General features: G+C 45.1%; 12 protein-coding genes and 1 long non-coding RNA gene across 23 annotated transcripts in view; 4 read left to right on the top strand and 9 right to left on the bottom strand.

The window, feature by feature from the left end:
- Positions 1-14,251: 14,251 nt before the first annotated feature.
- LOC110501060 (diacylglycerol kinase iota) lies at positions 14,252-63,549 on the bottom strand. Of its 3 annotated transcripts, none has more exons than XM_036957597.1 (33): positions 63,008-63,549; positions 47,435-47,543; positions 45,127-45,222; positions 38,656-38,730; positions 38,486-38,542; positions 38,258-38,323; positions 38,096-38,164; positions 37,794-37,910; positions 35,838-35,912; positions 35,004-35,099; positions 34,810-34,892; positions 34,652-34,712; positions 34,027-34,140; positions 26,345-26,470; positions 26,083-26,161; positions 25,927-25,982; positions 25,695-25,757; positions 25,399-25,472; positions 25,083-25,194; positions 24,910-24,996; positions 22,607-22,719; positions 20,506-20,568; positions 19,905-20,005; positions 19,478-19,557; positions 19,298-19,342; positions 19,142-19,211; positions 18,868-19,027; positions 18,673-18,698; positions 18,473-18,510; positions 18,208-18,328; positions 18,067-18,103; positions 17,812-17,911; positions 14,252-17,510 (listed from the first exon to the last, which is right to left on the bottom strand). In XM_036957597.1, exons 1-33 carry the CDS (start codon positions 63,238-63,240, stop codon positions 17,394-17,396), a joined length of 2,919 nt encoding a protein of 972 aa, XP_036813492.1. In that variant the 5' UTR covers positions 63,241-63,549; the 3' UTR covers positions 14,252-17,393. The 3 variants fall into 3 exon arrangements, with proteins under 3 accessions (XP_036813492.1, XP_036813493.1, XP_036813494.1); XM_036957598.1 differs by having other exon boundaries at positions 38,656-38,727; XM_036957599.1 differs by lacking the exon at positions 20,506-20,568.
- A 2,826-nt stretch (positions 63,550-66,375) lies between these two features.
- On the bottom strand, positions 66,376-93,955 carry LOC110500212 (cyclic AMP-responsive element-binding protein 3-like protein 2). 2 transcript variants are annotated; one of them, XM_021577428.2, is made up of 12 exons: positions 93,536-93,955; positions 73,822-74,053; positions 73,400-73,584; positions 73,238-73,313; positions 71,422-71,630; positions 70,963-71,109; positions 69,720-69,778; positions 69,385-69,453; positions 68,971-69,070; positions 68,626-68,749; positions 67,664-67,895; positions 66,376-67,507 (listed from the first exon to the last, which is right to left on the bottom strand). In XM_021577428.2, exons 1-12 carry the CDS (start codon positions 93,632-93,634, stop codon positions 67,435-67,437), a joined length of 1,605 nt encoding a protein of 534 aa, XP_021433103.1. In that variant the 5' UTR covers positions 93,635-93,955; the 3' UTR covers positions 66,376-67,434. The 2 variants fall into 2 exon arrangements, with proteins under 2 accessions (XP_021433103.1, XP_021433104.1); XM_021577429.2 differs by having other exon boundaries at positions 73,400-73,578; positions 93,536-93,901.
- Positions 93,956-94,664: 709 nt separating this feature from the next.
- On the bottom strand, positions 94,665-97,402 carry LOC110500213 (single-stranded DNA-binding protein, mitochondrial). 2 transcript variants are annotated; one of them, XM_021577430.2, is made up of 6 exons: positions 97,314-97,402; positions 96,739-96,807; positions 96,566-96,623; positions 96,187-96,415; positions 95,864-95,952; positions 94,665-95,767 (listed from the first exon to the last, which is right to left on the bottom strand). In XM_021577430.2, the coding sequence occupies exons 2-6, from the start codon at positions 96,760-96,762 to the stop codon at positions 95,721-95,723; spliced, it is 447 nt and encodes a 148-aa protein (XP_021433105.1). In that variant the 5' UTR covers positions 96,763-96,807; positions 97,314-97,402; the 3' UTR covers positions 94,665-95,720. The 2 variants fall into 2 exon arrangements, with proteins under 2 accessions (XP_021433105.1, XP_021433106.1); XM_021577431.2 differs by having other exon boundaries at positions 96,739-96,783; positions 97,314-97,383.
- An 80-nt stretch (positions 97,403-97,482) lies between these two features.
- Positions 97,483-101,955, bottom strand: LOC110500214. The gene is made up of 5 exons (XR_005038434.1): positions 101,437-101,955; positions 101,237-101,322; positions 100,867-101,162; positions 100,199-100,280; positions 97,483-98,510 (listed from the first exon to the last, which is right to left on the bottom strand). It is a non-coding gene; the product is annotated as an uncharacterized LOC110500214 (long non-coding RNA).
- Positions 101,956-119,848: 17,893 nt separating this feature from the next.
- Positions 119,849-133,658, bottom strand: LOC110501059. The gene is made up of 5 exons (XM_036957596.1): positions 132,859-133,658; positions 123,215-123,406; positions 122,824-122,980; positions 122,109-122,291; positions 119,849-121,956 (listed from the first exon to the last, which is right to left on the bottom strand). The coding sequence occupies exons 1-5, from the start codon at positions 133,187-133,189 to the stop codon at positions 121,680-121,682; spliced, it is 1,140 nt and encodes a 379-aa protein (XP_036813491.1). The 5' UTR covers positions 133,190-133,658; the 3' UTR covers positions 119,849-121,679.
- Positions 133,659-139,659: 6,001 nt separating this feature from the next.
- On the top strand, positions 139,660-157,808 carry LOC110501058 (solute carrier family 13 member 4). The gene is made up of 15 exons (XM_036957595.1): positions 139,660-140,335; positions 143,336-143,464; positions 145,884-146,020; positions 146,144-146,325; positions 146,425-146,479; positions 146,602-146,635; positions 146,726-146,821; positions 147,907-148,091; positions 153,421-153,540; positions 153,659-153,760; positions 153,900-154,001; positions 154,161-154,395; positions 155,098-155,259; positions 155,629-155,766; positions 156,391-157,808. The coding sequence occupies exons 1-15, from the start codon at positions 140,213-140,215 to the stop codon at positions 156,526-156,528; spliced, it is 1,938 nt and encodes a 645-aa protein (XP_036813490.1). The 5' UTR covers positions 139,660-140,212; the 3' UTR covers positions 156,529-157,808.
- Positions 157,809-157,847: 39 nt separating this feature from the next.
- cin (Molybdenum cofactor synthesis protein cinnamon) lies at positions 157,848-159,581 on the bottom strand. Its single transcript, NM_001160580.1, is given in 3 exon segments — positions 157,848-158,482; positions 158,709-158,873; positions 159,453-159,581. Coding segments are annotated over 2 exon segments (246 nt in total). The 5' UTR covers positions 158,853-158,873; positions 159,453-159,581; the 3' UTR covers positions 157,848-158,380.
- Positions 159,582-168,982: 9,401 nt separating this feature from the next.
- On the top strand, positions 168,983-222,835 carry LOC110500211 (receptor-type tyrosine-protein phosphatase zeta). Of its 2 annotated transcripts, XM_036957591.1 has the most exons (29): positions 168,983-169,229; positions 196,325-196,393; positions 201,633-201,812; positions 202,667-202,818; positions 202,975-203,070; positions 203,183-203,249; positions 203,403-203,560; positions 204,315-204,465; positions 205,669-205,853; positions 206,487-206,613; positions 206,866-207,825; positions 209,592-209,739; positions 211,131-211,222; positions 211,311-211,396; positions 212,186-212,206; positions 212,693-212,789; positions 212,873-212,943; positions 213,198-213,332; positions 213,529-213,660; positions 213,761-213,924; positions 214,104-214,239; positions 214,954-215,100; positions 215,339-215,432; positions 215,696-215,772; positions 216,414-216,545; positions 216,623-216,775; positions 218,223-218,365; positions 218,630-218,765; positions 221,657-222,835. In XM_036957591.1, exons 1-29 carry the CDS (start codon positions 169,166-169,168, stop codon positions 221,798-221,800), a joined length of 4,317 nt encoding a protein of 1,438 aa, XP_036813486.1. In that variant the 5' UTR covers positions 168,983-169,165; the 3' UTR covers positions 221,801-222,835. The 2 variants fall into 2 exon arrangements, with proteins under 2 accessions (XP_036813486.1, XP_036813487.1); XM_036957592.1 differs by lacking the exon at positions 212,186-212,206.
- A 606-nt stretch (positions 222,836-223,441) lies between these two features.
- LOC110500210 (HMG box-containing protein 1) lies at positions 223,442-230,624 on the bottom strand. Of its 2 annotated transcripts, XM_036957594.1 has the most exons (11): positions 230,545-230,624; positions 229,315-229,507; positions 228,825-229,032; positions 228,587-228,737; positions 228,029-228,140; positions 225,433-225,545; positions 225,078-225,234; positions 224,827-224,971; positions 224,409-224,663; positions 224,121-224,262; positions 223,442-224,001 (listed from the first exon to the last, which is right to left on the bottom strand). In XM_036957594.1, the coding sequence occupies exons 1-11, from the start codon at positions 230,557-230,559 to the stop codon at positions 223,984-223,986; spliced, it is 1,509 nt and encodes a 502-aa protein (XP_036813489.1). In that variant the 5' UTR covers positions 230,560-230,624; the 3' UTR covers positions 223,442-223,983. The 2 variants fall into 2 exon arrangements, with proteins under 2 accessions (XP_036813489.1, XP_036813488.1); XM_036957593.1 differs by having other exon boundaries at positions 223,442-224,262.
- A 349-nt stretch (positions 230,625-230,973) lies between these two features.
- LOC110500209 (cAMP-dependent protein kinase type II-beta regulatory subunit) lies at positions 230,974-239,583 on the bottom strand. The gene is made up of 11 exons (XM_021577425.2): positions 238,960-239,583; positions 238,334-238,369; positions 237,817-237,869; positions 237,449-237,532; positions 237,217-237,323; positions 236,715-236,868; positions 236,263-236,364; positions 233,389-233,463; positions 233,222-233,290; positions 232,883-233,027; positions 230,974-232,710 (listed from the first exon to the last, which is right to left on the bottom strand). Exons 1-11 carry the CDS (start codon positions 239,225-239,227, stop codon positions 232,574-232,576), a joined length of 1,230 nt encoding a protein of 409 aa, XP_021433100.2. The 5' UTR covers positions 239,228-239,583; the 3' UTR covers positions 230,974-232,573.
- A 388-nt stretch (positions 239,584-239,971) lies between these two features.
- LOC110500208 (phosphatidylinositol 4,5-bisphosphate 3-kinase catalytic subunit gamma isoform) lies at positions 239,972-252,144 on the bottom strand. 4 transcript variants are annotated; one of them, XM_021577419.2, is made up of 19 exons: positions 251,947-252,144; positions 250,932-251,331; positions 250,560-250,822; positions 250,019-250,376; positions 249,517-249,812; positions 248,782-249,308; positions 248,325-248,559; positions 247,316-247,525; positions 246,857-246,938; positions 246,656-246,759; positions 246,332-246,478; positions 246,160-246,250; positions 245,842-245,972; positions 245,183-245,294; positions 244,804-244,961; positions 243,821-244,669; positions 243,326-243,518; positions 241,012-241,881; positions 239,972-240,935 (listed from the first exon to the last, which is right to left on the bottom strand). In XM_021577419.2, the coding sequence occupies exons 2-16, from the start codon at positions 251,317-251,319 to the stop codon at positions 244,388-244,390; spliced, it is 3,384 nt and encodes a 1,127-aa protein (XP_021433094.1). In that variant the 5' UTR covers positions 251,320-251,331; positions 251,947-252,144; the 3' UTR covers positions 239,972-240,935; positions 241,012-241,881; positions 243,326-243,518; positions 243,821-244,387. The 4 variants fall into 4 exon arrangements, with proteins under 4 accessions (XP_021433094.1, XP_021433097.1, XP_021433093.1 ...); XM_021577422.2 differs by having other exon boundaries at positions 243,391-243,518; XM_021577418.2 differs by having other exon boundaries at positions 243,326-244,669.
- A 2,068-nt stretch (positions 252,145-254,212) lies between these two features.
- Positions 254,213-271,912, top strand: LOC110500207 (nicotinamide phosphoribosyltransferase). Its single transcript, XM_036957589.1, has 11 exons — positions 254,213-254,366; positions 257,725-257,881; positions 260,082-260,185; positions 261,438-261,566; positions 264,052-264,210; positions 264,840-264,976; positions 266,727-266,952; positions 267,451-267,570; positions 267,659-267,799; positions 269,817-269,951; positions 270,129-271,912. The coding sequence occupies exons 1-11, from the start codon at positions 254,313-254,315 to the stop codon at positions 270,240-270,242; spliced, it is 1,476 nt and encodes a 491-aa protein (XP_036813484.1). The 5' UTR covers positions 254,213-254,312; the 3' UTR covers positions 270,243-271,912.
- An 8,347-nt stretch (positions 271,913-280,259) lies between these two features.
- LOC110500206 (synaptophysin-like protein 1) overlaps positions 280,260-288,358 on the top strand; it is a 14,909-nt gene continuing 6,810 nt past the window's right edge. The window contains exons 1-4 of one of the 2 annotated variants that reach the window (XM_036957587.1): positions 280,260-280,747; positions 283,242-283,489; positions 285,610-285,728; positions 287,370-287,574. In XM_036957587.1, the coding sequence (XP_036813482.1) occupies positions 283,418-283,489; positions 285,610-285,728; positions 287,370-287,574 (396 nt within the window). In that variant the 5' untranslated portion in view covers positions 280,260-280,747; positions 283,242-283,417. Of the gene's footprint in view, positions 280,748-283,241; positions 283,490-285,609; positions 285,729-287,369; positions 287,575-288,358 lie in introns of those variants that run through there. The other variant, XM_036957588.1, reaches the window with a different exon arrangement.

The following is a 288,358-nucleotide window of genomic DNA, read 5'->3' as shown; positions in this document are numbered from 1 at the left end:
TTCCCTAAACTGATGGCCGTGCTGAAACAGGAAAGGGCCTCCAACTGATGGTCATTCTGAAACAGGAAAGGGCCTTCTCCAAACTGTCGCCACAAAGGTGGAAGCACAGAATCATCTAGAATGTTGTTGTATGCTGTAGCGTTAAGATTTCACTATGCATTGGGGAAGATAGCGTTTTCCTGGCATCCGCCAAACCCAGGTTTGTCCGTCGGACAGCCAGACGGTGAAGCGTGATTCCTCACTCCACTGCTCCAGAGTCCAATGGCGGCGAGCTTTACACCACTCCAGCCAATGCTTGTTATTCCGTATGGTGATCTTAAGGCATGTGTGCAGCTGCTCGGCCATGGAAACCCATTTGGCCATAGACACCCATGAAACTACCATACACGGGAGGGTTAAATGACTGTAAACCCAGCACTCTGAATAGAAGCATGTCACAAACCAAACAATACCCCACAATGATGGGGTGCAAAGAACTGAACTAAATAGTGTGTGATAATGTCATACAGGTGTGTGAACAGGTAATCAGAATTCGGGTGGATCAAGGGATCTACATGTATGAGAGTGTGAGTTGGAAGCAGACGTTACACAATGGCAATTCTACACTCAAACCAATTATTTACCAACAGCTACGGCAGAAAGTAGATATTAGAGTATATTACAGAATCAGTGCCCTAAAAACTGTCTCTGTGAATGGGCCACTGTCTGTTAAATCTAATCTGCAGTAGACATCTTGCCCCAGGACCTTGATAACTTTGCTCCGATGGGTAGCATGACTGCTGATGTCTGACTGAAACTGCCCATCGTCCTCTCTCTAGCCCTTCTCTCTCTTCACTCTCTATTCCATCTCTCCCAACCCCCTGATTCCTTTTTCTCTACCTCTCAGAATCCTTCCTAAACTCATGAGGGAGATGATTGATCCACACGTTTTTATTAGTTCCCCTCGGGGCTGAGAAACATGCACAAATCTCACACACCATACCCGGGCTACAGCTTAACCAGACCGGAGGCATGTGAAACAGGGATGAAGTGTATTTCCAACCCAATTTTTTTTTACATGAGATATCTACACCCGAAATCTCTGCATATCTTGTCAAACCAGGAGAGACTTTATAAAATATATGTAAAAACATTTTTTAAACCTGGCAAGTCAACAAAGAACAGATTCTTATTTACAATGACGGCCTGACAAAAGATGGTGGGGGGGGGGGGGGGGGGGGGGATTATACATTTATTTTTAAAAACAATGGAAGACAAAACGAACAGCACAGACAGAAGACACTGGCAACAGCAACGAACAACACAGACAGAAGACACTGGCAACAGCAACTAACAACACAGACAGAAGACACTGGCAACAGCAACAATACAACACAGACAGAAGACACTGGCAACAGCAACAATACAACACAGACAGAAGACACTGGCAACAGCAACGAACAACACAGACAGAAGACACTGGCAACAGCAACAATACAACACAGACAGAAGACACTGGCAACAGCAACAAACAACACAGACAGAAGACACTGGCAACAGCAACAATACAACACAGACAGAAGACACTGGCAACAGCAACAATACAACAGCAAACAAACAGTGGATATGTATGCGTGCAGGCATATGTGTGGTGTGTGTGCTTTTGAGAGTTCATATGACATATATCTATAAGGGCCCTCTGTCTCCAATCCTCTCCATAGGGTTCATGTCTCATGCACCTGTAGTGAGCTATAGAGCCAGGGCACTGTATAATTTTTTCTTTTTTTAAGCTTGGCCCGAGACATCTTTAAATAATACATTTCTAATGGAGATAGTGGGAGTATTGTTCCACTTCCCAATCCAGCTTCACAGTCATGCAGGGGGGGGGGAAATCCCTGCTGTAATCGCAGCATAATAGATGTCTGATAAGAACAGAACACAGTGAAAACACGAGGCCATTCAGACTCCATCACAGTTAACACAACGCATGGAGAAAAAAGGAACATTGTATTTTTCTACCCCGGGGTTAGGAAATAGTTTTCCATTAAAGGGATGCATGCTAGCAGATACCCATAGACTTCCAGGCATTGCGCTAACGCTAGTTAGCCTTGGCTCACGAAAGTACCTTTAACTTCCTTTGTACTGGACACAGAGACATACAAATATATCCACGAGTTCATCTGGCTCTGGGGAAGTAGATAAAGGGCTTCCTTGCCAAAATTCCAAAGTATCCCTTTAACACGAAGCCGCTGTACTGTACACGCTCATACATGTATTCTAAGCTTTGTATGTCCATGTTTAGTGCAACAGAGGCTATTTAGTGTCTATCAAATTGATGTATATGACTGTAAGCGGTTGTAGATTCGTCAGTCAGTTGAAGCAGAGCTCTAGAGGGAGAAACCTAGATGGACGACTGTAGATTTCTCTAAACGCACAGCCCTCCATCATCGCTACCATCATCCCTGTATCACTTCCTCCCTCCATCTCTCCCTCCCTCTGCACTCCACAGAACCTCAGTCATCGCCCGTTAACTAATTGTCAGCATGTCAGTGGCGATTTCTCTCTCTGATAGCAGCTCCGTTGTTTCCCTAATGTTCATATTCTCAAGGCTCCCTCTCCCTAACGCCAGGATAAATAGGCTCAGTATCAGGTCCAATCTGATATTGATGTCAGTTAATGTATCCGGTTGTGGTAGCAGCAGACTCTGATAGTTCTGATATGTGAGGAGCTCTTGCAGTGTATCACTCATGTTCAATTAAGACAACGGTCAGTAGACAGGACCGGAAATCTTTGGAGGCTCCCTTTCTGACAGTCTCGGAAAGCATAGGCCGGTCATTAGAGGAGAAATAAATGGACAATATGTTTTTGATTTCTGCTTCAAAGTGACAGTTCTGACTCAGAGGGGTCAAATCAAATCAAATTGTATTTGTCACATGGGCCGAATACAACAGGCGTAGACTTTACCGTGAAATGCTTACTTACAAGCCCTTAACCAACAATGCAGTTCAAGAGTTAATCAAATATTTCCTAAATAAACTAACGTTTAAAAAAATCTATGAAAAAGTGACACAATAAATCAACATAACAATAACGAGGGACCCATGCCAAATCTTTTCAGTCTCCTGAGGGGGAAAAGGTGTTGTCGTGCCCTCTTCACAACTGACATGGTGTGTCTGGACCAGGATCGTTTGTTAGTGATGTGGACACCAATCAATTTAAAACTCTCGACCCGCTCCACTTCAGTCCCGTCGATGTTAATGGGGGCCTGTTTGGCTCTCCTTTTCCTGTAGTCCACGATCAGCTCCTTTGTCTTGCACACAATCCCAGGTCTCTGACCTTCTCCCTATAGGCTGTCTCGTCGTTGTCTATGATCAGGCCTACCACTGTTGTGTCGTCAGCAAACTTTTTTTAATTTTTTATTATTTTTACCCCGTTTTCTCTCCAATTTTGTGGTATCCAATTGTTGTAGTAGCTACTATCTTGTCTCATCGCTACAACTCCCGTACGGGCTCGGGAGAGACGAAGGTTGAAAGTCATGCGTCCTCCGATACACAACCCAACCAGCCGCACTGCTTCTTAACACAGCGCGCATCCAACCCGGAAGCTAGCCGCACCAATGTGTCGGAGGCTACACCGTGCACCTGGCAACCTTGGTTAGCGCGCACTGCGCCCGGCCCGCCACAGGAGTCGCTGGTGTGCGATGAGACAAGGACATCCCTACCGACCAAGCCCTCCCTAACCCGGATGACTCTAGGCCAATTGTGCGTCGCCCCACGGACCTCCCGGTCGCGGCCGGTTACGACAGAGCCTGGGCGCGATCCCAGGGACTCTGATGGCACAGCTGGCGCTGCAGTACAGCGCCCTTAACCACTGCGCCACCCGGGAGGCCGTCGTCAGCAAACTTAATGATGATGTCTGAGTCGTGCTTGGCCACGCAGTCGTAGGTGAACAGGGAGTACAGGAGGGGACTAAGCACGCACCCCTGAGGGGCCCCAGTGTTGAGGATCAGCGTGGCAGATGTGTTGTTGCCCACCCTTACCACCTGGGGGCAGCCCGTCAGGAAGTCCAGGATCCAGTTGCAGAGGGAGGTGTTAAGTCCCAGTGTCCTTAGCTTAGTGATGAGCTTTGTGGGCACTATGGTGTTGAATGCTGAGCTGTAGTCAATGAACAGCATTCTCAAATACGTAGGTGTTGCTTTTGTCCAGGTGGGAAAGGGCAGTGTGGAGTGCGATTGAGATTGTTCCATCTGTGGATCTCTTGGGGAGGTATGCAAATTGGAGTTGGTCTAGCGGTTCTGGCATGATGGTGTTGATGTGAGCCATGACCAGCCTTTCAACGCACTTCATGGCTACCAACGTGAGTGCTACGGGGCGGTAATCATTTAGGCAGGTTACCTTCGCTTTCTTGGGCACAGGGACCATGATGTTTGAAACATGTAGGTATTATTGACTCGGTCAGAGAGAGGTTGAAAATGTCAATGAAGACACTTGCCAGTTGGTCCGCGCATGCTTTGAGTACACATCCTGGTAATCTGTCTGGCCCCGCAGCTTTGGGAATGTTGACCTGTTTAAAGGTCTTGCTCACATTGGCTACAGAGAGCGTGATCACACAGTCATGCCATCATCGTTGGCAGGAGGAGATCACTTCTCGGTCGTGTTCCCCCTGCCTTCTCTGGAAGAGAAGAACTTGCGGTCAGGGACTTTGCACAGGAACTTAGGGAAACTCCATGCTGTGACAAGTTTCTGTTCTACATATCACTACTTCCCATTTATGTCACACACATGGTTAAATAAACACAATCAACTTTTCTCACTGAAGGGAGACCGGTAGAAGAGAGGGAATAGGTGGTGATATAAGTGATTCGACCCAGACACCTCTAAGGTGTAGTCTGATGTTGTTTTCTGGACACAAAAGGTTACAGACTGTGGGTTGCCTGGCGCTGTGAGTTGCCTAGCAACCCCTTTAGCCATATAGAAAGACTCTGGTTCTGATGAGGTCTATTATTAACCACAATGATCTGTGTAAGAGAGTAGGAAACTCATACTAGTTCCCTTTTCAAAATTCATAGTAACACAATGCTTTGAATCCTTCTTTATTATTGGGAACATGATAAGCTCATGTCTTTATCACTATTGACTACAATAGTTATTATCACTCACAAACATTGCTTATCATTGACATCCTGAATCATGTTTCTATTGAGCAGTTAAATGGTGGTCTGTGTCTATCCTAAGCTACAATCCCTTGACACTTTGAGGCATCACTAACATTGCATGTGTTTACATGATTTGGCGGATTATTTTTCTGTTTATCAGCCCCATCTGTGTGCTGTGTGTGATCTGATACCATCATCACTCATAGAGAATGGCTCTGGTGAACCTGCAGAGAGGCTTATTCCTTCAGAGAGCTTACACCTAGCCTGGGACAAACACCAGTCTCCCAGCATCCTGCAAACTCCTAACTATGCCAGGGATCATCTACTAGATTCAACAGCTGGCCAATTTCTTTCTTGACTGGGTGGTCAGAGGGCCAAAACCTAAAATAAACAAATAATTTGCAAACACATATAATATTTGACTAAAACATAATAATTTCAAACCTTGCTTACATTTGTAGACAATCCCATATTTCTCCCTATTATTCATGGAAATACTTTGGAACAGATTACACTATATATACAAAAGTATGTGGACACCCCTCAAATTAGTGGATTGTGCTATTTCAGCCACACCCGTTACTGACAGGTGTATAAAATTGAGCACACAGCCATGCAATCTCCATAGACAAACATTGGCAGTAGAATGGCCTTACTGAAGAGGCCACCTTTCCAACAAGTCAGTTCGTAAAATTTCTGCCCTGCTAGAGCTGCCCCGGTCAACTGTAAGTCCTGTTATTGTGAAGTGGAAATGTCTTGGAGCAACAACGGCTCAGCCGCAAAGTGGTAGGCCATACAAGCTCACATAACGGGACCGACGAGTACTGAAAATCATCTGTCCTCGGTTGCTAAAATTACTATCGAGTTCCAAACTGCCTCTGGAAGCAACGTCAGCACAATAACAAATCACAAATCTTCAATGTAAAGGGTTTTAGCACTGTTTTCCATGCTTGTTCAATGTACCATAAACAATTATTGAACATGCACCTGTGGAACGGTCGTTAAGACACTAACGGCTTACAGACGGTAGGCAATTAAGGTCACAGTTACTTAGGACACTAAAGAGGCCTTTCTACTGACTCTGGAAAACACCAAAAGAAAGGTGCCCAGGGTCCCTGCTCATCTGCGTGAATGTGCCTTAGGCATGCTGCAAGGAGGCATGAGGACTGCAGATGTGGCCAGGGAAATAAATTGCAATGTCCGTACTGTGAGACGCCTAAGACAGCGCTACAACGAGACAGGACGGACAGCTGATCGTCCTCGCAGTGGCAGACCACGTGTAACAACACCTGCACAGGATCGGTAAACAATTATTGAACATGCCGGACAGGTACAGGAAGGCAACAACAACTGCCCGAGTTACACCAGGAACGCACAATCCCTCCATCATTGCTCAGACTGTCCGCAATAGGATGAGAGAGGATGGACTGAGGGCTTATAGGCCTGTTGTAAGGCAGGTCCGCACCAGACATCACCGGCAACAATGTCGCCTATGGGCACAAACCCACCGTCGCTGGACCAGACAGGACGGGCAAAAATGCTTTTCCCTGACGAGTTGCGGTTTTGTCTCACCAGGGGTGATGGTCGGATTGGCGTTTATCGTTGAAGGAATGAGTGTTACACCGAGGCCTGTACTCTGGAGCGGGATTCATTTGGAGGTGGAGGGTCCGTCATGATCTGTGGCGGTGTGTCACAGCATCATCGGACTGAGCTTGTTGTCATTGCAGGAAATCTCAATGCTGTGCGTTACAGGAAAGACATCCTCCACCCTCATGTGGTACCCTTCCTGCAGGCTCATCCTGACATGACCCTCCAGCAATGCCACCAGCCATACTGCTCGTTCTGTGCGTGATTTCCTGCAAGATAGGAATGTCAGTGTTCTGCCATGGCCAGCGAAGAGCCCGGATCTCAAACCCATTGAGCACGTCTTGGATCTGCTGGATTGGAGGGTGAGGGCTAGGGCCATTCCCCCCCTAGTAATGTCTGGGAACTTGCAGGTGCCTTGGTGGAAGAGTGGGGTAACATCTCACAGCAATAACTGACAAATCTGGTGCAGTCCAGGAGGAGGAGATGCACCACAGTACTTCATCTGTTACAGAGCACATTTGTGTGTTTTTCATCAACCACATGTAGGACAGGCTCTAAAGCATCTTCACAAATACTCTTCAGGAGGTCAAAGAGGTCTGCTTACAGGAGATAATTGCTTTGCATGTCTCTCATGTACTAGACAGAACTGTCAAATGAATGTTTCACCTTAATAATTTCACCTGCATTGAAAGAAAAAAAGACCTGTACAGAAAACAACATTGAGCTACACGAGCTCTAGGCCCAATCCCTCACTGAGTTCATAGGACATAAATGTCGTACATAGTGAGTCCTGGCCCAGGTCCATCTGTAGTGGAGATAGATAGTGGATCATAGTGTCAGAGGAACAGCGTAACAGCAGGTTAGGAAAATGGCAGCTGCCTGTGGAGCCCACTGATGCCCATCAGTAAGGCGGAATGCACAGCAGAACAGGTGAGAGAGAGTGGTGCCATCACACCTGCACCCATCTAACACCTAATTAGCTGCTAAATGTTCTTTTAATCTACTAAATCTCATGGCCAGATGACAATGACTTTACGCTATTACCACTGTAGCGTATGGAGTAGATATGGAGCTCTAGGGCTGGATTTCAACCAATTGCGGATAGTCGGTTTCCGAAGAATGTCAGATTTGGAAGTGCAGGAATAACACTGTCTACAATGGAGAGAATTCCGGGCTCTGATCTTATACATTTTACATACTAAACACTGTATTAATATTGTAGGACTAGTAATGCCATATAATTTGATATGTTGTACAGTACATCAATGGGTCAAATAATGGGGGAAAAAATCATTTCCCAGTGTTTAATATGACGATGTCTTGACAGAATAATTCAGTACATACTGTAATGGAAGAGCTACTGTGCTTCAAGGACGTATTCACACCCCTCGACTTTTTCCACTTTGTCGTGTTACAGCCTGGATTCAAATCTGATTCAATTGAGATGTTGTGTCACTGGCCTATACACAATACCCCATAATGTCAAATTGGACTTCTGTTTAAAGGCATTTTCACAAATGAATTAAAAATGAAAAGCTGAAATGTCTGGAGTCACTAAGTATTCAACCCCTTTGTTATGGCAATCCTAAATAAGTTCAGGGGTAAACGCTTGCTTAACAAGTCACATCATATGTTGCATGGACTCACTCTGTGTACCATAATAGTGTTTAACATGACTACCTCATCTCTGTACCCCACACATACAATTGTCTGTAAGGTCCCTCAGTCGAGCAGTGAATGTCAAACACAGATTCAACCACAAAGACCAGGGAGGTTTTCCAATGCCTCGCAAAGAACTGCACCTATTGGTAGATTACACTTTTTTTTTTTAAAGCAGATGTTGAATATCCCTTTGAGCATGGTGAAGTTATTATTTACACTTTGAATGGTGTGTCAATACACCCAGACACTACAAAGATACAGGCGTCCTTCCTAACTCAGCTGCCGAAGAGGAAGGAAACAGCTCAGGGATTTCACCATGGTGACATTAAAACAGTTACAGAGTTTAATGGCTGTGATAGGAGAAAACGGAGGATGGATCAACAACATTGTAGTCACTCCACAATACTAACCTAAATGACAGAGTGAAAAGAAGGAAGCCTGTACAGAATAAAAATATTCCAAAACATACATCCTGTTTGCAATAAGGCACTAAAGTAAGAAAATTGGCAAAGAAATTAACTTTATGTCCAGAATACAAAACGTTATGTTTGGGGCAAATCCAACACAACACATCACTGGGTAGCGCTTTTCATATTTTCAAGCATGGTGGTTGCTGTTATGGGTATGCATTGGCAAGGACTAGGGAGTTTTTTCTGGACAAAAATAAACTGAATAACCACATCAAATGCTAGAGGAAAACCTGGTTCAGTTTGCTTTCCAACAGACACAGGGAGACAAATTCCCCTTTCAACAGGACAACATCCTAAAACACAAGGCCAAATATACTCTGGAGTTGCTTACCAAGATGACAGTGAATGTTCCTAAATGACCTAGTTACAGTTTTGACTTAAATTTGCTTTAAAATCTACGGCAAGACATGAAAATGGCTGTCTAGCAATGATCAACAACCAATTTGACAGAACTTGAGGAATTTGTAAAATATTAAAATATTGTACAATACAGGTGCACAAAGCTCTTAGAGACTTACCCAGAAAGACTCACAGCTATAATAGCTGCTTAAGGTGATTCTAACATGTATTGACTCAGGGGTGTGAATACTTATGTATATTTTATATTTCTGTATTTCATGTTCAATAAATTAGCAAACATTCTAAAAACCTGTTTTCAAATTGTCATTATGAGGTATTGTGTAGATGGGTGAGAGAGAAAAAATTGATTTTAATCCATTTTGAATTCAGGCTGTAGCACAGCAAAATGTTGAATAAGTCAAGTGGTATGAATACTCTCTGAAGGTACTTTGTGGCCTTGTGTGAGTTTAAAGTGAGGAGATGAAAGGGTAGAGCAGAGTTGGGTGCCCATGTCCCCCCCCACCCCCCCCCACCCCTCACCCCCCTCACCCCCCCACCCCTCACCCCCCTCGCTCTCCCTCTTTCTTTTAATCAATTAAAATCCCTGTTAAGCATCTCCAGGGATACGTGGGCCTGTGAATACCAAGGCATCAGAGGAGACATCTCCTTTATTCTCTCTGTCTCTCCCACCTCCCTCTCTCTCTTTCTCCACTCGGCAGCACACATGAAAAGGTTAATGAATTGAGAGTGAAGTCTCTCGGCCTGTAGACAGTGTATTGAAGAGCGATGGAGAGAGGATAGGTCAGAGTAAAGGCAATGTAAGGAACAGGGTTGTTAGTCTACTCTACTGTTACGAAATGCCACTTCTAATCAATCATCGAATCCATTTTGCCTCTCCGTCATTGTGTTACGGTGAACATACTGAATTAATAATCAATTAAATGAGCTTTCATGATATGTCTCCTGCCGTATGTAGCCTATCTGAAAGTGAAGCAGATGATTTAGAGGCCATATCATCCCTTCTGTTTACTGTAAAGTTGGAGCTATTGCATATGTGCAATACACAAAAGATACAACAGAACAGAGCGGTCCAGGACAAAACAAGTGTGACAACAACCGATCAGATGCTTTGAAACATCCACCTCTTCTATGATTCTGATAGTAAATATTCCATTGATCCAAACGCTAAAACACGACCCCCCCCCCAACCCCACAGCCCAGTATATTGCTCCAGGGCCTGTGATATGAATTATTAAATACAGTAGCGATTGCATATTCAATGAATATTCAGACCTTTTTTTACTCTCTCGCCGTCCGTCCCACCCACTGTCACCATCTGTATTCATGTGGCATGGAGGTGGGAGGTTGGTGAGGCTGGCACCCGTTGACAGGAGGACGTGACTGGCACACTGATACCTTGACTGGCACACTAAGACCACTGTTCTGTCCTGGCCCTCCACACTGCCTTACCGGCAGGTGATCACAGACAGGGCCTGGCCAGGTAAGAGAAGACAGACATCGGGTACTGGGGAGAGAGGGATGTAGGAAATGAGAGCAAGAGAGAGTAGCAGCTATCATGTGCAACTTTGTTGTGGGAGAAGTTGTTGGAACAAAGCAATAAAGCTGATTTAAAAAAATTATAATCTATTCTATGGTAAAATGGTCAAAACATCCCTGAAGCAGACTTCACAAGTTCATAATTGTACACACCTGTCAAGAAAATACATTCTACGAGCCCCCCTGATTTGTGCTCTTCTATTTTGGTAATGTAGCAGACGCTCTTATGAAGAGCAATTAGGGTTAAGCACTTTGCTCATTGACAGATTTTCCTCTTAATCAGCTTGGTGATTCAAACAAGCAACCTTTCAGTTACTGGCCCAACGCTCTTGACCACGATGCTACCTGCCTGCATGTATTCAATGCTCTTCGGCTTGCTTTGCGTGCCCCAAGTCCATTGCATGTCTCTAAAGCACAGCACACGGCACAATATTCAACACAGTTCACTGCTTCAATAAATTATGAATCAAATTCAGGTCCCTTGGAATTTAAATTGCAGGTGCATCTTGGATGAGTGTGATTTGAAATATTGGAGCAAGGCTCCCCCTAGTGTTAAAAGCTCCTTTAAATCGTGTGCGAATTAAACAGTAGATTAGATCAAATCAAAATGTTATTTGTCACAAATTCGCCAAATACAACGCTTCCTTACAAGCCTCTTCCCAACAATGCAGAGTTATAAAGTAAGAAAAGATTAGCAAACAAATAACATAAGGAAATAGTAACACAGTGAAATAACAATAACGAGGGACAATATACAAGGAGTACCGGTACCGAGTCAATGTGCTGGGGTACGAGGTAGTTGAGGTAATTGAGGTAATATGTACATGTAGGTAGGGGTAAAAGTGACTAGGGAAACAGGATCGATAATAAACAAGAGTAGCATCAATTTAATGCATATTAATACATGTTGTCATCACTACTGCTAAGTGCCTTATTTCAACTAGAGTAATTCAGCTACAGTTGAAGTCGGAAGTTTACATACACTTAGGTTGGAGTCATTAAAACTCGTTTTTCAACCTCTCCACAAAGTTCTTGTTAACAAACTATAGTTTTGGCAAGTCGGTTAGGACATCTACTTTGTGCATGCCACAAGTAATTATTCCAACAATTGTTTACATACAGATTATTTCACTTATAATTCACTGTATCACAATTCCAGTGGGTCAGAAGTTTACATACACTAAGTTGACTGTGCCTTTAAACAGCTTGAAAAATTCCAGAAAAGGGTGTCATGGCTTTAGAAGCTTCTGATAGGCTTATTTACATAATTTGAGTCAATTGGAGGTGTACCTGTGGATGTATTTCAAGGCCGACCTTTAAATTCAGTGCCTCTTTGCTTGACATCATGGGAAAATCAAAGGAAATCAGCCAAGACCTCATAAAACAAATTGTAGACCTCCACAAGTCTGGTTCATCCTGGGGAGCAATTTCCAAATGCCTGAATGTACCACGTTCATCTGTACAAACAATAGTACGCAAGTATAAACACCATGGGACAACGCAGCCGTCATACCACTCAGGAAGGAAACGGATTTTGTCTCCTAGAGATGAATGTACTTTGGTGCGAAAAGTGCTAATCATTCCCAGAACAACAGCAAAGGACCTTGTGAAGATGCTGGAGGAAACAGGTTCGAAAGTATCTATATCCACAGTGGAACTGTGAGTCCTATATTGACATGACCTGAAAGGACACTCAGCAAGGAAGAAGCCACTGCTCCAAAACCGCCATAAAAAAGCAAGACAGCAGTTTGCAACTGCACATGGGGACAAAGATTGTACTTTTTGGAGAAATGTCCTCTGGTCTGATGAAACAAAAATATAACTGTTTGGCAATAATGACCATCGTTATGTTTGGAGGAAAAAGGGGGATGCTTGCAAGCTGAAGAACACCATCCCAACCATGAAGCACGGGGGTGGCAGCGACATGTTGTGGGGGTGCTTTGCTGCAGGAGGAACTGGTGAACTTCACAAAATAGATGGCATCATGAGGGAGGGAAATTATGTGGATATATTGAAGCAGCATCTCAAGACATCAGTCAGGAAGTTAAAGCTTGGTCGCAAATGGGCCTTCCAAATGAACAATGACCCCAAGAATACTTACACAGTTGTGGCAAAATGGCTTAAGGACAACAAAGTCAAGGTATTGGAGTGGCCATCACAAATCCCTGACCTCAATCCAATAGAAAATGTGTGGGAAGAACTGAAAAAGCATGTGCGAGCAAGGAGGCCTACAAACCTAACTCAGGTACTGTCAGGAGGAATGGGACAAAATTCACCCAACTTATTGAGGGAAGCTTGTGGAAGGCTACCCGAAATGTTTGACCCAAGTTAAACAATTTAAAGGCAATGCTACCAAATACTAACTGAGTGTATGTAAACTTGACACACTGGGAATGTGATGAAAGAAAGAGAATATGAAATAAACTATTCTCCCTACTATTATTCTGATATTTCACATTCTTAAAATAAAGTGGTGATCCTAACTGACCTAAAACAGGGAATTTTTAGTCTGATTAAATGTCAGGAATTAGGAAAAACTGCATTTGTCTAAGGTGTATGTAAACTTCCGACTTCAACTGTATTTGTCTGCTATCACCCTCACCTTTTCTCTCCTTGTCTCCAGGGGCTGTTTGTCCCTGTGAGCTCCCATTTCCTGGGTGTCATCAATCACAGTACAACTCTGTATGGAGGTCAAGTCCACAAGAGACCGACCTCACCTCCATCACACTACAACCCTTGGAGGGACAGTAATAACCAAATCAGGGCCTGCACAAAGCCTCTCTGTCCATTGGGTGCTAGGAAGAATCTATCATTCATTAAAATAACTTATATAGGTCACACATAGACTTGACATTCCCATAGATAGAATATGCATTACTGTAAGTGGGGTGGACATGATATCTATAGTTATCATGCCATCTAATGGTACATTTGTGTATGACTGCTGGGTCATGTTTTTACTCCCATTCCACTCCAATCCAGTAGGTGGCAGGATTGCACAAACCTAATAAACCTTTGCTGTCATCTAGTGGACATATTGCTCTATTGCCCTCAGCTATGTTTAGACTATTGTGGTCAATGTTTGCTGTGTTCTATTGCGCTATGTAATAGATGACTCTCCTATTCGTAGCACTTTGCCCAGTCATATTCAAGATACCTTTCTAGGGGTTCTTATGCTTCTAGCCTCGATTTGCATTTTTGATAACATATCTACATAGCACAGCTTAATAAGTGTAGTGGAATGATTTATGTAACCCCTCCCTCTTCAAATCAGGGTTGATTGGAAACAGCTGTTCAAAAGAGGACGTTATATTATCATTTCTTTGTGCTCCCTGACGAAGGCCCTGCAGCGGAAACGCGCCAGCGTCGTTTCCATTGAACATGCCATACAAATAAAGGCGTTTTAATGAGTTATATGAAGAAGCGCCTCGGTCCTCCTTTCTTCTTCAAAACCCTACAAACAGTTGATTAAAAGGAACAAAACCATGACACTGCAACAAGATGTTTCAATGAAAACTTTAATCTTCTTCTAAAATTATACGATTATTCAGATGTTACAATTGTACACCCCGGCATGCTTTATTTGCCTCTCAAACATCATTTTATTTCCCCAAATAACTTGCAGAACATTTAACAGTTGAACAACAGTGATTTTGGGTGAAAACCTTTTAAGTCCCCGTTGGAAGATATCTGTGGGAGAAGAGTGTTTTTGGTTTGAGGTCCGATTATTTCAGAAAGTTCTTGTAACATCTGCAACATCTTTGTTACTGTAACATCGAAAGACTCAATATGGCACTAACCAATCCCTGTGGGGGGAAAATGGGGATTGAGGGAAATCAGTGTAAACTCAAAAGAAGCTAAAGAAATCTAGAAGTAGTAGTACCCAGTATGACCAGCAGCTATTGTTCTCCATGTCTGTACCGGCCTTATCAACGCCCTGTAGTACTGGGTATTACTGGGTTATAGGAGGGTAAAGGTCAGACCTAGGTCCGATTCGTTAAATACTTGAGGTGCACTTCATTTGGCTTGACTAGCATGCAGGTTGGGTGGAGTTTGCACTTTTGCTACTATTCTATTGGTTCCATTGTACCAGACAAGCAAAGCACACCTCGAGTATTTGACACAGACACCGGTCTGAATCATTATAATTACAGGTTATCTAACAGGCACACTGCGGAGACTAACTGACTACTGATAAGGTCTCTCAGTAGACTGAATATACAGCATTCCCACTAGGTTCTCTTATTATGTTCTCTAAGGTTATTTCCTAGGGTTAGGGGCAGGCTGCCTTGATATTCAACCACACTAGTGTTCAAATTCATCTTCACAGACACTAAGAACGTTGGGAGACTTCAAGAGACTCTCCTCACAGGCCCTCATTACTGTGACCTCACTGTGACATCACGTCAATGACCAATCAAAACACAGGAAACGTTGTGAGAGGCAGCACTATACGACTTTTAGAGAATACAAAATAAACAACAACATTCAAGTAATCCCATGGTCTGAAAAATACAAAAGCAAAAGTAGAACCATTAAACACTTCAAACCTTACCCATATATACTTAGGTATAAAACTATTCAAATCTTAACAATGATAATAACATAATAATAATAATGCCAGTTTGTGATGCCATTATTATGTGGTAGCAACTTCTAAGGAGGGAAGGAAAATGGCATGCACAACAATGTTGAATAATAAAGAACACAAAATAATACAAAATCATATCCAATTTATTCACAATAATCATAAATAATGGATGTTTGTCTCATAGAGATAGATAGAGGACTCATCTTTGTATCTGTGCCAAAATGGCATATGTGACTGCATGGGCATCTCCATTTTAGAGTAGTCAATTTTCTTCTCAATTTGTATTTGAAAAAAAAGTGAAAAGCTAGTATTGGCAATTTACCACCACCTGCAGTTCTAGAATCCTGAACAAAATCTTGTGTGTCGTTTATTTATCGTGGCCACTAGATGGCAGTAATATATCTTAAAGCCATTTGCAAACCATAGGCAACCCGATTTGAAGAAGTGGAAGACAATGCTCGGATCATTGGCTGAAAGTCCCAACCATAGGAATCCCCACCCAGTTGACTAAAAGAAAATGGTTGAAAACTTAATGGAAATGCCCATGCTAAAACGGGTTATATTCATTTAGATTCCTCAATCTATCTCTATGGTTTGTGGCGCTAAGCACGTCCAGGCAGGGTAGTGGGGGATGGAGGGAGGCAGAACAACATAAAAACATTAACATTTCCCAGGTCATATTCGACCACTGGTAGACGCTGAATAAATAAAACAAGGTCAAGTACTAAAGTACATCTGTCTTGGTTTTCAGAACAGTCATCTTAACACATTACAGCTGTTTTTACAATACCTAACAGTAGTTTTAGTGTTTAAATCATATAAAGTCAACCAAACTAAACCCACCCCTTTGAGGTGTCCACAACAACAGAAACACAGCCACACACACACCACACACACACACCAGCACGGTAAGAAATTGCACATTCAACACTCCTTGGTGCCATAAAGCACTGTTAAAACATTAATGTAATGTAAACATGAATAGGGAAATGCACAAAAATCATTCATTCATATTGCATTGAATATGGCTCAGAATCTTTTTTTTTACTATTCTCTCTCAAGCAGCCCCCCACCCCCCCCCCACCCCCACACACACACACACACTCCCCCTCTGTCTCTGCATCACACAAACACGCATATGCACGCACACGCAAGTCTAAAAGAACTGAACACACAAACACACATTCTGTAGGTATGTACATGCTGCTCGGGTAGAGCTCTAGGTTGGGTGTGTAATGGGTCCCCGGGGCTGCATGAAGAATCAGTCCGTCTCTCTTTTCTTTGTCTGCCCAGCTGTCTGTCCACTCATCTCAGTCCCATACTGGCCTCCAGGGGGGGGGTTATGGAGGCTTAGAATTGGTTGTCTACAAGCCTAGCAGTGTTGTTGGGATAGCAGTAGTGGTATCCTAATGTAGCAGTGGTAGTAGTATGGAGGGTGCTGGGTGCTGTCCCTGCCTCACAGTGCTGCGTGTCGTTGGCACACGTCTGAATGATTCACAAAGGCCTTCTGGGAAATACATACATTGAAACTATGTATGTTTAACCGTGGTTGAACCGCGTTGGTACAGTATGTAAGGCTGCAGGGCCACACTGAGAGAGGGTCTGTGTGTCTGCGAACCCTCACCTCTGATCCCTGACCCCTAACCCCCTGAACCCTAACCTAGCCCAGACCGTGGTATTCAGTGAACAACAGGCAACTCCATACCCCAACACTCCCATACGTTTACAATCAATCAATAAATAAATAAAAGCAATAATAAACAATATTAATTTTGATGAAACATTTTCCTGTGCAGGATAGAACAGAGTCTAAAGCACGTCAGGCTGCTCCTGTCTGTCCATCCGCCTGTCCATCCCTCAGTCAATCTATGGAGGTGAAGGGGGCTTACCTCTCTCCTCCATCTCTCATCCTCTTCTCTCTGTCCTCCCCTCTCTCCATGTGAAGTCCTCTCTCTCTCTCTCTCTCTCTCTCTCTTCTCTTCTCTTCTCTTCTCTTCTCTTCTCTTCTCTTCTCTTCTCTTCTCTTCTCTTCTCTTCTCTTCTCTTCTCTCTCTCATACAGCAGTCTCTAGATCTTCGTGGGAGACAGTGGTAGGGAGCTGTTTGCTGGTCAGGTAGGAGGCCAGCTCTTGGTCCCCCGCATCACGAGCTTGCTCTACTGGGGTCTTACCCTGTGAACACACACAGACACACAGGTGTGTGGTTACTTACACTCCATTAAACAAACTCTCTCTTATGTGTGAGCTTGCCTTCGTGTGTGCAAGTGTGTGTGTCTGTGTGTGTTTGTGCGGTGCGGTGCGGTACAAATGTGTGTGTGTGTGTAAAGTGTGTACTGTGTGTGTGTGTGTGTACTGTGCATGTCCTGTCTGTGTGTGTGTGTGTGTGTGTGTGTGTGTGTGTGTGTGTGTGTGTGTGTGTGTGTGTGTGTGCGCGTGTGCGTGTGTGCATGTGTGCGGTATGTGAGGTTCTAACCTTGAAGTTGGTCTTGATGAGGGAAGCTCCGGAGTCCATGAGAAGACGACACACAGCGTGATGCTTCCGAGAGGCCGCTTTGTGCAAGGCAGTATCTCCTCTGAAAACACACAGGGGCACACACTTCACGCAAGCTACAGGCTGCCTGATCCGTTTGAGGCACAAAAAAGTTACTTTAGGCACAGAAACAAGATTCATTCTTCAACTTTAGACCGTCAGACAGACAACAAAGCCATAAGATAGTGGGGGACTTACGTTTCTCTGTTGGTTAAATCCAGGAGCACCTTTGACCCTAAAATAAAATAAACAGAGCAAACATTTTAGCAAACATCCGAGGTTTGCCAAAAATCTCATTTGACGGATGCAATGAGAAGCAACACACACGCACGCACTCACCGTGCTCCAGTATGAAGCGGACCACTTCAGTGTGTCCGTGCTGAGAGGCCAGGTGTAGTGCACTACAACCAGTAGAATCCCTCACCAGGAGGCTGGTCCCGCGAAAGAAGCTGCCCGACAACTGAAAGAGAGACAGGAAGAACACAGCTATGAGAGAAACGTCTGTATCGACTTCAGTAGTGCATATTATGTCCGGAAATGGCTTTTGAGCTATTTCTAGTAAGACAGTCAGATGTTTGCTAGGGAGACGGTCGAGGTATCTAACCGTAGTCAGGTCCCCAGAGGAGGCGGCCGTCAGCAGTGCTAAAGAACACACACACAAACACACCACTATCAGTTAGACAATGTTATAGGGTTACGCGAGAGTTAACAGGAATCACTCCCACTGTAAGACAGGGGTTTCTATCGAGGAACATCATGGGTTTTTAGAAATGTTCTTCTCTCAAAATACGTAAAATATCCCACCTTGTTCCTCAGACGTCAGAGGGCTCCTGTACCAGAGAAACAAATAGATGAAAAGGACTGTGACTCTCAACATGAAATAACGTCAGAGTTGTGTGTGTGTGTGTGTTTGTGTGTGTGTGTGTGTGTGTATGCACGCGTTTACACATCTGTGTATGTGAGTGTGTGTGTGTCTCTCTCGCGCCCTCTGTCTCTCACCCAGAGTTGGGCTCCACCACCAGGTCAGGCATGCCTGTGGCCGGTCCCCCCGCTAGTCCATCGTGGTCCAGGATAAACACCTCTTCCTGGCAGATTTCCGTCACATAGTGCAGGTGCTCCTGGGCCTTGTCTATGCGGTAGAAACGGTCTGCGGACGTAGCTGGGGACAGGAGACTTGGTTTAGAGAGCTCTCCAAAGCTCTGGCACATTTACAGAAATGCTGATTCATGTTTTGACCCCTAGGCGAGTGACGTCACTGACTGATGTCACTCACAGTCCAGGAAGCTCCAGTTGGGGGACAGCCTGTGGGCGGAGCCAGGTCGCGGTAGACCTCGACACTCATCCTACAGCAAGGGGAGGGAAGGGTTCAATAGCGACTCACTGATAACATAGTCAGATATAGTAGATGGAAAGGTAGACAGACAAGAACCTGGTAATGCACTCGGTGGCCAGCAGATGGAGCCTGATGAAGATCCTGTTAGAAACAGGAGAGCCCAGCAGTGTCTCAGAAAATAGAACAATCGTCACAGCCAAATCATATTGGCGCGAGTGTGTGTGTGTGTGTACGTGTGCGTGTGCAAGTGTGTCACGTGTCTGTGTGTGTTCTCACCTCCTGTAGCCTGTCTATGTAGAGTCTGCAGGTCTCCAGGTCACAGTCCCCTCTCACCACCACAATCCCCACGGCGACCGCTGCAACACACACACACACGCAGGACACGCACATGGAGATTAGGGGCTGCTGCCTATACATAGACTTGAAATCACTGGCCACTTTAATAATGTTTACATATTTTGTATTACTCATCTTATATGTATATACTATCTACTGTATCTTAGACTATGCCGCTCTGACATTGCTCGTCCATATATTTATATATTCTTAATTACATTTCTTTATTTAGATTTGTGTGTATTGTGTGTATTGTTGTGAAATTGTTAGATATTACTTGTTAGATATTACTGCACGTGCATGTGACCAATAACATTTGACTTGATTTGATGGACGCTTCAACAAAGACACGCAGACACACACTCACAGATGTCTCGGAGTCGTTCCTTGTCGAACTGTAGCCTGTCGTGGTCCTGCAGACTGATCCGGTTGACTCTGAGGCGGAGGCGCTCGGGGACAGCATGGGGGCTGGTGGAACACACACACGCGCACGTTGAAACGTCTCAATCAACATGACGTATTGCTTTATTCAATTTGATTCTCTTCAGTACCGGAAACAAACAGGATGTGTGTATTTTTAATTTTTTTCATTGATTGCGATCTAGCAGTGCCAGGATAGATTACACTGTGCTACATGTACTGTAGCCACAACAGCACAGAGCACAGAGCACAGAGCAGGACAGGGTGGACTCCCACAGAGACAGACACTAGGAGACAGCACACCGGCAGGTTAGAAAGGGTTCAGCATGCAGCGGCCACCATATACTTTCGACGTTAGACCCACTTACTGCACACGGTGCTCACAACACGAGCGCAAACACAAACAAATAACTCAACTCTCTCCTTCTCACTCTGTTTCTCTCCGTCTTTCTCTCTCTCAGACACGCTCTCAGACACTCTCTCAGACACTCTCTCAGACACGCTCTCAGACACGCTCTCAGACACTCTCGCCGAGTTAAAGTACTTACACAGAGAAGGAGTCAGGGGGAGCAGAAAGGCGGCGCAGGTCTGCTGCACACACTTTCTGAATACTGCAGTCGTGCACGCACACACAACAGGGCGGGGCGAGTGCGGGGGGGGGGGGGGGGGGGGGGGGGGACAGGCCCAGAGGGGAGTCGGGTAAATATCAAGGAAAGAGAGAGGGACAGAGGAGCAGACACGAAGGTGAGGAGTGAGGTGAAGAAAGAAAAGACGAAAAAGACAGCAGATGATGAAGACATGGATGAAGCCCATGACAGACTAGAGTGGTAATTGCAGAACACTAAGGCAACAACCAGGCACAGCTTTAGTTACTGTAGCTGAGTAGCACCACACTGAGTAAAGAGCAACACACACACACACACACACACACAACGGCAGCAGCTAGATACACACACAGGCATTAGTGCTGTTGAGACGATCTGCTAACAGGTGGTAGGTAGTAAGCGGAACAGACGGTCAGAGGACAAACTAACAGTGTGAAGTGAAATATGATGAGACGAAGCCCTGAATAAAACCAAGAAAATGAACTGTGGGCCGTGTGTGCGGACCTCAGCAGTGAGTTTACACCTTGACAGATGTTACACTGACGCAGCGCCTCGTTTGACCCCGTATCCCCTTGGTGTATATGCTTCTTCCCAACAGAATGCAGCCACGGCATCAAAAAACTAGCCCTGGTTATCGTAATCGGTGTCAACGTACACTTTGACACATTCATAGTGTCCGTTCTGTAGCCCTGGGGAGCTATGTGACTCACTCGCTAGGGCAGGACTCGGAGGACTTTACCCAGGCCTAGTTCCACAGGGAGAAGTGTCCGTTCTGTAGCCCTGGGGAGCTATGTGACTCACTCGCTAGGGCAGGACTCGGAGGACTTTACCCAGGCCTAGTTCCACAGGGACAAGTGTCCGTTCTGTAGCCCTGGGGAGCTATGTGACTCACTCGCTAGGGCAGGACTCGGAGGACTTTACCCAGGCCTAGTTCCACAGGGAGAAGTGTCCGTTCTGTAGCCCTGGGGAGCTATGTGACTCACTCGCTAGGGCAGGACTCGGAGGACTTTACCCAGGCCTAGTTCCACAGGGAGAAGTGTCCGTTCTGTAGCCCTGGGGAGCTATGTGACTCACTCGCTAGGGCAGGACTCTGAGGACTTTACTCAGGCCTAGTTCCACAGGGAGAAGTGTCCGTTCTGTAGCCCTGGGGAGCTATGTGACTCACTCGCTAGGGCAGGACTCTGAGGACTTTACCCAGGCCTAGTTCCACAGGGAGAAGTGTCCGTTCTGTAGCCCTGGGGAGCTATGTGACTCACTCACTAGGGCAGGACTCGGAGGACTTTACCCAGGCCTAGTTCCACAGGGAGAAGTGTCCGTTCTGTAGCCCTGGGGAGCTATGTGACTCACTCGCTAGGGCAGGACTCGGAGGACTTTACCCAGGCCTAGTTCCACAGGGAGAAGTGTCCGTTCTGTAGCCCTGGGGAGCTATGTGACTCACTCGCTAGGGCAGGACTCTGAGGACTTTACCCAGGCCTAGTTCCACAGGGAGAAGTGTCCGTTCTGTAGCCCTGGGGAGCTATGTGACTCACTCACTAGGGCAGGACTCGGAGGACTTTACCCAGGCCTAGTTCCACAGGGAGAAGTGTCCGTTCTGTAGCCCTGGGGAGCTATGTGACTCACTCGCTAGGGCAGGACTCGGAGGACTTTACCCAGGCCTAGTTCCACAGGGAGAAGTGTCCGTTCTGTAGCCCTGGGGAGCTATGTGACTCACTCGCTAGGGCAGGACTCTGAGGACTTTACCCAGGCCTAGTTCCACAGGGAGAAGGATGTGTGCGTGATTCACCGAGTCAGCTCAGGGATTCGAACCGGTGACCGCTCGGTTACTGGTCTCAACCGCTAGGCTACCTGCCAGTCCTCCAGCCATTCTCTTTTGAGAGTGTGTGTGTGGTTCACTCGTTGAGTTAGGGCAGTGAGGTCTTGATACCTAGTGCTATATTGGCCTATATCCTTGGTGTGTGTGTGTGTGTGTGTGTGTGTGTGTGTGTGTGTGTGTGTGTGTGTGTGTGTGTGTGTGTGTGTGTGTGTGTGTGTGTGTGTGACTCACTCATTAAGCAGGGGTACTGAGGTGCGTCTCTTGCTCTTCTGTACCATGTTGGCCTGGTTGCGTAGGGAGATCCGGAGGGTTGAGGGGGCCAAGCGACACGGCTCTCCATCCACCTACACACATGCGCGCCCAGACACACAGACACACACACTGCATATCAAATACATTCTGACTTGGGGTTGTGTCTCTGCAGCATGGGCCTGCATTGTATCTCTGCAGCATGGGCCTGCGTTGTATCTCTGCAGCATGGGCCTGCGTTGTATCTCTGCAGCATGGGCCTGCGTTGTATCTCTGCAGCATGGGCCTGCATTGTATCTCTGCAGCATGGGCCTGCGTTGTATCTCTGCAGCATGGGCCTGCGTTGTATCTCTGCAGCATGGGCCTGCGTTGTATCTCTGCAGCATGGGCCTGCGTTGTATCTCTGCAGCATGGGCCTGCGTTGTATCTCTGCAGCATGGGCCTGTGTTGTATCTCTGCAGCATGGGCCTGCGTTGTATCTCTGCAGCGAGGGCCTGTGTTGTATCTCTGCAGCAAGGGCCTGTGTTGTATCTCTGCAGCAAGGGCCTGTGTTATACACCTGCCTGTTTGGCCCTCCTGTTAGTGTGCACGATTCTTTCCATTCTCCTTCAACCTCTCTCATCAACAAGCTGTTTTCGCCATCAGAGCTGCTGCTGACTGGATGTTTTTTGTTTGTCGCACCATTCTCTGTAAACCTTAGACACCGTTGTGTGTGAAAAACCCAGGAGGGCGGCCGATTCTGAGATACTGGATCCGGCGTGCCTGGCACCGACGATCATACCTCGCTCAAAGTTGCTTAGGTCACTCGTTTTGCCCATTCTAACGTTCAATCGAACAGTAACTGAATGCCTCAATGCCTGTCTGCCTGCTTTATATAGCAAGTCACGGTCACGTGACTCACTGTACTATCTGTAGGAGCGATCCATTTTCATGAATGGGGTGTACATCATAAACTGGCCAGTGAGTGTATATGTGTAGCATGCACTGTAAACCCCAGTGTGTTCTCATTACTCAAAACCTTGGAGGAAACCCGTTGCACTTAATTTATCTGAGTAAAGTTCCTTAGAGTGATTTTGTAGTCATTACTCAAACCGAATGAGTCACTGCGACCCTAGAGGTTCCAGATTTGATAAGTAACAGAAATACGTAACACTCTTACTAAGTCACGCCTCCAATATAATTTCCCAGTGTGCCTTGCCTTTTTAAGTGAATCGCAGTTACCACCCATGACTGTGTTTGTTAGTGACAGAGGCATGGTTGTTGAATTTGTTCATTTACAGTCCTGTGGCCTTCAAGTGAGTTCATAGTTGAATGTTACCATTATAATTAAACTCTTTATGACAATACATCACATGAGACTTTATTTTGAGGCCTAGCTTTATCCTAATACAGTGGCCTGAAACTCATGGTTTACAGGCCACATCAGGCCTGAAAGTTCCAGTAACTTTCCCAAAATTCCCACATTTTCTAAAAAACCTGGTTGAAGGATTGCCAGGAATATTCCAACTGGGATTTCTGGAAAACCTGAAAAACGTTCCTGAATTTTGCAACCCGACCTGCAAGTCACATTATGCTGGCTTGCAAAATGATGTGCAATTCCTATTGGAATCCAGCCAGAGTTAAGATATCCAACAGTTGTATTCACCCGCAGCCTGCTTTCATAATGACTGCAAGGGTTCAGTACAGTGTGAGGAGACTACCTAAGCAACTTCAACTGGAACAACCATTTCAGTAACAGGTGCAAAAAAATCTAACTAAATTATTGGATTTGTTTAGAAAAATGTATGTTATTTATCTGTAGCATAAGATTAATCACTCAATGTACATGCAAAAACAAAGATATTATTAATGTTTACAATTTTTTAATCTACCTGCATTAGAAAAAATGCTGGGAAAAAAAGTGAATTTCTTATAATAACTTTTTTTTAAATGTGTTGCTGTGACTTCTCATTTAGTTTTGAGTCATACCACACAAACATTTTAGGTAATAATGACTTTTCATTTACTTTGAGTTCAACTTACTAGAAGTAGAAGTATTTGAGTTAAAAATGCCTTAATTTTCTAATTCCATGAATTCCATTGATTCCTATGGAGGACTGCTCCTTCTGGGGAGTGCCAATATGGCCGATCGGTGGCTTCAAAGCCTCTCACTGGCCAATAAATAGTATCAGCAATCCAGGGTTTATCTACATCATTGGTTGGATCGCTAGTGTGGGCTTGTGTTATATATCTGTAGTATGGGCCTGTGTTGTATCCATTTAGTGTTGGCCTGTGTGATATCTCACCTGTACAGCGATGGTCTTAAAGGTGGTCAGAGTCACCTCTCTACACTGGTGCAGCCTCTCACCATGACCTCCTACCTGCAGTGCCGCCTAGGGGACAGGAAGAGGAATTACACCATTTTGTATAGTCAAACACACTCTCTCACACACACGCACACACGCACACACACACTCACAAGGGAGGACATGGTGAAGCCGATGACTTCAATACAGCCGTCGTCATGGCGCTGAGGCTCAAAATCCCGGTGGTCTCCTGTGTTCCCCCACGGCATGGTGCCCGCACAGTACCTACACACACACACACACACACACACACACACACACACACACACACACACTTTTAAAAACACACATAATCCTCAAACACCCTCACAAAAAACCTGCAGTATGCTGCATGCATAAAACTATGGGGTAGGTTATGGACAGACCACAGATCTACCAACAGCGTCAGGTAGACAGACACAAGGTCACCTGGGTGGGGTGAATAGCTACCTGGGGATGTTTAAGAAGACGATGCACTGGAACTTCTGCTCCTGGATCTTAGCAGTGAGATCCGTCCCGTCACACTGGTACAGAGAAAAAGAGGTTTCACTGAATCCAGTAATTGAATGTAGAGAGATTCCAGTTCCTGAGCCAGGGACCTGTCCAGTGGCAGGTTGATTATCAGGCTGTCAGGGCCCTCTTAACCAAACTGTCAGCCTGTGACACTCTGTGTGTGTGTGTGTGTGTGTGTGTGTGTGTGTGTGTGTATGTGTGTGTGTGTTTGTGTGTGTGTGTGTGACACTCACCACCACTCTGACGTGTTTAGACAGATCCCTGGAGCTCCTCTGGAGGAAGTCGGAGAACGCAGCCTGACAGGAAGCAGAGACAACTCGTTACATTCTATATACGCCTTTCTCACTCTCTCTATTCCCTCCCTCCTCTCTACCCTCCCTCCAAATCCCTCCACATCCCTCTCCTCATCCCCTCTCCCCCCTCGCCCCAATCAGTAATGTGGTGTTAAGTCTGTCGGGTACTCACCCCTGCATAGAACATCTTGTTGCGAAAGCGACTATTGAACTTCTCAGGGTTGGCTTCTGCAGGGAGGAGGAGGTACAACAGTTAGAGTCTGTGTCCTACTGTGGTCAGACAGCTAAAGGAACGATGCTTCTGGTCCCGAGAGACAGTACTGCTCACCTCTGGATTCGTGGAACTCCAGTGTGACGTTGGCGTCGAAGCCGAGGCTGAAGTAGTTGTTGAACACGTTCAGTGGGAGCTGGAGACATACAGAGAGATGTAGAGTGAAAAAGAGGGGAACGCACAAGAGGTACAAAATCAGTTTAAATAAGGTTGAACTCACTGTCCATATCACTCAGACCATGAGACAGCCGTACCACTGACCCCTCCCTTGACCATTCACCCCTCATCTCTGACCCCTAACCTCTGACCCCAGACAGACCTTCTGTGTGCCCTCCTCCGGCTGGGCGGGGCTTCTCTCCACCTGAAGGTTCCATCTGTCTAGCTGCACCACAGAGCCATCCTCCACCTGACACAGTACCTTGGACACCGGCTCGTCTGTATAACCCTACACAGAGAGAGACAGGTTATAACCCTACACAAAGAGAGACATATTATAACCCTACACAGAGAGAGACAGGTTATAACCCTACACAAAGAGAGACAGATTATAACCCTACAGAGAGAGACAGGTAATAATCCTACACATAAAGAGACAGGTTGTAACCCTACACAGAGCAACACAGATTATAACCCTACACAGAGAGAGAGAGAGGTTATAACCCTACACAGAGAGAGACAGGTTATAACCCTACACAGAGAGAGACAGGTTATAACCCAACACAGAGAGTGACAGGTTATAACAAAACACAGAGAGAGAAATGTTATAATCCTACACATAAAGAGACAGGTTATAACCCTACACAGAGAGAGACAGGTAATAATCCTACACATAAAGAGACAGGTTGTAACCCTACACAGAGCAACACAGATTATAACCCTACACAGAGAGAGAGAGAGTGGTTATAACCCTACACAGAGAGAGACAGGTTATAACCCTACACAGAGAGAGACAGGTTATAACCCAACACAGAGAGTGACAGGTTATAACAAAACACAGAGAGAGAAATGTTATAATCCTACACATAAAGAGACAGGTTATAACCCTACACAGAGAGTGACAGGTTATAACCCTACACAGAGAGTGACAGGTTATAACCCAACACAGAGAGAAACAGGTTATAACCCAACACAGAGAGAGAAATGTTATAATCCTACTCATAAAGAGACAGGTTATAACCCTACACAGAGAGTGACAGGTTATAACCCTACACAGAGAGTGACAGGTTATAACCCTACACAGAGAGAGACAGGTTATAACCCTACACAGAGTGACAGGTTATAACCCTACAGTGAGAGACATGTTATAACCCTACACAGAGAGAGACAAGTTATAACCCTACACAGAGAGACACATGTTGTAACCCTACACAGAGAGCGACAGGTTATAACCCTACACAGAGAGACACATGTTGTAACCCTACACAGAGAGTGACAGGTTATAACAAAACACAGAGAGAGAAATGTTATAATCCTACACATAAAGAGACAGGTTATAACCCTACACAGAGAGAGACAGGTAATAATCCTACACATAAAGAGACAGGTTGTAACCCTACACAGAGCAACACAGATTATAACCCTACACAGAGAGAGAGAGAGGTTATAACCCTACACAGAGAGAGACAGGTTATAACCCTACACAGAGAGAGACAGGTTATAACCCAACACAGAGAGTGACAGGTTATAACAAAACACAGAGAGAGAAATGTTATAATCCTACACATAAAGAGACAGGTTATAACGCTACACAGAGAGTGACAGGTTATAACCCTACACAGAGAGTGACAGGTTATAACCCAACACAGAGAGAAACAGGTTATAACCCAACACAGAGAGAGACAGGTTATAACCCAACACAGAGAGAGAAATGTTATAATCCTACTCATAAAGAGACAGGTTATAACCCTACACAGAGAGTGACAGGTTATAACCCTACACAGAGAGTGACAGGTTATAACCCAACACAGAGAGAGACAGGTTATAACCCTACACAGAGAGTGACAGGTTATAACCCTACAGTGAGAGACATGTTATAACCCTACACAGAGAGAGACAAGTTATAACCCTACACAGAGAGACACATGTTGTAACCCTACACAGAGAGCGACAGGTTATAACCCTACACAGAGAGTGACAGGTTATAACCCTACACAGAGAGTGACAGGTAATAATCCTACGCATAAAGAGACAGGTTGTAACCCTACACAGAGAGAGACATGTTGTAACCCTACAGAGAGAGAGAGAGAGAGAGAGAGAGAGACATGTTATAACCCTACATAGAGAGACAGGTTATAACCCTACAGAGAGAGACAGGTTATAACCCTACAGAGAGAGAGAGAGAGACATGTTACTTCAGGTAAACAGAGCTAATTTCAATTCCTTTAAACTGAAGCCGGAGACAAGTGGAATGGGACCACGACAATAATAGCATTTCAAGTGTTCGAAAGAGAATGAGAGTGACTTATCCAGGACACCGAGGTCAGACTGTTTACCACCTACACCGTCAGACGGGTGGACACACACATGCACACACACACACACGTGCATGTACACGCACGCACGCACGCACGCACACACACACACACACACACACACACACACACACACACACACACACACACACACACACACACACACACACACACACACACACACACACACACACACACACACACACACACACACACACACACACAGGGACAGAATAATGAAGGGCTTTTATGGAAATAAGTACCTATTATGCCTGTCTCTCTGTCACGGTAATAACCAGCATAGTTCCAACACAGCTGAGGCATCACATACAGCATTCAATAGCCATGTACATAAACACACAATAAAACCCTAACACATGTGCTGCAGTGGATTCTTCTCTTGTTGCCACCGTAGTAAGCAAATGTTCAAATCAAATCAAACCTTATTTGTCACATGCTTCGTAGACAACAGGTGTAGACTGACAGTGGAACGCTTAATAGCGGGTCCTTTTCCAAAAACGCAGAGTTTAAGATAAAGATCGGGGGGAAAAATCAAATAGAAATAGTGACACGGGGGATAAATACACAGTGAAAAAAGACGAATAAAGAGCAGAAACAACATGCTAAATACAGGGAGCATCCGTACTGAGTCAATGTGCAGGGCCACGAAGTCACTGAGGTAGCTACAGAATGTACATATAGGTAGGGGTGAAGTGACGAGGCAACAGGATAGACAATACACTGAGCTGTGGCCGCAGCGTATTTGACGCAGTAGCAGCAGCGTACGTGGTGAGTGTGAAAGTGTGTGTGTGTGTGTATGTTGTCAGTGTGCACACGTGCGCATGTTATGTGTGTGTGGGCGTATGCGGTGGATATGTGTAAGTATGGGTGAGTGTGTGGGTATAGTCCAGTGTGTGTGTGTAGAGTCCAGTGTGTGGGTATAGTCCAGTGTGTGTGTGTAGAGTCCAGTGTGTGGGTATAGTCCAGTGTGTGGGTAGAGTCCAGTGTGTGGGTAGAGTCCAGTGTGTGGGTAGAGTCCAGTGTGTGTGTAGAGTCCAGTGTGTGTGTAGAGTCCAGTGTGTGTGTAGAGTCCAGTGTGTGTGTAGAGTCCAGTGTGTGGGTAGAGTCCAGTGTGTGTGTAGAGTCCAGTGTGTGTGTAGAGTCCAGTGTGTGGGTAGAGTCCAGTGTGTGGGTAGAATCCAGTGTGTGGGTAGTGTCCAGTGTGTGTGTAGAGTCCAGTGTGTGGGTAGAGTCCAGTGTGTGGGTAGAGTCCAGTGTGTGTGTAGAGTCCAGTGTGTGGGTTTAGTCCAGTGTGTGGGTAGAGTCCAGTGTGTGGGTAGAGTCCAGTGTGTGGGTAGAGTCCAGTGTGTGGGTAGAGTCCAGTGTGTGGGTAGAGTCCAGTGTGTGGGTAGAGTCCAGTGTGTGGATAGAGTCCAGTGTGTGGGTAGAGTCCAGTGTGTGGATAGAGTCCAGTGTGTGGGTAGAGTCCAGTGTGTGTGTAGAGTCCAGTGTGTGGGTAGAGTCCAGTGTGTGGGTATAGTCCAGTGTGTAGGTAGAGTCCAGTGTGTGTGTGTGTAGAGTCCAGTGTGTGGGTAGAGTCCAGTGTGTGGGTATAGTCCAGTGTGTGTGTGTGTAGAGTCCAGTGTGTGTGTGTGTAGAGTCCAGTGTGTGGGTAGAGTCCAGTGTGTGGGTAGAGTCCAGTGTGTGGATAGAGTCCAGTGTGTGGGTAGAGTCCAGTGTGTGGGTAGAGTCCAGTGTGTGGATAGAGTCCAGTGTGTGGGTAGAGTCCAGTGTGTGGGTAGAGTCCAGTGTGTGTGTGTGTAGAGTCCAGTGTGTGGGTAGAGTCCAGTGTGTGGGTAGACTCCAGTGTGTGGGTAGAGTCCAGTGTGTGGGTAGAGTCCAGTGTGTGGGTATAGTCCAGTGTGAGTGTGTAGAGTCCAGTGTGTGGGTAGAGTCCAGTGTGTGGGTATAGTCCAGTGTGTGGGTAAAGTCCAGTGTGTGGGTAGAGTCCAGTGTGTGGGTAGAGTCCAGTGTGTGGGTATAGTCCAGTGTGTGTGTGTGTAGAGTCCAGTGTGTGGGTAGAGTCCAGTGTGTGGGTATAGTCCAGTGTGTGGGTAGAGTCCAGTGTGTGGGTAGAGTCCAGTGTGTGTGTGTGTAGAGTCCAGTGTGTGGGTAGAGTCCAGTGTGTGGGTAGAGTCCAGTGTGTGGGTAGAGTCCAGTGTGTGGGTAGAGTCCAGTGTGTGGGTAGAGTCCAGTGTGTGGGTAGAGTCCAGTGTGTGGGTAGAGTCCAGTGTGTGGGTATAGTCCAGTGTGTGTGTGTGTAGAGTCCAGTGTGTGGGTAGAGTCCAGTGTGTGGGTATAGTCCAGTGTGTGGGTAGAGTCCAGTGTGTGTGTAGAGTCCAGTGTGTGTGTGTGTAGAGTCCAGTGTGTGGGTAGAGTCCAGTGTGTGGGTAGAGTCCAGTGTGTGGGTAGAGTCCAGTGTGTGGGTAGAGTCCAGTGTGTGGGTAGAGTCCAGTGTGTGTGCATAGAGTCCGTGCAAGAGAGTTAGTTAAAGAAAAGGGTCAATGCTGGTAGTCCGGGTAGCCATTTGATTAGCTATTTAGCAGTCTTTTTAAGCAGCGTTATGGCTTGGGGGTAGAAGCTGTTCAGGGTCTTGTTGGTTCCAGACTTGGTACACCGGTACCACTTGCCATGAGGTAGCAGAGAGAACAGTCTATGGCTTGGGGTGGCTGGAGTCTTTGACAATTGTTTGGGCCTTCCTCTGACACCGCCTGGTATACAGGTCCAGGCTCCAGTGAGCCTCTCCCTCCCTCATACTCTCTCTCCCTCATACTCTCCCTCCCACATACTCTCTCTCCCTCATACTCTCCCTCCCTCATGCACTCTCTCCCTCATCATCTCTCTCCCTCATACTCTCCCACCCTCATACTCTCTCTCCCTCATACTCTCCCTCCCTCATACTCTCCCTCCCTCTCTCTCCCTCATACTCTCTCTCCCTCATACTCTCTCTCCCTCATACTCGCCTTCCCTCTCTCTCCCTCATACTCTCCCTCCCTCTCTCTCCCTCATACTCTCTCTCCCTCATACTCTCTCTCCCTCATACTCTCCCTCCCTCATACTCTCCCTCCCTCTCTCTCCCTCATACTCTCTCTCCCTCATACTCTCCCTCCCTCATACTCTCCCTCCCTCTCTGTCCCTCATACTCTCTCTCCCTCATACTCTCTCTCCCTCATACTCTCCCTCCCTCTCTGTCCATCATACTCTCTCTCCTTCATACTCTCTCTCCCTCATACTCTCCCTCCCTCATACTCTAACTCCCTCTCTGTCCCTCATACTCTCTCTCCTTCATACTCTCTCTCCCTCATACTCTCCCTCCCACATACTCTCTCTCCCACATACTCTCCCTCCCTCATATTCTACCTCCCTCATACTCTCTCTCCCTCATACTCTCCCTCCCTCATATTCTCCCTCCCTCATACTCTCCCTCCCTCATACTCTCCGTCCCTCATACTCTCTCTCTCTCCCTCGTCTCTTTTCTCTTCTCTTCTCCTCTAAGCAGCTGAATGTTATTTCCATGCAGATTTTATGTTGTTGTCTGTAATGAATTCTAATCACAGCTAATAATCCTTGATATACACATCCCTCCTCTCCTCCCCAAGAGTCTAGAAATGTTTCCTCTCTCTCTCTCTCTCTCAATCTCTGCCCCCCCCCCCCCCCCCCCCCCCCCACACACACGTGTGGTTCAGAGAGAACTCGTTTATATTTAGGCAACGCTCATTAGAGCTACTGCTAATTAGCCTTAGTGCACACACACCCACACACACATGCACACACGCACAAACATATTTACACTGATTCAGGCAATTTGTGTCAGAGAAAGTAGCACTCTCACCAACAGGATACAGACATACACAAACACGCACGCACACACACAACATACACACAAAGAGAGAGAGAGAGATTGAGAGAGAGTGCCAAACAAAGGCTGTTTCACATCACCTACACACACACACTCTTAGCTTTTGTGTCAGCGAACGTGCTGATGACAGCAGCACTCTCACCAACAGGACACACAGACACACAGACCCACAGACACACACACACACACACTAACACACACACAGGCGCTGTGGCAAGGTGCAGGGGAACCGAGAGGACAGGCTGTATGCTGATAAAACAGGACAGGCAGACAGAGCAGCAGCGACGAAAAGGACAGTCTAAAAGAGCCACAGGCTCAAAGAGAACAAGACAACACCTGCAACGATCCCCACTAATTACAGCTGCAGTACAACATTAGTTATTTCAGTAAGACAGAGTCCACTGTGTTGACTGTTACTGTAGTTAGCAAGGTGACTGTATAGGGTCAGAGTCCACTGTGTTGACTGTTACTGTAGTTAGCAAGGTGACTGTATAGGGTCAGAGTCCACTGTGTTGACTGTGCTGTAGTTAGCAAGGTGACTGTATAGGGTCAGAGTCCAGTGTGTTGACTGTGCTGTAGTTAGCAAGGTGACTGTATAGGGTCAGAGTCCACTGTGTTGACTGTTACTGTAGTTAGCAAGGTGACTGTATAGGGTCAGAGTCCACTGTGTTGACTGTTACTGTAGTTTGCAAGGTGACTGTATAGGGTCAGAGTCCACTGTGTTGACTGTTACTGTAGTTAGCAAGGTGACTGTATAGGGTCAGAGTCCACTGTGTTGACTGTTACTGTAGTTAGCAAGGTGACTGTATAGGGTCAGAGTCAGACAGAGGGAAATGTATACCGTACAAAACATAATGAGATACACACATGCAGGGAGGACACAATGGGCACGTGCCCCCCTCTGCTTTTTACACGTTGAATTCATTACTTAACTTCATTTTTAAGCCCACGTTTTATCCAAATTGTTTATAAAAAAAGATCTGTCAGCGGGAATTTGGCGGAGGGGGCACACCGACTGGACCAGTCAAAGAGTAGCCCGACCCCCTATTCTCCTTGCCACCTAGCAATGTTATGAAGTAGGTTTTAGCTGGCCAGCTAGGTTCCCAATCTCCCGACCTCATTACTAGCCACCAAGGCATTTCAGGCTACCAAGTTGGTGTAGCTTGTCTGGCTATCTTAGCTGGCAGGCCTGCTGGCAAGGTTGCTAGACTTGAGAAAATATGAAAATGCCTTATGACACTTTACACCAGTGTGACAATCGTACTAAACTCCTAAGGCATAAATGTTCCTAAAGAATCGATGTGCAACATTCATTCAAATGACATTTGAACAGGTTAAGATGTACGATTAGATTACCTATGCAGAATAATATACATACTGTATTTTTTTTGTTGCACAGAATTAGGCATAATGACTATCGCTCTAGGTTGCAGGGAAAAGGTGTTTCAGGTGTTTGAAAAGTACAAAATTCCAGCCCCTCTCCGGACAACCCCCCCCATCCTCATGTTCCTCTTGCCCCCTCTAAAATAATGAGTGGATGACACCCCAGTGCGGGCGCACACCGGCGCAAAACAAACACACACGCACATCCACACACAAAGGGCAGCTTACCCCTCCCCAGTTGAGAGTCCTGGCGAGGTCATTTCCTGTCCCCAGAGGAAGTACTGCTACAGGCGGATGGGGGGTCATTCCTAACTCATCCAGAGCAGACAGGATCCACCCCACCTAAGGCGAGAGAAGGTGAGAGAGAGAGAGAGAGAGAGAGAGAGAGAGTGAGATGGGGCTCTGTTAATGAAGTTCATTAATGCTGTGAATAATGTATAGGTCCTGGGACATGTTCATACATGTTAACTATGTATGTGTGTGTGTGTGTGTGTGTGTTGCCACCAGGGGGAGCTGTGTTCACACACAGTAACACATTTGCACTGTCTATCATCAAGCACCCTCAAACTCAACTCTGGACCTCGAAGCCAGTTCCATTGCTTTTTTCATTGTTCCCCTGTAATCAGGGACTGATTTAGATCTGGGACACCAGGTGTGTCCAATTAATTAGCAAAATTAACAGAAAACCAAAAGGTTTCGGATCCCATGGGGTAAAAGTTGAATACCCCTGACAGTAGCACTGAAAACATACAGAGTCATTGTGACGGACGGACGGACGGACGGACGGACAGACAGACGTTAGTAATAGCAGTTGAATTGAAGTAAAACAGTAATAACATGTTCATTCTCTCACCGTCCCGTCTCCTCCACAGGCCAGGATACGCAGGTTTGGCACTTTCCTGTACAACTCCAACCTGGGAGACATGACGTACAGAGGTTAGGGTGTAGGAAATAGTGTATAGGGTGTAGTGTGTGGGAAATAGATTGTAGCATGCAGGGCGTAGTACTCACGCCTCTCTGAGCCCTCCCTGGGAGAGATCAAACACCTGGCGAGGGTTCAGGATCCACATAAACATCTGTAACACCTTAGTACCCTGAGACACGGAGAGAGAAGGATGTTAGGGTCAGGGGTCAGGGATGACGGTAGCTAGGGGTTTGTGGGACAGCAGTTAGGATTATAAGTCAGGAATCATTGGTTAACTTACCTGGTTGCCTCCACTCTTGGGGTTGACAAAGACTAGAACAGGTTTCATCAGAGGGGAGGGAAGGGGCTTCAGCATGAATGGGCGCCACTTTGACTCCTAATGGGAGCAAAAAGATATTAGCAAGAGTCTACCCCTTGTCAGCAAATAGAACACGTTTGTACCTACACCCCACAGGGGGACAGAGAACAGTACTCCCCCCACAGAGGGACAGAGAACAGTACTCACCCCACAGGGGGACAGAAAACAGTACTCACCCCACAGGGGGACAGAGAACAGTACTCACCCCACACAGGGACAGAGAACAGTACTCACCCCACAGGGGGACAGAGAACAGTACTCACCCCACAGAGGGACAGAGAACGGTACTCACCCCACAGAGGGACAGAGAACGGTACTCACGCCACAGAAGGACAGAGAACAGTACTCACCCCACAGAGGGACAGAGAACAGTACTCACCCCACAGGGGGACAGAGAACAGTACTCACGCCACAGAAGGACAGAGAACAGTACTCACCCCACAGAGGGACAGAGAACGGTACTCACGCCACAGAAGGACAGAGAACAGTACTCACCCCACAGAGGGACAGAGAACAGTACTCACCCCACAGAGGGACAGAGAACAGTACTCACCCCACAGAGGGACAGAGAACAGTACTCACGCCACAGAAGGACAGAGAACAGTACTCACCCCACAGAGGGACAGAGAACGGTACTCACGCCACAGAAGGACAGAGAACAGTACTCACCCCACAGAGGGACAGAGAACAGTACTCACGCCACAGAGGGACAGAGAACAGTACTCACCCCACAGAGGGACAGAGAACGGTACTCACGTCAGTTCCTCTCTTACTGGTCCTTCTTTTGAATGATGTGCGTTTTTTCCTCCTTGTAGAGTTTTTGAATGAGCTCTGTGTGAGGGGAGAGAGAGAGAAACGCATTAAGGCATGTTCCACAGATAAACCCTGAAGCACACACAACACGCACACACAACACACACACACACACACAGCGCTGTCTAGCTGCTGGTATATGCGGAGGTCAGTTGAAGTTAACAGTAATAAGAAGAGACTGCAGACTCTAAAAGGAGTGCGCAAAGGAGTGCGTAAAGGAGTCTGTGAATGAGTATGTAAATGAAGTTGGTAAATGAGTCTGTAATTGAGTCTGTAAAGGGCTGCGTAAAGGAGTGTGTAAAGGACTGCGTAAAGGAGTGCATAAAGGAGTCTGTAAAGGAGTCTGTAAAGGACTGCCTAAAGGAGTATGTAAAGGAATCTGTAAAGGAGTGCGTAAAGGACTGTCTAAAGGAGTCTGTAAAGGAGTCTGTAAAGGAGTGTGTAAAGGAGTCTGTAAAGGAGTACGTAAAGCAGTCTATAAAGGAGTCTGTAAAGGAGTGTGTAAAGGACTGCCTAAAGAGTATGTAAAAGAGTCTGTAAAGGAGTCTGTAAAGGACTGCCTAAAGGAGTCTGTAAAGGAGTGTGTAAAGAAAGGAGTGTGTAAATGAGTCTGTAAAGGAGTCTGTAAAGGAGTGTGTAAAGGAGTGTGTAAAGGAGTCTGTAAAGGAGTACGTAAAGCAGTCTATAAAGGAGTCTGTAAAGGAGTGTGTAAAGGACTGCCTAAAGGAGTATGTAAAAGAGTCTGTAAAGGAGTCTGTAAAGGACTGCCTAAAGGAGTCTGTAAAGGAATGTGTAAAGAAAGGAGTGTGTAAATTAGTCTGTAAAGGAGTCTGTAAAGGAGTGTGTAAAGGAGTGTGTAAAGGAGTGTGTAAATGAGTCTGTAAAGGAGTGTGTAAAGGAGTGTGTAAAGGACTGCGTAAAGGACTGCGTAAAGGAGTGTGTAAAGGAGTGTGTAAATGAGTGTGTAAAGGAGTCTGTAAAGGAGTGTGTAAAGGAGTGTGTAAAGGAGTGCCTAAAGGAGTCTGTAAAGGAGTGTGTAAAGGAGTCTGTAAAGGAGTGCGTAAAGGACTGCCTAAAGGAGTGTGTAAAGGAGTGGTTAAAGGAGTGTGTAAATGAGTCTGTAAAGGAGTGTGTAAAGGAGTATGTAAAGGAGTGTGTAAATTAGTATGTAAAGGAGTCTGTAAAGGAGTGTGTAAAGGAGTGTGTAAAGGAGTGCCTAAAGGAGTCTGTAAAGGAGTGCGTAAAGGACTGCCTAAAGGAGTGTGCAAAGGAGTGGTTAAAGGAAAGTGTAAAGGTGTGTGTAAAGGAGTGTGTAAAGAACTGCGTAAAGGACTGCCTAAATGAGTCTGTAAAGGAGTGTGTAAAGAAAGGAGTGTGTAAAGAAAGGAGTGTGTAAAGGAGTCTGTAAAGGAGTCTGTAAAGGAGTGTGTAAAGGAGTCTGTAAAGGACTGCCTAAATGAGTGTGTAAAGGAGTGGTTAAAGGAGTGTGTAAAGGAGTGTGTAAAGGAGTGTGTAAAGGAGTGTGTAAAGGAGTGCCTAAAGGAGTCTGTAAAGGAGTGCGTATAGGAGTGTGTAAAGGAGTGCGTAAAGGAGTGCGTAAAGGACTGCCTAAAGGAGTGTGTAAAGGAGTGTGTAAAGGAGTGCGTAAAGGAGTGTGTAAAGGAGTGCGTAAAGGAGTGGTAAATGAGTGCGTAAAGGAGTCTGTAAAGGAGTGTGTAAAGGAGTGCGTGCCCAAGCATGTGGGTCTCCTCCAATCCTGGCTGTTTGGCTGTGATGTGACGTGAAGGCTCCCTGTTGGACTGTGTGTGTGCTCTAGGGTTAAGCCGGTGGTTGAGCTGCAGTTGAGCTACGTGCGTGTGTGAATCTGTGTCAGGGTTCGTGTGTGTGTTGTGTTCTCACCTGTGGCTTCCTGACTTTGATGATCCAGGAGGGGGGGACGATGACCCCGGCGTGAGCCCCCAGTGAACAGGGCTCCTCAATCTGATGTAGCTGGAAACACGTCACCTTGTTATGGAACTGAGGGGGACAGGAGGGGAGAGAGGAAAGAGAGGAGAGAGGGAGGAGACGGGGTTAGGGGTCTGTAGGTACCGCTACTAACTCATACAGACACTCTAATAGAGAAGAACACACACACACACATCCCCAATACACAAACACACACACATACAAACACACAGAGAAACACACAAGACACTACTCACAGCTTGTTTGCACCAGGAGCAACTGATGGCCACAATCTCTTTACTGTGGAAGAACTTCTGCTGGAAGCTCTACCGGATACACAGGATGTATCATGTTATTCATTCGAGATATACACAATATACAGGGTGCATATACTTCAAGGTGTACAGTAGGTGTCTTACCTTCCCACACTGTCTGCATTTCCCCTCTTGGCGGCGCCGGTGCACCCAGTGATGCCTCAACATATTCTGCAGAAGACAGGGACGAGGGAGAGGGAAAGAAAAGAGAGCAGTCAGAGACGGACATATACAGCAGTTCTCACACACAAACACACACGCACACACACGCACGCACGCACACACACACACACACACATATCAGAGACACACCATCATCAGATGCTGACTTACATCTCTGAGGCAGCGAGAGCCTCCTTCTCTAAACGTTGGTTTACAGCGGAAGTTAATCTGAGAGAGAAGGAGAGGGTGGGGGCAGTGAGAGATGGTACGGATGTAGTGCCAGGTGTGCTTTATCGGACTGACTTGTTGAAAGGGAGAATTGCAATGTGTGTGTGTGTTACCTTGTCGAGCTGCTCGATGCAGGCGGTGTGGACTACGATCTTACACGCTCCGCACTTCCTCCTGGGGGCAGACTTCTTAAAGGAGAGGACACACACACACACACACACCAGAGAAAGCAGTGAGACTCACGTAGACACACACACACACACACACACACACATACAATCGGGTAAATCTGCCAGCTCGGACCAAGTCACAATAAAATAGTTGTCTACGCTTGAAAAAAACATAAAACACGTATTAAGCCCATAATGTGTTAGAGAGGAACTTGACATAGAGAGAGGAAGAGATGTATTTATTGTTTATTTCACTTTTGTTCATCTACTTCACGTGCTTTGGCAATGTAAACATACGTTTCCCATGCCAATAAAGCCCTTAAATTGAATTAAATTGAAATTGAGAGAGAGAGAGGGAGAGAGGAAAAGAGAGAAGAAGAGAGAGAAAGAGGGAGAGGGGGGAAGAAAGAGAGAGAGACAGATGGGAAACTAGAGAGAGATTACATTTTGTCCTGCTCTTACCAGCCTCCATCCTATTCAGACTAATGACAGTGTTTGTGGCCTATCCACTAAGAGATATTAAAGGACAAATGCAGCCTTTTTTTTTTATCAATATCAGATCATTTCTGGGTAACAATTAAGTACCTTACTAACCATTTTTGCATCCAACCATTTAATGCGATGAATTACCTGACGCACGAAAAAAGTCACGACCGGGCTGATGGAAACATGAAATGCCGGTACAGTATTATAAATGCGGACTGACAATTTGTTCGTTTGACCGGTGGATACCTTTTGTGTCTGTAAAATGTATTATGCAAGAAATGGTGGTGGAACCGCCTTTATGCGCAAATATTGACATACTATTAACCATCATATCGAAGTAAACTTGGAGTCACGCGAAGACAATGGTGTGTGGTCCTCCCACTAGGACTCGGGAAAGCCTTGCGGTTTATTAGGCTACAGATGAAATAAGTCATGATGAATTTCACAGGGCGGTGAATACGCACGGCGATGAGCTTGATGTTGCTTTCCAATAAATATTGAGGGTCTTATTCTGGTGACATGATAATCGATGTTTGGCTGCCGTTTGACAAAAACAAATAATATCGCTTTTATCCATAATCTCATAGTACACTGTAGGTAGCCTACCCGTACTGTATCTGTGAGCTGTTGGCTGGAGAGTTTTTTTTGTGAAGACCAGAGTTTTTCTATATAACGCAACAGTTTTTGTGATCAAACCATCAGTAGATTTGAAACTGTGATGGAAACCCATTTCATTTTTAATTCGGTACATGGGAATTTAACGTTATTTGTATGTGCACCACGTCATCACGCACAGCCTTTTATCAGCAAAATAAGTCTGTCTGATGGAAAGACATCTCTGGCAGGAAAATGCACATATTGTTTTATGCAGACTTTAGAATATTTGCATAAAAATCTGTCGCAATTTTTTTCCTAAAAGCAATATCTTATGCAAGACTTTTGCTTGGAGTGGTCTGAGTCGGGAAGGGAAAACGGACAATTTGTTGTTATTGGCAGAGAGGGCCTGTTAGAGGACCTCTGACAGTCTCTATGGGGGTGCCACAGGGTTCAATCCTCGGGCTGACTCTTTTCTCTGTATACATCAATGATGTCGCTCTTGCTGCTGGTGATTCTCTGATCTACCTCTATGCAGACGACATCATTCTGTATAATTCTGGCCCCTCTTTGGACACTGTGTTAACTAACCTCCAGACGAGCTTCAGTGCCATACAACTCTCCTTCCGTGGCCTCCAACTGCTCTTAAATGCAAGTAAAACTAAATGCATGCTCTTCAACCGATCGCTACCAGCACCTGCCCGCCCATCCAGCATCACTACTCTGGACGGCTCTGACTTAGAATATGTGGACATCTACGAATACCTAGGTGTCTGGTTAGACAGTAAACTCTCCTTCCAGACTCACATTAAGCATCTCCAATACAAAATTAAATCTAGAATTGGCTTCCTATTTCACAACAAAGCATTCTTCACTCCTGCTGCCAAACATACCCTTGTAAAACTGACCATCCTACCGATCCTTCACTTCAGCGATGTCATTTACAAAATAGCCTCCAACACTCTACTCAGCAAATTGGATGCAGTCTATCACAGTGCCATCCATTTTGTCGTCACCAAAGTCCCATATACTACCCATCACTGCGACCTGTATGCTCTCGTTGGCTGGCCCTCACTTCATATTCATCACCAAACCCACTGGCTCCAGGTCATCTATAAGTCTTTGCTAAGTAAAGCCCCGCCTTATCTCAGCTCACTGGTTACCATAGCAGCACCCACCCATAGCACGCGCTCCAGCTGGTATATTTCTCTGGTCACCCCCAAAGCCAATTCCTCCTTTGGTCGCCTTTCCTTCCAGTTCTCTGCTGCCAATGACTGGAACGAATTTCAAAAAAGCACTGAAGCTGGAGACTCATATCTCCCTCACTAACTTTTAAGCACCAGCTGTCAGAGTAGCTCACAGATCACTGCACCTGTACAATAATGATATAAAACACAGGCAAAACTGAATGTTGACGACACAGGGCCATTAAAGGTAATGTTAGAGATTACTACTGCAGATAGTGTCAAAGCTATTTCTTATCCTTTTTCATGATCAAAGTCATCTCTCTAGAGCAGTGGTTCCCAAACTTTTTGTAGTCCCGTACCCCTTCAAACATTCGACCTCCAGCTGCATACCCCCTCTAGCACCTGGGTCAGCACACTCTCAAATGTTGTTTTTTTGCCATTATTGTAAGCCTGCCACACACACACTATACGATACATTTATTAACCAGTTGCATCTCTAGGGGCGCTATTTCATTTTTGGATAAAAAACTTTCCCGTTTTAAGCGCGATATTTTGTCACGAAAAGATGCTCGACTATGCATATTCTTGAGTTTTGGAAAGAAAACAGAAGTTTCAGAATCTGCAAAGATTTTGTCTGTAAGTGCCCCAGAACTCATTCTACAGGCGAAACCAAGATGATACGTTAAACAGGAAATGAGCAGAATTTCTGAAGCTCTGTTTTCTAATGTCTCCTTATATGGCTGTGAATGCGACAGGAATAAGCTTAGACCTTCTGCCGTTTCCCCAAGATGTCGGCAGCATTGTGACGTATTTGTAGGCATATCATTGGAAGATTGACCATAAGAGACTACATTTTCCAAGTGTCCGCCTGGTGTCCTGCGTCGAAACTGGTGCGTAAAGCCATGTGCAAGTATTTTTCCATTTGATTGAGAGGGGAAACCATGCTTCCACGAACGATATATCATCGAAGAGATATGTGAAAAACACCTTGAGGATTGATTCTAAACAACGTTTGCCATGTTTTCAGTCGATATTATGGAGTTAATTTGGAAAAAAGTTCACGTTTTGAGGACTGAATTTTCGTTTTTTTTTGGTAGCCAAATGTGATGTACAAAACGGAGCTATTTCTAATACACAAATAATCTTTTTGGAAAAACTGAGCATCTGCTATCTAACTGAGAGTCTCCTCATTGAAAACATCTGAAGTTCTTCAAAGGTAAATGATTTTATTTGAAGGCTTTTATGTTTTTGTTGAAATGTTGCGTGCTGGATGCTAATGCTAATGCTAATGCTAAATGCTACGCTAGCTAGCTACTTTTACACAAATAATTGTTTTCCTATGGTTGAGAAGCATATTTTGAAAATCTGAGATGACAGTGTTGTTTACAAAAGGCTAAGCTTGAGAGATGGCATATTTATTTCATTTAATTTGCGATTTTCATGAATAGTTAACGTTGTGTTATGCTAATGAGCTTGCTGATAGATTTACACAATCCTGGATACAGGGGTTTTTTCATAGCTAAACGTGACGCAGAAAACGGAGCGATTTGTCCTAAACAAATAATCTTTCAGGAAAAACTGAACATTTGCTATCTGAGAGTCTCCTCATTGAAAACATCTGAAGTTCTTCAAAGGTAAATGATTTTATTTGAATGCTTTTCTGTTTTTTTGTGTAAATGTTGCCAGCTGAATTCTAATGCTAAATGCTACGCTAAATGCTACGTTAGCCATCAATACTGTTACACAAATGCTTGTTTTGCAATGGTTGAGAAGCATATTTTGAAAATCTGAGATGACAGTGTTGTTAACAAAAGGCTAAGCTTGAGAGCTAGCATATTTATTTCATTTCATTTGCGATTTTCATGAATAGTTAACGTTGCGTTATGGTAATGAGCTTGAGTCTGTATTCACGATCCCGGATCCGGGATGGGGAGATCAGAAAGGTTAAACATAAGAATGAGTGTGAGTTTTTGGCACAACCCGGCTCGTGGGAAGTGACAAAGAGCTCTTATAGGACCAGGGCACAAATAATAATATAATAATTATCAATATTTTTGCTCTTTATTTAACCATCTTACATATAAAACCTTATTTGTTCATCGAAATGTTGGGTTGTATTGGAGAGAGTCTCAGCCTTAAATCATTTCCCACAGTCTGTGCCTGTATTTAGTTTTCATGCTAGTGAGGGCCGAGAATCCACTCTCATAGGTACTTGGTTGCAAAGGGCATCAGTGTCTTAACAGCATGATTTGCCAAGGCAGGATACTCTGAGTGCAGCCCAATCCAGAAATCTGGCAGTGGCTTCTGATTAAATTACATTTTCACAGAACCGCTTGTTGCAATTTCGATGATGCTCTCTTGTTCAGATATCGGTAAGTGGACTGGAGGCAGGGCATGAAAGGGATAACGAATCCAGTTGTTTGTGTCATCCGTTTCAGGAAAGCACCCGTGTAATTGTGCATCCAATTCACTCAGGTGCTTCGCTGTATCACATTTGACATTGTCCGTAAGCTTGAGTTCATTTGCACACAAACAAATCATACAATGATGGAAAGACCTGTGTGTTGTCCTTGTTAATGCAGACAGAGAAGAGCTCCAACTTCTCAATCATAGACTCAATTTTGTCCCGCACATTGAATATAGTTGTGGAGAGTCCCTGTAATCCCAGATTCAGATCATTCAGGCGAGAAATAACATCACCCAGATAGGCCAGTCGTGTGAGAAACTCGTCACCATGCAAGCGGTCAGACAAGTGAAAATTGTGGTCAGTAAAGTAAACTTTAAGCTGGTCTCTTAATAAAAAAAAAACGTGTCAATACTTTGCCCCTTGACAACCAGCACACTTCTGTACGTTGTAAAAGCATTACATGGTCGCTGCCCATATCAATGCATAGTGCAGAAAATACATGAAAGTTCAGGGGCCTTGCTTTAACTAGGTTAACCATTTTCACTGTAGTGTCCAAAACGTATTTCAAGCTGTCAGGCATTCCCTTGGTAGCAAGAGCCTCTCGGTGGATGCTGCAGTGTACCCAAGTGGCGTCGGGAGCAACTGCTTGCACACATGTTCCCACTCCACTATGTCTCCCTGTCATGGCTTTTGCTCCATCAGTACAGATACCAACATGAGCTGCAGCTACGTTTGGCTACATGCAGAATTAGTGGAATTCCCGCGAGAGAGTAACGGTTAATGTGATTGGATGTTAATTACTTGACGAGGCTACCTGTATTTGACATTGTGTTGTTACTTCGCTGAACACTAGATGGTTGAATTTGATTTTTGGCAGTGAAACGAGGCTACTCAGGCAATAAACAAACTTCACCCAAATGTATGGACCCATTGGAAATTATAAATGGACTGTTTGAAAATGTGAAGGAAAAAAAAGTTGTAAAAAATTTGAATCACATTTTTATTTGGCGTACCCCTGACGGCATTGCGTGTACCCATGGGGGTACGCATACCCCAGTTTGGGAATACCTGCACTTCACTCTACTGACGCTCTCCGTGGCCTTCTAACACAATGTAAATACATACAGCCAATAAAACGTGAAATTTGAATTATAGACCTCAGCATAACACTGTTATCACCAGTGCTCTCCTCACACACTCTGGCTCTCTCTCCTCACACACTCTGGCTCTCTCTCCTCACACACTCTGGCTCTCTCTCCTCACACACTCTGGCTCTCTCTCCTCACACACTCTGGCTCTCTCTCCTCACACACTCTGGCTCTCTCTCCTCACACACACTGGCTCTCTCTCCTCACACACACTGGCTCTCTCTCCTCACACACACTGGCTCTCTCTCCTCACACACTCTGGCTCTCTCTCCTCGCACACTCTGGCTCTCTCTCCTCACAGACTCCTGGCTCTCTCTCCTCACACACTCTGGCTCTCTCTCCTCACACACTCTGGCTCTCTCTCCTCACACACTCTGGCTCTCTCTCCTGTGACCACTCTCTCCCTCTTTCCCCTTCTGTCTATTCTCTCCCTGTTTCCCTCACTCATCTCTCCACTTTCTGTCCCTTGTCCTTTCTGTCAGTCTACCCTCCTCCTCTCCTTCTCCCTCCCTCTCTTTTTCTCGCTGTCTCTATTTTCCACTCTCCCTCTCTCTATCCCTCTCTCTGTCTCACTCCCTCTCCATGTACTCACTGCAGTCTTCAGTACACAGGTGTCTTCTCCCAGGTAGCACAGCTCTCCAGAACAACTGGTCTCCAGCCACAGGTGGTCTCCGTTCACAGCAGTCTCCTACACACACACACACACAAATGCACGGCAACACAAAATTCAGCACACGCACACAAAGAAACATGTTAGACCTTCTCCCACATGCCCGGCAGACAAACAGTGTATGAGTGTTTAATGTGTCTAATTGTCCATTGGATTCCAGTGTGTGGGCGAGGGAAATATATCCTCCCCTACAGGGTGTGTGGATCAAACATAAAACACACACAACAAACACACACAGAGAAGCAGCACAGCACAACCACAATCACATTATTCGCTCTGTGCTGCATGAAGTTGATACATTAGCTCATTAAAGTTTAATGGCTGTGTGTGTGTGTGTGTGTGTGTGTGTGTGTGTGTGTGTGTGTGTGTGTGTGTGTGTGTGTGTGTGTGTGTGTGTGTGTGTGTGTGTGTGTGTGTGTGAGTGTGTGAGTGAGTGAGTGAGTGCGGTGTTTGTGTGTTTGCGTGTTTGCGTGCGTGTGAGTTAGTGTGTGCGCGCGGTGTGTGTGGATCATGCAGAGAGGGAAATGCCAGTAATGACGTTGAGGAAATCTCCTGCATGGAGGGACCTATTTCTCCCCAGGTATAGCTGGGTTGGATCCCTGGGTGTGCCCTTACAGAAAAACCACACCAATTTCACCTGATGAGGTGTTTCACATGTGATATTATGTGAAGTGAATGTGATAAAATGTGACAACATGTAAAAGCAACATGTGATGACATGAAACTACACAGGTGACAAAGATAAGGATGCCAAATATTTTCACATGTGAAACTGCAATTGTGAGAACATGTTATTCTATGTGAAAAGGTGGTGTTAGCATCTACATTTATTACATGTGAACATATGGTTTCACATGTGAACAACTGAACTCACACATGTCTCTTTTGTTTTCACATGTGAACATTTCAGCTCAACATGTGAAAACACGTGAAACTGCAAATTTCACATGCTTATTTGTAAGGGAAATGAATGAAATGGTATGGGGTTTTAAAGTAAGTGGTATGCCGTTCAGCTCAAATAGTGTTCAAATCTTTAATCAATGACAATATGATTACATTTGACATGACCACCTAGTGCTGAATTTGCAATATGATCCCACCTGGGATTTGAACTCACAACCTCTGGATTTGGGATACACTGAGAGTTCTGTAGCAGTCCAATACACAGTCATTACCTATAATACATATCTGCACTTAGCAGAAGAGTGCCATCTGCACTGTTATGTTAGTTCTCATTTAAAGACATGCTCCGGAACTTTGGTGACTGGTAAGTATTTTCTAAACCTCTCGCTGTGGGCTGGATGTGTCAATGTGTAGTTCATACATGCATAATCTATTAGCAGAATTAATATCTTACCTCAATTAGCCACGGAATCCCTCATTTGAAAGCAACAGTTTTTCTGGAAGCTGTGCTGCGCCATTTTCCCTCCATTTTCCCCCATGTGGTCCAGAACCCGAGCAATTCGAGTTCAACCAATGGGCTTCAGCCTCTCGCCCCATGAGTGACAGCTAGCAAGAGGTACATCATGAACCCATAGCAGAGCGAGAGAGAGAGAGCAATGACGTGATGCACATACTGTATGTGATGTACTAGGCCATTTTCGGGGACCACTTTAGGCTCGTGAGTTCTACTTTCAGAACTACTGGCAAAAAAAGAATACAAAAGTACCGGAGAACCTCTTTAATCTGACTATTCTCCCATCATTGATTTAATTGACGTATTTCAGACATTTGAGGGTTTTCTGTATAGATATCTAATGTTGGTGGGGCATATTATTCTGCTTTAATGTTACTGCTGAATCACTATGGTAAATATCATATTTTCTTCTTGAGTTTATTTTTTAACAAAGCTGAGATGGAATATGAAGTTCAAAGTGTGAAATCAGTCGTTGACACAGACATGGTGGCGTAGCAAGTTGATCATCGTGCTGCGAACCGAGAGGTTGTGAGTTCAAATCCCAGGGAGGACGTGTTGAATAAAAAGCCCTGTATAAATAAACAATCTAATCAAGTGTGTCAAATATGTAAGTTGGAAATGCTGTATGTGTTGTTTGTGTGTGTATTCTAAGAACTGATTTTTGTTTGCAGGGCATCTCAGGTGAAATACTCTATCCATATTTGAAAGGTTATGTGATCACGTGAACCGTCATCACACGTGAAGTGTTCCAAAAAGTGTTCCAAAAACACGGTTTTCCGTGTGTGTGTGTGTTTGTTTGTGTGTGTGACTCACTGTCCAGTCAACGAACGTGCGTATCTCCTTGGACGGTCCGTTTGTGATGGGGGGCATGGGTTTGTGGACCGGGGCCAAGTGCTGGAGACCCGACCGCGAGATGGCTTTCCTGAAAAACACACACATTATTAAAGTATTAGTGTGACCCATCATATCAAATCTCTTGACCTGTAATCAGTGAAATGAAGTGATTCATTGACGAGTACCATCTTTAATCAGTGACATGAAGGGATTCATTGATGAGTACCATCTTTAATCAGTGACATGAAGGGACTCCGGTGATTGAGGAAAATAACACCATGTTTTTTTTAGAGAGGATTGCATGATGCTACTTCAGTACACTGACCCAGTAGCCCCGATACTCTGGAGAGATGTGGAGAGAAAGAAAGAGAGGGGGACGGAGGGAGAGAGAGAAAACGTCTGCTCTCTCAGTCAGGGGTAGGATGAGTCAGCAGTGTTGAGAGCTGCTCCTGGCGCCCTCTCCCTCAATATAACCTCCCCACAACCTCCACACAACCTCCTTAAAGCCTCCCCTACAACAACCCACAACCTCCCTATAACCAACTTTGAGAGTTAAATCTCTGCTATCTGCTCGCAGTAACATTTGTATGCTTAATGCGTAATAGCACTATAATATTGAGTATGTTCAGTATAATGTAATACAATAAATCTAACATTCAGATCCGTCCTACAGAGTAGCTGCCTATATTCCAATCTCCAGCCCGCTGTAACTGTGACAATCTAGGTGGGTTAAATAACAGCAACTACCCTGCTCCACCTCATCTCTCTCTCATTTGTCCTATGCAGTATGCAACACAGAGGGCGTATGGTGAGGCCTGCGTGCGTGCGTGCGTGTGTGTGTGGATAGGTACGGTGGAAAGTGTGCCTAATTCCCCTGGTGCCAAAGATGTCAATGAAGGCAGCCCCCCCTCTGATTCAGAGGGGTTGGGTTAAATGCAGAAGACACATTCCAGTTGAAGGCATTCAGTTGTACAACTGACTAGGTATCCCCCCCCTTTCCCTTTCCCGAATACCTGACAACCTGTTGAAAGTTTCAGACCTCATCTAGAATTATCCACCGTGACAAAAACAGGGCTGCTTACAGGGCTACGTAACACGAGCCCCTGCACACACACACACAAAATAGACGTACGTGGGTGACAACACGCGACTGAAAATGCATGCCACTGAGGCCAACACACACACACACACACACACCACATTGACAGACAATAATGCACCTAAAATCTACCGCATTAACGGATACCAGTGATAACATAACACACACACACACACAAACACACACCCATACTGTCCAAACACACTTAACCCCTGTTCTTATCAGATACCAGTGATAAAGAAACACACACACAAACTTCCCACACACGCTCATCAGTGTTTTTAGTGTTGAGTGATCTAGATTAATCTAACCTGATTATAGCCGGGACCTGATCTGACAGGATAGACAGTTTGAGTAGACTGACAAAGTAGAGATACGGATGTGTGTGTGAGGGAGTGGGATAAAGAGAGAGAGAGAGAGAGTGTATATGATAGCGAGAGTGATAGAGAGGCCTGTGTTCATTCACTACTATCAACACCTGATGCCTCAGCGATCAGAGAGTAGCTATGTACTGTAGTGTGTTGAACACACACACACACACACAGAGACACACAGACAGAGGGCAGACAGACCACCATTGCATTTCAACTGCATGCTTAGTAATCTACTAAGTACATAGCAGGATCAAGGTATTAAAGCTTGATTTGATGACTTTGGTGTTAGACTGGATGGATATACAGTAATGGGGGCTCTACAGAGGAACGAGTCGGCTCAGGCACCTAACAGTCAACAGGGTAACAGATTAGAATATGCACTCCATGGTTGGGGTTCATTCAGTTCACTTTTCAGTTCAGTAAATCCAGGAAGTGAACTGAAATTAAACTAATTCCTTAAAAAAATCCTCAGAGAAAACACTGGGCGAAAATTCAGAATGAACCGAATGGAAAACTGAATTGATCCCAACTGGTGATTGACACTCCCCCGATGTAGAAGTTAGTGGTTGCTGGTGTATCACATAAACCAAAGAAAGATACCCACACAACTGACTGATTAACTGAGCAACTACCGAAAAAAGCAGACTGTGCCTCTGCCTCCATCTCTCGCCTCCATCTCTCTCTCTCTCTCTCTCTCTCTCTCTCTCTCTCTCTCTCTCTCTCTCTCTCTCTCTCTCTCTCTCTCTCTCTCTCTCTCTCTCTCTCTCTCTCTCATCTCCTTTGTCCTCCTTGCCTACTCCTCTTCTTTCTCCTCCTCCTCTTCTTCCTCCTCTTCCTTCTATAAGTCGTGGCAGCAGTGCAAGGCTGACATGGTTGCTATAGTAACCACCCAGTATGCACCAGTTGTCTCTGTGTAAAGATGTAATTATAGAGTAGAGACTTAGTGTCAGCATCATGGTCTGCGCACACACACACACACACACACACACGCACGCACGCACGCACGCACGCACGCACGCACACACACCTGTATCCTCTGACTGTCAGGCTGCTACACAGGCAGGACCAACCCCCAAAGATGAGGTCACCCTACTGTACCCACTCAATGCCTCTACCAAGACACCATCTCATATAAAAGCATCTCCAATACAGTGCCTATTGTAACTGTTCAACAGCATTATATACAGTTGAAGTCAGAAGTGTACATACACTTAGGAGTCATTAAAACTAGTTACAAGCTACAAAAGTATCAATATCCACAGTAAAACGAGTCCTATATCGAGATAACCTGAAAGGCCGCTCAGCAAATAATAAGCCACTGCTCCAAAACCACCATAAAAAAGCCAGACTACGGTTTGCAACTGCACATGGGGACAAAGATTGTAGTTTTTGGAGAATTTTTTACATTTTTTTAATTTTACCTTTATTTAACCAGGTAGGCTAGTTGAGAACAAGTTCTCATTTGCAATTGCGACCTGGCCAAGATAAAGCAAAGCAGTTCGGCACAAACAACACCACAGAGTTACACATGGAGTAAACAAAACACAGTCAATAATACAGTAGAACAAAAGAAAACAAAAAGTCTATATACAGTGAATGCAAATGAGGTAAGATATGAGGGTTAAGGCAATAAATAGGCCATGGTGGCGAAGTAATTACAATATAGCAATTAAACACTGGAATGGTAGATGTGCAGAAGATTAATGTGCAAGTAGAGATACTGGGGTGAAAAGGAGCAAGATAAATAAATACAGTATGGGGATGAGGTAGATAGATGGGCTGTTTACAGATGGGCTACGTACAGGTGCAGTGATCTGTAAGCTGCTCTGACAACTGGTGCTTAAAGTGCAGTTCGTTCCAGTCATTGGCAGCAGAGAACTGGAAGGAAAAACGACCAAAGGAGGAATTGGCTTTGGGGGTGACCAGTGAGATATACCTGCTGAAGCGCTTGCTACGAGTGGGTGCTGCTATGGTGACCAGTGAGCTGAGATAAGGCGGGGCTTTACCTAGCAGAGACTAGTAGATAACCTGTAGCCAGTGGGTTTGGCGACGAGTATGAAGCGAGGGCCAACAAACGAGAGCGTACAGGTCACAATGATGGGTAGTGTATGGGGCGTTGGTGACAAAACGGATGGCACTGTGATAGACTGCATCCAGTTTGTTGAGTAGAGTGTTGGAGGCTATTTTATAGATGACATCACCGAAGTCGAGGATCGGTAGGATGGTCAGTTTTACGAGGGTATGTTTGGCAGCATGAGTGAAGGATGCTTTGTTGCGATATAGGAAGCCAATTCTAGATTTCATTTTGGATGTCCTCTGGTCTGATGAAACAAAAATAGAACTGTTTGACCATAATGACCATCGTTATGTTTGGAGGGAAAAGTGGGATGCTTGCAAGCCGAAGAACACCATCCCAACCTTGAAGCATGGGGGTGGCAGCATCATGTTGTGGGGGTGTTTTGCTGCAGGACGGACTGGTGCACTTCACAAAATAGATGGCATCATGAGGCAGGAAATTACGTGGATATTTTGAAGCAACATCTCAAGACATCAGTCAGGAAGTTCAAGCTTGATCGCAAATGGGTCTTCCAAATGGACAATGACCCCAAGCATACTTCCAAAGTTGTGGCAAAATGGCTTAAGGACAACAAAGTCAAGGTATCACAAAGCCCTGACCTCAATCCTGACTGGAACTCATCAATCTATGGAATACACACAGACCCCATACAAATACACACATACCCTAAGCCAGTGGGTTTTGAACGCTCTCCTCGGCACCCCCAGGCGTTTCACAATGTTGTTGTAGCCCTAAACTAGCTCACCTGACTCAAGTAGTCCAGGGCTTGATAATTAGTTGAATCAGGTGTGCTATCTCTGGAATAATTCAAATCCACGGAACGGCGGGGGTGTCCCGGAGGAGAGGTTTGAAAAGCCCTACCCGAGGTTGGCCGCTCACTCACCTGTAACCCAGCAGCCTGCGATACCAACGTACTTCCTTTATTCTACCTCTCCTCTCATCCCCTCTGTCCTTTTCTCTCCATCAGTCTTCCACAAACGCTCCTCTCCGCCCCTCCGCCCTGCACTTCTACAGTCCTGCAACTAGTGTCCACTGGTCGACAGGTACTGATGGAAATGCATCCTTAGTAACACACACACACCAGGTAATTGTTCTGATCATTGTGACGGGCAGCTGAGACTTGACACCAGTCTCCTATACCGTGTGTGTGTGTGTGTGTGTGTGTGTGTGTGTGTGTGTGTGTGTGGTGTCAGATGGTCCGTGCCACTTAGCCACATCATCCCAGTCTTCCCCCATCTCAGTCACCCCAAGGTCTATTCTGGGAACATTGCGTCACCCTCACGACCCTGACCGTTGACCCACGACCTGACACCGACAGCTGTTCGCCAGCGCGCCGGTCCAAGGTTTTACGTGACATAGAATTCACAACATCACGTACACAGTGCGGATTACACCATTCCTTTTTGTTGTTGTTTCTTTTAAGACGGAATGAGAGTTTCTTCAACCGCAAACACACACACACACGCACAGACACACACACACACACGCATAAAGGCCCAATGCACACAAACACATACATAGACAATGGCAGGAAAACTCAAAATAGTGTAGACCAGATCTTAACGACACGCAATAAGCACTCACAGTCACACACTGACCAGGGGTGGACGAGACTAGGGAGAGGGTCAGGAAAGGGTTGTCATGGTAACCTCAAACTTCCTTCCCTCTGAGTTCATCTAAATACAGCATCTCTCTCTCTCTCTCTCTCTCTCTCTGAGTGGGTGTATGCGAGAGCAGCTGCAGTGAGAACAGAGCTCACTATCAGCTCCTATTAGATCAACTCCGCTCCTCGCAGCACTGCTATGACACACACACACCCCTACCAAAGCACTTTGAACACACCGCCTGCTAGATCAGACTGTGTATCATATACAACACACACACACTTAACTAAAATCCCTGTGAGACTTCACCACTTCTTCAAAAACACAAAAGAGAGAAGAGAAGTGAGGAGAGAGGAGAGGAGAAAAGAGGTATGGAGAGAGGAAAGAGGAGAGGTATAGAGAGAGGAGAGAGGAGAGGAGAGGTATGGAGAGAGGAGAGGAGAAGAGAGGTATGGAGAGAGGAGAGAGGAGAGGTATAGAGAGAGGAGAGGTATGGAGAGAGGAGAGGAGAAGAGAGGTATGGAGAGAGGAGAGAGGACAGGAGAAGAGAGGTATGGAAAGAAGAGAGGAGAGAGGAGAGGTATAAAGAGAGGAGCGAGGAGAGGAGAGGTGTGGAGAGAGGAGAGAGGATGGGAGAAGAGAGGAGAGAGGAGAGGTATAAAGAGAGGAGCGAGGAGAGGAGAGGACAGGTATGGAGAGGAGAGGAGAGGAGAGGAGAGGAGAGGAGAGGAGAGGAGAGGAGAGGAGAGGAGAGGAGAGGAGAGGAGAGGAGAGGAGAGGAGAGGAGAGGAGAGGGGTACGGAGAGGCTTGCTTTGTCAGCACGATTCACTGGCAGATAAAAAACAATCTCATCTTTGACTCTCCTTATTTCTGCTAAATTAAACTAATGTACTGTTGGAGGGAGATAAGAAAGCGCTGAGTGGAGAAGAGGAGGACAAGATGCTACTGAAACAGCAGATGTGTCCTCAATCTGTTTGTCTTCTTTAACCCTGTAATGTCTGGGGTTTTTAACATTGTAACACACACACACAACAGACACAAATACACACACTCGCAAACACGCATTCGCAAAGACACACACACACACATGTAATAGCATGGCTGCCTGGACACCAGTGGAGAGGGAGGAGTAGGTGTTGGAGAGAGAAGATAACCTGTGTGTGTGTGTGTGTGTGTGTGTGTGTGTGTGTGTGTGTGTGTGTGTGTGTGTGTGTGTGTTTGAGCTCCATCCTGTCTGTGCAGACAGGAAGCCTGGGCCTTTCCCCCTGACCCCCCCCCTTCCTCTTTCTATTTCTATCCCTCTCCCACCCCACCTCTAACCACGCACGCACACACACACACACACAAAACACATACAGACAGACACACAGACACTGAAAGAAAACACACACACACACACAAAACACATACAAACAGACACACAGACACTGAAAAGACACACATACAAACAGACACACAGACACATTTCGGTTTGGAATGAGAGTAACAGAGGAGTGGGGAGGGGGACAGTGGAGGGAGGAATAGGAAGAAAGCAAAGAGAGGGAGAGGAGGAGGAAGAGGTGTCAGCCACTGGGGAGGGTTAGGGTCCCAATAGAACAGATGCTCACCGCTGCTGTCCTTGACCAGGAGCAGAGGGTGTGTGTGTGTGTGTGTGTGTGTGTGTGTAAGGGTGGTTCAAGCTGTCCTATTCCTTCACTCCTCTATTGGCCTACATTACTTTTCCTTAGGCAGAGAGACAGCGAAAGAGAGAGAGAGCGAAAGAGAAAGAGAGAGAGCGAAAGAGCGAAAGAGAGAGAGAGAGAGAGAGAGTGACAGCGAAAGAGAGAGTGAGAGCAAGAGAAAGAGAGAGAGAGTGAAAGAAAGAAAGAGAATGAGAGTGTGGGAGAGAGAAAGAGAGAGCGAGTGAAAGAGAGCGTGAGAGAGAGAGAGAGCGAGAGAGAGAGAGAGAGTGAGAGAGGGTCAGTGGGTGGTTTGGCTCTGCACCCCAACCTCCAAACAGAATCCAAGTGCTCGGGGGCTCAAGCTTCTCTCGTCTCTTATCCTTCTGTCCGTTCTGCCTCTTTCATGCCACAGAAGAAAAGAAGCAGCACATTCTTCCAGAACTCCTACCCTGCCAACCCCCTCTCCTCTCAAAGAGGCGGCAGTTCCAAAAACAGCTTTAATGGCATATATCTCTGTCTCTCTCCCTCTGTCTATCTCTCTCTCTCTCTCTTTCAGTGTGTGTGTGTGTGTGTGTCTACATGGGCATCAGTTCCAGAATTGTGGGAGGGAATGTGCCCACTCGCGACAGAGGATCCTCTCTCCCTCTATTTCTCTCTCTCTGTTCTTCTCTCATTCTCCCTCTCTTTTACACAGGGTCGTGACACCTCAATAATTACCCAGTGTGTGTGTGTGGGTGTGTGTGTCTGCGTGTACTGTGGGGGAAGTATCTGAAGCATGCTGCTCTCCATGACCTTCCATCAGCGCAGAACAGACCGGCCAGCAGAAGAAAAGGACTGAACTGTCATATCAAAATATAACAGCAGCATTTACCGCTTTCATTCAAAGTCCCTTGTGTCAATGGTGAAATCTGTAGTTCTATTTCTGGTACAAAACATTAACCCAGGTGGGAATGAAGGGAAAACTGACACTTGAATATGGCTGGAATAATGTTGAAATAGGGTTAGCGTAAGGTTTAAAAAAGGGTTTTGTATTAATAATGTTCAAACCGGGTTAGAATGAGGTTGTAACAACACCGTATCACTGTTGAAACAAGCGTTAGATTGCATTCATGTCGTAATAGGGTTAGGCAGAGGTTATAATAAGGTTAGAGTTGAGCAGGAATAACGTTGGAACAGGATTAGACAGAGGTTAGGCTTGCTGCTGAAGGAGTGGTGTCTCCTGGCTACGGTCTCACTCTCATCTCCTCACTGGTTAATAGAATCAATGATTTACTAAATGAGGCTCTGCTACCCAGAGAAATCACACACAAGGCCCCCCAGACCACAGCTGGAGAGCAAGGGACGTTCTAGAATTACTGAGATCTCCAAACAACTGTTCTGTGTATTCTGTGTTGTGTGCTGTGTGCTGTGTGCTGTGTGCTGTGTGTGTGGGTGTGTGTGTGTGTGTGTGTGTGTGTCTGTTGAGATAATTCACAGAGTGAAGCTTACATGTATCAATACTTTTGCAATTAACTCCCACACCTGTCTGGATGCTAGAACCACAGCCAGGCATTTTATTAAGCTTTTGTGTGTGTGTGTGTGTGTGTGTGTGTGTGTGTGTGTGTGTGTGTGTGTGTGTGTGTGTGTGTGTGTGTGTGTGTATATATACGACTGGTAGGATTACAGAACACTGCTAGTCCCTCAGCACTCAGAGAGATGACTCTCGATTCAGAGCTAATGCCTCGCTTGCTCACAGACACACACACACACACACACACACACACACTCACACGCTCTGCTCACACATAAACCCTGACACACTGGCACCTCATGCACTAGGATGAGGATGTGAGAGGTGTGTATCGCCTCCTTTCCTCTCTCTGCCTCCCTTCTCCCCTCCCTCTCTCTCTCCTCTCCCTCCCTCTATTTCTCTCTCCTCTCCCTCTTTCTCCTCTCTCTCCCTCTCTTTCTCTCTCCTCTCCCTCCCTCTCTTTCTCTCCCCTCTCCCTCCCTCTCTTTCTCTCTCCTCTCCCTCCCTCTCTTTCTCTCTCCTCTCCCTCCCTCTCTTTCTCTCTCCTCTCCCTCCCTCTCTTTCTCTCTCCTCCCGCTCCCTCTCTTTCTTTCTCCTCTCCCTCTCTTCCTCTCCTCTCCCTCTCTTCCTCTCTCCTCTCCTCCTCTCCTCTCTTCCTCTCTCATCTCTTCCTCTCTCCTCTCCTCCTCTCCTCTCTTCCTCTCTCATCTCTTCCTCTTCCTCTCCCTCTCTTTCTCTCTCCTCTCTCTCTCTTTCTCTCCCTCTCTCTCTTTCTCTCTCCTCTCCCTCTCTTTCTCTCTCCTCTCCCTCTCTTTCTCTCTCCTCTCCCTCTCTTTCTCTCTCCTCTCCCTCTCTTTCTCTCTCAGCCAGACATGTGTCACAGTGATGGAGTCAGTCTCAGCTCAGTGGGACTGTCTGTGGCACTGCCAGATGGACTGGACAGCACAGAGGGAGAGAGAGAGGAGGGGGGGGGTATTTGTCTAAGCAGAGAGCTCTGACAGACAAACAGCAGGTTTAACAGGCACACACCACACCTGTTCCTGCCCAGCCATCCACTCTAGGGCCTAGTGAATCCTGCTGAAACTTGGGGCTGTAGTAGGGCCCCTCAGCCTGGTCTGCCTGGTGCTGGGTGATGTGATGTTGGGGGGGGGGGGGCAGGATCCAAAGCCTCTTACAGCCAGACAAACACCAAATAAGGAGAGACTGACTCCACGCAGCCTGAACATCCAATCCCCTTAATGCCTCATCACACTGCATTATGGGATGAAAACACCAGTCGCCAGCCCCAACCTCAGCGCTGCTCTGGAAAACGCCAGGAGACAGAGAGACCTTTTAAAGGAATAATCTGTCCTCTACTCCTAAAACAGACATCCCCCCATTCCTCTCTTCACCACACAGATTAAGACTGACGGTTACCTACGCACGTATTATCAGACACTGTCTGTGTGTCTGACCTGCCCCACAGACCTGCTCCCATCAAATAAAACACTGGCATGCACACACACACACCTCACTCACACACACACACACACCTCACACTCTCTCACACACTCACACACTCACTCACTCTCACACACTCACACACTCACACACACACACTCACTCACTCACTCACTCTCACACACTCACTCACAAACACACACATCTCAGTGTTGGACAACCAGAACAGGGTATTACAACCCACAATGAGGAGGAAAGAGAGGAGGATGTATCACACTACTAACATCCTGGTGTGTGTGTGTGTGTGTGTGTGTGTGTGTGTGTGTGTGTACTGCATACTGTGTGCGTTCTGCACGTGTGTATGCATGCAAGCGATGTGCAGAACGCACACAGTATGCAGTACACACACACACACACACACACACACAGAACACCCAACCATCTCACACACGCAGCTCAAATACACACCGCTCCAATGCCTTTCAGCACATTCACGGGCTGCCAAAACTCCAGAAACTCAGCAGCTTATCCACCTTCAAACCAACTCACAGAGAATGATCGACTCCTCCTCTCCCTCAGTAATCACAACTCACAGAGAATGATCGACTACTCCTCTCCCTCAGTAATCACAACTCACAGAGAATGACCGACTCCTCCTCTCCCTCAGTAATCACAACTCACAGAGAATGATCGACTCCTCCTCTCCCTCAGTAATCGCAACTCACAGAGAATGATCGACTCCTCCTCTCCCTCAGTAATCACAACTCACAGAGAATGATCGACTCCTCCTCTTCTCCCTCAGTAATCACAACTCACAGAGAATGATCGACTCCTCCTCTCCCTCAGTAATCGCAACTCACAGAGAATGATCGACTCCTCCTCTTCTCCCTCAGTAATCACAACTCACAGAGAATGATCGACTCCTCCTCTTCTCCCTCAGTAATCACAACTCACAGAGAATGATCAACTCCTCCTCCTCTCCCTCAGTAATCACAACTCACAGAGAATGATCGACTCCTCCTCTCCCTCAGTAATCACAACTCACAGAGAATGATCGACTCCTCCTCTCCCTCAGTAATCGCAACTCACAGAGAATGATCGACTCCTCCTCTCCCTCAGTAATCACAACTCACAGAGAATGATCGACTCCTCCTCTCCCTCAGTTATCAAAGGGTTCATATGAAGGGGTCACCGCCTGGGCCCTGATCTGTCTTTTAATTTTGTCCATCCGTCCGGCTGCTCCCTACGCCCGCTGCCTGCTTTAGAAATACACGAGGACGAAGGGACTGAACGAAGGGACAGAAGGACAGAGAGAGAAAGAGAGAGAGAGGAAAAGATGGAGAGAGCGGACGAGGGGGGGATCATTGAAACAGGCTAGATAGAAGCAGACAGTTGTAAGCCCTCTCTTCCCCTGCACTAGACAGTCAACGTTCAGTGTGTTATCATTATGTATTCATCTGTATAAAACGATGGCGTCAGCAGCACGCTCTCTCTGCTGCACATGAATAAGTTAGTGAGGAAATGGAGGGGATGTACTTCCTCCCTGCTGTACAGCCCTCAGCTCAAAGCAGAGAGAGAGATGAGAGGGAGAGAGAGAGAGGTTGTATTGCTCAAAGTCAGCCTTTAATAATGACAACAAATTCTGTCTTGTATATTTCCCATACACAACCACTACCAGGCCCAGGCTCTTCCCAAGGACATCCAACCACTACCAGGCCCAGGCTCTTCCCAAGGACATACAACCACTACCAGGCCCAAGCTCTTCCCAAGGACATCCAACCACTACCAGGCCCAGGCTCTTCCCAAGGACATCCAACCACTACCAGGCCCAGGCTCTTCCCAAGGACATACAACCACTACCAGGCCCAGGCTCTTCCCAAGGACATACAACCACTACCAGGCCCAGGCTCTTCCCAAGGACATCCAACCACTACCTGGCCCAGGCTCTTCCCAAGGACATCCAACCACTACCAGGCCCAGGCTCTTCCCAAGGACATCCAACCACTACCAGGCCCAGGCTCTTCCCAAGGACATACAACCATTACCAGGCCCAGGCTCTTCCCAAGGACATACAACCACTACCAGGCCCAGGCTCTTCCCAAGGACATACAACCACTACCAGGCCCAGGCTCTTCCCAAGGACATACAACCACTACCAGGCCGAGGCTCTTCCCAAGGACATACAACCACTACCAAGCCCAGTGCAAAGTTAAAGCTAGAATCATTAGGTGCTATATACATCTTTGGACTTATAAATCAATGATATATACCCATTATTCTTGAAGACGATAACCTATAAATGCCTCATGAGCTTATTTCAACTGTCGTTCCCCATTAGAAGCCAAAATATAAGTTTGTAAACAACGTAAACAATGTAAACAAACACTGTAATAACCTCAAATCATGGTTAAAACTACACATTTAAAATCATGGATGTCAGTCCTTGCATCCATAACGATGCCTATGAATTTGAGAGTGGTTACATTTCTCCAGCATCATTCCCTTCGTTGTTTAGCGACACAGGGACGGGGAGAACGCTTTGTTATTGTTTCAGTTAAGGATAAGGTTTTGTCTCCTTAAAGTTGGTGGCAGCTCAGTTGACATACAGTATGATGCTTTAGAGACACAGTAGCCCTAGATCAGCCTGTAGGCTCATGTCCTCTCTCCTCCGTTCTCTCTCTCCTCCTTTTGGGAAAAAAAAAGGTCAAAGGTAATCCAGGAGAGGCGACGTGGGGGGGGGGAACGTGGACGGAAAATGCACCTGTATGAAACGGGAAGCTCCTTCTTCTCGCGTGTCATCAGGCAAATTACGTTTACAGGGGTGTGTCCCAAAATAAATGTGTAAAGTTATAAAAAAAATTAAAAAAGAAGTTTATGTGCAAAACATTTTATAAATACAAAGATAAGTAGCATATCGTTTTTAAATTGTGTGCTGGCTTTTCTCCTCCGACAATGCAACTGATCTGATTCAAAACTCTTCCGCGGTAGGATACACTTGTGCTTCCTCACCAAAAGGACGCTATCAAGGAGGGAAGGGCCGTCTTCCGTTTGCCTACTAACGGAAATGACACACTCCTCGACAACTCGGCCACTTATCAGTTTCCGGGGTCACGGAGGAGAGAGGACGGAGGAGAGAAAACAGGGCACGTTCTTTTGCCCAAAAAAGAAAAGGCCTATGACTCAGAGTTTGTCAGGAACAGAAACCCATTCATATTGTATGTTGAACTGTTCACTGGTTCGGGATGGGAAAATGTGTCATCTGAACAATTCTACAATTAGGACTCTGATGGGCTGTTCAGAAGAGCACAAGTCTCTTTCTGAAGTCCCAGGCTGAGCGCTCTACTCTCTCACTGTGACAACTGATTAAATCCCGACAGGCCTCCTGGAGAGTTTTACGCCAATATTTGAGTCTGGGTTATGGATGTTGTGGCCTTTTCATGGCAAACAGATCTGACCCAATTCTGGACGATAATAACAATAAATGGTAACTGGGCCAAACAGATGTGGGCCGGATTTGGGCCGTAACAATTTTGCTGTCAGTGTCTGTCTGTTCTGGTCAGTTCAATGCTTCTTCCTTCAGTTACTGCAGGCAGGAACTGCGATCAGGGAACCATATCCAGAAGGTGTCTCGGAGTAGGGGTGCTGATCTAGGATCTGTCCATATAAATCGTACTCATTAGGATCTAAAAGGCTAAAATGATCCTAGATCAGCACATCAGAGTTGATGTTTTTCCATCCTGTCCTGTTTCTCTCTGTGTGGTTGTTAATCTTCTCTCTGTTGTTGGGTGTCCTGGTTGGGGATGAAGTAAAAACGATTTTATCCCACATGAGAGAGAGAGAGGCTTTGAACGTCCTCCTCTGGGAGATAGGCTACCCCACATACAACACAGACAACCACACATGCGAATGCATGCAAACACACACTTGCGTACACACACACATACACACAGTGGCGTTAAGTCCTTAAGTAAAAATACTTTAAAGTACTACATAAGTAGTGTTTTGGGGTATCTGTATTTTATTATACTTTCACAACATTCCTAAAGAAAATAATGTACTTTTTACTCCATACATTTTCCCCGACACCCAAAAGTACTCGTTGCATTTTGAATGCTTAGCAGGAGAGAACATGGTCCAATTCACCTCCCTGGTCATCCCTACTGCCTCTGATCTGGCGGACTCATTAAACACACATTCTTTGTTTGTAAATGATGCCTGCTATCCGTAAATAAATTTAAAAAACAAGAAAACGGTGCCATCAGGTTTGCTTAATATAAGGAATTGTTTTATTATGTATACTTTTACTTAAGTATATTTTAGCAATTACATTTACTTGTGATACTTAAGTATATTTAAAACCAAATACTTTTAGACTTTTACTCAAGTAGTATTTGACAGGGTGACTTTCACTTTTACTTGAGTCATTTTCCATTAAGGTATCTTTACTGTTACTCGAGTATGACAATTGGGTACTTTTTCCCACCACTGCACATACACACACACACACACACACCCGCTGGGTGTCTGAGCGTTGTTTATTTATGGGTAGCAGACATAGACGTCTCAGAATAGATGAAAGGGCCGAGAGCTTTCTGGGAACACAGTCCTGTGTGACCACTCACCCAGTGGGAGTCAGCTCAATGTGGGGATACAACACACTAAGTACACTCTCTCTATTATCTATATATCTACATATCTGTCTGTCTGTCTATCTCAATCAATCAATCAAATGTATTTATTGACACTCACACACAGAGACACACAATTACACACTCTGCCTGATTACCACAATACACACTCTCCAGCTGTGGTCTGCCCCCTGGGGGCAGTGTCACTATTACAGACTGGTGAAGGGGGTACCTATTACTGGTCTGAAAGAAGTCATTGTTTTACACACACACACACACACAGAGAGAGAGAGCCTTTGATGTTCAACGGTATCATTTCTCAGGTTTGTTTGAATCACACACTTAGACCACGGAGAGCTTGGACTTCAAACAGACACAGGAGCTGCATGAATCCTGATGCATTCATTCACTATGGCTACTACAAACCAGAAGGCAGACAGACAGACTAAAGATTTCAACATCTCTCCACAAAAACCAAACGGCAAACAAATCATTAGGCGATATTGATTTGACCTCCAAAGCAGACCGTTTTCCAATACAAGAGGCAGACTGACCGACACACTACGCTATGCAAGACCACACACACACACGCACACTCCATCTCTCACTAAATCAGAACGAAAGCTATAGCTTCCTCTGGGTTTTGTTGGGCACACACACACACACACACACACAGCCTGCAAATCAATAAAGATAACCCCCCTTCCACACACGACACCACACAGAAAAACGACACAGAAAATACAACAATACGCATTTGCACACACACTATGGACACTAGGTCAGAATGCTAGTGTGCTCAAGCCAATGCGTGGTTCAGTCAGGGAGAAATAACCTACTCTGATAGTTATCACAATTTAATAATGTAATAGTCTACTATATTAGTAATAATACAGTATTTCAGAGGACCTTATGTCAGAAATATGTGCGCTATCAAATGCTCTATCCCTCTCTCTTATCTCTATTTGTGTGTTCGATTGTGTTTTTGTCGATGTTTGCCAATACAAACAACAGCCCAAGTGAATGTAAATGGGCAGAGAATTATCTAACGTTACAGTCCTCTAATCCCATCTTCCTCTCTGCTGTCTAAATCCTAGTTTTTATCCAAATAACGTTTAGCCCTTATTCCTGAAGGCTAGCCTTCTACCGTTGACTCACCTATACGAAGTCTGTTTCCTAAAAGCCAGACCCTTTAATTTCTCCTCCAGCGTCTCCACCTCCATCTCGACGAGGCTAGTGAACGTATCGCTGCCCCCCATGGCCTCCTCTTCGCCGCAGCCGGACTCGCTGTCCTCCCCCGCAGCTTCCAGCGCCGTCAGCCGGCCGCTGAAGGTCCCGGGGGTGTGCTCCGCCTGGGACGGGCAGGGCTTGGCCAGGGGGTCCATGCTCATGCTGCGGCTGACGCTGGACCCCCTCTCCCCGGCTACTCCGGGAGACAGAGACGGTCTACGGTGGGTTTCGCTGGATGACAGTGTCCGTCCTTTTTATGGTCGCGTTTGTTGAAGGAACCCAAAGCGGCGGGGAACTGTGTTCGCCGCACGGTCAAGCACGAGATGGTGATCGCGAACGGCTATTCGGAGATGACCGTCTGGAAATGGCAGCACGAGCTGCGGCAGGGAAAACAAGCGTCAGCTCAACAGAAGCTCACGAGCTGCAGCAGGCAGCATCCATCTCCGGCCCCGACAAGGGCATTGTGGGATACTCCTGCTCCTCCTCACTCCGCTGCAGCATCATCACCATGGTAAAAGTAGGGCAGAGCAGGGGCGGACTGGGACAAGATTTCGGCCCTGGCGTTTTATTCACACCAGCCCACAGCACTATGCGCACAGCCAACTAATTTCCTCCTGGTGTCACTGGTGCCACTAACTTTGTTGGTAATCTGGTCAGACAAAGTAATTCATAGTCCTTCAATAAGTGCAACAAATAGACTACTGAGGTATTTTTTTTAAATTATTTCATCTAACACATCCAAGCAGGAATGCATGATTCGAGATATTGTCATGTGCAATCCAGTGATTGTCAAGTTGACAAAAAAAATCTATAACAATGGCATGGATGGAAATACAGATATTAAACTATAACATTTCGCTTTAGTACATTGAAATACTTGCATTATTTACGACACAGAAAGCAACTGCCCCTCCACAGTTTTCATCTTTGCCTATCTAGTAATTTTACAATCACACAAGTTTGGTAGCCTATGCTGTTGGATGCACGTTCTAGTCATGGGCGTAGTTCATGCGGTGGTCACAATGTATTACTGATCAAACATTCTCATAAAAGGTCTGTGGCGAAACCGCGGGAGCAAATGAGTTTGGAACAGGGATATAGACATCATTTTTACATTCAAATATGATTGGATACAGCGTTTGATTATTGAAATATCTGCCTCAATTTAACTTCAGAGTTGTTGTTTTCTTTCTGAGGGCTTATCGGTGACAATTTCAGGGAACGCTCTAAAATCGGAGATTGTCCCCGGAAATCAGGAACGACTGGTCACCCTAGTCAAATAGGACACCAGAATTTCCTCCTTTTTTCCCGAAAGAGATGAATTACATACATCTTTATGTGCACTAACTCATATAATAGGATCATTAATTTAGGGTTCAAAACCTGAGAAAGTGAAAACACAAAATGAGTTAATTAGATAGCGAACTCTAAATATAATACACACCGATAGTAGCCATGTATTCATCCAACAGTAAATTGAACATCCTACTCATGAGACCTACCCATGAGGCCCTCGCAATATCCGGTGCACATTTCGCCATATCAAAATAGTTATTGAGCTGAATATTGAGAGTTGATAAATACAATGATACCTACAGAAAGCGGAGACCCTCCTCTCTTCGTCAGAGAAGGGAACAAAGCTTCCAAAGCTGTGCTTTTTCCACAATTGCATTTCTTAATGTTATACAATCAGAACGCATTTGTCTTTCAAGCTGATGGGGGGATAGGAGAGAGGCTCGCTCATCACAGCAGCAGGCCCCAGCGAGGGCAGACACATGGGCAGGACAGACACTTTCACTACAGGAATCATGAGAATACACTTTACTGTTTGACCAAATCATGGTTTTAGCCACCACACATTTGTTTTGAGTGAAGTGACAATGTAGAATGTGCTCTTTCTGCATTTATAGGCACCCTTTGTTTTTTACGATCCATGATCTTGGGCCGTTGCCGACTGATCAGCCAAACCCTTATTATAGATTAGTATACCGCTGGCCATGTCACCTTGCTCATTGTTGTATTTTTTATGTTAAAAAAAAAGAAGAAAATTCAACCAGCCCACCCAACAACAAAAAATGGTCCAGCCCATCTGGCATTTGCCAAAATTGACATATCAGTTGCATCATTATAACCCACTATGGGAATGAATAGGGAAATGACTAAGTAGTTAAGGATTGGAAATGATGCTTTTGCAGTAATTTGACAAATTGCATCTGATTCTGTCAGTAAGTCTCTGTTTTTCTGTTAAATGCAGTCAGTATCCCACCTCCCAACCATGAGACTTTCATTCTAAGCAAATCATCATCTGAACTGACACAACGTTTGACAAAATGCATCTGATTCTGTCAGTAAGTCTCTGTTTTTCTGTTAAATGCAGTCAGTATCCCACCTCCCAACCATGAGACTTTCATTCTAAGCAAATCATCATCTGAACAGACACAACGTTTGACAAAATGCATCTGATTCTGTCAGTAAGTCTCTGTTTTTCTGTTAAATGCAGTCAGTATCCCACCTCCCAACCATGAGACTTTCATTCTAAGCAAATCATCATCTGAACAGACACAACATTTGACAAAATGCACACAGAAATGTGCATAAATGCACACACAGAAATGTGCATAAATGCACACACAGAAACGTGCATAGACGACCGCATGGTCACACACTCACCAGTTGAATCCATAGACCCGTCTGCCAGAGGCAGAGCTGTAATTTATTTGAACATTGGAGTGAGGGTTAAAACAGCGATTCTCAACTGGCGAGTGTATTTAAAATAAAAAAAATACTCCAGTCTGAACTGAAACGACTAAAACCAGATAGAACGTGTGTAGAAATCAGTAGAACTATTTGGTTGATTTTGCAGTCTGAAACCAGTGAACTTCACATTCCTCATCAAGAATATGGGCAAAATGAAAAATGAGGTACTGTTGTTCCCTTGTCATATAATTTGTACATTTACTTTCAAATAGTACTGCAAAAATAAAATAATCCAGGTTGCATTTTGGCAACAAACCAAAAATAATCGCCATGTGAATATTGGATCGCGGCTGAGACAATCTGGTTCCATTTGGGTCCCGAGGCAAAACCAGTTTGAGAACCACTGGGTGAAAACATTTGAGTAAGTTGATTTGAATGGCTGGTGGTCAAACCTTTGGGAAGGGCTTAGTACGACTTCTGACGCTTATGTCATTATTGACTGACACATGCTCACAGTGAGGGTATGCGTGCTCGCAGTCTCAAACACACATACACATGACTTCAATCACACTTCAAAGCAGGACAATCTTACACGGCAGTTGATGCTTTTACTACGGAAAATATTTATTTGTTTTAATCAAAAACCAAAAAAGAGAACCCATAAAAGACAAATATAGGTCCTGTGGAGGCAAAAATGTGACTCAACAGTTTATATACAATAAATAAGAATGACAATGGACTCTTTGGGGGACACAGTACGAGTGGATTGACGGCAGGGTGCAGGCCAATGGGGAAGGCGCGTATGGCTCTATTCATCTGTGTGAGACAGCGCAGGTGGTACGGAGACTATGACCTAGCAGAAACCTCATAGTGGTTCATTACATTTCACAAGGCCACCATTGTGTTTTCTCCAGCAGGAACGTATCTTAGTTTAGGAAACAACACATTCCCTACACACATTATCCGGTATAAAAAGTACTGTGTCATAAGGCTGTATTATAAAGCTTGATTGTCTCAACATCCAACCATCGATCAACGTCCGTCAACATTGTTTTTACTGACCGCACACATGTAGGCTGACTATTACATTGTTATTATTTACATTTACAAAAATAGGGTTCGCTACGAAGACCTTTGGCTTTTGACAGATACTCATATTTAAGGACACAGTGTGCTATTCTGAATCCATCCTGAAAAAAAAATATCGACAGGAAACCAATACGGAAAGGAAATAGCATTTGAGATAGAAAGCCCCATCACTGTGAAGAAGACAGTCGAGTATTCACAGACCTCCGCGGCCCCATCCTCATAACACCACCATCACATGGAGGGGAATATCACCATAGAGATACAGAACGAAATACCACTCACTCAAATGTAACAGAGCATAATGGCCAGAGCAAAGCATGTCCTCAAATATATAAAGAAGTAAAGCAAATAAAAGGCAAAATAGAAACAAAGCATGAACACAAAAATATATCAGACGGCGGTGGTACTATTGGAATGGAATAAAAACACAATATAAAAAGAACAACAACTACATACGATAAAATAATAAAGATATCAAAAAAAGGATTCTATAAATACAGAGAGCCTCCGTCTCCTGCGCCTGCAGAGGGAAGGTCGAAGGTCAGGGGTGAGGAGTCAGAGGTAGAGCCCTATGACGTCTCGTTGACCGTTCTCTCCAGCTCTATGATTTTAGTGCTGTCGTTCACCCTCTGCTCCAGAGACCTGAAGCAGAAGAAGAGAGACGAACCAATAAGAAACTACAGTACTAGACTTTTACTGGCATCAATACCCTAAAATCGTGTCAAAAACAAGTTTTTCTGTCTCATACAGTCTCTGATATCATCGCCTACCATAAGTGTGTGTGTGTGTGTCTGTTACCTGTGCAGGTCTAATAGCAGGGGTTTCTGTGGATTCGCATCACTGTTGTTGAAAGGTGAGCGTGTCTCAGCACGGTGTGACTCCTCCCCTTTCTGCTGCTTTTTCTCAGAGCGCCACGCTGCCATGACGACCGTGGGCCTCTCCAACTGGTCAGGATAGTCCCCGCCCAGACCCAGAAGGTGTGGCTCGTCTAGCCCTCTCTCCTCATAGGACAGCAGGCTCCTGGACTTCACTGTGAAGGATCATGGGTAAAAAAATATATATATATTTAAAAAAAAAAACACCTGTCTGATCACATCATGTCCAGAAAGGAGAAAGTACTCAATGACATGCCTACCTTAATCTTTTACATATTCCCTTGTTGAAATGTCTTTTGGTTTTTAGGGCCGGTATAATCCTTTGATATGATCAAGTCTACTACTAATGCAATCCTACATCCCTGCAACCCTCTTAACAAGATTTACAAATGAAGTCTCATGAAAAGGATTACACACAAAAAAAAACAACCCAACCCTACCAACAGTAAACCTTGCTCTGTACATAGCCTACATCCAGACTGTTCTACTGTAGGGCGGACTGCCAGCAACACTGATACTGGGCTCTGTGGCAAACAGGCTGTGTGTGGGAGGGAGAAGAGCGGTAGGGGGAGCAAAGATCAGTCATCATTAAAATGGCTGCATTGCAGCTTAATCATGCTAATGATAGTCCCGCTGAATGGGAAACGACGACATTCAAGTGTACACTCTTCCAGGAGGCCACGCCAAAACACTCAAAAAAAGGTGTGTGTGTGTGTGACTGGTAGGATTACAGAACACTGCTAGTCCCTCAGCACTCAGAGATTCAGAGCTAATGCCTCGCTCGCACACACACTATAAAAAGATCAGCATTAATCCATGAAACATGAATGTGCAACGTATGACTGACTGACTGACTGACTGTGTGTGTGTGTGTGTGTACAGTACCTGTAGCTGTGTAAGACTCCTGCATGGCCATGTCTCTGGAGAGGCCAGTCTCTGTGATGGAGGAGCAGGGACCCAGGCTGGGGTAGAAACTCCCTAGGAACACAGCGAAGCACAGCACCACTACCTAGACACACACCCCCGATATGTCAGTAGGCTCCACAGTCAAGCATTTACATGAAAAGGACAAGATAGTCTGCCCACAACAGCTGACACACAGAGCATGCAGGAGTCATATAAAATGAAAAGCAAAAGGTTATCCAATCAATATGAAACACACACACACACACACACACACACACACACATACACACACACACGGCTGAGCGTTGTGTTGGGGAGTCTCACCATGAGGCAGGAGGAGGTCTGGGTGCCAGTGACTTTGCAGGAGCGGGGAACCTTCCCTGCCACCACCGCCTGCAGAGAGTGCAGCTGTTGTATTAGAGTCCTAGAGAGAAGTGACGAGGGGAGAGAGGGGGGAAAGGGAGAGGGCATGAGGGGATGGGGGGGGGAGAGCTTAGTCATAGACACACTCACACACCCCGCCGAAGACAATACACACGCACTCATTCTCACACGCGCGCATTCTCGGTGTGTTACACGGTGTGTATTCGTGCACAGACACATGAAAACACAACTAAACATCACGCTCCGCTCGACTCAGTGAACTGTGTGATACATTTTACAAGGTCGGATTAATAATGTAGGAGAGGATGAAGCACGAAACATACCCTGCAGCACTATATCATGTACGTCTCTTACTTGTTGGTACACTCCAGATTCTCCAGTTTCCTGCGCAGCTCGCTGTTCTCATTGGAGCAGTTCTCCACCCTGTGGACAAAAGGGGGAACTACAAGATCAGTGACGGGTAGAAGGAATAACCAGGGGACACAATGCCTTGACAGACGTTACTGCTGTACTTGTTTAAAGCACTTTTGAGTTTTATGACTTGTCATAATAAAGTATTTATCTATAGCATTTGATCAGGATGCAAATTAATTACCAAAGAAATAGAAGGACAAACAAACAAAAAAAACGCATCACCCAAAGCAACACATTTGATTTCACGCCGAATGAGAACATCACGAAAGACTCACTTCTTCTCCAGGGCGTCCATGTACTCCTTCTTCTTTCTGCGGCTCTCTTGAGCAGAGATCTGAAAGAAAGGGTGTCGAAATTACTTCCAAGTCATGGCTCACGGAAGTGTCACTTTAATGTATCACTCTTGAAGTGTGTTATTGCATGTCGGGCACAGGCAGAAATAGAAAGTATTAAAGATAAATATATAGACAGTGGGGTCGGAAATGATTGTCACCCTTGATAAAGACCAATAATGACTGCATAAAATAATTATATTTATAATCCTGAATGAGAATACAATGTCTCAGGATTTAAAAACAACATATACAGTCATTGTTGCTGAGCGTTATCAAGGGCGTCAATCATTTTAGACCCCACTGTATACAGAATATAGTCAACAAAAATATAAACGCAACATGTAAAGTGTTGGTACCATGCTTCATGATAAAAGATACAAGAAATGTTCCATACACATTAAAAAGCTGATTTCTCTCAAATGTTGTGCACAAATGTGTTTTACGTCCCTGTTAGTGAGCATTTCCTCCTTTGCCGAGATAATTCATCCACTTGACAGGTGTGGCATATCAAGAAGCGGATTAAACAGCATGATCATTACACAGGTGCACATTGTGCTGGGGACAATAAAAGGCCACTCTAAAATGTGCAGTTCTGTCACAAAACACAATGCCACAGATGTCTCAAGTTTTGAGAGAGTGTGCATTTGGCATGCCGACTGCAGGAATGTCCACCTGCGCTCTTTCAAGAAAACGGGATGTTAATTTCTCTACCATAAGCCGCCTCCAACGTAATTTTATAGAATTTGGCAGTATGTCCAACCAGCCTCAAAACTGCAGACCACTTGTAACCGTGCCAGCCCAGGACCTCCACATACTGCTTCTTCACCTGCGGGATCATCTGAGACCAGCCACCCAGAGAGCTGATGAAACTGAGGACAACTTCTGTCTGTTTTAAAGCCCTTTGTGGGGAATAACTCAGTCTGATTGGCTGGGCCTGGCTCCACAGTGGGTGGGTCAGGCTCCCAAGTGGATGGGTCTACGCCCTTCCCAGGCCCATCCATGACTGCAGCCCTGCCCAGTCATGTGAAATTAAGAATAGGGCCTAATTTATTTATTTCAATTGACTGATTTTCATAAATGAACTCTGAGTAAAATCATTGAAATTGATGCATGTTGCGTTTATATTTATGTTCCTAACTATTGTTTGACATTTCAAACCAGAAATCGTAATCCCAAGTCCCACCTTGTTCTTGATCTTCCTGCGTATCTTCTTCAGGGCTTTCTCCTCCGCCTTGGACAGGGGCAGCTTGGTGGGAACAGGGTAACCCTCTGCAACCAGGGTTCTCCTCTCTTCCTCTGTCAGCATGAGAGGGCCAGAGCCCTGCAACTTCTACGGTGGAGGAGATGAAGTGTCATCAGAGGCCATCAGATAAATTGACATACTGTATCTTATTTCAGTGACTTCCCAGTATCTGTTCTCTGAATAGTTCCATCGCTCATTCCTTAAGTTTCAGGGGAGGTTGTCACTGATCTGACCAGGTTGGATTGGTGAACGCAATACGGTGATAACCTCGCATTAACTTATCCAATCTCTCTCAGATCAGTGATCACCCGAAGGAAGGCTGGAAGGATTCATATTCTGCCAACAGGGTCCCTGTATCTTTTCAGTGAATCCCTGGTCCCCAGTCTGTGTTGTACTTACGTGTGGGGCGGTGAGAAGAGGGGAGTTGGAGAGGGAGGAGGGTGTGCGCTGAGACACCTTGAGGCCGGCCTGGGAGGGCGCAGGGCTGAGGGGAGAGGAGGGGGTGGAGGGGCTCTGGGGGGTGCTGGCGTGTACCGGGCTCTGACTGCCCTCGGAGTCACTGCCGTGGGAGGAGGGAGGGGTGGGTGGCATCTGCAGAGACTCCAGACCTTGTGAGGGGAAACACACACAAACAGGTTACACACTTGCAAACGTTCTCTGGAGATTATCAACACTAACATTTACAGACTTTACACATTGGATTGTACTTAATGTCAACATTATCCATCAGTGGCTAGAAGGGGTCCTCAGAGCAGCACAACACTGATCCGCCTGCATAATAACTATACTGAACAAAAATATAAAACGCAACAACTTAAGATTTTACTGAGTTACAGTTCATATAAGGGAATCAGTCAACACAAAATACATTTCTTAGGTCCTAATCTATGGATTTCACATGACTGGGAATATAGATATCCATCTGTTGGTCACAGATACCTTAAAAAAAAGGTAGGGGCATGGATCAGAAAACCAGTCAGTATCTGATGTGACCACCATTTGCCTCATGCAACGTGACACATCTCCTTCGCATAGAGTTGATCAGGCTGTTGATTGTGACCTGTGATTGTGGAATGTTCTCCCACTCCTCTTCAATGGCTGTGCAAACCGGAACACGCTGTCGTACACGTCGATCCAGAGCATCCCAAACATGCTCAATGGGTGACATGTCTGGTGAGTATGCAAGCCATGGAAGAACTGGGACATTTTCAACTTCCAGGAATTGTGTACAGATCTTTGCAATATGGGCCGTGTATTATCATGCTCAAACATGAGGTGATGGCGGTGGATAAATGGCACAACAATGGGCCTCAGGATCACATCACGGTATCTCTGTGCATCGAAACTGCCATCGATAAAATGCAATTATGTTTGTTGTCCGTAGCTTACGCCTGCACATACCATAACCACACCACAACCATGGGGCACTCTGTTCACAACGTTGACATCAGCAAACGTACTGCCAAATTCTCTAAAACAACGTTGGAGGCTGCATATGGTAGAGAAATTAACATTCCGTTCTCTAGTAACAGCTCTGGTGGAAATTCCTGCAGTCAGCATGCCAATTGCAAAACTTGAGACATCTGTGGCATTGTGTTATGTGACAAAACTGCACATTGTAGAGTGGCTTTTCATTGTACCCAGCATAAGGTGCACCTGTGTAATGATCACGCGGTTTAATCAGCTTCTTGATTATGCCATACCTGTCATGTGGATGGATTATCTTGGCAACGGTAAATGCTCACTAACAGGGATGTAAACAAATTTGTGCACAAAATTAGAGAAATAAGGTTTTTGTGCGTATGGAAATTTCTGGGACCTTTTATTTTAGCTCATGAAACCAACACTTCACATGTTTCGTTTGTATTCTTTTTTTTAAGAAGAAACCCACACACTGCTCTGGATAGTAATCACTGCTCTTTAATAGGCTTACGTATCGGCCTCACGACCTTCGTCAGAGCGTTTGTATTTAAAACAAATATTTTGTACATACCATATACATTGTCAAATACTTCAAAGTGCTTGATTTACCTTCAAAATGTATGCACACATGACTAAGTCGCTTTGGATAAAAGCGTCTGCTAAATGGCATATGTTATATTATTTAATGAGGTGGAAAGAGTTAGCACAGTATTTGACACGTATATTTGACCCAGGTCAAACAGAGAGGTTATGAGTAGTGTGGCAGTACGATATGGTGTGTGTCAGGTCTCACCTTTAGGAGACAAGTTAAGGAACTGGTCCACTTCATGAGGCTCCAGTTTGATCTGGATCTCACCAATCTCCTTCGCCTAGACAATCAGACAGCAGAGAGGGACGTTACACGCGTGCATTGTGGGCCTGTCTGCATGTGCTGCGACTCTAGACGTCCTATTACCTTGCTGGCCTTGCCCTGTGTGGCGGTCTGTGGGTTGGGCTTGGGGGCTGGTGGGGCCGGGGCCTCAGTGATGTGGCCCTCAGGGGCCAGGGAGAGGGTTAGGGTGGGCAGCAGGGCTGGAGGGTCACACAGCAACACCTCCATCTGTTCCTCCTGCTCCAGGGACCAATCCTCACCATCTGATTCTAACAGAAAGAGACACGTCGGCATCAACACAGTCACTTACATTAGATACTGTACGTATTGTTCGTTGTCTTGTGCGGCACTGAATGTACACATCTCCACATATGTCTATATTGCCACCCTCTTCTTTTTATAGATGCCGTAGATAGTCCACACATTACAATACGGCATGCAATCTACAACTGCCACTGAGGCCCAAAACCCTCCGCTCTTTCCTCACTCTGCCGTCCCCCTCTCACCTGCATCGCTCCCCTGCTCCCCAGGCAGATGTGAGACGGGCGACTGGGGCCGGGAGTCCCCACACAGGGAGTAGGAGTGCTCCGCCTGGATGTGGGGCGGCAGCGGGGAGGACGGGGTAAAATCCTCCCCCTCGTCCATGGCCTCTCCTTCCCGGCCGGAGAGGAAGGGGTCGCTCAGCAGCTGGCCCAGCAAAGCATCCTGGGAAAAGTCATCCAGGAGGTCTGTGAAGTGCTGTTAAGGGGGAGGGGGGGGCGAGATTTTAATGATAGACTGATGTTAATGAGACTGACAAAAGATATGCGAAACACAGACTTAAGGCTAAGAGCACAGACGGACACAGACATGATACCATCTAGTCATCACACTGTCTAGTTATTACACCATATACCATGTCATTATTATAGCATATACCAGTAGCTAGTCTGTAATTACTGCCTATAAAAGCTATTTTATGGCTATCAGCACTTTCTTTGAGGAAAAGCCCCCCAGCAGGCCAGCAACAAACAGCCAATCACAGAGCTGTAAAATCCCCTCTCCTCCAGTGACAACAGAGGCTGATATGGCTCCAACCAATCAGAGCGGCCATATCTCATCCTCCCATCTCTCAATGCGGTGAGACGTTTTGAGTAAAGGCCAAGGCCGGCAGCCATCTTCTCCACTTCTCCTCCATTCTTTCTTCCTTCCATCCCCCCGATCCTACCCTCAGAGCATTCCTCCATGCACATTCCTTCCCGTCTTCCTTTCTTGATGTGACCTGAAAACTCATCTCTCGTCACTGCTTGGGACAGGTTAGGACAGGCCTCTCAACCTCAGCTGTCCAATGTTTCTTCCTCTCTCCGCTTTTTAGATTCCCTACCTCTGTGTCGGCATGAAGACCTTCGGGTCAAAGAAATGCACTCAATAAACTGAGGGAGCATTCGATGTGTGTGACGGTACTGTACCCTGCACTTGTCTTATCAGATGGGTATATACTAATTTAACTATCTACCTCTATAACACTTTCTGCTTGTCAGGTTATGTACTTCTTTAACTCTATTTAACAGGACCTACCTAATAATGCCTATCAGCCAGCTGGAACAGTAACAATGGTCTGACTATTTTTTTTGTAGCTAATAACTACATTGAAACAGCTTGCCAGTTAGCATCAACAGCAGTTCATCATGTCTTCTGTGAGCCAGTGGAGGACAGGGAATATAAAGTACATAGCCTAACAAGAAAACTGTTGAATAGCATGTGTTTTGTCCCCCGTTCGCGAACACAAAAAAAAACATGCTTTTGGTTGGTTTCACGCAATGATGTAGAGTGCCTTCAGAAAGTATCCCGACCCCTTGACTTTTCCCACTTTTTGTTACATTACTGCTTTATTCTATTCTAAATGGATTAAATAAATAATAAAAACACTCAGCAATCTACACAGAGTACCCTGTAATGACAAAGTGAAAACAGGTTTTTAGACATTTTTGCAAATGTATAAAACGAAACAGGAATACCTTATTTACATAAGTATTCAGACCCTTTGCTATGAGACTCGAAATTGAGCTCAGGTGCATCCTGTTTCCAATGATCATCCTTGAGATGTTTCTACGACTTGGTTGGAGTCCACGTGTGGTAAATAAAATTGATTGGATATGACTTGGAAAGGCACACACCTGTCTATATATAAGGTCCCACAGTTGACAGTGCATGTAAGAGCAAAAACCAAACCATGAGGTCGAAGGCATTGTTCATAGAGCTCCGAGACAGGATTGTGTCGATGTACAGATCTGGGGAAGGCTACCAAAATGCATTGAAGGTTCTCAAGAACACAGTGGCCTCCATCGTTCTTAAATAGACTAAGTTTGGAACCACCAAGAGTCTTCCTAGAGCACTCCACCAATCAGGCCTTTATGGTAGAGTGGCCAGACGGAAGCCACTCCTCAGTAAAAAAGGCACATGACAGCCAGCTTGGAGTTTGACAAAAGGCACCTAAAGACTCTCAGACCATGAGAAACAAGATTCTCTGGTCTGATGAAACCAAGATTGAACTCTTTGGCCTGAATGCCAAGCGTAACATCTGAAGGAAGCCTGGCACCATCCCAACGGTGAAGCATGGTGGTGGCAGCATTATGCTGAATGCTGCCACCAGCATTCAGCGGCAGGTACTGGGAGTCTAGTGTGGATCGAGGTAAAGATGATCGGAGCAAAGTACAGAGAGAGATCCTTGATGAAAACCTGCTCCACAGTGCTCAGGACCTCAGACTGGGATGAAGGTTAATTATCCAACAGGACAATGACCCTAAGCACACAGCCAAGACAATGCAGGAGTGGCTTCGGGACAAGTCTCTGAATGTCCTTGAGTAGCCCATCCAGAGCCCGGACTTGAACCCGATCTAACATCTCTGGAGAGACCAGAAAATACCTGTGCAGCAACTCTACCCATCCAACCAGACAGAGCTTAAAAGGATCTGCTGAGAAGAATGGGAGAAACTCCCTAAATACAGGTGTCCCTAGCTTGTAGCGTCATACCCATTTTCCCCTGAATTTAACCAGTGGTGGGATGACTAGGATCATTTCTGTTGTACAGAAATGCTCTTTCTGGTGTACAGAAATGCTCTTTCTGGTGTACAGAAATGCTCTTTCTGGTGTACAGAAATGCTCTTTCTGGTGTACAATAATGCTCTTTCTGGTGTACAATTTCTGTCACTGAGAAGGTCACCCATTTTTGACTCAGACCGCTGGATGGATTACTTGTAACAGAGTTCTGTGTTCTGGACTTGTAATGAACTGCATTACAGATGTGTGGTCTTAATTCGAGCCAGTTTGCTATAGCAGGAAAATAATCCTTCAGAAACAGGAAATGTGAATTATGTGGATTATAATTCATGGACATTATGGGTTGATACATTTTTAGTAAGGGAAAACTGAAAGTCTTTCATTTTAAAGTGGAAATTACAAACTTCAGAAGCCTTTTTAAACCCAAGATACACTACACGTTTTGAATTTCCTGTACTCCTGCAAAGTTCTCCTGCAACAGGATGATCAAATTAAGACCCTACATCTGTAAAAGTGTCAGGGGACCTTAGTTTAGCCTATATCTCCATATACTCCCATCCTATACCCCCACTGCTATATATCTCCATGTACTCCCATCCTATTCCCCCACTGCTATAGATCTCCATATATCTCTGCGTGTGTCTGTATGTTTGCCTGCGCGTATGTGTGTGTCAGAGAGTGGGGATGATGTTGTACAGTAGGGAACAGTGTTACTGTAGAGCTGAGGAAAGGGTAGGAGGGAGGGAGTGATGTTTCAATGTGTTGCTCATTAACAAAAGACCCACAGAGACAACAACCTTGTGAAACAAAGGCCTTTTCACTCACAACAACTTCCACGGCTGTTTAGAAGTTAAAACAAGCCGTCTTTAACTTCATGTTTAAAACTAATAAGAAAAACACCAGAGACATTTAAAGTATGCACGTTATTAAAAAACAAATAGGCCTACAGATTTCACAGTAATGCTAAGAAGCATTACTCCATAGGATTTGGAGACAACCGTTCAGGTTGTACTGCAGTGTGCTGGAGTCAGCCAAACAGTTACGTTATTGTCCTGATTCCACCCCAAGTTCGGTTCCTTGGAAGTACATGCATAACTAATAACCTTCACCTGCTCTAGACTAGAGTTCTGTCTCTGGGCAGAACTCACAGACCTGAGCCAATAGGAATATTAGTCAGAGAGGGCCGGTCTCTAAAATGCTACAGCGGGGGATAGGAAGCTTCTAGAAAATGTGTCTTGGTAGCATCTCAGAGAGAGGGCAGAGAAAACACTTCATGGATATCATCTAAGTTGGAAAACAGAGAGCAACATTCAGGGGAAAAGGGTAGAATAACAAATAGGAAAAGAGAAGACAGCAGGCGGAAAAAGTGATGAACTCTCCCTGGAGAATGTGAAAGGAGTAGAAGAAGAGGGGGACAGAGCGAGAAAGAAAGAGAGAGGGAGGACAAGGAGAGAGGGAGCGCAAGGAGAGAAGGGTAGAGATGGCAGGAGGCCAGGCATGTGGGTTCAAGTTACAGTCTGATTCAGGCCAAGACAGCGAAAGACAGAAAGACAGAGAGAGCGAGCGAGGGAGAGAGACAAAACTGACCACTCGCCATTGGAATGTTCTTTCCGCTCCTTTTCCACTTATACCATTTTCTACATGTACAGCTGGAAGGGAACTCCATACAAATGCAAGTCTGTCCAGTGGGCCGACTACAGTAGAGAGTCAGAGTGACCTCTTTAACTCGACTCTACACGCTAAACATCCCGTTACACACCCAATTATACCCTAGTAGAGCCTATATGGCTCTATATACTCTAAACCACCATAGGAAACACTCAGTCCTGTACACATGACTTAAATAGTACCCAAACAACTCATATACACACACATACTACTGTATGACTCCCAACTCTCCATAAGGAGTCATGTGGGCATATATAAGGGGTAGGACTTCAGATACTTTTCAGGCATGTCTCTGTGTAATCCTCTAACAGGCCTGGTGTGTGTGTGTGTGTGTGTGTGTTTAGTTAGTATGTTTATATTAACACACACACTAGAGGTCAACCGACTATGATTTTTCAACGCCGATACCGATTATTGGAGGACGAAAAAAGCCGATTGCCCGATTTTTATTTATATATGTGTATATATATATATATATATATATATATTACACTGCTCAAAAAAATAAAGGGAAATGTAACTCCAAGTCAATCACACTTCTGTGAAATCAAACTGTCCACTTAGGAAGCAACACTGATTGACAATAAATTTCACATGCTGTTGTGCAAATGGAATAGACAACAGGTGGAAATGATAGGCAATTAGCAAGAAACCCCCAATAAAGGAGTGGTTCTGCAGGTGGTGACCACAAACCACTTCTCAGTTCCTATGCTTCCTGGCTGATGTTTTGGTCACTTTTGAATGCTGGCGGTGCTTTCACTCTAGTGGTAGCATGAGACGGAGTCTACAACCCACACAAGTGGCTCAGGTAGTGCAGCTCATCCAGGATGGCACATCAATGCGAGCTGTGGCAAGAAGGTTTGCTGTGTCTGTCAGCGTAGTGTCCAGAGCATGGAGGCGCTACCAGGAGACAGGCCAGTACATCAGGAGACTTGGAAGAGGCCGTAGGAGGGCAACAACCCAGCAGCAGGACCGCTACCTCCGCCTTTGTGCAAGGAGGAGCAGGAGGAACACTGCCATAGCCCTGCAAAATGACCTCCAGCAGGCCACAAATGTGCATGTGTCTGCTCAAACGGTCAGAAATAGACTCCATGAGGGTGGTATGAGGGCCCGACGTCCACAGGTGGGGGTTGTGCTTACAGCCCAACACAGTGCAGGACGTTTGGCAGTTGCCAGAGAACACCAAGATTAGCAAATTCGCCACTGGCGCCCTGTGCTCTTCACAGATGAAAGCAGGTTCACACTGAGCACATGTGACAGACGTGACAAAGTCTGGAGACGCCGTGGAGAACGTTCTGCTGCCTGCAACATCCTCCAGCATGGCCGGTTTGGCGGTGGGTCAGTCATGGTGTGGGGTGGCATTTCTTTGGGGGGGCCACACAGCCCTCCATGTGCTCGCCAGAGGTAGCCTGACTGCCATTAGGTACCGAGATGAGATCCTCAGACATCTTGTGAGACCATATGCTGGTGCGGTTGGCCCTGGGTTCCTCCTAATGCAAGACAATGCTAGACCTCATGTGGCTGGAGTGTGTCAGCAGTTCCTGCAAGAGGAAGGCATTGATGCTATGGACTGGCCGGCCCACTCCCCAGACCTGAATCCAATTGAGCACATCTGGGACATCATGTCTCGCTCCATCCACCATATATATATATATATATATTTGTAATAATATTTTAACTTAATATAATACATCAATAAAATCAATTAAGTCTCAAATAAATAATGAAACATGTTCAATTTGGTTTAAATAATGCAAAAACAAAGTGTTGGAGAGTGCAATATGTGCCATGTAAAAAAGCTCAGAACATGTGAAAGCTGGTGGTTCCTTTTCCTTTAAAGTCTTCAACATTCCCAGGAAAGAAGTTTTAGATTGTAGTTATTATAGGACTATTTTCTCTCTATACCATTTGTATTTCATATACCTTTGACTATTGGATGTTCTAATAGGTACTTTAGTATTACCAGCCTAATCTCGGGAGTTGATAATAGGCTTGAAGTCATAAACAGCGCAATGCTTGAAGCACAGCGAACAGCTGCTGGCAAATGCAGGAAAGTGCTGTTTGAATGAATGCTTACGAGCCTGCTGCTGCCTACCACCGCTCAGTCAGACTGCTCAATCAAATATAAAATCATAGACTTAATTATAATATAGTACCACACAGAAATATGAGTCTTCGGTCATTAATATGGTCAAATCCAGAAACTATCATTTAAAAAACAAAACGTTTATTCTTTCAGTGAAATACGGAACCGTTCTGTATTTTATCTAACGGGTGGCATCCATCAGTCTAAATATTGCTGTTACATTGCACAACCTTCAATGTTATGTCATAATTATGTACAATTCTGGCAAATTATTTACGGTCTTTGTTAGGAAGAAATGGTCTTCACACAGTTCGCAACGAGCCAGGCGGCACAAACTGCTGCAATTACCAAGACTCTGCTTGCACAGAACGCAGGAGAAGTGACACAATTTCCCTGGTTAAAATAAATTAATGTGAGCAGGCAATATTAACTAAATATGCAGGTTTAAAAATATATACTTGTGTATTGATTTTAAGAAAGGCATTGATGTTTATGGTTAGGTACACATTGGTGCAACGACAATGCTTTTTTGGCAAATGCGCTTGTTAAAATCACCCGTTTGGCGAAGTAGGCTGTGATTCAATGATAAATTTACAAGCACTGCATCGATTATATGCAACGCAGGACAAGCTAGATAAACTAGCGATATCATCAACCATGTGTAGTTAACTAGTGATTATGTTAAGATTGATTGTTTTATATAAGATACGTTTAATGCTAGCTAGCACCTTACCTTGGCTCCTTGCTGCACTCGCATAACAGGTAGTCAGTCTGCCACGCAGTCTCCTCGTGGAGTGCAATGTAATCGGCCATAATCGGTGTCCAAATATGCAGATTACCGATTGTTATGAACTGTTATGAACTTGAAATCAGCCCTAATTAAAATCGTCCATTCCGATTAATCGGTCAACCTCTAACACACACACACACACACACACACACAAAATGGGTCTCGTGTTAACTGTCTAAAAAGTGTCTCACCCTGCATCTGGCCTGTGTTTGGGTAGGGGAGAAGAGAGAGAGGTAGGCAGGGGTAGAGAGGGGGAAGGGGAGAGGGGAAAAGAGAGGAGGGGAGAGGGGGAGACAAGTTGGAAGAGAGGTGAGGTGAGGGGAGAGAAGGTTATAGAAGAGGAAGTAAGAGGGTAAAGGAGAAAGGACTGCTGGCTACGTCACATCGAATCCATAACCAACAGAAAATGTACAACCCCATCACTGGCGCTCACGTCTCCTAGCAACAGAACAGCCGACCCCAGCGATTGTCACACAAAAAAAAATCACAGAAATCACAGAAAATCTGGACCCTTACCAGGACAACCACCGACAGACACACCCCTATCCATCATGTTTGTCCCTTGTCATCATGTGTTGTGTGACAGTTATGGTTTGGTGAGATGATGATGGTGAACAAACTGTTGGGTGTTGACTAGCTTCACAAGAGGAAGAAGAAGAGGAGGAGAAGAGAAGAGATGAATGAAGCTCTGGCAGTCTTCTAGGGAGAGGTTAGACTGTCGAGGCCTACTGAACCACAGCCCTCTCCCTCTCTCAGTCATTGCCTTGACTATTCAGGGACATAAAATGGAGGAGGGGGCTGGGGCGGTGGGGTTGTGGTGGTGTGTGAGGCCTAGTTGTGCAGGGGGATGTGGGTCGTTGGGCTAGGCTCCCTCTGCTCCAGAGGTGCTCCTGATGGGAGGGAAGGCCTCTTCTTGGTCTTAGGCCTGGCACAGAGGCAGCTGGGGTGGGCGTGAGGGAAGGGTGAGGTAATGGGGGGAGAGGTGTTGTTAGGGGTGTTTGGGTGAGGGGCTGTAAGCTGACTCTCTTGACTCCTTCTCCAGCTGGTAGACGGATGGTTTCTGCAGACACACACACACACACACACACACGGGGCTAATGTTGAAGTCGAGGGTGATGAGAAGATGGTCTGTCATTTCTGACCCCCCAGGGCATAAATGTGTGTGTGTTTGTGTGTGTTTAGTGTGTTTAGGCAAAGGGAGGAAGTCGGTCAAGCACGGGGGGGAAGGGAAGAGGCGGAATTGATGACGCAATACCTTCCCTTGAAAAACATAAACCAGATGTGCACCAATAGAGGGAAGAAATTACTCACACACATACACACACACACACACACACACACAGCCCACATGGGCACAAGGGTCATCTTCCTTGTGTGTGTGCGCATGAGGCTGTACCTTGCCCTGGACTCTTCCTTGTGTACTGACTCACTGATAAATGACACACACAAACACTCACACACACACACACACACACACACACACACTTGCTTTGCATGCCTGCCACCTAGTCATGTAGCATTACTCATTGAATCACAGTCAGCACGTCCCCGTTCTAACACTCTAAACCCTAAGACTGATGGCTCAGATAGCAGGAAGGACAGGGTGTCTTCAACAGATCACCAACTCAAAACAACAACGATAAAGACTGAGGCCCTGTTCTGACTGTTGTGGTTGGCTGATGTTGGTGTTATTCCCAGCAGGGATGAACACACTCCAGGCCTGGAGCTCCAGCTGTTTCTGGGGGTTATCAAGGCTGAGGCCAGGAAACAGGGCTCAGACTGGGGGGTTTGGTGGGATTCCAGACTGGCAGGCTGGCGTGGGGGGGGGGGGGGGGGGGGGGGCTGAAGGGACCAACTGAAGCCAGGGTTGTGTTCCTATCCTTTGGACCAACGCAATGCTATGATCCAATCCCATGGTCAACCTGCAAAGAAACAGGCTCGGGATGGAAAATGTTATTTTTTGTTTTGTTTTCATTAACAGAACACTGAAACTCGTGCAGCATTCTTCACATTTTAAACGTTTGTGACGATTCATTTCAACCAAAGAAACGGCCGCTACGTGACCCAGTTATCCCCCTTTGAGCAGGGTGAAGGGCGAAGAGTCAGAATGACCGATGAGACCATGCTGATTGGATAGGATTAGGTGGAGGAGAGGGGGAAGGGTTTGTCTGTAACTCCAGGATACTAATACCAGTGGGAGTGATGCTTAACCAGTGTGATATGTAGACTGTCCACAACACTGTGTGTTTCAGGAAGATAATCACTAGAAGTAGTGTGAATTGAGACGGGGGGAAACTACTGCATGATAATAGGACATGGCTAAATTACATTACAGTGTAGTAAAGGGTACATTGACACCACAGGCGGCTGGTGGCACCTTAACTGAAATGCTGGAACGGAACATATGGAACGATAGCAAACCCGTCAAACACATCTCTTCCGTGTGCTTGATACCGTTCCATTCGCTTCATTCCATAATTGATTATGAGCCGCCATCGTCTTCTCACCGCCCCCCCGGTGATTTGCACCCTCTTGCCCATACGGTGCACTGCTTTCGAAAAGCAGTTCACTTTAATGGGAAAGTGTGTCTCCTACGTGGCTTTAGGGAGGGCAGTTGGATTGGAAAAAGACGACTTAAAAAGTTGCAAAAAAAGAAATAAAGTAGGTGAAAGTGGTGCAAATAGAAGTTGCTGTTTGTGGAATCTCAGATCGTCTTCAATGACTGACCGTTGAGCTCATGAGTTGAACATCCTCGGGGTCAAAGTTCAGACAGTGACTCACAGTGTTATCAGTCACACACACCACTGACAGTCAGACTACAGCAGCAGGATCCGAGATGGAAATAGGGAGGGAGGGAAGAAGGGAACACGAGAGAGAGATAGAGAGAGAGAGACACAAGGCTGGAAGATGACTAGTGTCTGGAAAACTCTATCTCCCTCTCTCTTCCTGTCTCCCATGGTTTCCTACCAAGGCAGCTTAATTGAGTCCAAAACTCACACACCCCGCTTCGGTGACATTGAACTTTACCCCAAACCTGCTCTGACACAGTGACCGGCCATGCAGTCACTCTGCCCCACTGACGTCCTTCAACTGTTGACCAAGCGTTCGCTCTGTGTAAGTGTAGTGGGTGTAGTTAAATGGAGTCACAGTCCCCTTCAGCATAAGGGCTTCCAGTGAAAGGCTTTACACGCCTGCTGAGAGAAACAACTTGTTCAATCATGCATTTATTAAGTTGTTTGGAAAGCACTCAATACGTGTCTCTCTGGTTGACATCGTCTAATAGGGAAAATGATGTCAATGTCAAAATGCAGGGAGTCAGAGGGATCAGAGAGGTGAAGGAGCTTTGTGTTTAGACTATGGGGCAGGAGCAGGCATGCTCCCCTTGGCTGCCCCTTCCCCCACCCGGCCTCGAGGGAAGAGAGGAACAAATGCAGGGATAGAGGAAGGAGTAAGTTATAGGGTTAAATAGGGAGGGGGTGAGAGAGATGGAAGGGACGGAGGGGATATGGAGTGAACACGTGTGAACAGCCCAGGAAATGGGTGCTAGGCGATAAAAAAATAAGAAAATTAAAACACAAACTACTGTGCCCTGATTCGATCCTAAACGGCTCATTCTAAATTCAAATCAAATAAAATGTTATTGGTCACATACACATGGTTAGTAGATGCTACTGCGAGTGTAGTGAAATGCTTATGCTTCAAGGTCTGACAGTGCAGCTGTATCTAACAGATGATATCTAACAAGTACACAACAAAACCTAATATCGAAAAAAATCCACAACAAAATCGAATAACAACAAAATCTAGTAAAGGAATGGGATGAGAATATACAAGTATAAAATATATGAATGAGCAGTGCGGCTAAGATGCAATAGATAGTAAAGAATAGATAGTGAAGGATACAGTATACAGTATATACATATGAGATGGCTAATGCAAGATATGTAAACATTCTTAAAGTGGCATTAAAGTGACTAGTGTTCCATTTATTAAAGTGGCCAATGATATCAAGTATGTAGGTAGGCAGCCACCTCTCTGTGCAGGTGGTGTCTGTTTAACAATGTGATGACCTTGCGATAGAAGCTGTTTTTCAATCTCTCTGTCCCAGCTTTGATGCACCTGTACTGACCTCGCCTTTTAGATGGAAGCAGGGTGAACATGCAGTGGCTCGGGTGGTTATTGTCCTTTTTGCCTTCCTGTGACATCGGGTGTTGTAGGTGTCCTGGAGGGCAGGTAGTTTGACCAAGGTGATGCGCTGTGCAGACCACACCACCCTCTGGAGAGCCTTGCGGTTGTGGGCGGTGGAGCTGCCCTCTCCTCCTCCCTGTAGGCCGTCTCGCCGTTGTTGGTAATCAAGCCTACTACTGTTGTGTCGTCTGCAAACTTGATGATTGAGTAGGAGGCATGCATGGCCACGCAGTCATGGGTGAACAGGGAGTGCAGGTTGGGTCTGAGAACGCACCCTTGTGGGACACCGGTGTTGAGGATCAGGGGAGTGGAGATGTTGTTTCCTACCTTCACCACCTGGGGGGCGGCCCGTGAGGAAGTCCAGGACCCAGTTGCATAGGGCAGGTTCGAGACCCAGGGTCTCAAGCTTAATGATGAGTTTTGGAGGGTACTAGGGTTTTGAATGCTGAACTTTAGTCAATGAACAGCAGTTTTACATAGATATTCCTCTTGTCCAGATGGGATAGGGCAGTGTGATGGCGATTGCATCGTCTGAAAATAAAATTGAAGTGGGTCTAGGATGGAGGTGATAATATCGATGACTAGTCTCTCAAAGCACTTCATGAAGACAGAAGTGAGTGCTAAGGGGCGATAGTCATTTAGTTCAGTTACCTTTGCTTTCTTGGGAACAGGAACAATGGTAGCCATCTTGAAGCATGTGGGGACAGCAGACTGGGACAGGGAATAATTGAACATGTCCGTAAACACACCAGACAGCTGGTATGCACATGCTGAGGACGCGGTTAGGGGTGCCATCTGGGCCGGCAGCCTTGCGAGGGTTAACATGTTTAAATGTTTTACTCACATCGGCCATGGAGAAGGAGAGCCCGCGGTCTTTGGTAGCTGGCCGCGTGAATGTAGGGCTACGCAGAAGTCCGTGGTTAGATGACACAGAGAGCAGGGAAATACGAGTACAATCACTGGATCGTGTTGCAGAACTCTGATTACTAGGCCAAACTATATCCTTACTAGGCTATGGTAGATTTGACTCCTCTCCCTGTTTAGGGCTGGGACACCATGCCCTAATCGAAAGAGAAACATAGACACCACCCATACACACAGAGAGAGACACACACAGAGAGCGAGAGAGAGAGAGACACACACAGTACCAGTTAACAGCTAACCAGGGCATCAAGTGAGAGAAAGAAAGAAAGGGTGAGTGTAAATGTAGCTGTGCTGTAGAGTGTGGAAGCTAAGCTAGCTGCTGTGGGTTAGGAGTAATGACCCCTCTCTCACACACACACACACACACACTAATTACAACCTTACAGTAACTATGAATATCTGGCTTCAGAGCAGAAGAAAAGCTACATGGAGTGTGGAGGAAGACTTCACAGTGGAGGGGTTGGAGAAACTCTGTCCGAAAGTAGTGCACCAGAAAAGCAAAAGAAAAGGTGCCGTTTCCAAAGCAGACATGGTTAAAGAGCAGCCGTTGCCATGGTTACGCGACATGAAGTTGAGCGTGGTACAGGTACCTTCCAGTATCACGGATGGTTTCTCTTCAATAAGGATTTATGAAGTTTGAGGAAGAGGCACCCAACACAACACCATAGCGAGGAAGGAGAAAACCCGCCTGAAAAAACGAGGGGGTCATCTTTCTAATGGGATTGTTATTGTTTTGATTATTGCAAATATTTCCTGTTGTCTGAAGAACCTGAATATCCAGTACAGCACCTCACCCTGGAGCTTATTTAAGTGATAATGCTGAGGAAGCCGGTGTTTGGAAGATATATCCGCACGTCTCGGGCCAGCAAACCGTGCCAATGTGTCCTCCAAACACTGGCATCGAGGGCATTATCACTTTCATACAACGGGTTACAAACATATTCAAATAATGATTGACATATTTTCACTACAAACGTTATTTGGATTCATTGATTCATACCATTTCATCCTTCCACAAGATATAGGCCTGACACAAAACTAAAAGGTTGCTACCCAAGCCGGCTGGTTGTACGTTCCATCGGTTGGGTTGCCAGAGACGTCGTTCAGTCTTTTTGTTCTGTATCTATGGACACGACGGAGCCGTTCGTTCTAAATGTTCCATTGCCATACAGGCTGGCGACGTTTTTTATCCCTTGCTGGCAAGCTAGCCAACTACGGCTAACTTAAAGACACATCAAACAGTGCAGCCAGAATAACAGAAAAGTAGCTGCATTTGCATTTGTTTAAGCTGTTTTCTAGTGACATTTATTTGGATACATCCATAACAATGAGCTAATGGCTGGCATAGAAAAAGAGCTCTCTCGTCTGGACACTTGTTCAGAGGAGCTAACCAACAACACAGCTAACACAATCACTTCAAACTGAAAGTGGAAAGACAACAGGTAAAACTGCTAGTTTAGTTTGCGTTCTATTGATAGTTCTTTCTATATAAATGATTCGTGATTTCGACTGGCTGAGTTAAACAGGGACATTACTATGGGATATCTGGAGATCGAATATGCAGGTTTATACAAATCTCCACTGTTTAAAGCTAAATGTTAGTCTAAAAGAAATGTGAGAATGTCCAAATGTTTTTTTATAGTAGAGAGCAAGTTTATAAATTGCCTGGCTGGGCTGATGAGACAATGGATTGCACAGTCAGATGAAACAGAGTAAATAGGCATTTTAACGTCACGGATTTAGCTGGCGGTAACTTGTGGAATAGACACTGGCTGGAATGCGGTTTTAACCAAATCAGAATTCAGGCTTAGAACCACCTGTTGTATAAAACAGAATAGCAACATGACATACAGTTGAAGTCAGAAGTTTACATACGCTTAGATTGGAGTCATTAAAACTTGTTTAACCACTCCACATTTCTTGTTAACAAGCTATAGTTTTGGCAAGTTGGTTAGGACATCTACTTTGTGCATGACAAGTCACTTTTCCAACAATTGTTTAGATTATTTCACTTATAATTCACTGTATCACAATTCCAGTGGGTCAGAAGTTTACATACACTACGTTGACTGTCTTTAAACAGCTTGGAAAATTCCAGAAAATTATGTCATGGCTTTAGAAGCTTCTGATAGGCTAATTGAAATAATTTGAGTCAATTGGAGGTGTACCTGTGGATACATTTCAAGGCCTACCTTCAAACTCAGTGCCTCTTGGCTTGACATCATGGGAAAATCAAAAGAAATGGTAGACCTCCACAAGTCTGTTTTATCCTTGGGAGCAATTTCCAAACGCCTGAAGGTACCACATTCATCTGTACAAACAATCATACGCAAGTATAAACTCCATGGGATCATGCAGCTGTCATCCCGCTCAGGAAGGAGATGAGCTTTTGTCTCCTAGAGATGAACGTACTTTGGTGCGAAAAGTGCAAATCAATCCCAGAACAACAGCAAAGGACCTTGTAGAGTTGCTGGAGGTAACAGGTGCAAAAGTATCTATATCCACAGTAAAATGAGTCCTAGATCGACATAACCTGAAAGGCCGATCAGCAAGGAAGAAGCCACTGGTCCAAAACCGCCGTTAAAAAAAGCCAGACTACGGTTTGCAACTGCACATGGGGACAAAGATAGTACTTTTTGGAGAAATGTCCTCTAGTCTGATGAAAGAAAATAGAACTATTTGGACATAATGACCATTGTTATGTTTGGAGGAAAAATGGAGATGCTTGCAAGGCGAAGAACACCGTCCCAACCGTGAAGCACGGGGATGGCAGCATCATGTTGTGGGGGTGCTTTGCTGCAGGAGGGACTGGTGCACTTCACAAAATAGATGGTATCATGACGAAGGAAAATTATGTGGATATATTGAAGCAACATCTCAAGACATCAGTCAGAAAGTTTAAGCTTGGTCGCAGATGGGTCTTCCAAATAGACATTGACCCCAAGCATACTTCCAAAGTTGTGGTAAAATGGCTTAAGGACAACAAAGTCAAGGTATTGGAGTAGCCATCACAAAGCACTGACCTCAATCCTATAGAAAATTTGTGGGCTGAACTGAAAAAGTGTGTGCGAGCAAGGAAGCCTACAAACCTGACTCAGTTACAACAGCTCTGTCAAGAGGAATGGGCCAAAATTTACCCAACTTATTGTGGGAAGCTTGTGATAGGTTACTCGAAACGTTTGACCCAAGGCAAACTATTTAAAGGCATTGCTACCAAATACTAATTGAGTGCATGTAAACTTCTGACCCACTGGGAATGTGATGAAAGAAATAAAAGCTGAAATAAATAATTCTCTCTACTATTATTTTGATCATGTCACATTCTTAAAATATAGTGGTGATCCTAACTGACCTAAGACAGGGAATGTTTACTAGGATTAAATGTCAGGAATTGTGAAAAACTGAGTTTAAATGTATTTGGCTAAGGTGTATGTAAACATCCAACTTCAACTGTAAATGATACTACATCTAAATATCTGCTGTAGAGAAATATGATTTGTTCCTGATCACAAAGCGCCTCACATGCCTGGGAGGACTAACTGACAGTGACATACATGCAGAGGGAGGGAAGAAAGAGGTGTGGCGTGACAGAAACACAGCTATATATAAACACGAGCCCATGGGTAGGGCTGGAACAGGGACAAACATACAAAAACCACACACGTCAAAGCACATCACCATCATCACAGAAAAAGCTGATTGACAGGCTGTCTAATATATGCAAAGTACACGGTGCTTAACACACTCCGTTCATATGAATGTTTGACACACACACACACAGAAAAACAGCACCAAATCTGTGCATGTCCTTTCCCACGGAAATGATCTTCTCCTGAAATGAAGGTGCTGATATTGAACTGGGTTAGGGCAGTGAGTGAATGTGGCGTTGTGAGTGTGAATGTGTGCTCGGGCGTTCACACACGTGTGCCATGTGTGTGTGTCCCAGACTGTGACCCTCTCTCCCAGCAGACATCACACAGACGGCCCTTTCAGCCTGGCGGGGAGAGAGACGAGGTGGGGGTGTCGGCCTGTTATGAGGGGCCACACAGGATAAGGCTGCCCTGCACCAGTGGAGAACAGGCATCACTCTGTCCACACACACAGCATGAGAGCGCCCACTCTCTGTTTGACTAGCAGAGCGTGTGTGTGTGTGTGCCCTGTCCTTCATCGGCATGTCCAACCGGCACATACAATACTGAGAGAGAGAAAGAGGGCTCTATTAAAATAAGACTGCCAACCGTACCCTCCATCTACCCCCCCTCTTAATACATCTCTGAGCTGATTGATGTATTGCACTTTATGTCCTCTGGCGATCAACTTTCTCAGAGAGAATATTCGCATGACACCACAGGGGAGGTTTCAGTAACCTGCATAACCAAACCTGCATGTCAGGGTGATCCTGCTGCCTTTGGCGTCACTACACTCAACTCAGATCAGTTTAAACCAGTCATAGTGTTTCCACTGAACACTCCTAGACATAATGGGTTATGAATATGTCCACATGTTAATACACTACACAAAACATATCTATAAAGTAATTTTAGTATTCAGACCCAGAGAAATACAATCTGCCCATTCAGGCCCATCTCTACTCCCTGACCCCTCCTGTAGCTCTTACTCTTTCTAAATATGGACAGAACAAACACAGAGGCATGCCTGGCGGGTGGCAGACATGTTGGTTTTGGGCATACAGACGTTCTCTTGTGGGCGGCCGGTGGCTTCAGATGTAGGAATCTTAGACCAGGGACTTCCTGTCGTCCGAGTGCCTAGGCAGGGTGAGCTGAAGTAGCAGAGCTGTTAATGGGCTTTCTCTAACTAATCACTGCTATGACCTCACTGACTCAGTAGTGACATGGCTCATTCACAAAAGACTCTGTTCTCTTCAGTAGCTCTAACAGTACGGCCTGCGTATCCAGTCTCCACCATACACTTAGGGGGGAAAAAAGGTGCCATCTAGAACCTAAAAAGGGTTCTTCCGCAGTCCCCAAAGGAGAACCCTTTTTGGTTCCAAGTAGAAGCCTTGGGGTTCCAGGTAGTAGCCTTTGGGCTTTATGTAGAACCCTTTCCACAGAGAGTTCTACACGGAACCAAAAAAGGGTTCTCCTGTGGGGACAACTGAAGAACCCTTTTGGAACCCTTTTTTTTCCTAAGAGTGTAGCGATAAAACAATGTTCTCACAAGAGGTTTATCCCTACGGTCTGCAGAATGGCTCGATCTGTCGCCAGGCATTCTAAGTTGTAAGTTCCGCAGTAGGGCTGGGCTGTGAGAGAACGGTGAGGACGTCAATCGGAACTTCCCTTCAACTTTTATAATACCACGATGTACGCAGGAAAAATATACACAGTAATATACAGTATTATAAACCCATAGATGTATGACTAGATCCTAGAGAGCTCCTACTTTGATCGTCACACAAGGCTGCTACTCGATTAGTTTATGTAGAACGGCGGCTGTACGCAAAATATAAAATGTCTGTACCTAGACAGGAGAGGATGAATCATGTCTGGAAAATGTATTATAGAAACAAAGCAATATTGCAGCTGTCTGATATTAGACAGACTAAACCACGGGATTTGCCGAATAAGACCAAAAACAGGCCACGGGTGCATGACAACGAACAACGCCGTATTCTAGATGTTTGCGGGAAAAAAAACGGACTGTAGCGCTTCGTAAATATTTGAGGCAGAGATACATTCTCTCTGAGAACTCCTCTGTAAGCAAAAAGCACATCGGTGTCTGCCATCAAGTCTATATGATATTTTCTGCCTAAGTCAGCCAACTGTCGGTCCTATAAATTGCCTTTGCTACTGTAAGTGTTAGCATCACGCTGTCTTTTTTCTAAGGACTGATCGGCCCTGGGTATATGAAACATAAGAAAAATAACATCTGACAGTGTGTGACTGTCCTTCAGACTGACTATCTCCTAGCAGACATCTATGAAGAGCGGATGGGGTTTCTAGGTACGGAACGTGAGTGGTGGGGATATGTTGTTGTGGAGCGGAGAGGTTATGACTCCCACCTCAAAAAGACTAGTTGCGTTATCGTGTTAAGAAACAAGAGTAATAGTAGACATGCATGAGTAGCGAAGAGAGCATTGTACAAATAGAATTAGTCCGGGATTGAGCTGACATATGCAGCCCCCTCGAATGCGGAGTGTTGCCTTTAAAGGCTGCATTGCAGACGAGGCGTGATTGGATTGAATTCCGGCCTTAATAAATCAATAAAAACGGAATGGCATAAAATGATTGTATTTCAATGTAAAGCACAGATGTATGCTCAACGTCCAGTCTTCCTACGTGACGATTCAACGTTGGTCTGTGCCCAGATGGAGGGACACGCAGAGAGATGTGCCCTCCTTACTGACGGGAGATCCAGACGGGGGTCTCAAGAGTACACACACATACCAATCAGTAACAGGGGAGGTGAGAGCTCTGCTCTGCAGCTGAGAACAGTTGGCATTGTTGTGAGATATGCCATGTCAACAAACCCCAGGGAGAGAAAGTGAGAGTGTGTGTGTAGGCTTCAAACCCAAGGAATGGAGAGGGGGGGGGCATGGGAGTCTTGAACAAAGACCCTGCTCTGTTCTCTTGCCATCTGAGATGATCAACCTTTTCTCCGCACACACACACCAACCGACAAACATTAAGAATAAACTACGTGGTGAGTTGATTGATGCCTATTCGGCAGCTAGTTAGCTAGGTGATTGACCGTGCTACTTTGTATGCGTTGTTTGTTGGCAACCTTGTACTTTACGAAGTTTTTGGAACAGATTCCTGTTGGAACGTTCCACAAATTATACCCACCCCCCACACACAGCCTGCTACTCCCTCACTCACACACACTGCTACTCCCTCACACAGAGGCTGTACAGTTTCTTCTCACAAAGCCTGGGATTTACTACTCACACAGGCTGTACGGTTCTGCAGGTCTGTGGACACAGTTCCCTGTTGTGGGTTAAGAACAATGGCTTTGCTGGGGGCCACAACACTGGTGCACGTTATCGTACATTGGAACTAGGAAGGTGTAGATGGCAGAAGGGTGGACTTGGTCCAATACACAGATAAAAGATCAGCGTGGTGTGAATTCGCTGAGGTTTTAAGATTCCAGCTAGTACACTAATCTATGGCATTGGAAGAAGTAACGGAAATGTAGTCAGTCACACCAAATATAGACAGCAGAGAAAGTCTCAGCCTAGTGTACAGTAAGTGTCTGGTTCCCATCCATTATTAACTCTGTCACCACAAACCGAATAACTTCAATTAGCCCATCGACCTACACCACTCATGGTGGGTCGATGTAGGGCAATGAAGAGGCGAATCATAGTTTGCATTGAAAATAGCAGACTCAATTGAAATTCCTAACAAAAGAAAATAAACTGGATGGCATATTTTCACTAACGTCAACACCCCAGAGAAACCTTGAGAACCTTGGTATGGCAATCAATAATAAGAAAAGTGCTATTGACAAGTGTGGCAGTGGCATAATGGTTCGTATTGTTTATAATATTTGCCTATATATAACTTACTGTGCTGTATAAGACATGTTCGTTTTCTCCAGGCTCCGAGAGCTCACTGAGATTCCTATCCCAGTGTAAAAAGGACTCAGTACTGTCCAATATTTCCATCCTTGGCGATGCGACCGCTCTGATTCCTAATGTGTCGTTAGATGACAGTTCCCTTGATGATGATACTTTGCAGCGCAGATAGCAAATACTCTCCTTCACACACTTTACAGCGATATCAACCGAAGAATGTTATGTTTTTACTCTGTCCACGCAGTTAATTCAACTTCAGTGAAGAAACGTAGTTATGCAGTTGATGTAACTACAACGCCGTAATATACGCAGCAGTGCTGCCAACAAATCAGTTATCTCCGAATTACAATATTAAAGGTGAAAAATAGCGTTAGAAGAAGACTGCCCCGTGTTGGCTCTTGTTTATTTTCTTTGCACAGAGTTCCATGGACTTTTTCCTTGATGCAGTTTGCTGCCCACCACCAGAACAGACCAGACAGGCAGGAATGTGGGTGGGGGCGGGGACAAGAGTAGCGACATCTAATTAGACTAAAACACTACAGGGTTTGCATTCCATTTGCGTAGGTTGTATCAAGATAAAGGGCAACATACAATGCAATGGATACACATTTAGCGCAATATCTACAATGTATGTGGAGAAACTTTTCACATGAAAACTTTGCAATAATTTCGGTCAGAAATTGGAGAATTTGTAACTTCCACTGCAAAAAAAAAAAAAACACTCCTGTCCATCTGCGTCATACCAATCGAACGAGTCCTTCTATTCTATTCCAGTCTGACCGTCTGTGACTGACAGGGTTCTGCGACCAATCCAAAGCATTTGAGCCCGAGTATTTGATTGACAAGCGAATAAGCCAATTACATCACATTAACGTATGTTTTGTAACAAATCAGAGAAAGACAAGAATTCTTCATTCTAAACACGGCCTCCCTGGAATGCAAATCAACCAATCAAGTTAAAGCTCTTAAAAAATAAGCGTTTGAGTAGCCAACTTTCTGCTGCAATAACTTAACTTTTTCTGAAATTCCCGAGTGGTCTGCCAAGGAACAGGTCAAAGAGGACATTCTGCTAAGAAACATATTCCACTAATGTGTGGATATTGAAATTAAGAGGCTAAAGTACTGGAGAAAAAATATATATTCTACCTACATGATACATACAAGTACATTAAACAACATGAGTACAAACTTTGCCCAGACAGAATTGAGATGAGAATCTGGTGATTTCAGGAAGGGGAAAAAAAACTAAGGTGGAATGAAACCAAAACTAAACAAATAGTTACAAGTTTCAATCTATCTTTAAAATAGAACAGAAAGACATGCTGAGATGAAAACAGGTGGTATAACATTCTATTTGAAACTGGCACATAATCCTAGTTTGGGGTACAGCATTATGTGGATGAGAGTCAGTCACACATCACCCATTTATTTCTCTCATCTGTTATCTGGCTTCTCTGGGAAAACAACTAACTGCTCACCTTTAAGGCCTGATCCTTCGCTCTGCTTTGAACAGCAGTTCCATTAGTAGTACTGCAACAAGAGTAGCGCAAATGGACGTAAACTAAGATTATACAGTAGTAACAAACATTTTGGGGGATAGAATACATACATGTGACCCCATGTCTAGGTATACTCTGGCGCGCTCAGAGAATGAGAGGACTTTAGTAACCATAAGCATGTTTTAGCATGGGCAGTGCCATTGAGGACTTTCACCATTTTGAAGTAGTCAACTGGGTGGTACCTCCTATGGGTTAAGGAAGGATCACATAATTCCATCCAGGGCATCAGCCAATGAATTATTCTCACGAGCGAACATTCCATAACTGCAGGTGGCAGTAAATCTCCACTTGGCTTTACACCTGTTCAAACAACGCATTCCAGTTGGCAGTATGAACCATTTCAGTTTGTTTACCAACTCATAGAAGTAGTATAAGAAAATTGACTACTTCAAAATGGAGATGGCTTCAATGGCGCTGCCCGTGCGCTCACCGACGTCATAATGGAACAGATAGTCCTCTATCATTCACTACAATCAACAGAGAGGTGTTACACTGTGTTCTGTCCCATTTAGATAGCAGGCACACAGCTTCTTCCACGGTCAGTTAATATATAGACAATAGAGTAGCTACACAGAAAGAGCTTCAGTCTTCCTCCTAGATGAAGATCGCCACATCCCTCATTGATCCTTCCCTCGAATGTTGTCGCTTAAAAATACAATGTTGTCTGTAGAAGGGAAAATATTGACATGTTTAATTGTTATGAAAATATCAAATGCCAGTGAATGTGAAATGTGTCTGAGTGCGTGTTCCCCTCTCTCACCTGCGATGATGGTGGTAGCCTGGCGTCTGACGTTGTTCTTGTCTACGTACTCACCGTAGTCCAACTTCCCCTCCACCAAAACCCTCGACCTACAACGGGGGCACACAGAACCAAGGAATGTGTTACTGATATGTTTTCCACGGATTGTTATAAGACCAGTTGTCTTTGTAGTAAACACACGGATGATACTTCTAGAAATAAGTAGATAAGACAGAAAAAGTTTAAGTTATCAGGCTCCTAGTTCCCAGATAAAATAGAAACTAAGCCCGAGAAATTGATAACCCACAGTATACAGGGGAACACAGAGTGAAAAACACACATACCCTTTCTTGACATACTGGTACGCCACATCCCTCAGACCAGGCTTGAAGATTGACACACGATGCCACGTCGTCTTCTGGCTGACATCTCCTGCGGGAGACGTCTCCACGTCCCCGGAGCGCCACATCTCGTTGGTTGCCATGGAGAAGATGGTAACGGGGTTCCGTCCCTCCACCTGTCTCATGACAGGGTCCTGCCCCACGCGGCCCAGCAGCTGAACACGGTTAATCGCTGTGTGTGTGTGGGGGGGAAGACATTAAGGTGTACACACGTCAAAGCTAATGGGGGAAGACAGAGGAGCGGACAGACATCAGCTGGTCTGGGCTGTTTGTGTTCGATAGATGAGAAACCTGAGAAAGTGCCCTGACGGTCTATACTCACATCTCTCCAGGATCAGGCTGGTGTCTGTAGACTGGTGTCTGACCAGCTGTCTGAAAACCTATAGGGGAGATGCATTAAGACACACTACAGTCAGCCAAGGAGCCACGGCCACAAAAGTAAAGTAGAGTAGCGATTAAGGGGGAACAGCTGGAGTATTTGTGTTGCACACTTACCTGTGCTGCTCCGTTTCTCAACATCCTCGTTGTTTGCTGGACGGACTGTATGATAGTAAAGTAGACAGACTGTAAGAAAGAGTATCGAGTTGACTTCATCTCAAGATGAGGCTATGAGCATTAGTTAGAGCTTTAATCCTGACTAACAGCCAGCATGGACACAATTGTCTTTCTTCTATAGTCACACCTGTCATATTTGGTTAGCTGTCCCAGTGGGTATCTAGCTATCATTCTTCAAATACCTAGCTAGCTAGCTACAATCGAAGACAATAATAATACGGACTGCTGCTTGAAATAGGTCTAGCTAACTTACATTGTCTCCATAAAGATAAATTGTATCGCATTATAACCATGGGTAAATGGTTGCTAACGTTACATTGTAACATCTACTGATGTTACAGTCATGCCCAGCTAGCACGCTACATTAGTTGCAATGCGAGTGAATAGATAGATAATAATAGGGCCGAGACATAAACTGCCATAAAAAGTACACTTATCCTACAAAATATTAGCATGCTTGTTGTTGTTTATCATCATTGATATCTAAGGACATACAGTAAGTTAATTCAACTTACATGATGCAGTAACCGAAATCCTTAAGTGCACGCTGCTTCCGGTCCGTCGCTAATATAAGTCCGTGATTCATTGTAGAAGGCAATAGGACAGTTCCGCTGATACTGGGGGCTGGATCAAATACTTTAAAATAAAACATGCTTAAGTTGATGATGAAGTATTATATATGTGGGGGACATGACATAACATATAGGTTTTATTTCCAAATGTTATGGATGTTGTCTCCCGTGAAGCTGGACAACACAAGATATAAACAATAGAGCTGGATAGTAACTTTATTTTAGGCCATTTACCAAGGTCGAGTTCTAGAAAACCTTTGGTTACAATCCTTCGCTCACAGAGAGTAAGATGATGATACACAATCAAATCTAAATAAATGCATTCAATTCTGAATCAAAACGATAATGTGTCTAAGTAAATACTGCACACAAGGTCTTACAAATCAGTAGGCCTATATCAGTAATAAGGTACATCGGTAGAACATGCCTTTTGCTCAACAAGTGGAATATTTATTATTTCTAGTGTAAGCTGAATATCCTAGAAAGTGAGATGTGCAGTACCTTGATTAAATTCATACATTTTATTGCGACCAATCTGACCATTCTGACTGCCATTTACATGACAGTTAACCTGAGAACAAGGCCGTGTGTAGGAGAGAAGAGAAGAGTGAGATGCCTCGCATCGTACATCTCACCAAGTGCAAAGACATAAACACAAGTATGTACAGTACCCAACCACACAGGAGGGAAACTTCTAAGGTCCTTCAGAAACCACACACCACTCAGACAAAGGTACACTTTCCCAGAGCAATGTCCTGTCCCTATGTCTGTGAGAGTTTTTAATAGAGTATATGTCCAGTTGACCTTCCTCTGTGACCCAAATTGTCCTCCAACGACCCAAATTAAGAAATACAGTGTGATTGTAGATGTATTCTCATATCTCACTAACCACATCTCACATGCACAGGGCCCACTTTAAGTCCCGACCCATAGTTTGTGAAACCCTGATATACAGTATAATTCTAAAAACACATGAGAATAAGTACATCTGTCTATGAATCAAGGAAATGCATGTAGTGTTTGTGGTCAGGAATTCTGTATGATAAGTCCCAGCAGTTGAGAGACAAGGCGAAAATCAGGCTGGCTGATGGGTAATCGGGGGTCAACTTCTCCTCTACACAAGGCCGCTTCACATATTACCTGCAAGAGAATACCATACCAGATGGAAGACATTATAACCACTCCACAAATTTCTTGTTAACAAACTATAGTTTTGGCAAGTCGGTTAGGGCATCTACTTTGTGCATGACACAAGTAATTATTCCAACAATTGTTTACAGACAGATTATTTCACTTATAATTCACTGTATCACAATTCCAATGGGTCAGAAGTTTACATACACTAAGTTGACTGTGCCTTTAAACAGCTTGAAAAAATCCAGAAAATTATGTCATGGCTTTACAAGCTTCTGGTAGGCTAATTGACATCATTTTAGTCAATTAGAGGTGTACCTGTGGATGTATTTCAAGGCCTACCTTCAAACTCAGTGCCTCTTTGCTTGACATCATGGGAAAATCAAAAGAAATCAGCTAAGACCTCAGAAAAAAATTGTATACCTCTACAAGTCTGGTTCATCCTTGGGAGCAATTTCCAAACACCTGAAGGTACCACATTCATCTGTACAAACAATAGTATGCAAGTATAAACACCATGGGACCATGCAGCCGTCATACCGCTCAGGAAGGAGAAGCGTTCTGTCTCCTAAAGATGAACGTACTTTGGTGCGAAAAGTGCAAATCAATCCCAGAACAACAGCAAAGGACCTTGTGAAGATGCTGGAGGAAACAGGTACAAAAGTATCTATATCCACAGTAAAAATGAGTCCTATATCGAAGTGAAATGCCACTCAGCAAGGAAGAAGCCACTGCACCAAAACCGCCATTAAAAAAAGCCAGACTACGGTTTGCAACTGCACATGGGGACAAAGATGGTACTTTTTGGAGAAATGTCCTCTGGTCTGATGAAACAAAAACTGTTTGGCCATAATGACCATCGTTACGTTTGGAGGAAAAAGGGGGATGCTTGCAAGCTGAAGAACAACATCCCAACCGTAAAGAACGGGGGTGGCAGCATCATGTTGTGGGGGTGCTTTGCTGCAGGAGGGACTGGTGCACTTCACAAAATAGATAGCATCATGAGGAGGAATATTATGTGGATATATTGAATCAACATCTCAAGACATCAGTCAGGAAGTTAAAGATTGGTCGCAATTGGGTCTTCCAAATGGACAATGACCCCAAGCATACTTACAAAGTTGTGGCAAAATGGCTTAAGGACAACAAAGTCAAGGTATTGGAGTGGCTATCACAAAGCCCTGACCTCAATCCTATAGAAAATTTGTGGGCTGAACTGAAAAAGCGTGTGCGAGCAAGGAGGTCTACAAACCTGACTCAGTTACACCAGCTCTGTCAGGAGGAATGGGCCACAATTCACCCAACTTATTGTGGGAAGCTTGTGGAAGGCTATCCAAAACGTTTGACCCAAGTTAAACAATTTAAAGGCAATGCTACCAAATACTAATTGAGTGTATGTAAACTTCTGACCCACTGGGAATGTGATGAAAGAAATAAAAGCTGAAATAAATCCTTCTCTCTACTATTATTCTGACATGTCACATTCTTAAAATAAAGTGGTGATCCTAACCGACCTAAAATAGGGAATTTTTACTAGGATTAAATGTCAGGGATAGTGAAAAACTGAGTTTAAATGTATTTGGCTGAGGTGTATGTAAAATTCTGACTCCAACTGTACTTCTATGATATCAAGGAAGAGCGCGAGACAAAGAAACAGAGAGGGAAGGAAGGAGAGAATGTGTGTGTGTACTCACTGCTTGACCGTAAGCATGTTGAGTCGAGCCTGCTCGATCCCTGAACGTCAAGGCCAGGATCTGAGCGATCAGAGTACACAGCCTGGACACAGGAGACAAAGAGGGTTAGGGTCCGAGATAAACCCATTTTGAGAACAGGTATGATGGAGTTTAACCTTTATATTCTTTACCACTGGAGGGGGCTAGTGAGACTTGTCACCTGTCACCTAACCTGACCTACGTAACAGTGTAGTAGTGTAGTAGCGACACAGCGATCCACATTAAACCCCTAATCTAGTTGCATAAAGACAAAGCTGCTTAAAAACCCCCAAAGAAAACCCAGCTGGGTTCCTTAGTTAATCCACACTCCGGTGTTTCACAGTGGCACTCTGCTAAACCTGTTCAAGTGACGGTGGTCATGTTATGAAAGATAACAGGGAGTCTTAACCAAGGATCACTGTAGTCACTCACAGTAGGCTGTCAGCTTTGTGCTTACACACACCCACACACACACAGTGTCACTCAAAGTAGGCTGTCAGCTTTGTGCTCACACACACCCACACACACACAGTGTCACTCACAGTAGGCTGTCAGCTTTGTGCTCACACACACCCACACACACAGTGTCACTCACAGTAGGCTGTCAGCTTTGTGCTCACACACACCCACACACACACAGTGTCACTCACAGTAGGCTGTCTGCTGTATTGGTCTCCAGCCTGTTCCAGCATCCGCACCAGGAATGGAAACATGTCATTGGACTAACACACACACAGTTATGTATGGAGAAAGCAGGACACAGAAAGTCACAGAAACAAACACACACACACAAAGATCCCTGTGATCTCACCCTCCAGAAGAGTTTCCTGCAGGTGATTCTGCATTGCAGAACTCCTGGAGGAGCAGATATAGGCTCTCCAGACTGATGCCCTCCTCAAGCAAATCACCACTCAGCTGGAGGAACAGGTGGGCTGTACGCTCCCAACTACACACCGACAAGGGAGTGAGTGACCATGGAACAACATGTTGGCTGATTTGGGGAACAGTATTGGAAAGTACCTAATTGGGGGTTGTTTCTGTGTTGAGGTGTTCAACATGACATTGCATCTCCTTCTGTAGAGGGGGTCCAACAGCAACGTCGACCTCTGGAGGAAAAACAACAACATACACACACGTTACTGCTACATTGTAACACACACACACACACACACACACACACACACACACACACACACACACACACACAATGAATGACTCACTATAATGTAACTGTTCCAGGAGATTTGCAGGTGCAGGTAGATCCGAGACGTAGGCGACAAAGCGTCCAGATGCAGCTCCGCCTCTCTCTCTCCTCCCCCATCTTCATCCTTCTCTCCATCCTGCTCTCTGACCACCCTCTCTCTCTTCAGCAGGCGAGCCAGCACCAAGCCTCTCCTCCAGGCACACAAAGGGCCTCCGGGGGCCTCTGGGTCCAGTTACCCGGGGGGAGGGAGAGAAAGAGGGAGAGTGGAGGGCTGAGGTTACTGGATGGGGTAGATGGGGTGTTCCTACTGGGGAGACAGAGAGATGGTACAGTCCGTGTGACTGTGTCAGAAACACACCCAGACACCTTACCTAGTTAAACCCACACACAATTTGAGCCACATTACACAACTCAGAGTAAGTTGAACTGTGGTAACGTATCATGGTCGTGGCAGGACAGCAAGGTCATGCTGTGTTATCCCACCAGGGGGCAAAGTGAGAGTGCAGTGAAGAGGGAGGATATTCCCCTGGCACAGAGAAACAGTTACCTAATCCTGACCTGGAACCTTGACAAGGTCACTCACACAGGAAGCCTTTCTCTATCTTTCTGTCTGCCCTTCACTTCTTCTCTCTCTTTCCTTCAACTCTCTTCAAAATCCCCGCTGAGAGAAGGAGGAAGAGATAGAGGAAGGTATCTTTCCATGTGGAGATTTACTGTCATGGTCCTTAGAGGAAAACCCAATTATTTAAAGAGCCTTTGTCTACACAGATGTAGCATCTTAATTTGAGCCAGTTTGCTACAGCAGGTAAATAATCCTGCAGCAACAAGGCATCTTTGTTATTATGTGTTTTATATTTAATTGACATTTTTGGTAGGGATTAATACATTTTTCGTAAGGGAAAGTCAAGTCTGAAATTTAAAAATGACAAATGACAAACTTGGAAATGACAAACTTCAGGAGCCTTTTATTTGTTGTATTTTACCCCCAATGATATCCAACTGCGATCTTCTCTTATCGCTGCAACTCCCTAACGTGCTCAGGAGAGACGAAGGTCAAGTCATGCTTCCTCCGAAACATGACCCGCCTAACAGCGCTTGTTAACACCCGCCCGCCCGCTTAACCCGGAAGCCAGCCCACCAATGTGTCATTCAACTGACAACTGGAGTCAGCCTGCAGGCGCCCGGCCTGCCACAAAGGAGACGCTAGAGCACAATGAGCCAAGCAAAGCCACCCCCAGCCAAACCCTCCCATAACCCGGATAATGCTGGGCCAATTGTGGCACGCCCTATGGGACTCCTGGTCATGGCCGGTTATGACACAGCCTGGGATCGAACCCGGGTCTGTAGTGACGCCTCAAGCACTGCGAGGCAGTGCCCTAGACCGCTGCGCCCCTCCGGAGGCTTTTTTAAACCTCAAAATACACTACACACTTTACATTTTCTGCATTGCATCTGTATTTAGTTCCTTTGTCTAAGCACTACAATACTGTTTTTGCAATTTTATCAATAACTTACAGTATTAATCAACAGTAGAACACACAGTAAAATACAATACATTTGTTTTACTGCACACTGTAAGACTTTTCTGTAATTTTAGCAGTAAGTAATACACTGTCGAATGCACAGTAAAATACCGTAAATGTGTTTTACAGTAATCATTATGGTGCATTGTGGGAAAATGTTTGGGCAAAGAGTCTCTCGCTCATTAACATATTTTAAGGTGTGCCTTGTAAGAGGCCATATTTGTTGCGCCCGTGAGTGAGAATGCTATACCCCCACAGAATATGGTAATATATTGTGTTGTAGGAATTCTACAAACGTTGTCCTGAAACTCAACAGTAACTTACTGGCAAATTGCTGCCAGTAATTTACAGTAATTCAGAATGCAGTACTATACTGCATTTTTGGAGTGCCAAAAACCTTTTGAATACTAGTTGGTATGCATTAACATATTTTGAGACTATTACTGCATGGAGATATTGATTATGTCAGTAATATATTGGCGCTATTTAGAAATATTGTGTTGTAATTACAATTATTTTGACGACCAATGTATCCTTAACGACAACAACATTTTCAGTGACGATTACAGATATTTGTACTTGCTATGACTGAGATACATACAGTGCCTTGCGAAAGTATTCGGCCCCCTTGAACTTTGCGACCTTTTGCCACATTTCAGGCTTCAAACATAAAGATATAAAACTGTATTTTTTTGTGAAGAATCAACAACAAGTGGGACACAATCATGAAGTGGAACGACATTTATTGGATGTTTCAAACTTTTTTAACAAATCAAAAACTGAAAAATTGGGCGTGCAAAATTATTCAGCCCCCTTAAGTTAATACTTCGTAGCGCCACCTTTTGCTGCGATTACAGCTGTAAGTCGCTTGGGGTATGTCTCTATCAGTTTTGCACATCGAGAGACTGACATTTTTTCCCATTCCTCCTTGCAAAACAGCTCGAGCTCAGTGAGGTTGGATGGACAGCATTTGTAAACAGCAGTTTTCAGTTCTTTCCACAGATTCCCGATTGGATTCAGGTCTGGACTTTGACTTGGCCATTCTAACACCTGGATATGTTTATTTTTGAACCATTCCATTGTAGATTTTGCTTTATGTTTTGGATCATTGTCTTGTTGGAATACACATCTCCGTCCCAGTCTCAGGTCTTTTGCAGACTCCATCAGGTTTTTTTCCAGAATGGTCCTGTATTTGGCTCCATCTTCCCATCAATTTGAACCATCTTCCCTGTCCCTGCTGAAGAAAAGCAGGCCCAAACCATGATGCTGCCACCACCATGTTTGACAGTGGGGATGGTGTGTTCAGCTGTGTTGCTTTTACGCCAAACATAACGTTTTGCATTGTTGCCAAAAAGTTCAATTTTGGTTTCATCTGACCAGAGCACCTTCTTCCACATGTTTGGTGTGTCTCCCAGGTGGCTTGTGGCAAACTTTAAACGACACTTTTTATGGATATCTTTAAGAAATGTCTTTCTTCTTGCCACTCTTCCATAAAGGCCAGATTTGTGCAATATACGACTGATTGTTGTCCTATGGACAGAGTCTCCCACCTCAGCTGTAGATCTCTGCAGTTCATCCAGAGTGATCATGGGCCTCTTGGCTGCATCTCTGATCAGTCTTCTCCTTGTATGAGCTGAAAGTTTAGAGGGACGGCCAGGTCTTGGTAGATTTGCAGTGGTCTGATACTCCTTCCATTTCAATATTATCGCTTGCACAGTGCTCCTTGGGATGTTTAAAGCTTGGGAAATATTTTTGTATCCAAATCCGGCTTTAAACTTCTTCACAACAGTATCTCGGACCTGCCTGGTGTGTTCCTTGTTCTTCATGATGCTCTCTGCGCTTTTAACGGACCTCTGAGACTATCACAGTGCAGGTGCATTTATACGGAGACTTGATTACACACAGGTGGATTGTATTTATCATCATTAGTCATTTAGGTCAACATTGGATCATTCAGAGATCCTCACTGAACTTCTGGAGAGAGTTTGCTGCACTGAAAGTAAAGGGGCTGAATAATTTTGCACGCCCAATTTTTCAGTTTTTGATTTGTTAAAAAAGTTTGAAATATCCAATAAATGTCGTTCCACTTCATGATTGTGTCCCACTTGTTGTTGATTCTTCACAAAAAAAATACAGTTTTATATTTTTATGTTTGAAGCCTGAAATGTGGCAAAAGGTCGCAAAGTTCAAGGGGGCCGAATACTTTCGCAAGGCACTGTACATACATACACACACATACCTGGAGAGGCTTACAAGACACAGTGTCTCGCACCCACTGTGAATTTTGGTAGAGGATGCACGAATCAAGCCACGTTACAAGGTTGTCCTGGAAGAAAAGTTGCTTCCTTCTGATCTGACAATATTTCCCAACTCAGAGGACTGGTTTTTCCAGCAGGACAATGCTCCGTGCCACACAGCCAGGTATATCAAGGTGTGGATGGAGGACCATCAGATCAAGACCCTGTCATGGCCAACCTAATCTCCAGACCTGAACCCCATTGAAAACCTCTGGAATGTGATCAAGAGGAAGATGGATGGTCACAAGCCATCAAACAAAGCAGAGCTGATTGAATTTTTGCTCTAGAAGTGGCATAAAGTCACCTAACATCAATGTAAAAGACTGGTGGAGAGCATGCCAAGACGCATGAAAGCTGTGATTAAAAATCTGGGTTATTCCACCAAATATTAATTTCTGAACTCAACATGTCATGCTGATAGCAGCACCTTCATGGCTGTTACATCTTCTGATGATTACTGACACTGTTCAGAGACTGTCTCACAGCTCAGTGGATGTGTGTGCGTGTTAATGACCTCCCAGGTGACAGAGTGTGTGACAGAGAGAGAGAGAGCCCTTCCCAGAGTTAGACGAAGACACCCAGAGGCACAGGAAGACGATTATGCACTGAGCCTGTTCGGACACATGAGAGACCATTCCACATGCACACTGGTTCTGGTTGTCCTCTGTGGATCCAGGACAGGGAGAGAGCACTCATGTGCATGGACACACACAAATGGACGGACACACACTGCTCAGACTAAGAGCCCCTTTTAGTCTGTACTGTATGTTGTGGATGCTGGCTTTTAAATGTGTATCTGTACCTGAATGTGACGTATTTTGTGCTATGCATGTATGACCTAAATTGTTGAGCATGTGTAAAAACTCTTTACTCTGGTGCACATTAAACAGTCATGAGCCACATGAGCAGCCTGAGCACCCCACCTAGCAGCCTATAGCAAGCAGCCTGGAGAGCCTGAAGTAACCTGCCTCCACTTAGCAGCCACACTCACATTACAGTCTGCAGGACTAACCTGGCCTCTATCCCTGCTCCAACTCCTTCAAAACCTTCACCATTATCTCCACCTCCCTCTCTCCTCCCTATACTCCCTCTCTCCTCCCTAAACTCCCTCTCTCCTCCCTATACTCCCTCTCTCCTCCCTAAACTCCCTCTCTCCTCTCTAAACTCCCTCTCTCCTCCCTATACTCCCTCTCTCCTCCCTATACCCCCTCTCTCCTCTCTAAACTCCCTCTCTCCTCCCTATACCCCCTCTCTCCTCTCTAAACTCCCTCTCTCCTCCCTATACTCCCTCTCTCCTCCCTATACTCCCTCTCTCCTCCCTATACTCCCTCTCTCCTCCCTATACTCCCTCTCTCCTCCCTATACTCCCTCTCTCCTCCCTATACCCCCTCTCTCCTCCCTATACTCCCTCTCTCCAAGCCTCTTACATTCCCCTGCAAGGGGAGTCAGGGAGACAGACCTGAGAGGACAACATAATACTGTCACCCAATCCCTGTAAAACACAGCTTTTGTCCTTCAGCAAGGATACAAGAGAGAGAGAAAGAAAGACACCTCTTCACGCAGACTTACTCAGATTCACTGTTGTCTTCGTTTTAACCCCGTCTAGTTCACTTCCCAGATTAGTCTGTCATCATGTTAAGTGTTTTCCCTGGTCAGTCTGTTCTTATGTTCAGTGTACTTTTATATACTTCATTTTTTTAATGTGGGATTTTATTACTTCTTTTTTTTTTTTACTCGTTGATTACCTCTCCATGTAAAGTGACTTTAATTATAATAAATATTAACTTCTCCTGATTGTAAGACAACAGACAGCTGCTGCTAAATTGTTTGCATAACAATCTCTAAATATTGACCCAGTTCCTAAGCAACTGGTGCTACGTACAGAGACACACCCACCCACAAAGAGAATGGCAGCAGGCCAACCACAGAACATACAGTTCCTTTAGAAGGTATTCACACCCTTTGACATTCTACACATTTAGTGATGTTATAAAGTGTGATTTAAATAGATTTCACAGTCTTTTTCTGTTTGCCAATGATCCACACACAATGTCAAAGTGAAGTCAAATGATATGATTAGATAAGTATTCAACCCCGAGTCAATACATGTGAGAATCCCCGTTGGCAGCGATTAGAGCTGTGAGTGTTTTGGGGTAAGTCTCTAAGAGCATGAATGGCATATCTGGGTTGTAAAATATGTGTAGATTATTATTTTTTAAATTACTTGAAGCTCTGTCAAGTTGGTTGTTGATTATTGCTAGACAGTCATTTTCAGTCTTGCCATAGAGTATTAACTTAAATCGACTTAAAAATCTAACTAGCCAACTCAGGAACATTCAATGTCGTCTTGGTAAGCAACTCCAGTGTATATTTGGCCTTGTGTTTTAGGTTATTGTCCTACTGAAAAGCGAATCTGTTTCCCAGTGTCTGTTGGAGAGCAGACTGAACCAGGTTTTTCTCTAGGATTTTGCCTATGCTTAGCTCTATTCCATTTTTTAAACTCCCTAGTCCTTGCCGATGATAAGCATACACATAGCATGAAGAATGGTACTGATGTGTTTTGCCCCAAACATAACACTTTGCATTCAGGACAAAAAGTTTTTTTGCAGTATTACTTTAGTGCCTTATTGCGAACTGGATGCATGTTTTGGAATATTTGTATTGTGTACAGGCTTCCTTCCTTTCACTCTGTCATTTAGGTTAGTATTGTGGAGTAACTACAATGTTGTTGATCCATCCTCAGTTCTCCTATTACAGCCATTCAACTCTGTAACTGTTTAAAAATCACCATTGGCCTCATGGTGAAATCTCTGAACGGTTTCCTTCCTCTCCGGCAACTGAGATAGGAAGGACGCCTGTGTCTTTGCAGTGACTGGGTGTATATTGCTACACCATCCAAAGCATAATTGCTCAGTGTCTGCTTCTTTTCTTTCACCCACCTAACCAATAGGTGCCCTTCTTTGCAAGGCATTAGAAAACCTCTCTGGTCTTTGTGCTTGAATATGTGCTTGAAATTCACTTACAGATAATGAATGGTATGTGTGAACAGAGATGAGGTAGTCATTCAAAAATCATGTTAACCACTATTATTGCACACAGTGTGAGTCCATGCAACTTACTATGTGACATGTTAAGCACATGTTTACTCCTGAACGTATTTAGGCTTGCCATAACAAAGGGGTTGAATACTTACTGACTCAAGACATTTCAGCTTTTCATGTTTTATTAATTTGTAAACAAATATGAAAACACAATTCCACTTTGACGCCATGGGGTAATGTGTCTACATCAGTGACACGAAATCACGGTTGCCAAGATGCCTATGGCACCTGCCTACGCAAACACACGAGACGTCTCTCTAGCTAGACGTGTTGGCCGTGGTGATGCAGCTCATGTACACATGTCACATGCTACCACTGAGAAAGGCTTAGAGAGTACAGTTAGCAAACCAGACTGTCTCATGATGGTCCATGGCCTGTGTTTGATTGACAGACTGACTGTCTCCAGTAACAGTAGGATAATAGGTTCTCTCTGTTTAATGTGGAAAAGGCCCTCTAGCCAGGGTCAGCCTGGAAGACAGAGATAAGGTCATTTCAAAGGGGACCGTAAGGCAGGGAACTGACTGGGACTGAATGGGGCTGAGAGGGGCTGAAGAGCATCATGGATGTTGAATGGGAATGGACAGCACATCTCATCTCATGGGGACAGTCTCTATCTGGGGGTTCTGAGCGGGTAGACAGGAGATTACCACCAACACCTGGAGAGAGAGAGAGAGAGAGAGAGAGAGAGAGAGAGAGAGAGAGAGAGAGAGAGAGTAGGGGGACAGAGAGACAGGGGAGAAGGATGTAGAAAGGTTTATGAGAGCACTCTATGTAATTGGAAGCCCTAACATTGATGAAAACTTGTACTTTATATTTAACTGGGAAACAGTTGTAGAATCGGCAGAATGGGAGAGAGAGGAAGGTAGACCGAAAAAAAGAAAGAGGAAGGCAGATGGAGGCTGAGAAAGAGAGAGGAAACAGAGAGAAAAAGAGAGGGAGAGAGGAGAGAAAGAAAGGAGGTGGAGAGAGGGTGTGTGGAGAAGGAATTTCCTCATGTCTTTGGAGAGAACAGGCTTTGGGAATGTAGCACCAGTGATGTGTCAGAGAGGATAATGTGAATTCCTTTACAAGGTGCCAGATAGCTTATTGTGTGTGAGAGGTTTTTGTGTAGAGTTCTCACAAAACCTAGGCCGAAAGATTCCTAGCATTGAGAGTTAACCTGATGAAGACATGCTCTTCTGCCTGTGTGTGTGTGTGTGTGTGTGTGTGTGTGTGTGTGTGTGTGTGTGTGTGTGTGTGTGCCTAAGCATCGCACTTTCACTGATACGTAAACCCCTAACCCTCCAAGCCCTTACACAGGGCAGGAACAGAGAGACTAACTATATGTTAGCAAACATACTGTCTGTCAATGCTATAGGGGTTAAGAAGTCTACAGCAGAGGGATGTGAGGATTTGACGGGGCAGAAAGGCTGGAGAATGACAAGCAGAGCAGCACTGTAATGGAAAACTGTCATTTATACGGTAATTTGGGCTATTATCATCAGTAAAATATAAAATGATGGTGCATTGCAGGGAAATAATTGCTGTATTTCGAATGGTACTGTAATTCCACTCCACAGAATACAGAGCTCCAAAAAACTTTTGAACACTAATGGGCGCATAGTATGTTTGTTTCTGGCTCATTAACATATTTTGAGGCGTGGCTTGTAAGAGGCTACATTTGTATCAATTTAACTAGTATCTGGTTATAGTGCCCCTACAATTTAAAATACGGAGCAGATTGGAGTGGCAGCAAGGCTTAAACCTTAAAGTTAACAATAGGACTCTGATTGGTGGACATTTTCTAGGGTTGTATCCCCTTCTCTACCATCTCTTCTATCCTTTGTTATTACTATATATATACAGTTGAAGTCGGACGTTTACATGCACCTCAGCCAAATACATTTACATGTAGTTTTTCACAATTCCTGACATTTAATCCGAGAGAATTCCCAGTCTTAGCTCAGTTAGGATCACCACTTTATTTTAAGAATGTGAAACGTCAGAAAAATAGCAGAGAGAATGATTTATTTCTGCTTTTATTTATTTCATCACATTCCCAGTGGGTCAGAAGTTTACATACACTCAATTAGTATTTGGTAGCATTGCCTTTAAATTGTTTAACTTGGGTCAAACGTTTTGGGTAGCCTTCCACAAGCTTCCCACAATAAGTTGGGTGAATTTTGACCAATTCCTCCTGACAGAGCTGGTGTAACTGAGTCAGGTTTGTGGGCCTCCTTGCTCGCACACGCTTTTTCAATTCAGCCCACAGATGTTCTATAGGATTGAGGTCAGGGCTTTGTGATGGCCACTCCAATACCTTGATTTTGTTGTCCTTAAGCCCATTTGCGACCAATCTTTAACTTCCTGACTGATGTCTTGAGATGTTGCTTCAATATATCCGCATAATTTTCCTGCCTCATGATGCCATCTATTTTGCGAAGTGCACCAGTACCTCCTCCAGCAAAGCACCCCCACAACATGATGCTGCCACCCCTGTGTTTCACAGTTGGGATGGTGTTCTTAGGCTTGCAAGTCTACTCCTTTTTCCTCCAAACATAACGATGGTCATCATGGCCAAACAGTTCTATTTTTGTTTCATCAGACCAGAGGATATTTCTCCAAAAGGTACGATCTTTGTCCCCATGTGCAGTTGCAAACCGTAGTCTGTGTTTTTTATGGCGGTTTTGGAGCTGTGGCTTCTTCCTTGCTGAGCGGCCTTTCCTACATCAACTGTATATATTTTACATTTTCACCCCTTTTTCTCCCCAACTGGTAGTTACAGTCTTGTCCCATCGCTGCAACTCCCGTACGGACTCGGGAGAGGCAAAGGTCGAGAGCCATGCGTCCTTCGAATCACGACTCTGCCAAGCCGAACTGCTTCTTGACACAATGCTCGCTTAACCCGGATGCCAGCCATACCAATGTGTCGGAGGAAACATTGTACAACTGGTGACCAAAGTCAGTGTTCATGCGCCCAGCCCGCCGCTACGAGTAGCAAGAGAGCGATGGAACAAAAACATCACAGCCGGCCAAACCCCAACCTGGACGACGCTGGGCCAATTGTGCTGTCTCCCGACACAACCTGAGATCAAACCTTGGCTTGACCTTGCCACCTCCACCCCCGACAAACCCCTGGTCAAAGGGGAGCCGGTTTTGAGAGAAGTCATTCAACTGGAAGACCCCCTCACCATACAACTCCAGTTCTTAGAGGGCGACGATGACCCAAACTCGACAAACAACAGACCAACAAGAATCCAGACCAGAAGATCACCCCAAAACCTAAACCCCGACGCCAGCCAGCTCAACACCCCCCAAGTGCATTACTTTCTCTGATCGCTCCTCCCTACCCCTTACTGTCCCTGATTCCCCACTCGCACCACCAACAGCCCCTGACCCCCCTACCATACCCCAACTGTCCTTGACTCCTCCCCCCTGCTCCTCTGCAACCCAGATCCACACTCCTTAGCCCTCCTGGCCCATGATCCCACGCAACAGCAAACCAGCCAGCCTTAGTCTAGACCCCTCTGACCCTCCGAACTGCCTTCACCCCTTCCAGCATTCCCCATTCCATCACCAAGACAGTATAGGGTTTCACCAGGGAGTCATTGGGGAGGCATGTTAAGACCAGTAAACAGCCAAGAACCACCCAACACAATTTATCCGCTAGAGGCTCTCATCCAAATCTGCAACGACATGGCCAACACCAGACCTGGCCCTCCCCCCAATAACCCATCATCATGACCCTGACAACACACACCGAACAGAAGGCCTTTCCCCAGACGGCTGTTCATGGTTGCCTCCCCACTAGGGAATCCATCTACAGACGGCACAAGGTACATACAGAGAGCTTCCCCCACGGAGGCACTCACACTGAACACACCTACCAACTGTTTGTGAGTGCTCCATGGCCAGCTGGGTCTGGGCCCTGTTTGCTACCTCCGTCTTCCAGCGTCCAAACTTGCCGCCGCATCACTCCTTCTCCAGCACCAGTCCAGGCCTATGGACATAGTTCCTGGTTCCTGTTTTTTTCTGGTCCCCAGCACCAGATCCAGCACCTACCCTTGGCCTCCAGTCCCAGTCCCAGCATGACTTCCAGTCCCCGGCCCCAACAGCAGTACCAACCCAGGTTTTCCTGGTCCAAGCCACAACAGCACCAACCCTGGACACAGCACCGAACAACCACAACTGCTATCCCTTTCAGCAACTGCCAGCCCAAACCCCACTGCTTCCACTCCACCAACACAAAGACACATTGTAACTGACTGAGTAGACTGACATTGCCACGACTTCCGCCGAAGTCGGCCCCTCTCCTTGTTCGGGTGGCGTTCGGCGGTCGACGTCACCGGCTTTCTAGTCACCACCGATCCATGTTTCACTTTCGTTTTGTTTTGTCTGTATTACACACACCTGGTTTCAATTTCCATATCATGTTGCTTATTTAACCCTCTGGCATACATCTCTGTTCTGTCTGTGATTGTTGGTGTCTTAGTGGTTGTTGTAGGTGTTAGTTTGTATGTATTTTCCTATTTGGAATATTGCTTGAATTTTTTTGTGAGTAAACTCAGTTGTGTTGCTCTAACCTGTGTCCTGCGCCTGACTACATCTCCGCACCCAATCGCTGACAGACATATTTTTTAATTGCTTTTGTTTTTGTTTGATTGGATTGATAACTTATTGTTTGAATTGTTTAGTATTTGGAATGTTTTATTAATGATGGATTGAATTTTAACATGAACATTTGAAACTCTAATGAATTTAAGAATAACCAAATCAAATGACCTTAAACCTTAAAGTTGACACAAGGATCCCTTGTGTGTATGCTTGCTCCTCATGTTGTCTTTACTTCCCTCAGCTCCTGGTTCCTGTTTCTCCCAGGTTTCACAGCACCAGACTCAGCACAAGCCCCTGGCTTTCCAGCCCTGGTACCAGCAACATTTCCAACCCGGCCTCAACACCAACCCAGGTTTTCCCAGTCCCAGCACAAACCCTGGACACAGCACCGACCAACCACAACTGCCACCTTCATCCAGCAACCGCCAGCTCAGGCGCCACCCCTTTCCCTCCCCCAACACAAATACACCGTCAACCACTCCACCAGACCAACCATGACTGACTGACTGTGACTGACAAATTGACAGACGGATGTAATTTAAGCGAATGCATTAGAGTTTTTTGTGTGTGGGTGGACTATTTCAGATTGTCAGTGATGTGTACGCTGAGGAACTTGAAACTTTTCAACTTCTCCACTACAGTCCTGTCAATGTGGATAGGAGCGTGCTCCCTCTGCTGTCTCCTGAAGTCCACAATCAGCTCCTTTGTTTTGTTGAGGGAGAGGTTATTTTCCTGGCACCACACTCCCAGGGCCATCACCTCCTTACTGTAGGCTGTCTCGTCATTGTTGACAATCAGGCCTACTACTGTTGTGTCATCTAGAAACTTGATGATTGAGTTGGAGGTGTACGTGGCCACGCAGTCATGGGTGAACAGGGAGTACAGGAGGCGGCTGAGCACGCACCCTTGTGGGGTCCCTGTGTTGAGGATCAGCGTAGCGGAGGTGTTGTTTCCTACCTACAACACCTGGGTGTGGCTTGCAGGAAGTCCAGGACCCAGTTGCATAGACCTAGGGCCCCGAGCTTAATGATGAGCTTGGAGGGTACTATGGTGTTGAAGACTGACCTATAGTCAATGAACAGCATTCTTACATAGGTATTCTTCCCGTCCAGATGGGATAGGGCAGTGTGCAGTGTGATGGCAATTTCGTCATCTGTGGATGGAGCCGGTACGCATATTGTAGCGGGTCTAGGGTGTCGGTTAAGGTGGAGGTGATGACGACAGAAGTGAGTTATCACCTCCAAGTGAGCTACAGTGCGATAGTAATTTAGTTCAGTTACCTTTGCTTTCTTGGGTACAGGAACAATGGTAGACGTCTTGAAGAAAGTGGGGACAGCAGACTGGGACAGGGTTTACAGACATTGAATAAGTCCTTGAACACTCCAGCCAGATGGTCTGCACATGCTCTGAGGATGTGGCTAGGGAGGCCATCTGGGCCGGCAGCCTTGCGAGGGTTAACATGCTTATATGTCTTACTCACCTCGACCACAGAGAACGAGAGCCCACAGTCCTTGAGAGCGGGCCGCGTCGGTGGCACTGTCTAATCCCCAAAGCGGGCGAAGGAAGTGTTTTGCAAGAAGTCGGTGTGTGCGACGTGGCTGGTTTTCCCTTTGTTATCTGTGATTGTCTGTAGACCCTGACACATACTCGTGTCTGAGTCGTTGAATTGCGACTCCACTTTGTCTCTGTACTGACATTTTGCCTGTTTGATTGCCTTATGGAGGGAATAACTACACTGTTTGTATTCAACCATATTCCCAGTCACCTTGCTGGGGTTAAATGCGTTGGTTCACGCTTTCAGTTTTGCACGATTTGATTAACTTAAGTTGTATTGACTTTTTATTGTTTGAATTGTACATTTTTTAAGGTTAACTAAATTTGATTTGAAATATTTACATGTAATGAATTATGGAAAAAACTAATAAATGTACCTTAAACCTTAAAGTTGAGCATTTTGCCATGTCCTTTTGGTCTGTTTTGTCCTGTAATAGAGGTGTAATCTTATAGATGATTTGGATATGAAGCGTGAAAATGCTAATATAGGTACCATTAACTTGCGTTGGATTTGTGCCATAAATGCTAAAAGGTTAGCGTTTGAAACAGTGGCCAGGTAAATAAAACCAAAGTATGGATTACTGTCTTACCTTGGGAGATTCTCAATTGGGCTAGTCTGTCCTCTTCTCGACTCCTCCGTCCTCTCCTCCGTAAAATGATAAGTGGTCGAGTGATCGAGGAGTGTCAATTCGTTAGTTGGCAAACAAAGGAGTCTGCTGCCCTCCTCGATAATCTACTTCGACAGAGGATGCACAAGAGTATCCTTGCGGCAGGTAGTTCAGAAGTGTTTTTATAATCTGCCCCACCCCCTTTGATCAGCTGTTTTCTCGAATGAGAAAAGCATGCAAACATTAAAAAACGATACGCTACTTACAAGGTAAGGAAACCAGTAAAGTGCATTCGGAAGGTATTCGGACCCCTTGACATTTTCCACATTTTGTTACGCTACAGCCTTATTCTAAAACGGATTACATTTTTTTTAAATCCTCATCAATCTACACACAGTACCCCATAATGACAACGCTAAAACAGGTTTAGACATTTTTGCACATTTGTTAAAAATAAAACAGAAAAACGTAAGTATTCAGACCCTTTGCTATGAGACTAGAAATTGAGCTCAGGTGCATCCTGCTTCCATTGATCATCCTTGAGATGTTTGATTGGAGTCCAACTTAATTGGAGTCCATCTGTAGTAAATTAAATTGATTGGACATGATTTGAAAAGGCACACACCTGTCTATATAAAGGTCCCACAAAAACCAAGCCATGAAGTCGAAGGAAATGTCTGTAGAGCTCTGAGACAGGATTCTATCGAGGCGCAGATCTGGGTAAGGGTACCAAAACTGTCTGCAGCATTGAAGGTCACCAACAACACAGTGACATCATTCTTAAATGGAAGAAGTTTAGACCACCAAGACTCTTCCTAGAGCTGGCCACCCGGCCAAACTGAGCAATCGGGGGTCACTCTGACAGAGCTCCAGAGTTCCTCTGTGGAGATGGGATAACCATTTCTGCAGTGCTTCACCAATCAGGCCTTTATGGTAGAGGGCCAAGCGAAAGCCACCTCTTAGTAAAAGGCACATGACAGCCTGCTTGGAGTTTGCCAAAAGGCACCTAAAGGACTCTCAGACCATGAGAAACAAGATTTTCTGGTCTGATGAAACCAAGATTGAACTCTTGGCCTGAATGCCAAGCGTCGCATCTGGAGGAAACCTGCCACCATCCCTACGGTGAAGTATGGTGGCGGCAGCATCATGCTGTGGGGATGTTTTTCAGCGACAGGTACTGGGAGACTAGTCAGGATCGATGGAAAGATGAACTGAGCAAAGTGAAAACCAGCTCCAGAGCACTCAGGACATCAGACTGGGGCGAAGGTTCACCTTCCAATAGCACAACGACCCTAAGCACACAGCCAAGACAACACAAACACAAAGATGTGCCAAGCTTGTAGCGTCATACCCAAGAAGACTCAAGGCTTTAGTCAACGCCAAAGGTGCTTCAACGAAGTACTGAGCAAAGTGTCTGAATACTTATGTAAATGTAATATTTCAGTTATTTTTATAACTTTTTTTTGCAAAAATGTCTAAAAACCTGTTTTGGTTATTGTGTGTAGATTGATGAGAAGGGAAAAAACAACTTAATCCAGTTTATGTCCTTTTCTATGCCTTAAACATTGAGGGGGTGATTCTTCACACATTATTCACACTGATAATATCAGGATGTATGATGCTAAACCTAACAACTTAAATGACTCATTTCTCTGAACAGGGGAAAACAAACATCAAATTCACTGAGAATATAATACATAGTATGAAGAAACATTACTCTGAGCCGCAGCTCCATACTACTTGCCAGACATAGAGAACTGATACTGTTTACTGGTTGTTGTAGAGTAATTGATGTGGTGGGTCAGTGAGGGGTTTTAGATTTTTTTTTGGGGGGGGGGGGGTTGTTGTTAGGTCGAAGTTTGGTCCAAATGGGATGTTTGATACTATATTTATTGAATATTATATGAATGCTATAAATGAAAATGACCAATTTGGGTGCAATCCAATAGCTTAGCCCTTCACACTCGTACCCGTATACTGTATGGGTTGAAAATTGCAGATTTGGGCACTAATAAGCGACTGAATTGGAACGTTGTGGCTGTTCAGTAACATGATATACATGACGTCAGAGTTCTGGCTCTGCGCTTCACAGTGCTGAATGCGTTTTGACTGACAGACGTTCTGAACTTGAGCACCGCGCGCGACAAGAAGTTGCCCCCATCCCTCTCTGCAAAATGTTTGTTGTCTGAGCGAGGGAAAAGCAGTAAATTGGGAGGACTCGATGTATTTTGAAAGATGAGACATTGAGGATTATAATAAATACCGCTTTGATGTCATACAAGCAAGCCAAAACCCTGTGAGCCCAAATGTGCGCTTCACATTTCCAAATGCCATATACAATGTCAGCAGTTATGATCACTGTGTTTGATGTACAGTTACAATCTGACATATCATTGCCCGGGTTGTTCTGAACAGAATGAGCCCGTGTTTGTTTGTTGTGAAGAAAATGTGCTGCGGTTACACACATGAATGCACTCGTGACTCCTTTCTATGCTCAGCAAAATTAACCATCTGATTTTCGGGAATTGCCTTGTGAAAGCGTCAGATCATATTTTATAACTAAGCTAGTCATGTTGGTGACAGAACAAGCTTTCGAATCACAGCCAACATTTTTGAATGAGGTAAACGGCAGCGATAACTGTGCGCTGGCGGGGCTGCAGGGTTGTGTTCCAAACAAGACAACTACAAGTGCGCTTGCTCTAGTTCTTCAACGGCACAGCAAGGAGAGTTCGAAAAAGTACCTTCAATTTGAAGACTGTGCACACATTGGAGAGGTGTGTGATCACTTGGAGACACCAGTTAGTCCTCTCACTCAAACCCTTACCCTTTTCTTGTCTTATGTTGCACCTACCCCACATTTCCCAGGAAAAGTTGTACAGAGCCAATCATATCAATCTGGGAAAGGTAAAACCATAGAAATAGAATCTATTTAGAATCTATTTCTATGGTAAAACAAGCACGTAGCGTGATCGTCACAAGTTAAACCTTAAAAACCTGCTAGAAAAGAGTTAGTGCCCAACTAAGTGCCAGGTGACGCAGAGACTGGGACGGTAGACAGACAGACCTTAGATGCAGACAGAACCTTCCCATCCTTCAGCTGCTGCCACAGCAGAGCAGCGTTGGCTAGAATACCAGTCAACATGATGACGATCTCAACATGTTCTTTGAGGTCATAGAACTGTCATTCCTTCCGGATCCTATCCAGTCCACTTTGACATTCCTCCACGGTTGTAGTTGAGATAGCTGGAGTAGTAGAATAGTTTAGGATAGTTTGCCAAGACGAGAACGTGACTGTAGCTTCAAGCGTCATGATGCCAATTCTCCTGCTCTCAATGGCTGAACACCTCTCAGTAGTTTAGTCTCTCTGTCTCTCTCTCTCTCTCTCTGTCTCTCTCTCTCTCTATCAGCTGACAAGGTAAAAATCTGTCATCCTGCCCCTAAGCTAGGCAGTTGACCCACTGTTCCCTGGGCGCCGATGACGTGGATGTCAATTAAGGCAGCCCCCCGCACTTCTCTGATTCAGAGCGGTTGGGTTAAATTCCGAAGACACATTTCAGTTGAATGCATTCAGTTGTAGAAATGACTAGGTGTCCCCTTTCCCTTTCTCTCTCTCTCTCTCTCTTATTCTCTCTCTCTTATTCTCTCTTATTCTCTCTCTTATTCTCTCTCTCTCTCCTTCCTCTACCCCCCTCACCAACCATTTCATCTCCAAAGGGAACTATTTGTTTTTCAAAATGGCATCAGCATGTCTTATTTTGTTGTTGTTGCTTAACGTGCTTTGAGATTGTACTGAAACGCACTACAAAAGTTTAATAAACAATGATTCTTTTCCCTCTTCAATCTCATCATCTCCTCAGTACTGCAGAGGCCTCCCAGGTCTATCACTCTATCGCTCCTCTCTACCACTGGACAAAATTCTAAGGTGTGTATAGCCTAATGTATCTCCTGAGCAACACACCCAAACACACACACACACACACACACACACACATATCCACACATATCCACACACACACGCACGCATATACACATAACCCCACACACACACACACACACACACACACACACACACACACGCCAAATGAGCAGGTTTGGGATATTTCCTTGCTTCAATGCAAATAGTAAACCAAACTCGGTCCTGTCTCTTGTGTTTCATGGGTACATTAAGATATAGCATTTGCCTGTTGGAGATATATTAAAGAAAACTATACCTGTCGTTAAGGATAGCATCTACATGTGCCTTCCAAATCAGCTACCGTAGCCAGACAGAGATGTAGCTTCATCCAGCATAGTTTTTTTGATCGTTGTGATATCTATGTTTATAATCTCCCTTAGTCTTTATTGACCTATTGATGGATATAGCTACTGTTCACATTTCACCCATCATTATACAGGATGTTGTCCAGAACATCGTTTCTCAAACTCTGTCCCGGGGACCCCCAACGGGTGCACGTTTTGTTTTCTTGGCCAAACACTACACAGCTGGTTCATGTAATCAATTCATCATCGAGCTTTGATGATTTGAATCAGCTGTGCGTAGTGCTAGGGCAAAAACCAAAAGGTGCACACTTTGGGGTCCCCAGGACGGAGTGAAACGCTGGTTCAGAGCATGTCAGCGTTTTCTATGGAACTGATCTGCTGTGAAAGGTCTCCCCTTGCTGGATAGTGCAGAAATGACAGATGATGGATAAGGCACATGGCTATGGAAATAGGGGTGATGTAGAGACAAAAAAATACTCTCAGAACACTACATTCAACTAAACAAAAATCTATTTAATCAGTTTTCAGGTAGAAACCATTTTTCATACAAACATATTGCGGGAATAATCAGTGCAAGGTTCTTGGAATTGCTATTGCCAGCCCGTCAGTAAAATCCATAAAGTGCAGGTTAGTTGGTGTGACTGTTCCACCACCGTAGAAAAACACACGACAAAGACCTCAACAACAGGTAAGGAGCTCTCCACATTTTTCATCCAAAGCTTTAGAACAAAACGGGGGGGAAATAATGGGTGAACTTTGCTGAAATGCCTTCTGATATCATTAAAAGGTCCTGAAGAGTCATTCTGATTCCCATGTAAAATAGCCTTTTGAGTGACAAAAATATCAGCCATTATATTATTTTGGGATATAAATGCTAAACATTTTAGAAAATTGCTTTTTCTCTCATGGCTAACTACCAGGAAGTTTGAAAAGACAGGCTGAGTGGGCGGGGAGCTGATATTCATGAACTCTGAGTACTCTGAGCTCTTTTAAATGCCTATGTCAAGTAACTTGGATGCAATGAGCAGTATTACACTAAAATCCTCTCAAGCTAATTTGGTGCTACACAAAGCTACTCAAACAAACATTGAAATCGCATCAGTGATATACATCTTTTTTTTTTATATACATCTCCCGTTTGGCATGTTTCCGGTGTTGCGATTCACAGCAGCACCCAAGGATGTGTTAACCTGACAACTGTGTCAGGGTTCTGAACGACCCGTCCCCCCTTTAGTTCCACGCTGGCTGAAGACCTAGCTAGCCAGTGACTAGGTAACACCAGTAGAGTAGTTATCTAGCTCTATAAACCACGCCCCCTCTGCAAACACGCTTTCTCCGGTGTTTGTTACAAGGCAGTACTTATTTAAATTAGGTAAGAGAATATCGTGTTACCATTGGTGTGTTAAAACGAGAGCATTAGGGTGATGTCACCCTATCCCCTTAATAATCCTGCTTCCTGAATCCAATACCGGGGGTGGGGACCAGTAACTTTATGATCAAACTTTAGAAGTGTAGAAGAAACAGTCATTTTTCATACTTGGGTCAACATACTTTCATCCAAATATCATCCAAATTCATGAAAAGTGTGATTTTGACTGTTCGTGACCTTTAAGAATAATATATTATTACCCATACATGGTATTGGGGATGATTTCTGCATCAACTTTACTCAGCTAAGTCCATTCTCTTCTTTGGTCGGTGGCGAGACTTGGTGACCACCGCCAAACAACATCTCACGGTCTTCAGTCAGGGACATCAACAAGTGAACTTCAGCTAAGTGTGTCCTGATAGGCCCGCTCTGAGGGTGACTTCGACCAATCAGAAGACTAATAGGAAGAATGATCTTGTGAAAATGGAGGACACCACAAAAGGACCAAAAGTCGACAGGAGACAGAGAGAGGATGGTAGAGATAGAAAACCCTTCTCTGCCGTGTAGAGATACACTAGAAACAGCAGAAAGGGCTTCCCCACTGAGAGAAGAGGCGAGGAGTCAGAAAGTGCTGGAAAATACCCTCTTGTCTGTCTGTCTGTCTGTCTGTCTGTCAGTTCATATCATACAGTATGTACAGCAGCACGTTTCCCATCCATCTATCCTTGGAGTAGTAGAAGCATCTCACTGACAGGGGTCTGAGGGCTGTTCTCAAATCACAAATAACACCTTATTCCCTATGCATTACACTACCTCTGACGAAAACGTGTATGTTAACTGCATAGGGCTCTGCTCAAAAGTAGCACACTTATTAGGGAATAGTGTGTTATTTGATCATTCCTTCTTGACCCTTGACCTACAGAGAGGGAGAGAGAGAGAGGGGACAGTGACAGTTCAATGGGGCTGCGTTTGCCATGGAACTCGCTGGGGGGTGGAGTTGTGGATGGGATACTGCGGGGTAGGGTATGGGGGCATGTGGTGTGGCTGTGTGGGAGCACATCCAGAGTTGGAGGCAGAGTTGGAGGGCATATTGTGGAGGTAGACAGGGGCTGTAGGGGCAGTCGGGGCGGTGGGGGTGGGGACTCTCTGGAGCACCACGTGGGGGTAGATGATCTGACTCTCCGTCCGGAACAGACCAGGAAGCGTGGCCTTCAGTAGGCTCTCCTGACTCCTAGAGAGAGAGAGCGAGAGACCTTAGAATCAGTGGAAACAACATTTCTCTACAAACCAATGTATTAGGCATACAGTAGGTGCATACAGTAGCAGGTTCCAATTGATATTTACAACACGTTTCGGTTCATACAGTAGATCTCAGGTTCTCACCTCAGGTATCCACGGTTGTCGAAGCCAGCCATGCCCCCCAGGTAGACCGGGCTCTCTGCAGCCAGCCGGAGGTCCGGCCGCTGGGACAGGTGGAAGATCTTAGGAGGGGGGAATGTGTCCCAATCCCCCTCCTCTCTCTCCAGCCAGCACTCACTACGCCGAGAAGACCGCGTGTCTCTACGCCTGGAGAGAGGTAATTATCATCATCTCCATCAATATCACCTCTGTCTCCTCTTTCCGGTAAAGGTTTGACGTATGCGTGTCTGTATGATTTGGATATGTTTTCTTATATACCAAATATGCCAGATGTTGTTGTTGTTTTTGGAGGGAGGCCAGAGGGAGGTGTTCATTTTGGAAGTGTGTTGCTCTTTTGACTACAGCATGGAGCAGGCATTTGCTGCCAAGTTGCTGAAATACCAGACCCCTGTGTCACGCCTGAACAGCCTTGGTTATCAGTGCAAACTTGTAGTGCTGATATTTGGGGGTCTCGGCCAGGTTGACAGTACATGCGTTCAGATTGCAGGCCTGCATCGCACAAAGGCAAAGCATCTGGCGAGGTCCTGCTCTGTGCCAGCGGTCATGGGCAGCCTTGCTGTATGGATAAGAAGACTATCTATGCTATGCTATCTAATTTGTGGATTAAAATAAAGCATTTCAAATGTGTGTGTGCGCTTGCCTGCGTCTGTGAATGTGTGTGTGGGTCTGCGTAGTGTACCTGATCCTGCCGTCCCTCCTGGAGCCCCTGTCCTTCCCAGTGCGTTCCTGCAGGCAGCAGATGATGAAGGAGAGAGACATTGCCAGGATGACGATGCCACTGACCACCGAGGCCAGCACGGCCACGCGCAGACCCCGGTCCTCTGGCCTCGGGATGGCTGAAGGGGAAGGCAGATCAAGGGATAGCCAAATTACTTTCACGTATCATGTCGCTTCAGATATATTTCTTAATATCTGTGATTACTGCAGGGGTGGGAGCTAGGAAAGAAGGGTAGGAGAAATGTGTAGCAGCTAGGAGAAGCTAGGAGAGCTGGGAGAAATGGGCACAGAATAGGAGAAGAGGCTTGGAGCTAAAGGGCTAGCTAGGGATTGGACCAGCTGTGATGTCTCACCCTCACAGACTGGCAGGAAGTTGCTCCACTGGGCTTTGCCTGCCCGGACGCTGCAGGAGATCTTATCACTGCCCACCAGCTGGTAGCCCTCCCTGCACCAGAAGGCCAGCACTGTACCCACCGACACCCCCGTCCCACGCTCTACATAGAACGACCCCCGCCTCGGGGGAAGCACGGACGCACACGACAGACCTGGGGAGAGCGGGAGACGGACAGTGAAGATGAGAATTACAAAAGCAGAACAAGAGGCGTTTAGAATATATGTATAATATTGATTTATTACTAATATTCATATCTAGCATAAGGTATAAACTCTCGAGAGGTGTTAAATCTGAAGCTCTCAGAGGACATTTAGCACCATTTAATTAGCTGTTTCTATAAAGAGGGCAGAGAGAGAAAGAAATTGAGGAAAATATATGTTTCAAGGAGAACAAGGTTGGGCCTATTGTGCGCCGCGCTATGGGACTCCCAATCACAGCCGGTTGTGATACAACCTGGAATCAAACCAGGGTCTATAGTGACGCCTCCAGCACTGAGGTGCAGTGCCTTAGACCGCTCCACCACTCGGGAGCCCCTTAAGTATCAGAATGGGTGATTAATAATAAACTGGTCTTAAATACATCTAAAACTAAAAACATTGTATTTGGTTCAATGGATTCTCTAAGATCTAAACCTCACCTGTAGTTGTACGTAAAAGCGTGTGGCTGTAGAGGCAAGTTGAGGAGGCTCAACTCCTAGGTATAACATTGGATGGTCAATTACAGTATCAGGGTCAAGTCATATTGACAAAGTTGTTGTGAAGATGGGGAGGAGTACATCTGCTATAAAAAAAATATATTCTTTGTTTTTGACCAAAGAAAATCAACTGTGCTAATTGTTCAGGCTCTGGTCTTGTCCCATCTTGATTACTGTCCGGTAATATGGTCAAGTGCAGCAAAGAAAGACCGAGCACAGCTGCAGCTGGTTCAAAACAGAGCAACAAACAACAACAGCTCATGGGACATTAGGGACTGTGAAATGACACACACAAACACACACAGGCGCACTACCACACTCTAACAAAAACCATCTACACACACATCATTTTTGTTGTTGTAGTGTTTTTTATATCATTCTATTTTACATTTTGTGGGACTGTTCTTGTATATCAGTAACCAGGTTTCCATCCAGACTTTTTATGTAAGTCAAGTACGTAGGACAAGAAACAGCACATTTATCGGTAAACTTTCCAAATGTCCACAAAACAAAATAGGCAAGGTGGGATCTTTTTGTGTCGGTACAATTAATTATGCGAGAAATGGCGGTGGAAAGTCTTTATGCGCAAATATTGATATAAAAAGCATCATATCGAAAATGAACTTGGAGTGGTCCTCCCGCTACGACTCGAGAAAGCATGCAGTTTATTAGGCTACATATTAAATAAATGATGATGATAAATGATGAACTTCACAGGTTGGTGAAAGTCCAAGGTGATGAGAGTGATGCTCCTTTCCAATAAATATTGAGGGTCTTATTCTAGTGACATGGTGATCGATGCTTGACTAGGCGATGCATGGTGATCGACGCTTGACTAGGCGATGCATGGTGATCGATGCTTGACTAGGTGATGCATGGTGATCGATGCTTGACTAGGCGATGCATGGTGATCGATGCTTGACTAGGCGATGCATGGTGATCGATGCTTGACTAGGCGATGCATGGTGATCTATGCTTGACTAGGCGATGCATGGTGATCGATGCTTGACTAGGCGATGCATGGTGATCTATGCTTGACTAGGTGATGCATGGTGATCGATGCTTGGCTAGGCGATGCATGGTGATCGATGCTTGGCTAGGCGGTGCATGGTGATCGATGCTTGACTAGGCGATGCATGGTGATCTATGCTTGACTAGGTGATGCATGGTGATCGATGCTTGGCTAGGCGATGCATGGTGATCGATGCTTGGCTAGGCGATGCATGGTGATCTATGCTTGACTAGGCGATGCATGGTGATCGATGCTTGACTAGGCGATGCATGGTGATCTATGCTTGACTAGGCGATGCATGGTGATCGATGCTTGGCTAGGCGATGCATGGTGATCGATGCTTGGCTAGGCGGTGCATGGTGATCGATGCTTGGCTAGGCGGTGCATGGTGATCGATGCTTGGCTAGGCGATGCATGGTGATCGATGCTTGGCTAGGCGGTGCATGGTGATCGATGCTTGGCTAGGCGGTGCATGGTGATCGATGCTTGGCTAGGCGATGCATGGTGACCGAAGATTGCCGTTTGACAAATCCAAATAATCTCGCTCTTCTGTCCATAATAATCTCATAATGCAGTAGGCTAAACCTGCACTGTATCTGCAAACAGTTGACTAGAGCGTATATGCCAAGACTAGAGCGGGCACATTCGCTATGTAATGCAAACATTTTCTGTTACAAAACCACAAGAGTTTTTATTCGGATCTTCGAACATTTGCAAGAAAATCTGGCGCCAATTGGATGGAAACCTAGCTAGTGTATCAGTGTTTTGCTACTTGTTTTATGTTTTTTTGTGGACCCCAGGAAGAATAGTTGCTGTTATGTAAAAGAAACTGGGAATCCGAATGAACCAATAAACCAATAAACAATTGATTCAGCAGAGAGCAGTACTGATGCTGAGTTGTTATGTTATTCCTGTCTTGTGATGTTATTAGTGCTCTAAGACCCTGAAAGCACGCAGGCGGCTGTCTGCTGATTAGATATGACAAATGGGAGGATTTCTGTTCTGCAGCGGTGCAGAGGGGGGGGGGGGGGGCTGAGAGAGAGAGAGAGATATAGAGAGAGAGAGAGAGCTTGCCACGAGGGGATGAAGGATGTTGATACTACTGCACTAGGGCTTTACTCTTGCTCTCTCTTTTCCCAAACACACACACACACACACACGCTGTATGAAAGCCAAGACAGGCACACATACAAACATGTGAATAACAATATGACAGACATGCATGCAGAGGGTCCACAGCAGTTCATTTCCCTGCTGAGTCCAGCATAGGACTAAATCTGCATCATCATGCAAGATCTGCTTGCATGTATTCATGCCCTGATACACACAAACACACAGACACACACACACACACACACAAAATATTGCACACATGCACAAACACACCAGCCGAGCTTAGACCTGAGTCATCATAGAGTTTAATCAGGAATGCAGCCCCTAAGCCATATGCCTCCCCTCCCAACACACACACACACACATGCACACACACACGTGACACACACAGTCGATATTAGTAGGCCTACAGAGCAATGTGTTATTGGGATGTTCCCTGCGCAGCTCAGAAAATACCCCTTCCACTTTAATATCTTGTGGAGTGGACTTTGGACTGCCATTAGAGTATTTATATTGTTGTGTTAGACCGCTGGGTTTGGCTACTGGGTGAATGTTGGGTCTGTCTCATTCTGATCAGCTTATCTCCAGTGGGCCACCATTCACAGGGCTTAGCTGGCATGGCAATACTGTGGGCTGCCAGCAACCAACCTGGCAACCTGACTCTCACAACATTGAACAACTGCCCCTTTCTTCTCTCTCTTCTTGATGTTCCCTCTATCCCTCTCTTTTTGTCCGCCGCAGGGTCCTCACAGATAGGCGCTCAGAATAGTGCCTGATTAAATAAAGATTAGGCCCACCATTAAAGATTCATCCACACACAAAAACACTCATATTCTCTCGCACGCATGCACGCGCACACACACACACACACACACACACACACAAACACACACACACACTCTCTCACCTTGGAGCTGCTTCACTACTGACAATACAGTACACTCGCTGAGTTGCCCTCCAGCAAGGCAGAGAAGGCCGCTGGACCACCTGGCATATGACACACCCCAGAGGCCACAACAACCTCTATAATCTAGATATGATCACCTCTCTACCATCTAGCATTATCCCTCCATCTGAATTAGTGTTGCAAAATTCCGGTAACTTTCCCCAAATTCCCAGGTTTTCCAGAAGTCCTGGTCGGAAGATTCCCTAAACAGAGATGAATGAGCAGTAAATCCAGGATCCTTCAAAAAAGGTTTTCTGGATTTTTGGGGAAAGTTACCGGGATTTCCCACATAAAAAATTACTATAGTATACTATGGTATAAATACTACAGTATTTATTGTAGTGTTTTTGCAGACTATAGTATTTACTGTAGTATTCTTGCAGACATTACTGTAGTATTTTTTTTGACAGAGAGATGGAGCTTCAGAGGAAACACCTGAATGGGTTTATAAACCAAGGGAAAGGGGATGTGATTGGGTAATGGAAATAGGAGGAGGGGTGTCTTCTGATTAGCGACTGATTGGGGAATGATGAGGAGGGGAGAAGGTGAGAAAAGAAATACACACAGAATACTTGTATCCGTAACGATGCTGCTTCGGCAAAAGCTAATGGGCATCTGAACGAACCAATGAACAAATAAACCAATAGACAAGCGATCCAGCAGAGAGTAGTACTGACGCTGAGTTGTAATGTTACGTTATTTCTGTGTTGTGATGTTTGTTTTGTGGATAATACTGCAGTATTTACTGTAGTATTCTATTAGAATGCTACAACATTCTAGAGTAAGTATTGCACATGATCGAGGGATACTACCGTGTGTAAGTACTTTAGTATTCCATAGTAAACTGAAATATTTTCTTCATGCGGGTTCACAACCCTGAAGCTGAGTGACCCCTATTGACCCTCTAATACACGCAGGGATGGAGGCTGAACCACCTGATTAGCCTGGTGATCTATTGTCTTTTGTTTGGCTGACTGCCTTCCGCTGGACAAACTGCCCTCTTGTTCATTTTTGTGTACTCTCTCTCTTTTTCTCACCCCTCTATCTCTCTTATTTCTCTCTTTCTGTCTGTCAGGGATGTCTCTCTGTAGTAAACCTTCCAACTCCCACACTGACCGATGTCATAGGCTGACTGTGCTCTCTATCTCTCGCTCCCTCTCTCTCTCTCAACCCTCTCTCCATCAAAGCGTGATGTAGCAGCAGTCTATTCCTGTGGTCTCTCTCTCCGCTACTCTCTGACACGGCCAATGATCTAATCCCCTTAACACTCCCTGTAGCTTGAGAGGGGTGAGGTAGGGATAGAGGAATGACAGGGATGAGTGGAAACAAGGTGCTGCCCTCCTTCACCGAAGAACTCTCTATTTCTCCGAGTCCTCGCCGAGTTTTAGATGAGAGCCCTCGACGTGTGTATCTCGCTCTCTCTCTCTCTCTCTGTTATTTTAAGAACGAATGGAGGGATGAGAGCAGAGATGGTGTTCCGGGTGCTGCACTTTTCCCTCTAACAATAACCAACGATAACTTTATCTCGAGAACTATATTTGTTTTCCCTCTCCCTTCCTCACTCCAACGTTAACCCTCCCTCTCTCTGTTAAGGGGTGGACCTGGGCCTTGTGAGGCTGGAAGTATTGGTTAAACATAGTAACAGTAACATGAGGACTGGTTGTGTGCCAGCGGAGGCCGCTGGACAGACTGACAGCAGCTAGAGCTCAGCAGTTAGAACGTCTCCATTGTTTTAGCTGTGGAACATGGATCAGGAGAGTCAGTTCAATTAACTCTCTGTCCATTAACCCTCTGGGCGGAACTACACGCTAATGTACTGTCACGACTTCTGCCGAAGTCGATGCCTCTCCTTGTTCGGGCGGTGCTCGGCGGTCACCGGTCTTCTAGCCATCATTGATCCATTTTTCATTTTCCATTGGTTTTGTCTTGTCTTCCTACACACCTGGTTTCAATCCCATTCATTACCTGTTGTGTATTAAACCCTCTGTTTCCCCTCATGTCTTTGTCAGAGATTGTTTGTTGTTCAGTATTTTGTGTTGTTTGTATTGGTGCGCGACGGGGTCCTCGTACCCACGTTGTTTAATTGTAGTTATGTTTTTGTAAGTTATTAAACTACTCCATTTCCCCCAAGTTTGATTCTCCTGCGCCTGACTTCCCTGCCACCTATGCACACGACTCTGACATGTACAGTATTTTTTAACAAGATACTTTCGAGAGCTTTGTATTTTCAAAATACTTTTCTATAAGAATCATTTAAGCGGTTTACAATTTTGTGGCCCCTTTTCATCCTGCCAGTGGTGTAAAAAGTGCCCAATTGCCATACTTGAGTAAAAGTAAAGATCACCAGTAAAACACTACTTGAGTATTTGGTTTTAAATATACTTCAGTATCGAAAGTAAATGTAATTGCTCAAATATACTTAAGTATAAATCATTGCAAATGTCTTACATTTTAAGCAAACCAGACGGTACCATTTTCTTTAAGGATAGCCAGGGGTACATTCCAACACTTGTTGTTTTCTAAAAGCATGTGTGTTAAGCGAGTATGCCAGATCAGAGGCAATTGAGATCACCAGGGATGTTCTCTTGATAAGTGAGTGAATTGGACCATTTTCCTGTCCTGCTAAGCATACAACATTTAACGAGTACTTTTGGGTGTCAGGGAAATGTATGGAGTAAAAAGTACATTATTGTCTTTGGGAATGTAGTGAAGTAAAATTTGTCAAAAATATAAATACACTACCGGTCAAAAGTTTTAGAACACCTACTCATTCAAGGGTTTTGCTTTATTTTTACTATTTTCAACATTGCAGAATAATAGTGAAGACATCAAAACTATTAAATTACACACATGGAATTATGTAGTAACCAAAAAAGTGTTAAGTCAAAATATATTTGAGATTCTTCAAATAGCCACCCTTTGCCTTGATGACAGCTTTGCACACGCTTGGCATTCTCTCAACCAGCTTTATGATGTAGTCACCTGGAATGCATTTAAATTAACAGGTGTGCCTTGTTGAAAGTCAATTTGTGGAATTATTTCCTTCTTAATGTGTTTGAGCCAATCAGTTGTGTTGTGACAAGGTGTGTGTGTGTGGGGGGGGGGGGGGGGGGGGGGGGGATTCCATCATTACTTTAACACATGATTGTCAGTCAATACGGAACATTTCAAGTACTTCAAGTGCAGTCGCAAAAACCATCAAGAGCTGTGATGAAACTGGCTCTCATGAAGACCGCCACAGGAAAGGAAGACCCAGAGTTACCTCTGCTGCAGAGGATAAGTTCATTAGAGTTACCAGCCTCGGGAATTGCAGCCCAAATAAATGCTTCACGGAGTTCAAGTAAGACACGTCTCAACATCAACTGCTCAGAGGAGACTTTGTGAATCAGGCCTTCATGATCAAGTTGCTGCAAAGAAACCACTACTAAAGGACACCAATAATTAGAAGAGACTTGCTTGGGCCAAGAAACACGAGCAATGGACATTAGACCAGTGTAATCCAACTTGGAGATTTTTGGTTCCAACCGCCGTGTCTTTGTGAGACATAGTGTGGGTGAACGGATGATCTCTGCATGTGTATTTCCCACCGTAAAGCATGGATGAGTAGGTGTTATGGTGTGGGGGTGCTTTGCTGGTGACACTGTCTGTGATTTATTTAGAATTCACACTTAACCAGCATGGCTACCACAGCATTCTGCAGCGATAAGCCATCCCATCTGGTTTGGGCTTAGTGGGACTATAATTTATTTTTCAACAGAACAATGACCCAACACACCTCCAAGCTGTGTATGGGCTATTTGACCAAGAAGGAGAGTGATGGAGTGCTGCATCAGATGACCTGGCCTCCACAATCCCCCAACCTCAACCAAATTTAGATGGTTTGGGATTAGTCGGACAACAGAGTGAAGGAAAAGCAGCCAACAAGTGCTTAGCATATGTGGGAACTCCTTCAAGACTGTTGGAAAAGCATTCCAGGTGACTACCTCATGAAGCTGGTTGAAAGAATGCCAAGAGTGTGCAAAGCTGACATCAAGGCCGACACTCTTATCACACCATAGCACCATCAGACTCCTGATACCAATGCAGGGTGCAGTGGTGTAAAATACTTAAGTACAAATACTTTAAAGTACTAGTAAGTCGTTTTTTGGGGGTATCTGTACTTTACTTTACTACACTAATGGTCAAAATATGTGGCTATTTCAAGAATCGCAAATATAAAATATATTTTGATATGTTTAACACTTTTTTGGTTACTACATGTTTCCATATGTGTTATTTCATAGTTTTGATGTCTTCACTACTATCCTACAATGTAGAAAATAGTAAAAAATAAAGCAAAACCCTTGAATGAGTAGGTGTTCTAAAAATGTTGACCATTGGTGTAGTAAACTAAAATACAGATACCCCAACAAAACAACTTAGTAGTACTTTAAAGTATTTGTACTTTAAAGTATTTGTACATTTTACACCACTGCACCCTGCATTGGTATCAGGAGTCTGATGGTGCTACGGTGTGATAAGAGTGCTAAATGAACTAAATATAAATGTAATGAAAAATTGCAAAGCATGCTGAGTATTATTCTAATGAGCTCCCCAAAACAAGGCCAGTGTGCTTTGCAGTTCATTTTGGTATTTACCACATATCACAGTAAGTAAAAATGTTTCTGTAACTGTTACTGAGAATGTTCTTGCTGTTTGTCCTGGCTACTTGCAAATTTACTTTGTATTTTGAAATACATATATTTGTATTTTAAAATACTATACTTGACAAAATACAAGTATTTTGTAGTTCATTTTGATACGTTGATCTTTATGGTAATTTGTAATTGTGTTTAGTAATTTTTGCCCATCCCTGTGCCACAGCTGCAGTGTACAAACTCTCCCCTGCTAGCAAAACAACTAACGGAATGGAAAAGGGAGATAAAACTACAAATCTATCACTTTCATTGACCCCCTAATGGCAATATCAATATGCCATTTACAGAGTGTACTGGTAGGGACCAGGGCAGTCTAGTCACAGGGGAGCTGCTCAGGATTTTGCCTAGAAAGAGTGTGATCTATCAGACAAGGAGAGGAGAGGGCTAAAGGGAAGTGTGCTGTTGACCAGCAGGCTCTCAACATAAAATATTTATTCCCACTGGGAGAGAGAGTGAGAGAGAGCTGCTGTTATGAAACCTAACTGTGTGTTTTTTAAACCTTTAAGGAGATTTGCATCGTTGCGGTTAGTGGCGGTCCATTGCTGTATGTGTGTATGCACGTGTTTATGCCATGCACGTGCGGGTGGTGGTGGGACTGTGTAATTGTGTGTGTGTGTGCGTTCGTGCGTGCGTGCGTGCGTGCGTGTGCGTGTGTGTGTGTGTGAGAGAGAGAGAGAGAATGGCATGCTCCACTAACTGCTAACTCATGCACACAGCAGCACCATAATGGCATCTTGATGATTTCTCTTTAGGCAGTGCAGCTGAACAGTGGACATAATGAGACATCACAACCACAGCATCTGAAGCCACGACCCCCCCCCCCCCCCCCCCCCCCCCGGCTCTAATTAGGAAGTTCTGAGTCTGAACTGCTTCACATTGGATTCTAATAAAGTTTTAAAAAGCCAATAACACTGGCACACTACTCAAGCTCTCATATGATGACTGATCCCGCCATTCTGTGTACAGATAGGCAAACCTTTACAGACATACACATGCAGACAAACAAGCAGGCACACAGGCCTACTTACACAACCGTTTCACTTGCACCTGCAAGCATAAACACTGTAGTAGTATACACCACAAACATAACACACGTTTGTATGTAGTATTAGACATCGGTCCAGGAGAACTCGGGACTCACCTGTGTGGTTGATGGTAGCTGCCTGTGACTCTAACTCTGTTGGGGACTCAGTCTGTAGCTCAGGCTGTGTCTGTAGCTCTGTCTGTGTCTGTGCCACAGTCTGTGCCTCTGTCTGTAGCTCTGGCTGGGTCTGAAACTCTGCAAGTGTCTGTGCCTCTGTCTGATGGTCTGGCTGTGTCCATACTTCAGTCTGTGTCTCTGTAGCAATGGGAGGATCAGAGGTGGTCTCTTGGAGGAGGGGGCTGACCGACGAGCATGCAGCCAGGGCCAGTGCACACGCCAGGGGCCACATCCGGGCCCACCCACGCAGGGGCCTCCCTCCTCTAGACATGGGGACAGGCAGGAGAGGAAGATACCAAGATGTCCTCAGTAGCACTAGATGTCCTTTCTCCGTCACTCTCTCATGGCCAGATGACACTCACAGCTGGTCCCTTGCCGTCCCGCCACTCAAGGTGTCCCAGCAAAAGCTGTAGAAACACAGTTGTTCTTCAAATCACTTCCTCTCGCAGTGTCCTGTCCTCTTCCCGGTCCTTGTCTCGTCTCTTCACTCCCTCAGTGGAGACAAAGAGGTCTGTGTGTTGTCCATGTCGCTGGTGCACCGTGGATCGTAGCCCCTCTGTAATCTGCCTGTCCCTGCAATCTCTGCTCCCTGCTCTCTCTCTCTCTCTCTCTCTCTCTCTCTTTACTCTGCCTCTGTCCCTTCTCTCTATGCCATCCTCTCTGCTTTCCCTCTCTCTCTGCTCCCTGTGATCCCCTGTTCTGACGGCAGCTCTTGCGTAACGTAACCCGCTGTGGAGCGGCAACTCATGCACTCTTAAATCCTGATATTCCTGGTCGCTGCTCCCCCCCCCCCCCCCTCCCTCTCTCTCTTCCCCCATATCCTCCCACCCTCTCTCTCTTCGTCCCAGGGCTGAGTGAGTGAGGGAGAGTGAGAGAGAGTGAGAGAGAGAAGGTGCATGTTAGCACACGTAGTCCAGTCAGTGAGAGTGTGTTAGTGCCACTGAGGTAGACAGAGAGAGAGAGAGAGATCATGTTTCAAAGGTAAGTGGATCCATGCAACAACAAAGAATAACCGTTTGCAGTATTGAGAAAACTGCATGAGCAGCCAACAGCATCGGCCAGCATCACCTCTGGGACAAAGCATAGAGCAGGACACTGAGCGCTGCAGTATGCGCATAACATCGATAATGATATGAAAATGATACTGTGCTGTTTCAAGTAAGAACACACCGTTAAGACGCAAAGTCACAATTCTCATTTGTAAACGAATCCTAGGGAGATGGGTTAGGATGAATCTCTTCTTTCAAGGGCTCAATCGTGGACACTCTTACAGACAGTTGTGGCTGCTTTGTGTGAAGTATTGTTGTCTCTACCTTCTTGTCCTTTGTGCTGTTGACTCTGCCCAATAATGTTGGTACCGTGTTTTGTGTTCTGCTACCATGTTGTGTTGCTACCATGTTGTTGTTAGGTTGTGTTGCTACCATGCTGTGTTGTCATGTGTTGCTGCCTTGTGATGCTGTTGTCTTAGGTCTCTCTTTATGTAGTGTCGTGTTGTCTCTCTTGTTGTGTGTTTTGTCCTGTATTTATATTGGATTATTTATTTATTTATTTTTAATCCCAGGCCCCCGTCCCCGCGGGAGGCCTTTTGCCTTTTGGTAGGCCGTCACTGTAGATAATAATTTGTTCTTAACTGACTTGCCTAGTTGAATAAAGGTTCAAAATAAAATAAAAAAAGTTGTGAGTGGCCCATCTCTCCTGCAGTACTCTCTGGTCACTAACGGCGCTGGATTGGCACGAAAAAACTCTATTTTAGATCACAGCCTCTATTATTCAGCAGTCATCCGCATGACTTCCTGTCTTGTCCAGGCTGCAATCTCTGACCTGATTCAACTGGCACTTTAAACAACCACGGTGAAAAACATTCACAAATATCACCAATGTGCGTGTTAAATTCAATGGTCTTTTTGGGGGCTCAACTGAAACTATTGCGTCTTTAGATAACCGTGCAGGGTGTCTTGTTGGGGGTCACTGATCATGACTTCAAATAAAGGTGCAGGGGTCTTGTTGGGGGTCACTGAAACTCTCATGACTTTAGAGAAACATATACCGAAGCCATCTGAAACGGCCCGACAAACTCCTCGCTCGAATCATAATGTTCAGCTTCACTTTGGATTACAATAAAGTTGAAAACGTAACACTGCGACAACACAACAACAACAACAAACGCGAAGCAGCGTCTTCGTCATAATCCCAAGATGAAACGTCTTCGCGGGGACAGAGAGGAGAGGAATGGTAAGGTACAAGGCGATGTAACACAGCAACACAGCAACACAGAGGCAACGCATCGTCCTTCACAGCCCCTCTGTGTCTCTGGTGGATATGCGTCACACTTCAGTGCAAGGGTACAGAGTACATAAGAGCACAGATGAGTACAGAACAGAAGAGCACTACAGCACGCAGCTAAAGCCACTAACAGGATGTGCTCTGCAGGAGATAACTGAGGAGCAGGTCACTCAGGGCAGTTGAGCTTTGCACCTACAGGTCAAGGGGAAATCACAGCCACACCGTAAATGCATTGTGAACAGAAGGAGAGAGATACACATAGAGAGAGAGAGATACAGAGAGAGTGAGAGAGAGAGAGAGAGAGAGAGAGAGATGCACACATAGACTGTTCATAGGTTACCACAACATCACATTTTACCAGATCCTATCAACATGGCGACTGTTACAGTCATTTCTCTGAGAGCGATAATAATCATGGAGGTGTTTTACTACTGTGCATAACCACAGTTACTGTAACCTAACTAAGCTAGCAGGGCCATGGGAAAGGCTCTAAAGGGCTGTGACAGGGAGGCAGCAGGCAGCAGCTTTAGGGAGAAGGATTTAAGTCCTCCTGGGGCTGAAAGGCTACAGTAGATGTAGTAGTGGATTTGATTCTCAGGCTCATTCCTGCCGTGCTGTGGTTCTGCCCCCCTTGGCCCTGTCCCATCCCCTGTGTGTGTGTGTGTGTGTGTGTGTGTGTGTGTGTGTGTGTGTGTGCACGCGCGCGCATGTGGAAATCCCCAAAAAGTCCCCACAAGGATAGTAAAACAAGGAAAAGGCTATTTTAAGGCTATTTTAAGCTCAGGGGTTGAGTTTAAGGTTGTTACAATTAGGGTTAGGGTTGAATTAGGGTAGGAGGTGTAGAGTTAGGAGTAAGGGTTAGGGGTTAAGGTTAGGTTTAGGATTATGATTAGGTTTGAGGAAAATACATTTTTTGAATGGAAATACATTTTAGGTCCCCACAAGGACAGTAAAACATATGGTGTGTGTGTGTGTGTGTGTGTGTGTGTGTGTGTGTGTGTGTGTGTGTGTGTGTGTGTGTGTGTGTGTGTGTGTGTGTACGCGTGAGTGTAGTAATCTCTAGCACCCAGGGCATAGATCAGAGATGGAGCAGAGCTTGGCTGATGAAGAGCAGGGTCTGGCAGGGTCTCTCTGGAGGGGAGCTGTCCTGATCTGACCATCACTGTACTGCTGTTCCCTCTCTGCACTTCTCTGCATCCCTCTCCTCTCTCTCTCTCTCTCTCTCTCTCTCTCTCTCATAGACCTACTGGGCAGTGTAGCACTAGAGAGTATTTTGATGAATTGGTTGAGCCAACTATAGAATTAGAAGTACATCTGGTTACTAATTCTATAGTGTGCTCAGACAGTCCACTGGAGTACTCTTATCTTCAGTCACTGAGTCTCCAAGTGTGCTAGGCATCTATAGCCTCTCACGCGCATAACTGATGAACCAGAATACCTGACACAGCTCAATTTACAGATGTAGGATCTTGAATGAATCACTCTTTCGTGGATGAGAATGTCTCTGCACCGCAGGAAATGCTTCGGGTTTTACATAAATTCACTGAAAACCAAAACGAACACACTTTTGGCCAGCTAATAGCCCAACCACCGATCAAGCAACAATGTGGGCTAAACCTTCAAATCCTGTTGCTGCAGGATTCTTTTGTTGAGGCAATAGCAGTAGCAGACTAACCACACACCCACCTTTGACGCAGTTTCAGTGAGCTGAGAGCTCTATGGTACTAATGAGTCGTTTAACCTGACTCTTACCCCTGGGTTTTACCCCGACACAGAACCAACCAGTCCCAGACCTAATCTGATGATCGGCCCCAAACCAGTCAATCCAACCCGCCTTTTTTCTAGTGTTACTTGTCCATACTAGAAGGAAATGATCTCCTGATCCGCACCACAACAACAAGAAAAGAGAGCACACGCTTGCAAACGCACACACACACACACACACACATATACACTTTGTTCAGCAGTGACTGGGAAATTTGTGTTTGGGCTTTGAGCACCATTGACTAAGTTGATCCCTGTTAAGATGTAAAGAGGGTTAGGAAGAGTTAGGCAACATTGATTGGGTTATACAACACCTGGCCTAGTATCCTCTCTGCACACACACACACACACACACACACACACACACACACACAAATGCATATACATACACACACATGCATGACTGTATACACATTCACACACACACACACACACACACATTATATCAGACAAGACAGATCAAAGTCGGGTGGATCTATACAGGCTAATGTCCATTTGGCCTGACTCATAGATATCAATGTAGACAGCTGTAGTATCACTTCCTGTTGTGTAAGAATGGCATAGGGCTGTGATAAGGCTGTGATGAGGCTGTGATGAGACTGTGATGAGACTGTGATGAGGCTGTGATAAGTCTGTGATGAGGCTGTGATAAGGCTGTGATGAGGCTGTGATAAGGCTGTGATAAGTCTGTGATGAGGCTGTGATAATGCTGTGATGAGGCTGTGATAAGGCTGTGATGAGGCTGTGATGAGGCTGTGATAAGGCTGTGATGAGGCTGTGATGAGTCTGTGATAAGGCTGTGATGAGGCTATGATACGTCTGTGATGAGGCTGTGATAAGGCTGTGATGAGGCTGTGATAAGGCTGTGATGAGGCTGTGATAAGGCTGTGATAAGGCTGTGATGAGGCTGTGATGAGGCTGTGATGAGGCTGTGATAAGGCTGTGATAAGGCTGTGATGAGGCTGTGATGAGGCTGTGATGAGGCTGTGATAAGGCTGTGATGAGGCTGTGATGAGTCTGTGATAAGGCTGTGATGAGGCTATGATACGTCTGTGATGAGGCTGTGATAAGGATGTGATGAGGCTGTGATAAGGCTGTGATGAGGCTGTGATAAGGCTGTGATAAGGCTGTGATGAGGCTGTGATGAGGCTGTGATAAGGCTGTGATAAGGCTGTGATGAGGCTGTGATAAGGCTGTGATAAGGCTGTGATGAGGCTGTGATAAGGCTGTGATAAGGCTGTGATGAGGCTGTGATAAGGCTGCTCTGTACATGACCTTTGTTTGACTATCTGTGTAGATCAACGAGGTCACTGTGCTGTAACCATCGCCTTCCGCTCTCTCTCTCTCTCTCTCTCTCTCTCTCTCTCTCACTTTTACTTTATTGGCATGCAATGAACAGGTGCTGTATATACAGCCAAAGCAAAAGACTTTGCAAGTCATCGGTAAACCTCTCTCTGTCACGCAAAGGTGTTTCGTGACGATTAAGTGTCTGGTATTTCAATTCTAAATTGGAGAGAATGGAAGCATATTATAAAATGGGTTTGTGTAATAGGAACGCTATTCACTAGGAAAGCTGCAGGAACTGACTGAAACTGTTTGTGTTTTGGTCGGATTATGCCGATTATGAGTTAGAAGTCTGTCATGTGACATTAGTTAGCCGCTCAGCAAAGTTTAAAAATGTACTTATTTGTGTAGCTTTCATGTTCAACCCATAAATGACAGTGACATAGCCTATATTTAGCTATTTTATAACTTTTTAAACAGCCAGGCTATTCAGCTGCATAGTGATGAGAAATGTGACAGCCAGCTGAACGTTGACACGTTCACAGTTTCACAGGACAGAGGAAAGCTTTGTGTGAACAGATAAGGGAAGATGGGCGTGTAAATATGGTGTAGCTCTTCAGTTCCACAACCCTCCACTCAGATGTGGGAACTTCGATTTAGCACTTACTGTACAGACAAATACCACCTGAGGGCAGGCAAGGACTGTGCTTCACTCTGACTGGTGGGGTATCAGTCCATGGTGTACTAGGGACCAAAGACACACTGTGTCTGGATCAAAACTGGTGTATATGGAACAACGAGCTGTGACATTCAATAATATGTTCATACCAGCACTATAATTTATATAGCACTCAAAACTATCCCCTCCCCCCCCCCCCCCCCCCCCCCCCCCCCCTTTACAAATCAAATCAAATTGAATACAGAATGTACAAGTGGGTAGGGGTAAAAGTGACTAGGCAATCAGGACATATAATGAACAGAGCAGCAACCATGTATGTGAAAGTGTGTTAATGTGTTAGTGTTTGTGTGTGTAGGTGTGGAGTATCAGTGTAGTATGTGTGAGTGTGTGGGTAGAGTCTAGCGAGCATGCATAGAGCCAGTGCAAGTAAGTAAGTGCAAAAATAAACAAGATAAATAAATACTAAAGGAGGCCAATGTAAATAGTCCGGGTAGCAAATGTTATATCATAAGATCAGTTATTGGGATCTTGATTACCAATGGTATACATGACTGCAATACTATTACACGTTCCACGCACTAAAACAACGTAAAAGGCTTTTCTGCACACCATGCTGCAAACTCATGACGAAGTAATTACTCAAAGCGGATTGGTTTAGAGACCATTGAGGCGGAGTGAAGGATGAGGTTGAGGAAATTAGCATACTTGTGACAAGTTATGAAAAGTCATGGTGCTGAGAACCTCTTTATATAGACATTTATTACACTCACAGTAGCCTATATACAGTTGTGCCTCCTGGTCTATCTCAAACATCAGCATTTTACAACACTTTATCGAACCTTTATTTGAGCAGGGAGCCCCGTTGAGACCAAGGTTACCTTTGCAAGGGAGCCCCGAAGAAGAGACCTTATCTGGTATTCAGATAAGAATAAGTAGGCAGGCAGCATTGAAAAAAAGAAGTCAGGAAACTATTTGTTTCACTTGTAGAACTCCTAGCTGAACTCAGAGGTGGGGGTTGCCTGCAGGTCAAGTACGGAGGTGAGGTTGTCCAAAGAGCAGTTTTCAGACGAAGGACTGTGCGCTGTAGACTGCAGTACATCGCCACCAGAACTAAACAAGCAGAACCTGCAAATAGAAACTCCAGTTTTCACTCCAGAAGGAGACATTTAAAGGGATTTTTCTTTTACTTTCACTAAGACTTCATGTCACGCCAAATAACCAGTTAAAAGGGACCATCAAGCCAGCTTCTCTGCGCTGAGACCGAACCCAGGCGAGCAGTCCCCAATGAGGCTGGAGGCCGCCGCAAGGATGGACCTTATCAAGAAGCTATGGAGAGCACGCAAGCTGATCCTGGTGGTGCTGATCCCGCTGTCGCTGCTGCCGCTGCCCCTCATCCACCCCACCAGCGTGAGTACCCGAATTCATCATAACATGTCACGAGCATGACTAATATTGCGCATGGGTAGGCTGTCTGCATTGTTCTGCCGAGTTAGCCTAAAGTATATAAAGCAGAATAAAATTGGGGATGAAAACAGCTGTCAGTGTCTTTATGATTATATTTAGCCATAATACATAACCACAGTACAAATATTTCGATTTACATCATATTCCAATCATGCTTTGCTAATGGAAACTTGTTTTACGCATTTTGACATGCGCTTGGCGTCTGTGCGTAAAGTGCACCATTCCGGGTGTTTACACTTCACAGTAGGGTGCATTGTTGTACAGCGGTTGGCACCACAGGCGACAGGGAGAAAGTGAATCTGTGCCAAGCTATTAGGTTATATAACTCAGCTCAGCTATGTGGGGAAGGATCTGTTCGTTCTGTTTGTGTTGAACCACCTGTGGTTCCAGAATGCCCTCTCTCATCAATTACAGAATTTGTCGAGTTCAGAGAGGGACATAACAATGGAGCATGTGGCCAGCTGCAGCTACAGAACCCCTCATGCTCTGTTCTCCTGTGTCAGCCTGAGAGAATTGTACTAATGTGCCTCTCTGGGTTCAAACCCGCGCTTCTTACTCCGAGACTGTGTTAGCCCACTGAACTAAAGCCTAGTCTTCAGAGTCCTTATTCATTATGATCTAAATTGCTGAACTGATCCTAGATCAGCACTCCTAGCCTGAGACGCTTTATGAGTACAGGCCCCTGGTCTCAGGCAAGGTTAAGGTTAGGGATCCTCCGTATCTCTGATAGCAGGATGAACTCAACTCCTTGGGGTTTGAGTCAGGAGCCATAATGTCTGTCCAATGAGCAGACTAACTTGTGTTCAGAGATTATCAGTAGAGCTCACATGAAGAAATCCAAACCAGTGTTTCCATTTAATCACCATTGTTTCTCTAGAGGAAGATAAGGGGGATTGAACTGATGAGTGAATCCATTCTTACAGTAATCCATCTGAAAATCGCACCGTCAACACTGATGAACGGTTATCCAGATGACTTATCTTTATGAAAGCCTTTGGCCTTGATGAAGAGATAACAACGAAAAGCCATCTTCTTTAATTGATCACATCACACACTTAAGGGTTATGTCGAGTCATGGTCTGAAAGGTGAACGTGAACTTCCCTCCGTAATTCTCACTCTAAGAACTCACATGACCATGCTACCTCCAGATGTGGATGGAAACCGTCTGCTGAGTCACCTTTGACCTCTTGAGAAGCGCTTGCTCATTGCAGTGAAATATCATACAGTCCATCCATACACATGGTAGATTGGAGAAACAAATTGATCAATTAAACCATTTTGAAAATGTCCCTACGACCTAACTGAATGAAACCTGTCAGTAAGTAAGAAATAACCCATGATTGCCTCAATAAACCCAGTTCTCTGATGAAACTGAAAAAAAGGATTTTATTGATTAATTGAAAGTCCATTCATTCCATGACAGTTCTCTACTGTGTGACAACCTCAGATCAATAACCTCTTAGGATCTCTGATTGTCTCTGTCCCCAGTCTCCTGAATGACCGAGATCTGACTTCACATCCCGTATCTGACAAACACTAACTACTGGGAGATAGTCAGATCACCTCAGTTTCCTGGGGCAAAACCTGGGGACATTTTCCCTGTGGCCAAATTAGATTATTACTGTGTGTGTAACAGCCTGTATATTTATCTAGATCACAGAAAGGAGGTGTTGTGTTCCCACCTGTGGTGGGGTGGTCAGGACCGGGCATGTCCAGTGGGGAACATGTGGAGAACGTGCCCGGCCAGGTGCTCGTGGCCAGGGTTGGTGGCTGCCTGCCTTAAAGGCACCAATGGAGAGGCCAAATAGTCTCTGTGTGATACACGACAATGTTCAACATTGTTTTCAATGAGAGGTTACACTACCAGCGTGCGTGCGTGCATTGCTGGACAGTCTGACGGTGTGCATGCATGTATGTGCGTGTGTGTGTATAGCTGATGTATTGCCAGACCCCTCACCTCACTCTCCAGACAACCTGTAGTCCACCAGGAATTACACGATACACTGGTCAGACAAGTGCCTGACACACATCACGTGTAGGACACGTTTTATGAGAAGGGAGAGTTCTGAAGGCGTCCTCACCCCTCTACCTGGGCCTGTGGTAACAAAGGATCATTCAATGTGGTGAGATAGATATGCACAGCTCACTAATGGAGAAGATCCAAGATATTCATCGATTTGACGAGCTCAGTGTCTAAAAAAACTTGACTCGGTCGTTCTCTAAAAAAAATTATTCAGTTAAACATCTATTTTGATGAAAAGCTGCCTCGAGTTTCAGAGAAAACGAAAAGGTTAAACAGGTACGTGTAAATGAATGACTTAACAAATCCCATTTTGATTAAACTCTTAGATTGGAATTTGGATTGGCTCCTTCACAAACTGAGCACATTCTCCATTGTTTCCGTGGCAAATAAATGGTGTTGAAATGTGACTAACGAACACAGTGGGTTTGTTCTCAAGGGGAACTTTGTAACTGATAGATGCACACACACTCGACATGTTCATGTTTTTAAATGTCTGTCAATTGTAAAGTTTTTTTGTCTGTAATGTCTTTTTCGTTATATGCTGTACCCCAGTAAGTCTAGCTGTCCCCATTGGTGTCGGGTCATGGGGATCCTAAAAAATCTCATCAAAAATCTAAATCAATTTCTTTCAGTGAACAGCATTGTTGCACTCCAATAAACCCTAGTGGAATAAACTCAGACAAATGAACCCTGACAATACGGGGGACCTAGCAATGAGTTTGTTTCACCAGAATCACGAAGTTCAACACTGACATATACTCAATAATTGACCGTACTTTCATGATAAGCAACGTTCGAAAATACGATACAGGCATACATGTAGAAGGTTTGGACCTTGGCAAACTGCATTGTTGCATGAAAGCCCAATCTCTTGTCTCTTCCCTATGTCTCAACCCCCTTGTGTCTCTGTCCCCTGTAGGAGGCCTGCTGTGCGTACGTGTTGATAGTGACAGCAGTGTACTGGGTGTCAGAGGCTGTACCCCTGGGAGCTGCTGCCCTCGTACCAGCCTTCCTATACCCGCTGTTCGGAGTGCTCAAGTCCAGCGAGGTCAGTAAACTATCACTCACTCTCCTCTCTCTTTCTCCCGCTCTCTGCTAAGGGTACTGAGGACCAAGAGCGCGCACACACACGCACACACACACAAAACAAAAGTAGAAACACAACATGCAGCAATTTAAAATATTTGACTGAGTTACAGTTCACATAAAGAAGTCAGTCCATCGAAATATATTAATTAGGCCCTAATCTATGGATTTCACATGACTTGGACACAGATACCTTAAAAAAACAATGTATGGGCGTGGATCAGAAAACCAGTCACAGTATCTGGTGTATTTGCCTCATGCAGCGCGACACATCTCCTTCACATAGAGTTGATCAGGCTGTTGACTGTGGCCTGTGGAATGTTGTCCCATTCCTCTTCAATGGCTGTGTGAAGTTGCTGTATATTGTCGGGAACTGGAACACGCTGTTGCACACATTGATTCAAAGCATCCCAAACACACTCAATGGGTGACATTGTGCACAGATCCTTGCAACATGGGGCAGTGCATTATCATGCTGAAACATGAGGTGATGGAGGCGGATGAATGGCACGACAATGGGCCTAAGGATCTCGTCAGAGTATCTTTGTGCATTCAAATTGCAATAGATAAAATGTAGTTGTGTTCGTTTCTCCATAGCTTATGCCTGCCCATACCATAACCCCACCGCCACCACATTTTAGTGTGGCCTATTATTGTACCCAGCACAAGGTGCACCTATGTAATGAACATGCTGTTTAATCAGCTTCTTAATATGCAACACCTATCAGGTGGATGGATTATTTTGGCAAAGGAGAAATGCTCACTAACAGGGTTGTAAAACAAATTTTAAACAAAGCATTTTTAGAGAAATAAGCATTACGTGCATGTGGAACATTTCTGGGATCTTTTATTTCAGGTCATGAAACATGGGACCAACACTTTACATGTTGCGTTTATATTTTTGTTCAGTGTACAAACACACAAACGTACATTCAAACCCAAAATATTCCTTTCACATAATTCTTGTTCAACTGTAAATACGGTCATCTGAGCACCTGACTCCCACTACTGCCAAATTAACACTTCTCTTAGTGTAAAATCGGATCTCTAAGCATTTACAGTATTTACCATACTCCTTGTGTATGTACAGTAAGCTGCCCTGGATACTTGGGGCCTCTAAGGAGGTATACTCTAACATGCACGCCCCTTCCTGGTCGCTCTAAATAACACACTCGATACTGTTACATATGTGGAGTAGCGTATGGATGGATGCTTTCTAGGAAGAACCTGAGAAGTCCCGTCCCATTGCTTTGTAATGCCTCTGTGATGACTGAAAAGGGAAGTAGGTTGACCCAATCCCATTCTGAGGAAACAAACAAAACACTCAGCATTGTTGTTGACACCTGGTTTACACTCGCTAACAAATGTAGCCTCATGTGTGAACTAACAACCACAGACAATGACCTTGTACAGCACTTAATGAAGCCTTTATAAACACTTTATTAAGTCTTAAAAGGTACCCCTCGTCTGACCGTTCACCACCTCCTCGTTTTGTGAAGAGACGGTAATGATGTCACAGACCCATGTCAACATGTGAGTGACTCACTCTTTCTGATAACTGGTGATCTGATGATGTCAGGTTATCACGAGGTATCTGTATGCTAACGTCTAATATAATACAGGAAGCATTCTAGTCAGATCCTCTCGGGTCGTCTCCAGTGAAGCACTTAGCACTGAGATGATGACCTTATGTACTGATCAGAGTAACCCATTAACCCCTTGCTGGACAGGAAATGGTCTGTCATTTAACCAGCCCCAAGTGCTCCCAATGACCACCATTAATGGTTCCCTCTCCTCACTATATCAGTGTTACATAAAAAAGAACCACTGAGTCGCTCATGTGATCTGATCGCATGGACAAAACCTGCCAAAGCAGGCTGTTAGTGTTATTATAAGCTCTTGTAATCGTGTTTGGTAAATATCCACGTTTTTAATGCAACTCTTTGCTCTGATGACTAGACTTGTGTACTGTACTTAGTGCTGCTCTCTCACACCTCACCTCACCAATGGGATTGCTTTACCTCAGTTTTAACCTGGCACAAACAGGAAGGTGTTACGCGTAAAACCTTCCCCTGCCCTCTCACTTCGATTGTTGGGTCTCATTTTAGTTTGTATGCCTCCAATCGCAAATGTTTGGAAATGAGCAAAGCTCAGACATGTTGACCCAACTGATCCATCTGAGCCCATCCTGGAGTACAACTACATAAATTCATGCTTATCGGCAAACATGAACACAGAAGAGGTCAAAGTAAAAAAATATGTTCAAAAAATGTTGAGCATTTCTCGACCGAATCCAGGTGTGCGCGCGAGTCACATGTAAGGATCGAGTGTATTTGTGTGTATAGAGTGCTATAAATACTGTGTGGTTGTCTTTGGTACAGGTAGCTGCAGAGTACTGTAAGGACACCACTCTGCTGCTGATGGGGGTGATCTGTCTGGCGGCCTCCATAGAGAAATGGAACCTCCACAAACGCATCGCTTTACGCATGGTCATGATTGCCGGAGCCAAGCCTGGCATGTAAGTACGCGGCTACCACAAACGCACACAAACATATATAAATCAAGTGTGTACACACACACACACACACACACACACACACACACACACACACACCTTCTCTCTCCTTGTGTGTATTCTCAGGTTGGTGCTGGGTTTCATGTGCTGTACGGTCTTCCTGTCCATGTGGCTCAGTAACACCTCCACTACTGCCATGGTGATGCCCATCGCTGAGGCCGTCCTGCAGCAGCTCATCAGCACCGGCGTGGCCGACACCCAGGAAGACTCTGAAACCGTCGAGGCCACCGAGGACGGCTGCCTCAGCGGTATGGCTTTCCCCTCACTGCCTGCAGTAAAACATCTCAGTGACATGGTGAATTGTGCATAACTGTGATCTTAAATGGTTTTGTTTTGCTCCTTTGCAGACAGGGAAGAGAATCTGGAACAGAACCAACTCGAGCGTCTGTATCGCAGAGACAGGTAAGACCTGGGGAGCTTTTGAGACAATCACTGAAGAATCACACACAATACAGGTTTGCAGTCCACATCATGAAAACAACTCCAGTGTTGTCAATTATGAACCTGTTGTGTTTTATCCACAGCTGTATGAAGCAGGAGCTCTGCACTCTGACTGAGGTGAGAATATAAAACCTTTTGTAAATCTGTGTAAGGACATCTGTCTTTAACCTCTACGTTAATTCTCAATTGTGTGTTTTGTTCTCTCAGTTGCCGACTGTGGAGACTAACGGGACTGGGAGGAAGGCCAGTAAGACCAGTCTGGGCCAGTTGTCCCTAAAACAGACCAACGGACACCTGCCATCGGTCAGTAGACACACTCACTACACACAGTGCCCCAACCAGGGTTTGAGTTTTAGTTAGGTCCGGAAAGGTGGGTCTTAACCCCTCCTCCCAACATAAAAAAAATTAAAAAGTTGAAGCTCATTTATTGCTAGTTTGGAAAACAGAATAAACAAGCAAAAATGACCCCGGCCATTATCACCTCAATCAATCTACAAACACATAACAATTGTAATGTTATACCCCTGAAAGGAAGTAAATTATCAACAGCCACATCACTGGCTATTTTAGTAGCCTACACTCTGTAAAGCAAGGATTTTATGAGAAGTTAGTATCCTTGGGACGTCCCTACCCCATTGAAGTTGACACTTAAAATGGTTACGGTAAGGGTTAAGGTTAGGTAGGGGTTAAGGTTAGGTTTAGGCGTATGGACGTACCAAGGATCCCTGATAGCAATGACAATGTGTTTGATGCCATTCCATTCGCTCCGTTCCAGCCATTATTATGAGCCGTCCTCCCCTCAGCAGCATCCACTGATCTACATAGCTATATAAGCGACTACCAGTTGTGCACTTATTCTCAGAAAGTCGTTTTTTGTTTCTTTGGGGATGTCCGTAGACACGGAAGGAGTCGCAGGACGATTTTAAAACTGCCTTTTGACCGGCATCTCGCAAACACACTGTCAGCAGCGTCTACAGTTTTGCCTACTTCTCTAGTGAGCCGACTCCGAGCTGGGGTAGTTCGTTTCACGTCTCAGGCCCTCGGTCTGTGCCGTGAGAGGGCGGAGTTAGTCGTTTGAAAGAGTGGTCAATGAGCTGCTAAAAAAAAGGCAAATCCAAGAAGCAAATCCAGAGGACAAATGGGAACACAACAAACAAACCACCATTCATGATTCCACTCATTTGCAAAGAAGCAGGCTCAATGAAAACTCAGTCAAATCAAGAATATAAGCGTTCTGAGCTTTGACCAACGCTGGGAGCTATATATTTAGATGTTGTCCCATCATTTATTTTCCTTATTGTGTACAAAATATATATGTATGTTATATATATATATATATATTTCCCACAAACAGTGACTCACTATACTTGTTCCTCTCTCTGTTCCAGACAGCGATCAGCATCCCAGAGCCCAAGAAGGAGAAGGAGAGCAAGAACTCTCGCTACCCCACCAAGAGAGATCATATGATCTGTAAATGTCTCTCTCTCAGCATCACGTATGCAGCCACCATCGGAGGCCTCATCACCATCACCGGCACCTCCACCAACCTTATCTTCGCCGAACAGTTCAACAAGTAAGCTACATTACCATACACTGCATTGAATGCAGTTCAATAGGTACAATACCATACATTACCCCCAATGCAGTTTAATAGGTACAATACCATAGACTATCCCCAATGCAGTTCAATAGGTACAATACCATACACTATCCCCAATGTAGTTCAATAGGTACAATACCATACACTACCCCCAATGCAATTCAATAGGTACAATACCATACACTAACCCCAATGCAGTTCAATAGGTACAATACCATACACTATCCCCAATGCAGTTCAATAGGTACAATACCATACACTATCCCCAATGCAGTTCAATAGGTACAATACCATACACTATCCCCAATGTAGTTCAATATGTACAATACCATACACTACCCCCAATGCAATTCAATAGGTACAATACCATACACTAACCCCAATGCAGTTCAATAGGTACAATACCATACACTACCCCCAATGCAGTTCAATAGGTACAATACCATACACTATCCCCAATGCAGTTCAATAGGTACAATACCATACACTATCCCCAATGCAATTCAATAGGTACAATACCATACACTATCCCCAATGTAGTTCAATAGGTACAATACCATACACTACCCCCAATGCAATTCAATAGGTACAATACCCAAAATACCCCATGGCCTTTCAATACACTATCAGCCAAATGTCTTTTGTGTAACAGTATTGCCAACCTGGGTTCAAACTAGGGACCCTCTGAACACATCGGCAACAGGCACCCACGAAGCATCGTTATCTATCGCTCCACAAAAGCCACAGCCCTTGCACAGCAAGGGAAACAACTTTCAAAGTCTCAGAGCAAATTACGTCACCGATTGAAACACTACCCGTGTGCACCGCTAACTAGCTAGCCATTTCACACTGGTTACACCTGGTCTATTAATATCAACAAAATACAATACCACACATTTCTCACTACTAGATACAATACCTGATTAATACCCCCATGCCCTGACCATATCAGCCAAATAACAATCTGTCATTTCTGTCTCAGTGAAACTTAAATGGATAGATAAAGAGAGTTGATCAGATGAATGACACCAATTTTCCCTCAAATTTTGATTGGCACTGAATTCTTGTGAGTGGAAACTTGAACATAGTGAGAATTTTGTGCAACTTCCGGCGCACGTTTACAATGAATACTGAGGCAGTAACCTTACCGTTTTAGACAGTAGCCAATAGGCTATTCTGGCCACTTGAGCATATTGTAGGCCTACCAACAAATTCCGTAACATTTTCACATGGAAATAGCTTTTGATTTCTATGATATAGCCTACATGTAGCCTATATGTGGTGCTCAGTGCAGGCATACATTGCATGAGACTTTTAAAAACTTTTTTGACATTATGAAGGGCTTGACATTAATTATTTTTTACTTGGTCTGTAACACCATGGGCCAAATAGCTGACTGTCAATTGCATTGTATTGTGTTGTATGACGCAAGAAACCACTTTACAAAATAACATGAATTATTATTACTATGCAGAGAATGAGACGATGTAGGTTACCTCTGCTATTGGCTTATTTGCATATTCAAATCTATCTCAAAATACAACACTGCCCCTTTAATTAAGACATTAAGACGCTTTTTAAAGACCGCTTAAAATGTAGCCTACACATTTTGTGCTCCAGTAGTAAGAAGTAACTCCCCATTGCTAACCTATACTTATCTATAACTGGGCTAATAACCCTCTAAGAATATTAACAAATGCGCACACTCGCGGGCTCTGATCTGAAAAGCGCGAGCGATTCAAAGACCGCTGGTGGGCAACCCCCGCCAGTGGAATTCTACTCTGTTGCGCTCTGGCTCTGCCTACAACAAAATCACAGACTCAATCTCGCAAAGCCAGATTTGTTTTGTTGCATTGAAAAAGGCCTGCTTATAATGTTGATTCGAACACAGAAAAAAACGTTGATCTATATAGTGTAAACTAATGGGGCGAAATCAGTGAATCTCAATATTCTGCGTCTCTGCGCGGCACGGCATTTATTCTGCGCGGCTGTCCTGGAGGAAGGGCTCGCAGTTTAGAGGGAACATTGAATGATGCGATATGTCATGTTTAACTCCGTGACCTAGGTCCAGAGGAAACAATAGGACAAAGAGGCCTGGGATTGAAGGATTGGTGTAAACCCTCTCAACAATCCCACAAAGCGGATTTCCTGGGCACTTTAATAAATCAGCTAGGCTAAGCCAGAGAAAATGGCCTCTTTTCATCTTAAAGTTTGTTGGACAAAAGGTAAATCTGACTGTGTCCATATCAGTCTTCCTTCTCTCCCTCTTTATCCCCCTCCTTTCCTCCCTCCCTCCCCAGTGCAACTATAATATGCGTCAGTAGTATGTAGCTCCTTCACGTGTAGCTCTGTCAAACTGGGGCTCAGGTTGGTGAAGGACAGCTCTGTGAGTCAGGGGGTTTGCTGGTGATCCCCAAAAGAGGATTTATTGTCTGAGTAGCTTTAACAGGTCCACACTAGTGAAACCAGAACCGTAAACCTAACCCTGTAGGCATTTTTATCCTGCTACTGCGTTCCAACAGTGAGTAATGTTCACAACAACAGACCCATCCTCTAAACACTGGTATGCAGGTTTTGTCAAAGCAGTCTGCTAAATGGCATATATTATATTGACAGTTGGAGGTGGCAATACAAATAATGAATGATACTCAATATAATCTGCCTTGCATCTAATAGCAAATTCCAAAAGATTCCATCAACATCAATCATTAAAGGGATACTTCTGGATTTTGTCAAGGAAGCCCCCTATCTACTTCCCCAGAGTCAGATGAACTCATGAATACCATTTTTCTGTCTGCACACAGAGACATAACATTGAGATCTACGAGTTCATCTGACTCTGTGTATGCGCAAGCAGGACCTTGGCCGGTACTTCCACATGGAAAAAGGAATGAAAGCCCTCAATAAACCTTGACCGCAGACAGTAGGGTGAGGAGGGGTGGGGGGGGGGGGTGTTTGCATAGACCCTTCATATGGCTGACTGAGTGGATGGAACAGCAATGAACAGCAATTCATTGATTGATTTAACAGTTTTATCTGTTGGAATTGTCAGAATATCCATGTGTTCAGTCTTTTACCGGGCAGATATCGAACAGCAGAGCAAGTATACGAAGAAGAAGCAGCGAGTCAGCTTGTCTTTCAGCAAACAGAGATATTACCATATCACTGCCCAGTATTGACAACTACTAGATATCCTTCCACATAGGCCATAGAGTCAGAAAATAGAAAAATCTGAACTTATTCATTGTGTGGTCAATGACCTGCAGAGGTCTTACAGACGTCATGTTCTGATCATGATCAAAATAAAAGGGTTCATGGTTCGTTTCTGCTGGTTCTAAGGTTGTAGTAATGGCCCCTCCCTGAGTCTGTAATGACTTGTGATACTGAGGGTATCCCCAGTGGGTCTTAACCCAGAACTACTATCTCCCGTAATTCCATCAGATGCTCTGTTGGGTTCTGGGGGAGATGTAAGAGATAAGATGCTAACGAGCCACTTTAAGCACCTTCCCCCAACCCTGATACGTCTAAATAACCAGTGCCGGAAAAACAAAGCACCGGGACAACTGTTGCTCTCTAGTCATCGCATCCATTTAGTCTGTCCATGAGAGATTACCCTGCAACGTGTCGTCCAACACCGTAGACATGACACCAAAAGGTCCGATTCTGAGCCTCTTGGTGATTGCTGGTGTTATAAACTCAGCAACAACAAAAAAAACGTCCTCTCACTGTCAACTGCGTTTATTTTCAGCAAACTTAACATGCGTAAATATTTGTATGAACATGACAAGATTCAACAACTGAGACATAAACTGAACAAGTTCCACAGACATGTGACTAACAGAAATGGAATAATGTGTCCCTGAACAAAGGAGGGGGTCAAAATCAAAAGTAACAGTCCGTATCTGGTGGGGCCACCAGCTGCATTAAGAACTGCGGTGCATCTCCTCCTCTTAGACTGCACCAGATTTGCCCGTTCTTGCTGTGAGATGTTACCCCACTCTTCCACCAAGGAACCTGCAAGTTCCCGGACATTTCTGGGGGGAATGGCACTAGCCCTCACCCTCCGATTCAACAGGTTCCAGACGTGCTCAATGGGATTGAGATCCGGGCTCTTCGCTGGCCATGGCAGAACACTGACATTCCTGTCTTGCAGGAAATCACGCACAGAACGAGCAGTATGGCTGGTGGCATTGTCATGCTGGAGGGTCATGTCAGGATGAACCTGCAGGAAGGGTACCACATGAGGGTGGAGGATGTCTTCCCTGTAACGCACAGCATTGAGATTGTCTGCAATGGCTACAAGCTTAGTCTGATGATGCTGTGACACACCGCCCCAGACCATGACGGACCCTCCACCTCCAAATCGATCCTGCTCCAGAGTACAGGCCTCGGTGTAATGCTCATTCCTTCGACGATAAACGCGAATCCGACCATCACCCCTGGTGAGACAAAACCGCGACTCGTCAGGGAAGAGCACTTTTTGCCAGTCCTGTCTGGTCCAGTGACGGTGGGTTTGTGCCCATAGGCGGCGTTGTTGCCGTTGATGTCTGGTGAGGACCTGCCTTACAACAGGCCTACAAGCCCTCAGTCCAGCCTCTCTCAGCCTATTCCGGACAGTCTGAGCACTGATGGAGGGATTGTGCATTCGTGGTGTAACTTGGGCAGTTGTTGTTGCCATCCTGTACCTGTCCGGCAGGTGTGATGTCCGGGTGTACCGATCCTGTGCAGGTGTGATTACATGTGGTCTGCCACTGCGAGGACGATCAGCTGTCCGCCCTGTCTCCCTGTTGCGCTGTCTTAGGCGTCTCACAGTACGGACATTTCAGTTTATTGCCCTGGCCACATCTGCAGTCCTCATGCCTCCTTGCAGCATGCCTAAGGCACGTTCACGCAGATGAGCAGGGACCCTGGGCATCTTTCTTTTGGTGTTTTTCAGAGTCCGTAGAAAAGCCTCTTTAGTGTCCTAAGTTTTCATAACTGTGACCTTAATTGCCTACCGTCTGTTAGTGTCGTAACGACAGTTCCACAGGTGCATGTTCATTAATTGTTTATGGTTCATTGAACAAGCATGGGAAACAGTGTTTAAACCCTTTACAATGAAGATCTGTGAAGTTATTTGGATTGTTACGAATTATCCTTGAAAGACAGGGCCCTGAAAAGGGGACGTTTCTTTTTTTGGGGCTGAGTTTACTATGAGGACAATACCCTTACAGATTGTGTGGTGCATTTGGTTTAACGTTAACCATGCTCTCTGTATCTCCTCCCATCACTAACGATTATCTCTCTCTCCACCCCCTTGCAGTCGCTACCCGGATGCGAAGGTGATCAACTTCGGGACCTGGTTCATCTTCAGTTTCCCCATCGCGATCATCATGCTGCTGCTGACCTGGGTCTGGCTGCACTTCCTCTTCCTCGGCTGCAAGTAAGCACCTCGCATGCATGTGAAATGGAGGAAGACACGCACACAGGAACCCGCACACACACACATTGTACAGGTATCTCTGTGATATTAATCTTGCGGTGTTGCCGCGTGTCTCCAGTTTCAGGGAGACATGCTCGTTGAGTAAAAAGCGTAAGACGAGGAGAGAGATGCTGTCAGAGAGGAAGATCCACGACGAGTACATAAAACTTGGGCCCATCAGGTGATTTTTAGACTCGTTTTCCAGTTACAGCTGGGGACAAGAAAGCAGCTGTGTAACCATATGTGAGGACTAATTGATGGTACAAACGCTGAAGGAAAACAATCAAACTGACCTGTGTGCTGTTTCTTCTGGGCTGTAGCTACCCAGAGGTGGTGACAGGAGTGTTCTTCATCCTGATGACTCTGCTGTGGTTCACCAGAGAACCGGGCTTCGTACCCGGGTGGACGTCGCTGTTCGAGAAGTACGTAGATACCTTTTGGTATTGCACTATCAAAGGGGGGGAAAATGGTGCACTGTTAGCGGAATAGGGTGCCATTTCAAATGCATCTCATTGAGACTAACGTTGAATAATGAAGGTTCGATTAAAAAAAAAAAGTTAAATGTTGTTTTGTTTCCGCAGGAAAGGCTACAGGACCGACGCCACTGTCTCTGTGCTACTGGGCTTCCTGCTCTTCCTTATCCCGGCCCGTCGGCCATTCTCTCGGGCCCCCAGAACCCCCGCAGGGGACAGCTCCACAGAAAGAGACCCAGACCCCATGGCCCCCATGATCACATGGAAGGACTTCCAGAATCTCATGCCCTGGGAGATCGTCATCCTTGTGGGAGGGGGCTACGCCTTGGCTGCTGGCTGCAAGGTACCAGGTTAAATAGTATACTGTACAAACAACATGTAGGCTACTCACCACAGGGCAGATTGATTAAAACCTTCTCAAACAGCCTAATTCATGCTGCAAGGTAACATACGATACCACGGTTTCTTAAACTATAGTTCGGAACCCAAAGTGGGCCCAAGGCATGTGAGAGGTGGGTCGCGAGTTATGACAATACATCTATAAATCACACACTTTCTGCCTAATTTGGGTCAATAGAGAATGATTTGGGTCACGGGAGAACGGTCAACATCTCATTTTGGTCTCGATTTAGAAAAGTGTAAATCTCTGTGTAAACGGCATGTTATAGAAGGTTCCAGACACATTTTTTGTTGTTGTTATTTCACGTTTTTGAGAAACTTACCCCAAACAGCAAATCACTTCCTCATCCTCATTGTGTAGTATGGGGGCCTTGAAAAAACTTGAACAAAGGCTCCAAAAAGGCCCAAATATGTCCTTTTGTAAACAACAAATCTCTCAGTATAGTGATGCAGGTCTTTAGCTGTTGTACACATGAAATTGTGCCATCCTAAACATGATACCTTCCAATGTGGGTTACAGTATATATGTTACAGTATGTGCTATGAGGTTGCATCACAATCTATATTACATACATCAATGACAACTCAACGTAGTGTGTGTCTGATCGTGTGGTGTGTCTTGTCATGTGTTTGCGTGTGTGTTCAGGTGTCAGGGCTGAGTGTGTGGATCGGCAGACAGCTGGAGCCCATGAGTGGTCTACCCCCGTGGATGGTCACGCTGCTGGCCTGCCTGCTCGTCTCCGCGGTTACAGAGTTCGCCAGCAACCCCGCCACTCTCACCGTGTTCCTACCTATCCTCTCTGCTCTGGTAAGAATAACAGTGATTCTCTGTCGGTCTTCTCTACCTGTCCTCTCGATCGTCTCTGGTAAGAAGCACACTGTGTGTATACACTCTGCTCTAGAAAGAACCACAGTCGTCGTCTATTCTCTCTTCCCTGACTAGCCCCTCTAACCCTGAGAGCCCGTGAAGAAGAACCTAAGCCCCATCCATCAATTTCCCAGCTCGATTCCCAGTGTCCTCGAATAGCCTACACACTTCTACTCTCTTCTCACAACATCAACACAGCCATCTGCTCGCCCTCCTCTCTCGGTGCCGCTGTCAATATTATTGAAAACACCCTGTTCCTTTGCGTGACACGCAGTTATGCGACCTCTGACCTCTGTCTCCCTCTCTCAGTCGGAGACCCTGCAGATCAACCCCCTCCACACACTCATCCCCGCCACCATGTGTGTGTCATTTGGGGTCATGCTGCCTGTCGGGAACCCCCCCAACGCCATAGTGTTCAGTTACGGACATGTGCAGATCAGCGACATGGTGAGACACAAACACATAAGCACAAACCCCACTGGGACGGGACAGCACAATGCCAAGCAGAATCAAAGGCTGTTGTTGCAATTCTGACGTTTTTATGTAACAGTCCTATTATACAAGATTATAAGAGATTTATTTAATAGTCGTAATACCTTTTAATGAGCAGCAATCAATCACTATAACGAGAGCCCTGTGTTTTGCGCAATCATTTGACATGCCTGGATTTGAACCTTCTATTCAAAGCTTTTTCATCAAACGGATCCCCTTTCCTTATGATGTCAGATGGTCCAGCACCATCTTCAGACAATATTGCTTTCATTGTTGATGTAATTCTCATTTCTGGATAAATGCAAGTTAAGTTTGATTGTCACATGCTCAAGCACATTGAAATGCTTAACTTGCGAGCTCTACTCAACAGTGCCATAGTCAATATCAAACTAGTATAACTAATAAAAATAATAATTAAAAAAAACATGAGAAATAAGAGAACTTGCTATGTCACATGATTGTACAAAACACAGGACCCTAAATAGAACACCTAGGCTTAGGTACATACGGGAGCTCTTCAATAATAAGTGAGAGAACAAGTACATATTTCTTACCCAGTGTTGTTGTCGTCTGTCTCAGGTGAAGGCAGGATTCGGGGTGAATCTGATTGGTGTTCTAGTGGTGATGCTGGCCATAATGACCTGGGGCGTGCCCCTCTTCAACCTGACTGAGTACCCAGACTGGGCCATCGCCAGGAACTTCACTGGCAGCTTATAACCACGCGGGGGCGCGAGAGAGAGTGCAGACAGTCAGAGAGAGAGGGGGGGGGGGGGGGCAGAAAGAATGCAGAAGACGTCTCAAAACAGGCACACTCGCCGTCTCTTTTACTGTAAATGCCAAATTGAAAGGGACTGAGGCTTATTCCTTCAACTGTGCTGGTAACGTCTGAGAATCGTGCAGGTTGGGGAAGACTGGGTGGAAGAAGCACCACAAGGGAGGAGACGCAGGGGCTGCCTTTTCACAGGCGGCCCAATTCAGTTTTTTTTTTTTACACTAATTGGTATTTTGACCAATCAGATCAGATATTTTGCCAATAATTGCACAAAATATCTGAATTGGGCTGCCTGTGTAAACGCAGCCAAAGTAGCCTATATGAGGTGCACGGAAGACTCCCAACTCAAGTCAACGTATCATATTGCCTTTTACTCCATATTACTGTATGTTGCTGTAAATGTTACTTTTATATTGTTTTCTAATCTCTCCATCCCATAGCCCACAAAAAAAAACATTGATTCAAGATGGGTTTATGACTACAAGCCACAGCATGCTGTATGTCACACGTTTTCCTAAAGGTTGAACTAACAACCACATGAACAGTATTTCTATGCATATGACACTTTGCTAATTAGAATTATACTCTATATTTACAGTAGTATACAGTCTTCATGGTGTTACATACTGGGTCCCTACTGTTAAGTGTGCTGAAATTCCCTATATAGTGCACGACTATTGACCAGAGCCATAGAGAATAGGGTGTCAAGACCGACACAATAGAGACCAGAGAGAAAACTGCAGAGTAAAGAGCCTCTCCAATCAACAGCCAAATCACGAGAGCCGTCTGTCCCTAGGACTACAGAGCAACGTGTACATTCTATCGTAGACCATATGACTTGTATGAAATGCTCTATATTTTTGTTGAACCAATTGAAATGTAATCGTGTGCCTTTTTGTACTTTATCCACTGTCGTCGTGAAAAATGGAGGCCGATACAGAATGTATGCACATCAAGCAATCTAAATCCTACATCTCTGTTTATAATTTATTCGACGTTGCACAAGTTTTCATACTTTGATGTGGTTTTAGAAGACAGATATAGAACCTTTGTAAATACATGCCAACTTGTAATATATAAAAAATAAATGTGCCTTGTAGTGTCCAACCAATCCAATGAACTGTAACCTCCATGAATAACGTTAATGTAGTTGTTTCCACACATATTCAACTCACCTCGTAGAATAGGCCTAGATTCATGGAAATTAAACACAATTGTTACAAAATAATACTGAACCATTGACTCGTCTTTATTTATCACAACAAATCACACACACATAACGTCACTGTCTATTCATAAATAAAGAACAATATCTGAATCTATCTCTGACAATAGCATAAATAAGAACGATTGTGGTTAGACTATCAGTCACGGAGCAGTTGATTTGTGTCACACCACATACAACCCCTTGACGTTGTATCGAGAGAGTAGAGAGGGATACAGAGAAAGCCTGTAGAACCATGTCTGTGACTGTGAGGGGTGCACTTTCCACAGCGCTCACCGTGGTTACGTCACCACACACCTGTCCCATGCGTGACGTAGATACGGTTTACTAGTCTGAGGCGAGGAGTGAACGAGACAAGTGCACACTTGAGGAGAAGCTTGAGAATCTGACTGCGGCGCGTAGTTGACATCTACCCAGTGTCCAGGTGTTAGGTCACTGAACTCCAGCATCTATTGTCACTGGGGAGGCATGGCAAGATTGTGCTCTAGTGACCAGTGACAGTCCACTGCTGTCCATCAACCAGGAGGCCCCAGGAAGCCCTCCTCTCAAGTCTTCTGACCAGTGGCTACTGGCTAGGACCGTGACTCTTTAGGCCCGTCAGCAGGCTCAAAGCCCTCCGTCTGCATCTTGTCCTTGTACTTCAAAAAGTCTCTCCTCTTGGTGAAGTGTTTCACCTGTCAGGATCAATGTGAGATAGGATGTATTTGAGCAGGATCAGGGTTGGTGACCACACTGAGTTTACTACTGTAGCTACATCAAAGACAGAAATAAGGGAATTAGACCACCACAAACATTCTAGATCTAGCCTCTCTCTCTGGCTACCTCTATGATAGACTGTCATTTTCAATAGAATAACAAATAGGTTATAAGCTAGACTTGAGACCAGACAGGGAGACTCACCCACTGAGCTGGACAGCTCGCCTCAAACTCTTTCTGGAACTTCTCACAGGAGGAGGCATTGTCCTGGTTATCATCAAGGCACTTCCACAGCTCGTCCCTAGCGCCCCAGCATGCTTTTCTCTGGTTCGAGTTAGGGGCTGACATCACTGAGCTTGGGAAAACTTACTAAAACAACGAGAGGAAAAAACGGTTGTCAACTATATGGCACAATCTGCAACTACAACAGCCTGACCCTGCCACTTTGTTTGGTAAGGTCGACTGGTTGACTGGTTTTCTGATCCACTTCCTTTTCTATAAGGGATCTGTGACCAACAGATGCATATCTATATTCCTAATCATGTGAAATCCTTAGATTACAGCCTAATGAATTCATTTAAATTGACTGATTTCCGTATATGAACTGTAACTCAGTAAAATCTTTGAAATTGTTGCATGTTGCGTTTATTTTTGTTCCGACTTCAAGCTGGCGAGCTATATTATAATCAGTGATGCGAAAACCAACGCACACATATCCCACTTATCCTGCAGCCCTCATATCCTACAGCCTCTGACTGAGGTAAGAAGAGTCTATGAAGGCTTTCAGCTAGCTGATTTACAAGTTTATTCGTCGAGAATCAAACTCCAACCTTAGATTGTGCCTTGTTAGCTAGGTAACGTTAGCGAATTGGTTTCCAAACCCAATCAAAACTGTTATCAAATAAGCTAGCTAGCTAATGCTACCACGTTATAATCTTGACAACTCACCATTAATGTTTATATCACTACTCCGGTATGAATGGTTTGATCAATAATGCCAAAATATCATTTAAATGATGTAATTTTAGTTCTGTAACATGTTTCCCGAGTGCATTCAAGGACAGCTGCTTATGGAGTAAAGACTTCCGTCGCATCTCAGCGATGCAAGAGTTCATTTTCCCCCATAGAGAATGGTAGAGGCCTATGGTGGCCAAAAGGTCATTTTAACGCTGCGTTTCGAAACCCAGAGGCGCAACATCTCGAGACTTCCGGGAACGGTCGCGAAACAGACAGGTTCGAGAAGTCAATGAGATACATTTTAAATTATTTGTTCATTGTTAATTGTCTCGAAATCTAAAGGCACAACCTAGATTCCAGCGCATGTCTTAAGTAGTTGAACATGTTATTACTCCAACCTAATGATCCCTAATAAATACAAATACAAAGTGACGAACTGACACGTTTTCATTTCCGTCATATACAACAATATAACGAAGGAGTGGCTTTGATTTTTGACAGCCTGCACATGCGCAGTTTGGCGCCAGAAGACAGTCAGACCCCATGACGTGTTTCTATGTATGAGTTTAGCTATTCAGTGTCGGCATGACATCGCATACAAGTATGATCTGGGATTTCTATTGGAGAAGCAGTTTTAGCCTATCTTCATATTGTACTGTCTTTGATATTAGCATGGGCAACACCATTGAGGGGTTCCACCATTTTAATGTAGTCAACTGAGTTGGACAGCAAAACTTCATTGGCTGATCCTTCCTGGTGACCCATTTTGTACGGATTTTGGATAAACACCAACAAATAAGGTCTGTGGTAAACAAAGGCTTAGGAAATCTTATACTTGTTGTTCTATGAGCAAAATGTATATAGTCAGCTAACGTCACCTTTTGTGAATTTTGAAGCATTTATGTAATTTTAAAAAATCACAAAGGCTTCTTAATTCATAAAGGTCATGTTAACTGACTAATATTATCTCATAGACCAAAACGTATAAGATCTCTTAAGCCTGTGTTAACCTCAAACCTTATTTTCTGAGTTTATCCCAAAACCCTAATTCTTTCCCCATAAATTTTCCCCATATGAATGGCTGAACGTACCAGAGGTAACTACAGTGCCTTCCGAAAGTATTCGGCCCTCTTGAACTTTGCGACCTTTTGCACGCCCAATTTTTCAGTTTTTGATTTGTTAAAAAAGTTTGAAATATCCAATAAATGTCGTTCCACTTCATGATTGTGTCCCACTTGTTGTTGATTCTTCACAAAAAATACAGTTTTATATCTTTATGTTTGAAGCCTGAAATGTGGCAAAAGGTCGCAAAGTTCAAGGGGGCCGAATACTTTCGCAAGGCACTGTAATTTCCAGTTTTTAGGAAATGTTTTTTTTAGGACGACAACAGGGTTTCCCAAACTCGGTCCTCAGAACCCCAAGAGGTTCATCTTTTGGTTTTTGCCCTAGTACTATACAGCTGATTCAAATAATAACTAATCATCACACTTTGATCATTTGAATTAGCTGTGCAGTGTTAGGGAAAAGTCCAGAGGACCGAGTTTGGGAAACGCTGAACTACAAGCTGGCGTGCTCTATGATAGCACAGATTCAAAGATAAGTCCTCTAGCTATCTCTATGTTTTTCCACTCATTTTGGGGAGTGTATTGAGATGCCGCTAGGTGGCACACTTCACACAGTAATCTCATATTTTCACAGAAACAGGTCTAAGAAAGACAAAATGTAAGTTTCTCATGTGATACAACAAGCGAGGAGGGAGACAAACAATATTTAAAGGGAGGAGGGAGACAAAGCACTTTTAAAAGTCTTGTTCAACTTCCCTCTGCATTTCGCTACAACTGTGGAAAAGCAATTAACTTTTTGTCCTGAATATAAAGCGTTATGTTTGGGGCAAATGCAAATCACAACACAACACATAACTGAGTACCACTCTCCATATTCAAGGATAGTGGTGGCTGCATCATGTTATGGGTATGCTTGTCATCGTTAAGGACTGGGGAGCTTTTCAGAATAAAAAATAATCTTGGATGGAGCTAAGCATAGGCAAAATCCTAGAGGAAAACTTGGTTCAGTCTGCTTTCCACCAGACACTGGGAGATTAATTCACCTTTCAGCAGGTCAATAAACTAAAACACAAGGCCAAATCTACACTGGCGTTGCTTACCAAGAAGATTGTAAATGTTCCTGAGTGGCCAAGTTACAGTTTTGACTTAAATCTGCTTGAGAATCTATGGCAAGACCTGAAATTGATTGTCTAGCAATGATCAACAACCCATTTCACAGAGCTTGAAGAATTTTGTAAAGAATAATGGGCAAATGTTGCACAATCCAGGTGTGGAAAGCCCTCTACTGAGTATTTCCACTGTGCGTCTGCCTCTGCATTGCTTGCTCTTTGGGGTTTTAGGCTGGGTATCTGCTGATATAAAAAGGGCTTCGACAGTATTGTCAAATCAAAGACGACATTGGGGGCTACTGCAGGTCATATGCAAAACAATTAATTTGGGGCAAAGTGCAGTTGGTCAGTCTTAACTTGGATGTGAACTGACAGAAAAAAAGTATGAGGGGAGGAGGGAGGGAGGAGGCACACGGGTGCTTTTACGGAACACTGCCCCTGCTCTGAGAGGGGATATAATAGGCCTGCCCGGTGCCTTCTTCTCATGGAGCCTAGCAACAATCCATTTCATTTCAGGATGTCAGACTGAGGAAGGCTGCAAACCCACACACTGAAGGAAACGCTCAACTCACAAAAATTCTCAAAACACGTTGGAGACCACAGTGTGATTGCAGAATCACCCAGCAGCAAAACATCTCATTCCTGCAGAACATTTATTCTGCAGCTCCTGCTTTGTTGTCGGTTCTGCCTTCTTTCTGGAGAAGTAACAGTAAGAACTGTAAACATCCAAGGAATAAGGCTTGCGAAATGGCAAACAGGGCCAAATGGCCCTTGGATTCCCAGCCGTCTTCTCTCTCTCTCTCTCTCTCTCTCTCTCTCAACACATACCCTCTCTCTGACCGTTGTAAGAGCTTCGTGTTAGTTAGTAGCTCGACCCCTTGCGCACAGCTCTTAGACAGGGCATAAGAGATACTCAGAGGGCTATTGTGGAGAGGAATGTCATTGAATCGGAGGCTCACTGTGAGTTCCCAGGAAGTCCTTTGTGAGATGTGACACCTGAAGAAAAAAGGAGAGCTGCTTTAAAAAAGAGAATAGCTGAATACTACATTATGCCATTAAAAAACGCACGGCGCTAGAGCAGAATGGCTTTAATGCCTTGGGAATTAAGAAGAATTAAGATTGTAGAACGGCTATGCATTCCTCCTCATTACAATATATCTTCATGTCAAAGTTTCGGCTTTACGTGTCGGTCTGGCTCTTCAGGAAATTCTTGAGGAATATTGCAGTGATTTTGCCTATTCTCCAGCTGTGTGAGGGTCATATTGATTTGACATGGCCTTACTCTTCTGTTAGCCGTTGCTAGGAAACCCTGGACCTCCAGCTGATTGGCTAATGGCTTTCACACAGCATTAGGACTTGTACTAGAGTAAGACCATATGCATATCACTGAACATGTAAAGCTGAAAGGTTCAAGTTTTTACCAGGCTCTTGCTCACCAGCAGAGCAGGGAAATATGATTGATAGCTCATCATATGAGAGGCCTCTGCATCTCCTCCTGCCTCTTGATAAAGAACACAGCAGGCTTGGCTCCTCTCTCAGTTATATGTGAAAATGTGTGTACGCATACGTGCCTGTGTGTGTGTGTGTTCTTAATGTGTTAGTGGACCGGGGGTCTGGTTGTCTACCAGTCTTTGTTTTATCTCTAGAGGGAGGTGGAGACAGGAGGGTTGACAGGCACTGACTGGCTGCTCTTTGACTCTCTGGTTCTGTGGTCCCGATGAAAGCCCTGCCACGCACCGCTCTCATCTCCCTGGGCTCAGGGAAGCCGGATGTCACATAAGAGGGACTGGCTGGAATGCCACACGAGGGCCTTTGAGGATGACTGAAGGAGCTCTGTGTTGCTGTTGCTTCGGCTGCTGTTGATTCACAGACGACTGCTCCACTCTGGCTGCTGTCTCTGTGGCTGCCTGTCCCACTGCTGTCGTCTCTGGCCTCTGGCAGCTCTCTGTTCCACCCAGGGAGCTGTAGAGGAGGCCAAAGACGCGCACAGAGGGACTGGACTGTCACCGTGAGGTAAATGTCCCTTCTCAGTCAGACATCTCTCTGGTACATGGCTGACTGAAGACTGGTTGAGGCCCATTACAGGAAACAGACTGCTTGACTGAGTCTGTTTTGTACAGAGTGTTTTGTACAGATGTAGTGCTCCCTCCCGCCTCATTTAGTTAGAGCGTTGATGGAGTATAGCATAAAAGCTGTACTGACTTATGCTATAGTTGAAAAGAGTGTAATCATGCTATCTGGTAAGGTTACATAACTCAATCGAAAACTGCATCGCCTGAGAGGATGCTGCCGTGTGCAGCCAGCCAGTGAGCAGCACAGCCACAGACAGAGAAGACAGACAGTGAGGTGTGTGTTTATGTGCGTGTGTGCAGCCACATACAATGAGTTGACAGCGAGGGGGGGTGGCTTTTGCCTGCCAGCACGCACGCCTATCTGTGAGTGGCTGAGACAGGCATCGATCCGTTGGGGTTATGCAACGGGGTGTCCGGAATATTGAACTTCAGGCACGACAGTTGGCTGTCAATGATGTTGACGTTCGGCTACAACCTACCAGGGTGCCATGGAAACAGGGTTGAGGCAGTTGAGGAAGCCACATCAGCAGGGAGTGAGAAGATTCAGGTTTTCTTAGAGGCCATGAAGGCAGATGAAGAGAGGAAGACACCATGGGAAGCCATTGTTACAGACAGAGGACACTAAAAAGACCCAACAGAACCGTGTCCAGTTCTAGTCTGGGTACCTGACTTTTACTACTAATGCTTCTATTGCGTGTAACAGGAAGAAGCACAGCATGCATACAGTAGGGAAGATATGATGCTGTGCTTTACCGAAGGCTTGACATTGATTAGCAGAATACTGTTAGTAGCTAAACAAGAAACCGCCAACGCCTAGGCTGGTCAAATCCAGGGGTAGTCCTCTCTTCGTTGACAAACAGTCTTACGTTAGTCTAGCTGTTTGTGTCCCACGGTTTGTGTGTTTGTTTACCACAGGTAACTGTATCGCAGGTGTGGCGAAGTCAGCTAGGGGGATAGCAGTGTTCTACCATTGTCCTCTCTCTAACACTGGCCTGTGTGTTTCATATTCCCTCAGTAGCTGATCCCATCCCAGGGCCATTCATCACTCAGACTGACTCCAGACACCAGCCACCACACACAGACACAGTCACTCCCTCAGAAGTAACCAAACACCTAGCAGCAAAGTAGAGCTTCCTCTGGTCGTAAACAATGCTGTGTTTACCAGTAGCCAAAGATGACATAGTATCCCACATCCACTCCCTTTATTGATACACTTCTACCAAGTCCTTTATGTGTCATCTTAAATGGATTAGCCTCACTTGCAGGTCCGCCCACAAAGGCCTGATGGGGAGAGACTATTCATTGACCAATAGCTCTGGTCCTCTCCTCCCTATCTACATTTTTGTAGTAATGGCTTCTGTTGAAAATCCGACCCAACACTGCCATCCAGATATATTGAACTGTCCCATACCTATCGTACTTGGTTGTTAAAAATCCAGGATGTGATCTCTCGCACGTGTTTTATACGGTCTATGGTTTTTACTTCTTACCGCTGCAGCACGTGTCTCTGAGGGTAAGTGGGTCTCAAACATAATACAATTTATTCTCCATCAAAACAGAATGTTGTCTTTTTGCCGTCTGTTATTTCACTGCTGTTCTCTCCCGATGCAGTGAGAGGAAGGACTAAACTGACCTGCCTGGAAGCTAACCCTTGTTGCTGCACTCTCCTCTCTGCCAAGCGGAAGGTCTTAACTAGCAACAGGTCGCTTCCAGAAAGCCACAGGTTCAGTCACAAGCCAAGCACAGAGGATTCACACACACACACACACACACACACAAACACAAACACACACACACAGGGCGGCGGAACTCGAGAAGCAAAATGACATTGTATTGAGCACCCTGAAAAATTGTGGTCCAACAAGTGAAATGCAGATCCTTCCTGCATAAATTCAAGATAATCCTCTAAATTATGTTAATTTATGCATGGGGAAAACAAGTGCGAGCCGTGGAGTAGCATGTTATTGTGTGTTTAAGTCCTGCCTCCAGATTAGAGTGGAAGTATCCAAGGGTGGACATTGTGAGGAGAGGCTCTCGGCCAAACTTCTCATTCGACCAGAAATCTCAATCAAAATCAAATCAAATCTAATTTTATTGATCGTGTACACGTATTTTGCAGATGTTATCGCAGGTGCAGCAAAATGCTTATGTTTCTAGCTCCAACAGTGTCATAATACCTAACCATATAAAACACCCAAATCCCCAAAATTCAAATAAGAAATTAAGAAATATCAGAACGAGCAATGTTGAGCACGAAACATAAATATATAGACAGCATGGCAGTAAATGAATAGAAAAGGTGTGTACAGCACTAGTTATATAGGATCAGCCTTGACTAGAATTCAGTATATACATATGAAGTGTGTACAACAGTATGTAAACATTATTAAAGTGACCAGTGTTCAATGACTATGTATATAGGGCAGGAGTCTCTAGGGTTCAGGGTAGAGTACCAGGTGGTAGCCAGCTAGTAACAGTGACTAAGGTTCAGGGCAGGGTACTGAGGGCAGGGTACTGAGGGCAGGGTACTGGGGGCAGGGTACTGAGGGCAGGGTACTGAGGGCAGGGTACTGGGGGCAGGGTACTGAGGGAAGGGTACTGAGGGCAGGGTACTGGGGGCAGGGTACTGGGGGCAGGGTACTGAGAGCAGAGTACTGAGGGCAGGGTACTGGGGGCAGGGTACTGAGGGAAGGGTACTGAGGGCAGGGTACTGAGGGCAGGGTACTGGGGGCAGGGTACTGGGGGCAGGGTACTGAGGGCAGGGTACTGAGGGCAGGGTACTGAGGGCAGGGTACTGGGGGCAGGGTACTGGGGGCAGGGTACTGGGGGCAGGGTACTGAGGGCAGGGTACTGAGGGCAGGGTACTGAGGGCAGGGTACTGAGGGCAGGGTACTGGGGGCAGGGTACTGGGTGCAGGGTACTGAGGGCAGGGTACTGGGGGCAGGGTACTGGGGGCAGGGTACTGGGTGCAGGGTACTGGGGGCAGGGTACTGAGGGCAGAGTACTGAGGACAGGATACTGAGGGCAGGGTACTGGGGGCAGGGTACTGAGGGCAGGGTACTGAGGGCAGGGTACTGGGGGCAGGGTACTGGGTGCAGGGTACTGAGGGCAGGGTACTGTTTAACAGTCTGACGGCCTGGAGATAAAAGCTGTTTTCAGTCTCTTGGACCCAGCTTTGATGCACCTGTACCGTCTCAATGGTAGTAGGTTGAACTGGCCTTGGCTCTGGTGGCTGAGGTCCTTGATGATTTTCTTGGCCTTCCGTGGTCACCGGGTGCTGTTGATGTCCTGGAGGGCAGGCAGTGTACCCCCAGTGATGCGTTGGGCTGACCGCACCACCCTCTGGAGAGCCCTGCGGTTGTGGACGGTGCGATCGCAGCTGTTGCGCCTTCTTCACCACACTGTCTGTGTACATGGACCCTTTCAGGTTGTCAGTGATGTGCACGCCGAGGAAGCTTTTCACCATCTTCACTGCGGCACCGTTGCACCTTCTTAAACCCTCTCCACTGCGGCCTCCTTTGTTTGGTTGATGTTGAGGGAGAGGTTATTTTCCTTGCACCACTCCGCCAGGGCCCTCACCTTCTCCCTGTAGGTCAGGGATCATCAACTAGATTCAGCCGCAGGCCTATTTTTTCTTGAGCAGATGGTAGGGGGGGCCGGGAACATATTTAAAAATAATTTGTAGACTGCAAATTGACCGCAAGAAGCCCAAACAGATATAATATTTGACTACAACATAATCATTTCAAACCTTGCTTACATTTGTATATGATCACGTGTCTCTCTATTATGCGTGGGAATACTTGGGAACAAATTTCTTGAATTAAAATAACTTGGGAGCTGATTTCCTTGTTTAAAAAAAATCTATTATGTCCCCCGTGGTCAAAAAACTTGGGGGGGTAAATAAAACCACCCGCGGGCCAAATTCGGCCCACAGGCCGCCAGTTGGGGAACCCTGCTATAGACTGTCTCTTTGTTGTTGGTAATCAGGCCTCCCACTGTTGTGTCGTCAGCAAACTATTGTCATTGGTGAACAGGGAGTACAGAAGGGGGGCTGAGCACACACCCTTGTTGGGGCCCCCGTGTTGAGAATCAGCGTGGTGGAGGTGTTGTTGCCTACATTCACCACCTGGGGTTGGCCCGTCAGGAAGTCCATAACCCAGTTGCATGGGATGGGGTTCAGACCCAGGGCCCCGAGCTTAGTGATGACCTTGGAGGGCACTGCGGTGTTGAAGGCTGAGCGGTAGTCAATTAACAGCATTCTTACATGGGTATTCCTCTTGTCCAGATGGGATAGGGCAGTGTGCAGTGTGATAGTGATTGTGTCATCCGTCGATGGAGGAGGTACGGATATTGTAGTGGGTCTAGGGTGTCAGGTAAGGTGGAGGAGATATGATCCTTAACTAGCCTCTCAAAGCACTTCACAATGACAGAAGTGAGTGCTACGAGGTAACAGTCATTTAGTTCAGTTACCTTAGCTTTCTTTGGTACGGGTGGACATCTTGAAGAAAGCGGGAACAACAAACTGGGATAGGGAGAGATTGAATATGTCCGTAAACACTCCAGCCAGCTGGTCTGCACATGCTCTGAGGACGCGGCTAGGGATGCTGTCTGGACCGGAAGCCTTGCAAGGGTTAACATGCTTAAATGTCTTACTCGCGTCGGCCACGGAGAACGTGAGCCTTCGTTGTGATTGTAAGATCATGTTGCACAACACCATATAATAAGAGCAACAGTGATAGAGGTTTCATATGGGGCGAAGCCAACACCCTACCCCCAGCTCTGTACTCTGCAGAGGAGAAAGAGAACCAGACTTGAGATCTGGATTCCTATAGGAATATCGAAGTGTTCGTGAACAACAATTTCACACAGGTTCATTCAGATGAATAGTGGCACAGTCGTAGGCCCTTGTTATTGGTAAATGATGGAACAGCACGACTCATCTCTCAGCTGTTATAGTAGAGGCCCCTAGACATTAACCTGGCTTCACTTATCCATCATGCAATTATACTGATTTGGCTCTATTTTTCATTTAGATCACACAACTTCTTAGTGTAGTTTCGTTAGGCACTAAATTGGCACTTCGTCTTTGTGAGTAAAAGTTTTGCCTTCTGAATGTGCACGTTTCACTTTCATCAATGGCTAGTCAGTAGCCATTTCATATCACCGTTCAGAGAATATGTTCAACAATCTGTTTTTCCCCCCTCCCGCTGTGTGAGTAGTGGGCGGCGCGCGTACCCAATCCCCCTCTCCATACCCAGCCAGTGTTGTACGTGAGAGAGCGGAGCCACTCCGTTGACTCCAAGCAGAGAGCGAAAGACAGGGAGGAAAGAGAGGCAGGAGGACCGGAGCGCCGACATCGTCGGTATGAATCAAGAGTAGCATCTTATAATTTCAGATTGTTTTGCAACTATATTTTTTTTCGTTTAAAATTCCGTTTTGGCGCTGAATCGGAGACTATGGAACTGACTGTATCCAGGGTGCTGATTCCCATTGCGCAGCTCCTGGTTTCCTGCCAGATAGGTAAGGAAGAAGAATATTAATAGATTTTGAAAAGTGCAATGATTTATGTGTGATACGCATTATCACTGAGTGTGCACAGCGCATGTTTGTAACAGGCTACTGTAGGCTCTATATTTGATGTTATAGTGTATTCACTCAACGATGCCATATTTGACACTGGCAAACAAATAAAGACAGGGAACATGGTGAACTTAAAATGTGCATCCCAAATGCAACTCCACCTGACACGTCTCAGGACTGTATATTTGGAGAAATTACACTGTTGATTTGTCATGAAGAGACTTTTAACCTTTGAGAACTTCTTCGTTTTAATGGGAGCATTTCGCTTGATATGTCAAGCGCACTCATGTGTAGGCTGTTAACAGCATTTGGGCATGCCATTGAGAGCGCCTTTAACTGGTGAAGCCATTGAAACATGGCGTGAACACTGACAGTGGGGTTGGTTTCGTGGATGGATCTGCCATCTGCATATTCCGTTTCTTCTAATCCCTTGGCTCAGTCTTTATCTGTGATCTAAAAGAAGCATCTAAGAGATGGACAGTTTTGCTGGCCGGTTTTATGGGAATTGGGAATTATGGGGAAAATTCTTTGGAGGGAAATGAAGGAAGGAGCACATCTTTAAGCCATCTGTTCCTCAGTATGCCAGGCCACCCTACAAGAGTAGGCTACCCCCCCCCCCCCCCCCCCCCCCCCCCCACACACACACACACATACACACATACACACACACTGCATATGACACTCACACTGTCTCACAAATATGCACATCCATCTGCATTCAAGACTATCACCAATTTGACTGTTTGGATACAATCAACACATTCACACCATGCCATATGATATATATATATATATATATATATATATATATATATATATATACTGTAGACCACATTAAGGTAATTCGCCTAGATATGAACAGTGCAGAACAGTACATTAGGTACTCATTGTAAAGTCACTTCAGCTGTGGTGTGCCAGTGCCTCAGCTGGCAGAGCTGAGTGCAAGAGCACGGTCAGGGTCAAGTTTTGTGCATGGTTTGTGGGCATGGCTAGGGTTAGGGTCAAGTTTTCAGGGTTCAGTTTTCAATTCAGTCGGTTCAGAAAGTGGGACAATCCTCAAAGGAAACAATGGATGATTGACTGAATTGAAAACGGAACTGACCCCAACCCTGATCAGGAGAGCCTGGGGAGAGTTCATAAGCATGAGCGTGGTAATGACATAATACTCATTGATCAGAGCCAGCAGCCCTATAGGGCAGGCTCTCTTTATTTCTCTCATGGACAGGGTTGGTGTACGTGAGAGGCTCTGAGAGCACACAGAGTATGTTAGTTACACCATCAGTGGGGCATCAGAGTGGCTCTCATCCTGACACTGCTGTTGATCGGTGGATCATTGTGGATAATGTTGCCCTGTTATGTATATAAATGAGATGGCTGTAACACCCTCGATGGGCAGGGCAAGAGTGTCGTTCCACCTCAAATAAGCAGAAGCGTTTCGACACCCACCATGTCAGATTGTTCTGAAATTGTTTCTGTAGTTAGAAAGAAATAAGACTCGAATTCCTGCACATTATTTTGTTGAAATATGGCTCAACGACTGATCACACGGCTACGGACCCAGGAACGGAAACGACTACGAGTAGGAACACAGCACGAGACAAACATAACAGCAGCAGGACACACACTTCAGGTGTGCAGCTGTGGTTGGGACAGAGTAACATCGGCAAAGGGGGTTAAGGATCCATCAAGGGAGGAAAATGTGCTTGGGAGAGCAGAGACAGGGACCTCGCGTTGACCAGTACTTCTTGCAAAGCAGCCAGTCAAATCAATCGAATGAAGCACAGCGACGGGAAGCAAACCCAAGTTCGCAGAGCATCAGCATCCCTGTAACGGAGGAGGATAACACAAGCACAGAAATGCCGGTGGATGAACTCACCCAACCACAGAGACCTCTAAAAGAAGAAAAGATCAAAGGGCACAGACCGAGTGTAAAGTGGCCCAAAAGCTGTTGAAAAGAGAGAGCGGGAAACAATCGACAACAACCTGACAAAAATCTTGGAACGACAGGTAGGAACAGCAGAGAAAAAGCTTGAAAGAATGGGAGACATTATCTACCACTACGGAGAAGAGCGCTTTGGAGTAAACGAAAGGAGAAGTGGCACGACACCACCCATGCCAGTGTAACGAATGTGAAACGCTAGCTTAGTTAGCGGTGGTGCGCGCTAAATAGTGTTTCAATCGGTGACGTCACTTGCTCTGAGACCTTGAAGTAGTAGTTCCCCTTGCTCTGCAAGGGCCGCAGCTTTTGTGGAGCGATGGGTAACGATGCTTCGTGGTTGTCAGTTGTTGATGTGTGCAGAGGGTCCCTGGTTCGCGCCCGGGTATGGGCGAGGGGACGGTCTAAAGTTATACTGGTACATTGGTGCCGTGACCCGGATCACTGGTTGCTGCGGAAAAGGAGGAGGTCAAAAGGGGGGTGAGTGTAACGGATGTGAAACACTAGCTTAGTTAGCGGTGGTGCGCGCTAAATAGTGTTTCAATCAGTGACATCACTTGCTCTGAGACCTTGAAGTAGTAGTTCCCCTTGCAGAGCAGCTTTTGTGGAGCGATGGGTAACGATGCTTCGTGGGTGACTGTTGTTGATGTGTGCAGAGGGTCCCTGGTTCGCACCCGGGTATGGGCGAGGGGACAGTACCATACAAGCTCTACAAGAACGCCCCGGATGTTCTACGCTTTCTTTGGAGGCTCATGAGGATATTGTGGCAGAAGGACAGAATACCAAAGGCATGGCGAAGGGCTGGTGGTGTGCTAATCCCGAAAGAGAAGGATGCAACAGACATCAGTCAATTCTGACCAATCTCCCTTCTCAACGTCGAAGGGAAGATCTTTTTCAGTATAATAGCACAGAGGCTGTCCACTTACCTGGAAAGGAACAAGTACAAGGATGAGTCCCATAATCGACATCTTAACCCAGTCTAAGAAATAAACCTCCCATGCCACTGTCAACATCACGGCAAATCTCATGTGAGTTCATACCATCTATTGGCACAATGGACAGTTTTTAACACCTCGTCCCGTGTTTTATGATTCTTATTCTCTGAGAAATTAAGCTAATTGATTACATCCAAATTTGCCCATTTAAATGTATAGGATTCATATAATATTCAAAGAAATATAGTACCTAACATATGATTTGGACCAAACTTTTTTCTAACAATGAGTTAGACATGAGGAATCCAAGAAATTGTCTAAAGTCACCCACAGACCACACACTCCAACAACAAATATATAGTATCAGTTCTCTATGTCTGACAAGTACCATGAAGCTGCGGCTCTGAGTATTGCTTCCCGGCTCTGAGTAATGTATTCCCAGTTAATTTGATTATGTTTTTTCCCTCCCTGTTTAGAGAAACTATTAATGGATGTTGTTAGGTTTTACATCCCATCCTACATCCTGGTATTACTAAGTTCTGACCACTAGGTGGTGCTGTTCCCGCTTTTAGGTGATATTTGTTAAAGAATGACTGAATCCCCCTCAATGTTAAAGGGATAGTTCACCCAAATGACAAAATTACATATTGGTTTCCTTACCCTGTAAGCGGTCTATGGACAAGGTATGACAGCAATCCATGCTTTGGTTTTGTTGTCCACTGTTTCAAATGCTGAATTTGTAGCATTTGTGGCACAAATCCAATGCAAGTCAATGGTATCTATATTAGCGGATATGAAGCCTGAAAATGCATTGACTAACATTGACTTGCATTGGATTTGTGCCATAAATTCTAAAAAGTTAGCATTTGAAACATCACCGTCTAATGGTCACAACCTGGTAGTACCAGGATGTATTGTTGGATGGGACATAAACCTAACAACTTCAATTACTAATTTCTCTGAACAGGGAAAAAAAACATCAACAAATTCACTGACAATACATTACATAGTATGAAGAAACAGTACTCAGAACCGCAGCTCCATACTACTAGTCAGACATAGAGAATGGATACTGTATACATGATGTTGGGGGTGTGATTGGCGCGGGATGTGGGGGGTCCGTGGGTGGCTTTTGAGAATTTCTTTGAATTTCTCATGTCTAACTCATTGTTTGAAAAAAGTTTGGTCCAAATCGGATGTTAGGTAGTAAATGTATTGAATATTGAATTGAATTGATTTGAATTTGGGTGAAATCATAATAGCTTAATTTCTCAGAGATCAAATAATATTTCAACAAAATAGTGTCGAAGAAATGCTCATCTTATCTGTTTCTAACTACAGAAACGATATCAGAACAATGTGACATGGTGGGTGTCATGGCTTGCTGAAATGACATGGGACGAACCTAGAGTGTTATTGAATGAATGGGAAGAATTGATCTTCCACACTGTTCTCTCCATGGGTGTGATTGGGATGTATGAAGTAACAGCATGCGATGGTGTACTCTTCGAAACAAACGGTGCTATCTAGAACCTACAATGGTTCTCTGGCTGTCCCCATAGGATAACCCTTTGAAGAACCCATTTTGGTTCCAGGTAGACCCCTTTTGGTTCCAAGTAGAAATCTTTTGGGTTCCATGTAGAACCCTTTCCACAGATGGTTCTACATGGTACCTACAAGGGTTCTACCTGGAAACAAAAATGGTTATCCTATAGGACTGGGAATTGCCAGGGACCTCACGATACGATCGTATCACGATATATTTCAATTCGATATGAATTGCGACTTGATACTGTGATTTCTATTGTGATTCAACGTTCCAAACATATTGCTCACTGTATGTCTGCTACAGAGGAACAACAGAGAGCCATAATAAAAACGAGTTTTGATCAGTCGTGGATATAAAAAAGCTGAAAACATGTTGGCTCACCGTTTAAAAAGAAGATTGAGGCTGTCATGTATTGTCATGTTGTGTCTTGTTTCTGTCCTTTCCCTTCACCCTGTCTCCCTCTGCTGGTCGTTATTAGGTTACCTTTTCTCCCCCTCTTTCCCCCAGCTGTTCCTTGTCTCCTCCTAACTACCTCGTCACCCCTTTTCCCACCTGTTCCCTTTTTCCCTCTGATTAGTCCTCTATATCTCTCTCTGTTTTTGTTCCTGTCTTTGTCGGATTCTTGTTTGTGTTTTTCATGCCTGAACCAGACTATCGTCATGTTTGCTGCAACCTTGTCCTGTCCTGTCGGAATCTGCCGGTCCATCTGAGCCTACCTATGTTTTGTTATTAAAGAAGTTCTGTTTACGTTAATTCGCTTTTGGGTCCTCATTCACGCACCGTAACAGAAGAATCCGACCAAGAATGGACCCAGCGACTTCGGATCCTCTCCACTCAGCCGTCGAGATCCAGGGAGCGATGCTAGGCAGACACGAGCAGGAATTGTCTGCTGCTCGACATGCCGTTGAGACCCTGGCCACCCAAGTCTCCAACCTCACAGAACAGGTTCACCATCTCCGCCTCAATCCACCGGCCACTTCCAGGGCTTTCGAATCTCCGGAGCCCAGAATCAATAACCCGCCGTATTACTCTGGGGAGCCCACTGAATGCCGCTCGTTCCTCACCCAGTGTGATATTGTGTTTTCTCTCCAGCCCAACACTTACTCCAGGAGCACTGCTCGTGTCGCCTACGTCATATCTCTCCTTACTGGACGGGCTCGTGAGTGGGGCACGGCAATCTGGGAGGCAAGGGCTGAGTGTACTAACCAGTATCAGGACTTTAAGGAGGAGATGATACGGGTTTTTGATCGATCTGTTTTTGGGGAGGAGGCTTCCAGGGCCCTGTCTTCCCTATGTCAAGGTAATCGATCCATAACAGACTACTCTATTGAGTTTCGCACTCTTGCTGCCTCCAGTGGCTGGAACGAGCCGGCTTTGCTCGCTCGTTTTCTGGAGGGTCTCCGCGCAGAGGTAAAGGATGAGATTCTCTCCCGGGAGGTTCCTTCCAGCGTGGATTCCTTGATTGACCTCGCTATTCGCATTGAGCGACGGGTTGATCTTCGTCACCGAGCTCGTGGAAAGGAGCTCGCGTTCTCCGTTGCCCCCCTCTCCGCATCACTACCATCTTCCTCTGCCGGCTCGGGTGCTGAGCCTATGCAGCTGGGAGGTATCCGCATCTCGACTAAGGAGAGGGAACGGAGAATCACCAACCGCCTCTGTCTCTATTGCGGTTCTGCTGGTCATTTTGTCACTTCATGTCCAGTAAAAGCCAGAGCTCATCAGTAAGCGGAGGGCTACTGGTGAGCGCTACTACTCCTGTCTCTCCTTCAAGATCCTGCACTACCTTGTCGGTCCATCTACGCTGGACCGGTTCGTCAGCTTCCTGCAGTGCCTTAATAGACTCTGGGGCGGAGGGCTGTTTTATGGACGAGACCTGGGCTCGGGAACATGACATTCCTCTCAGACAGTTAAGGGAGTCCACGGCCTTGTTCGCCCTGGATGGTAGTCCTCTCCCCAGGATTCAGCGTGAGACGCTACCTTTAACCCTCACTGTTTCTGGTAATCATAGCGAAACCATTTCTTTTTTAATTTTTCGTTCACCTTTTACACCTGTTGTTTTGGGCCATCCCTGGCTAGTTTGTCATAATCCTTCCATTAATTGGTCTAGTAATTCTATCCTCTCCTGGAACGTCTCTTGTCATGTGAAATGTTTAATGTCTGCTATCCCTCCTGTTTCCTCTGTCTCTTCTTCACAGGAGGAGCCTGGTGATTTGACAGGGGTGCCGGAGGAATATCACGATCTGCGCACGGTGTTCAGTCGGTCCAGGGCCACCTCTCTTCCCCCACACCGGTCGTATGATTGTAGTATTGATCTCCTTCCGGGAACCACTCCCCCCCGGGGTAGACTATACTCTCTGTCGGCTCCCGAACGTAAGGCTCTCGAAGATTATTTGTCTGTAGCTCTTGCCGCCGGTACCATAGTCCCCTCCTCCTCTCCCGCCGGAGCGGGGTTTTTTTTTGTTAAGAAGAAGGACGGGTCCCTGCGCCCCTGCATAGATTATCGAGGGCTGAATGACATAACAGTGAAGAATCGTTATCCGCTTCCTCTTATGTCTTCAGCCTTCGAGATCCTGCAGGGAGCCAGGTTTTTCACTAAGTTGGACCTTCGTAACGCTTACCATCTCGTGCGCATCAGGGAGGGGGACGAGTGGAAGACGGCGTTTAACACTCCGTTAGGGCACTTTGAATACCGGGTTCTTCCTTTCGGCCTCGCTAATGCTCCAGCTGTCTTTCAGGCATTAGTCAATGATGTCCTGAGAGACATGCTGAACATCTTTGTTTTCGTTTACCTTGACGATATCCTGATTTTTTCACCGTCACTCCAGATTCATATTCAGCACGTTCGACGTGTCCTCCAGCGCCTTTTAGAGAATTGTCTTTTTGTGAAGGCTGAGAAGTGCTCTTTTCATGCCTCCTCCGTCACATTTCTCGGTTCTGTTATTTCCGCTGAAGGCATTAAGATGGATCCCGCTAAGGTCCAAGCTGTCATTGATTGGCCCGTCCCTAAGTCACGCGTCGAGCTGCAGCGCTTTCTCGGCTTCGCGAACTTCTATCGTCGTTTCATCCGTAATTTCGGTCAGGTGGCAGCTCCTCTCACAGCCCTTACTTCTGTCAAGACGTGCTTTAAGTGGTCCGTTTCCGCCCAGGGAGCTTTTGATCTCCTCAAGAATCGTTTTACATCCGCACCTATCCTTGTTACACCTGACGTCACTAGACAGTTCGTTGTCGAGGTTGACGCGTCAGAGGTGGGCGTGGGAGCCATTCTTTCTCAGCGCTCCCTCTCTGACGACAAGGTCCACCCTTGCGCGTATTTTTCTCATCGCCTGTCGCCGTCGGAACGTAACTATGATGTGGGAAACCGCGAACTGCTCGCCATCCGCTTAGCCCTAGGCGAATGGCGACAGTGGTTGGAGGGGGCGACCGTTCCTTTTGTCGTTTGGACTGACCATAGGAACCTTGAGTACATCCGTTCTGCCAAACGACTTAATGCGCGTCAGGCGCGCTGGGCGCTGTTTTTCGCTCGTTTCGAGTTCGTGATTTCTTATCGTCCGGGCTCTAAGAACACCAAGCCTGATGCTTTATCTCGTCTCTTCAGTTCTTCAGTAGCCTCCACTGACCCCGAGGGGATTCTCCCTGAGGGGCGTGTTGTCGGGTTGACTGTCTGGGGAATTGAGAGGCAGGTAAAGCAAGCACTCACTCAAACTCCGTCGCCGCGCGCTTGTCCTAGAAACCTTCTTTTTGTTTCCGTTCCTACTCGTCTGGCCGTTCTTCAGTGGGCTCACTCTGCCAAGTTAGCCGGCCATCCTGGCGTTCGGGGTACGCTTGCTTCCATTCGCCAGCGTTTTTGGTGGCCCACCCGGGAGCATGACACGCGTCGCTTCGTGGCTGCTTGTTCGGTCTGCGCGCAGACTAAGTCCGGTAACTCCCCTCCTGCCGGCCGTCTCAGGCCGCTTCCCATTCCCTCTCGACCGTGGTCTCACATCGCCTTAGATTTTGTCACCGGACTGCCTTCGTCAGCGGGGAAGACTGTTATTCTTACGGTTGTCGACAGGTTCTCTAAGGCGGATCATTTTATTCCCCTTGCTAAGCTTCCTTCTGCTAAAGAGACGGCACAAATCATCATCGAGAATGTTTTCAGAATTCATGGCCTTCCGTCAGACGTCGTTTCGGACAGAGGTCCGCAATTCACGTCTCAATTTTGGAGGGAGTTTTGCCGTTTGATTGGGGCTTCCGTCAGTCTCTCTTCCGGCTTTCACCCCCAGTCTAACGGTCAAGCAGAACGGGCCAATCAGACTATTGGTCGCATCTTACGCAGTCTTTCTTTTCGCAACCCTGCGTCTTGGTCAGAACAGCTCCCCTGGGCAGAATACGCCCACAACTCGCTTCCTTCGTCTGCGACCGGGCTATCTCCTTTTCAGAGTAGCCTCGGGTACCAGCCTCCGCTGTTCTCATCTCAGTTCGCCGAGTCCAGCGTCCCCTCCGCTCAGGCTTTTGTCCAACGTTGCGAGCGCACCTGGAAGAGGGTCAGGTCTGCACTTTGCCGTTATAGGGCGCAGACTGTGAGAGCTGCTAATAAGCGAAGAACTAAGAGTCCTAGATATTGTCGCGGTCAGAGAGTTTGGCTCTCCACTCAGAACCTTCCCCTTAAGACAGCTTCTCGCAAGTTGACCCCGCGGTTCATTGGTCCGTTCCGTATTTCTCGGATCATTAATCCTGTCGCAGTGCGACTTCTTCTTCCGCGATATCTTCGTCGCGTCCACCCGGTCTTCCATGTCTCCTGTGTCAAGCCCGTTCTTCGCGCCCCCGCTCGTCTTCCCCCCCCCCCATCCTTGTCGAGGGCGCACCCATCTACAGGGTCCGTAGGATTTTGGACATGCGTCCTCGGGGCCGTGGTCATCAGTACCTAGTAGATTGGGAGTGGTACGGTCCTGAGGAGAGGAGTTGGGTTCCCTCTCGGGACGTGCTGGACCGCGCGCTGATCGATGATTTCCTCCGTTGCCGCCAGGTTTCCTCCTCGAGTGCGCCAGGAGGCGCTCGGTGAGTGGGGGGGTACTGTCATGTATTGTCATGTTGTGTCTTGTTTCTGTCCTTTCCCTTCACCCTGTCTCCCTCTGCTGGTCGTTATTAGGTTACCTTTTCTCCCCCTCTTTCCCCCAGCTGTTCCTTGTCTCCTCCTAACTACCTCGTCACCCCTTTTCCCACCTGTTCCCTTTTTCCCTCTGATTAGTCCTCTATATCTCTCTCTGTTTTTGTTCCTGTCTTTGTCGGATTCTTGTTTGTGTTTTTCATGCCTGAACCAGACTATCGTCATGTTTGCTGCAACCTTGTCCTGTCGGAATCTGCCGGTCCATCTGAGCCTACCTATGTTTTGTTATTAAAGAAGTTCTGTTTACGTTAATTCGCTTTTGGGTCCTCATTCACGCACCGTAACAGAGGCCAAGCTATAGGAGGAGAAATACACACGTTTTGGCGCTGGCACAGCCGACTAGCGATAACTAATGTTAACTACCTAGCAACAAGTAAATCGATGTCATAGAATCATTATAATTGTCACGACTTCCACCGAAGTCGGTTCTTCTCCTTGTTTGGGCGGCGTTCGGCGGTCGGCGTCACCGGTCTTCTAGTCATCGTCGATCCACTTTTCATTTTCCATTTGTTTTGTCTTGTTTTTCTACACACCTGGTTCTCATTTCCCTCATTAAGTGTTGTGTATTTAACCCTCTGTTCCCCCCCATGTCTTTGTGTGGAATTGTTTGTTGTAAGTGCTTGTGCACATGGTTACTGGTGCGCGACGGGTTTTGTACCCATGTTGGTTTATTCTTTATGTTGTTGGTTTTGTATTAAACTGCTCCGGCTATTACCTGGTTCTGCTCTCCTGCGTCTGACTTCACTGCCACCAGTTACGCACCCCATTACAATAATATAGTCAACAATAATATCACGATACCCCATTACAATAATATAGTCAACAATAATATCACGATACTCTACTGTAGACATTTCCCCCTCCCCATCCCTATTCTTCCATGGGAACAGCTGAAGAACCGTTTTGGAACCCCTTTTTTTAAAGTGTGGTTTGAGTTCTTTGCTGGTCAGTCAGACTTACGGAGGTGAATAGAATAGACTAGAATACAATCGAGTATCTCTTGGAAAACATTTAACAGATGGTTGATCCTCTCTTTAACGAGCTGTAGCAGCAGCAGCCTGTGTGAGACCGTAACAGTTGTGGATGTGGTGAGAGTGGGTGAGCCTGGGTGAGCCTGCTGAGTACTGTTATGGGATCCAGCATCATTAATTAGGGTAGTTTACTCTGCTCTAAACCCACGGTGTATAGTTAATTGGCATTTGGCAGCATGTCCACTGCAGTTTCCTTTGAACCTTGGACAGAATGTACATGGAATAAAGCAAACAAAGCCCCAGACCAGAGCACTAGATAATGAAACATAATGAAAAGCCAGAAGGACTATTAAAAATAGAATAGGAGTCTTCTACTGAATAGACACCTGCTAGTGTTGCGGACACAAATGTGTCTGGGTCAAACCAGTAACCAATTCAACTGCAACCTGGGTGAGGATCAATTACATTCAATCACGCCTGTAAATAATTACTGCTTATAAAACCTTTATTAACTGTGTATTATGATACTATTCATAACATGAGAAATTTGCCTGAATAAAGAAATCTCTTTGGAACTGTGAATTAAGAAGATCACACACACCTAATGCTATAGAACCAAAAGGGCTTCTTCCAATGAATGGTTCCATTTAGAACCCAGAACCCTTTCAAAACTCTTTCTTTCCCCCTTTCCTCTGTAAATCATTTTCCTTATCAAGCAACATCACCTAAAGAGGCCTGTGATACAAGCAGATGATGCGTAACAGAGAAGCTATACATTAGCAATCAGGTTTGACCGGTTTACCCCTGGGTGCTTATGACGTCCTGTGATCTACCATATCTGGTCATTAGTCCCATGTGTAGTTATGTCATCCTAATGCTACTTACGTAATGAGGAGAGAGGAGAGAGAGAGCCCCCCTCTCCCTCTGTGCTGCGTACATAATGAGGAGAGAGAGCCCCCCTCTCCCTCTGTGCTGCGTACATAATGAGGAGAGAGAGAGCCCCCCTCTCCCTCTGTGCTGCGTACATAATGAGGAGAGAGAGAGCCCCCCCTCTCCCTCTGTGCTGCGTACATAATGAGGAGAGCGAGAGCCCCCCCCCTCCCTCTGTGCTGCGTACATAATGAGGAGAGAGAGAGCCCCCCCTCTCCCTCTGTGCTACGTACATAATGAGGAGAGAGAGCCCCCCTCTTCCTCTGTGCTACGTACATAATGAGGAGAGAGAGAGCCCCCCTCTCCCTCTGTGCTGCGTACATAATGAGGAGAGAGAGCCCCCCTCTCCCTCTGTGCTGCGTACATAATGAGGGGAGAGCCCCCCTCTCCCTCTGTGCTACGTACATAATGAGGAGAGAGAGCCCCCCTCTCCCTCTGTGCTGCGTACATAATGAGGAGAGAGAGAGCCCCCCTCTCCCTCTGTGCTGCGTACATAATGAGGAGAGAGAGAGCCCCCCTCTCCCTCTGTGCTGCGTACATAATGAGGAGAGAGAGAGCCCCCCTCTCCCTCTGTGCTGCGTACATAATGAGGAGAGAGAGAGCCCCCCCTCTCCCTCTGTGCTGCGTACATAATGAGGAGAGAGCCCCCCCCCTCCCTCTGTGCTGCGTACATAATGAGGGGAGAGCCCCCCCTCTCCCTCTGTGCTGCGTACATAATGAGGAGAGAGAGAGCCCCCCCTCTCCCTCTGTGCTGCGTACATAATGAGGGGAGAGCCCCCCTCTCCCTCTGTGCTGCGTACATAATGAGGAGAGCGAGCCCCCCTCTCCCTCTGTGCTGCGTACATAATGAGGGGAGAGCCCCCCTCTCCCTCTGTGCTACGTACATAATGAGGAGAGAGAGCCCCCCTCTCCCTCTGTGCTGCGTACATAATGAGGGGAGAGCCCCCCCTCTCCCTCTGTGCTGCGTACATAATGAGGGGAGAGCCCCCCCTCTCCCTCTGTGCTGCGTACATAATGAGGAGAGAGAGAGCCCCCCCTCTCCCTCTGTGCTGCGTACATAATGAGGAGAGAGAGAGCCCCCCTCTCCCTCTGTGCTACGTACATAATGAGGAGAGAGAGCCCCCCTCTCCCTCTGTGCTGCGTACATAATGAGGAGAGAGAGCCCCCCTCTCCCTCTGTGCTGCGTACATAATGAGGAGAGAGAGCCCCCCTCTCCCTCTGTGCTGCGTACATAATGAGGAGAGCGAGCCCCCCTCTCCCTCTGTGCTGCGTACATAATGAGGAGAGCGAGAGCCCCCCCTCTCCCTCTGTGCTGCGTACATAATGAGGAGAGAGAGAGCCCCCCTCTCCCTCTGTGCTGCGTACATAATGAGGAGAGAGAGCCCCCCTCTCCCTCTGTGCTGCGTACATAATGAGGAGAGAGAGCCCCCCTCTCCCTCTGTGCTGCGTACATAATGAGGAGAGAGAGCCCCCCTCTCCCTCTGTGCTGCGTACATAATGAGGAGAGAGAGCCCCCCTCTCCCTCTGTGCTGCGTACATAATGAGGAGAGAGAGCCCCCCTCTCCCTCTGTGCTGCGTACATAATGAGGAGAGAGAGAGCCCCCCCTCTCCCTCTGTGCTACGTACATAATGAGGAGAGAGAGCCCCCCTCTCCCTCTGTGCTGCGTACATAATGAGGAGAGAGAGAGCCCCCCTCTCCCTCTGTGCTGCGTACATAATGAGGAGAGAGAGCCCCCCTCTCCCTCTGTGCTGCGTACATAATGAGGGGAGAGCCCCCCTCTCCCTCTGTGCTACGTACATAATGAGGAGAGAGAGCCCCCCTCTCCCTCTGTGCTGCGTACATAATGAGGAGAGAGAGAGCCCCCCTCTCCCTCTGTGCTGCGTACATAATGAGGAGAGAGAGAGCCCCCCTCTCCCTCTGTGCTGCGTACATAATGAGGAGAGAGAGAGCCCCCCTCTCCCTCTGTGCTGCGTACATAATGAGGAGAGAGAGAGCCCCCCCTCTCCCTCTGTGCTGCGTACATAATGAGGAGAGAGCCCCCCCCCTCCCTCTGTGCTGCGTACATAATGAGGGGAGAGCCCCCCCTCTCCCTCTGTGCTGCGTACATAATGAGGAGAGAGAGAGCCCCCCCTCTCCCTCTGTGCTGCGTACATAATGAGGGGAGAGCCCCCCTCTCCCTCTGTGCTGCGTACATAATGAGGAGAGCGAGCCCCCCTCTCCCTCTGTGCTGCGTACATAATGAGGGGAGAGCCCCCCTCTCCCTCTGTGCTACGTACATAATGAGGAGAGAGAGCCCCCCTCTCCCTCTGTGCTGCGTACATAATGAGGGGAGAGCCCCCCCTCTCCCTCTGTGCTGCGTACATAATGAGGGGAGAGCCCCCCCTCTCCCTCTGTGCTGCGTACATAATGAGGAGAGAGAGAGCCCCCCCTCTCCCTCTGTGCTGCGTACATAATGAGGAGAGAGAGAGCCCCCCTCTCCCTCTGTGCTACGTACATAATGAGGAGAGAGAGCCCCCCTCTCCCTCTGTGCTGCGTACATAATGAGGAGAGAGAGCCCCCCTCTCCCTCTGTGCTGCGTACATAATGAGGAGAGAGAGCCCCCCTCTCCCTCTGTGCTGCGTACATAATGAGGAGAGCGAGCCCCCCTCTCCCTCTGTGCTGCGTACATAATGAGGAGAGCGAGAGCCCCCCCTCTCCCTCTGTGCTGCGTACATAATGAGGAGAGAGAGAGCCCCCCTCTCCCTCTGTGCTGCGTACATAATGAGGAGAGAGAGCCCCCCTCTCCCTCTGTGCTGCGTACATAATGAGGAGAGAGAGCCCCCCTCTCCCTCTGTGCTGCGTACATAATGAGGAGAGAGAGCCCCCCTCTCCCTCTGTGCTGCGTACATAATGAGGAGAGAGAGCCCCCCTCTCCCTCTGTGCTGCGTACATAATGAGGAGAGAGAGCCCCCCTCTCCCTCTGTGCTGCGTACATAATGAGGAGAGAGAGCCCCCCTCTCCCTCTGTGCTGCGTACATAATGAGGAGAGAGAGCCCCCCTCTCCCTCTGTGCTGCGTACATAATGAGGAGAGAGAGCCCCCCTCTCCCTCTGTGCTGCGTACATAATGAGGAGAGAGAGAGCCCCCCCTCTCCCTCTGTGCTACGTACATAATGAGGAGAGAGAGCCCCCCTCTCCCTCTGTGCTGCGTACATAATGAGGAGAGAGAGAGCCCCCCTCTCCCTCTGTGCTGCGTACATAATGAGGAGAGAGAGCCCCCCTCTCCCTCTGTGCTGCGTACATAATGAGGGGAGAGCCCCCCTCTCCCTCTGTGCTACGTACATAATGAGGAGAGAGAGCCCCCCTCTCCCTCTGTGCTGCGTACATAATGAGGAGAGAGAGAGCCCCCCTCTCCCTCTGTGCTGCGTACATAATGAGGAGAGAGAGAGCCCCCCTCTCCCTCTGTGCTGCGTACATAATGAGGAGAGAGAGAGCCCCCCTCTCCCTCTGTGCTGCGTACATAATGAGGAGAGAGAGAGCCCCCCCTCTCCCTCTGTGCTGCGTACATAATGAGGAGAGAGCCCCCCCCCTCCCTCTGTGCTGCGTACATAATGAGGGGAGAGCCCCCCCTCTCCCTCTGTGCTGCGTACATAATGAGGAGAGAGAGAGCCCCCCCTCTCCCTCTGTGCTGCGTACATAATGAGGGGAGAGCCCCCCTCTCCCTCTGTGCTGCGTACATAATGAGGAGAGCGAGCCCCCCTCTCCCTCTGTGCTGCGTACATAATGAGGGGAGAGCCCCCCTCTCCCTCTGTGCTACGTACATAATGAGGAGAGAGAGCCCCCCTCTCCCTCTGTGCTGCGTACATAATGAGGGGAGAGCCCCCCCTCTCCCTCTGTGCTGCGTACATAATGAGGGGAGAGCCCCCCCTCTCCCTCTGTGCTGCGTACATAATGAGGAGAGAGAGAGCCCCCCCTCTCCCTCTGTGCTGCGTACATAATGAGGAGAGAGAGAGCCCCCCTCTCCCTCTGTGCTACGTACATAATGAGGAGAGAGAGCCCCCCTCTCCCTCTGTGCTGCGTACATAATGAGGAGAGAGAGCCCCCCTCTCCCTCTGTGCTGCGTACATAATGAGGAGAGAGAGCCCCCCTCTCCCTCTGTGCTGCGTACATAATGAGGAGAGCGAGCCCCCCTCTCCCTCTGTGCTGCGTACATAATGAGGAGAGCGAGAGCCCCCCCTCTCCCTCTGTGCTGCGTACATAATGAGGAGAGAGAGAGCCCCCCTCTCCCTCTGTGCTGCGTACATAATGAGGAGAGAGAGCCCCCCTCTCCCTCTGTGCTGCGTACATAATGAGGAGAGAGAGCCCCCCTCTCCCTCTGTGCTGCGTACATAATGAGGAGAGAGAGCCCCCCTCTCCCTCTGTGCTGCGTACATAATGAGGAGAGAGAGCCCCCCTCTCCCTCTGTGCTGCGTACATAATGAGGAGAGAGAGCCCCCCTCTCCCTCTGTGCTGCGTACATAATGAGGAGAGAGAGCCCCCCTCTCCCTCTGTGCTGCGTACATAATGAGGAGAGAGAGAGCCCCCCTCTCCCTCTGTGCTACGTACATAATGAGGAGAGAGAGCCCCCCTCTCCCTCTTTGCTGCGTACATAATGAGGGGAGAGCCCCCCTCTCCCTCTGTGCTACGTACATAATGAGGAGAGAGAGCCCCCCTCTCCCTCTGTGCTGCGTACATAATGAGGAGAGAGAGCCCCCCTCTCCCTCTGTGCTGCGTACATAATGAGGAGAGAGAGAGCCCCCCTCTCCCTCTGTGCTACGTACATAATGAGGAGAGCGCGAGCCCCCCTCTCCCTCTGGACGATCAACTGATCGATGTCTCTTACGTTTGTGAAAAGACATCCACATGACCTCGCTCCATCTCTCTCTGTCAAATTAGATTTGTTGGCCCTTTCGGGGCCATTGCTTTTAAATGTTAAATGAGTTTAGACGAGAGTCAAATGTCAAAGAATCACTGATATGGTTTGTCTCCTCTTCGTATTGTAATGTCTGCCGTTTGGATTAGAGGAGAGAGACAGATGAATGTCGGCCTAATCTGCTGTACAGCTATCTGTCTAGCCCCAGAGACGGGAGTGTGTGTGTGTGGGTGGGTGTTCATGGGAACAAACATAGGGGCAGGATCTCACTTCTCGTACCATGTTTCTGTAAGTAGGCCTTTCTTCTGCGACAGAATCCATTGAGGACGTTGCATCCCCAAGTGTTTGTGCTGAGTCTCTCTTGTCTCTCTTCATGTTCACTCTCTCTTCTGATTTTTTTCCACATGATTATTCACCAGACTATAAATCTAACAGATGATGTCAATATCGCTAAGCTCACTCACCCGGAAGACAGAAATCTGTAACAGTAGCCATGGTAACATGTAATATGGTAAACTACTAGAACAAAATGATCTGGGGGGGGAACTGCTTGCTCCCCAGACAGCGTGAATATGTTCAGTCGAATGTATGGGTGGAAATAAGAGTTAGCTACGCAGTACGCCCGAGGCACACATGTCTCAAGTTAAGATCCAACTCTGTAATAAGAACAGACGAGATTTGGAACATGTGATGTGTCCACATCATTGACATCTCATCTGTCTCCCCTCCATGTCTCTCTCAAGCACGGACGCATGGACGCACACACAGACACGTCACGTGTGTGTGTGGTGCTCCATAGTGCTCCATGTGGAAGATGAGATTAGAACTGTAGAACCGGACTGGACCTTTACGCTGCAGCTCTGTCCCTCTGTGCTGCCAGAACAACAACGTCTTCATGGGAGTACGAATCTCTTGTTAAAAATATTTTTTCGAAAGCCATCATATGTGTCTCTCTTTGGGTGTCTAAAAAAACACATATGTAATTGGCTTTGTGGCTTATCTTACCACAAAGAGAAGTTACACTCAGATTTGGAGATAACTTTATATGATAATAATTGATCATATAAGCACTCATTTTGATTACGACTTCTTTTGATGTATCTCTGAAAGCAATATTATTGAATTATTCATGCCTATGCTTTATTTAAACCCTTTATTTGGTCTATTTTCAGTAAATGCATTTTATCAGCATGACATTCCTAGTCAACTGTAATGTAATTTATTCATAAGCATATTTAGCCTATACCACTAATCCACTTACTTTCTCTCTGAGCCATGTAGTCACAGTTATTAGAGCTAGCTCCATCCCAGTCGTGACTTTGATTGCGGCATATTGTCTACTTGGTCTTACTGCGAGTTGAAGTTCCCTTGCAATACGATGCCATATGGTTCTCAGTATACCCTGCAATATCCCAAGAGATATCAATAATGGAAACAATGAATTCATCATGTCTACAGCACCATGCCAGTGCCAGTCCATGGATTACTACCTTATCGTTCACCCGTACCCATAATGTTAACATGCACAGGAAAATCAATGGTGTACATTTAACTCTGAAAGTGTCAAATGTATACTATTATCAGTGAACATAGTCCCACTGTACTGGTGTAACAAGTGAGCAAGTCCCACTGTACTGGTGTTAAAATAACACTTTTGAAAGTGTTAAAGATTTAGCTATGTTGCAGTGTTCCCCATTTAACTCTTAAAATGTCCAAAGGAACTCGGTTGTGGCGTTTGCAGAACTCAGCTATGGAGTAATATGCATCACCTAAAGTGTAAAACATAATACTTGATTTAGAGTGAACTGGGCTCACTCTGATTAGTGATGACGCTGTTACACTTCCTCAGTGTAAGAAATGAACACCTGTAGTGTTACAGTACATCATTTTGGGTCTTGTTTTAACACTGTATAGTGTAAAGCCTCATTTGCATATTTCCCAGGGTGCCTTTTCTTTTTGAGTAAATTGTACACCCATGGCTGTATTTGTTAGTGACAGAGGCATGGCGGTTGAATTATTTCCCGGTTTCAATTGGAATCCTGACATAGTTAGGATATCCAACAGTTGGAATGTTTATTCACCCACAACCTGCATTCAGAATGACAGTAAAGATTAAGAAACGTAATAAACAAAACACTACATAAACCATTTAAACCGGTACAACCATTTCAGTAATGCGTGCAATAAATCTAAATGACTGATTGGATTAGTTTAGAAAAATGTATCGCGTAAAATTAATGTTTCAATCAATGTACATGGAAAAACACAAATATTAAAAACAATCCCCAAAAATATACCTGCAGTATAGCATGCATGGAGATATAGTAATGATGGGTGTGGTTTTAATGGACTGTTTTACTCCCCACAGTGTAAAACAATAACTCTCGTTATTAACACCAACACTTGGGTTTATTTTACACCACTGAGTGCTAATTTCACCCTTACAGAGTGAATGCAACTCCTGAATCAACACTAGAAATGTTACACTGAAAAATCTACCCTGGACAATTTGCTGTGTGGCATCATCCCAGACAGGGCACTGGCTAGCTAAAGAGAGCTACAGTGGACGGTCCACAGGTCGTGCTCTTTCTTAGAACATCCTGAATCACCCTCATCCGCAGTATAAATGTTTAGAAAGCAGTGGCAGCGGAGAGGGCGAGGGAGGAAGAGGAGGGCAGTGACACTAAAAGGCCAGAGAGAAAGAGATGCTCTGTTTTCTCTTCTCTCCCTCTTGACTTTAGGAAGTTGGTTTGGAGTTATAGCGTCAGCCTGACAAGAGCAAGGCTTGTCTGTGGCTGGGCAGTTTGTCACAAAGGACAGTGTTGTTTAAAGGAGAGAGACTTAAGAAGAGGAGATTTAATAAGAGGCAGTGGGAGATTGTGGGTCTTGGGGAATGAGATGACTGAGGCTGGGGGGGGGGGGGACCCAGGGAAAGCCGGTGGGAGAGGGGCTGCAGACTGCAGTGAAAGATGGAGGGGAACCTCAAGTGAGAGGTGGTTGGGGGGAGGGGGGGGGGGCAGTGAAAGATGGGGGAGTGTGTGTCCATGGCGATGGGAGAGGCAGCAGAGGATGTCAGTGTGGAAATCAGGGTGGCCAGACGCCACAGTACATTCTGCGGTTGTCAAGGAGTCCAGTGCTGATGCTCTCTGCATGCTGATGGAACTGATGGAAAACCTGTGATGCATCTCAATACTGTATGCAACTTCCTCTCCTTGTCTCCTTTACTAAGCCACATTAGACTATTGAGATGCTTATATAACTCAGTGCTGTGATGCTGAGCAGATGAACACGGTGCATTTCACTGTACTCAGAGTGGGAGAACCGTCTGGTTCTAACATACACACACACGCAGGCAAACACACACGAACACACACACCATCCCCACTAACTCACATGGACACAATCCTACATACCCAAGTAACAAATAAAGTGGGACTGAGCATTTATGTCATCATCAACCACACAACCCCAGTGGGGTAAGTGCAGTAAGTGCAGTCACTGTACCTGGCTCTAAAATGCTGTTTTTTGGTTATTAAGCTCTCTGTTCCTCTGTTTTCTCCAGCTCTCTGTGTTCTCTCCCCTCCCCGGGGGTGTCTCTCTCTGTGACTGATTTATTTATGAGTTCTTCTTCGCCTATTTCAGACGGGAGGAGCTCGGAGGAAGGAGCTGAAACTTTGTGTTTATTATTTTAGGCCATCCCTCACCAGGGAACTCCCTGGCTAGCGGCTCACATTAATAACAGGCTTTTTCATGGGTTGTTTGTTCACAAATGCTGTGTTTCATGGAGAGTTTTGTGGAGGAGATAAGTAAAACCCTCTCCATCGGCAGTAAACTTAATCTCATTAAGCAGCATTTGGAGAAAAGCTACCCTGACAAAGCCTTCAGAGTGCAGGACCATAGGAGAGATTGATGGGCTCTTTTATGATTGACACTCATTCATGTCGGTGGATGCAGCAGAATCGGGGGAGGAGTAGTCGCAGAGGCACAGAATCTGTCACAGAAATGGAATGATACGGACAAACTCCCATGATGCATGAGCAGACCTTTCACAGGCCTATCACTGAGAACAGGACAGCTCTGTCCAGTGTCTTAAACCATTTTAGCGCCTATGACTCTGGTTTAAAACCCAGTTGTTCTCAACAGAAGGTGAAGTTAAACCTCTTAGCAAATGATCCTGTTTTAAATCAACACGAGAGTGTTACATTTAACACGGGTCCAGTGTCTATACGGGTCCACACTTATCAGTGTTAAATGAACTCACTGCTTAGTGTAAAGCCTTGGTTTTGGTTGAGACATGGTTGTTGCATTCATCCATGTTCAGTCCTGTGGCCTCAGCAAATATGTTATCATTCAATTCTTTAACACACTGCAACACATACTTATTTTTGAAGGGCCATGTTTCACCTTAATACAGTGGCCCGAAACTCATGGTTTACAGGCCACACCAGGCCTGCAAATCACATTATGCTGGCTTGTAAAGGGATGTGCAATTCCTTTTGGAATCAAGCCAGAGTGGGAATAACCAACATTTTACATTTTTATTCACCCACAACCTGCATTAAGAATGACTGCTGGGTTGGGAAGACTAAGATATGAGACTACATAAATCATCTAAACTGGAACAACCATTTCAGTAACGTGTGCAATAAGTTCGCTTATCAGATTGGATTAGTTTAGAAACATTTATGTTATTTATATTTGAGTAGCATAAGATGAATTAATCAATCAATTTACATGCAAAAACAGAGATAATGAAACAAACAATTCAAAATAAAATCTACCTGAATACAGCATGCTGGGAAATATGATATTAATGAGCGTGGTTTTGGTTTAACACATGGTTATTTGCACCAACACTGGGGGTCTTTTACACTAATGAGTGTTAATTTAACAATTACATAGTTAATTTAACACCTGAATCAACACTAGATAATGTTACACTGAAAAATCAACACTAGGTAAGATTTGCCGATTTTCTGTGCAGCAGCAGTGAACAAATACATTTCCCTCTTTCTGGACAGTTGTTCTAACCTCCAGCTGTTCCCCTATATTACCACCTACAGACGTAGACCCTGAGGCTTCTAGGCTTCTAGGCCTCACGTTCCCACGGTTACCACATGTCACATGTCTGACCTCACTGCAATAGCTGGGCCAGGACACATTCCCATAGGCCCTCTCTAAAACCGACACACATCATCATGCTATGGATGCATGTTGTTATACTGTATATACCGCTAAGTCCCCTTAGAACAATGCGGCATTTGACAGTGCTCAGAAGCTATATCCCCTGTTTAATTTGGGCCTAACCCTCTTTAATCTTCCAGTGGAAGACCTGCAAGTTAAACCTGCAAGGAGAGAACACATGCTACTAAATCACTAATTCACAAATGGCTTTCAGTCACAGCAGCTGTCATATGATGATGTCATGGGGTGTGGCAGGGAGGTATGTATGTCTTGCTCTATGTTCAACAGGTGCTCCCTAGAATGTTCTCAGTGTGTATTGATCACAGGAAAGAATAATGATGATCATTGGCATTTGGCATCGTGGATGCATTTCTGCTCTGCTAAAGCTCTTGACCCCCCCCCACTGCACAGACTCAGAGCTGGTGCCAGTTGTTCTGTCTCAGTGCCTCTTGTGTGGCGTGAGTAGCATATTATCCTGTCCCCTCACAGACGGAGGATGTGTTCTATGATCCAGATACGTGATTTAACGACGCAGCAAACGGACCACAACCGTGGCCTTACGGTGAGTCCCTACGGATAGTGAAGTGAACCAGATGCTCTGGGCGGCTGAGCGGCTCAGTGCTCGGCCAGAGTAAAGTGAGTCCTTCCTGTCTTTTAGTTTCAGTCTGAACCAGCTTTCATCTCTCTCAGGGGTCCACTAATCGGCTATTCATTAGCATGCCAGTAAGACTCTCCTCCGCTACAACAACACATTGTACAGTACAGTCACACACACACACACACACACACGCACGCACACACACACACACCCACGCACGCACACACACACCCACGCGCACACACGCACGCACACACACACCCACGCGCACACACGCACGCACACACACACACACGCACGTGCGCACACACACACACACACACACACACACACTATCCATCCATCCATGGTTACAGTACAGTCACACACCCACGCACGCACACACGCATGCACACACGCGCACACACACACACACACACACACACACACACACACACACACACACACACACACACACACACACACACACACACACACCATCCATCCATGGTTATACACTGTTCTTACTCATTAGTAGAAGGCCAGGTCGGGGCCTCCCATGTTCTATCTAGAGTCTAGACCAGAGGGTTCAGGTTTGGCCTTTCTGTAATGACTGGCTCTATTGTAACAGATGCGCTTTTAGTTCCTGGCCATGGCAGGCAGGCGCCCACTCAGTCAATCTGATCTGGGGTTAAAAGAAGAGGTCAACACTCCGCGGCTAACTAATTCACTTTATGACAGTTAGGAGACCATATTAGCATGTAACCAAAGAAATAGTAACATTTGAGTGGGACTGTAACGTAGATTTAGGAGCGCCGTCATTAGAGCTGATAATGACAGAGATAAGATGGCGAAAAGGGCCAAATGAAAGGAAGAGGGAAGGAAGGAGAGAGAAGGGAGTGAGAGAAAGAGCCAAAGAGGTTTCAGGCCAGCTTGAGTTTGACGCGTTCGTGGTTGATATAGTCATACATCAGCCCCGTCGTTAGTGCTGAGAAGGACCAAAAGAAGGAGAGAAAAGGAGAGAAAGAGGGAGGAAAGGAAGGAGGAGAGAGGTTGTAGAGAGCCGAGAGGTTGTAGCTAGCGTTGATAATGGGCTCATTAACATCACACTGTGAGGGATTTTAATCTAGTTTGCCTCTGGCTTCTCTCTGTGACACTGACTGAAGCAGGGCCAGGACACTGGGGCTCAGATGGATCTGTCACACGGGAGGGGGGGCTGTGTGTGTGTGTGTGTGGGTGTGGGTGTGTGTGTGTGTGTGTGTGTGTGTGTAGTGCAGCTCTTTCCTTTTCCAAGGCTGTTTCCCTCTAGAAGTAATAGCATACAGTTAGTATTGTGGCAGAAAACAGAGGTCAGTGGTACATGGTAAAGACCTACAGTGGCATGCGAAAGTATTCACCCCCTTGGCATTTTTCCTATTTTGTTGCCTTACAACCTGGAATTAAAATATATATATTTTTTTTTAATTTACACAACATGCCTACCACTTTGAAGATTTTATTTTTATTTTTATAAAAAAAAAATATTGAGAAACAAACAAGAAATTTGACCAAAAAAATTGAAAACTTGAGCATGCATAACTATTCACCCCCCCAAAGTCAATACTTTGTAGAGCCACCTTTTGCAGCAATTACAACTGCAAGTCTCTTGGGGTATGTCTCTATAAGCTTGGCACATCTAGCCACTGGGATTTTTGTCCATTCTTCAAGCCAACACTGCTCCAGCTCCTTCAAGTCGTCCTAGTCTCAAATCTCTGGAAGACTGAAACAGGTTTTCCTCAAGAATTTCCCTGTATTTAGCACCATCCATCATTCCTTCAATTCTGACCAGTTTCCCAGTCCCTGCCGATGAAAAACATCCCCACAGCATGATGCTGCAACCACCATGCTTCACTGTGGGGATGGTGTTCTCGGGGTGATGAGAGGTGTTGGGTTTGTGCCAGACATAGCGTTTTCCTTGATGGCCAAAAAGCTTATTTAGTCTAGTCTAATTTTAGTCTAATCTGACCAGAGTACCTTCTTCCATATGTTTGGGCAGTCTCCCACATGCCTTTTTGCGAACACCAAACGTGTTAGCTTGTTTTTTTCTGGCCACTCTTCCACAAAGCCCAGCTCTGTGGAGTGTATGGATTAAAGTGGTCCTATGGACAGATACTCCAATCTCCACTGTGGAGTTTGCAGCTCCTTCAGGGTTATCTTTGGTCTCTTTGTTGGCTCTATGATTAATGCCCTCATTGCCTGGTCCGTGAGTTTTGGTGGGCAGCCCTCTCTTGGCAGGTTTGTTGTGGTGCCATATTCTTTCCATTTTTTAACAATGGATTTAATGATGCTTCGTGGGATGTTCAAAGTTTCAGATATTTTTTTATAACCTAACCCTGATCTGTACTTCTCCACAACTTTGTCCCTGACCTGTTTGGAGAGCTCCTTGGTCTTCATAGTGCCGCTTGCTTGGTGGTGCCCCTTGCTTAGTGGTGTTGCAGACTCTGGGGCCTTTCAGAACAAAGATCATGTGACAGATCATGTGACACTTAGATTGCACACTGGTGGACTTTATTTAACTAATTATGTCACTTCTGAAGGTAATTGGCTGCACCAGATCTTATTTAGGGGCTTCATAGTAAAGGGGGTGAATACATATGCATGCACCACTTTTCCGTTTAGTATTTTTTAGAATTTTTTGAAACAAGTATTTTTTTTGAATTTCACTTCACCAATTTGGACTATTTTGTGTATGTCAGTTACATGAAATCCAAATAAAAATATATTTAAATTACAGGTTGTAAAGCAACAAAATAGGAAAAACGCCAAGCGAGGTGAATACTTTTGCAAGGCACTGTATCCTAGATCCTGTATACTATAGAATGGAGAGTATGTATTCATATCAATGACTGTTTCTTCAGTGGTGACAATGGGCACTCTCCCTTCATCCCCCGTCTTACTTTTTTACAGTATGGTAAAAACAATAGGATTATATGGAGCATTAGACCCACCATGTGACCACAACATAGGATAGAAACAGAGTTGGTCATCATGACCCTTAACCTCTGACTTAACATAACAACAGCACAAGTGGGTTAGTAACTAAGCGGTATCTCGGTAGATACAAGGCAATGTGAGTTAGGAGATTTCGAAGAAGTAAGCAAGCAAACAAATTCATTGATTTTCAACTGTTGGGAATACTTAGTATTTTTCTCGCTACAGATTTTGGTTCATTTTTTCACATAAACCAGTGGGCATCAATAAGCCTTAACCCTTAAAACAAGTGACCAGCAGTGAACAGTAACAGCAGCCCATGCAGTCAGAAACAGCAGGTGTCTGTAAAGTAGAGGATGCCATCTGACACTGATTCCAGCTAATACTCTGGAGCTCCTTCTCTGAGTGACACACACACACGTGCACGCGCACACGCACACACACACACACACACACACACACACACACACACACACACACACACACACACACACACACACATACCAGGCTGCCAGCTATCTGTTTCCTTTCCTACATGGCACAGAGAGAGCTATTATCCTCGGACATTACCAGGTCAGAAAGAGCGTGTCCACTGGGTAACTTAGCTATTTGAAATTAAGAGGTTTGAGTGGCGGTAAGAGGAGGGCATAGGAAGAAGATTGTAGCACTAGTGTAAATGTCAGCAGTAGGTAAAGTATAGTGCTCTTAAAGTGTACTTTGATACGGATCATTAGGCTTCCATCCTGTTAAGATCTGTGGGATTAAATCCACTAGTGCTTAGTATCCTTCATTCGATCTACACAGCGACACTCTGATAGTGTAAAACAACCCGAATGCCTCTGTGTGTGTGTGTGTGTGTGAGAGAGAGAGAGATATGGAGAGAGATAATGTAATGAGAGTGAACGAGGGAGAAAGATGGAGGGGAAAGAGAAAGAGATATACAAAGAGGAGGAGGCAGAAATCCATTAGAGCAGTAGATGTGTGTATACTCTGTGCCATAGCAGGCACATTCACACATAAAGGCACACACACACACATACAGATTGAGCAGCCATTTTCTCTAGACCATTCATCTCTCTAAACACTGTTGTCTCTTTTGAGTAATTACTTTGGACCTTTTGAACTCTACTGATGTCTCATCTCCTCCACAGTGTGTGTGTGTGTGTGTGTGTGTGTGTGTGTGTGTGTGTGTGTGTGCGCGCGCGTGTGTGTGTGCACAAGCGCGCGCGTGTGTGTGTGTGTGTTGTTCCCACACATCACCATATAGCCATTACCTTCTACTGTCTCTGTAGCAGATAGCTCGCTACATCACTGTGTGGAATGGCGAGAACAACACAATCTCTCTGGGTGAGTCAATAAAGATGACCAGTCCTTCATCACGTTCCCGTTAGCCAAGCTGTTCACAGAGAACTCTGAACTGCTGGATGAGAGAGGGATGAACGAGGGCTGAGAGGGGCTGGAACAGGCAGCACTGTGATGTGCATAGAAAGTGGGTGGAAAGTGACGCCAGCCAAAGGCTTGTGAACAGAGAAAGAGGGAGAAGGAGAGAGAGAAGTCCCCTCTATCTTGTGGCTCACCACTTTTATCGCCTTCCTCGCCCCTCTCTCCTGTGTCTCACCCCCTCTGTCTCCTGTGTCTCACCCCTCTCCATAGTACCCTTCTCTCTCCTGCCCTTGAGAAGAGAAGCAGCATTGAGAGCAACTCAACAAATGGCAGCTCAGTCATATCCCTATAGATAAACTAAGTGGCCGTGATGTGGCATCTGACACGAGAGAAATAGTATGTCATCATATGCAAGGTCATGCAGCAGGTGCTGGGGTCTCACATGACAGAGTGAGGCGTATCCTAACTCTCAATTTTTCCCTCTCCTCTCTCTCTCTCTTCCTCTCTCTCTCTCTCTCTCTCTCTCTCTCTGTCTCTCTGTCTCTCTCCCCCTCTTTCTTATAGTGGCCTTGACAGAGGCGTACTTCAAGGCCCAGAGGAAATTCACAGACGACATCGACTGGTCCTACACAGGTTGGTAAAGTTGCATTAACAGTATGCATGCCGTGGGGTATTCAGGTTTGGAATTACAGGAGGGACTAAGGGGCTGAAATACCATTGTGAGCGTCGGTCACCCCCAAGAGACTTTGGGCACCCCCAAGAGACTTCGGGCACCCCCAAGAGACTTCGGTCACCCCCAAGAGACTTCAGTCACCCCCAAGAGACTTCGGGCACCCCCAAGAGACTTCGGGCACCCTCAAGAGACTTCGGGCACCCTCAAGAGTCAATGTATAATTCAAACCCTGCAGATATTTAGCTCTACTCTGCCTCTCAGTGACAGATCACAACATATGGTTGCAATAGTACCATACGCTACCTCAGCCCTGACTGGTGCACTAATGTTAAGCCTGCTCAACACGACCAGCACTGATGGTCTTTTCTCCACATCCTGACAGACATAGGGGATTAAGCTCAGTTATCCGAAGCCCTTACATGGAGTAATTGCTCCGTTAGTGAGATAGACCTGACATGACTGGTCTCGCTTGGTCAAATCTAACTGTGTTCTGGTTTTAGGGAAATTGAGCGAGGGCGTTTAAATTGAGTTAAGGGCCAGTCACACTAAAATATATATATATACTGTATATATATATGATTTCCATCCTTCGTCCCAAATTGCTTGACTTAATTTCATTACACTCTCTCTGTCAATTTGCATTCGAATAAGAAACATTTCTGCTTGTTTGATAATAAGCATTATACTTTGTATTTTCCACTCTGCTGCTCTGAAAGTTTAGGGCCCCGTCACAACAAGCTGAGTCCCAGAGAGATGAGAGAGAGACTGCAGGGCTCAAGTGTGTGTTGTGTGTGTGTGTCTGTGTGTGTATGTGTGTGTGTGCGTGTGTGTGTGTGTGTGTGTTGTGGAGCAGACTTGTTTACCAGCCCGTGCTATAATAGTAGTGAGTGTGCTGTAAGTATGGGTTACTGAGCCGTGAGGAAGAGAATTAACATGTGAAAGTGCACACCTCATTGTGAGGCACAGCGCGACGTATGGAGAAAGAGAAACGGGGAAAGACGGCAGAGAGAGAAAAGAGAGAGAAAGAATAGAGAAAAAAAGACCTATGGAGAGAGAGAACGTGAAGAGGAAGTGAGCGAGGAAAACGGGAGATGAACCTTCTCTGACGTTAACATATGGGAGCTAGCTTTGAAGCTTTAATGCTGGTAGCCTTTACGGAACATGCAATCCTATTGGAACGTGCAGCAGCATTTGCTCAGAATGTTTTGGCTCAAGGTTGCCTTTGAGATCCATTTGTATGATTTACACTAGACTGAACGGGAATTAGATTGTCAGGTTGGAGCACGAAATCTTCCCCTGAGTTGGAGCGCGAAATGTAATTTCTCTGTAAATATTTTACCGTCAAACACACAGTGTGAGATAAAGGATTTATCTTATCCTCTGTCTGTCTGTCGTCGTGCAGGCAGAGTATCCCAACCACATAGGTGATAACCTGATATCCTGTGCATACAGTTCATGTGTTCATATTTGAGCATGTGGCCTAGGACACAGATTTCGCTATCTTTTTCAGACTTTGTATCCTTGCGTGCCCTGCTACTGTTTGTGTTTCCAAAGTTGATACAGTAAAAATCCACCGTACCCACCCCCCGTTAACCCCTCTCCCCAGGGGGTCCCTGTGATCCTCATGTCGCCCCCCCCCCCCCCCGATTTCCCCCGTCTCCATCTGCCAGTGTGTGTGTGTAATCTCTATCCTCTGATAACCCCAGGCCCCAGTGTAGGCCACGCGAGACAGTGTCCCCAGCCACCACACCAGCCCATTTCCTGCATGTGTAAACCCTCTGATCTCCTTCTCATGGCTACAGGGCCTGTGTGTCCCTACACTACCCTCGCTCTCTGTCTGCTTATTTCTCCTTCTGCTGGGCTCTAACACAAGGGACAGAATAAATTATCCAGCTCTCTTCCCCATCAACATGTAACGGAGGTGGCTTGCGCGATGACTAACCTCGCCTGAGACCCGGAGACTTGTGTTAGCTCCCCCAAGCGAATGCTCAGCGGGCTAACACAGGACGGATCCAGTCTTACACAAACACACTGGCCGGCATAATGCACATTCAGTACAGACTGCAGCCTCTGCAGCAGCTTCTAACAGCTCTAATGGGCTGTACCTCATTGACTTACTCCAGCTCTGCTTACTTAGTCATACGGGCAGTCGTTAGTTAGTGTTGTTTCTGCTCCAGTTGTCTCCAGCCGTCTTCTCCACCCTCCTCTCCTAGAGCTGCTGAGTTTGGGGATGAGGTAAGGGTTGAGTTCCCCACCCACTCCCCTCTCCCTCTCTGGAGCTTGGGTTCGGGTTAGGCCCTGGGGTAATAGTGTAGTAGCTGGGGCTTAGGTACTAATGCAGCAGGACTCAGAGACCCAGGAAGAGACTTAGTCATGCTGGATGGTGATGTGTTTCAGGGCATCATTACACTGACTGGGGACCTCTAGTAGAGTTGACAGATGGGGGGGGGGGGGGGGGGGGGGGGGGTGAACGGACGAGTGGAGGAACAGTACCCCCTCCCCTCACACACAGAAACACACACACCCACACACACACACACATACACAAAAGTATGGTGTGTTTGGTTAGCCAAATCCCAACATACATAATACATTCATTCACTTGCTTGAATCCACTCCCCTTGCTGCCCATGTCTTCTCACGTTAAAGGGCAACAGCTAGGGTGAAGAATGTTCATGCTGTATTCTACAAAATACAAGACAGGAAAGTGGGCCTGATCCATCAGACAACCAATAACATATGTTGTTTGTGGGATGTTGGAGGATGAATAACATGTACTTTTATCCTTATTATATGTCTTTCATCCTACAAAGCTCTTTGCAAAACAGAAAACAGAGAGAGTTGCCTGATATGTTAAGTGATGATCTGTTATTCAAGTTGCATGTGTCTATAAAATGTCAGTGCTGCTCCACTGAGCCCTATTATAAGGGGATTATCCTTTTTGTGTGTGTGTGTGTGTGTGTGCGTGTGTGTGCGCGTGTGTGCGTGTGTGTGCGCATGTGTGCGTGTGTGTGCGCATGTGTGTATGTGTGTGTGCGCGAGAGTCAGAAGTTGGCAGTCTTAGTCCCTTAAACCTTTTCAGAGAGACAGAACGCCACGTTTCTCCTCCTCTTCTATAAAGACTGACTCGGTAAAAGATCAGTCACTACATGTGTGTCAGACCTATGTCAGACAGACCATTAAACCATACTGTATGTGTGGCCAAGTCCCAAATGACACCCCACTCCACCATATAATCCACTACTTTTGACCCGAGCCACATAGTGTACTGGGATGTCAATCGTCTCTCATTTGAGGCTCGGTTTAAAAGTAGTGCAACGTAATGGGGAATTAGGGACATTTGAGACAGATCCTTTGTGTATGTTCCTGGAAAGACCGTCGGAAGCATGTTGCTCCTGGCACTTAATTATCTTCCAAACCTCTGCAGCTACTTGTTGCCATGGTAGCATCTTGTGAGCGTAGCAGTGTTGTGTCATGGCATTTATGCCAGATGAGGCCCTCAGAACCGCCTGACAGCCCCCTGTCACTTTCCTGCCAACATAGGAGAAGCACACACACACACACACACACACACACACACACACACACACACACACACACACACACACACACACACACATGTTCAGGCACACAAGTCACACATGCAGGCATGCACAAACACACACACCAAATAAAGAGTCAAACTCTTTACCAACCTACACACACACACACTCACACGCGCATGCACACTGGCACACCAAATTGACAGGCACACTCCTTGCTGTCACACAGACCATTGAAGTGGCACAGCCAGAAGCTACTCTCGTCTGTCACCAACGCAGTAAACTGTCGTTCAACTCACGATAGCAATACGGCTGAATTCAGAGTGGAAATGATTTGACCCCATAAATGGCTGTGAATGTCGGTCATGTAAACTCTTATCTTTAGCACCTGACCTCCTCCTTTGATGACTCTGTATTCATTCTACTGGGTTATTAGCCAGTAGAGTTATTATGAGGGAGGGAGGGAGGGAGGGAGAGAGAGAGAGAGAGAGAGAGAGAGAGAGAGAGAAGAGAGAAGGCTGCTGGGAAGACACTATCTCTCTCTCTCTCTCACACACTCGTTCACACACACACACAGCGAGATATTTATTATGAGGGGGGAGGGGGGATACAGTAGTTATTATGACACTGGGGAGAGGAAGAGGTGATTATCAAGTCTTTCCTCCTCTCCTCTCAGTGTGCAGCCTCAGCCTGGCCGTTCTCATGCTAATGTCTCTGAGCTCAGACAACAACAACCGACTCATTACTCTTTTCCAGCAACATGCTCCCCCCACTCTGCTCAGGGTCAACAGGCATCTCAAAGACTCAGCAGGGAATGTCATAATACTCACAGTACAGTATATTGTGGATGTATGCTAGCATACCCTACATATGGGCCATTTGGTTTGCTGTATGGATGTACTTACTGTAAGCGCTGTAATGTATATGATGTACTGTATGTACAGTTGAAGGATCTTAATTTGAGACAGTTTGCCACAGCAGGAAACGGTATGGTTTTGTACACCAGCTTCAATCTGCAGAAAGGACAATATATTTGGTTATGGAAAATATATTTCTCAGTGTTTTAGATTCTCTACACTATGCTAGCTTATTTTGTCACATAAACTATTCGAGTTTTAGCAACCAGGAAAACGGCAGAGCGACTTCTGCATAGTGCAACTTTAAACCTCAAATACACGACAAGTTTAAAAGTTCTCCCGCAACGCGGTGATCAAATTAAGATACTAAATCTGTACGCCACCTGCCCAGTCATTTGTGACCAACTGTCAGGCCATCTGCTCTGTTAACTCCTCATCGGCTGGACTAGAGGGGGATGCAGTAGAGCTGATTCTGCATGTGCTGTGTGTAAACGCAGCTGGGGTTAAAGTTCACTTGAGAATTATGACGATTGGTCATTGCAGGACTTGTCGTCACAATGGATATTGAGGGATTATTTAAATGGCACATTTGATTCGTTTTGCAGCAGGAAACAAATACTAAATGTGTTTATAGTCAACTGTAACTGACCTCTATAAAGTGTTTCCTTTCAAGCTGTTCTCCCTGCAGGGCTGTGTGGGAGTTGTTCAGCTACAATGACCTGTTTGCCATCTCATTCCCATCTTCGGTATTTGTGATCCATTGTAAAGATTCATCCTCTCTCTATGTTTGTCCTTCTCAGGCCAGTTGAACCAGAAGATCTGGGGGAAGAGGTACCCGGCGTGCAACAATGCCCGTCAGTCACCCATCGACATCGACGAGACGTTCACCCAGGTCCGGGTGGAGTACCAGGGCCTGCAGCTGGAGGGCTGGGAGAAGAACACCCCAGAGACCACCACCATCAACAACGACGGCAACACAGGTACTGTAGGACAGGAGCTGTTAAATATCCAACCCATGGTAGTACAGTTCGGGTTGGCATTGTAGTGTGAGACGGGTAATATTCATGGGTCGTGTTCAGTAGGCACAAAAAACGCCACATGGTTAGTAGTAGTAGTAGTAAGAACAGATTGTTTCCGGTGTCATATTAATCTTCACATACAGAGATAGTTATGAAAATATAACTCAATGTGAGCGATGGGTTTAGTGAGAGACAGAGACAGATAGATGGAGAGAGCAAGAGACAGAGAGAGGTGAGAATAATTGGTCTGTCTTCCAGAGGAAATGAAATGACTCTTGGATATCATCTCTCCAGTATGTCTCCCTGTGGCTGTGTTATGAAAATGCTGCCTGTTGGGTAGTATTCATCTCTCTGTTCCGACACGCTGACAGAAAAGCAATTCACCGATAAAACCATCTCTTTGAAGCATCCATTATGAGTCCATTGTGTGAGGATAGGGATCAGGCCAGGGAGACGGAGGAGGGCTGTTTTGTGTAGATGTGTAGATGTGTAGAAGTGTTTACATATGGAAAAGGGTATTGTGGCTTCAGGAGACATTCTGGTTTTATTTGAATTGTAACATTTAACTGTGCTGAACACGTTCTGTATTTGTCATTTGAAACGAGACTGTGGCATGTACAAACGGCAAGGACCATTGTGTATGCTGTCATAGACCCGGTAATTAAAAATATGTGTTTTCCAAGCTCATCGCTGGTGGGTGGGAAGCCTCGGGAAGCCCAGGCTTCTCACGTAGCCGAGTGAACTAGACAGGCTCTGGAAGGCTGCCCACGCAAAGACTAGTGGGTGGGTAATGTAGTTGTGTGTGTGTGTTCCAGTGGTGCTAGGCCTGGACGGGGAGTACTATGTGAGTGGCGGTGGTCTGAGCACCAGGTTCAGGTTGGGGAGGATGACGTTCCACTGGGGCCGCTGCAACGCCTCCTCAGACGGATCAGAGCACAGCCTCAACGGACTCAAGTTCCCCCTGGAGGTGGCACATCGTCCAATCGGAGCAAATGACACCACACCACGCCCCTGCAGTGCACAGTATGACTACGCGCCACAATGAATAACGATCTCTACTCCCCCTCTCTCTGTCTCTCTTTGTCTTTCTCTCTCTCTCTCTCTCTCTCTTTCTCTGATCCAGATGCAGATCTTGTGTTATGAGTCAGGCCTGTACCAGTCTATAGACGATGCGGTGAGGGATGGAGGGAGGATCGCAGCGCTGGCTGTCCTGTTTGAGGTGGAGCTCTGAACCAATGTCCACACTGCTTGCCACTTAGCGTGAATCAATGCATCCTAGATCGTATGCGAGCATGTTAGTATGTCAGCTCACTGTGATTTCTGCTCCACAGACCAGCCTAGATAACAATGACAACTACAACACCATCTTGGAAGGGGTCAACAGCGTCAACAGGTTCGGTATGCAGCTGCTCATTGTTCTACTCTATTTATTTGACTCTAATTTTGCGTTCTATTATTTCTATTTCTATATTCGGCGGGTTCAGGAGTCCCAGTGACCTACTGAAAAGCAGGTGTGTCGATCACTCTCACCTATCACTCTCTGCCGTTCAGGTAAGACTGGGAATGTTGAGCCCTTCTCTCTGCTGGCCCTGCTCCCTAACTCCACTGATAAATACTACACGTACAACGGTTCCCTCACCTCCCCGCCCTGCTCTGAGACGGTGGAGTGGATCGTCTTCAAACACACCGTGCCCATCTCTGAGACACAGGTGAGTGTCACACACACACATAAACGTGGGGGTACACACACACACACACACACACGTGATGATGTTATACGGCGAGGCAGTGTCATGATGAGGTCATACAGTGAGACCGCTTCCCAAGTGTGAGGAACAGAGAAGAGCAGTAGAACAGGAGTGTGCGTGTGGCCGGCAAAGCGAGGTGTGACGTGGGCATATGTACTCAGTGGGTACAGAGACACTCAAAGACACCACGAAAATAGAGCAGCACTCTCCCTGATTTCTGCCATGACAATTCTTTAAACACTCCATCATCAGACCTTACACACACACACTCACACACACACACACACACACAATATCAATATTTCACTACAGCAGCAGCAGTAGCAGTAGGAGCAGGAAGACACTGCAGAGACAACAACTCTCCCTCCACAGGGGAGGACCTTCCCATTTCCCCTCCACTTCCTGCTCTTTAAATCTCAGTTTGAACCAACCTGGAGCAGAACTGCTCTAGTTAACTCACACAGGGTCTCTGCCTGCCTCATCTATTCTCCATCATCCACTTTAGAGCAGAAAGTGTTTTTTCAACATTTAGGAAGGGAGAAGAAGTAGGGTAGTGGCCGAAACAAGCCGTGACCCTTAAAGGTTAAAGGGCTACTTTGGTGAAGCACACAAGACATAAATGAATGCACTTCTCTCACATCTCTCTCTCTCTCTCTCTCTCTCTCTCTCTCTCTCTCAATTTCCCTCTGTCTCTCCCGCTCTCTCTCCCTCTCAGCTGGAGGTGTTCTGTGAGGTGATGACCATGCAGCAGGCAGGCTATGTGATGCTGATGGACTACCTGCAGAACAACTTCAGGGAGCAGCAGCAGCAGTTCTTGGGCCAGGTCTTCTCCTCCTACACTGGAACAGAGGAGGTCCTCACTCCCAGTATGTGTCCGTAACTCTTCAACCTGAACCCTGACCTCTGACCCCTGTCCCTCACACTCTTTCTACACAGGCACAGTTGAGGTCCTCACCCCCAGTTTGTACCTGTAGGCTATACCCTGAACCCTAACCTCTAACCCTAGACCCCTAATCCTTACCTTCACCTTACAATGGCAAAGATGATCCTCACTCCTAGTACGTACCCTTAACTTATAACCCCTGACCTCTAAAACCTTACTATTAGCCCCTAACTCTAACTCTGGCCTTCACCTTTGTCATTTATGTTGTCATTTATAGTATGTACCTGTTCTACTTTAATGCCTGACCCCTGACCCTTATCTACCCGCTGACCCCAACAGCTGACCCCTAGCCTTCCGCACCCACCCTACCTACCACATGCTGACCTTGCCTCTGGCTTCTCTCTTCTCCCATACTAGACCTCTGTAAAACCATAGCATGATTCCCACTCACACTGAGCTGTACTGTAACACTAACAGGCCAGACTGTGAAGTAGGAACTAGCATCAAAAGCCCTTGTAACCAGCCACATGGGGAAGATCTCAAATGCAGACTCCTCGCGTCCTCTTTCCTCTCTACTCGTCTCCTTCTCAAAACCGATTGGATGGGAAAGCTAGAGGTCCCGCCCCTTGGACCTTCTCCTCCAATGGATTTTGAGGAGGCCAGGACGCGAGGAGTATGCAATTGAGATTCCCCTATATTTTCAGCATTGATGCTTTAGAGCCTACTCCCAAGGTCTTACGAGTGCAGCTCATCAAAGAACTCCTCTCTCTCTCTCTCTCTCTGCCTTTTAAAAATACCCCAAATAAGCTCTCTGGGTTGCTAGGAAACCTGACTTTGTAATTCCCCCTCTTTCAGTGTAGCAATTTATTTGACATTTTCTCTTTTTTGAAATTGAAATATGTCTGTTCAGAAATGCAAAAAGCATAGATATCTATTCCCTTTATATATCTATACCCAAAATGTCTCCCTTTACCTCTTCCTTTCCCTCTTCCAGTGTTGCTCTAAGAGAGACATTGTTGTCTACCAACATGTTTTCCTTAGGAAAACTCTATCCCAATTTCTCATTGTCTCCCCAGTGTGGAAAATGGACATATTCCCGATCTGACCATGTTGATAACCAGACACAAACATATGTTATCATCAGAGATTATATTTGAATCTAACCTCATTTTTCTGTGTTCTCCAGTGTGCAGCTCGGAGCCTCAGAACATGCAGGCGGATGCCCAGAACGAAACTACCATCATGGTGATGTGGGAGCGCCCCCGTGTGGTGTATGACACCACCATCGACTGGTACTCTGTCACCTACCAGCGGCTGCAGGACCAGAACCAGCCCAAACACGAGTACCGCACCGACGGAGACCAGGACGTGGTAATACACCTGTCTACTTATCCATCTACTGTGGCATACCAGTCAGTGCTGGAAGTGACTACTTGCCTGTGGATCGTCTCTCTCTCCCTCACTCTCTCTTTCTCTCTCTCTCTCTCTCTCGCTCTCTCTCTCTCTCTCTCTCTCTCCCTCTCTCTCTCTCGCTCTCTCTCTCTCTCTCTCTCCCTCTCTCTCTCTCTCTCTCTCGCGCTCTCTCCCTTTCTCTCTCGCTCTCCCACTTTCTCTCCATCTCTCGTACGTTCTCTCTCTCTCTCTCGTGATTGTTTTGTGTTGTTCCTGGAGGCTGTTGCCATAGTGATAACCAAAAGATGCCTGTAAACCATCTGGCCAGAGGTTTACAATATACAATATAAATACGGCTGTGATTGTTTTTGTTGTGTGTGTGTGTGTGTGTGTGCGTGTGCGTGCAATGGTTTGTGTTCATTAGACCTTATGTGCCTTCTCACACAAATCGATAGCATTTGCATGTAAGTCAGAAATCAGCCTCATATGTTAAATAGGGTGAAAAAAGCTGAGACAAGCAACTGACCGTCACTACTGTAATTGGCTGAGTGTGATTGGCTGATGTATTGATGAGTTGACTGACATATTATTTGATCAATCACCCTCTCTCAGGGGGCCATCATCCCCGGCCTCCTGTCCAACAGCAGCTATGTGGTCCAGGTGGTAGCTGTCTGCACCAATGGCCTGACGGGACGCTGGAGTGACCAGATTATAGTGGACATGCCCCAGGAGGACCCGGGTGAGACCAGCTATAGTCTCGGGCACCCACAAGGCTGTCACGAGAGACCAGATTCTAAAAGGGATTTTTAGTCCAGGAAAAGGTTGAATCTGTGTCCAGCGTGAGCCTATGCCACTCAGATTCATAGGAGAGAATAAAGAACTTAGGTTAACGGACTTTAAAGTTGAAAGTAAGTATGAAAGTTATCAAAATAGTTGTACTCATCGTGACAGTCTAATATATATATATACCCACCCATTCTCTTTTCTCCAGAAATTGAGTCTGATCCAGACAACACAGAACCTGAGGATATATTGGAACCTGAGGATATATTGGAACCAGTAGACCAGGTCCCAGTAGACCAGAACCCAGTAGAAGAGAGCAGCACCAGAGAGGGTCGCCAGCAGATTTTCCCTGACCAGCCCTCCACCACTGCTGCCTCCCAGGTGAGCTCTGTGCCGGTACCACCAGGCACCAGAGATGACCAGAACCGGATCGACCAGGACCCTGTGAACCAGTCCAGAGTGGACAAACCCAAGAAGGACCAGACCAGGAAGGACAAGAAGAAGCAGCGTATACCTCCGCACCGCCCCTTCACCAGCGCCGCCTCCAACGGCAAGAGCGCCATGTGGGTCACCATGGTGACCGACCAGCCGGGGTTCCTGATTCCCGTCTCCCGGACGAACAGCCCGCCGCCTGTCCGCCGGCCAATCACAGAGGAGGCCTCATTGTCGCGGTCGCCTCAGCAGAAGCGGAACCAAAACCGTGGTTCCGCTGCCCAGAAACCTGACGTTTCCGGTATCGGCCTGCTACCCCCAGAGAGCGACATGTACACCCCTCCGGCGGGGGGCATGGTGGTCACTGATGTTTACTACGAGGACGTTGTCAACACCACTGCCTTAGAAACCGCAACTACGCCATCTAAAACAACACTGAAAAAAACCCTGGATGATAGAGTTCTCAGTCCTGTTACTGCCAGACCTAAAGTCACAATGAAAGGACATGACAGGGGCTTGGTTTTGACGTCCAGGCTCTCTGATAACAGAGTTAGCACAGTGACAAGGGCCACCCCTATTCAACAGACCCCGGTTTCGGTAACCTCAACCCCCTCTGTGCCCTGGATCAGATCCAGGACTTCAAGTCCCAGCAACTCCCTCTCCACGGCCTACGGCTCCTCCACTACCTCAGGCCTCGTCAAGGCCTTACAGCACACCACCCATCCCATAGTCACCGGTAAGAAACACCTGTGTGCCCTGCAGCCCTGCATGTGTGCTGTAAATGTCTGTGTGTGTACATATAAAAATATATTACACATGACCTTTATGCCTTTGCCTCTCCTCCTGTTGCCAAAACTTGGTACTGTATAGTGCACTCTTACATTCTTTGGTTGTGTGGTGGTTGTTTGAGGGTAGAATGATGGTTGTATGATGGTTGTTTGATGGTTTTATGAGGGCTGTTTGATGGTTGTATGAAGGTTGTGTTTTGGTTGTGTGGCGTTTGTATGATGGTTGTGTGATGGTTGTTTGATGGTTGTGTGACCTGTACCTCTCTGCTTGGTCCATCTGCCTCTCTCCGTCTGCTGCGCTGTCTATAAGGGTGATATTGCCGCTTAGACCTGCGATGGTGATAATGATGGTGGTGAAGGGACTCGCGCTCTACTGGCTGGTGGTGGTTACGCTGGTGATGTGCTGCAACAGTCCAGCTCTTTGTGTCTGTCGACAGCGATCTACCCTTTTCAACTTCTCTCTCATCCTTTGGTTGCCCAGCGGTTCATACTGGGACACACTGGTACTTCAGAGATCCATGTCTCCTACCGGTACCCAGCGGTGGTGGGTATTCCTCTGCCAGTCTATCTTCTTTCCCTTGAATCATAAAGATTCACATCTTATGTCTCCTTCTGGGACTCTTTACCTGCCTTGCTGTGTGTGACCTGGTGGCTCCTCCCTGACTCCAGTCTGCCCTCTGGTGGCTGCTTTGTATAACCGCTCAGACTCTGTGGTTGTTATGCTCCTCTCTGGTCGTCTGATTTAGTGTTGTTAAGTATTCCGTTTAGTGCTTATTTTTCACACTCAGTCTGACCAGACAGGCCTCTCTGTTCCAGTCAATACCAGCTTTCAGAGGGGGACTTGGGTTCAGCGGCCCACAGAACCTCTCAACTTTCCAGACCCATACCCCTCTGTCACCCACTCTGAGGAGGATTCTCTCACACCCTCCCAAGGGGGCTACACCCCCTTGCACCGTTCTCTCAGCCATTCAGAAGAGACAGCAGCCATCGGCCCGTCTGTCACCCCCTTCGAAAAAGACACCACCCTCTCCCCCAGGTCGGACAGACAGACGGTGACCTCTCCGGTTGGACAGACAGACATCAGTGGCTCAGGCTCTGGCCTCTATGGGGACGGGGTCAACCTAGGTCAGGACTGGCTGAGAGGGGCGACACTTTCCCCTGGGACAGACCTACGTTCACTCACACCGGCCTCAGCCATGGACCCAACAGAGGGAGAGACACAGGGAGAGAGCACCGGTGACTTAGGGGGTCTTTCCTCCAGCTTCTACTTTGAGAGGGAGACTGGTAGTGGTGTGTCCGAGGTGGACAGAGCAGGGGCCAATCCCCAGGGGTCTGTGGTGCTGGGGGAGGCTAGTGGGTCTGGAGATGGAGGGGTCCAAGTGGAGCCTGGTAACTCTGGTATAGAGCTGCATATCCCTTGTATAGATCTACGTGTCCCTGTTCTCCCTGACAGCAGGGCTGTGGAGGAGCTGAGGAAAGGTAACGTACACTCAGGAATCTCCCATCACGGTGGCAGGTTAGGTGATGTTATTCAGAGAGTGACGTGAGATTTTATTGTGTAGCAGAGGAAATATGATTATGGCATTTGTACTCAATGAGGTGGTAACAGATTTCCTACTGATTTAAATGAATAAAGGATGTTTTTTTCAAATCCAGGGTGTTTGCGTGTGCATACGGGTCTGTAAATAATAACAGATTCTTTCTCCCCCCCCAGAGATCAATAACAGCAGCCATGAATCAAGGGTAGAAATGGTGGGAAGTGTTTCTGAAAGGGAGAGGAGGACAGTGGTCCCTCTGGCTGTGGTATCCACCCTCACCATTATCTGTCTACTGGTCCTGGTGGGCATCCTCATCTACTGGAGGTAGGATTAGCACACTGCACTGTTAGCCGTTTTGTAATTGTATCAGTAGCTTACTGTATAAACTGAATACAGTAGATCACCATACATTCCACAATAAAATACTGTGCATTTGTTTTTCCAGCACACTGTAAGACCTTTCTATCATTTCAAGGGCACAGTATTTTACTGTATTAATTGTGGTGCATTGTGGTGAAATATTGTGTAAGCAGAAGGAATCTCTGGGGTCATAGAGTTGATCAGGCTGTTGATTGTGGCCTGTGGAATGTTGTCCGACTCCTTCTCCATTGGCTGTGCAAAGTTACTGGATATTGGCGGAAACTGGAACACGCTGTCGTACATGTCGATCCGGAGCATCCCAAACATGCTCAATGGGGTGACATATTGTCCCCAGCACAAGATGCACCTGTGTAATGATCATGCTGTTTAATCAGCTTATTGATATGCCACACCTGTCAGGTGGATGGATTATCTTGGCAAAGGAGAAATGCAAACTAACAAATTTGTGCACAACATTTGAGAGAAATACGTTTTTTGTGCATACGAAAAATGTCTGGGATCTTTTATTTCAGCTCATGAAACATGGGACCAACACTTTGCATGTTGCGTTTCTGTTTTTGTTCAGTGTATATATAGGGAACAGATCAGAGTAGAAGTGGGTCTTTTAATGGTTGAATATTTAACCATGTCCGTTTGATTTGTTTTTCCCTGTAATCACGGACCGTTTGGAAGCCTTTGATTAGGCCTCTAGAAGTGCAAGTGATATGAAACACCTAGTTTTCATTAATATGCAAATGCCTACAGCCAACCTGCTCGCTCTAATCCCTTGTAATTACATTCAAATACTGTATTTTTTATAGTTTGATAGTCCGTTTTACTCTATTGTACTGTGTTTCATTGCTCTGTCATCAAGTTACTCTAAATATCTCAGTATTGAATTGGCACTATCCAGAGATATATTATAAGATATCTTGTTGTAATTACAAGTAATGGAGAATCTTTTTACTTGCTATGACTGTGACTTTTTTTCTCAACCTTTCTCAACCTCTCACTGACTGTGACAAGATCAACCGCTAAATGACCAAAATGTAAATGTTAAAATGAAAACTTGCAAATATGTTGCTACATGGGTAATTCCAATAAAATACTGGGTAATTCCAAAAAATTACAGTCACATTTTTGGTACCGTAAAATGAATTACTGTAAAATGTATCACACTAGCTGTCCTCTAAAATAAATTACAGTAACTTACTGCCAAATTACAGGACATTTTTTACAGTGTATGTTCAGATAGAAATGTATTGTGTAGAGCAGGTATGATTGTCTGCTCTGTAGAATTGGGAGTTGTGTCAGCTCTATTAATTATATTTCTATTTTCAACGTTTATTCAACAGAAACTGCTTCCAGACGGTTGACTTCTACACTGAAGACACCGCCTCACCCAAAGTCATCTCTGCTCTGTCTTCACCTCTGCTGCTCACCACAGGTAACGCACGCACGCACTCGCACACACACCCACACACACCACACACACACACCTTCGTCCATTCATCCATTCCTGTCTGTGTTACCAGAAGAGCACGAGGCGCTGTCAGTGAAGCAGTTTGTGAAGCACGTGGCAGAGCTTCACCAGACCAACACCTTCTCCAAGGAGTTTGAGGTGAGAGAGACATCAGCCTGATACTACTGTATGTGCTATACATACCACTCTTAATGCTCCCCAGCAGTATTAACATCACCTAGACATAGTGTTGTAGTCGGGATTTGACCCTCACTGCTTACTAAAGCTGTCATTAATTCCTTTCTATAAAAGTCTATGTTAGTTCAGACTATAACTGAACTCAACACTACTGGTAAGTGAGGCATCCTGTCTGGAAGGTGTCACTATCTGAAACAGAAACGTTTGTTTAAGGGCCGATGAGAATGGTTAGAGCCCCATTTTAGTTGTTGTCTGTAGATGTGTATTAGATGTCCCTATATATCTCATTGTACCTGTTGTGGTTGTGGGTTAGCATGTTGAGGGTGTACTGTATGTTTGGGTGAGGGACTACATTACACTGCCTCTGTAGGTAACCATACTCTAATACACCCTGTACATAGCTATAGAGACACAGAGTTCGGCAAACGTTGTAGACATTTCAGTGCCATGTTCACACCACCCATTCCAAGACAATGTTCCAATACAATGTTAGGTGTCAACATGGCGTACAGTTTGCTAAACTGTGTGGATCAGTAGGTGACTCTGTCAATAGGCATGCCCACTACCTCCAGACACATACACACACACACACAGAGCTGTTCCTCATGTCTGTGTATCTGCACTGACTGGTCACTGTGTGTCGCCCCAACCCCTCATCGCTGTGCCTTCTGCATTCTCACCCCCTCCTCCCCACCACCCTTCCAACTCCCATTCTCACCCCCCGCCCCTCCTTCCTCCCCCTCCCATTAGATTGTGACAGAGTGTTATGAGGTAAGACTCCCTTTGTGTTAGATTAGATATGCGCACGGTGTCATCTCATCTTATCCTGATTCATCAGGACTTCCTGAATCTTTGATGTTTGACCTCAGGAATCAGGAAGACCGTTTCTCTTTATCCTATCATTGGAATTGACTGATAGTGTTTTCTTTGTTGCATGGATCACATCTCTGAGTAGCTGTACTGTCTGCTGTCATATATTTGAGTGTTTTCTTGTTTGTTGTGTTCTTCTTGCATGCTACCTTCTATTTGATAATTGGACTCCGGCCGGGTTGTGTGTGTTGGTTCGTAATGGCTCTGCGTGTGTGTGTGTGTGTGTGTGTGTGTGTGTGTGTGTGTGTGTGTGTGTGTGTGTGTGTGTGTGTGTGTGTGTGTGTGTGTGTGTGTGTGTGTGTGTGTGTGTGTGTGTGTGTGCGGATGTGTGTATTGGTCATGTCTCAGGGTTGTGTGACTGAGTGCCAGTGTGTGTTTCTCTGACAGGAGGTGCAGTCATGCACGGTGGAGATGGGCATCACTACTGACAGCTCCAACCACCCAGACAACAAGAACAAGAACCGATACATCAACATCATGGCCTGTACGTCACTCACTCACTCACACACACAGACACAGACACACACACACATACAGACTATTCATTAACCCTCTTTGTTGGTCTAGATGACCACAGCAGAGTCAAACTACTGGAAGAGGGAAAAGGTGGAGACTACATCAATGCTAACTTTGTTGATGTAAGTAGCTCCTCTCCTAATCATTAATATCATCCATATCTATATTGAATACTAAACATGTACTTACACTATGTAAATGGGATTAGTATAGAAATACCGACTGAGGGGTAGTATGGAAGATTGACTGGATGATTGGTTGATTGATTGATCAGTGTGTGTGTGTGTGTGTGTGTGTGTGTGTGTGTGTGTGTGTGTGTGTGTGTGTGTGTGTGTGTGTGTGTGTGTGTGTGTGTGTGTGTGTGTGTTCCTGTCAGGGTTTTGAGCGTACAAGGGCCTACATCGCAGCCCAGGGGCCCCTGAAGTCTGGAACAGAGGACTTCTGGAGGATGGTGTGGCAGGAGAATGTTGGAGTCATCGTCATGATCACCAACCTGTTGGAGAAGGGGCGGGTCAGTTAGTCACACAGACAGACTGCAGGCTGGGGCACTGTGTTAAAGTGTCTATTTTTACACCGTTTAAACAGAAAACATTGGTTCAACAGGGAAGACAAATGGAACATATCTACGTTTGTGAAATGTTTATGTTACTTTTATATGACTGCTTTGACCATTGTGTGACTGAGGCTCTCGCCCTCTGTGATGTCAGAGGAAGTGTGACCAGTACTGGCCAATGGAGAACCAGGAGGAGTACGGTCATTTCCTGGTGACCCTAAAAGACACCAAGACCCTGGCCTACTATACCCTGAGGACCTTTACCCTCAGAGACACCTCACAAAAGGTACCTTCCTGGACACACAAACACACCTTGAAGAAGATGCACTGCAGTGCACAGAGCTTGTAGTCTGTTTGACCCTGCCGGCTGTGTGTTGTACCTACAGGCTTCCCAGAGGGGACGCTGTGCTGAGAGGACGGTGGTCCAGTACCACTACACCCAGTGGCCTGACATGGGCGTGCCTGAATACACCCTGCCTGTCCTCTCCTTCGTACGGGCCTCGACCCAGGCCAGGACTCAGGACATGGGCCCCGTCCTCGTACACTGCAGGTGGGCTGGGTGTGAAGGGGGGGGGGGGACTTGGCAAAACTGTTGCTTGAGAAAAGGTTGAATAACACTATGCAGATCCAATGGCTTGGTGCAGGAGGTGGGTATCCAAGTATTCATTTCTGAAGGGAAGCGTCGTGTTGTGTTGGACTCTCTCACAAGTATGTCCTGTGTGTGTGTAGTGCTGGTGTGGGGAGGACAGGGACCTACATTGTGCTGGACAGCATGTTGCAACAGATCCAGGACCAGGGAACAGTCAACATACTGGGCTTCCTCAAACACGTCAGAACACAGAGGAACTACCTGGTACAGACGGAGGTAATGCGCACACTTACAGGAGCAGCGTTTCTCAAACTTGTCCTGGTGTGAACCAAGGGGTGCACATTTTGGTTTTTGCCCTAGCACTACACAGCCAACTCAAATAAGGAACTCATTATCCATTTTTCATTATTTTAATCAGCTGTTTAGTGCTAGGGCTAAAAAGTAAACGTGCAGCCCTTGAGGTCCCCAGGAACGAGTTTGGGAAACACTGAATTAGGGTTAATTGCCTTGCTCAAGGGCACATTGATAGATGTTTCACCTAGTCAGCTTGGGGATTCAAACCGGCAACCTTTTGGTTACTGGCCCAACGCTCTTAACCGCTAGGCTACCAGACACCTTTACGCCATGCTTTGATATACACAGACCTGAAAATATTGTAAAGGTGGAAGCAACAAGGCTCTGCCCAATAGGCAAACTCTGAACATATGCAGTAGGAGCTAGGAGAAGGGGCTAGAGGTTGAAATGCAACCGGGCCCAGCTCTGCTGTCGGTGATGTGAGTGAGAGGTCTCTCTCTGTGTTATGTCTCTCTGGTCCACAGGAGCAGTATGTGTTTATCCACGATGCCCTGGTGGAGGTGATGTGAGTGAGAGGTCTCTCTCTGTGTTATGTCTCTCTGGTCCACAGGAGCAGTATGTGTTTATCCACAATGCCGTGGTGGAGGTGATGTGAGTGAGAGGTGTCTCTCTGTGTTATGTCTCTCTGGTCCACAGGAGCAGTATGTGTTTATCCACGATGCCCTGGTGGAGGCCATCGTCAGCAGGGACACTCTGGTGACCTCTGATCTGGTCCACTCCTACGTCTCGGACCTGCTGACCACTGGGCCCTCCGGCAGGACACGCATGGAGAGACAGTTCAAGGTCAGAACACACACACAGACCCAGATGTGGGTTTGTCACAAGTGGAACCCTACATCCTAGTGTGCTACTTTCAGGGCCCTGAAAAACGTCATCTCAACCTTCCTCCTTTCCTTGAAGTAATCAATGATCAGGCATGACTTGATTGATGAATCAAGTATAGCGGGAGTGATGGTAATGTGTTGGTTATGTGGCTTAATCTGGTAGTGTTATGGTAATGTTTACTACTGTCGTGGTATAGCTGGTGAGTCAGCGCAGAGCCAGACAGGCTGACTACGCCGCTGCCCTGAGAGAAGGAAACGATGACAAAAACAGGACCTCCTCTCTCATGCCGGGTGAGTTGAAGTAGCCAAACACACACAACATGAAATGGTTGGTTAGAGACAGCCATTCAGTCGATACCAGGAAGAGGGTCTCCTTCATCTTTGTCTTACCCCACCGGAGAAGAGAAATAGAAGAACATTTTGATTCAGAGTAATACAAAAATGGAATAGTTTATCTGGGCAAACCAGAAGTCTTTCAATAAATACATTCAAGCAATACTTTAGGACCACTTGAAAAGAATAGATTGGGATGTGTGTTTCTGTGTGTGCTGCAGTGGAGAGATCCAGAGTGTGTCTGTCATGTCCAGTGGAAGGAGAATCTTCAGACTACATCAACGCTTCCTATATCATGGTAAGAACAAGGTTGTCCATTTATAGAGCATTCACAGGGTCTTCATAAACACTACATACACTGTGTACAAAACATTAGGAACTGCTCTTTCCATGACATAGACTCACCAGGTGAATCCAGGTGAAAGCAATGATCCCTTATTGATGTCACCTATTAAATCCACGTCAATCAGTGTGGAGGAAGAGGAGGAGACAGGTTAACGAAGGATGTTAAGCCTCGAGACAATTGAGACATGGATTGTGTATGTGTGCCCTTCAGAGGGTGAATGGACCAGACAAAATATGTAAGTGCCTTTGAAGAGGGTATGGTATTAGGTGCCAGGGGCACCGGTTTGAGTGTGTCAAGAACTGCAATGCTACTGGGTTTATCACGCTCAACCGTTCCCCTTGTTGATCAAGAACGGTCCACCACCCAAAGTATTGTACATCCAGCCAACTTGACACAACTGTCCCTGTGGATCGCTTTCGACACCTGATTTCGACACCATGCCCCGACGAATTGAGGCTGTTCTGAGGGCAAAAGGGGTGCAAAAGGTGTTCCCAATGTTTTGTACACTCATAAATCATGTAGAAGCAAAGTCATATGTGTGTATGTTCCAGATTCATGTTGTTTATTTTGACTGTGTCTGTGCTGTGTTCCAGGGTTACCACAAGAGCAGGGAGTTTATCCTGACCCAGTCTCCTCTCCCCTCCACTGTCTCAGACTTCTGGAGAATGGTCTGGGACCACAACTCACAGCTCATCATCTCCCTGCCTGACACACACACAGCACAGGTAGCACTACACACACACACACACACACAGGTCAACAGTTTCACACCTATAACGCTGTCTCGATTGTGTCCTATCAGCGCGAGGGGGAGGAGTCGTGTGCGTATTGGCCCAGTAAGGATCAGCCAATCAGCTGTGAGGGTTTCATAGTGTCATTCTCTGGAGAGGACCACATGTGTCTGGCCAACGAGGAGAGACTGGTGGTCCACGACTTCTTACTGGAGGCCACACAGGTGAGATCCAACCACACACACTCACACGTGTACACTCGCACACGCACACACACACAGATCCAACCACACACAGCCCAGCTAGCACATAACGTTCTGAGAACCATATGTTTCTTAGAGCTTGGTGAGAGAAATGGCTGATTTATGGTTATTTTGCATTCAACCTTTCCACAACTTTCTGGGAATGGCGCAGGATAGTTGCTTGCCTTTGAAACATTGTCGGCACATTTAAGGAACTTGACAAAAAAACATAATTTTCTTGGTATTTCATTACTTTAACAGAACATTTCCTAAAAGTTCAAACATGGTTACGTTTCATTTCAATGTTGGTTATGTTCTCCAACTGGTTTGGCATTGGGAATGTTCTCAGATAGTTGAGAGAACGTTAAGAAACAAGTTATTCTGTGGGAATTTCAGTACTTCAGCATAACGTTTCCTACAGGTTTCCTCGTGGTTCTATTTAAAAGTCATGTTCTCAAATTGTTCCAAGAATGTTAAGAAAACGTTCCATAAAAACAGAAGAAAGTGTTTGTAACATTCAGAGAACTTTCTAAGAATGTTATTTATTTCTCAGCATCAACATAACTCTCTCTATCCTCTATCTTGTTAAGTGTGTTGGCCACGCCTGACTAATTGTCCACATCTGATCTTAGTGAGTTCTTGTTTCACAGAGTGTTTATTGGTAGTCTTACGCAAATCTACTTTGAAACAAAAGTATTTGTTGAAATGTATAACATTTTGAGTTTGCATCCCAATGTCCACCTTATATACATCACAGAAGACTGAAATGTAACAAAACTGTTTCACATAGAAACCAAATGTTTCTGTTTTTTTAAATAATGTTTATTAATGATGAAATTATGAAAAATATTAATAACATTCCACCCATTAGGCAACTAGAAGGTGATTTGGTTGACTGCAGAAAAGGGCTACTAAGGAAATTAATTTCCATGTGTCCTATCTGTGCTTGGAGTTCAAACATGTTTTGAACCCAAAATAATCTAGCAGTGTTATTAAAAGTTTTATTGAAACATTCTTTGAACATTTTTAAGGAAGTTGTTAAAAAACCTCCAAATACCCTATAATTTAATTTCTCAGAGGGTTAATAAAACCTTCCAGGGAAACATTCAAGGAACCAAAGTAAAACACTCTCAGAACCTCCCTGGCTGCAAACTAAAAATAAACATTCCCAGAACAGGCAACATTTTCACTTCTGTTCTCAGAACGTTTAAAAAACGTTCAATTTTACTGGTCAGAAAGCATATTGGCTTTGTTCCCACAACCAATGTGAAACTAAAAACATACGTTCCCACAACTTTCAAGGAACCAAATGTGCTAGCTGGGAGAGATCAAACTAGACACACACACACACACACACACAAATGAGGACCACACACAAACGAGAACTACACATACACACACCCACACTCCTCACTCTCTCTTTCCCCAGGATAACTATGTCCTGGAGGTGCGTCAGTACATGTCCCCCTGCTGGCCCAACCCAGACAGCCCTGTCAGCGGTACCTTCCAGCTGCTCAACATTATCACAGAGGACAGCAGACAGAGAGAAGGAACCATAGTCGTGCATGACCGGTGAGTCACTGCTCTCCTCTGTTCCTCGAGTCTTCTCTGTTCCCTCTGTGTTCTCTGGGGTTGGGAGGTCAGCTGAGGGCCGGTAGGGTGCGAGGAGTCTTATTTGAAGAGTGTGTTAACTCACTGATGGGAACTGATTTCACCGATTCACCATATAAAGTGCTTTTTGTTCCAGGAGTAGTTGGTTCATTCTGTGTTTGAGACTTGGGTGTTGTTTCTGTAATTGGTTCATAGCATATTTTCCCCTGTCTGTGTCTGTGTTAGGCTGGGTGGCTCGGTGGCGGGGCTGTTCTGTGCCCTCACCACCCTGGCACAGCAGCTGGAGCATCAGGGCTCTGTGGATGTGTACCAGGTGGCACGGATGACTAACCTCATGAGGCCTGGTGTCTTCAATGACATGGTATGTCCTGGAACAGCACACACACAACACAGAAACCCAGGGAACATAGCACAGCTCAAACATAGACACATACATACTCACACCAGGCTGATTATATAGACTAGACGTAACATAGTAAACGAAAATTCGGGACATTCAAATGAGTATGATTGTTACGTTTGGTATGGTTACATAAGCCAGAAGGTTACTTAGGTAAAACAAAAGGACAGGTGTTGGTCGGGGTGGATGGGTGGTCGTTTAACACGAACATCTATCAACCCTAAGGTTGCGTTTTCAAATCTCATCACAGACAACTTTAGCAACTTTGCAACTACTTTCTTCTTTTTTAGCTACTTTGCAACTACTTAGCATGTTAGCTAACCCTTACCCAAACCCTAAACTTAAAACCTGTTACGGCTGCTGTCCCTGTACAGGGATCAACATCAGCGGAAATTTCAGAGTGACAACTAATAGTACTCGATACAACTCAAACTTTCATTAAAACACACATGCAGGGTACTCAATTAAAGCTACACTCGTTGTGAATCTAGCCAACATGTCAGATTTTTTAAATGCTTTTTGGCGAAAGCATGAGAAGCTATTATCTGATAGCATGCAACCCCCGAAATAACCAAAGGGGACGTAAACAAAATAATTAGCGTGGCCGGCGCTACACAAAACGCAGAAATAAAATATAAAACATTCATTACCTTTGACGAGCTTCTTTGTTGGCACTCCTATATGTCCCATAAACATCACAATTGGGTCTTTTTTTCGATTAAATCCGTCCATGTATACCCAAAATGTCCATTTATGAAGCCCGTCTGATCCATGAAAAAGCACCGTTCCAAAAAAGTTATCTATAAACTTTGACAAAACACTTCAAACTACTTTTGTAATCCAACTTTAGGTATTAGTAAACGTTAATAATCGATCAAATTGATCACGGAGCGATCTGTATTCAATAGCAGCACGTTTTGAAATCATGGTCCACATTCTCTCTTTCATAACTTCCTGTGGTGTGCTCGACGACAGGAAGTGCCTATTCCTTTTACCAAGGATTAATTTAAAATCAATTGACAGTACTGGCGACATCGTGTGGAAGCTGTAGGCATTGTAAACAGGGCCCTATCTATTTTCCCTTACCATAGACAATACAGAGACTGGCGGAGGGATATTTTTTTTTTTTTTTTTGTGAACAGTTTTCCTTGGGATTTTTCCTGCTAAACTCGTTCTGTTATAGTCACAGACATGATTTAACCAGTTTTATAAACTTCAGAGTGTTTTCTATCCACACATACTAATCATATGCATATACTATATTCCTGGCATGAGTAGCAGGACATTGAAATGTTGCGCGATTTTTAACAAAAAGCTGCAAAAATTCGCAGCCTCTTTAACTTAACACTTTAACCTAACTCCTAAACCTAACCTTAAACCTAACCATTTACCCCTAGCCTAGCTAATGTTAGCAACCTAGCTAATGTTGGCATTAGCCACCGAGCTAACGTTAGCCACAACTAATTGTAATTTGTAATATATCATGCGTATTGCAAATTCGTAACATATTGTACTAATTGCAATTTGTAACATATTGTACTAATTGCAATTTGTAACATATTGTACTAATTGCAATTCGTAACATATCATATGAATTGTAATTCGCTAACATGAGCCACAACAAATTGGAATTTGTAACATATCATACGTAAACACATTCGTAACATATTGTACGAAATGCAATTCGTAACATATCATACAAATTATAATTTGTAACATATCATATAAATTATAATTCATTACATATTATAAGAAATGGATTATGGACATCCACAAATGAATACATACCATACCAAGCGAAACATTTCACACTCATTTGGGTCTGACGGATTTTAATTTACTATGTTACGCCTGAGTCCAGGTTGCACACACACACACACCTTACACAAACAGCTCACATAGCTCACAAAGTTAGCCTACACTCACACCTGCACACCATACATAGTTAGCTCACTCACACACTGCTCACAAGTAGCTCTCACACACCAGAGTGCGAATTACACCATGACATTCGGGGGGTCTCTATTGAGTGCATGCTCTTGCATTAGCCTAATAATAAAGACTTAATTTAAACAGTCAAATGAGTTAACTTTTAATGTGGCATGAACACAACTAGTTGATATTTTCAACTGATCAAATTTTGTCATGCAAATAACTTCAAAAGTAGGCTACCTGTGCATGTTTGTCCACTCCAAAATATTTCCAGCACCAACAAGTATGTATGCCTCATGACATCCAGCGATTGCCATTGATAAGGTCTACACTAATTGATGCGTCTTGCTGACAAATTTGACACCCAAAATGAGGCTGAAACTGTCCTGGAAAAAACGTGATGGACAGCCTAACACGCAACTTACAAGACTAGGCTATAATGTGTATTGACTATGAACTTCAAATAGGCCTACCGGTAGCCAGTGTGTACTTGTAAAAAAAATAATTAAAAGGCGAGTAAACTCTGATTGCCGGTCGCGGTGAAAACAGTAACGCTCCCAATACTTTCAATGCATTTTTATGAAAAAGGTGGGTAAACTTGCATTTACCTTCCACTAAGCCTAAGCCATAAAAACAGGCCCAGACCTTTATGCCTCCTGCACCAAACTTTACAGTTGGCACTATGCATTCTGGCAGGTATTCTCCTGGCATCCGCCGAACCCAGATTCGTCCGTCGGACTGCCAGATGGTGAAGCGCCATCAAAAAAATTGAGGAATGGATAAATTTGCATTATTTAGAGACCCCCCCCCCCCCCAAAAAAAAAAAATGTGGGGACTTTTGTTGCATTTAGGGGAGATAACATCTCATTCAGGGGAGCTGAGCCCTTTACTGACTCTGTCTTTCACCTCTCCACTCCTAGGAGCAGTACCAGTTCATGTACAGGGCCGTGTTGAGTCTGGTGGACAGCCAGGAAGACCAGAGGGCCCTACAGTCCCCTGAGACCAACGGTTCAGTTCTCCTGGGGGCCACCACTGCAGCAGAGAGCCTGGAGTCCCTCATGTAACCTCTCACACACAGAGACACATACACACACACACACACACTCCAAGGAGCACCACACACTCTGGAAAATACACTGTGCTCTATGTCCTTCACTATCTCAATCATCCCGAGAGAGAATATTGCCTTTTTTTGTACCAGTCGTTTGCAACGTGAGCTAGCCACTAGTGGATTGTGATTAATAGGCTTAGCTGGCTACAAAATACATGAGATTACGCATCCAATTATCAGAATAAAACATACTGTTTGTCGTGTATGACCACACGTTGCAACTGGCTGCTAGGGGCTGGTATTCTGTGCCTTTTGTAATTCATGTTGTACTTGTACTTAACTGTTTGATACTATGTCTTTGTGACTAATGCCAAATGTTCTGTACTCTTTTTTTTTTTAAAGGTGATCACTGTCTTGCTTAAAGTTTGTTTCAGTTTTTGAGTTACTTGATTTAACTATCTATCCCTTTGAAACGTCTTATTTGTATGTAATTACTTAAAAGGGAAAAATATCCTTCCTATATTCTGTCATTCGATCTACTGTATGTTTCTTCTCGCTCTTGTGGATGACTTGTGTAAATACTGGTGTTAAACATGTAGAATAAGAGATGATCCTTTGGAAAGGTGAAATTATATAATATTATCTCATATTATGTAAATAATAATAATTGACCACTATCAAAAGGCCAAATGTATTTAAACATCTAGATTTGATATTTTACTATGAAGTTGGCTTTCCAGCCATTTACAAACATTACTGGTGTTTATTTTCATCCACTTTTTTCGGGGGGGGGGGGGGGGGGGGGGTTATTACTGTGATAATTGAGTTCAAATTTCGATAATGCTTATTTCTTATGTTTTGATCTTTTTTTAACATTATAAAGTTTGGACGATTCAGTAGTCATAAGATTACTATAAACAGCACTGTACATTTGAACAGATCCATGCTTTTATTTATACTATAATACATTGTATTGTGGGTAAAAGTTTGAGGAGGACCTGTACATTCTTGATGAAGAGAAATAAATAAACTAATCAAATCAATTTCACAATCTTGATCGTTAAACTGAGATTGAGTCAGAAATTATACTTGCATACTTGAATTATACGTTACATATACATGTAGATGTACACAACACATATACATAAAGTGTATATAGTGCATAATTGCCGTGAGAATATGCATGTCCGTCCCATAGGTATGTTAACATCATTATAATATAACACATCATTATTATTACATGGCCTATTCGTTTGTCACACACCCAGTGCACTTGACCCGGGTAAGATATGCCCAGTTCCAAACCAACCCCTACCCACTAGACACTAGTGTAGATACGTGATTAATAAATACGATCTACTTTAAAGGAAACGTCCAATCAAAAACTATGATGTGGCAAGTGACACTTTGCTTCTTGAAAGCTGCTGACATGCAAACATTTTGGTATCAACAAAGGACTAATGTAACAAACACCAAAAGAGAGTTTAAGTGCCTAAGGGGTAGGTGTCCATTTGGAATACAGAAAGAATCAAGGTTAAGCACATATCCCACCCACCCACCCCTCCCTCCCTCCCTTCCCCTGTATATATGTACAGTCTAAATCAGATTTTGTTTTGTGCAATAATATAGAGTTATACAAATATAGGCATAAGAATAATCGGAAGCATTTTTTTAATTCCCTAGACTGATCTCTGGTTGAAAAATAGACGTTTAGTTTTCACCTCCCCCTTTTCTACTCTACAGCACCACATGGGCTCATGTTTTTCAAGCTATAAGGTATGAAATTACCTGAAATTAATCAAAATGATTTAAAAAGAATACAATCTTGCTTTGGAAGATTAAGGCAAGTCGGACATTAAAAAAATATCTTATATTCAAGCACAGTTAGTATATTATATATACTGTATATATCTATATATATATATATTTTTTTCTTACATAAATCTCTATTTGTTTAGAAAGCAAGCATACCCCGAATCACAGTAGAGTAACGTCACAGGAAGTGTAGCTGGCTCTAAAGTGTGTGTGTGTGCGTGCGTGTGCGCGCGTGTCTTCCTCAGCTCAGGAGTGGTAGCTGGTTTGAGCATGTACTGCCTCCCCCCATACACCCCTCTTCTCGGCGTGCCCTCCCCTCCATCGCCTCCCTCTCTTTTCTCCTGTCATCTGCCTCATCCCTCTCTCGTGTGTCTGCGCCTCTTAGTTCCCCTGGGAACCCTGTAACGGAGAACAAGTTAAAGAGAGAAGAAAGGTTAGGTACAGTTCCAAGGGGCTGATATTGAAATGACCACCATGCAAGAGTCTTTTTAGGATATGTGTGTGTGTCCTCTCCTCACGGAGTTGGTTCTCTTGCGTTTCCAGCAGTCAGGGTTGAGTCTCTTCTGCTCGTCAGCCAGAGCCTTGGCCTCCATGGTGTACATCCTCCTCTCCTCTCCTCGCATCTTCTTCCACTTCTCTCCCAGGATCACACTGATCGCTCTGAGGGCAGCACACACACACACACACACAATAATGTGTTACATTCACTTGATTGATTAGTCAAGGGAATTTGGGGATTTTTTTGCACACACAAATTTACACACACACACACACACACACACACACACACACACACACACACACACCTGTTGTCCTTCCCAGGGTACATCTGGGTGTACTCCAACCGGAACTTCTTTGCGAATAGCATGAATGCATTCATTGGCCGCTTGCACTTTGTGGGCGAAGCCCCGCCGGCTGCTCCCGAGTCCTGCTGGCTCTTAATTGGCTTGTTGCGGTGTGCGTCTTGGTCGGGGCTGACGGCGGACTGGGAGGCCCTACGCTGCCGGGCCATGCTGCTCAGAACGTACACCGCCGACGAGTCCAGGGGAGTGAAGTCATAACTGGTGTGAACAACACAGGAACACAAAGAAGACTCACACACTGAGATCTGAGGGGCTTTAGCTCAGGGGGACTAACACAGTCTTGAGCCGCGTGTCACACATGGTTTGTAAAGTACAGAATGGACACTACTGCCGCTATTGAACTAATGATGAGGGGTTTCACCTCCTGAACGTGTCGAACACCAGGGAGTCGTCAGTGTGGACGGCATCTCTGTGTCCAGGAGGCAGACACACGTCTCCCACCATCACCTCATAGCACGGGATCCCATACTGCACCACGGTCAGACTGGGGTAGAACGACGACCAGCCTGCCACAAGAACACACACGCGTTAGAGAAACACACGTTACACACATACACCTTATAATTTACATACGTTACACACACACCACCCACACACACCCGGGCCTCCTACCTTTGTTTCTGACGTAGAACGGGTGGTCCAGCTGACACTCAGAGGACAGAAGACACTCCCCACAGGCACCTGGGTCAAAGGTCAGCTTGAGGACGGACTGCCCGAACGCCCGGCTCTCTGTGTGGGACACCAGCCTCAAGCCCTCACGACCATAGCCCTGAGGACAAGACAAAACAGAGTTACTGATGGGGAACTTTACTCACAAGGGGCTCATAGGGAGATAGGAGATGATAGGAGACCACATTAAAGAATTTCAGTTAAACTGTGTTACTCAGGAACTCATTAGTCCACTGAGCTAGGCATTATTGTACCTTCAGGGGAAGTGATATTGCCTCTAAATGAGTATGTACTGTACCTTCAGGGGGCGGGTTATAGCCTCTGCCTCATCGTCTGAGTCTTCGTCTGACACCAGTTCCTCAGCATCCTGCCACTCCACACTAGAACCCTTATGGAACCGCAGACGAGTGCCTGAGGACACAAGAAGAAATGTATAGAAAACGGATTAATGGTCATTACACAACACGGTCAGGTGTTCGGTCCCGGAAGTGATCACATAGACATATACAGTCAGTGCCCAGTTTATTAAGTACATCCTGAATTCTTCGGGCATGGATTCTACAAGGTGTCAGAAACTCTTGTACAATCCATGCCTAATTGGTATCAAGGGATCTAACGTGTACCAGGACAACACTCCCTACACCAGTACAACACCAGCCTGTACTGTTGACACCAGGCAGGATGTGTCCATCAACTCATGCTGCTTACGCTAAATCGAGCCAGACGCAACAGGAACCGGGATTCGTGTTTCCACTCCTCAGTTGTCCAGTATGATCACGTGCCCACTGGAGCCGCTTCTTCTTGTTTTTATCTGATAGTAGTGGAACCCGGTCTGTTTGCGTCTGTCTACCTGTTAGCTTGCAAGATTCTTTCCATTCTCCTTCAACCTCTCTCATCAACAAGCTGTTTTCGCCATCAGAGCTGCTGCTGACTGGATGTTTTTTGTTTGTCGCACCATTCTCTGTAAACCTTAGACACCGTCATGCTTGAAAAGCCCGGGAGGGCGGCCGATTCTGAGATACTAACAGTGATGATCATGCCATGCTCAAAGTTGATATGGTCACTCGTTTTGCTCATTCTAACTGAATGCCTCGATATCTGTCTGCCTGCATTATACAGCAAGCCACAGTCACATGACTCACTGTCTGTAGGGTCAATCCATTTTCATAAAAGGGGTGACGTAGCTAATAAACTAGCCGATAAGTGCATATATATATATAGTATATATATATATATATAGTATATCACAAAAGTGAGTACACCCCTCACATTTCTGTAAATATTTGAGCGTATCTTTTCATGTGACAACACTGAAGAAATGACACTTTGCTACAATGTAAAGTAGTGAGTGTACAGCTTGTATAACAGTGTAAACTTGCTGTCCCCTCAAAATAACTCAACACACAGCCATTAATGTCTAAACCGCTGGCAACAAAAGTGAGTACACCCCTCAGTGAAAATGTCCAAATTAGGCCCAATTAGCCATTTTCCCTCCCCGGTGTCATGTGACTCGTTAGTGTTACAAGGTCTCAGGTGTGAATGGGGAGCAGATGTGTTAAATTTGGTGTCATCGCTCTCACACTCCCTCATACTGACTGGTCACTGGAAGTTCAACATGGCACCTCATGGCAAAGAACTCTCTGAGGATCTGAAAAAATAATTGTTGTCTACATAAAGATGGCCTGGGCTATAAGAAGATTGCCAAGACCCTGAAACTGAGCTGCAGCACGGTGGCCAAGACCATACAACGGTTTAACTGGACAGGTTCCACTCAGAACAGGCCTCGCCATGGTCGACCAAAGAAGTTGAGTGCACGTGCTCAGCTTCATATCCAGAAGTTGTCTTTGGGAAATAGAAGTATGAGTGCTGCCAGCATTGCTGCAGAGGTTGAAGGGGTGGGGGGTCAGCCTGTCAGTGCTCAGACCATACGCCGTACACTGCATCAAATTGGTCTGCATGGCTGTCGTCCCAAAAGGAAGCCTCTTCTAAAGATGATGCACAAGAAAGCCCGCAAGCAGTTTGTGGAAGACAAGCAGACTAAGGACATGGATTACTGGAACCATGTCCTGTGGTCTGATGAGACCAAGATAAACTTATTTGGTTCAGATGGTGTCAAGCGTGTGTGACGGCAACCAGGTGAGGAGCATAAAGAAAGACAAGTGTGTCTTGCCTACAGTCAAGCATGGTGGTGGGAGTGTCATGGTCTGGGGCTGCATGAGTGCTGCCGGCACTGGGGAGTTACAGTTCATTGAGGGAACCATGAATGCCAACATGTACTGTGACATACTGAAGCAGAGCATGATCCCCTCCCTTCGGAGACTGGGCCGCAGGGCAGTATTCCAACATGATAACGACCCCAAGACGACCACTGCCTTGCTAAAGAAGCTGAGGGTAAAGGTGATGGACTGGCCAAGCATGTCTCCAGACCTAAACTCTATTGAGCATCTGTGGGGCATCCTCAAACGGAAGGTGGAGGAGTGCAAGGTCTCTAACATCCACCAGCTCCGTGATGTCGTCATGGAGGAGTGGAAGAGGACTCCAGTGGCAACCTGTGAAGCTCTGGTGAACTCCATGCCCAAGAGGGTTAAGGCAGTGCTGGAAAATTATGGTGGCCACACAAAATATTGACACTTTGGGCCCAATTTGGACATTTTCACTTAGGGGTGTACTCACTTTTGTTGCCAGCGGTTTAGACATGAATGGCTGTGTGTTGAGTTATTTTGAGGGGACAGAAAATGTACACTGTTATACAAGTTGTACACTCACTACTTTACATTGTAGCAAAGTGTCATTTCTTCAGTGTTGTCACATGAAAAGATATACTCAAATATTTACAAAAATGTGAGGGGTGTACTCACTTTTGTAATATACTGTGTGTATATATATATGTGTACCTTTGAGGAAGCAGTGCCAAGCAGTAGGTGGCCAGGAGTGGCTCCAGCCCATGTCCTCGTCATCAGACACAGAGGAGTGACAGGACACAGCAGACTCACACTCACTACTGACCTGTAGAGAGGAGAGAGATCAGAGGGGATTATCACCAAAGCAGGATCAGTTAGTTAGCTAGATAACTTTCACTCTCAAACAACTCCATATTTCTAATTCATGGGGAAAGACGATCCACTTAATATTCTCAGTAAAAGCAGTGCGTTTGCTGCACTGGTCCAGTGTTGCCACCAGTGCAGCATGAATGTAGTGTAGCATAACGTGCACAGCGGTCTAAGGCACTGCATCTCGGTGCAAGAGGCGGCACTACAGTCCCTGGTTTGAATCCAGGCTGAATCACATCCGGCCGTGATTGGTAGTCCCAGAGGGCGGCGCACAATTGGCCCAGTCGTCTGGGTTTGGCCGGGGTAGGCCCTCATTGTAAATAAGAATTTGTTCTTAACTGACTTGCCTAGTTCTTAACTGACATACCTAAATAAAATAAATAAATAAATTATAGCTCTTACCCTGACTCGCCTGCTGCGCTCCCTGTGTTGGCCTCTAGAGGGCAGGCTGCTGGAGGTCAGGGGAGGCCGGGTGTGGGGAGGCCGGGTGTGGGGAGGCCGTGCGTAGGAATGGAGGTTGCTACTGGTGCCAAAGATGTGGACGGGAGTTGACCTGGGGTAGTTCAAAATGGACAGTTATGAAGTATTAAAACGGGAGCAGGTGTGTGTGTGTGTGTGTGTGGTACAGTAACAACCCTACCTGACGACCTGAGTGGAACCCTGTAGTAGGGGACTCTGGGGGCCTGTGGCGATGTGAGCTAGCTGTGTGAGCCAGTGTGTGTCCAGGGGCCCGGCCGTATGAGTCTGTGTGTGTCCGTCACGTTCCTGATGGGACACCCCTGCCCCCACTTGAAACACGGTGGGGGCTGTCTGGTCCTCCTCCACCTCCTCCAGCTCCGGGAGGTCATCTAAGGGGAAATTACAGAAATGTAATAACTGGGTTGATCAGAGTTCATTTAAGGGGTTAAATATGTCAACAGAATAGCTAGAATGAACAGAGATCTAAAAGCATGATGTTTCACAGTAAATCAGGAATTATGTATTTGTATCACTCTGCTTAATGATGTACAAAAGGTGCTTTATAATTTAAAAATAGGGTAATAATTTACCATAATATTTACCTGTATAAAGCATAGCCTACATTGCACATCTATAATCACATCATAATCATGACATTGGCTTATGATTACCGTATTCCATGTGGCTGTCACTGGTGGGGCATCCGGGGGAGGAGGGCAGCTGTTCTTCACACTGGAGCAGGACCAATCCCTGGTCTCTACCTGCCTCTGGCCCTGGCCCTGGGATATCCAACATACTACTGCTGCTGCTCAGAGGACTCTTAATTTCCCACACCATGTTATAATGCTTCTTTAGGTCATCTGACTGGACACAAACACACAATCCATTCATTCATTAACGTTTTATTAACAATGTTATTGAACGTGAGCACAATAAAACTGGTATGTGTTACTAGGGGGACCACATTTAAAAAACCCAAATGCGGGACAATAGGATGATTTTACGGGACTTTCGCGGGACAGTGTACCCTGGTGTATAAAATTGGAAAGGGGCGTTGAAGTGGGAAAAAAGGGGGTGCGATGAGGAAGGGATGGATGGGGGGGCTGGGGGATTTTTCTTATGCAGAACCAATTACGCCTATGCCATTTGTCAACATTTGTGTTGGAAATTGCAGCTATAACAAGAAAAAGTAACACTCATATAATTGTATAAACAACGCACCATCATAATGAGTCAAATTAGTGAGATAACTTTTTCCATTCAATTTCGCAACAGCGTCATGTGATGCAGGCCTTGTTTATAAACGTTCGGGACCTCGCGCATGCGCATTTGCGCTCATTCATTCAATACCGTGAAAGGACGATGATAACTCACTCGCATAAGTTAAAATCACGGAAATATCTCACAAATAAGTTATACACGGCATCGACAGCTAACTATATTACTGCCGGTTGATTTGGTTAACAACGAAATGATTACATAGTAATACACGATCCCATTGATTTGGAAAACGCAACCTAATTTGGCCAAGGCTTAGTCAAAACACAGAAGTGTCGAGTTGACAGAAAACACCGTTTAAAAATCGACAAGTATTGGACCTTGTGCTATATGCGGAAGCATAAAAGACAAAAACATGTCACGTGGAGCAAATGTTAATATTTGTATACAATGAAATTAAAGAATGAAAGAGCCTATGCATTCGTCTCTTGCTCAAGCTGGTAAGAAAACTAAACGCCAACAATGAAATTTGTGTGCGATCTGACATGTCATTCGAAACTGAAGAAGGCAATCCCAACTTCGCTTTTTTCCTATGCACCTTTAAGGTTCTGCTATTTATTTATTAATTTCGTTGAAATAAACTCTGTCTACAGTATTTCTAATAAACTTTCTTTGCAACTCACCAAAACAGTCGCCATCAAGTGAAAGATAAATATTATTCTTTTTCGCAAACATTATTGGTGGCTTCAGACGTCAATCTATGGCTTCTCTCTTGGTAATTGGTTATTCACTAAGTAAATACACCCTCATATTTGTTTGCGCTGTTCCTTTTGGCTGTAATCCATGTCCCTCATCTCTCAGAGATGGCTCTAATTGGACGACTTCGTGCAACTAGCTATTGTAGTTTTTATACTGTATGAAGTTTGGTAACAGTTTTGACTACAATGTCAAGGACTGGCACACAAAGCCAGTCAAAAATAAAAGGCACAGACTGTCTTTGATAAAAGGTTTGTAAACATGCATGCATTTGCTGTTTGCTTTTACCTGTGTGATATTCACACCAGATACGTTTTTAAAAGGTTTTCCAACAGTAAAAAAATGCAAATGTTCAATTATTTATACAAAACCTAAGTTTATTGCAATGGAAATTCAAATAACAGTTAAGATACTGAAAATAATCAGGAAATTAGGCGTATTGTAACAATATAACAAGAAAAAGGGGGAAAACTGCAAAGCAAGTGTCGGTGTGGAAACTTTAAAAACAGATTCAATGAAACAAACTGAACTCTGTTTTTACACACAGAACACAAACATTAACACCATGAAACAAGGAATGGCAGATACCTGTTTGTTGGCATAGGTAATTGTGTGCAGAGGTAGGCAAGATAAATCCTTTCAGTTGACTGATAAAACTGGTTTAGAGATTCACTTGCATTGAAGGTTGAACATCTATCTGACAAATGTATTGGCAGGTTAGAATAATGACATTTATGAAATCTCTGGTTCAAAAAGTCAAATACAGTACTAAGCTATTAAGGAGAGCAGTGCGTGAATGACAAAAACAACACATATTTTCTTTCTTAACAGACTGTACCAAAGATACTATGTACCAAACGTAGGTCTAGCAGCAATATGCAAAATGCTAAGAGAATTTCCCTATCTGATATTTCCCTTATGAAGACACCCTGTCTGTTTCACCTGTTGGAAATATTGAGCTCAAAATCAGCTCTCCAAAACACCCACGGACGGATACATCAAAAATCACATGGGAAAAGACACTGTGTCTAAGAAACATCCGCTGACAATTTATCAACAGCTTATAACACAATAACTAGTGAAAAAAAATGAAGTAAGCAACACAGTCCATGAATTAATTGGCTCTGTTTAGACCAACTTCACATTGATTCGTCAGGAAATACTGCCCTTTTTTTGCTACAGAGCACCAAGTTGTGTCAATGTCCCATTTGATTTAACAAATATAATATGTTAGTTTGACAAATTATTGGCTATTAATTAATGCTCTTTACCAACTAGATCATAAATGCTTAACTCAGGACTACAGCACTATTAAACTTCAATTACAATATGCATTGTTCAATTTAATCAAACATAAGTTGACAACTACAAGTGAAAGATACACTGAAATATACCACTAGCTCTATGTTGATTTCTTCCTCTGCAAAAACTGTTGTTTTCATAGGACATAAATTGTCCAGACTAAAATGTTACTCTAAAAAGTAGCTAATACACTTGGGAGATAAGAAACACCAAGTATAATCTAATGTCATTATGAATTCATATGCTTGGTGGTAACATTTATAGGCAAACAACAACAAAAATAGCAACGTCTTTTTAAAGTGTTTTTCCGTGAGGGAAGGTTCAATGCTGGACAATAGATGACCCCAATGTTTCATTTTGAATCAAAAGCCGTAACGTAATTCATCTATTAGACAAAGTGTGTCTTCATATGTACCATTTGGATATAAGGCCAGGAATGAATCTGAAGGTTATTAACAAACACCACTATGTTCATGTATCATACAAAAAATACTAAAACTATACAAATGGGATTCATCTCATATGAAGTATGAGTTTGCAGTATGAACCAACCTCTAGATCAGTACCAGGAGTATTTGGCCCCTCGGGAGAGTCTAGGAGTCCCTTGTTATAAAAAAACATCCCGTCTCAGCTGTCTTTGCCGAGTGTATTCTATCACGCCGTGTCGTTGTCGTGAATGCCAGTGTTACTTCCGAACAGCGCGGCCAGCTGCTCGTCGTAGCTGACAACGTTCCTCTTCATGATGTCCATGCAGGGGCCCAGCAGACGCTCAAACGCCTGCACGTCCATCACTAGAACACACAAACACACACACAAACAAAAACACAAGGACAGCCATATCAGCTGCAGCTAACGAAGCAAGGCTATTGGATATCATCTAGACTAGAGAGCATGAGTATTGACAATGATACAATTCCTGGAGTGCAGTGCTCCTCCAGCTGATTGCAGTCTTTATCTACTTACCTAGACACTTGACGTTTCCTACAGCGTACGCTGAAGCAGCCCGGGGCTTGTTGGTAACCAGAGCCAGCTCTCCAAAGTACTGTCCCCTGGTGCACATGGCAATCTCCACCTCCTCTTCCACCCCTTCTCCCTCCTCCTTTTTCAACTGGGGGTGACAGACAGTCAGACAACACAAGACATATAGTGCTTTCAATAGAACAAACTGTGCCATTGACACGCTCGGTAACGGTGCTTTCAGCTCATTTGAACCTGTTGACACTAACTCCAGACATATTAACATGTCCATGACTACGTATCAACCGTTTCAATAACGGTAGAGCATCCAGAAGCAAGCCTTACCTTGCTCGTATTCATTGTTATTCGTACTTGACCAGATTCTACTATGTAGAAACAGTTCGCTGTGGCCCCCTGGCAGAACAACAACAGTTAGTTAGTCATTTGAGTAGCACCTCTGACATTTTACATGGACTTTCTCCAAATACAGGGATAATGAGAGAGAGAATTACCTGAGCTATAATCTGTTCTCCGTCACTGTAGGTCTTGGAGGATAGAACATCCACCACACACATCCTCTCAGAGACCTGTCAGGACACGAGAGAACAGTTGTGATAGCTGCTATAATGCTCTACAGATGGGAGATAAACACGTTTAGATGTACACTACCGGTCAAAAGTTGAGTCACTTAGAAATGTCCTTGTTTTTGAAAAGAAAAGCACTTTTTTGTCCATTAAAATAACATCAAATTGATTAGAAATAGTCTAGACATTGTTAATGTTATAATTGACTATTGTCTACTGACTACGGATCAATTTGATGTTATTTTAATGGACAGAAAATGTGCTTTTCTTTTCAAAAACAAGGACATTTCTAAGTGACCCCAAACTTTTGAACGGTGTATACCATTATGCATTGTATATACTATATAATGCAAAGTGTTAGGACTGTGCTACTAATGCATTATCAAGTGTCACTCAGTCAGCATCCCTCTCTGAGATGTTCCAGTTTTGCGTGGAATAATCCCAAATTAGTAGTTCTGACTTGTTCTCCAGGAGCTGATTATTATTCACTCAACTAATGGTCATTTATTTGACAATCCCTTGAAAATGGCACGCAGTTGTCAATGGTTTTAGCGGTGCTGGGGGTCTCCTTGCCCCCCAGCAGGCAAATCGAACGCTCTGCACCTTTCTGCACCTCACCTTACAGGACCTCAAATCGGAGAGCCTGTTGTCCGGACCTCTGGCAGTCTCTATGGGGGTGCCACAGGGTTCAATCCTCGGGCCGACTCTCTTCTCTGTATACATCAATGATGTTGCTCTTGCTGCTGGTGATTCTCTGATACACCTCTACGCAGACGACACCATTCTGTATAATTCTGGCCCCTCTTTGGACACTGTGTTAACTAACCTCCAGACGAGCTTCAATGCCATACAACTCTCCTTCCGTGGCCTCCAACTGCTCTTAAATACAAGTAAAACTAAATGCATGCTATTTAACCGATCACTGCCCGCACCTGCCCACCCGTCCAGCATCCCTACTCTGGACGGCTCTGACTTAGAATATGTGGACAACTACAAATACCTAGGTGTCTGGTTAGACTGTAAACTCTCCTTCCAGACCCACATTAAGCATCTCCAATCCAAAATAAATCTAGAATTGGCTTCCTATATCGCAACAAAGCATCCTTCACTCATGCTGCCAAACATACCCTCGTAAAACTGACCATCCTACCGATCCTCGACTTCGATGATGTCATCTACAAAATAGCCTCCAACACTCTACTCAACAAACTGGATGCAGACTATCACAGTGCCATCCGTTTTGTCACCAAAGCCCCATACACTACCCACCATTGCGACCTGTACGCTCTCGTTGGTTGGCCCTCGCTTCATACTCGTTGCCAAACCCACTGGCTACAGGTTATCTACTAGTCTCTGCTAGGTAAAGCCCCGCCTAATCTCAGCTCACTGGTCACCATAGCAGCACCCACTCGTAGCACGCGCTCGTCTTTCCTTCCAGTTCTCTGCTGCCAATGACTGGAATGAACTGCAAAAATCTCTGAAGCTGGTGTCGTAGCTGAATCAGAATTAGTTAGGTAACAGGTAACAATAGATAAATGTTTTATTTACTTTTTACTTGTCATTAGAATGTCTTCTTTTGGACTATACTGTTGGCAGTTGCATTTTCCTTTCTTCTCTAGGGAAAAGTCACTTGGGGCCCAGAGAGGGGAGAGGTCATGCTTGTCTTTTACATGTCTGGTAGTATGCAGAATATCAGAAAGGGAGAAGTCAGAATTGAACAGTGTCTTCCAATGTGAATGTATCTGTTAAACCATGTGATGGGGAGATGTCGTGGAAAATTGCAATATTATGTTATCGTGCTTGTAAGATTATTTTATCATCTTTGTATTGCATTAGAATATTGTGTGTTCTACTGAGGATGGGCCTCTATGAGATAGCACTGACAGGAGATTTACGATGTCTTTGGCCAATAAAGCCTAAAGAGCATTCCAGATAGTGAGGTAATGTTTTGGTACTATGAAGTACCACGAACGAGATTAGAATCTCGTTTTAGAGACCAAACTGAACGATAATTTCTAGCTAATGCTATCTGGCTATGGGATACTCCTCTCTCAAGTAAAAGTCCCTTTGTGATGTTCCTAAGATCTGTGGTTCGTCATGTGAGTTGAGAGGGGTGTATCTTGGCTGTAAAAGATACTAAGTATTCTTTTGTAAGCAATCTCAGAATTCATTTGTAGACACTGAATTGATCTGAGTCACAGGGTTATGGTGAAGCTCATATAATTAAAGATGAAGTTTAAATAACTCTGACTGGTGTGTGGTTTGCTCTCTCATCATTTGGTAATACAGGAAATTGCCATGACACTGGAGACTCACATCTCCCTCACTAGCTTTAAGCACCAGCTGTCAGAGCTGTCAGTGCAGATCACTGCACCTGTATATAGCCCATCTGTAAACAGCATACTGTATTTATTTATCTTGCTCATTTGCACCCCAGTGTCTCTACTTGCACATTCATCTTCTGCACATCTACCATTCCAGTGTTTAATTGCTATATTGTAATTACTTTGCCACCATGGCCTATTTATTGCCTTAACTCCCTTATCTTACCTCATTTGCACTCACTGTATATAGACTTTTTGTTTTCTTTTGTTCTACTGTATTATTGACTATGTTTTGTTTACTCCATGTGTAACTCTGTGTTGTTGTATGTGTCAAACTGCTTTGCTTTATCTTGGCCAGGTCGCAGTTGCAAATGAGAACTTGCTCTCAACTAGCCTACCTGGTTAAATAAAGGTGAAATACAAAATAAATAAACAGAGAGGTTTATTGATAACAACCTATAGAGATCACAGTTGTTACCTGTAGGGATGTGAGCAGGGGCAGTGACTCGATGAAAGCCTCGTACATCTTCCTCTTCTTGTGGTTGTTCTTTACTATGATCCTCCTGAACGTCAGTCGGTCCTGGAGTGCATACAACATCACAGGCCTCAGATCATTTCAACCAAACACCACATTACATGGTTACTCCAGTAATTAAGTTGCTTCAACACTCATCTGGGGCCAGTTTACCGTTTTGTCCCGTAATGGTTAAGATTATGATCTCAAGAGAGTAGGCTGATGCCTTCAGACAACCCAGGGAGTGTTGGCATGTTTTGCTTTAGGCATCACGTCTGTAATTCACTCCTCAATCTACCGGTGGGTGGCATAGTCTACCATTCAAACCTACAGTACGTAACAGCCTACCTACACATCCTCTCATCCATTTCAGCTACAGGACAATCCACTGGTTCACCCTGAAGCCTTAAACCTACCATGCACCAGAGGGCTCCCACAGAGGTGGCGATGATGGTGGCAGCCCTGGGTGTGTTGTACATCAGGGCAAGCTCGCCAAAACTGCCCTGATTGTCATAGGAACCCACCACACGCTCCACTCTGTCTGCTTTCATCAGGATGTCAAAGGTCCCTCTGGGAAAGAAGGCAACATCATAATGATACATTCATTCATTGCATAAGTATTAATTATATGGGAAAATCTTATATCGCACCCAACTCTGGCAAATAGTAGTGCATAATACAGGAAATAGGATGCGATTTCAGACCCATCATCGCCAGTATCAGCAAAGCATCGCAGAGCAGGAGTGTTGACCTAGGATCTGGCCATAGAATAATATTCATCATGATCTAAAAGGCAAAACTGATGCTAGAACAGCCGTTCTACTCTGAGAAACTTTGTGGATATGGTCCCTGGGATCAAAAAGTGCTGCATAGACTGTCTCGTCTGTTTACAATGCCTTGATGAATCTGAAGTCCTACCTTTCAATAACATAGAAGTTGTCCCCATCGTCCTCCTGGTCTATAATGTGTTCGCCAGCCTCCACTGACATCTCAAACATTGCATCCAGTACCTGGGACATCTGCTCCTATTAACACAACCACAGAGATATTTCAGTGACACGGCACACAGCAGCATCCATATACAGTTTTTGTTGACTTTTCCTCAATGCATTTGTTTAACCTATAGTCTTTCCACCCCACTTCACTTTACCGGGTCTAGATTTTTGAACAGTAGAATGTCTTTGCAGGCCTCCTGTAGTCTGTGCCTCTGCTCGTCGGTTTTAGGATGGGTGATCTGGAAGAGAGCAGAGCAGAGCCATAATTAGCATGTATTATTATAGCTACTGTATCAGGTTCAAGTACAGAGTGCAGACAGTCATCTAATCTCCTTCTCTCCCTGTTTCACTCAGCATCTGACTTCTTATGCTGAAACGTTATTTTGTTCTTGATAAATACACAAACGTTCAACCTAAACCATCAACGATGGTTTGCAGTGGACCAGCGGCATCACATCATTAGCTAACTTGAGGTTAAAGGTTAGAGGTCAACCCCATAGTGATGGAGGTTAAGTGATTTTACCCTGGGATCTTTGTCCTCCTCCTCCTCATCAGGGTTGAATGCTTCAGCACACACTGTGGAGAGGAGCAAGAGTCATCACATTACACTTGAGTGCCTCCTTCAGATTTCACTCAGGATACCAAGAGTGATTCCAACCACACCAAGGTGGTCACATAATCTGCAGTGTAATCCATTTCACACAGCATTGTTTAAGCCTGTCATGTCTCTATAGGTGAACAAGCTGAACTCTAGACTGCTCCTGATACTTGAGTATTGTGTGCATTGAAAACCCTCTGGCTAGCAGACAGACACTTATGTTAATAGTACTGTAGCAGGATCACACATGTGATAGTGATCACAGCAGCAATTGCTGCTCTGACTGGATCAATAGTCCCAGCCACTGAGAGGATATCATTATGCCCATCAAACACACACTTCAGATGTCATTTCCTGTCACTATGTCGAAAACAGTGGAAAAGTGGGTACTTCTGTGGATGCAACATACAAAGGACATAGCTAGAATATCAAACCTTCTTACCTGAAGATCTTCTCAAGAATCTGTTGATCACTGGAGCTAATAAAAAAAAGTTACATGAAGATGAGGTGTATTTTACTATGATATAACCATGTAACAATGTTCTGGCTTGACATATAGAGAGAGTATTCTGATCTAAAATCACTGTTGATTGTTTTCAGCTAACGTTAGCTAGCTAACATGGAATGAATCAGCTAGCTAACGCTACTGATGCTCACACAGGTCAGGATAGTCACGGACACTTTCAGAACATTCTTTCCACTCCACTGCCGGCCAAAGTAAACAATGGGGGTTACTCGAGGTTTTGGGATGGTAGCTAGATGGGCATTTCCCTTTGAGATTAGAGTTCAATTGCCTTTTCTTGGCCTGGCATCTGTTACCCAGAAGTAAAGTTATCGCGAAAGCTGTCACTTCCCTCTGTCCACGAGGGATTCATGGTAAAATGGTCAGTAGCTAACGTCAGCTGGGCTGACTACTCTAACTAAAGCATCGTGGTAGCAAAACGTTAGCGAGCTTGACTTTCTCAGTGGCTGCCACCGTAACGTCGTTAGCTAGCTAGCTAGCTATCAAGGTTAGCAGCATCACACAGGCAGTACTGACTTTTCTAGCAGAACGGTGAGGTTAGCTACCTACGAATTCCTCCTCATCATCATCTTCCGAATCAAGTTGCATTGTCTCCTCGGCAAAATTGACCGATCTTCCACTGCTAACATTATCGCCAGGTCGACCGTTAGCCGAATCTCGGGCATTGTCAAAGGCGGATCCTCTCTGATTCTCCTTCAGTTGGATGAAATACTGCAAGGCAAAGTCCAGAAGGTCTCCTGGCTGATTCCTCAACACTTCCACTGTAAAGCTTTGCAACAGCTCCGTCAATCCGTCTGGGATTTCAATACTCATTTCTAATCGGTCTTTGAAGAGTCAGGCAAATAATACAAACACCGGTGGCTATTTTCTGAATCTAAAAAAAAATGATATTCCAGCTCAGGCTTGTAAGGGTTGACAGCTCACTTGAATAATACGTTCCCAAACACAGCCTTTTGCAACAAATGTTGTTGGCGTTATACCCATTCTCAATGTATGTTCATCTGTAGCTAGCTATAGCTTGCTAACTTAGCTACCGCCTTTTGATGAAATCTGAATGAAAATGGCAGTAACAATGCTAGCTAGCTAGCTCGCATCATTTTGCTGCTGGCTTCGGGAAACCCACGCATGTGACCCAGGTATCCATGACAACCAACCATCTAGAGATTGCGCACGCAGAATCATAGAAGTAGAAGAGTGAGCAGATCAGTCACCACTCCATCTCAAGGGAGCATCGTTTTACCAGACAGAACAGAATGTTAAGAAACTCTGTGATTTTACCACTCAAAATTCACATCAGATGTACATTATTCCCAATATTTCGTCATGCATATTGACAGTCTAGCATAGTAGTTTCCTTTTTGCATAACAATTGTCCCATGTAGGCCTACACTGTGAACAATTATTTCACAAGGAGATTCCATTTTTAATTGATACCTAAATACAGCAACTGACCTCCATAGAAGTTAATTAATAAGAAAAAGGGAGAGTTGGGCAGAGTGTTTTCTCCTCCACAGTGGAGCAGAGAGGCGATGAAGGATAAAGTCTGTTCAGTCGCTGTAACAACATAATATAACCATTTAATCCAATCGGATTTATTAACATAGAAATGCATATGCAAAGACATACTACACAAGGAGATTACTTTTTCAAGAATTGAATACAATACTTTTGGATGAACAATGAAATAAAATCAAGTATGAGTTCTCAGTCGTCACCCTACTCCTCTTCTCTCTGACAGGTGTGTGAGGTATTAGCGTGTAGTACAGTGTCCACAGACACTAGACTCCTGAGACACTGTACAGCCAGGATCAGATGATACATAAAGGACTCCACACCTGAACTAGAGCCAGAGCTTGACCAAACTGTCACCTCCTTTACCCCTGACCCAGACATAGACCCTGACCTAGTGTCAGCCTGGACCATATTAGAACCATCCACTACCAGAACAGCACTGTCTCCAGCGGGTCCTGAGAGTTACCATGGTTACGTATGCAGCTGAGTGTGTGTGCGAGAGCCTCAAGGTAGCGCCGAGGATTGTGGGAGTAGATCTGTCTGGGCACATTCAGTAGGGCCTCTGCTAACATCCCCGAGGCGGCAGGAGTGTCCAAGTGTGACGGAGTGTGCATGTCTGTGTTTAACGGAGTGTGCGTGTCTGTGTTTGACGGAGTGTGCGTGTCTGTGTTTGACGGAGTGTGCGTGTCTGTGTTTGACGGAGTGTGCGTGTCTGTGTTTGACGGAGTGTGCGTGTCTGTGTTTGACGGAGGGTGTGGTGTAACAGGAAGTCAAAAGTCCTGCCCACGGAAATTACACAACAAGGCTCCATCACGTCTGTGTGTGTGTTTGTGTGTGTGTCTGTGTGTGTGTAAGCGGTTCTTTCTGTAGCTCTAGTCCTGTGTTTGGGCCCCCAGGTAGTAGTATGCAGCATGTGTAGAGCATCTCGTACAGCACATACACTCTGTTCCGCCAGGCCCTGTGGGGTCTGCCCCTGTCCTCTGCCTTAGGAAACCCCACATTGACGAACCTGGGAGAGAGAGAAAACCACATAATTAGCATAGTGTGTATGTGTGTGCGCGTGTGTAACTATCCTGTAACCATACCTGTGAGCTCCCAGCACCAGCGGCCGGCAGAAGGTCACCGTAGCAACATGTTCCTGTCCAATCACGGCCCAGTCTGAGACAGGCTGGGCTCCACTGAGCACAGAGAACAAGGTAAGGTTGTCTTCACACACACTCTAACACACACACACCGTACCTCCCCACTGCAGCCAGGAAGGCCTCCGACTGTCTGACTGATGAGAGGAGCAGAGACACTCCTAGATGCTGTAGGGTGACACACACACTGTCTAACCCCCGCCCTGATCTCACACACACACTTTCTATCCCTATATTAGCCCCACCCAGCTCCAGTACAGTTCCACCAATCTGTAGGCTGGGTTCCAGGCGTTCCGTCACTGCAAGGGTCCTGATTGGTCCATGGTCGCAGAATGGGAAGGGTGTAGATAAATCTGCATGTATGACCTGGCCCTCCAGCAGACTGGAACAGCCAATAGGAAGCCTGATACTGTTGTGTGCAGAGCAGGGAAGTGTTCATTTACGAAGTTGCCATGGCAACTCCAATGGGAGAGCAGCTCACAGTTCAGTTGGCTGATGATTTCCACATGAGTAGGGCTGATCCGGGTGTGAAGGAAAGCACTGAGTAGGTGGCACAGAGTGGGTGTATCTGTCTGTCCTGGGGTGTGTGTGTCTGAACGGGAGGAGCCAGGTGGAGCCACTCCAACAGTGATAACATCACTGAGCTCGTCCAAGCCGAAGGCCAGCAGAGCTTCAGCCAAACGCTTGGCACCTTCCCGGGAGGATTTTCGGGTGTGTTTCTGTATCCCCCGTAGCAATGAGGCGAGCAGCAGGACGAAGGTCTGGGAGCCGTCTCCTGTCACCGAGCTGTGTCTCCTCACACCCTCCACCACCATCCTACACACACACACACACACACACACACACACACACACACACACACACACACACAGATTTCACAAAGTATTGTAAGTGTGAACGTGTGTGTGTGTGTGTGTGTCAGAGTATGTGGGCGGAGCTGGAGCGTGCCCAATTTGACTGGAGCATGGAGCGAGATTCCCAAAGGCTAGAGCATCGGCCTTCTCACCCGCTCCAATTTTGCTCCAATAGCACTCACTTCACGAGCTCTGGGCATTCCTGGCACAGCATGCATTTGTAGTCTACTTGTGTGCTGCTATAGCCCCTTACTTTAGCTACTGTCATGGTGTGCTAAATATTTTCGTAAAGAAACTGATAAAACACACAGGTGCAAAATCAAGGTGAATTACAAAGATGAGGACCAAGAGCAAGAGAGGGAGTGTGGTGATGTAATGTCCACAACTAAAGAATCATTGCGGAATCTGAAATGACACATATCCTGAAAGCATGATGGTGTACTTATTACTACGTGCCCATGCTAAAAGAAAGGAATGAGGTGAGTAGCTAATTAAGTTTCATTGTAGCAAAGTATTTATACACAAAAAATCTGACCTCATAAAAGTTTCCTTCATTTTTGTTAGATTATCTATACAATAGGCCATGATTGATTTTCATATTCCAACTTTCAAGGCACTTTCCATTTTGATTGGGTTATTTGCCTAAAAACCTTTAGGCTTACCAATAGAAGAAAAAAATAACAACTCTGCATCCCTGCCCAGCTTGTCAAGAGTGGCCATAAGGGTGTTTAGCATCCCCAGTGGCTCTGCAAGCTTGGAGAGGATATTCTCCATTGCTGCCCTGCTCTAGAGGCACCATCACATGAGCCTGAAGCCACAGACCCTGGTCAAACAATGGTGTTTCTAAAAATGAATTCAAAGGAACTCTAGACTGAGCCTAATAAGGCATTTTTCATTTTAGTGTGTATTTAATTCTAAGTGTCACAGCTTATATGTGCAATTTAGACTATTATGATTTAATACAACAAACTGTTGTTAAAATGCTGAGTGCTTAATGTCCCTGACTCCCTACCAGCTGTGTGTTGCTCTCAAAAATGCTTCACAATGTATTTCTTTGTAGGCTATAGCCTTGAAACATTATTATTATTGCATGAATAATTCATTTTCATTCCTTCTTAGGCTCCCTGTCTGGCTGCTGACCTATTTCGTGTTTATATGCTGTTTAATATGACATGTTGTCTATTTGAAATTGAGCGCTTCTTACATTCACCTTTTCATGCTCATTAAAGTATTTTTCATTCAAACCATATGGTTTGGTTTCTATGCTTCAAAACCAAATAGTAGGTTCAGGTAGTCAAAAAAACCTGTTGGGTATTAAATTGTGATTTTAATGAATGGAGCAAATTTGGAGCTGCAGTTTTTTTCCTGAGAGCCAGAGCGGGTTTTAGTGGGGCTTTTTGTTCCACCTGCACGGCTGTGAGGATGCGTTTTCCGTGGCGTGTCAACAGCGTTTGTCCCGTGTGAACAGCACCTGTACTCCATCAGGACCAAAGCTCCTCCGGATCACTGCTTCCAGGACACTCCGTACGGAGTCCAGCAGCAGACACTGAAGCTGCAACCGCATCCACATCCCCAAGACCTGAGATGGAGAGAGGCTACCTATCCAGGACACAGAGGCACAATTGAGTTGGCTCGAATTGGGTTAGCTGGGATTCACTGGCTTCAATGTCAATAATTGGATTGCTCTGGGTTTGAGCATAGATGCTTCGCGGGCGACATGGGGTGGTGCTGCACACATTTCATATGCATTTAAGTAGCTAGCTAGCCTACTTCGATACTGCGCGCCTAATCCTCAACCTCTTTCATCTTGATGAGTGAAATGTAATTTTATGGTAAAACTATACTGACTGCTTCCACGATGAAACACCCGAAATTCTGATATCTGGTTTATGTGAACTCACCCGGGTGTGGAAAAGCTTCCTTTGGTTTCCTAGAGACCTCTTCCTCTGACGAGGTTGGTGAGTCACTCAGTTTAACATTTGCATGTCGACCTCTAGCGATGGGACATAATATAAAACTATATTTCTCTATGATTAGGTTTATTATGGTATTGCCACCATCAGTCATGCAAGTCGGATGTTATATTAACAGATGATACAATCAGATGCAGTGCATTAGCAGAGGAACAGGAGTCAATATTTATGTATAACTCATAAACATATGGTAAGATCAGGCTTTGATCTTGAAAGTGCAAAAATAAGACTGTTACTGTATACAGTCCATGGTACAGTCAATGGGCAATGCATCGGAACAACTGGTTACATCATTGAGGAAGGGTTGACAAACTTTTAGATCCAGACTTTGGTCTCTGACTATATCTCCCTCTCTCCTTATTTGGGCGTTCAATCAACATAGTAATCTTACCTAAAGTGGCTTACAATTATCACATATGTGGCCCATGTGGGATTTGAACCCATCCCTCTGGTGTTGCCAGCCCACTAAGCCATTGACACCATAAGGGGAGCACCCTAGGCTGAGCGTTTATCCACCCCCTGCTTGATGCCCAGCACCAGGTGTAGGAACCAGTTGAACTGCACGGTCCAGCCCTTGTCCCTGCAGATCTCTATTTGGTCCAGCAGGTGGCGTTGTGCCTCCTCCTCCGGCCGGCCCACAGTCAGCGCTTCGCGGATGTACTCGATGTCTTCTTTGCTGGTGAGCTGAGGCATGCCCGTCATCAGCATCATGGAGAACAGGATGACGAGCAGGTTGGTGTGATGCCTCAGAGCCAGGTAGGCCCGCACACACACATCCTGGAAGATCAATACTGTAGTTAAGAGTGTGTGTGAGTGTGTGTGTGTGTGTGTGTGTGTGTGTGGGTGTTTGCGTGCGAGCGAGTTTGTGTATATGTATTTTTACTGGTTGGACAACACGTTCATTTGAGTACCTGGAACTTCTGGAAATGTGGGCTGCTCTTCTTCCCTGATGTGCCCATGACATAGAGGAAGTCAGGGGTGAGGACGAAGGGAACCCTCTCCTTACTGATACCCAGGAAACTCTTATAGTTCCCCAGTATGTGGCCAAAGTCTATGTGGAACAGGTTACCTGAGGGCAGACATATCAAAGGGGGAAAATAATGTTATAGATAAACCACCCAATACATCAGAAACAAATGCCTACATTCAGATGAACAGAAAATAACTTTCTATGGGTTCATCCACATATATAGAATATTGTGGAATGTATTCCTAATGTTTTGGCAACCACTTAACGCCAAGTACTGTATTGTGTTTGTGCTATAGGGAGATGAGGAAGAGCTCTGGTACCAGATTCAGTGATCATGATGTTGTCGTTGTGTCTGTCTCCTACCCCCAGCACGTAGGTGGCCACACAGTACCCTCCACAGGAGAACACAAACCTCTCCACCGCCTGCTGGAACTACAGGGAGGAGAGAGAGAGAGAGAGAGAGAGACAGAGAGAGATACACAGAGAGAGAAAGACAGCGAAAGAGAGGGAGAGACAATGATGGCGAGTGAAGGGGAGAGACAGAGAGAGGGGAAGTGATGGAGACACAGAGTGGAGGTAATGAAGAGCATTTGTGAGCTGCCATTTCATACAACCAGCCCTGCTCGAGTATTTCCACAGACAACATTGGAGCGAACACAGTGACTCAAACCGTGTTTCATCTTTCTCTATTTATCTGCTAGCGCTGTGGTAGCTTCTGTGGTATACCTTCACCCTAAAGCTATGGTGACTCTGCTGCAAGGGGATATTTCTAACAGACCAATTAAAAAACAGACATAGCAGAGCTGAAAATGTGGAGTTGCTTCAGCCTACACAGCCTGACTATACGTGAATAGTGCTGCAGACAAAGCCCTGGGTAACAGGAAATGTAGCAGGGGTGTTTCCTTCCTCCTTAGCAGTGCAGTTATATCCTCTACAGCTGAGACGCTGCAGCACCGTGGGAGTAACTATAGCCAGCTACCTTTTCCTCGCTCACACACTTGTCCCGCAGCCATTGGTTGAGGATCTCGTCCTTGAACGCTCCTGTGCTTCCCACAACGCTCTGCTGGATGTTGGCAATAGTGGTGGCATCTTTCACTATCTCAATCATCCCTAGAGAGAGAGAGAGAGAGATAGAGATAGAGATAGAGAGAGAGAGAGAAAAAAATAAGAGAATAGAGAACAATGCTTATTTAATAAGAAATGGCATATATATCTCTACTTATTTATACACTATATATTATATGTTAGAATATATTATTATTAACACATCATGACCGTGTAAAGTCAGTTGACATACCTATTTTATTCCCAGTAGAGATACAGCCGTAGGGCAGTAAGGACAAGTCCAAAGACTCTTCCTCCCATATGGACTCCATGATCAGCAGAATCTAAAAGGAGGAGCAATTCGTTTTCATGGAACATTTGGTGGACAGTTTTGCCTAACCCATTGAGAAAGCAAGCCCACATACCTGTAGAATGAGCATGTCCTGCCTGAGGTCATCCCCGTCCTTAAAGATGACCCCGATGGTGTCACTGGACAGTGTGGTGGGGTCAGCCCTCTTAAATTGCAGCCACAGCGGTCTCTTCTTAGAGGCCATCACCTTACACTGCTCTATCTGAAGAGAGGGACCCATGTTTACAGTCAAACACAGGAGAGAATGGAGGAGTAAGAATACAATTAGTGGAGGATACAGGAAATGATGGTGAAGAAAGGGATGGGGACAAGCGAGAAGAGACATGGAGGAAAATAAGAGGGGGGTAGAATAGAGATGGATAGGTATTATTCCACTCACCACCAGAGCACCAGCCCGTAGACCCGGGTCATAGGGCACTCTGAAGCTCTCTGGCAGCCCAGACGTCTGCAGGTTCTCCAGCTTCTGACGCAGCTGGAACACAACTGAACAGACCACCAGGATTCATATACGTATTCCTTTCTATATGATTTTATCTTGATCTCTTATACGAGGTACGTTGACCTGAGGCGACAGGCTCACCTTGTGCAGAAACATCATATTTCTCAGCAGACATGGCCTTGATCTCCCTGGTGACTTTCTGCAGGGCTTCTGTCATCTCCACCTGTTGATGAAAACGAATTGGATTATTCTTTATTCAGATCCTCGTTATCTGACACTTTAGCGACCTAGTCTTTTTAAATCTGTCTTTTCAATCCTCCAATTATTTTGCGTACAGTATATATTTTATTGTGAGGTGTATTGAGATGTTTTAATAAAGTTGTATCTGAAGAAAGATGTGGGGAAGATCCACCTGACGTGCCGGCCTCAGCCCTCGGAGGAGGCCACACAGTACCAGAGGTACCTCAACTACCTGATTGGCTACGACGTCAAAGCCCTACAGTCACATTGTACGGAGGAGGAACTCCCCACTCCTACTGTGTCCGATCACACATCACACCGTACTCTTGTTTACGGCTGGGGTTAAGGCTATTCACCCACCTGGCGTCTGAAGTCCTGCAGCATGTCCTCTCCACAGCCTCGGAGGTAGGCTTCCAGCAGCACAGCGTACCTCTGCTGGTAGTGCATGGACTGGGCGATCTCACTCCTCAGGAACCAGAAAAGGAAATGACCTATCCTCTTACTCCTGAGAGCTCTCTTCAACAGGAACCTGGCCAGGGCACTGTCATGGTACGGCTCAAACTTCACAGCCTGAAAAACACAGAGGAGCACACATATGCATTTTTCCTCTCAACGTAAACACATAATAAATGCAAGCAAAATGTTTCAGTAAACTGTAATGCGACATTATAAAGTATCTTCCCGTTTGGGGATTGTTTCATACTCATACTGTTTTGCATGTTTAACTAAGGCCTCATTGTTGACAGTAGAGATGGCTTATTTGACTCTACACTGACGAATGACACATGTAAAACCACCCACAGGTGCTCCCTTCTGGGAAAACACCAGGTAAAAAGGAAGCCGTGTCTATAAAGGTTGTTCTTGTATTTTTTTCTAGTCAATGTATGAAACAGCTATTTTGTTTTTATGTGTGCTTCAGAGACAGGTAGACCAACCACCTATGACTAGGGCTACTTAGTCTTTCTCGTCATGAATCTTGTTCTGGTGGCAGCTCTGCAGAGAGGTCACTATAGCCAGCACAGTCACAAAGTCATAAAATCAGATTTTAAACCTAACCTAACCTTAACCAAACTGCTAACCCTAATGAGTTAACCTAACCTTAAATTAAGAACAAAAAAGCAAATGTTTGTTTTTATGAATTTTTACAATATCGGCAATTTTGACTTTAGGTGAAATCGCTCTGGTGAAATCGCTCTGTTCTGCCTCCAGGACAAGAGTCATGACAATAAAATGTCAACTTGCATGACTAGGGCTGTGTAACGAAACTCGGTTCCTCTATGGCACAGACCGAATCTTGACAGAACCAAGACGGAAACACATCAGACATTTCTCAGCCAAATGTTGGTTCCATCAAGTCCGACTAACTCACCTGGACCAGCTGCAGCAGGTACCTGAGGACGTCGTCGTCCCCCAGGGTCTCTAGCTTGCGTACGGCCATGGAGCGGACGTGAGCGTCAGAGTAGTGGCAGTCTAACAGCTGCATGGCCAGGCCCACATCCAGCACACTACGGTCCCATACAGAGCTCCTCTCCAACAGCCTATGGGTGGCCAGGACAGCCTCCTGTCTACCCCACCGCACAGAGCCCAGCAGCTTGGGGTATGCCCTGGGAGGAGACAGTAGGGAGTTTTACAACATTTCAATAAAAAAATACAAAATTGCACTGAATCATATTCACAGGAAGGTCTCTGTGATACTCTTCTAGAAAAACATATTTCAAATAAAAACAAGAAAGATGGAATTGGGATGAAACAAGTGCTTCTGTATTATAAACTCAGATGACTTATTCAGTAATATAGTATTAGATGACCATGCCAGTCAGTCTTACCTGGGGTGACGCATACACTCCTCTCTGAAGTGCCACAGCAGCTCTTTGTCTTCTTGGCTGAGAGGGTGCAGTGGATCGGTCTCAACAATTGCCTCAAACTGCTTCCTCAGGTGGTTAGGCATCTCCCTTTGCCCCCTCTCCCCTCCCTCAGCCTCCCGACCCTCCCCCCCAGCCTCCTTGCCCTCCCTGCTCTTGGGCAGGGCCACTGGGTAGCAGTACTTGTCCAGCAGGATGGCTACGGCCATGGAGGAGGCCTTGTCTGGGTTGGTGGCTGAGGTCAGCTTGTCTGCATTGACGCTGCTGTTGTCCTCGGTCTTCTCAGGCATCTTCCACATGTGGAGGATGAACTCTCCCTGGCGCAGCAGCGAGCGGTGGTCCACCAGCAGCAGGTTGACGTAGTACAGCAGACGACTCTTAGTCTTATTACAATCATGGCTGCCGCTGCCACCTCCAACTGGGGATCCTCCGTTGTCCTGGTAGGAGGAGGTGCCCTTAGAGATCTGGGTCTGGGCCTTCCCACAGGACACCTGGGGAGAGGGGAAAAGAGAATAGAGTTAAATTGCAATTCATTTAATTCAGTTGTGATTCATACTATGTTCTCCAAATAATATACTGGTATTCTACAAAAAAAATCCCAGAAATAATAGCATGATCACAACAAAGATGTTGGCTAAAGCAAATATAGATACAGCTGCCAGACTAAACCAAAAAACATTATACGGTTTCCTAGTTTACCTGTAGGCTGAGGCGAGCCCCCTTGGGCAGGTCTCTGATGCGTATATTAAACTCCAGCCAGGTGTTCCACAGCACCTCCTCAGTGAAAGCCTTGGAGGAGGTCCTCTCCTGAGCCAGGAGCTGCTGGCCATGGAAGATACTGGCCTCCACATACACAATCAGCTCAGGGTTCCTCGGCAGGGCCGGGATGTCTATGCCCAGGACTTTAACCCTGAACTTCCTGTGACAGTCCCACAGAGAGATTGTGAAGACCCGCTCGTGGTCTTTCTCGTCGATCGTCAGCTGCTCATGGGTGCCTGTTGGAACAGAGGAATATGAATCATCTTAATCATCAAATAAATATTCCCCAAAGGAAAATCATGTGCTATAATATTGGTTATTGTGGCACAACTCTATGGCCTAGGGGAGTTTGTTAACTTTATGAAAAGCGCATATTGTAAAATGTAATCTATTGGTGAAATATTCTGATATGATTACTTTGGGAATATTGATGCTAGCTTACCTGCCACTCCAGTACAGTCATCCACCTGTGCCCAGTCCTCTTTCTGGACCAGGTCTTGACCTGGATTAGGAGCCGACTCCAGGACCAGATGGATCTCCTCCCCGTTCTTCAGACACTGTCGGACCCAGTGGAAGTCCCTGACCGGGTGGTTCCCATAGATATACTCTTCCCTGCCACACACCCTCAGGACATAGTCTGCCTCACACACATCCTCAGGAACTCCCAGCAGAGCCCTCTTATTGGAGATCTTGGTAAAGAAGGTCTGGAGCACCTGGACGGGCGTGTCGTCGATGGACACCTTGATGGTCTGGCTGGCCTTGTTCCTGTGAATGACCAGCAGGATGTGGCTGTTGGTCACCTAGAATAAAATATTATTCAATCTTTATTGATCCATGATACAGAGGCAACGGAAATTGGCTATTTTTTGCTGTCCCAGTACCCAGCTACATCACCCAATACAGAACAGGCTGGGAGCAGGCAAGCAGCACAGGGTCGCCCACAGAGCTGCACCCCTGGAGCAGCCAGGTTAGGGGTTACATACCTTGGTGAGCAGGTACTCTGGGAGGTGCTTGGATGTGATCCAAGGGTCCATTGAGTAGAGTTTGGGGTCCCGGTCGGCCAGCTCTATCTTGCGGGGTGTGAGGAGCTTCCTCCTGGTGAACTCCAGCTCGTCATCGTGCACGTTGCTGACGTCGGTGACGTCGTAGCCAATCAGGTAGTTGAGGTACCTCTGGTACTGTGTAGATTCCTCAGAGGGCTGAGGCCGGCACGTCAGGTGGATCTTCCCCACATCTTTCTTCAGAGCTTTAGATTCAAATACAACTTTATGAAAACATCTCAATACACCTCACAATAAAATATATACAAAAAATGCAAGGGTATAAAAGAAAGATTTAAGACTAAAATCTTCTACCTTTCCAGTAGCGGATGCAGTCCAGCGTCTGAAACACCTGGTGCTTATCGTAGATCTCACACCAGTTGCCCTTCTTCTGGTAGAGCAGGATGCAGTGGTCAGGAGAGTACTTCTGATAGAACTCGGGGCACAGGTTGGTGGCTACTACCCTCAGCCACACCTGGGCTTTCACCTGCTCCACCGTCCAGTTCCCAGCCACCTCCAGGAGCAAGGTGTCCGGGCTGCGGCTACTCTTAGTGGTGGTGGGGAGGACGAACTCGATGGCTATCTGATCCATGGCCACGGAGAAGGTGGAGGTGAAGGCTTTCATCTTTCTTCTCCTCCTCCGGTTCTCTTCTCTAAGGACTACAGGTTGAGATTCTTCTTCATCGCTCACTTGCTGTTCCATAACACGAGTTATCTATTATCAATGAAGAATAAAATAGATTTGTTTAGATTAGAATAGATGGATTTGTAAGGGATGTTAAATGTAGCATGTATAATTATCTCATGTTGGTAAACTTAGCCAAAATAAGATGCTCTATCATGATATGTTATGCTTATACTAATTCTATTTTATTTTATGATGTTGCGTATCAAGCTTGTTCAACTTCTTCTTTCAGATCAACTTCTCTGCATAGGAAGTTGCAAAGCAGGAAGCAAGGAGAAGCACTGTCAGCAGTAACAATGTATCAACCCCATACAGTCATTGGTATAACTCATCAAAATATGATAATGTTGCAGTAAAATTGAGCAACCAGAATTTCGCAAAATTGTAAATTCCACCTTAGTCATTTCAGAACATATTTCAAAAAACTTGAAAATAAATTGACAAGTCTCCTACACCTGCCCACAAAAACAAACCTACAGTTTATAATAAAATCATACATTATATAAAAATATAAAAAATCATTGATGAAACTTCAATGTTACTGATAGTTTCCATGAGAAAATCCAGAGCCGTTAGTTTTCAAAAACTGAAAATAACGGTATTACCGATTACATGGGTCAGGGAAAGTCAATGAAGAAAACTTACCGCTCGGTAGGCCTAAACACACTCACGCCAGCAGAAATATGACACGGTGGGTCACTAGGCATTTGTAAATATTTGTACAATGGTCCCAGTTTCTCCTTAGTTCATGTTGAGTCCGTGGTACTAAAACTTTCTGTCTGCTATTCCATTCACCCCTCCCCGTGATGTGTGAAGCCGAGTCCCATGCAAGTCTACATGTTGCGCTCTTATTGGTCGCTCAGAGGCGCCATGACTGTAGTTTTGAGGGAACTGGACTACAGAAACCCACAGCCTAGTAATGACATTATGATTAAGCAATTTACTTGTAAATTATCATTACTTTTACTATTACTGATTTTTGAAGCCGTTATGTTATTGTATCCATGCCAAGATTGATGGGTTTAAATTCAATTTTTATTGTCATATTCACTAAAAACGTTTTCTCCTGAAAAAAAAGAAGAAAGAAAGAAAAATGTGTCATTCTCTGGCATGGTATTATTTCCTACTATTATGTAAATATAGCAAAGATTCTAAGCTATGCAATTTTTGCATGATGAATGTTCTTATTGAATCCCATCAGTTACAACCAATGATTTATATATATATATATATATATATACTATGTTCAAATGTTTGGGTCACTTAGAAATGTCCTTGTTTTTGAAAGAAAATCACATTTTTGGTCCATTAAAATAGCATCAAATTGATCAGAAATACAGTGTAGACATGGTTCATGTTGTAAATGACTATTGTAGCTGGAAACTGATTATTTGTTATGGAATATCTACATAGGCGTTCATAGGCCCATTATCAGCAACCATCACTCCTGTGTTCCATTGGCACGTTGTGTTATCTAATCCAAGTTTATAATTTTAAATGGCCCCATTACAACAACAAAAATACTTAAATGCATGCAGTTTTGGCCTTGAAAATGTTAATTGAAACAATGTAGAATTCCATTCATTCTTATGGAGGACCGGGCCTACTTAGGAGGGCCAATATGGCCGACCGGTGGTTTCAAAGCCTTATACTCGCCAATACAAAACATGGCCAAATCAATCCAAGGTTTATATACGTCATTGGTTACAACTGCTGTCAGTGAGGTTTGGGTTTGCTAAATAACAGCGCTCTCTTCTGGTTATGGTCGTTATCATTTCACCAACGTTTTAATGATTCCAGCAAAGACGGATGCAATTTCGAACAGGCCCATAGACTTCTATTGAAACAGAAACAAATTAAGGAGTGGGATGCATAGACTGTAAAAAATAGTGCGATGTCTCGCTTCCTTTTCCGTCTCTGATTTCAGAGATGTTACAACAATAATGGTGGCTCCTGAGAAAAAATGTATTTCAACCAATGATTTATATACATACATATATATATGTATATATACATATATACATTTTTCAGCGGTCTCATATTTGTATCTATACATTTGTATATGCAGTCATTTACATCTTAATTGTCATGGTATCTGCATTCTGCAAAAAATATATATTTTCAGTTACATATTTGCTAATTCCAATCGGCCGCTGATCCTAGATCAGTCCTTTCGATTAAGAATTTCGGCATTGGTGTAAAGTACTTTAAAGTACTACTTAAGTCGTTTTTTGGGGTATCTGTACTTTACTTTATTATTTATATTTTTGACAACTTTTACTTGTACTCTTACTCCACTACATTCCTAAAGATAATATTGTACTTTTTATTCCATTCATTTTCCCTGACAACAGGAAGTACTCGTTACATTTTGAATGCTTAGCAGGACAGGAAAATAGTTAAATTTACGCACTTATCAAGAGAACACTTGGTCATCCCTACTGCCGCTGTACTGACGGACTCACTAAACACAAATTCATATTTTGTAAATAATGTGTGCCCCTGGCAATCCGTACATTTTAAAAACAAAAAAATGGTGCCTCTGCTTTGCCTAATATAAGGAATTTAAAATGATGTGTACTTTTACTTTTGATACTTAAGTATATTTTTTCAATTGCATTAACTTTTGATACTTAAGTATATTTAAAACCAAATACTTTTACACTTTTACTCAATTAGTATTTTACTGGTTGACTTTTCACTTTTACTTGAGTAACTTTCTGTTAAGATATCTTTACTTTCACTCAAGTATGACTTGTGCGTACTTTTTTTCACCGCTGAATTTTGGCAAACCATAAGTCTGCTTTGTGGCCTTGCCCCCCCCCCCCCCCCCCCCCACACACTACGTCATCGTCCGCGCTTGTGTGACGCGAGGCCCGCCTCCCTACCGCCCGCGTTATGCCCGCCCCCTCCGTCTCTTTACGGTCTCTTCCCCAGCGACTGAGCTAGGTTGAGTCCCCGGCACGGAGTAATAATACTGACACCCGCGACTGACTGAAACCAAGGGGAAGATGGAGCACAGAGACCCTCATTTCAACATATTGTTAGCTACCGATTCTTATAAGGTGAGTGGGCGACACCGGTATGTTAGTGCGATTTGTCTGCGTAGTCGTAGGTTCAGTGTGCGTGTAATTCTATCAGCCAAGGTGGTTGCATCCTCCAAGGCCATCACGCGTGCCTTGGTGGCTGTCTGTGTCAGATCGTTAGGCCAAATGGGGAGGAGAGAGGGGCAGGTAGAAAAGGTAGTACCAAATTTAGCCTATTTTCATCCTGGATAAATGACGGAATTGCCACCAGCGAATCTACGAAGATGCTCACCTTTGCGCAGCTAGCTGCGCTTGCAAGGCAGGCAGCTAATGAATGAGCAGAGGATATATTGGCTAAATATGTGTTGTGAATGGGAACGCTATAGCAGCTCATTGGAAAGGCGGTAGCTAGCGCAGGCAAGTATTGAATGGAGCGGGTGATTTTTCTACCAAAACGTGGGAAGGCTAGCTTTTGCAAGAGACGTAGCTAACAGGCCAGCGTCTATTGTGCTACTATCCATTTCCTTACTTTATAAAAAGCAATGGCAGATCCTGAAACAAAATCGAAACTTTGGTAAGCCTTTGGATACGCTCCAGGTCTTAGTGCAATCCTTTTTTGACCGTCGATGTTGTCAAAGACGGAGGTGGGATGAGTGCAATCAAATGAGAGATGCATGCTGTACGATTCGGTCTGTTTTTGACTCGGTTTTACATGTTATTTTATTTGAATGAAAAAAATCAGCTGTCTGCTAGGTAGGTAGGTATAGGTACACTTATATACCTTGCAAGCAAAATTATATAGATATGACTGACTGCTTTTGTCAATAACAATACCACGAGAAATGTATTCATTTCTTTGTGGCCCCGTGTCCTGTCATCCAAACTGTCATATCAGCTGAATCTCTCACTCACAGGTCACAACACAATATTGCTTAGTCTTATTTTATACAACTGTGGCACCACACTATTATATAAACATAGTGGAACTGCTATGTTTCCTCTTTACCAGAGGGACAAAAATAAAGGCTGCACAAAGCAAATTAATCCTATTATATTTGATGAGCCAGTGTCAACTGTCAATCATTCTCCCTCCTGGTCAGTGCTGTGATGATGCTGTTTTCTGGACTGGTGTGTGTGTCGCGGGGGCATGAAACACCAGTCCTTTTGGGCTCAATGCTATACAGTGACTGGTAGGCATTTGGAACTATAGGGCCTGTTAGGATATAGAGAGAGCGGGTGGGAAACTAAAGGCAGGACACTGGCTACTGTGACTTATACACCATAACATGATGGAGGCTAATAAAGGGGTAATAAAGTAGGCCCTAAAGTTCCTAACCGCTGTCCTAAAACCATGGAGGAATATTGGATTATCAGCATGTTCTGTCTTTGCCAGGCAAAGCTTATGCAAACTGTTGTTTCACAACCCCCGGTCTGGTAAAATACCCCCCTAAAAATTGAGATTTGTGAACAGAATGGAGTCAAACAGCTCTGAACATTAGCTTTAATCTTGGTCAATTGTGCTTCACGGAAATATTTTATTTAGTCTTTCTCTCTGCTGTTTGTGGGGGGGGGGGTGCAAAACGGACCTTTGGTTCATTGGTTCGGTTACCGGTTAGTTCATGAGATCTTGTGGGGGGGCTAGTGAAGGATGGGACAGCATTGGTTAATAACCTAGGCCGAGTGACCTGTTGCGTAGGTTATGTCATTGTATGTGCAAGGCCAGTGCAGCCCAGAGGAAGGACGGGGCGAGGGTCAGAACTAACACAGTTTTACAGTTGACTGAATTCCCGGAAAGTGAGAGAGAGATGGACGTATGTGTGAGTGCCCAGAGGCAAGGACACGGGACTGTGCCAGACAGATATTGCCGCTGTAGAGAGGCCAGTGTAATTATATGTACATAGTGGTCGTGGCTAATCAATAAAAGCATCGGCGGCAGATTTGCTCATTACTCTGTTTGCGTTATTTACTGTTCCATCTGCTCCACAGCCTGTCTCTGTCCCTCACTTTTTTTTTAAACCGCCCCCAATGTGCCCATCCTCTCTTTCTGTTCCACTTCTCTACACATACCTGGGTGTCCCAGGTGCACCTAGTGAGAGAGAGGAGGGTGGTGGTGGGGGGGGGGGGGGGGGTGACGATGACGTAGCAGAAAGCTCTTGGTATCCCTCCAAATGACACGAATGCACTACATTTCACCAGAGCCAACCTGTGACCAATAGTGGGTCATTTGAGATACAGATGTTTGTTAGTACTTCCTCTAGCCTAACTCTGTGAGGAGTTGACTTGATCATGAATACATCATATCAGTCCATCACTTCAGTGATATCTAGTCGGCTCAGTAGGCTTCGAGCCCTAGACACCTCTGTGTGGGTGTGGAACAGAAACGGGCTGCGGATTGCATTCAAAATGACTAATGAAGATCACGTTAGTAAATTGTCAGATGACAACACTTTGAGGGCTTTGGGAGGAGGTGTTCCTGTAATTGGATAGCGGATGGGAGCAATCATCCCTGTATCTGTCCAGTGTCCATCTGTCCTGTGTGGTACAGGCACACAGACAGAGGGACCAGGCCTGGTCACTCAGTCTTGTCATGGTCCAGCAGACTGATATCTAGCACCTTAGAGTGGAGTGCGAGAACGTCCACTCAGTAAGGGGACACATTTTGGAGTGTTTATGTGGGGACAAATGGCAGCATAACCTTTCTTATGTCTCCGTGGTGTTCGAGGTATGAGGGAAAAAAACAGCCAATTGCTTTCTCTGTGCGAACCTGTGCCACAACAACTTCCTGTTGCTGCATAGGAAAAGCCTGTGACGCTGCGACCAGCAACCTCCGGTTGTGAAAATTATAGTTAAACACTGCCAAGAGAATGTCATATCTATATCACTTCTAGGAAGGATACCTGAGGGCAACTAGCTATACAATCGGAAGCTGTGACATTTTATCCTGTAGTTAGGCTATTTAAACTGTTATTAAAGATGCACGGTCAAACCGTAGTATAATTTCAGCCAGTCATTTTGAAAGTAGTGCTCACAAGCCGTAAGTGGTCCCCGGAAAATGCGTACCACGTCACAGATGTTGCGAATACTGCATGTGCGCCACGTCGTTGCGCTGGCTCTCTATCTCCGCTGTGTCCGCTGAGCCGTTGGGCCTGCCCTGCAACCTCGCTGGGCAACGCTGGGCAGGCCTTTTCTTAGCAGAAGTTCATTGGCTAGAACTGGATTTCCTAGGCTGGCACACGTGGGGGGGAAATGTCACACATGGGCACATCCAGCCCAAAGCGGGAGGTTTAAAAAAATAAATTCTAGTCACCTAAGTACCTTTCAATCTCTTTAACTGTCATTTTATAGCCTGAAGTTGTGATGTATTTTATCCATGTTGTCTCCTCCGTCTTGGATCCAGGTGACACACTACAAGCAGTACCCTCCCAACACCAGTAAAGTGTACTCCTACTTCGAGTGCCGCGAGAAGAGAGCTGACCCGACCAAGAACAGAAAAGTCAAGTATGAGACGACGGTCTTCTACGGCCTGCAGTACATCACCAACAAATACTTAAAAGGTAAGGATTGTATTGATGTCCTCATAATGCAAAATATGACATCCAAGCCTTTTATGCATAGCTCCTCTATGAGTTAACATTCTCTACCAGGCCTTGCTACTAGTCTGCAGAGTTGGAGTGAACTGAGTGATGCTTCCTGTCTCTGCCAGCAGGAGAATCACTGTCATGTGATCAAGGCTAGCATATAATTGAATAGGTGCTCAGATGAATTCTACAGCATTGACCGGCAGCATCGGAGGATCTGTAGCATCTAGACTGAGCAGGGGAGAATCTCAGTTGCATTTCCTTGATTCCTCACGTCCTATCTCCACGCCTCCTCAAAACCCATTGAATGAGAAGTTCAGAGGTCCCTCCCCCAGGATCATCTTCCAATACTTTGAAAAGCAATCCTTCCTTTCTGCCTCACTTGGAATTTATGATAGATCAGTCCTCTCGCTTTCAAGATCTGACCTGAAGTGTGTGTGTTTGTCTGAATGTTCCTGTATTCTCCTTCTGGAAACTTCTGGTCCTCACAATGATAGTAAAACCAAACACACAGACAAGAAAAAAAGTATATTTTTGGCTATGTTACGGTTGCAATTAAGGTTAGGTTTGAAGTTAAGTTTCGGATAAGGGTTAGGGAAAATAGAATTTTGAATGGGAATCAATTGTTTGGTCCCTACAAGGATTCAATGAGCTCTAAAAGTATTGGGATAGTGACGCATTTGTTGTTGTGTTGGCTCTGTACTCCAGTACTTTGGATATGAAACGATACAATGAAATTACAGCACTGTCTGTACACAGTCCTCCCATTTTAGGGGACCAAAGGTATTGGGACAAATTCACTTATGTGTATTAAAGTAGTCAAAAGTTTAGTATGTGGTCCCATATTCCCGGCACGCAATGATTACATCACGCTTGTGACTCTACAACCTTGTTGGATGCATTTGCTGTTTGTTGTGGTTGTGTTTCAGATAATGTTGTGGCCAACAGAAATGAATGGTATATACTGTATTGTGTCATTTACAATAAATGTGGCTCCAAAATGACACTACATTATTTACCGTTCATTTCTATTGGGCACAAAATCTGAAACGCAACCAAAACAAACAGCAAATGGATCCAAGGTTGTAGAGTCGCAAGCTTGATGTCTTCATTGTGTGCTAGGGATATGGGACCAAATACTTATCTTTTGATTACTTTTATATACGATGGAATTTGAGAAGGATTCGTGGAGAGAGGATGCAAGGAATCAAGGAAATGCAATTGAGATTCTCCCCAGGATCACGTTCCAATACGGTTAAAAGGAATCCTACCTTTTGATTGATCGAACGTCAGTGGTTAGGATTTCACTATCCAGTAACTCCACGGTAGGAAGTAGGGAAAGAGGACGTCTTTTATTTTCACTATATTTATACAGGGCCTAGACTACAGCTCCTCCTCTGGCCATCAGTTATTGTAAAGGGAGCTGAGAGGTTTAGCTAGATGTCGTACCTTGTGCAGCCTTGGCCTAGACACTGATCTAAGATCAGTTTCTCACTCCATACCCTAATGGTGCCTGCCCTAAGGTTAACGTTTTGTAGAAGGTTAAGCTGATCCTAGATCTGTTGTTTTGTTCTTCCGCACAGCATTAGAGAATGGAGCTCAAAGTGATTTCACGGCGAGGCAGGGAGAGGTGCTGTAGACAGCTTCAGGACTAGCGTGGACTGGAGACAAAGGAACATCTGCTCTTTGAGCCCCAGCAACACAAAGGGCAGCTGCAACTTGGGGCTACTAGCATTGATTCACTACAATGATACAGAGTTCTACTCGCAAGAAGTAACCTTGGAATAACATTTTCTAAACTTTTAAGTTTTTATTTGTATTCAAATAACCTTTTGAAAATACCAGCCTTATTACTTTATTGCAACAAGAGGTCATATCAAGTGTGTCCGTGTGTGTCCGTGTCCCTAGCATGTCCTGCAGCAGGACAATGCCGCTCTGTAAGAGGGAGAGAGAAGCTCCTAATTTAATAGCACATGGATGGACTAGAGTTTGGGATTCCAATGCTTCTCTGTCGCCTCCTCCTCTCTCTCCTCCCCCTTCTCTCACTCTTTTACTCTCACAAACTGTCATATCTCTCTCTCTATCCTATACACCACTTGTTCACTGATGCTTCAACCATTTGAACCTCTTTCTTTTCTTTCCCTCCCTCCCTCCCTCCCTCCCTCCCTCCCTCCAGGGAAAGTGGTGACTCCAGAGAAGATCCAGGAAGCGAAGGAGGTGTACAGGGAACACTTCCAGGATGACGTCTTCAACGAGAAGGGCTGGAACTACATACTGGAGGTACACATTCACGTTTGTTTTTTACTAAAGTGAGCTCCACAAGAATTGGGACAGGTTCGCCTCTGTACTCCAGCACTTTGGATTTTAAATTATACAATGACTCTGAGATTAAAGTGCCGTCTGTCAGCTTTAATTTGAGGCTATTTTCAGTCATATCGGGTGGACCGTTTAAAAATTGCATCACTTTTTGTTCATAGTCCCCCTATTTTAGGGGACAAAAAGTATTGGGACAAATTCACTTATGTGTATTAAAGTAGTCAAAAGTTTAGTATTTGGTCCCATATTCCTGGCACGCAATGATGACATCACGCTTGTGACTCTACAACCTTGTTGGATGCATTTGCTGTTTGTTTTGGTTGTGTTTCTGATTTTTTTTTTGTGCTCATTAGAAATGAATGGTAAATAATGTATTGTGTCATTTTGGAGTCACTTATTGTAAATAAGAATATCATATGTTTCTAAACACTTCTACATTAATGTGGATGTTACCATGATTACGGATAAGTAACCTCATCATTATTCACGATTCATTCAGGACTATCCGTAATCACGGTAGCATCCACATTAATGTAGAAGTGTTTAGAAACATATTCTATTCTTATTTACAATAAGTGACTCCAAAATGACACAATACATTATTTACCATTCATTTCTATTGGGCACAAAATTATCTGAAACACAACCAAAACAAACAGGTGACTCAAGCTTTGAGTCACAAGCTTGATGTAGTCATTGCATGCTAGGAATATGGGACCAAATACAACATTTTGACTACTTTTAATGCAATTGTTTAGGGGGACTATGTAGAAAAAGGGATGTGATTTCATTGTATCTAATCCAAAGTGCCAAAGCAACAAATGTGTCACTCTCGTAAATACTTTTGGAGCTCTTCCCTAACCCTTACGTATTTTTGGTGGAAAATACATCTTTCAATCAATTTTGCTCTCTGGGTTACTAGTGCTGATCAGGGTCACTTTAATTTGATTAGTGTCCATCACAATTTTTTTTCCCCCATATAGAATTTTATGAGACTTGAAACATATTTTTATTTTACTAATATGATAAAGAAAATGGATCAGACCGTGGGCTTTAGGGTGAATGTTGTGTGTTAACTGCAATGGCTGGTGTAAAGGGTGTGTGTGTGTGTGTGTGTGTGTGTGTGTGTGTGTGTGTGTGTGTGTGTGTGTGTGTGTGTGTGTGTGTGTGTGTGTGTGTGTGTGTGTGTGTGTGTGTGTGTGTGTGTGTATTGCAGAAGTATGACGGCCACCTACCCATAGAGATCAAGGCGGTGCCGGAGGGAAGTGTGATCCCACGGGGTAACGTCCTCTTCACCGTGGAGAGCACCGACCCAGAATGCTACTGGCTCACCAACTGGGTGGAGGTGAGTGTCAGTGGGGGGCAGCAGGTAGGTTAGGTCTCTCCATCAATGTGACTGGATTGGGGCCTTCCTGTCTGTTCCAAATGAATCCTTAGAGTCAGTGTGGCTGTCTGAGATTGTGCCTGATCTAAAAATAAATTGTAATGTTTATTTAACTTCCCTCCTCACTGACCAAGGCCCTGCCCCTAGAGCACACCACATTGCCACAGTGACTCTGCACTTTTTAAAATTCACATGATGAGAGCCATCAGTCTCTCTATCTGTAAACCTCTTCCTCACGTATCCTGCCTCTGTCTGTCTAGCCTCGAGTGTTACTAGTTAGCTTCTCTGACTAGGATGGTTTCTATGGGTTCTGCATCACAAATGGCACCCTATTCCCTATATAGAGCACTTCTTTGACCAGAACCCTGAGAATAGGGTGCCGTTTGAGCTAGGTCAGCTAAGCCCCGTCTCCACCTCTCAGTAGCCACTCTATGCAGAATCACTGATCTACAAATCATCTTGCCTCCCGGATGACTACTCATTTTGCGATCAAGATCAGTGAATCTGTGCGGTGTCTTTCTCAGACCGATCTCCGTGAACGTGCCGAGTAGTTCCACTGAAGAGCAGACCGTAGACTCGCTGGTCTGACACCGTCACGTGAGCATATTAACACTGGTCACCGACCGGTCGATCGCCAAACATTTCTGTAGAAAAGCCAATGATAAAGCCTTGCGCTCCTTTAAAAAAAAAAAAAAATGTGTTGTCTTGCACTGTTGGTGGTGGGTGCACTTGATTCAGAAGGGCAAGTAAAGTGTTCCCATTTATTTAACTATTTAATTTAATTTGTCTGAAGAGAGAGCTAAATCAAGTGCGCCTACTGTGCATTTCATACGCTTTAAAACCATGTCCAAGAGAGAGAGACTCAAAGAATAGAGCAAAGAGATGCTGTTTTTATGAGTAAGTTCATGTTTTAAGTTTTTATTCAACAATTTTACAAAACATATGACGCTCTTCTCCTTGCTTCCACACCCGCTACAACCAGCAATGCAGCTGCAATGAATGAGTAGCCAAGTATATCGATAGGCCTGTGTTTTTATTATTGGCAGCTCATCATGTCTATTTTAATATCATGGAACGCTATTTCACTAACTCTGGTCATAAGAACAACATTTGGGTTTGTGCATGAATAATGCGGTGCGACTAGAGTTTCGCCATCAGGTGGAAGACGGTGTCCCCTTTCACTGGTCAGTCTCACCGGAGGGAGGGAGTAGAGACCGCGAGAGGTGGAACCTCTGCTGCTTCCTCCCACCACTGAAACTGACCATCTGATGCAGGTACCATCAGTCCAGTAAAATAAAAAAGCAAATTATTTCAATTTATGCTCAGCTGTGCCTCGTAAGTTAATAGTGCACAGATGTACGTTTTTTTTAAAGTCATGTTTTTGTTGTTTTTCTGAGTGGTAGATCTCGGCTTTTTGACTCAAAGGTTGGTGACTGCTCTATTAAACAGTATATTATGGTTTGGCTCTGGAAGTGTGTGGCTCTGTTATCCCCGTCCACACTACGGTGCTCAATAGCGCCCTCCTCAGTCTCCACCTGGCATTACTGCTGTAGATCACCACAGCGTCAGCGTCACTGCATACAACCAATCATATAGTAGGCCTGTATGGCTTCAGTTCCTTAAAGATAATTCATTTGTTTCTAGATTATTATGATCATTTTCACATATTGAGTTGAAGTTGTTGGAGCTGTGGCTGGCAACATCTTGTGGTAGCGTGTGAGCACTCCGGTAACTCTGCAAGGTGTTTCTGACCATGTGGACCGCACACATGACCCTGCACACACACACACGTACACACACTCTCACGTACATGCACACTACACAGCTCTTAGAGGGAGAAATATGACTAAACACACACTCAGACATGGCGTGAGAATATTGACTCGCCCGTTCAACGATGACTGGACTGAGACAAAGACCCAGGCATCTCTAGCTGCCAGCGGGCCACGGCTAAGTAACTCTGTCCTGGGCTTGCCATGTGAGGAATCCTCCCATCGAACCCAGTGTTGACATGACCTCTTCCTGTCCCTTTGCCAGGGAATGTGGATCTAGCCCCTGAGCCTCCCAAACAGCCCACTTCCCCTTCCACATAGCAGTATAAAGGGTCTGTCAAGAGGGTTGGTTTTGGGTTCATGTTCCAGCTCACTACACTGTGATGGGGTGACTGGAGGGTGTGGATGGGGCTGTGGTGGGATCAGAGGGATATTTTGGGTTCATGGACAGGCACACTACAGTTCAAGAAAGATTGAGGAGAGAGGGAGCGGGATCAGAAATGAATGAATGAGAGGCAGGGAGAGAGATGGATGGAGGGATCAGAGAGGGAGGTAAGATTGATGGAGAGAGACGCCTCGAAAGCACAGAAAGTTGTGCTTCGAGAGCTCCAGACTTGGGCCCATTCTAGCATGGCAATCTACTAACCACCTCCCCTCTTCCTCCTCCCCTCCAGACCATCCTTGTCCAGGTCTGGTACCCTATCACCGTGGCGACCAACTCCAGGGAGCAGAAGAAGATTCTGGCCAAGTACCTGCTGGAGACCTCTGGCAACCTGGACAAGCTGGAGTACAAGCTGCACGACTTCGGCTACAGGGGAGTTTCCTCACAAGAGGTAGAGGAAGTGTGTGTGTGTGTGGAGGGGGGGGTTATATCCAGTGCATTCGTAAAGTATTCAGACCCCTTGACTTTTTCCACATTCTGTTACGTTACAGACTTGTTCTAAAATCTACACACAATACCCCATAACGACAAAGCGAAAACAGGTTTTCAGAAAAAAACAGATACCTTATTTACATTATTATTCAGACCCTTTGCTATGAAACTCTCAATTGAGCTCAGGTGCATCCTGTTTCCATTGATCATCCTTGAGATATTTCTACAACTTGATTGAAGTCCTCCTGTGGTAAATTCAATTGATTGGACATGATTTTGAAAGACACACACCTGTCTATATAAGGCCCCACAGTTGACAGTGCATGTCAGAGGAAAAACCAAGCCATGAGGTCAAAGGAATTGTCCGTAGTACTCCGAGACTGTGGATTGTGTTGAGGCACAGATCTGGGTTAGGGTTTTTGCTTTGTCATTATGGGTTATTGTGTGTAGATTGAGTTGAAAATTATATCATTTATTGATTGATAAGGCTGTAACGTAACAAAGTGGGAAAAGGGGTCTGAATACTTTCTGAATGCACCGTAGGTGTGTGTGTGACATTTGACTCACCATCTCTCTTCCCCATTTCAGACGGCAGGTATCGGAGCCTCTGCCCACCTGGTGAACTTTAAGGGCACAGACACAGTGGCTGGCATCGGCGTGATTAAGAAGTACTACGGCACCAAAGACCCTGTGCCTGGCTTCTCTGTGCCCGCCGCGGAGCACAGGTAAAAACGTCAGGACACAAAGTGGCTTCACAGTTAACTTCTTACGGTATATGGGACGGTTGCGTCCCACTTGGTCAAAAGCCAGAGAAAATGCAGCACGGCAAGTAATTAAAAAAAATAAAATAAATAAAACTTTCATTAAATCGCACATGTAAGATACTCGATTAAAGCTACACTCGTTGTGAATCCAGCCAACATGTCAGATTTTAAAAAGGCTTTTAAAGCATAAGAAGCTATTATCTGATGATAGCACAACAGTAAACAAAGAGGGTAGCATATTTCAACCCTGCAGGCACTACACAAAACGCAGAAATAACATATAAAACATGCCTTACCTTTGACGAGCTTCTTTTGTTGGCACTCCAATATGACCCATAAACATCACAATTGGTCCTTTTTGTTAGATTAATTCCGTCCACATATATCCAAAATGTCAATTTATTTGATGCGTTTGATCCAGAAAAAAGCAGCTTCCAAAATGCGCAACGTCACTACAAAATATTTCAAAAGTTGCCTATAAACTTTGCCAAAATATTTCAAACTACTTTTGTAATACAACTTTAGGTATTTTTAAACGTTAATAATCGATCAAATTGAAGACGGGTCTGTCTGTGTTCAGTACAGGAACACAACAAACCAAGCTACTTTTCACGTCTTGCACAACTCTCAACAGTGTTACGCAGTTTCTAGATGGCCATACTTCTTCATTGCACAAATGAATAACCTCAACCAAATTCCAAAGACTGGTGACATCCAGTAGAAGCGGTTCCTAAGAAATATCGTTTGCCAACGAGAACTCACTGAACAGACAGAGACCTAAAAAAAAAAAAATCGGAACGGTTAGTCCTCGGGGTTTTGCCTGCTACATAAGTTCTGTTATACTCACATACATGATTCAAACAGTTTTAGAAACTTCAGAGTGTTTTCTATCCGAATCTACTAATAATATGCATATCTTATATTGTTGGCATGAGTAGCAGGAAGTTGAAATTGGGCACGCTATTTATCCAAAAGTGAAAATGCTGCCTTAAGAAGTTTTAACACACTAACATCTCTTTCTTGGTCCCGAATCAATCAAATTACACTTGTATTGGCATTCTTAGCCCCAGATAGCAAGCAGGAGGGGATGGCTTTGATATCCAAACATCAATTGCTATGCTTGTATAGGCCATTGATAACAGTACACACACACACAGGAGATGTACAGTACATCTCTAGCTGAGTTGGCTGTACCACTTCTCCACTGCACCATTCATTTGCCCCGTTGGTTTCTGGGAGTTCGGTTCCAGAGGCCCTGGCCTGGTCATTGTGGTTGCGGAATCACGACAGTCCGTTTTAGTTTCATCTTCCAGAGACACAGTCACATTCCTCTCCATATGATACACACAGTACTCTACCATCCCCCTCACTCTCTGGGTTCTCCAAGGTGGTAGATAGCAATGCATTTAGAGATACTCCTCTCATTTCTTTGCTAATAGATTTGATAGCATTAAATAAAGATCAAATTGCAAGTGAGGCAAGCGTAATGCACAGATCGATTCAGAAAGAAACTAAAAGGACATAGCTAGCTAGCTACAGTTCACTGTTGTTGACATGAGCTCCTGGAAGTCTAGTTTCTGCAACGTGTTGATAAGGATGCCCTCTAGTGGTGGTACTGCAGCTCCATGTGGAAGAGTTCATAGGGAGAGGGATACGTTGAGTTGTCTTCAGTAAATCTGATAACTTTTGTATTCTCCCTCTTTCTCTCCAGCACCATCACGGCGTGGGGGAAGGACCACGAGCGAGATGCCTTTGAGCACATCGTGAGGCAGTTCCCCAACGTGCCCGTGTCTATCGTCAGTGACAGCTATGACATCTACAACGCCTGTGAGAAGATCTGGGGAGAAGACCTGAGGAGCCTCATTGAGTCGCGCAGCGCTGACGCCCCACTGGTGGTCCGTCCCGACTCAGGGAACCCCCTGGATACCGTGCTGAAGGTAACACTATGCCTAGCTCGACCCTAAGTCAACCCCCTTAAGCCCCTCGTCGTCCGCCCGACTTGGGGAAGCCTGTGGGTAACGTACTGAAGGTAGGTCCCAATCAGGTCCTCTGAGAAAGTACTAACGCAATACTGAATATTATTGGGCAGATCCTAAATTGAGAAAGATGCACACGAATTCAACGTCCATGGTAATCTGCCATTTGATATAACTAAAATAATAATCCCATATGCCGTTTAGCAGACACATTTATAGTCATGCACGCCTACGTTTTATGTACAGGCGTTCCCAGGAATCGAACCTACTATCCTAGCGTTGCGAGTTCCATGCGCTACCAACTGAGCTAAATGATTTGGGTGACATTTTGAGTTATGACCGGGCTTCTGTAGTTGAGATTGATCCGTATGGAAGCCCTCTCAGTCTGCTGTATGTTCCTCACATACAGATTTTTAGCATTCTTGTTTAAAAAAAGAAACACGTGCTTCCTCCACTCAGGTGCTGGAGATCCTGGGGAAGAAGTTTATCCCTACGGAGAACTCCAAAGGCTACAAAGTTCTGCCGCCCTATATCAGAGTTATACAGGGGGACGGAGTGGACATCAACACCCTGCAAGAGGTACACCCATGGACGGACACACACACACACGGACACACAAACACACACACACAGTCAGTATTAACAGTGCATGTGTCTGTGTGTGTAGATCGTGGAGGGGATGAAGCAGCATCGGTGGAGCATTGAGAACATTGCCTTTGGCTCTGGAGGGGCTCTGCTGCAGAAACTGACCAGGGATCTGCTCAACTGCTCCTTTAAATGCAGCTACGTGGTCACCAACGGCCTGGGGGTGAGCAGAGCATTACACGCATGCACACACACACACACACACACACATGGATACTGTATACTATATTACAGTGGGGTCTTAAATTATTGACACTTCTAATGAAGATTACCAGAAATGACTGTAAAATCAATAATTCAAATACTGAGCTAAATATTGTATGCTAGAAAAATAGGGAAATGATTTTATGCTAATACAATTGCTCAGAGAAAGAGATCTTGTTTAACTAGTAAAGGTAGGGGTCAAAATGATTGACACCCTGTTTTCAATACCTCACCTTGCGAGAATAACGGCACTGAGAACACATTGGGAGGGATCTTAGACCATTCCTCTCATACAGAACATTAGTGTGTTGAAAATCCCAAATTGTTTGTGTAGTCACACTTACACACAGCTCTGACACACACACTTATCCCACCAGACAGGCCACCAGGGGTCTTTTCACAGTCCCCAAATCCAGAACAAATTCAAGAAAACGTACAGTATTATATAGAGCCCTTATTGCATGGAACTTCCTTCCATCTCATATTGCTCAAATAAACAGCAGACCTGGTTTCCAAAAACAGATAATGCAACACCTCGCGGCACAACGCCTCTCCCCTATTTGACCTAGATAGTTTGTGTGTATTGATATGTAGGCTACGTGTGACTTTTTAAAAATATATGTAGTTCTGTCCTTGAGCTGTTCTTGTCTAATGATGTTCTGTATGATGTTTCATGTTTTGTGGACCCCAGGAAGAGTAGCTGCTGCTTTTGCAACAGCTAATGAGGATCCTAATAAAATACCAAATCCTTCCAGATCCTTGATATCCTTCGTCTGCGCTTAAGGGCGAGCCATTTCAATTCAAACCACAGGTTTTCACTGGGTCCTGAGACTGAGATGGCCATTGCAAAAATGTTGATGAACAATTTCTTTGAGGGTTTTGGTGGGCGCTTGGGGTTATTGTTTTGCTGGAAGAGCCACTTGCTGCCAAGTTTCACCCACCTGGCAGAGGCAACCAGGTTTTTGGCAAAACCATATGCTAGTAGTTCATGATGTCGTTGACCTTTTAACAAGGGCCCCAGGACTAGTGGAAGCAACATAGCCCTGTAACATTAGAGATCCACCACCCTATTTTACAATGGGGTCTATTTTCTGCTCATGCGTTCTCATTTCAACACCAAACCCACCACTGGTGTGCGTGACCAAAGAGCTCTATTTTTCATGTCATCTGACCAAGGCACCAGGTACAATCCACGTGGCAATGCAGTTTAGCAAACTTCAGGCGTTTTACATTTATTGGATGAAAACAATCCGGCAGGTGGATGCACATCCTGCTAAAAGTGCAGGCAGGTATTTGTTTACTGTAATTCAGTTAATTATCAGTTAATTGTTCCGTTTTAATTCAGGCTTTTGTTCGTTTAGACCATACGCAGGTCGTGTACATTTAAACCTGTGCGGCTGGTAAAAGTTTTGAGTATACCCTACAAAATAAATGAATGCTAATTCTGCAGCCTGTAGCCTATTCGATTCTGGGAGTTGTTTAAGTTTCAATTAAACTATTTTGATTATCGAAACAATATTGACTATATGTCAGCTATAGGCTTTCATTGGGTAAGAAGAATTAATTAGAATATATATTTTTTTTTTTCCTAAGCAATATCAGTTGACAATGTGCCGCATCGCATTGTGAAAATAAGAAGATATCGTTCTTAATTCATTGCATAGTTTCCTTTTTTTAAATCCAAATACGGAATAGACTGCAGACAAATCAATCAATCAAATCGTACAGGAACGGGGAATTACCTAATGGCCTATACTACTCTGGAGTCATAAAAACAATGAAATACATTATTATTTGTCCCGTTGCGGAGGAAAATCTGTCCTGATGACGGGTATCGGTTGGGGCTCGGAATTGACGTGGCTGGCGAGGGCGGGTGCATCTCCAAAACGAACTGGCCCGTGCAGGACTCTTAACACAGACACACATCCTACCTCCACTGGAAGGAGAGGTGTAACTGTTTTAATATTTGGTGTCAGGTGAATGTGTTCAAGGACCCGGTGGCGGACCCTAACAAAAGGTCAAAGAAAGGTCGTCTGTCTCTGCACCGGACAGCGAGCGGGGACTTTGTCACTCTGGAGGAGGGCAAGGGAGACCTGGAGGAGTACGGCGTGGTGAGTTGAGTCCACATGTCATACTCCCACATCAATGCATTCCAATAGCCTTTGTAAATAAATGTTGTTTTAGTTATTGAGGTTTGTCAAATGTGACCTTTTTTTTTTTTGTTGAGGTTAGTCAATTAGACACTTCACTGACGGTCATTTGTTCTTTTCCCTCTCGTCTCCCTCCAGGACCTGTTACACACAGTGTTTCAGAATGGGAAAATTGTCAAGACGTACACGTTCGATGACGTCAGAGACCATGCCAAGATAACGGACAGTGACCTCAAGGACCTCCTCCACTGAGTCGGCTACTGACCCCTGAACCCCTGACCTCCATCACCCCACCGGAGGCGGCACACTGCTAATGACGCCCCCCTTCCCTCAAACCCCACCCTCCCAGAAGCACTGTCCTCCACTGGAGAGGAGACACACACACACACACACACACACACACACACACACACAAACCTACACCTGAGTGAAGGCCAAGGGATAGAGAAAGTAGGGAGGGAGGGAGGGAGAGCAAGTGGAGTGAGTGAAACAAGTAATTGATAAAGATTAAGGGAGTTGAGTGAGATAAATGAGAGCAAAAGAGAGATGGAGATAGAAGGAACACATTCACACTGACTATACCCTGTGTTGTGTGTACAGAGCTGTTTAAAGTCATTCATAATCTACTTAGTTAGTGTTGTCTTTTAGTGATGGATGGAAGGTTATCGTGGTATATAAATCATTTAAACTGCGGTTACGTTACAGTGTTTATATGACCAAGTGTCGCTATACATTGATCACAGGAAAGGAGATATTGTTTCTACTGTGTTCATGAAAGTTCCCGAACTTTGTGTGGTTCTAGAACTGAGAGGTATATGTTTAATGTTCCTGAGTGGATGTTTGTGTGTGTGTGTGTGTGTACTGACAGTTTCTTCCTTTTTAAAGGAACGTTGTATTCCTTTATGCAAATGAATTTGCTGATCACGGGAACACATACTCTACCTTTTTAAGTTGTTGGCCTTTTTTTATTTATTTTTTTATTTTAAAATACGTTTTCCCCTGGGTCTTTAGAAGACACTACCCACACATGAGCAAGTCGCCATATAGAAGCCAGCTAATCATGTTGCTAAAACACTGTCTACAGAACTGCACGACACACTCTGTATGAAATGGCACCCTATTCCCTTTACCAGTAAAAAGTATTGCACTGAATAGGGTGTCATTTTGGACTCACACACAGAGTCAAATCTCTCTATTTGTGGCACCTTTTTATTTGTGTAAAAGTGCAAATATTTGTTACACATACATTTTTCTTTGCTTTGGAGAACAGTAAAGGCATTTGTCGCTGATATTGAATTATGGGGAAAATTCCCGTAGAGCTTGATTTTGATACCATTGTGGTTGGTTCTTACCTCCAGAAATCATTTATTTTTTATGACAAAGGTAAATATTGCCAGATTATTTGCAGTAAATCTTCATATTTACAAGGATGTGGCCAAACTGTCTTCTCACGTGTATATAACAACTGCATTATACTGCGAGAGGGCAGGGTAGGGAGAAATAGGGATATAATTGTAATTTTTTTGTCTAATTCCCATTTTCTACCAATACAGAATCCTCCACACTGCTTGTTTGTTGTATGACAGGTGTTATGTCAGCTTTTAGCAAATGTTTGTTTGTGTGTAGAATAGTGTTACATTCTGGTAACTTTCCCAGAAACCCCGATTGAAAAATTCCGGGAATCAGGAAGGAATACGCTCGGAATCCAGAATCCTCCAACCAAGATTTCATGATGACCGGAATTTTACAATCCTGGTGTAGTCTTGTGTGAATGCTGTTTAGAAAATAATACTTGTGAATTCTATTTTTGTTTTGTTATATGTTGGTTGTCCCAAATTGTTTCCCAAAACTGAACATATCTGATATTTTAAACTAATATCTGTTGCAATGTCTACATATTAAAAACACCATCCTGTCAATTTGAAATGTTTGATTTAATGATTTAAATTGTTGTTTTTTGTGTAGTTTACCCCCTTTTTCTCCCCAACTTCGTGATATCCAATTACGATCTTGTCGCATCGCTGCGTCTCCCCAATGGGCTCGGGAAACACAGCTCAACTGACAACCGAAGTCACGAGTCGCTAGAGCGCGATTGGCCAAGTAAAGCCCTCCCCTAACCTGGGCCCATTGTGCGCCTTCCTGTGGGACTCCCGCTTGTGACAGCCTGGGATCGAATCCGGGTCTGCAGTGACACCTCACTACAGACCACTGTGCCACTCGGGAGGCCCTTGATTTAAGATTTTGTTATACGAGGGAATCTATTCCCTTCTCTAGCTGCTTTCCGAACAGTATAATATGGTTTCCTCAATGCACTAGCATTTAATTAAATAATATTGATATCACATGTTGGATAATTAAATAATTACAACTTATGTGTGAATCTTTGGATAAAAAATTGTATTTATTGTGTTCTGTTCTCTATTTATTGGCGGGGATCCTAATGATTGCGTTCCATAGACATATATTAATTCATATATGTTTTGTCATTGATAAAGTCAGTCATCTGCACCAATACTTTCCTCTTGAGTAGTACTGTACATCCTGTACAATTCAGTGGAGGCTCCTCGGAGTAAGGCGAGGACCATCCTCTGTGAATTTCAGAATGTTTTTAATTGTAAAACATTTAAAAAGTTATCCTTTTTAGAATAAACTATACAAAATATAATGTCACCAAATAACTGATTAAAACACAATCTCCTCCTTAGGACCATCTGGCAGAACGCCCAGAATATGTTTTTTAAGTTAAGATAGGAGACTGCCAGACATGCCGGAACCAACCCTATGACCTATGCCTATGTAACATGTCTATATCTAGTATATAAGGGATAACAGGACTGCCCTAAAGAAGAGTGCTATATATCGACATGTGTACTTGATGCATTGAGTTGATTGGAACTTCTCCAGCACGCAGATAATAACGATTCCTTTATGATTGACTTTGAGTGTCCCTGTGTAGAATTTCTACAGCTATTTGGTGTCACAAAAAGGATGATGGATTCTGACTACGGAGCTTTCCAGTGGGGGTCTGCGAGGAAAACCGGTGGCACATTTTATGAAGAGTGAGGGAAATTCCAGTCTGACCAAAAGAGGACGAGACCCCCAGACCAGACCCTTACTCTGAGCTACCCAGGAGGAGACACATCACCCACAAACAAACGAGGGACACTGCAACTGATTACAGTCAGTCAATTTTAAATGAATTTGTTTAAAAATCTAAAAGAATAAAACAAATTAAACTAAACAAAAATGGAGGAGGATAGTCCTGAGTCAAGTAATAGCACGATGTGAGTTGTGGATGTGGATGGGAATGTTGTGAGTGTGGAGTTACTGAGTGAATGTGTGAAAGTGCATGTTATTCTATTTGTATCTGGCAAGACTATGGAGTCTATAGAGGCTATAGCATTTGACTATATAAACTATTGATACTATGGATGCTCTAGGGACTATAGATGCTATAGGGACTATGGATGCTCAGGGACTATATATACTGTAGAGACTATAGAGGAACCATGTCAGTGATACATATGACAGAAGAAGGCTAGAGCTAGTCTTAGAGAGAAGACTAGACCAAGGGCAAGTAACGGTATCATGCCCCTCTGACAGCTGTCTGTAGGCATTTATAAGATAAGTGTCTACCTGGTCTGCAGCCACTGATAATAGCACAAGGTGCTATTCTATATGTATAATGAAGATACATATGGTGCATAGGAAGTAACTACAGGAGAATCGTTGAAGATGCACATGGGGTAATAAGGGAAATTACTGAGTGTGTTTGGGATTAGTACTAAGTGGATGTGAAAGTTGTGTGATTGTGAGATATGACATATTAAGCTGATTGAAATTTGGATAATAAAATATAGAAATGTGGATATTAAGCTGATTTGAAATTTGATAAGCAATTTTAGCTAATTTTAGCTATTAAGTAGAGGAGGGCTGCCCAACCCTCTTCCTGGACATCTACCGTCCTGTGGGTTTTCAGTAAAACCCTAATATAACAAACCTGATTCTACTAATTAGCTGCTCAACAAGACCTTATTAACTAGCAGAATCGGATTTGGGTTGGACTGAAAACCTACAGGACAGTAGATCTCCAGGAAGATGGTTGGGCAGCCCTGAAGTAGAGTGTGAATGAGAACTGTCAGACTAGCTCCAGTGAGTAAGATGACTGAATGGATACCCCAACCAGTTCTGTGTGAGCTGAGTTTTTAGAGCTATAACGTTATCTGTGGGTTCTGTCCACCACCTCTCATTGTCGGGGACTACTAATATTAGCACAAGTGTTATTGTTGTTTTATATGTGTAGAGAACCATTGAAGATACATATGGTGTATAGGATGCACACAGAGTGGTGTGTATGTGAATACCTAAGTATAGTTATATAGGGAAAAGTGAATGGAAAGATATGAAAGAAGATAGGACTATTCCTGAATATGCTGTTAAATAGAACACTAGAGTGAATATTTAAACCCCTGAATGAATAGAACACTGGTGTAGAGGAAGATTTTGTGATGTAACACACATGTATAATGGGTTACTAGAGCTAAAGTATGATAATATTGAGTATAATGGTTTACTTAGAGATCTGATGAAATAACAATAGAAAAAATAATAATATACAACTTGTACATAAGTGGTGTAAAACACATTCTGAGAAATGTTCAGAGTGGTCCCTTTATGGATAATTTGTTCAAGATAAGGTTAAAGCATTACCCGTAACCAATAAATCTATAAATGCTTATGAGATTTCCTCCACCCTGGTAATACATAAGGCTGTGGCGGTCACAAAATGTTGTCAGCTGGTGATTGGCAAGCAAATAATATATACTCAATATACTCAGCAATTTACCGTTAATTAACATAAACACATTTAGCATCCCCTGGCTTTCACACATAGCCTCCAAGCTATTTTAAAAAGTCTAATAAATCCATGTAATATAGCCCACAACTTCACAATACAATCATTATTTATTTTAGACAGGTCTTAGACCAGCCTAAAATGATATGAAGAAAATGTTGTCTATTTCAGAAGAAAAGAATAGCATACTCTGAGTTACACTTGTTCATTTAGCAGACTTGCTTATAATTCTGTGTCATTATTTGACACATTTTTTTATAGTATGAAGAATATAATTGAACAAAGCTGAATAAAATAGAAATATTGTCTCCAGACGATTTGAGGGAGTGCGCACATGCGACTGTTCTGTGTTGAGCGGTTAACAAAGAAATAGGTACTGCTATATGCTTAATTTAGTTGGGCTATATGTTTGGGTTTTTAATACATTGGAAGGCTACATGATGAGATTCTAATTATGATTTGAAAAAAGTTGCTTGAAAGGCCTGAGCTCTGCGTTGTTTTTTTGCGCAGGCTGTACACTCTAAAAAGAAAAGGTTCCTGGAGTATCCTTTAGGGGTTCTTCAATTTGAAACTGTGGGGGAACCCCAACAATAACACTATTTTAGTTTTCAGTGTTTATTAAGATTTAACTGGCAAAGCAGAATAAAAAATAAAAAAAGTAAATATGAGGTAAACTCCTAGCAGAGCCCCAAGTCCAGTGTGTATGTGCTCTAGTGTGGTGATGTTGATGTTCTCCGTATCCATAGCCAGAATGATTTTCCAGTGCATGGTGATCAAACAGGTTTCCTGTTATATTCATCAGAGGTGTACGGGGGTGAAGTCTTAATTAAAAAAAATAGTAATTATACAGATGATTAACAAAACATGCACATGACAGTATTTATACCTTGGATTTTGTTCAGATACCTGCAGACACAGAAGTGAGCAGTTCAGTCATCTGCACCCAATACAGCTGGCCTTCAACATATTCTCATAGCATACAGTACATGTTCTTACCTTTTTGTTGATTGATATCCATTGAATTGTGTCCATTTTCTGTTTCATAAAACAATATAAATTTAGATCAATCAAGGGATAAACCTTACCTTAAACTGAGGAAATCCTCAGTCAAGTACCTGCACCTGCTATCCTTTCAAATCCAAACATTTCAGTTGGGCAGTTAGGTTCCGACAAGAACACCCACCAACTAAGGAGGTTCATCAATGAATCCCACCTACTACGGGGTTCTTGGAAGAACCTTTTGGGGGCAATTTTCAGTGCCAAGAACCCTAAGGTTCTTCAAAGAACTTTGAGGATCTTAGAAGAACCCTTGTTGAACCCCTATTTTTTTTTTTAGAGTGTACACACTCCAATAGTCTCTCATTCAGAATTTGACAAGCACTTGATAATGCCTCGAATTTCACGACTGCATCCCCTTTGTGGCTGTAATGCACCCTAAAAAAATCCAGGTCTTTTGGGGCCCGGAGTGCTGCGTTGTGCCCTTCTCCCTGAGTGTGCTGCGCAATTGGAAGCCCTCTCACTCACATGGCTCTCTGTCACATGATAGGGCCTTTCTCACAGGCTACAAATGAAGAAAGACACAACAGAGAAGCAACTGTGCGGTCCTTATCCAATTCCGAGGTGCATATTGGAAGAACTGTCCACATTTACTTTTCGTCAGCCAACAAGATGAGTAGGCCTAACGAACAGCAAAAGCATTAGCCTATGTCAGTCTACCTATGTCAGTCTACAAGTTTTTGAGAAGTTCCAATTATTATTACTCAATGCTATAGTTTGGGTAGCACCAGTGATTTAAGTAAGAAGGTAATGTCATCCAAAACAATAATCTGTTTCCATTACGTGGAACTGTGTCCAGAATAAGTAGATCCAAGTAAATATATTTTGTTCCGAATATTGAGCTGATAAGCTAGCACCAACATTTTGAAGGTCCTAGCACGTTTGTTAAACAACAGGTTTCATATTTTGACTAGTTTATGTCCCTGGAACAGTTTGTACAGAACTGTATTTCAATGCAACAGGTCAAAAGGTGCCTATTCCTGCCCACGATGCAGTAAACTCGATGAAGAGTAAAGATTTTTTTTAGGACTGATTAAAGATGTTTATTTTCTTTCATTAAGGACTCATGGAATGTCCACTACCAAGTTTTTTATATATGTTTGCCAATGGTTCTGTGTCTCTCCCTTTGAGGGGCTTCCTGAGGCAGTTGACTTTAAGAGTACAGTTATTGAGACTGTGTACTGTGCAGTGTAAAGGTGCCGGGATCCAGCTGTTGGGGGAGCTCCCAAATTAAGAAAGGCCATTGTAACGGTTTTCTTGGTGAGAAGGAGAGTCGGACCAAAATGCGGCGTGTCTATTGCAATCCATGTTTAATGAAGAAACACACTAAACACAAACACTACCAAAACAATAAACTTAACGAAAACCGAAACAGCCTATACTTGTGTAACCTAACACAGAACAATGACATCAGGACACTAAGGACAATCACCCACGACAAACTCAAAGAATATGGCTGCCTAAATATGGTTCCCAATCAGAGACAACGATAAACACCTGCCTCTGATTGAGAACCACTTCAGACAGCCATAGACTTAGCTAGAACACCCCACTAGCTACAATCCCCATACATACACACCACATACAAAAACCCATGCCACACCCTGGCCTGACCAAATAAATAAAGATAAACACAAAATACTTTGACCAGGGTGTGACAGCCATTTTGTTTGTTTTTAACACTAAGATTTTTACCACACACGCCAGCACCCACAGACAACCCACCTTGATACAAAATGTACTGAAAAAACAATGTAAACCTGATACACAAAATGTTGAAATGTTCCAAATATCTTTAAATAATGTCTGAGGTACAGGGGAGAAAAACTCACTTAATGGGGTTGAATGACCTCTGACCTCTGTTCTAACTTCCTGGTGAGGCCTGATCACGCTCACTAGAAAGACTAGAGAGATTGGGTTAGATTTAAATGGGCTATGTAAACACTAGATAATTAGGAAGAAGTTTATAATTGATCAACAGTCCTGTGTGTGATTCAGAACAAGAGAATGAGATAGAGAGAGCACTGTCCCTGAATGAGGGAACCTGTCTCTAGACTATTCATTGAATTACCGTTTGGGATACAATTAAGTTAAGATGGAGTCGTCAAGGGTTGTAATTTTAATTTGATTTGTTATTTTGATTTAACAGCCAGTGTTTATTTGGATACATGAATCATGATGTGAGTCATGTGTCAAAAGGGGAAATTACCAGTCCCCTGGGGCCCTTTGGTAAATATGCAAATATATTTTCTTCGCATGCCTGACTGTAAAAGGAAAAAAAATATGTTGATAATGGTTGACAGTTACTTCAAATGGATTGAAGTTTCCCCCCACCTCTAGTTTTATATGAATAAGTGTATTGCTGCTGCTGTTTTGTTGGTTTGGTTTTGTCTTGCTTCAATAAAAACCTCACCAGATTGGGTCTGCTGGGTCGTTGGGATGTCTCCCTAAGGACTAGCCCTCTGACTACCTGACCCTGTAACTCGCCAAGATGATAGGGGAGTATAAGTCCATTTGGTGGGGGAAAATGGTTTCAACTGTGTGTTACTCTCTTTGACATTTGTTTTAGACATTTGTATTAAGAATATTGGTAGTAGTAATAATGTATCAAACAGTGAATAATTTGTCTGGATTTCCTGAATCAGAAATGCCATAAACTAAACTGTTGTTCTGGTCTGTCCTCTCTCTCTCTCTCTCTCGAGGTAACCACAGATGGTATCTAGATGCATGGAATGGATAATTTGGCCGAGAACAGGGTGAACCTCACCCCCTCTAATCAGACATGCTGGAACCAACCCTATTAACTATGCCTATGTAACATGTTTATAACTAGTATATAAGGGATAACGGGACTGCCCCAAAGAAGAAAGCTCCTGATCGATATGTGTACTTGATGCATTTAGTTGGTTGGAACCTCTCCAGCACGCTGATAATAAAGAATGATTAATTTAAGATTGAATTTGAGTGTCCCTGTGTATAATTTCCACGACACTCCTCTGGGTACATTGACTTCAATACAAAAGATAGAAGTTCTGGTTCTCACCCCCGTTCTGGTTCTCATGGTTCTCACCATCCTTCCATAGACTTACACAGTAATTATGACAAATTCCGGAGGACCCTCTCCAGCCTATCAGAGCTCTTGCATCATGACATGTTGTCCACCCAATCAAAGGATCAGATAATTAATCTAGTATTGAAAACATATGCTACAGCTAGCTAGCACTGCAGTGTATACAATGTGGAGAGTAGTTGACTTAAAGAGAGCAAGACAATAGCTGAACAGTTTTAAACAAATTAATTTCTTCCAAAATGAAGGAGAAGCAAGAGAGAATCTGACAGAGAGAATATCATTTTTTTTCAGTTTCACTTACTTAGCTAGCAAATGCAGCTAGCTAATTTAGCTTACTGTTTGCTAGCTGGATATGACTTTCCAACACAGCACTGGAACTCTTCCAAGTCAAGTTAAGCTTTCGGTATTACTCATTTATTGCCACCGGGCCCGCCGGTGTAACTGCTTACTGATGGTACGTCAACGTTACTGCATGATTGTAACATGTTTACTACCGCATTAGTTCTATTAGCTATGCTGATAATGACATTACTTTAGCTAATATGATGACAATGATGTAGGCTGTGTGTAGCGGTTTGGAAAGTTTTTTTCGCCTGGTCACATACAGCTGATGTGTTGTGCATTGAAGTTCACAAGGGAAGAGGTGAGAGGAGGAGAGCACTTAGGCGTGAGAAGGAATACAACATGACTGCTATGAAAGTGAACTGTGTTTACGTGTGGTCGGGTGTATTCATTCCGCCGATTCTGTTGAAAAAGTTAATTTAACAGAACAAATGGGGATACACATACCTGAATTTGTCCAATAAAAACTCTCCTCTGCAACTGTTGGACTAATGATAACACCCTATATCAGCTTGATGCAGTATTGAATGTCACTGTCTGTCCATGTGTCACTTGTCTGTCACCTCAAATGTGTCTCTTGACCTATGTGCACCTACAGTTGTAAACTTTCATTCATAGGCTAGGTTGTAGCAACCTCATGATGGGTATAGGGAAAATGTGAGTATCATGTAGTAGCCTAAACCTATCGCTGTTACATTGAACTGGGTGAATGGAATATGAATGAGTCATCCAATATGCTGTATTATAATTTTTTTTATTTAACTAGACAAGTCAGTTAAGAACAAATTCTTATTTACAATGATGGCCTACCCCGACTGGCAAAACCCTCCCCTAACCCGGACGACACTGGAAAAATTGTGCGCCACCCTATGGGGCTAAGGCTATACTCATGGAAAAAAAACTTCCTCCCTGATATTGAACAGTACTGACCGTTACTGTTACAATTGAGGTCAGAATTCACCGCTATAGACATATAGATTACTCTACCTGCTTCTTTTGAACTGCCCGATACCCCATATTATGTGAAGGAATTTAAAGAATTATCAGTTTGGTGATTTTCTTTTCAGTTGAATGCATTCAGCTGTACAACTGACTAGGTATCCCCCTTCCCTTTCCAAGAGTAGCAGAAACTTGCAACAAGAGACCGAAAGATTTTTCCAAACAGAGACCGAAGGTTCAGCAGCTTAGTGGGAAAGACAGACATAATTTTTACAGTCATCTGCAGGCTTACACAGTGTCCTTTGGGATAAGAAATTCGAGACGCGCAGTTGAGAGAACCGTTACTTTCCATCGTTAGTCTATCAGTTGTTTAATCATTTTAGGATTTGCTAAGTAGACCTAATCCTAATTTATTTAAACTGCAACTATCTACCGAGAGAGTAAAAATTACTCTGTAAAGGCAAACTTTGACCGTTTTTCATATTTTTTTCTACTGTAGCTGTCACGTTCTGACCTCTATTTCCGTTGTTTTTGTATTTATTTAGTATGGTCAGGGCGTGAGTTGGGTGGGTAGTCTATGTTTGTTTTTCTATGTTTTGGTCTAGTTCTATGTTCGGCCTGATATGGTTCTCAATCAGAGGCAGGTGTTCGTCAATGTCTCTGATTGGGAACCATATTTAGGTAGCCTGGGTTTCACTGTGTGTTTGTGGGTGATTGTTCCTGTCTTTGTGTAGTGTTCACCAGATAGGCTGTATTTAGGTTTCACGTTCCGTTTGTTGTTTTCGTATTCGTTTAGTTATTTCATGTATCGTCAATTATTGATTAAAGAACATGAGTAATCACCACGCTGCATTTCGGTCCTCTCTCTCAACAAACGAAGAACGCCGTTACAGAATCACCCACCACACCCGGACCGAGCAGCGTGTTAACAGGCAGCAGCGAAGGGAGGACGTTATGGACAGCAATGGCATGGAGTATACTAGTTGGGAGGACGAATTAGACGGTAAAGGACCTTGGGCTCAGCCAGGAGAATATCGCCGCCCCAAGGAAGAACGGGAGGCGGCGAAAGCGGAGAGGCGCTGGTATGAGGAGGCAGCGCGGCGTCGTGGATGGAAGCCCGGGAGTCAGCCCCAAAAATTTCTTGGGGGGGGGCTAACAGGGAGTATGGCTACGCCAGGTAGGAGACCTGCGCAAACTCCCTGTGGTTACCGGGGGGCTAGAGAGACCGGGCAGGCACCGTGTTATGCTGTGGAGCGCACGGTGTCCCCAGTGCGGGTGCACAGCCCGGTGCGGTACATTCCAGCTCCGCGTATCGGCCGGGCTAGAGTGGGCATCGAGCCAAGTGCCATGAAGCCGGCTCTACGCATCTGGTCTCCAGTGCGTCTCCTTGGGCCGGCTTACATGGCACCAGCCTTGCGCACGGTGTCCCCGGTTCGCCTGCATAGCCCAGTGCGGGCTATTCCACCTTGCTGCACTGGCAGGGCGACCGGGACCATTCAACCGGGTAAGGTTGGGCAGGCTCGGTGCTCAAGAGCTCCAGTGCGCCTGCACGGCCCGGTCTATCCGTCACCACCTCCACACCCCAGCCCTCCGGTGGCAGCTCCCCGTACCAGGCTGTCTCTCCGGCCCATCCGTCCAGAGCCTTCCTCTTGTCCGGCGCCTCTGCCGGAGCCTCCCGCCTGTCCGGCGCCTCTGCCGGAGCCTCCCGCCTGTCCGGCGCCTCTGCCGGAGCCTCCCGCCTGTCCGGCGCCTCTGCCGGAGCCTCCCGCCTGTCCGGCGCCTCTGCCGGAGCCTCCCGCCTGTCCGGCGCCGCTGCCGGAGCCTCCCGCCTGTCCGGCGCCGCTGCCGGAGCCTCCCGCCTGTCCGGCGCCGCTGCCGGAGCCTCCCGCCTGTCCGGCGCCGCTGCCGGAGCCTCCCGCCTGTCCGGCGCCTCTGCCGGAGCCTCCCGCCTGTCCGGCGCCGCTGCCGGAGCCTCCCGCCTGTCCGGCGCCGCTGCCGGAGCCTCCCGCCTGTCCGGCGCCGCTGCCGGAGCCTCCCGCCTGTCCGGCGCCGCTGCCGGAGCCTCCCGCCTGTCCGGCGCCGCTGCCGGAGCCTCCCGCCTGTCCGGCGCCGCTGCCGGAGCCTCCCGCCTGTCCGGCGCCGCTGCCGGAGCCTCCCGCCTGTCCGGCGCCGCTGCCGGAGCCTCCCGCCTGCCCGGCGCCTCTGCCGGAGCCCCTCTGCCCCGAGCAGCTGCCCCTCTGCCCCGAGCAGCTGCCCCTCTGTCCCGAGCAGCTGCCCCTCTGTCCCGAGCAGCTGCCCCTCTGTCCCGAGCAGCTGCCCCTCTGTCCCGGGCAGCTGCCCCTCTGTCCCGAGCAGCTGCCCCTCTGTCCCGAGCAGCTGCCCCTCTGTCCCAAGCAGCCCCTCTGTCCAGTGGGGTCATTGAGAGGGGTGGGCAGGGTGAGTAAGCCACGGAGGCGGACAATAAGGCGGACTAGGACAATGGCGAAGTGGGGTCCGCGTCCCGCGCCAGAGCCGCCACCGTGGACAGACGCCCACCCAGACCCTCCCCTATAGGTCAAGGTTTTGCGGCCGGAGTCCGCACCTTTGGGGGGGGGTACTGTCACGTTCTGACCTCTATTTCCGTTGTTTTTGTATTTATTTAGTATGGTCAGGGCGTGAGTTGGGTGGGTAGTCTATGTTTGTTTTTCTATGTTTTGGTCTAGTTCTATGTTCGGCCTGATATGGTTCTCAATCAGAGGCAGGTGTTCGTCAATGTCTCTGATTGGGAACCATATTTAGGTAGCCTGGGTTTCACTGTGTGTTTGTGGGTGATTGTTCCTGTCTTTGTGTAGTGTTCACCAGATAGGCTGTATTTAGGTTTCACGTTCCGTTTGTTGTTTTCGTATTCGTTTAGTTATTTCATGTATCGTCAATTATTGATTAAAGAACATGAGTAATCACCACGCTGCATTTCGGTCCTCTCTCTCAACAAACGAAGAACGCCGTTACAGTAGCCTCCGGTATTTGCGTAGAAGGGAGAGGCATCACCAAAACGGAGCGCACAAAGCTTTGCCCGCAGTACCACGTCATTCTGTCAAACTTATTGAAACGTGTTTTGTTACTTTCTGGCAACATATACTTAATTTTCATTCAGATAATATTTAGATAGGTGGGGAGTCGGGGGAGATGATGACAGGATTTCGACTGAACTTGGCGCCTCTCAAGGAACCGCTGGGATTCATCAAATTTGTAGAATGGGTAAGTAGGCGACACTGTCCAGAATCCTACTGGAGAAAATCTGCAGCTCAACAGTTCTAATAGCGGAGGGAGTTTTCACTCTAGTTCGGGGCTGTGGCCTGAGAAAATAAAATAGAAAATACTGTATATCACGTTTTTTTGCACTTCAATCATGTTGCATGTTGGAGCAAACCACACAAGCTTTCATCAGTTATTTCTTAACTAATGTGTCACAGTTTTGTTTTATTTTGTCAGTCTCTTTTCTCCTGATTCTGCAATGACAAAATAATGATAGCCTACAGTATGACATTCATTCAACTCTCCATTTTAGCAAAGTCTGCGGTGGGAGGTGGCCGAGCTACATCTGTGTTTGTAAGACCATTAACATTAGACAACCCAAAAAACGGTATTCTCACATGTAGTGTCTGAACCTACAAACCCCGTACCAGTTTAAAAAATTAATGGAAGTTTGGAGGTCGTTTGGGGGTTAAATATGTGTCCAAAAACCTCATATTTCATAAGCTTTCTTAGGCTGTATCTCCTATATGTAGGACAGATACTTCAAAACCTTATTCCTTAAGATTTCTTTACTGTGTTTTTGCCTGGAATGTGTTATTCAATGCGTTTCTATGGGCTATAGTCGTAATGGTCAAATTGAATATTTTATCAAATCATTTTTTTATATTTATTTTATACCTACAGGGGTCCTAAAATTCTAAATCAAATAGCTAAATTATCCATGGTATGACCATCTTAAAACAATTCCATATGTTAGCTTAGTAAACCTCTCCCCAAGGCTTAGAGAGTTAATCAGAACTGAAAGATGTGATCCAGTTTTCAGGCCAGGGTTTCATTCCTTCCACTTTCGAAACCATGTCCTCAGAATCCATGCTTTTGGAGAAAATGCATTAATCAAGTTTAACCGACATGTCTGTGTCACGTTCTGACCTTTATTTCCTTTGTTTTGTCATTATTTAGTATGGTCAGGGTGTGAGTTGGGGTGGGCAGTCTGTTTGTTTTTCTATGTTTTGGGTATTTCTATGTTTCGGCCTAGTATGGTTCTCAATCAGAGACAGGTGTCATTAGTTGTCTCTGATTGAGAATCATACTTAGGTAGCCTGGGTTTCACTGTGTGTTTGTGGGTGATTGTTCCTGTCTCTGTGTTTTGCACCAGATAGGGCTGTTTTTGGTTTTCCACGTTTATTGTTTTGAAGTGTTCGTGTTTACCTATTTTTATTAAACATGAATCAATATAACCACGCTGCGTTTTGGTCCGCCTCTCCTTCACCACAAGAAAACCGTTAGTCTGCATAACTCAGTCAAATGAATCCTGTGTAGCTATGCAGGAGGAAATTAGGTTAAACATTTAGCTCTTCTCTCTCTCTCTCTCACTGTGCAAATCCTTCAAGATACAGGCTGCAGGCCAGACAGGCAGCAACACCCCAGTCATCTGACCATAGACTTCTACACAACAGGCTATTGTCTCTGTCTGTGCATTTGCAGTGCTCACTAGATATTAATTGCTGTGAGATGGCACACATTTCTACAATGAGGTAGTCAGTCAACAAGAAGTTGTCACACTGTGAAATAAAAACATCTGCAGAAGGGCGAGAAAGAATGGAGGCACAGTCACAAAGTAAGATTAAGTTCACCCTAGACACTGATCTCAGGTCAGTTGTGTGTTTCTTTGTCCTATTAGTTCCTATTAGAAAGGGTAAAGCTGTTCCTAGCTCTGGGCTTAGGGGCAACTTGTACCCGAAACTGATTCATTCTGAAGGTGCAGTGTATTATTACACTCTAACTCCCTCTAGCCTACATCTAGAGAGAGAGAGTATCAACAGAGAACAACATAGTTTGCAGCAGAGAGAACGAAAAGAGGATCAGAACAGATCTTTATATAGACCGTTAGATCCTTCTTGTTCTTGGCAAGCTTACTGTTTGTCGGGTGTGATGTTGCATGCGTGCTATTCAATTCTTTCATTCCGTTTATCAAAACACCCCCCCCTGAGCTGGTCTACTACAGTATCTTACAGTATGTCCCCAGTGTAAGCAATGTTTCTCCATTCTCCCTGCTCAGCTAAAACAGTTGACCTGATATCTCTCTTTCTCTCAATCACTCTTTCTTTCTCTGTTTTAAACAGCTGACAGCCATCTTTGCGTTTGGGAGCTGTGGGGGGTATTCTGGCACGAATATCGTGTCCCTCTTCTGCGGTGAAGGAAGGAACGAGACGCTGAATGTTACTTTTAGCTATCCCTTCAGGTGGGTGTCAGTCAGTCCTCTCTCTCTGTGTGTTACTGTGGTTGATACCCCATACAACTATTAGACCCTGCACAAAAAAAAAAAAACTTTTTCATCTGTAGGAGGATGTTCATGGTGGAGGAAACAACTTGACCCCATGACCTCAACTGATCATTTCCTCCATTAAACTGAATGAGTATTTTCTTGTGCAGTGTAAGGACTGGGGTTTATTCCAGGTGTAGTATGACACAAACAGGAAGTGACCTGTACAGTGAAGATGTATCAGGTTAAACTAGATGACACAAAGGATACTTTTTAATTGTCAATCCGAAAGATTTGCAGCTGAAATTTTGACAATATAAAGTCTCCATTCTATCCTCTTGTTATTGTCATTATATATCCCCTGGGAATAAGTAACCTGATCAAAAATATAAATGCAACACGTCAAGTGTTGGTCCCATGTTTCATGAGCTGAAATAAAAGATCCCAGAAATGTTCTATATGCACAAAAAGCTTATTTCTCTCAAAGTTTGTGCACAAATTTGTTTGCATCCCTGTTAGTGAACATTTCTCATTTTCCAAGATAATCCACACCTGACAGTTGTTGCATATCAAGAAGCTGATTAAACAGCATGATAATTACACAGGTGCACCTTGTGCTGGGGACAATAAAAGGCCACTCTAAAATGTGCAGTTATGTCACACAACACAATGCCACAGATGTCTCATGTTTTGAGGGAGCGTGCAATTGGCATACTGACTGCAGACTGTCCAACAGTGCTATTGCCAGAGAATTGAATGTTGATTTCTCTATCATAAGCCGCCTCCAACGTCATGTTATAGAATTTGACAGTACGTCCAACCAGCCTCACAACTGCAGACCACATGTATGGCATTGTATGGGCGAGCGGTTTGCTGATGTCAACATTGTGAACAGGGTGCCCCATGGTGGCGGCGGAGTTATTGTATGGTCAGGCATAAGCTACGGACAACGAACACAATTGCATTTATCGATGGCATTTTGAATGCACAGAGATCCGTGACAAGATCCTGAGGCCCATTGTCGTGCCATTCATCCGTCGCCATCACCTCATATTTCAGCAGTATAATGCACCGCCCCATTTCACAAGCATCTGTACAGAAGTTGAAAATGTCCCAGTTCTTCCATGGCCTGTATACTCACCAGACATGTCACCCATTGAGCATGTTTGGGATGCTCTGGATTGACGTGTACGACAGCGTGTTCCAGTTTCCGCCATATCCAGCAACTTTCCACTGCCATTGAAGAGGAGTGGGACAACAATCATCAGCCTGCGAAAGAGATGTGTCGCGCTGCATGAGGCAAATGGTGGTCACACCAGATACTGACTGGTTTTCTGATCCACGCCCATACCTTTTTTTTTTAAAGGTATCTGTGACCAACAGATGCATATCTGTATTCTCAGTCATGTGAAATCCATAGATTAGGGCCTAATTAATTTATTTCAATTGACTGATTTCCTTATGAACTGTAACTCAGTCAAATCTTTGAAATTTTTGCATGTTGCGTTTATATTTTTGTTCAGTATATTTACAGTGTGACACTGATCTCTTACTGAAATACCCTGGATAACTCTTGTTATATCACGTACACTGAAGTATAAAGCTGTGTTGTGTCCCCAGGTTAAACCTGGTTGCTCTACTGGAGGCCAACACCACTCTGTGTAACCACTCCGTGCCCGTCACCCACCTGGTGGGAGACTCCGCCTCCTCGGCCCAGTTCTTTGTGGGTGTGGCCATCATCTGTTTCCTGTACTCTATAGTGGCGTTGCTCGTCTACCTGGGCTACATGCACATGTACATCGACTCTGACTTCGGCCCTATGTTTGTGAGTACTGGGAAAGTAAAAGGACAAAACCTAGATTGAAATCCCCATATGTGACTTGACATTAATATGATTGATGTGATTTGATTTTGATTGAAATTATTTATTTAAGTGTAATACACCTACTTGTGCCCAGCCCACATGGGCTTACAAGACACTACTAAACATAGTACCATTTTACTTGTACTCAAAACAAAATAACATTTGACAAATTATACACCTACAATAACAAGTACAGCTACCATCTAGCCACACTACACAAACGGTACATTTCTCCTTCTCCTCTAGGCAATGTGAACAAACTGAGAAATCTCAAACACACCCTGTCTGAAACAAAATTCAAGCCTCTGCTTGTCCCGTAACCAGAATACTTCAGGGTTATCATCAAAATGTTTACAAAAAATAACATCTCAGATCATCAAAGAACATCTGAGATCATTATACAGAGGGCAATAAAACACTAAATGGATTTTGTTTTCGATTTTCCCAAGATCACACATTAGGAAAATTCTCTTTTCTTTAGGCAATCTGTTAAGTCTGCCTGTCTCTATAGCCAGAGGGAGGGTGCGGGATCTGACTTGTGCACAAACTGACCTTTGGTTTCTTGCTAGGTTCAGGTGGACATATGGTTCAGGGGTGTAGTTCTCTTTGATGAGAGTTTACGTTCTAAGCAGGGGTTGGAATCAAAATTAACAGAACCTTTATTATTTTTTGTTCAGTTCCACTGTTCCGACCAGCAAAATACATTATTGATTTCTTCCTAGTCTCATTCTTGCTGACATCAAAA

This window comes from Oncorhynchus mykiss, chromosome 21, assembly GCF_013265735.2.
Source record: "Oncorhynchus mykiss isolate Arlee chromosome 21, USDA_OmykA_1.1, whole genome shotgun sequence".
Taxonomy (NCBI): Eukaryota; Metazoa; Chordata; class Actinopteri; order Salmoniformes; family Salmonidae; genus Oncorhynchus; species Oncorhynchus mykiss.
This window is presented reverse-complemented; position numbering and strand designations above follow the sequence as displayed.

What these genes read in the sequence shown, in the direction of transcription:
- LOC110501060 (XM_036957597.1), bottom strand. Translation starts at nt 63,240, where the DNA reads ATGAGCATGGACCCCCTGGCCAAGCCCTGCCCGTCCCAGGCGGAGCAC. An exon ending in AATGCAGACAGTGTGGGAAG is followed by an intron (nt 38,165 to 38,257) that starts GTAAGACACCTA and finishes TGTATCCGGTAG; the next exon opens with AGCTTCCAGCAGAAGTTCTT. An exon ending in CCAAGAGTGGAGGCAACCAG is followed by an intron (nt 34,893 to 35,003) that starts GTAAGTTAACCA and finishes TCCGTGTCTCAG; the next exon opens with GGTACTAAGGTGTTACAGAT.
- LOC110500212 (XM_021577428.2), bottom strand. Translation starts at nt 93,634, where the DNA reads ATGGAAATATTGGACAGTACTGAGTCCTTTTTACACTGGGATAGGAAT. An exon ending in GCAGGAAGATCAAGAACAAG is followed by an intron (nt 69,779 to 70,962) that starts GTGGGACTTGGG and finishes CCTTTCTTTCAG; the next exon opens with ATCTCTGCTCAAGAGAGCCG. An exon ending in GGAGTCTTACACAGCTACAG is followed by an intron (nt 67,896 to 68,625) that starts GTACTGTACACA and finishes GATCCTTCACAG; the next exon opens with TGAAGTCCAGGAGCCTGCTG.
- LOC110500213 (XM_021577430.2), bottom strand. Translation starts at nt 96,762, where the DNA reads ATGTTGAGAAACGGAGCAGCACAG. An exon ending in TACCAGTATGTCAAGAAAGG is followed by an intron (nt 95,953 to 96,186) that starts GTATGTGTGTTT and finishes CCCCCGTTGTAG; the next exon opens with GTCGAGGGTTTTGGTGGAGG. An exon ending in GGCTACCACCATCATCGCAG is followed by an intron (nt 95,768 to 95,863) that starts GTGAGAGAGGGG and finishes TCCCTTCTACAG; the next exon opens with ACAACATTGTATTTTTAAGC.
- LOC110501059 (XM_036957596.1), bottom strand. Translation starts at nt 133,189, where the DNA reads ATGTCTAGAGGAGGGAGGCCCCTGCGTGGGTGGGCCCGGATGTGGCCC. An exon ending in AGGAGGGACGGCAGGATCAG is followed by an intron (nt 122,292 to 122,823) that starts GTACACTACGCA and finishes ACCTCTCTCCAG; the next exon opens with GCGTAGAGACACGCGGTCTT. An exon ending in GACAACCGTGGATACCTGAG is followed by an intron (nt 121,957 to 122,108) that starts GTGAGAACCTGA and finishes CTCTCTCTCTAG; the next exon opens with GAGTCAGGAGAGCCTACTGA.
- LOC110501058 (XM_036957595.1), top strand. Translation starts at nt 140,213, where the DNA reads ATGAGGCTGGAGGCCGCCGCAAGGATGGACCTTATCAAGAAGCTATGG. An exon ending in CGTCTGTATCGCAGAGACAG is followed by an intron (nt 146,480 to 146,601) that starts GTAAGACCTGGG and finishes TTTTATCCACAG; the next exon opens with CTGTATGAAGCAGGAGCTCT. An exon ending in TTCCTCTTCCTCGGCTGCAA is followed by an intron (nt 153,541 to 153,658) that starts GTAAGCACCTCG and finishes GCGTGTCTCCAG; the next exon opens with TTTCAGGGAGACATGCTCGT.
- LOC110500211 (XM_036957591.1), top strand. Translation starts at nt 169,166, where the DNA reads ATGGAACTGACTGTATCCAGGGTGCTGATTCCCATTGCGCAGCTCCTG. An exon ending in CACCCATCCCATAGTCACCG is followed by an intron (nt 207,826 to 209,591) that starts GTAAGAAACACC and finishes CTCCCCCCCCAG; the next exon opens with AGATCAATAACAGCAGCCAT. An exon ending in TCAGAGACACCTCACAAAAG is followed by an intron (nt 213,661 to 213,760) that starts GTACCTTCCTGG and finishes TTGTACCTACAG; the next exon opens with GCTTCCCAGAGGGGACGCTG.
- LOC110500210 (XM_036957593.1), bottom strand. An exon ending in TGACAGCCACATGGAATACG is followed by an intron (nt 229,033 to 229,314) that starts GTAATCATAAGC and finishes ATTTCCCCTTAG; the next exon opens with ATGACCTCCCGGAGCTGGAG. An exon ending in CTATAACCCGCCCCCTGAAG is followed by an intron (nt 225,235 to 225,432) that starts GTACAGTACATA and finishes TCTTGTCCTCAG; the next exon opens with GGCTATGGTCGTGAGGGCTT.
- LOC110500209 (XM_021577425.2), bottom strand. Translation starts at nt 239,227, where the DNA reads ATGAGTATTGAAATCCCAGACGGATTGACGGAGCTGTTGCAAAGCTTT. An exon ending in ATTCTTGAGAAGATCTTCAG is followed by an intron (nt 237,870 to 238,333) that starts GTAAGAAGGTTT and finishes TCCTCTCCACAG; the next exon opens with TGTGTGCTGAAGCATTCAAC. An exon ending in TGGGAGCCCTCTGGTGCATG is followed by an intron (nt 236,365 to 236,714) that starts GTAGGTTTAAGG and finishes TATGCACTCCAG; the next exon opens with GACCGACTGACGTTCAGGAG.
- LOC110500208 (XM_021577418.2), bottom strand. Translation starts at nt 251,319, where the DNA reads ATGGAACAGCAAGTGAGCGATGAAGAAGAATCTCAACCTGTAGTCCTT. An exon ending in TGCAGGACTTCAGACGCCAG is followed by an intron (nt 246,939 to 247,315) that starts GTGGGTGAATAG and finishes TTTCATCAACAG; the next exon opens with GTGGAGATGACAGAAGCCCT. An exon ending in ATATGATGTTTCTGCACAAG is followed by an intron (nt 246,760 to 246,856) that starts GTGAGCCTGTCG and finishes TGGTCTGTTCAG; the next exon opens with TTGTGTTCCAGCTGCGTCAG.
- LOC110500207 (XM_036957589.1), top strand. Translation starts at nt 254,313, where the DNA reads ATGGAGCACAGAGACCCTCATTTCAACATATTGTTAGCTACCGATTCT. An exon ending in CACCAACAAATACTTAAAAG is followed by an intron (nt 257,882 to 260,081) that starts GTAAGGATTGTA and finishes CCCTCCCTCCAG; the next exon opens with GGAAAGTGGTGACTCCAGAG. An exon ending in TGGTCACCAACGGCCTGGGG is followed by an intron (nt 267,800 to 269,816) that starts GTGAGCAGAGCA and finishes ATTTGGTGTCAG; the next exon opens with GTGAATGTGTTCAAGGACCC.